General features: G+C 44.5%; 1 protein-coding gene across 2 annotated transcripts; it reads right to left on the bottom strand.

Moving 5' to 3' along the window:
• Positions 1–59,606: 59,606 nt before the first annotated feature.
• On the bottom strand, positions 59,607–262,319 carry RHOBTB1 (Rho related BTB domain containing 1). 2 transcript variants are annotated; one of them, XM_069240919.1, is made up of 11 exons: positions 262,231–262,319; positions 240,092–240,171; positions 125,372–125,573; positions 123,735–123,838; positions 106,740–106,925; positions 96,260–97,233; positions 95,878–95,996; positions 77,544–77,694; positions 70,940–71,028; positions 69,189–69,294; positions 63,209–63,496 (listed from the first exon to the last, which is right to left on the bottom strand). In XM_069240919.1, the coding sequence occupies exons 3-11, from the start codon at positions 125,561–125,563 to the stop codon at positions 63,333–63,335; spliced, it is 2,085 nt and encodes a 694-aa protein (XP_069097020.1). In that variant the 5' UTR covers positions 125,564–125,573; positions 240,092–240,171; positions 262,231–262,319; the 3' UTR covers positions 63,209–63,332. The 2 variants fall into 2 exon arrangements, with proteins under 2 accessions (XP_069097021.1, XP_069097020.1); XM_069240920.1 differs by lacking the exons at positions 240,092–240,171; positions 262,231–262,319 and adding an exon at positions 165,128–165,372 and having other exon boundaries at positions 59,607–63,496.
• Between the last annotated feature and the right edge of the window lie 26,039 nt (positions 262,320–288,358).

Here is a 288,358-nt window from a genome sequence, read left to right as displayed (position 1 = left end):
CACTCCCCAGGACCAAGCAGTGGGCAAACCACCCACTAGAGAGACTGTGGCCTTGCACTCCCCAGGACCAAGTAGTGGGCAAACCACCCACTAGAGAGACTGTGGCTTTAAACTCCCCAGGACCAAGCAGTGGGCAAACCACCCACTTGACAGACTGTAGCTTTGCACTCCCCAGGACCAAGCAGTGGGCAAACCACCCACTTGAGAGACTGTGGCCTTGCACTCCCCAGGACCAAGCAGTGGGCAAACCACCCACTTGAGAGACTGGCCTTGCACTCCCCCGGACATCACGCAGGGCATGTAGCCCCCTCCAGGACCAATGGTGTTGTACCATCTTCTGGCTGAGTTGCCCCCTCATTCCCCACCCCCCTGAGGTGCCTGTGTATTTTTGACCTGATGGCCCGGCAGTGTTCTCTCTGTGTTGTTGCAGGAGTGAGGTGTGGCTATGGCCTATGTGATGTGGCCCTGTTGCCCAAGGATATTGAGGACTGGGCAGTGTCTCTCCATTTGTATATATGTATATACTGTTTTGATTTTGAAGCATGTATTTCTACTTATTTATCTTATTACACTCACTTTAATCAATTCCTTTTGTCCTTGCATTATTCCTGAGGGGTACGGGGTACATATGTGATGCTATTGCATCTGTTTGTGCGTACGGTGTTGGTGGTGTTGCATGTGTGTTTGTCACTCTCTTTTTCCTCCCCCCTCCCTTGTGTGCTAGGCGGCAGTACTCACCGTGGCTGTCTTCGCCGGCGTTGATGTTCATAATGCATGAAGAGGTATAGCAGCATGGGGAAGATGTGCAACTCAGGTCCATGGCGTCATGGTTCTTCCTTGAGTCTCCAGAGGTGAGTCCTTTGCCTTCTGTATACTGTTTCCGCCATGCTTTTGATCTCAGTGGTACCGCCCCGGAAAAGGTGGCGGGTAGGTGTGTCATATTACTGTGGGCGGAACATTGTCTTCCGCCTGGCTGTTGGTGGTTACCGCCATGGTGCTTGTTGCTACCGCTGCGGCGGTCAGTGTGTTAAAGTGGCTGTCTGTGTGGGCGGTTTCCACCGTGGTCATAATTAAATTTTTTTTACCGCCGGCCTGTTGGCGGTATTACCGCCACTTTATCACCGACCGCCTGGGTTGTAATGAGGGGCAAAGTGTGTAAAGCATTCAAGTATCACAAAACAGTAGTTAAATAAAACACAGGAAACAGTTTAAAAATCCAAAACCAATTTATAAAAATAGGAAACATTTTTATCTTTAATTGGACAACAAAACAAATAAAATCGGATAAGGGGAACGAGAGATATGAATTTTTAATTATTGTTTTCTAGCTCATAGAAACTAAAAGCCCCAACTCGGCCATCTGGTCTCATCTCGACTGGGGCAAAGTCAAAGGTTCAGGCTGACCGCGATGAAGCCCTGCTTGGCTATAACAGCGGGAGGCCTCAGTCAAAAGTTTACCTTCAGTCGTTTTCTTGAAGATTTCTTCAGCGGGACAAAGTCACCAATCCGATCCGACCTCCCTAGAGCCCTCTTCGGATACGCGTCGCAAGAGATCTCTGTGAAGATTTCTACATTCGAACTGAGACGATTTTTCAGGATGAAAATCTTCATCTGGGCCAAAGCTGAATCTTGATCCGATGTCCCTTGTGCCCTCCTCGGATACGCTGCGCGGGAAGTCCCGGTCAACTTTTTACCTTCGGACTTAGTCACTTTTTTGGAGCTTTTTCTCTCCAATGTCGGATGACCCTCCACATGAGCCGATTTGAAGTCAACATCGTCGGATTGCCTTTCCAGGAGCCCCTGGTGAAATACTGGAAGTCTGGGGCACCAGAGCTTTTCAGCGGGACGAATCTGCAAGTCAGACTGGGTTGCAGTCGGCGTAAGCCAGCTTGACTCTCGACAGCGGGTCGGTCCCTTAATGGAGCTTTTTCCAAAAGTTCTCCAAATTTCTGGATCTTCTTCCAGAAGGTCTTTGAAGGTCCTTTAGGAGTCCACAGATCACCCCAAGGTTCCAGAAGCTCTGAGTTGCTCCTTGAGGGTTAGGACACAAACTCCCAGAATGCACCTGGCTCAACCTCCAAAATGACCACTGAACAGTGGTCAGCTGGTCATTTACTTCAGGATTTGATGTATGGGACTCTGGTTAGCTACTTTTCACCTGTAGTACACAGGGAGTCCCTTCTTAAACCAGTTGAAACCAGGCAAAGTCCTTTTTGTGGTGAAGCCCAAGTGTGCAGCTGGTGCAGTCATTCAGAGTGCAGTGTCCAGGTACAGGTCAGGGGTCCAGCAGGGCAGTCCTTCTTCTTCTTGCTTGATCCTGGTAGGAATCTGAGGTGTGGCTGCAGCTCTGCCATGTTTATCCTTGCTCCAGGGGTGAAAAGCAGAGGGACCAGACTGTCCGATCTCAGGCAAATCACTTCCCCCTTGGATGACCACTTCCTGGGCAGTGTGGAAAAAATCAATCCCAGGGAACAACATTATTCAAAAATCCAACATGGCTGAAACTGATTTTTGGAGTTTAGATCTAGCTGAGCCCACTCACTAGTGTGGCTAAAAATCCTAAACACATCCTTCTTCTAATCTAATCAAGAGGGCACCTAATTATCTGGGGTTGCAGGAAATGGGGGAGGTCCTGAGCTGCTCCAAATGTCCTTCTTGCCTTTGAAAAACAGTTTGGCTGCTCTCTCCCCATCCTGCCTCACCATCTGCTGAGGCAGTTCTCCTCCTCCAGTCACATCCTTTGTGTTCAGCCCAGGCCACTTCAGACCTCATCAAGGCAGCCTGGCCAGGCAGCCAGAGTCTGGCCAATCAGAGAAGGGCACTACAGAGCTGAAGTTGTCAACTTTCAGGTAGAGTTTTAAAATTATTTACCTGAACTAGTTATACTAAATCCAGCAATGGCAAGGTGTGGGATTTATTATAAAATTACTTTGATACCAAACTGAATGTATCTGCCCCTTATGGGGACTTTGTTAATTAACATAAAGTCTTCCCATTTTAGCCTATGGAGGCCCTTCACTACAGTGAGGGAAAAGCTAATTTGGCTATTTTACCTCACTAGGGCTTATAAAGCAATTTTTATAAAGTACCTGCTTATAGTTACATTGCACCCAACACTAGGGGCACTTAGGGCACACATTAGGGGTGACATATGTAAGAGTAAGGTAGTTTAACACTTTGGAAATACTTTTAATTCCAAAGTCGAATTTGCATATAACTTTAGTTTCAAGGCAGGCGTGCCTTTAAAATAACACTGGGCACCTCAGCAGTGAACCTATGGGTGCACTACCTATGCTGGGTCCCTAAACCTACATGCCCTACCATATACGAGGGACTTATAGGTAAGTTGATACTGCCAATTAGGGCATAGCAAAGAGTCACTAACAACCAGTATCTGTCCATAAAGTTTGTGGGTGACCAGGGCAAAAAGGAGGGCTTTCCTACAAAGACACATGTGAAAAGGCTGAAATTAGACCGAGGGATACTTTGCTGGTACCAAGAAAGAGAGATAAAGATTCTGACCAGGTGAGGGATTGATCACCACATACAATATTGAGTCCAACAGCATCAGACACATTTTGGGAATACCCTGGCATCTGATAAGGTCTGACCAGGCTATTAGGAAGATTGTAGGTCCCTGACCTCTCACCACATACAGGAAAAGTGACTCTTTGAAGCACATGTTAGTTCATAGCCATTTCACACAGGATTTGGTGGGGCATATAATTGGTTGAAAGATCCAAAAGGATTCTACAGATGTGGCAAATGTAAATAATGTGCATTTAGCACAAATAAGAAAACATATTCATTATTTAATTGCAAAACAGCGAAGGTCAGTAAATGTATCCATTGTAACAGTGATTATGTGGTATATGTCTTGGTTTGCACATGTGGATTAAAATACATGGGGAGTACAATCTTCCCAGTTTAAAAGAGAAGTTTAGAAAAATTGCACAGTAAGTATTTGAGCTACTCCATTGCGAGACACTGGCAGAGGTTTCACTCTCAAAGTACTGAGAAAATATCATTTTTTGGAATTGACAGGGTGCCACAGAAGTTGAAAAAAGGGGACAGAGAACGGACCATATGAGAGATGGAATCGTACTACATAATCAAACTTGGGAGCAAACATCCTGGGGGTCTAAACTCAGACGAAGAACTACATGTCCACCTGGGGTCACTTTTTTGGACTAAAAGAATTGAAAGAGATGTATAGACTCTTACAGAATGTACTGGTGATGTTGGCAGTCTTCTTGAATTTGAAACTGACTTGATCATGTGGCTAGGACATTCCTAAACAGCATATTGCCCCCTCATTTTAATATTTGTTCTGAAGAAACATCCTTTTGATGAATATATTTGTGGTATAGTTTAATTCTGATGAGTCAAGAGGCGGCATTATGAATCAGAAAACGGGAACCTGTCTTGTCATAAAGGGTGTATGTTTTTTTTTGCCTCCAGAGGAATGTTATAGTAGGTTTGGTCACTCCGGGTAACTCATAAATCATTAGGTCACTTGATCAGCAAAAAGTGATTGGTTGAATTAATTGTTTCTGGTGATTTTTGAGCTTATACATCGATTGTGAGTTGTAATGATGTGATATAAAATTGCATTTGATAATGTTTATGATACAGGTACATTAATCAGTTTCTGATAAAAATTAGACAGGAATTATCAGTCTGATCATTTTTGTTAATATGTTTTCACCTGCTAAGGTTACACCATTAGGTATCGTAACTGAGGCATACACAATATGATTTGTGAAAAGATCAGAATAATCAACTATGCAAGTGAAGAATCATATTTTTGATATACATTGTTTTTCTTTGTTCAAAAAGATTCCATGAACCTACTTTAACTTGCCGGCAGGAATGACTTGGGAAAGTATTTTTACTTTGTTTGTCAAACTAGCAGTGTTTTTTAAAGTTGATGGGGCTTGTTGCGCACTGTTTATTGCTCTGTGGACGATTGTGAGGTCGATACACATGAGCTACCATACAATAACCTTTGGTGAATATATATCTATCAGTTTCACCAAAGGCAAAAAGTCTCACACTCCTGGAGTTACTGTTTTACAGATGATTTATTATGCCACAAACAAGACAGAGGCCGAGTGCCGAAAGGCATCTGTCTTGTTTATTTGTTTTTTGTGGCATAAACTAAATCAGCTGTAAAAAAAGTAACTCAGGAAGTGCAAGAATTTTTGACTTTGGTGAAACAAATGTAACGTGAGTCCCCTCTGACGTTTCTTAGCACCCGCTGTGTTGGAGTACTGCAGATTTGGAGGAAGTCGCAAACAATAATATATATATACACACACACTTTATACCTATGTTTTAGTTATATTGTTAATATATAATATAACTCCAGTTACCACTCCTTGCAGACATGCCTTGCAGAGCACGTACCTCCATGCACAAGAGTTGATTCCTGTTGAAGAAGTTTGAAATGTGTACTCATAGAGAACTAATCCATATTTATTTTATCACTAGTGCAAGTTACATATATGTTTTGGCTTGTTAGCCTTGGTTACTTTGTATGTATATATATATATATATATATATATGTATAATTATTATTATAAATCCAGTTAAATTACAGGTATGGTTTCAAAAAGCACAGAAATTCATTATTTATGGTAGCTACGCAATCCATGATCAACAAACCAACCAAGCAAACCATAATTTGCACACCAAATTCAGTGCTCATGACCCCAAACTGGATGTAACAGATACAATACCAAATTTCATAACTGACCTTTTAGTTACGTTCACATGCCAAATTAACATCATCAATGAGACAACTATAAACATAGTTTTATTTTTTGCTCTGAGCGTGTGCTATTATTCATTGACATGGTGCTTTTCGGATCCTTTACATATTGATCTAGTACAGTGAGATCATAAGCATTGCTGCACATGGCTAACGGCCAAGTATAGCTCAGGACGGGTACACGGCAGGTGAAAGCCGTAGATCAATAACAAACTTGAAATTCAATAAAGAGCACAGTCACATTTAAACAACATGCTCTTTGCACTACTTTGCTGTTTTCATGTGATTAAAAAAGGTGGCTGACAAAAAGGAAAACATCACACTGTGATTTACGATGTGTATAGTGAGTTGTTTGCCATCACAGGGGAATTTCATGGCTTTTTCGGTTTTGTATTCACAGAACGATAAGTATCCCCTAACTTTTATTTTATTTTATTTTATTTTTTTACAAAAGATACCCTCAAGAGGAGTTTGGGTAGTTCAACATCCAAAGGTTCTACCTAAAGCTCTAATCAAGCATTTTCTTTGGCTGATCCATATTTGTTGAACTCACGGTTGTTTGAGAATAACCTTTTCACTTTTCTCCTTTCTTTAGAAAAGTGCAGAAGACCTATCTTTTTAGATACACTATAAATCCTCTTACCTTGGCAACATGATTTATCAGGGATACCTTAAATCTTATTTTAAGTTAGTAGTGTTTTTCCTATAGTAAGTTTTTATTTCCATGTATTTGTCACTGTTGCTCCCTGTTATTCGTCACTTTCATTTTTTATTTTCATTATTCTGTACAGTCCCTCACGTCATCCTGCATAGGAGGTGATTTTTGCCATCAATGTTTTTCTCTAAGTATATACATGTGCTGATATAGATTTTCTTTACCCTCTAACCTGAGGTGCGTCACAGATCTGGGAATTTTTTTCAGCCTTCTAATAGCAATTTGGATCATAAGGAAATTGAACTCTTTAGCTTCCTTCCGAACAATTGATGATCATCAAAACTTTTTATCTCTTTCATACAGCTATATTCAGAGTGGTAATCACCTCTTCCACCTCCTATATTTGAGCTTTCTATTGCACAAAACAAAGTATTATTGCATAAGGATGCATACTGAAGGAGTTGACCTTTGATTCCTCCGTGTTTGAAGATTAAGGCCCTCATTCTGACCCTGGCGGTTTGAAACCGCCAGGGTAGAGGGCCGCGGAAGCACCGGCAACAGGCTGGCGGTGCTTCATGGGCAATTCTGACTGCGGCGGTAAAGCCGCGGTCAGAAAAGGGCAACCGGCGGTTTGCCGCCGGTTTACCCCTGGCCCAGGGAATCCTCAATGGCGGGGCTGCAAGGGATTCCGACCCCCTTCCCGCCAGCCTGTTCCTGGCGGTTTACACCGCCAGGAAGAGGCTGGCGGGAACGGGTGTCGTGGGGCCCCTGGGGGCCCCATAATGATTTTCAGTGTCTGCTTTGCAGACACTGAATATCGCGACGGGTGCAACTGCACCCGTCGCACCCCTGCAAATCCGCCGGCATCATTCGGAGCCGGCTTCCTCTTTGCAGGGGCTTTCCCGCCGGCCCAGCGGGAAAGTTAGAATCACCGCCGTGGTCATTTGACCGCGGTGCAGTGTTTGGGCGGTTTCCGCCCGGCGGGCGCCGCCCGCCGGGGTCGGAATGACCCCCTAAATCATAGAAGAGCGCTAGTGATGGATCATTTTGTTGAATTTGAGGACTTGGGATTTAACACTCCGCTAACACCACAACACTGCTTTTCATTTACTAGTAGGGTCACTCTGGCAGAGTTTTCTTTCCCTTATCCATTGTTAGGAGGCAGCTTTTGCCACTTTCAACCTTGACACATCACACATGTGTGAGATAGAGGTCTTCCCTTTACATCAACAACAAGAGTATTGCTTGCAACTGAACCATTAAGAGACTGGCATTTACTGGAAAGTCTGACTTTTCTGGAGCATTTGCATTTTTCTATTTGAGGGGCCGAACCCAAAGCAGCCCTGGCAATTTTGTCAGACCAGCCCCCGGGATGGGGAAGGGTGCAAGTGTGAAGCACTGCTGCTTTTGTTATTGGGGGCTGAGTTCATAGCAGTGCTTCAGAACCAGCCCCCCGTAACAAAACCAGCCCTCACTGCTTCAAAACATGTCCCCAGCCTTCCAGCCTCCTCGGAAAATGCCTGATGCCTGCTACAGCCAGTTACAGGATGTTACTTGTATGCCCAAGGGGCTTGGATCCATTTTATATTTTCAGGATATTCTGCATAGATAAATTTACATACAATAAATCTGAATGAGAAGTAATTTGCATAGTTCATGGTTATCCAGAAAATGTTGCATGGTTACAGTTATTCTGCACCCAGGTTTGACACCCACTAATCAAGGCTAACATGGCCCCCAAGTTCCTCTATACATGATGGTAAAATATTCTGTAAAACCTTTTACTTTTAAGTTCTGAAGCAAAAGAAAATCCTCAAATTGTAGTCATGTTTTTCAGGATCTCATCTGGGCCACCTCATTTCCTTTGTTCTGAAAAGCCACCTCACATGTTCTGTAGTTGTGCAAAAAACAGACTTATTATCCTGATTGGCAATGATCCCGGTGAAACTGGCAACAGTTTGTTTCTTTCCATTAACCAGCAACTTTATTTCTTTTATTCACACACCATAAAGTGTCTTGACAGGAAATGTTGTGCATGGAAACGCAACACAGTAGATAACACATCTCAGCGTTTTGGGTTGGTACATATAGCCTGTGGGTGATTTGGCTGCCTATGGAAATACAAATTAATAATGCAGTGAAAACTAAACTTAAAATGATAGGGAAGAATGAAGGACGTTATCCTTAGTGTGGGTTTATGGCTACATTCCCTTATTAAAGTCTCCACACTAGGCCCCTATTTTCCATCTTAAACAAAAACAGGGGAAACCATAGAAGTCCATGGAACCTGAGGTAAGTACAATTATGAAAACAACAGTGATCCCAAGTGGAGCAAGAGTGGCATAGAATACCTGATATAATGAAATCAAAACAATATATTGATATTTTAATACATAGCAATCCAATAATCAGTAGAAATATAACATGTACTCAGTGGGTTGTAGGCAAGAATGATTTAAAATTGCAGAAAAGATTAGGAAAGTGCTCTAGCAAAAGTATACTGTGTATCACAATTCTATTTGCAAAGAAACAGCCCATGAACTACAACATAAAATATTATAGGCTGGGTCTGTGTATATTGGCAACCACGTTTCAACACTTTAAAATGGAAGGAACGTCATCAGGACAAGTTTAATATCAGTCTAAGTAATTGTCATTTTCACAGAAGGATGTCTGCCAATGAGTAATTGAAGCAAGTGGAGTGGAGGAATTATAGTCAACTATAATGGTTTACCTAGTCTAGCCCTCCCACACACACCACAATTTGGAGGCTACAAATTTGATGTAGTGACTGACCTAATTCCATGAGGACTTGACCCCACCTTCATCCTACCCTGCATTCCAGCTTGCCAGATATCTAACACTGATAGTTAGCCAGAGTAACTGACCTTCTTGTACAAAAACTCACCTTTGCCCTCAACTCTTTCTTCAAGCAGAAATCTAAGGCTGACAATCAGCCTTAGCAGCTGGCGTCCTTCTAAAAAGTTATTCAAAGTGAAAGGAAAAACATTCACGCAGAATTTGTGGGTGTGTGCTTCTCCGCAATACTACTCAAAGGAGTCAACACTGAAAACCCCTCAAAGGCAGGGATCAGACCATTAATTCTACTCTACTGTCATTATCTATATAAAATGAACTGTCTTGAATTGGTCATGAATACAACAATGTTACTTCTATTTAGTTTTTTCCTAACTTCTTCTTGCAGTTCAGCCAGCTACTTCAGCAATCCGAGTGCAGTTATACAAAGCATTTTTTCAGTTGCAAACGCTCCATTTTGGAGTTTGTAAGTGCAAAATTGTTTTTCCAGCATGTCAGTTGCATTTTAGAAGTCTGTAATCTTTTACAGATTCATAAAGTGGTATTGCAACTCCATACTGATTTGATATTTGGAAGGGGCATTTGTAGGCAAACTTAACAAATACCAAAGTGGTATGAGATGTATCAATGTTTTGCAAAGAAGATCTGGTCACAAAACATTGCAAACATTGCAAACATTACTGATTCCTGAGTTGGGTTTGTAAGCCATTTGCAAAATGGAGGGGATCCTCTTGGGTCTCCTTCCCATTTATGATTGTCGAAAAAACGTTTGTTGGAAAATTAACAGGGTGCAACCCAAAAACAAACTTTTGAAGAAGGATTTTGTAACGCAGGACAGTTTTCCTTATGAAAAATTGGCTGCATTTAAACATAATATAGTGTACTTTATTCAACGGTAATCATACATATGGTGATCTGCTGAACCTAACAGGCCACCATCCCTGTGATGGCGACCAACTGGAGCAAGTCAAAATTTGCTTTCTCATTTATTATTATTCATGAGTTAGGCCGGCTTATGGCCCACTTTGAATTGGAGTTTTATGACACTGACCTCAGTACATTGTTTAGTTCATAAATGTTATACTAGGCCTAAAAATACTGCTCACAAATTCTGTCCATTTTTTTGCAACAGTATTTAGTATAACTGGTTCATAGCCTGATTTCAAATACGAGCTTTCAAGTTTCTCACAATTTTAGCTATTTATTAGGTGCCTATTTAACTTCATTTTTTTAGCATTCAGTTGTATTCTTTAGTGAACTTTTGATGTTGTTAGTATACAGTGTAATAATTAAAAGCAATATTTTTTAAATAATATATGTGTTCAAGGAAAGTTTTTCAAATTAGCTCTTGCAAAGGGGGCAGCAGAAAAAAATATTTTCTTTTCTTTTTATAAATAATGTTAGTATGCCAAAATTAATGATTATTTCCTTGCCTCAGTAATGACGATGGGTAAGATTTTGTTGCATCATTTTAGTTATAATCTCCTTTGAAGGCCTTCATTTCAAGTGGCCTACTGTATTGAGAGGTATTGTCACACTTGGTACATCTATCATAGCTCCATGATGCTGTATTTTTTGGGTGTGGGTATTTATCAAAACACATAATTTTTATAGGGAGACTGAGGGTTACGCTGGGTGGTAGGAAATGTGTGGTTTATTTCTGTTTCTGGGAGAATATGGCACAGAAAAGCAAAGAAAATGTGTAATTTTAGTCACATTTGGAGATTTGCAGGGCATTGTGGGTAAGAAAACTTGCTGGGATCCACAAGAAGCATACCACCCTGTACTCCCCTGGGTGTCTTTTTTTTATCATATCTAGATTTGCTAGATTTTCCCGAGACAAGAAGCAAGCACGCTACCTAGTCTTTTACTTCTGTAACGTCCCAAACACTCAAATTGTGAAAAAACACACCTTTAGGTTTTCTTAAAAAGACCCGTCACCAACTAACCTAGTTGGTGGCATGCTTCATCATTGGGGTCCCGCCCGAGACTCCAAGCGTGTCAGGATTGTGCTTCGACACCTGATTACTGCGGATTGGATTTTTGTTATGAATTAATCCCAACTGATGGGAGAGGTGCAATAAATACGTCTTGTGGCTACCTACCATTATTTTTACAGGCACATACTAGTTGGATTTGCATTGAGGGTAAGTGATGGTTCAAAGTATAAAGTTTAATTAACAAGAGATTTCACAAAAATGTAATGTACTGTTAATAATTGAAAGGTCAAAACACTGAACCAATGACTCACAGCTCGTGAGCTGTAGAGCGTCAAGGAGGTACCAACCGCTTTACAGGCCATTAACACACCTTTCATGCGTGACACACACAAGACCATTTATTCCGCCAGCTGTGGGCCCAGCACATTACAATATTCACAAGAAAAGACAATCTGCACACTGGCAGAGAAAGACAGCAAAAACAATGATTACTTTGTAACCATATATTCATCAAATACACACACACATACCGGTTGGATTTGGCACAACAGTGAGTGATGGTTCAATATATAAAATTTTATTAACAAGAGATTTCACAAAAATGAAATGCACTGTTAATAATTGAAAGGTCAAAACATGAACAAATGACTCACAGCTCGTGAGCTGTAAATCTGCGTCAAGGCACCAACCGCTTTACAGCCCATTCACACACCTTTCATGCGTGACACACACAAGACCATTTATTCCGCCAGCTGTGGGTGCAGCACATTACAATATTCACAACAAAAGACAATCTGCACACTGGCAGAGAAAGACAGCAAAAACAATGATTACTTTGTAACCATATATTCATCAAATACACACACACATACCGGTTGGATTTGGCACAACAGTGAGTGATGGTTCAATATATAAAATTTTATTAACAAGAGATTTCACAAAAATGAAATGCACTGTTAATAATTGAAAGGTCAAAACATGAACCAATGACTCACAGCTCGTGAGCTGTAAATCTGCGTCAAGGCACCAACCGCTTTACAGCCCATTCACACACCTTTCATGCGTGACACACACAAGACCATTTATTCCGCCAGCTGTGGGTGCAGCACATTACAACACTCACATCAACAAACAGCACTGCTCAAAGGCCCTACACTTTCATATGCCCACATGCCTGACATTCAATGACATCGGCTGACGGAGTGTGTGGACTGGGGTTTGTCTAGAAGTGTGTGTAGTGACCAGGAGCAAGTCACTGTTCACACACCGCCAGCATAGCACTGGTCCACACACGCCAATAGTCAGTCCATGCACACCACCAGCCAAGTCCAACTCCACACACACCAGCCAAGCACCACTCCATGCACACCGCCAGCCAAGCGCCACTCCACTCACACTGCCATCACAACTTTTTTAACAAAAAAGGAAACACAAACTAATTGTAAGTAAGTACAAAACTACAAACACAAAGGCTCTAACTAAATACATGACACTAATGCCAACCGTGAAAAGACAGTTCACTTTTACGCTCATGGTATCTCCTAAAAATTATTTTGGGTGTGGTACATTCTGAAACAAGTAGGCACACACAGCCCATGTTTAGAAGGACAGTCATGGCGGTACATACGACTCTGCTTCCGTGCACCTTTTGACATACAGACTCTACATTTCCTACTGGGAAAGTATTTTTTGGGCATGGGTGAATGTGATCAGCAAAGTGGTGATATTTCAGTCTAGTCATATCCTCCATCACTCCAATATTAGGTCCCTTGCCTGTTCCAGTACAACAAGGCTGCCTGTCAAAGACTGCCAAAACTGAACAAATGTCATCTTTGACTCTGGAGAACATTCCTTGAATACAACAAAAGCATTAAAGGTTGCTAAGTGAAATAAATGGATAGCCAATTTCTTATACCAAATGTAAGCCTTACAACAGCAGTGTAAAGTTCCATCCTCTGATCTACTCTATCAACACCACCCATGTACCAATTATAGTCTAAATTGCACGCTGGTTTGTACACTGCAGCAACCTGACCCCAAACAGTCACAGGTGAAGTACTTTCATAATGGATGGTAGTCAGCATGTAGACATCTCTACTGTCTACAAATTTCACAGGTAGAAGTTCATCACAATACAAAGCACTTCCCCCTCTCAGGTTTTTTTTTATAAACAAGCTCTCTTGGGTGGCCTTTACGGTTAGAGCAGATTGTGCCACAAGCAACAGTATTCACTTTGACCAATTCCCTGAACAATTGCACACCAGTGTAGAAGTTATCTAAATGGTGACCTCTGTTAAAAATTCCTCTACCAAGTTCCCGCACAATCTTCTCACTAACTCCAAAAGTGGACAGACAACAGGGGGAGGGGGTCAATACTGGAATCCATACCAGTGTACACCCTGAAATTATAGACATATCCAGTGCTACTCTCAGACAACATATTAATTCCATAAGGTGTCCTCTTTCTAGGAATGTACTGCCTAAAAACCAAACGGCCCTTGAACAGGACCAAAGACTCATCAACAGCTATTTCTTTCCTTGGAACATAGATCTCTGAAAACAGATCTACAAAGTGATCAAGGACAGCCTGAATTTTAAAAAAAAACAGTCACAATCAGGGTGATCTCGTGGCAACGGTAAAGCATTATCAATAAAATGCAGCATCCAAAGCAGAAGCAAATACCGATCATGACCCTTGGTTGCAGGAAATATAGCCATTGGCATCAAGGGACTAGTAGACAAGTATGAAGACATCGAGAGCTTCCTTATCAAGCCCATCAAAAAAGTTAAACCTCAAAACTTCTTCATCTCATCTAGATTGGTGGGAGTCCACCGGTTAGCTCTAGAGAAGGCCTAAGTTTGGCACTGTTGTCCCTCAAATACTGTTCAACATACAAATTAGTCTGTTCAACAATCTCATCCAAAACTACATCACCTATAAACAACCAAAAGAAATTTGTAGGCAAATCGTTTTCAGTATTCACTTTACACCCCGCGACACCTGTATAGACAGGCAACGCTTGCTGCACCATGTTTGGGGCAATCCAGAGTTCAGCCATTCCAATGGGTAGCATTTGCAGCCACAGGCTCCAATCCAGATGCCTCTTGCTGCACATCAGTGTTCTCCTCTAAACAAAGCACTTCGTCCGCGCTGAGAGTGGCTTCAGCATCAAATGATTCCTCTCGGACAGAATAGTCACTGTCAGAATCTTGCACTTCCTCCTCTGCCTCAGATGCAGTCAATCTCATAATCATAGTCAGATGAAGATTTCAAACACATACCAACTGCTGAGCAGTCATCTTGCGGCTAACCATAATTCTTACTAATAAAGGAACATGATAAATAGTCAACAACAACCAACACTGAGTAAAATAAGTAATAAACAAAGTGTGCCTTTATCAGAAAGACCTATATACTCAAAAACAATACCACTCTCTTGCCAAAGACAGTTAGACTCACCAGCACCTACATTGCAAGGACATAGTAAGCACCAACGATATCCCACTAGACACGAAAAACAAAAGGAAATTACATAAAGTGCAACACAATACACATGAGGCACAACCCCAGAGATAATTTCACAAACAATCAAACAGAAGCTAAATATGCTGCTATTATTACAGCATTTACAAATAACACATTCATGCAAGAGAATGATACTCATTTGGAATAAACATTTTCTTACCAAACACATGCAACTGCCGATCAGCAAGTGCTGAATCTGAAAGCAGGATTTGTAGCTAAGAAAAACAAAAGATTTGCACTATAAAAAAGGTGAAATAAAACATTACGATCACAAATGATGATAAGAAATAAAACAGTTAACAATAGGAAACAATATGAAGTCTGCCCATCGCCATTCAAATGCCAGCCACACACATTGTCAGCCAAACGTCAGGCCACACTCAGTGACACTCCAGTCATATCTCTCTCTCTCTCTCTCTCTCTCTCTCTCTGTCTCTGTCTCTCTCTCTCTCTCTCTCTCTCTCTCTCTCTCTCTCACACACACACACACACACACACACTCTTTCTTTCTTTCTTTCTTTCTTTCTTTCTTTCTTTCTTACTTTCTCTCTTTCTTTCTTTCCTTCTTTCCCTGCCTGGCTAGTGGATTTCTGTCCCCTAACAAATGGTCAATCTGCCCCCAAGGGGGGCAGTAACAGTCAAAATACATGCCTCAAAGAAGGGGAGCAACCCTTGCCAAAGGGACCGCTCCCTGACATATAAATAAATAAAATCCCTGGTGGCTTTTGACCCCCTGGGGACAAATAAGTCTAAAAATGTGGTCAATCTGCTGTTGGGGTGGGAGGGGACGGAAAACAGCCAAAATATTTCCCCAATAAAGGGGAGCGACCCTTGCCCAAGGGGTAACTCCCCGGCATAAAACAATAAACTCCCTGGTGTCTAGTGGCTTCCACTACCCCCCTCCCCCCCTATGAGGCAGATGAGCCTAAAAAATGGCCAATATGCCTCCTGGGTGCAGAAAACAGCCAAGGAATTTCCCCAATAAAGGGGGAGACCTCTTACCCAAGGGGTGACACCCTAACATATGAAAACTGAAATCCCTGGTGTCTAGTGGCCTTCAGCCACCTCCCCCAGATGGCAGATCAGCCTAAAAGTGGCAGATTTGCCCTCTGAGAGGGATGGAATACATTCACAAATGTCCCCCAAGGGGAGAGAACCTTGCCCCGCAATCAATAATTATATTCCATGGCTTCTAGTGGGTTTCAGCCCCATGGGGATCTGTTCGGCCTAAAAATAGACAAAGGGGGGGGGAAACATGGACACATTATGCCTGGAAGGGCGTGACCCTTGTTTCATGGGTCGCTTACCAAACAATGAAAAAAAAAAGAAACTGGTGGCCAAGTGAGGTGAATTACTGCTCCACGATCGTGGCACCACCTGCGATCGTGAAGCAGAAATCCACTGCTTACTGGCGCAGGGGGGAAGTCTTTTCCCCTGCGTCTATAAAAACATAAACTCCCCACCCCCCCCGAAGGAAGGACTTACCTTTGCATCCTTTCCCTGGATGTGCTGGAAGCACATGGCTTCCAGCGTGTACCCAGCTGCATCTGATGACACCCTCCTCCCGGGAGCAAGCCAACGCCATCAGATCGCCGACAGGGGATTCGGGATGGCAGCAAAGCACTTCCACTTCCTTCCCCTGCGGGGAGTGTGAAAATGGACTGCCCACAGGGGGGAGTGCCAGCGCTTCCCTTGCCGGTGGGCTCGGGGACGGAATGGTTCCATCCTTGGCACACAACCACCAGTGCGCATGACAGAACCGTTCAGTCATTCGCACCAAAGGGGTTAACACATCCGATCCAGTCTTGATAAGTAACTCAGCTAATTTAAATGAGCTATTACAACAGCAAAATAAAAGAACATTCAGTAAAGTTATGCCCTGTGGGGGACATTTGAATTGGTGTGTTAAGAATAGTGCTGGAGGCAAATAGAACAATATATCTTGTGCTGACATATCCTGGTCTGTTGTAGAGACAATCTACACCTCTTCACCAATGGGAAATAGCATACCAGGAAAGAATTAGAGCCATGTTCCAAAACTCTGATGGTCACGCAAGTTGAGTTCTTACTAATGGAAGCAAGTCTAACCTGTTAATAGTGCAATAGTAATGAAGTGTAATAGTAATAAAGAGTGAGTTGAAAATCTTCCTCCCCAAATGTTATATTGTTTAGAGAGAAACACAGATCTCCATTTAGTTTCAAAAGACCATTTACTCAATGATGTTTCTGCCAGACCAGTCAACTAATCTTTACTGTTACGTTTGTCCACTCTTCACATTTTTTCTCCAATTGCTTTTCATGCTTAAAAAATTTGCTTTTTAAAATATATATAGTGTCGTCGTTCTCCATGCAAAAAGTTGCCTATCGCATAGTTGGTCTGCTTAATTTGGTGCCGTCTTTCTCCATACCTCAAAAGTTGCTTATCCCACAGATGGTCTGCTTAATTTCTCCATGCCTCAATATTTCCTGTCACAGAGTTTGTCTTTCTTCTTTCACAGTGCCCCATTATTTCCTGTTCCACAACTGGTCTGGTTTTTCTTCATTCTCTAATATTTGACCCTCCCAGAGTTAGTCTCTCCTCATACTCTATGCCCAACATTAACCTCGTCTGAGTGAGTATGTCTTCTTTATCCCTGCCCCAGTGCCACCCAATGAATGTCCTCTAGAACGTTGCCCATAAATCTAATTTCTCATTACATCTTCCACTACTCTGATAGGTCCTCAATCCAGGGTCATAGCTTCGTAGCCATTTTACAGTCATCATGCGTGTGATATATCCAGAGTACAGAGGAGGTTGCATATAGCATTTGGTGAACAATGTGGTCTTCTACCCATCAGATGATCCCATCAGGTTTTTTGTGTGGAACAAAAAATGCTTTGTATTTTACTATCTGATTCTAGACTGCTTGATATATCTTTCAAAAGCATACATGAAAAGGGCCTTACAAGTTCTAAAACTCCTTGAAGCAGACATAGAAATTGTATATTTGAATTGTGGCCCCATGTTCTAGTCAATTTTCTCCTGAGATTGAGATTACGAATTTAAATCCCAGATTTAAGAAGGCCTAGCTTCTCCTTGTGCCACATTAGTGCCACTTTTTATGATGCTAATGTGGCTCAACAAGGCCAAATCTGCCACGTCAGATTTACCAAAAAGTGCAATCCATGCATTGCGCCACTTTGTAACCCTTTGCGCCACATTGCCTGTGCCAGGTATAATATGTACAAGGGGGGGTGTTCTCCTGTTAGGGGGGCCGAAAAATTAGGGCAGTGGAAACTATGAGATTACACTGCACCATTCTTAGTGGCTATTTTTAACATGTGCACAAAGCAGGTGTTAAAAGGAATTCTTAATGGGCCCCATGTACTTTGTAGGATTAGCGCCAACATTTTTGGCACTAATCCTGCAATGTACTGCAATAGCATCAAGAATTATGACACTATTGTCCCTAGCCTGCTCCATGGTACCCTGTATGTTAAATACGCCACACACATGGTGGGGTTAGGGGACAAGGGGCGCAAGAAAAGGGGTGCTCCCTATAATGCAGCTCCACTTTTCTTAAATTTGGGCTTCATTTTTTGTTTAACACAGGTACAAAGTGGCCATGGTGATTGCAGCAATCGAATGTCTACATATATGCAAAATACTGCACCGTTCCACAAGCATATTCATTAACTTACGGTAGCAAAAATTCATTCATACAAACATACTGTCCCACTACGCTTTTTACAGACAGATAATATGATCTGCCGCATGTAGTCTGCTTTCAGGTAGTCTTTGTTATTTTTCATTCAATTCCACTTGTCTCCCGTACCACTGGATAGATGGGTGGATGATGGCTGTGCACAAATATTAGATTGCATCAATATGTTTACCACTTTAACAAAGTTCCATAAATATTCTCTTTTTTATCTCAAGCCACGTTATACAAAGATGTTCATTTCATGTGGTGCACATTAATATAAGACTGCAGCTGGCAATTTACTCTGCTCGGAATATTGTACAAATGACCTCCAATTATGGTGTGGTCTTCAGCGGTCATTCAAAAAGCACCGACGCGCATTTTAGTGAAAACCAAAATGTGGAAACCACCTCATTCAACGGACCGAGAAGAATGAATAAAACCGGGGGTGGAGGATGCAAAGGGAGGTGGGGTTAGGGGAACCACCCAAAGGGAGGAAATGTAACAAGAAAGAATAACAATATAGTCCGGGGTAAAATTTTACTCCTCCAATTAAGAGAGAATACTTATTACTCGTATTTGAAGGATAGGTGTATCCGGTCACCAGAACTGAAAATACAGAGACCTGTGACTTAAAGAGCATGTGAATCACCACTGTGTGAAAGATATATCTACATGACCTCAACACCGATCTCCGTAGAAGTGTTTGTGACATACCCACATGCTATGTGTAAAGGACAGAGCTTGCTTGGACCCCTTTGGAAGTGCATAGGGCACCACCACTGTGAAGGGAGGGTGTCCCATCTCATACTTACCATCCTGACACAGGATAGAGCTCCTCTACCTACTCCTGCATGTGATACGCAGACCAGGTGGGCATCCTAGTCCTCCAGATCTAGCTCAGAAGCTCTAAGAAATGTAAACAAAGCCACATAATCGATATGGTAGTTAAAGATTTCCCAATATGTTGAAAACTAGCTAAGTAGACCATACATAGCTGTGGGAGTTAGAAGGGAATGACATATGCCTCTATGGTCGCTTTGGATGAAAGGTAACCTCAAAACATCAGGTAGGGACTCGATGCTAGTTGAAGCAATCTTTTAGAAGGAGGACTGTCCAGGGAAAAGTCCTACTGAGGAACCAATAGGATGTCTAAAAGAAGAAAATAATATGGGAGGAAGAGAAAAGTTTAGGTAGTAGTCTAAAATGAATAAAATATGGCCCACAGAAACAGCAGCCCACCTGGCAGAAGTTACGTGCATATGATAGCCAACACCATACCAATTAATGATTGAGGCCACTTAGGGGGTAGAAGCCAGGAATAAGTAAAGAGGTGGACAATTACTACCTACCTACATGGAACCACAGGAGCACTTGTTAGTTCTTATCCTCTTAACCAAAAACTGGCCTAAAGCGAAAGAATCCATCAGAGAATATGAATTCCTGCCCCAGTCTGGGGTGCCTAGTATGTGTATATCATGATTATAATCTCTGAAAGAGATGAAGGTAAAAAGCAGCCCAGGGTACTACTGTGCCATATCCTCTCCATAATGTTGAATTGAAAAGAAAATAGCCAAGATTACCCAAACTGGACAAACCTAGTATACTAGCCGGCCAATAATTTAATAAAAGCAAAGGAGTTGTCACCCCAAGCTGCTAACAGACAAATATCCTAGTGCTCAGGGCCTCCGGGGGGAAGTTGAAGAGGAAGAAGAAAGGGTCAGTTCCCGGTATGGGACCTAGTCGGCTATGAAGCTGCCCAGATTCCAAAGGCAATTAATAGGGAATAGAAACGTTCGGCATACCTGAAATAGTGGTTTGCCTCACCTTGATGCTGCAGGGATACACGCAATCCCACTCGCTTGTTGAGAGAAAAATAGTCGCAAGCCTGAGAACGCTGTTAAAGGCTCCAAAGGCCAATCATGTGATCATGGCCTCTCATTACTGTCAGCGTAGAAAGAAGACAAGCTGCCCTCCTTGGGATTGAAGCAGGTCCATGGAAATGAAGAAAGGACGAGGTGGCTCCGTGTACAGCCCTGTGAGGATGAGGAGGTCATGTTAGGATGGACTTGGGCCTAGCACAGAGATTTGAGGGTGCGGGCAACACCCCTTATATGCTACCTATCTACCTGGTAATGAAAGACCCGGGCTGGCATAAATTAACAGGTAATAGTGCTGGGGCATTTTCATCCTTTGCAGGATTCAATCTCCTTTGAGGTTGATGAATCTTTGGATCATGCTATAGGGTGTGGTAGAACCATAAACACAATTTCCATACAAACCCAATGAAGTTACACAGCATGACCAATGTGGCAATCGAAGGAAAACTCAAGTCTGGAATAAAGTTAAGGGATTTATTACAAACTCAAGCTCAAAGTGATGAAGACAATACGCAAGACAAGGTTAGAAAGATACATAATCACAAAGGGTTGCCCAAGGCAACTATATAAATTCAAGTGGATTAACATTAACAAAACTAAGCATTCAAGAAGGATAATGCATATCATCAACAGAAATACCTGAGATACAGAAATTAAGCATTGCTCAGGATTTGCAATCATCAGTCAATTCAATTTAGCAGAGTCTTAATTTAGCTGGGCATGGGGAAACCCTACAATTGACCAAATCAGGGGAAAACTTGTGTGGGGTGGAACACATGAGGGTAAAAGATAAAAAGTACAAAAAGGGCTAAAAGAGTTTGGAGAAAAGATCATCTCAGCCTGCAAGCTATTAGCTAAGGTGGGCAAAAGATCAGTAAAAGTAGAAAGCATCAGCATGTCAGAAGCTGGATCAAGAGTCTTCTACAAGTGGTAGGAAGAAAATCTCTGACTCAGCAGGGCATCTCAAAGGGGCAAAGGAAGAGAGGAAGACACCTCTCCAAGGGGCACAGCATTCAGGGATTCTTCATCAGCAAAAGTTCTAGAACTCAAGAGACCTGACAGCCTCTGAGTGGGAAATCTGGAAAGCATCTGACCAAAGTCCAACTGGTCACCCATATATTAAAGTTCACAGGATATTCTGATTTGCAAAAGGTAGCAGTCCATTTTATGTTGAAAGGGCATCATCCAAAAAGAAATCGATCACAAGACTCCAAATTGCAACATCAATAAATCTTTTCAAGTCTGTCATGGGAACATCTTCCATCTGTGTGACGCCACCCAGTTTGAACCATTTGTATAATTTGTTAGTCCATTGCTCAGGATGTTCCAAACTCAAGGAAAATGCTAGACTTTCTCTTTATGTCTAAACACTAGGGAACCATTAGCAAAAGCTAGTTTTCTCATGGGAACGAAGTCTGAAAGAAAGCTCACGTTATGGAATGAATCATCATTCCCTACACAGTCACGACATACAAGCTTTACAGGCCTCACTGAGGCTAACACAAGTGAGTTACAGCAATACAATTAACACACTTTAATAAACATTTTAATATGTAACTTATGAATTCAACATTGATAATACTTTATTAATATGTGTGTTACATTCATTTTAAATGGGAAAAAGACTCTGTTAATGCATTTCAATAAGTATAGTGGGGAAATATGTTTTACCATTTTGCACACATTTTTAAATAATTAATCATGAGAAATTCAATATTGGTTCAATACATTCTATTACTCTGGAGTCAAATTACGTTATAATATCAGTTTACTCCTTCAAATATTTTATTTAATGCGAATATCACCTATGTAGAACTCTTCAGTGTAAAAGAATCCACCTTAATAAAGACATGTCAGTGCAGCTTCTGCATTCAAGCCTTTAGTACTTTGATTAACATAAGGCATACATTGTCACACTCTGATGACTTTTGTGACGTGAGGGACAGCACTAAAACTTAGACTATATCAAGGGTTGAAGGCATTATCATATGGCGACGGAATAAATGAAGGGCAAACCACTCTTAGCAAGAGCCAAACCAAGGGCAAGGGGATTACAGAAGGGCTGGCCCACCCCAAGTCTCAAAACAGGTTAAGGAGGAAGCTATATAGAAAGAAAAGGGGGCGTACAGCACCCATTACATACTTCTCCCGTGGAAATGGCCACCAAATTAAGACTTACGAATAATGCCAGAATCAATATCAATAGTGGCTAAGAGTTTCAACGAAAAAAGGGGGTAAGAGATAAATAAAGACTACTGTGAATCTGCACTTATACTGTTTTCCACAGGGAGTGGAGCTACCTTGTATCATCAGCCTATCATATAGAAAGCCTTACTGACAAGCACCTACCAACAACAATCTATCATGTTACCCATCTAACGGGCCAAACACTACACTGTGCAATAGATCCCACTGTCTCAACTATTAAGTACCTTAAATTGGTTTCCTCTCATGGAAGAGGCCCCTGCAAACAGAAGAGACAGAGATGCCTAATTATGGCCGCAAGAGGGTAATATCAACGATCACATAGCGAAGACCTCATATTGGTATTCATACAGTAAAAAGTCTTCTGATCCACTACTGAAAGTGTATTACATCTAAGGGATAATCTCCTGGAGAAAAACTCTCTAATTGTCGCTTCCACCAGTGCTGAATAGCAAACCAGTAACCAAAGTCCCAAAGGGCTAGGTGTATTCCGGAGGGGAGAATAAGAGAGAGGGGTACTTCTGCCATAGGTTCACTTCATTAAGGCCCTTCTCATGTGTCCCCACTGTGAAGATACAATTCCATTTGCTCTATTTGCGCTGTTCATTGGTGTCTTGTCCTTTCATGGGTTGTATCTCCTCCATAATGGTACATATTATTTGTTTTTCTGTGTGGCCTAATAGGATCCAATGTTGGACTAGAGGAGCCGAACTCTTGTGATAGCGAATAGCCAATTTGTACTCACTGTATCTGATTTGGAATTCTCTACCCACCTCTCCATTATCCCCTAAGCTACATGGACCAAAAATGAGGTATATCACGTTCGAGTATCTGAAATTTGTCATGTTGTCAGGGTAACAGTCTTCTTTCCAACTGTAATCTGGTTGGAGTCCATGGCTCCTTTGCATGCATGGCATGATCCACATTTTTGGTTCCCGCTTGCTAGATCCTGTCTTATGATAGATTTCTAGAAACAATTGTACCTATTGCTTGTATTGGATTTGACTATGATATTTCTCAAGTTGCGGTTCTTTTTGAATGCAAAAATAGGTTTAGCTAACATGCCTCCCTCAGTGTAGGCATTAAATAAGTGCCATTGAGAATGTATTATTAGCCTCACCTTATGATCACGGTTCGAGTGTCGTACTACAGATTCCAGTTTATCCTCATTCTCCTGTCTTCTGTTCTGGTAACATGATTTCTCTGCTGTAATATCCCTCTCATTTCAGGAAATCCCTCACAGCTGCCTGTGGTAACCCTGATCAAAGAGTTTGGTCTTAAGAATCTCAGCATTCCTCAAAGAATCTTGGATGTTTTTGCAGTTCCAGCATAGTTGGAGACATTGACTGAAGGGGACCCCTTGCTTTTGACAGTGAGGTTGAAAGCTGTCAAAGTGTAAAAGCGTGTTCCTAGCTGTTGGTTTTGGGTATAGGAAACTTGGAGTTGTTGGTCCTCATGCTGAATCAAAATGTCAAGGAATTCTACTTGTTCCCTCTAGAGTTAATAGAAAACTTGAGGTTCGGGTCACATAAGTTAATCCATAAACAAAATTCTTCAAGTTGTTCCTATTCACCTCTCCAAATGAATAAAATGTTTTCTACGTGTCTAGACCAGTCCTTGACATTTTCAAAAAATGGGGCCACCTTATTATAGACACATTTCTCCTCAAAGGCTCTCATTTACAGGTTAGCCACATGTGGGGCACAAGCTGCACCCATGCTGACTCCTTTTGTTTGTTAATATAATTCACCATCAAACTTTAAAAAAATTTTTTAATTTAATTTGAGGACTGCAATACAAACTCATGTTGGGCACCATCTCCTGTTCTCATAAGGATGTATTTGACTGTACGAAAGGCCTGTTGTTGGGGAATATTTGTATATAGGGTCTCGATATCCATTGTGATGAGAATTTCTCTTTGGAGTCAAAGTCAATGCCCTCAAGTTTGGCAATCATATGTCTTGTATCTTTGATATATGAAGGCAACTCACACACAAGTGGTTTAAGGAATACATCCACAAATTTAGAAAGTGGCTTGTTGATGCACCAATCATGGAAACTATGGGGCATTGTGGTGGGTCCTCCACATTTTTATGTTTTAGGAACACCATTGATTGCGGGTATATGTGTGTCGGTACGGCTGATAAATTCATAATCCTTTTTGCAAATAATGCCCTTACGCACAGCTTACTCACTGATGATCTGGGTTTGTTTGCTGACTCTTGCTTCAGGGTCACCTCATACCCTTTTGTAGTGTTCAGGTACTTGTAGCATGGTTCTCATTTGTTCTTTGTATATCTCAGTGTCTAACAGAATGATGCCTCCTCCATAATCATACAGCTTTACCATTATATCCTCATTGTCCTGCAATTTCTTAAGTGCCAAGGGGTTTCGGCATATATTACATCATGTTCTACATCTTAGAAATTACAGCCTCCTCAAAAATGTCCACCTGAGAGCCAAGTTTGTGCAAATGGTTTCCGCATCCCACTCTCTCTGGTCATATAAAAGTTCTTGAGTCTGATGCACCTGAAAAAGGCGAAAGGATCTGCAGTAAGATCAATTTCGTCCACAGAAAAACTGGGAACGAACAAGAGACATTTGGTGAGCAGGTCTTGGGTGGTTTGATCAAATGTTTCTCCATTCAGGTTGAAAACTAAGATAGCATTTCATTCCTCCAATACTGCAGGAAATGCTGTGAGGGGTCTGTGTTTGGATATCTTCCTCTTGGTTTGTTCCAAAGCCTGGGTCTGTAATTGCCCCTCTCTGGATCCTAAAAACGGTTGTTGGAGTTAGATTCCTGTTTGCATCTATTACTGTAAGAATCAAATTCATTTCTGCTGCCGTCGACTTCCAACTCTGATGTGTCAGAGAAGGTGATGATCTTTTTGCTGATCCATTCCTGTCAGACTGATTGGTATTGGCTTGCTCATAAGTTGTTGTAGTAGCTTCTGAAAGGAAAGGGTAGACTTGCTTGTGGGAGAAAAACCTGATTTATTTCTTAAGTTTGTCTGTTTTCTTCTTGAGAAGATTCTTGCTAAATTAATCTAGTTCTAAGTTGAGTTCTTCAATCTTTTTCAGTGCTTCACCCAACCCATTTGTTTGCTTCAATTTCTCTTCAAGATCATCCGTTTCATTATTTAGAATTGTGACTACATCTCTAGCCGTTTCAACAATGAGGATCATCCAATCATGAGAACAGCAGTTGGAGATGAGAGACCACTTCTCCAGAAGCTTTCTAATTTCTGCACTTAGTCCTGGGATGTTTCTAACTCTCAGCCATATCGGGATGATTCCTGCATTTAAGTATTCAAGCATGAAATCCACATGGGCCTCAGTTCTTGTAGCATTCTTTTTTAAGTAAAGAAGATCATTCCATTCATCACTGAGTCCCTTAGATATATTAATGGGCCTGTCTGCTATGCTGCTCTGGCCTAATGTTTAGGAGAAGTCCTCATCACTGTACCTAAATGTTTTGATGCTCTCCATATATGCCTGCTATGATACGCAGTGGAAAAGCCCAAGTAAAGTGCACTCCGTAGACCAACAAACCCAGCGCAGTAGGGTAAATGGATTGCTGTCTCTTTAAGGGCAACCTTCAATAAGGCAAATAAGAAACAATGCCATAAGGTAACATTAAAGACTAAAGCAGGAAAAGAAAGAGAGACCCAAGTTACAAAAAGATCTAGAGAAAAGAGAGAAAAGAATGGGGGGAAGAAAGAGCTACTTACCAGTACACTTGAACTATCAAATGCGAGATCTCTCACAGCAATGTGCTGTAATTAGCTACAGGAACAAAAGAGGACCCTTTCGCAACAATAATGTAGTGCGGCAGAGCAGGAGAAAAACGCACAGAACAACAATCAAAACCCTCCAGCTCAATTATTGAACAGTGCTATCACTCGTAAATATATACACTTCAAATGTTTCATTGGATCCATCACAATCAATAATTCATGCCACTGAATTATATTTTTGTTTGCACGTGAAAAATATTATTTGCAAATGTATTTGTGAAACATAATGTGTATATTCTCCAAAATTGAGGTACAAACTAGGTTCATGAGCTAATACATATTTTCTCTTAAAAAGGATCCATCATTGTTCATTTATTGAGCTGGCAGGTGAGCCTGCTAAAAAAGGGGCTTGGGTGCAAGAGCCCTGGTCCAGTTAGCTACCCTAGACACCAGTGTCCGTGTAGTCCTTTACTTAGCATGTGGACCTAGGGCCCAGGACTTTACATTGGCGATGACGAGGTCTGACCCCCACTGCCATGCTGCCCGGGAAAGCAGTGCTAGGAGTGAGGATGACCGGCCGGCATTGGTGCCGTACCCGACCAGGCTATAGTCTCCTGCAGGTGGTGAAGGGGAAGAACTCTTCCTTAGCCAGAGGAAGAGAACGGAGGCAGATTGCCTCCTACACCCAACTGCTTCTGCCAGCAGAGAGCATGGTTAAGGACTGGAGCGCCAAGTGAGGGGACAGCTGGAGTCACCAGCTAGCGAGGCCGAGAAGAGGGAACTTAGCTGAGTTTCCACCTGGTAGCCATATCAGAACATGGGTGTGAGTACCCCATCTCTGGCTTAAAATACCCACAGGCTCCCTTGCAGTGGGGAGCCGCATATACAGTGGATTGAGCCAAGTGCCCTCTTGCTGGCACGGTGAGATCGGCCACGCGGGACAGCGCTCATGCTCTACTGAAAGTCACCTAACAGCTGAGACGGCAAAGGGCACATAGGAGCTTCCGAAACTGCTTCACCTACTTGAGCCAACGCAGGAGTGCTCTCGCCTCCCTCCATGCAGCAGTAGTGGAGGTCGTTCTGGTACGCGTCAAGGCAGGCATAGTGAGAACCACCGCGGACGTAGGCGAGAGGGACATGAGGGAAAGCACCCGAATGAAGTCAAGCCGTGGTAGCAGCACTGGCCCGTGACTGGGAGAGAACACTGTTTTACCATTGGTAGCCACATTCCTGCTGTCACTGGCAGGCAGGTGAAAGGAAATTTTGCTCCCACAACTCTGCAACAGACAACACTCTGGCTGTGATGAGCACATAAGAGGCTAGTGCTGGAGATGAAGATCGTGAGGTGAGCCCACACAACATAACAGTACCTGGACACTGTTAGCATGTGAGATGAGGAGGCACACAACAAGGAGATGCCCACTGTATGCACCTCATAGAACGTGCCTGAGCCAATTGCGCCCAGTCAGATACATAGTGCAATGCTCTCTCCCAACAACTAGAGAGTGTCCTCAGGCTCTGATCACGAGGCACTAGGCACTGCCAGCCAATTCGGAAAGAAGAGGCCTGTCGGATTACTCAGTCATCAGTAAGGCACTAGCCACAGAGGAGCGCCTCATACCCCCTCGTGACCATCTGCCACAACCGCAGGAGAGGGGAAGACCATATTGGACTCCCGCAGCCCCAATGGTGCCCCACTATCCCCTCGTCTGAACAAGCAAGATAAGGGGCCAGATGTATCAAGAATGCGTTTTGCGAGTCGGAAATAGCAAATTTTAAGAAATCGCTATTTCTGATTCGCAAAATGCAATGTATTACATTTGCGATTTGGTAATAGCGATTTCTTAAAAATCACAAATGCTATTACCGAATCGCAAATTGCAATACCAGCCCCATTCGCACCTATGGGCCTGTAGGCCCATATTTGCTAATTTTTTGCATTTCCAAAATTGCTAATTCCTAACTGGAATTCACAATTTGGGAAATGCAAAACCCCAGGGTGATGGGGGCCTAAGGCCCCCCTCTACTGCACCCCAAAAAGATTTTGGGGAAATGTAAGGTGCACACATGCCAAAAGGGCATGTGTGCTTTACATGTACATTTTAAAAATGCATTTTTAAAATTTGCACATGGTTACCACCAAGCTCAACTTGGTGGTAATAGCGATTCCTTAATGCCCAATTCGCATTAAGGAATTGCTTCTTACATGTGCTTTAGAAATCACAAATAAGGATTCCTTATTTGCGATTTCTTATTTAGAGAGGCGCAATTTGCGACTCTCTAAACAGGGTCGCAATTTTAAGGAATCGCTATTTTAGCGATTCCTTAAAATTGCATTCAGAATGCCTTTGATACATTCTGAAATGGCTTTATGCATTCGCAAACGGGCATTCGCACCGTTTGCGAATGCAAAACGCTTTGATAAATCTGGCCCAAGGTCGTTTGCCTCTGGATCCAGCCCCTGGTGCACTGCCAAAGAAGGGCAGTGAAAGGTTGATGACTGTTAGCTTAGGCACCCAGGCAAATCACCATGACAAAAGTCTGTAAAGCAACCCAGCGAAGGATAGATAGCACTGGCCAACTCCAGAGACTCAATCCACCTAAGGAGGGGCAGGTCACCCTACAGGGCCTGGTCTACCATAAACCCCCTTACTACCTCCAAATCCTGTTGTTAAGGACGGATATGCCTAACACACATAATTGTGGCATCCTTCATCATCGGCCTGCCTATCCTGCTGGGTTAAGATAATACTAACCTGGCGGCCTCAACCCAAACGAAGGAAAAGTGCACCTTTTCCTGGGGAAGGGAATTCAAAATAAAGTGCCTCCTGGTAGTGTAGGGAACTAGTCTTAGATTAAAACGTTTGTCTGTGCTCATCCCGGATGTCTCCTTTTTTGTGGATTGCACAGGGTAGAGGTAAAATCCTTTCTGCATCAAAAATGCAGAGCCGCTTCTGGTGGGTGTATCTGGGTCATCAATGAGATCTCTATATCTACACTATACCTTATGCCAACATGCTTTGGCCCCCACTAGGAAACTCCTACCTGGAGCACTAACCCCTTCCAGGTCTAGGGTTTTGGACCTTCATCACAGCTAAATTGTCAATGAGGTCTCTACTGTCAGTCTACATGTCAAACGTACATGCAAATGTAAGACTATCACTCATCTTGTCTTCACATCGCCTAGAAAACGACACAAAGTAGAAGTGGATTGAAATTATTGATATGACCAGCCTTTTACTCAAGCAAGCAAACACAAATGATGGACGGAATGTGGAACAAATCAAACCTTTGCCCCCAGTCACAGATCTTGGTTTAACCCATAAATAATTTTGCTCAAAATGCCATCCCTGTTTGGATCCAGCCATATGCAAATCAGTCTTGACCCTGTTCCCCATGGGAACAGTCCAGCCTAAACTGCCAGGCCTGGTCCTCCCTGGACCGGAAACAAACATCCTGGGACCGGTTTCAGGATATCACCCTTCATCAGCTAAACTAGCATGAATCCAGTGGCATAGTGAGTCTGGGACCCACGTCTGGGCATACACAGTACACAAGCAAACAAACACATACGACAGACGGAATGTGGAATAAATCAAACATTCAGCTCTTTACTCAAAGCACCTCCGAGTGACTCACACTATATTTTTCGTGCTAAACAAATCACACAGTGAAACAAGGGCACTCTGTGAGAAAAAAACGTGCAAACTACATTCCATAGTCGTGCTCATATTATTGCTGTGAATGCACTGCACACTGGGTCATCAAATCATCGTGGGTCCAACACTTACCCTGCAACAGTCAGGGATAGGCACCATCAGTCACTAAAAGGTAGAGTCTCACCTCTAGTCACACACTGGAAAATATGGGCAACACAAATGTATCCTCGTAAAATAGGGGAACCTTCTAATCCCATTGCCAGATGCCACAAGTATCTCTCCAACACTTCTCATATGTAACCTGCGAGGGTAATCTCTGGCATATATCCTCATTAAGTTTATTCCATGTACATGCAGATTTTCAAATCACGTATTCGCCTATTCTTAACTATTTACAAAAACACAGACCACATTCTCTGTTACACATTATAACTGCCCCCCCAACCCCTCCCAACCCTTGTGCTGTTAAATTAGTCAGCTACTGCAGTACCAATAGTAATTAAGACCCATATTTATACTTTTTATGCGTCGCATTTGCGCCGCTTTTTGACGCAAAAACGGCGCAAACTTACTAAATACATTTGGCCCGTATTTATACTCCGTTTGCGCCGAATTAGCGTCGTTTTTTCGACGCAAATTCGGCGCAAAACTAACGCCATATTTATACTTTGGCGTTAGACGCGTCTAGCGCCAAAGTATGAAGAAAGAGCGTCATTTTTTAGCGTGAACGCCTTCCTTGCATTAATGAGATGCAAGGAAGGCGTTCCCGTCTAAAAAAATGACGGCGACGCAAATGCGTCGTATTTATACTCCCGGGCAAAAATCACGCCCGGGAGGTGGCGGGTCAAAAAAACCCGCATTTGCGCCTGAATTTAACGCCTGGGTCAGGGTAGGCGTTAAGGGACCTGTGGGCTCAGAATGAGCCCACAGGTGCCCTCCCCTGCCCCCAGGGACCCCCCCTGCCACCCCTGCCCACCCCAGGAGGACACCCAAGGATGGAGGGACCCATCCCAGTGAAGTACAGGTAAGTTCAGGTAAGTATAATTTCTTTTAATTTTTTGATTTTTTTTGTGGCATAGGGGGGCCTTATTTGTGCCCCCCTACATGCCACTATGCCCAATGACCATGCCCAGGGGACACAAGTCCCCTGGGCATGGCCATTGGGCAAGGGGGCATGACTCCTGTCTTTACTAAGACAGGAGTCATGAAATGGCGTCTGGGCGTCGAAAAAATGGCGCTAATCGGGTTAAGACGATTTTTTAGCGTCAACCTGACTTGCGCCATTTTAAGACGCCCTAACGTCATTTTTTCCCAACGCCGGCGCTGCCTGGTCTACGTGGTTTTTTTCCACGCACACCAGGCAGCGCCGGTCTGATTGCGCCGTCTAACGCCATTCCATAAATACGGCGCCCGCATGGCGCTTCAGAATGGCGTTAGACGGCGCAAAATCTTTTGACGCTAAACTGCGTTAGCGCAGTTTAGCGTCAAAAAGTATAAATATGGGCCATTTGTATTTTGCAAGTTTGCGCCGTTTTTGCGTCAAAAAATGCTGCAAATGCAGCGCTAAAAAAAGTATAAATATAGGCCTAAATATTTATCAGAATAAGGCTAACCTATTTTCCAACGTGTACTTTAGTCTTAGTTGTCATGTACAATCACATGGGCCCTCATGGGCAGCATGAAAGTATTACTTGTGGGGAGGTAACCCCACGTCCTGGTACCACATGGGTGTAAAGTAATATCCATATGTTGCACCGTTATTATCAACCTCTGGGCCCTCAAGGGACCCGCATTGCAGTTATGTTTGTATTTGCCCTGGAGGAGCAAGCCACACACCGTCATATTCATTGCATCCAAATACTTGCTGAGGGCCCACGCCCGACCCACTGAACTCTATAGGTCTGAGTGCGATCCAAGATAAATTAAAAATGCCATACAGTTTAGCCTTCCTGTCACTTTTGATGCGTTTCAAGTGTCAGTCACAATTAACTTGCAAGAACATGTGTGATCCCCCCATGTCGGGGTCATGTCAATGCAATGTTAGGCTTTCATTAACGAGCGACGGAGCCATACTTGGTATCATGGGAGCTGTAGTTCAGTGGAGCACTCGGCATCAGAAGTCCGTGTCATGTAGCTGATGAGGACATAGTGCTTCATTTTTGTAGAGATAATTGTGCTCAAATTGGGCAACTGTTAGTCGCTATTATCTGATCATAACTACTAATACTGTGACAACAAATGTTACATTCTACAATGTAATCAGCCCATAAACAAATGCTGTTTGTGGCTGTTATCTGCTAGATATTAAAATTATATGGTTAGTTATTTCAAAGTACATCCAGCCCCTACTTGCATCGTCCACTTAGGAAGACAGGCTTTGTCCCCAATTGTTATATTCTACGTGTAAGTGTGCCATTTCTCTTATTATATATCCACTGAGCTATAACTATTGCATGAGTGGTGTCGCATAGTTTACTGTACGCTGGGGATAGCCTTGAAAAGGATTAAAGATTAGTCGTCTGTTAGCTGTAAATATTAAGATTGTTTGGTGTGTGCCATAGTGGAGGGACCTATCATGTCTCTATCTTCATAGTCCCTATGCACATTACTCTTGTTATCAATCATACCTAGTATTGAAGAGTTATAAGTGCGACATAGCATGTTATCTCACAAAGCCATATGTTCATGAACCCTCCCGTATATGGGATGTAATCCCTAATTCCATTTGGGGTTGTATTTGATTCGTCTACCACATTACAGGAGGTGCTATTGTGGTCTTAGCAACTGATATGTACAGACAGGAGTGTCTGAAAATGTTGAACCAAGAAAGGAATGACAAGAGACTAACAAGGGATCCCATCTGAGATGTGCTGGAGGAGGTACACTTCCTAGTTGACAAAAGCTTAGGGATGGATCGATTACGGAAAAAGAAGCCCAGTCCTTGACCCACACCAAGCCAAATTTCCCTTATTTTTTAATTCTCCCAAAAGTTCACAAAGGGGTCACCCAGTCCCCGGCCACCTTATAGTTCCAGGGATAGGCTCAGTCATAGAACCCCTCTTGGAATTTTGTGGCTGGTTCCTGAGCCCATTAGCTCAAAACTTACCCACACACCTCAAGATACTGAATCTCCTGGGTGGTCGGAGCTTTGATCCAGAGAGCGAACTTCTAATAGCGTTAGACATGGAGGCATTATACACAAGCATTCCGCTAGAGGACACTCTAAATGTAGTAGATACCATCCTACAAGAGACACTTTGTAAGATGAAATCTTTTGGGATAAAATAATCCCACTGTACATGCATGGCACTTACGTTTGAAGGGGAATTTTTTTCTCCAAATACATGGGACATCAATGGGTACTATGTTTGTGCCCAGTCTAGCATGCCTGTATGTATACCATCCAGAGAGGTCCTATAGCTTAAGACAGGAAAGTCCTTTTTATAGTAAGATCAAAATATGTAAAAGATATATTGATTATGTGTTCATGATCCACTTGGGCACAGTGATAGCTTAGCTTAGGCTTGCTGCCTGTGAATATTTACCAAGTTGTTATGTCCTGTTATTTTTATTTCATTAAAATAAAATCTTTAATGGTATTGTTTTAATTTCAATATCAGCTGCTATTCTGCGAACGTGTCATTATCAGTGCTATGTATGTCATATTTTGCATCATGTTCTTTTCCTCGGAATCGCAAGAACCTAATGCGAGGCACACAGAGTAATATTTTGTATTGCGGTCCCAAGCCTGTGCAAACAATCAAGAGCTGAGGTACATACCCGTGTCAGGCTTCTGTGCATGAACATACACATGTCCCCTATAAAACCATCTTGTAAGAGAAAGTGTAATGGGGTGGGGATTCCAGGCAGAATTTCCATCCATGCTGCATGCTGGTTTTCGGCCTACCTCAGCCTTTGTGTCTCCACGGATCCTGATCTGGAGACAGGCGACCTGACCATGTACCAGGGTAACATGAGTGGGGTGTGCTTCTCATGGACACTGTACAGACAGATTTGGCTTACAACAGCATCCTCTCGCTTAGAGGCTAGAGATTAGGCTATTAGGTAGGAATTGTATACTCATGTTATGACAATATGTTGTGGTTGTTTATATTCACATCTCTAATTTTTACAATCCTGATTTTGTTATTCCTCATTATCCTAGTCATTGCAGTTTATGCACTTTATCATAGATTGCAGTCTTTTCAATAAATGTATTGAAAACTTTCTGCATCTCTTTTATTGCCTATGTGTGTGTAAGAGACTTGTATGTGGAGGGAAAAGGGTGAGACGTGTTTCCACCACGATTTCTCTGAGGGCTTTCAGAGTTCATGCAAGCCTGCCACAATTCACCTTTACCGGTTGGGTTTTAATGAGGTGCTGCTAGTGAGCCGGGAGGGTTGGGCTGACAGCTGCCAACGTGTGTGGGCATGACTCAGTTACCTAGAATGTATAGGTTCTGCTGTCGCAAATTCACCAGTCTCATTGCTATGCGAGAGTCCTTATGACATGGTGCCACCAATGATGGTATAGGCACTACTTTTATAAGTCTTCTGAGTATCTCTGCCTCACACACACCAAAGGTACCCCAAGTATCATCACACAGGGATGTCTGTGGTCTTAGGGGCAATGCTACTCAGCCAAATAGGGAGTAGCTATCTAGGCATTAGGTTGTTCAAACTTGAACCATAAAAGGACCTTTCCCTATTCATGTTCCCAACCCCAATACCTACTCTCAAACATAGCAAATAATGTAACCACCAGGGATAACTGGAGAAATCCACTCAAGCAGTTTTTTTTAGCCCATGGCTTAACAGAAGGCAGGGGGGATGTTGTGGAAGCCCACAACGCATATAAGACAGAAATATTCTATTCCTGGGTCCACTTTCTTGAAGTGGATGCAAATATACATACATTTCATGCTTACAGAATAGCAAACGTACCACAACACTACCAAGCTTATCAATACTTAGAGATACCTCTCTCTTATCAAGAAAATCAAAGCCTGTTCACCCTTCTACATGTAATACAACCTGTGAGATTAGGTCCTTTAAGCAATGATGGATTGACGTGGCCAACACATAGCACATACACACCACATCCCAATGTGCATGCATTGCAAGTAGTTGATGTAGACACACTTTACAATGAGCTAGTAGCAATATATAGACGAGTAATACAATTTGTGATGCAGACTTTGAACACCGTCCCAGCAAGGGCTGCTCCACCTTCTCATCAATTGACCGTTCCGGGAATTAATTCACAAACAGTCCACTCAATAATGGGAAATGGACCCACGAAGTTGGAGAAGATTCCTTTCTGAATTGCACAAAAAACAAACCAGCTGGAAGCAGTGTTTTCCGACACAGGACCCTAAGACAAACATAGAATTCTCACCATGTGCTTGCCATTTGGCATGGTCCCCTCAATAGAAGACTGTAACACTTGAGGTTCAGTCTTTACCACAAGCTACATTAACACGCATGGTACCCAACACTTGACAATTTACAGGAAGTGTTAAAACAAATCCAAAGCTAACATGGGGCCCCCCGGTCCTGGAATTTGGGGATGAAACTGACGTGCAAGTTTTACAGAGTGTCCTCAATTACTTTAAGTAACATTAAAGGGGAAGCAGAAGCATTGGCCATTCTCCAATGGTTCTGAGAGAATCCTCAGCTAGAACAGGAATGTGAGCTGCCAAAGATTATTTCTGAAACCTATACTAGCATAGGACAGGATAGTCTGGGGGCCAGAACAACCATCCACTACTACAAAGTACCACCCCTAAGGAAGGTACCAAACAGACACAAGAGGGTTCTAAAACACTGGGATGAACAAAAACAAAATAAAGACAGAATAAGTCAGAGAAGAGAATCTCCATGTCTGGAGACCTCTGAGAGAAGATATTGGCCCACATTGTGACATTGGTGGTACAAACCGCCTACCGTTGCAGTGACAGCTGCCAAAAGACCGTCACTGGCTACCATTTGTCTGCCAGATTATGACCACAGCCGGACTTCCACCACAAGAAGGGCGGAAATCCGGCCGTGGCCCTACTGACGGATGATGGTAAGGTGGCGCTGCTACCACCAGCACCGCCACACCAGTAGACTGCCACCAGCGTTATCATGACATATGATACAGCCTGGTGGTGTTCTGCTGGCGGGCTCTGCTGGCAGTAGCAGCGCCCCGTCCCGTTGCCTGATGGAAGACCATCTGGATGAAGGTAAGTTGGGCTTCCAGTAGGGGAGAGGGATGGGGGTTTTGTGTGTGTGTGTGTGGGATTGTGTGAATGAATGTGTGTGTGTGTGAATGCGTCTGTGTGTAGTGTTGTTTGCGTGGGTGTATGCATGTGTGTGAATGCCTGTAAGAATGGAAATGTGAATGCGTGTCTGCATGTCAGTGTGAATGTGTGTACGTATGTGTGCGAGCATGACTGGATGTATGCATGTATGAATGCGTGTATGCCAGTTTGTGTGAGTGGGTGTATGCACGGTGCATGTCTGTGGGTGTGTGCGTGTATAGGGGTGGGGAATTGGAAGGGGGAGGGTGGATGGAGGGGAGGCAGGGGGCATCTGGGGAGTGTTTGGGGGGGTGAGTGAGCCTCCTACCAGTGACAGGGAAGGAATTCCCTGTCACTGGCAGGGCCTAGTGCCATGGTTTTCATGGAGTTGCTAACGCCACGTAAACCATGGTGGTAGGCTGGCTCAAAATGCCGCGGGCGGTACTATAGCTGACGCAGGGCTGGAGATTGATATCGCCAGGGCGGTAGGAATGGTAAATTGGCGGGTTGGCTGCAGCCAACCCACCAATGTCATAATGTGGTGGTATGTACCACCAGCCTGTTGGCGGTACTACCGCCACCTTAACACCTTCCGCTGGGGTCCTAATGACCCCCATAGGCTCCAAAAAGAGAAACTTTGAAAACTCCTGATAGATACCCATATACTGATACACATGCCTCTCATTCCTTTCAGGACACACCAGACATATGGAGTGAGAGAGTGGGACAGTGTGAATCTTGAAGTGACTACACAAAGTACCCTCAACAAAAAAAACAATTAAAAAAGATAAAGGTGGCTGCAATTTCAGTAAAAAATGCCAGCCATGCTGAGAACATTGCTGAAGAACAAGACTTGGCCAGCGACTCGGTTAGACAGAAGTCACGATTTGTCACCAGAATCTTATAGATCATCTGGATGTGACAGCAACTAACAATGTTCTCATCATAGAGACAGTGGACAGACATCTCTTCGCACCAGAGTTTATGAATTAAATATCCAAATAGAGGGAGATGTAGAGCTCACCATTGAAGTAATATTCTGGGAAAAAGTAAACTGGGATTTTCTATTGGCAGAACAAGATTGACCACCTGAATTAGTCCACAAACTCCCACAAGGGGAAGATGTAATTTTGCCTTCTTTCATAGTCCTTGTTCCAGACGGGGTAAAGGAAGCCTATGCCGCCGACTGGGCTCTGGCATAGACTCCCCCACTGTACAGTGATCACATGGGTTGGGATAAAGAATCCCCCTACCATGTAATACCAATTGGATCTTCAACACAGCCTCAACCTCAAGATCTTATTAAACACAAGGCCAAAGCCCAAGTGAGAGAGATTCTCACCCAACTTGATTACCGGGACGTAATTGAACCCTGTGTCTCTGCAATGAATAACCCGTTATTACCCGTTGCCAAACCAGATCATTCATATAAAATAGTTTTAGATTACAGACACTTAAATGGTCACACATGCAACTACACAATACAAAACACACACAGCACAGTGTCATTTTTTGCATCATTTTTAAAGCCTGCTCAGAGTAGGTGTTAAGATGACTCACCCATTTTAATCAATAAGCCTCCCTGTGCTTTGCTGCACTAGTGTTAAAATCTTTGATGCTAGTGCAGCAAAGTGACACAATAGCGTAAAAAATGTTGACGCTAATGTCCTAACCACCGCCATGGTGCACCATTTCATAAATACGGCAAAACCATGGGTTTGTTAGGTGGGGCAGGAGCAACGGAAGAAAAGTGGCTGATGCACCACTTTCTTGTAAATATGCCCCATAGTGTGCAGACTATACAAAACAACCTTGGATATTTCCAGTGTTTTTTTATGCCTAAATCTAACAACTGAAAGTCGGATCCAAACGCTTTTAGCTCATTAGGCTTGCAGTGTCGCTTTTGACGACTACCTCAGGGGTATAGGAACAGCCCTGGATTGTTTTCAGCCCAAGGAACATCAATGCTACATGTGATTGATCCCGAGGCATTGTTTTACAAGGATGATATTTATCTCACAGATGCCGACCTCAACATACATCTGGCCAGGGTGGATCAGACTTCTGTGCATGAACATACACATGTCCCCTATAAAACAATCTTGTAGGAGAAAGTGCAATGGGGGAGGGTTCCAGGCAGAATTTCCATCCATGCTGCATGCTGGTTTTCGGCCTACCTCAGCCTTTGTGTCTCCACAGACCCTGATCTGGAGACAGGCGACCTGCCCTTGTACCAGGGTAACAGGAGTGGGGTGTACTTCTCATGGACACTGTACAGACAGATTTGGCTTACAACACCATGCTCACACTTAGGGCTGATCCAAGCTTGAGGTTAGGCTTTTAGGTAGGAATTAGGGCCGATCCAACCTTGAGGTTAGGCTTTTAGGTAGGAATTGCATACTCATGTTATGACAATACATCAGGGTTGTCTATATTCACATTTCTAATTTTTACAATCCTGATTATGATATTCCTCATTATCCTAATCATTGCAGCTCATGCACTTTATCATGAATTGCAGTCTTTTCAGTAAATGTATTGAAAACTGTCCTGCATCTCTTTTCTTGCCTATGTATGTGTAAGAGCCTTGTGTATGGAGAGAAAAGGGTAAGACTTGTTTCCACCACAATTTCCTTAGGGGATTTTCAGAGTCCATGCAAGGCTGCCACAAATCACCTTTACTGGTTGGGTTTTAGTGAGGTGAGCCGGTAGGGTTAAGCTAACAGCTGCGAACTGGTGTGCGAGTGACTCAGTCATCTACAATGCAAAGGTGCTGCCACCCCAAACCCAGCCGGCTAGTTACTATGTAAGAGTCCTTATGACAACTACTTATGTCTTGGAGATGTTGAGCTTGAGACAGTTAGTTATAATCTAGTTATCGACTTCAGTCATAAAAGCTCTGAACTTGTTTCTTGATTTGGGATCTTGTTTGAGAGGGAGAATATGAGTTGCATATTGATAGCTTAAGAGAGGATGTTACTGTTGTGTGTGTGTATGACATTGGCCAGAGCAATGACATATGTGTTGAAGAAGGTGGGTCTGAGCGATAAACCTTGAGGCACTACGCAGATTAGCTTGTGGACTTCTGAAGTTTAAGGTACCAAATTGACAGCTTGTGTTCTATCCATTAAGAAGGCGCAAATACTGCAGACAGCAGGTCCTTGGATGCCAATCTTGTGCAGGCACCTGATGAGGATGGGATGCAAAACTGTGCCAAGTGCTGCAGAGAGGTCGATCAGAATGAGGCCTGCCATGTCTCCTCAGTTAAGCTTCATGAGATTGTCGTCTGTGGCGGCAATGAGTGTGGTTTCTGTACTGTGGCTGGGCCTGAATCTGGGCTATGTGGCAACAATGAGCTGGTGGTCTGGGAGGCACTGGTTGTCTAGTTACCTAAAGACCTTTGCTAGGCATGGTAGGAGGGAGATAGATCTATATTTTGAAAACATGGCTGGGTCATTGGGTGGTTTCTTGAGCAGAGACATGGCAGTGGCATGTTTGCAGGTGTCACAGAACATTTCTGAGTCAATGGAGGTATTGAGGATGGGTGTTAATGTTTTGCTGATTGGTAGGAGTCCTTTGCTGAAGTCTTGATGGGAGCAAGGGTCAGATGGAGTCCCCAAGTGGACAGTCTTCATGTTAGCAGCTATAGTGACAGTGGTAACAGCAGGCCATGAGATCAAAGTTCATTCATCGGGCATGATGGGAAGTTGAGTTGTGACGGTGATGGCGTCCAGTTGAGGGTCATAGTTGCTGTATATGGAGGTGATCTTTTACAGAAGAATTTGGAGTGCTCATTGCAAAGGTCTTGTGATGTTGTTCCGGTGGCAGAAGGCAAAGTGAAATCTTTAATGACGGTAAGGATTTCCTTGCTGCTGTTGGTGTTAATGCGATCTGCAAGAGCTGTGTGTGGTATTGTGATTAAGTATTTTATCATTTGTATTCTTCCCAGTTTGATATGTGCCTTCCCCCATCTTCTCTATTGAAGTGTATTGTTCTGATATGGAATGTTGATATTTGAATGTTGAGAGATGGTTTAGTATCAGTGGCTGGAGTTTCTTCTACTGGAATAAATCTTCAAGTATTGTCACAATTACTGCAGTCTCTGGATTCGCCAATTACATTTTCCATACTACAATTTGGCGATGAATGGACTTTCCCTCGCTGTGTCATCACGCTGTTTGCGGTCACATTTATCTTCATCTATCCAAGGTTTCATCTATCCAAGGTACTGTAAAAGGATGAGTTCCATTTGTATTCTCTCAGAGCTCACATTAGCTATTTAATTTAAGCCTAATATTTTGTTTTGGCAGTATGAGTAATTATTTTGTTACATGTTGCCTGCAATTTGTTTGATGCAACCATAATCCTTGAGCTCGAGCCATATTGTGTGCTTCAATTTGGCATGCAATCTCCATGTATGTGCCTGCCAGGAAATTGCAGTTCCTTCTCTCCATCTTCAACTGACTACCCTAGCACCTTAACTCAAGCTACAGTGCACGCTCAGACTACCATAATAAGCCAGCTCAAGCTCCAGCACACTCTACTAAGTGGCATACGAGCTCTATGAACGTACATCCCAGGAATTCTCCTTCCTGTGTCTCAGCCCCATTATCTAATATAAATGCCAGAACTAGCAGTACTACCTCCAAGACTTCAGCAGAACTCGACCCTCGCATTTTGTTACATTTCATTGTGCATTGCATCTGATGCCTTACCTTTTTTTCTAGAGGAGCGGTATTGAGCACAATGGGATTGTTGTCTTATGAGTGGCTTCCTGGAGTATCTGTAATAAATGAACATTGAGAAAGGACTACATTTGGAACATTCAAGGATCAGACATACTACCTCTATTTGAAGAATTCATCAGCTGAGTACATCTGATAGCATTATTGCTTTTTTATCTTTAGATACTGAATCCTTATTTTTCTCCTTATAGTGGATCTCGGGTAGGAGCGGGGGAAAAAAGGAGAAAAGAACGACAAATATAATTGTATATGGTTTAGTTAGTTTTAAAGTCAAAATTTTATATGTTTTTTATTTCTTTCCTTCTGCCATACAACACATTACGCCACCACCATTCTTCCTATCTATTTCTGGGGACCCTTCTATTTCTTGGCCTAAATGTAAAAAGCTTTTTCTTAACACACATTTGTGTGTGTAGTAGAAGCTTATCTGCAGAGAGGCAAAACTTCACTATTACAACATTGTCTTGGTGCAGAAGGACAGGAAACATTGGCAACCTTACCAGTTATTTCTTCTGCTGAAGTAGGTGAAGGTGATGCAACATTAAATGGATTTGAGAGTACTTTGTTAAAATTAGACAAACATGACTTCCTGAAAATTTCAATTATATTGCAAAGATATTATTTTGGTAAACACAAACAGAGTGATGAAGAAAGTGTAGAAGAATTTGTTACTGCTCTATGTAAGTTAGGATTTACATGCAATCTTGGAGAAAGTGTAGAAGAACAACTACTGGATCAATTTACGCTAAAGTGCAGGAGTGATACAATTAGAGAAGAACTCTGATCCAAAAGTGATCAAACCCTTGATGGGGTTTTTATTACAGAGAAACAAGTAGAGCATTCTATGTCATGCATTAAGGAGTTACAAAAATCCAAGGAAATTACTTCCAATGTGCAAACTCTTGATGTGAAAGCTAAAAAACAGAATCAAACTGTTTCAAAGGGAAAGTTGTTGTGTGACAGGTATGCATCCTCCAATTACTTCGCCAGCTCAGAAGAGTTTTCTGTTTTAAAGGTTGTTTTTAGTCGGTGTGGAAAGAAAGGGCATTTCGCCAAGTTTAACAAAATGTCAGTGAAACTTAAGTCCAAAATTAATGAAGTTGAGGTTGATAATGAGCCTGATTTCTTTCTCCAAGTGGTCAATGATGTCAATTGTATTTCCAATATTCATTGTGAGTATCCATCAGATGAGGTGGAGTTAAATTGTGTAATCATCACAATGATGATAGACTGCGGTGTCAAGACATTGTTAGTTTCAGAATCAGACTATTCTAAACATTTTCAAGGAGTTGTCCAATGACATGATTCTGACCCTACAGCCACGTTGGGAAACCTATTGAGTTAGAGGGATATTTTGATGCAGACATAACTTTCAGAGGAAACAAAGCTACAGGGAAAATGTATGTATCAGTGAAGGGTGACCCGAATTTAGGTTGGCCACACCAAAAGTCATTGGGAATTTATTTAGATCCCAACTCTGTACCTCAAGTACAGGTTTGCAAAGTAGGGATGGTGACAGATGTTTTGATGAGTAAATTTCCTGATGTGTTTTCCTCAAGAGTAGGATGTATCAAAGGATACAAACATTGTATCTGTTTAAAAAACGGAGCTGTGCTGGTTTCTTGAAAGGTAAGAAACATACCTTTTAGTTTGCAGGGAGCAGTACACACTGAATTTAAGAGATTACAATCTGAAGGCATTATTGAAATGGTGAAAGCTGCTCAATGGATAACTCCCGTTGCAGGGGCTACCCAATGTTTTGGAGAAATCAGGCTCTGCGTGGACCTCCGGACATTTGAATACAGCTGTCATTGAAGATAAATTATCATTGCCAAACATTACAGAAATGGTCAGTTTATTAGTTAATGCCACATTTTTTACTACATTAGATCTAAGTTATGCTTACCATCAAGTACAGTTATGGGATGAATTTAAAGATCTGACTACATTTGTAACACCTTTTGGGGTTTACAGGTTTAATAGGATGCCTTTTAGTTTATGTTCAGCTGCATCTCTCTTCCAAAGATTAATGAATGACATACTTGGTGGTGTTTAAGGAGCCAAATTCTTTCAAGATGATGTTGTTTTCACAGACACATTAGACAAACATGCATCGAAAGTGAAAGAAGTTTTGGGCATTTTTCTCTTAAAGGAGATTACTCTCAAAAGTGAAAAAAGCAAATTTGGTTTTTCTGAAATAACCTATTTAGGTCATGTAATTTCAGCAGAAGGTGTTGTAGTGGATCCTATTTAGTATTAATGGGAATCAGGAGTTTAGCTTAGCCTTCTGGCTTGCAGGCCTGTGCCCCCGTCACCTAGTGACTTTTAACCTACTTAGCTTGCTCTGTTTTAGCGCATTTATTTAATTATTTCTTCCAAGATGGCTGCTATGTTTATCGTTAGGAAGATGTTTTGATTTCACAATATCAGTGCCACTTTGTGAAGGCGTCACTATCAGCGTCAAAGACTAGGGACAGATGTAAGTATCCACAACACGTCCCTTTCCCACTTATGTGTGACAGTGACGTAATGTACTTTTGGAGGGAATTGTTTATGTAATTGCCGGCCCAAGCATGCCTTCTAATCTATTGTTTGGGAACATACCTGCGTCAGGAGTCCTACAAGATATGTATAAATACATCTCATGCAAATCAGAGGGATCCCTACCAGATGCCATCAACGCTATCTATGCTACATGTCGCCTTGATGCAGACCCATCCTTTGTGGCCCCACAAAGTCTGATCTAGAGACGTCATTCCAAGGTAACGAAGGTTGGGGCTCTTCTCATGGAGATGGTACTGGTGGAAGATTAGGTTTAACACACCTAGCTCTCTTTAGGTTAGAGAATAGGTTCTCCATGCAAGGGTATTAGGGCCTATTTCACTTCTCATGTTGTTGCAAAATGGTGGGGGTCATTGTATTCACGACTCTCGTTTTTTTACAGTTCTGTTCCTTACATTGTTCGTTATCCTAATCACTGCAGCACATGCATTTTACAGTAGATTGCAGTCTTGCTAATAAAACCCATTAAACCCCATTAAACCCCATTGAAAACTTTACTGCATCTCCTTCACTGTCTGTGTGTGACTGAGACTTGTTGCTCATGTAAGAAAAGGGTAATCTCCATTTAACCACGACTCCTCTGAGATGTAGTACTCTTCAGTCGATGAGTAAAGGCTGACACAAATCACCTTTTACTATTTGGGTTCTTTGTGAGGTACAGCTTGTGAGTCGGGAGTGTTGGTCCAACAGTTGCGACTTGTTGTAGGACTGGCTTAGTCACCTACAAACAAAAGTACTGTAATCCCTAAACCAGCAGTCTTGCCCCAGAGCAAGAGTCCAACTACGACAGTGTGAGACCTAAGGATGAGTTATTGAAGTGTTTTGAAAACTTAACAAGTTCAAGAAAGAAATAAGAGGTTCAAGCCTTCTTAGGCATGGCAAACGTTTATGTGAGACATGTACCTAATTTTGCAAAATGTTCATGTTCCTTTAGAAAACTGCTCAAAGAAGGGTCAGAATTTCTATGGTCAGAATCATGTCAGAAAGAATTTGATGACACCAAACATGCTTTGTCATCTGTGCAATCTCTTAAAAGCGTTCAACTGGGGTTAGTGTGTTGAGTAATAACCAATGCTTGTGATAAAGGTGTGGGTTGTGTTCTTAAGCACATACAGTATGGTAAAGATGTCACCATAGCATTTGCCTTGAAGGCTCTCAGAGGAGCAGAAACACAATATTCTTCCTTTGAAAAAGAAGCAGTAGCGGTTTTATGGTCTCTTAAGAAGTTCAAGCTGTTTCTATGGGTTGTGCAGTTTGTTGTACAATCAAATCATAAGCTATTCCAAGAAGAATATGGTAAGAAGGGTTTAGAGAATGTCTCTTCACATATTTGTAAATGGATTGTAGGATTGCAAGATTTTTCATTTGTGGTCAAATATATTCCAGGGTGTGAGAACAAGTCGGCAGATTGCATATCTGGATTGAGAAGTGAATGTCAGGAAGGAGGTGATGAAGAATCATTTTGGTGGGTTGAGGAAATTGAAGTATGTGTAGTGACTGAAGGTTGTATTTCAGAAAAGGAGTGGATGGAAGAATTGAACAAAGACAAGGTGTTAACGAGGGTAAAAGACATTATTCTTTCCAGACAAACTTCTCTATGTCATGACAAGAGTTTTCTGAATTATGAGAAGGTTATGCAAGGTATTTTTTTAGAAAATGGATTAATTTTGAGAGGATATAAATTGATTCCCCCCAGCAGACTTAGGGAGCACCTGGTACTTTTGGTGCATAGTGGTCATCAAGGAATATGTAAAACAAAGGAAAGACTGAGGATTACTTATTGGTGGCCTGTAAAGGATTTGGTAGTAGAAAGAAGAGTTAGAGATTATGAAGAATGTAAGATGGCAGATAAATCTCTTAAAGTCAGATTTAACCCAATGACGATAAGGGAAATTCCCAAAGAGGTATGGGAGGATGTATCGTTAGACATCATGGGTCCCATAAATTGTGGTTCTTTGACTAAGTATGTGGTGGTTTTGATAGATGCTCTGTCCAGATCGCCCAAAGTTATGGTGACTTCTGAAACAATGACCATGTCAGTTTTGAAATTTTGAAATTAGGTTTTTGCACTTGAATGCAACCCCAAGAACATATTAAGAGACAATGGGGTCCAATTTACTTCCAAGGTAATGGAGGAGGTTTTGGATGCTAGAGGAATTTTTCCAATATAATATGCACTCTATCACCCAAAAACAAATGGCCTGGTAGAAAGATTTAATAGAACTCTTAAAGAAACTATTCAAATGGCAAAACAGAAAGGTGTAAGTTGGACTGAAATTAATAAATCCAGCATGGAGGAGTAGATGCACCTGCCCCATGAAACTACTGGAATATATCTTTTTGTTTTATTCAGAAAACTCATTCCCCATACAAAAGTGACTCCACCAAGGGTGAAGGTATATGTAAAAGAGTTTTCTGATTTAATAGGACAGAGGGAGGAGACAAATATGAAAGAGATTCACATTCAGGACCAAAGAAAGTTAAAATATGATTTACGTAAATCAGTTAAGGAAGTACATATTATGGAGGGTGACATGGTGAAAATAAAGTTACCCCACAAAATGGCCAATCACACTTCAGTGAATCCATATAAAGTGATTAAAGTGTTCAAGGGGGCTGTCAAAGTTGATAATGGATGTATTTGGAACATGAATAGAGACGTGAAACTGCCTTGATCATATTTTGCTATTGTTATTTCATTTTCATATTGCCAACTGTTTTTTAGGTTTGGGAGGGGGGTATGTGGTATTGTGATTGCGTATTTTATTATTTGCATTCATCCCAAGCTGGTATGTGCCTTCTCCTCCTTCGCTATTGCAATGTATTGTTCTGATATAACTCAGAATTGGAATGTTGATATTTGAATTGAATAAGGACATATAGGCTGAGAGATGGTTTAGTATCAGTGGCTGGAGTTTCTTCTACTAGAATAAATCTTCAAGTATTGTCTACTGCAATCTCTGGATTCGTCATTTACATTTTCCATATCACACTGTGCGCTTGGTGTTCCGTACCTGCTGGTGGTAGTCTTGGGGTTGATTTGAAGGTGTCTTTATCTGCAGAGTCTTGACTTGTTCTCCATTTGCACTCCAGTTGCTTGCGGTGGTGTTTCATCAGCCTGAGTTTCTCCCTGTACCAGCTGGCATATTGTCGGGCTCTTACCCTTTGGTTGTGATTGAGCAGGAGTAGAATGTTTGCATGTGCTGTGATCCAGCTGTTGAGGTTCTTGATGGTTTTTAGCAAGTTAATAGTGTGCTTGGGAAGCTTTGCAGAGAAGGCAGAAACCTGTTCCTCCTCTGTTATGCTTTACAAGCTGAGGTGGGTGATTACAGTGGTGCTCGGTCTAAGGTGGTGTAGTATGGGCATGCTGAAACTGATGAGGGTGTGGTCAGTCCAGGTCACAGTTGCTGGTTGCTGGCTTGTCAACTTTGATCATTGCAAGTTGAGGATGATGAGGTGTGCCACAAAGTCCATGATGCTGCTGGCAAGATTTGTTTGGGGTCCTGGTGGTCTGTATACAGGGAATTTGTCCAAGAAGAAGTTGGCTGTGATAAACATCTTGAACGCGAGGTGTTCAATGTAGCTGGTGGGGGTGTCTGTGTAAGTTGTACAGCTGATGGTATCTTTGAATATGATGGCGACTCCACTCCGGACTTGTGCTGGCAGCCTTGTCTGGTGATCTTGTAACCAGTGGGAAAGACTGTAGCGAAGTTCAGTGCTGAGGTTGGGTTTCACCCTATTTCCAAGAGGAAAAGCAGGTGCGGAGAATGGTCATGCAGTAGGTCCAAAATCTCTGTGGCGAGTTTGGTGCACGAGAAGGCATTAAGGGACATGCATGTGAGTGTGGAATGTTGTTTGGGTAGAGCTTAGTCTGTAAGAGTGAGCCAGCGGCTGGTTTATGTGAGTGGGATCAAGTGGAGTGCTGGCTGTTGTTGGTGCAGGAGTGATGTTTGAAGGTTGTGGGCGAGTGCATGGGAACATGGAGGAAGCGCAAGTGAATGCTTCTTTGTGCAGTGTGGCATCAGTATGGCTAGCGCTGGCTGGGTTTGAGAGCATGGTGGAGCAAGGCACTGTAGCAGTGGGTAGGAGAAGAACCAAGCTTCATGGTGTTAGGAATGGCAGGTGCAGACTGGCTTGCCTTTGCCCTCTGCACACGTCCGATGGGCTCCACTCTGGAACTGCCATTAAACAGGTGCAGGGAGGAAAGAGGAGCACAGGGTATCATGAGTAGGAAACTATGCAGGTGGATGATAGGAACTCTTGTGATGTCAATTCTTGTACGACATTCCTAGTTTTTTGCCCTGAGCTGTTCTCTCAGGGCATCACTTTCTGCCATTCAAAATTATGACTTTTGAACCATTCTTACAAATATTTGGGGAACGCATAACTTTCCCCAAAGTATTCCACGACTGAGGTTGGAATACTAAATAAGCCACCTGGAATCTTTGGGAGAAAGTTGCTCTTTGCTCAAATATTCAAGGACTGGAGTCTGAATAGTAATTTTGACCTTCCAGTGTCGGTCACGCCCACTGCTGCACTGAGGGCACAGTTCACCCAAAAAACACGAACGTGCTTCCTGTGCAGATTAATGTTGAGAATTATGAGAATCCAGTAATATCACTTCCTGTGCAGATGCATGATGGCAAATCTAGTGATGACACTTCTTCTGCAGATAGCTGAAGGGAAATGTTATCCTCTTGCTTGGATTCTTCTTTTAAAGATGGTTTTGGCAGGAAAATAGTGATGTCACATCATGTACAGATCGATGATGGTAAACAGCTTTAGGAAAGAAAGGCAGAAACGTCGTCACTGGTGACATTTGAACAGTTGCTTATTATTCAGTCAGTGGCTTTTGGATCTAGAGATGTTAATGCAGTGGCACTCAATTATCAACTGCATTTTCAACTGCTCAATAAATATCTCTTTAAATATGGTTATTTTGAATTTGAAAAACATAGTTCCAGAACTTTTGCCTTTTTGTTTAACCAATTATCTATATACTATTGCATCTTTATCTGAAAGAGGGTCTCCACAGTGTTGTCTCTGTGGGAGCACATGGGGCTCTCTCATCCTCATGGACTTTGATTAAAATCTCAAGTCCACATTTATGCAAAATTACAGCTCCTGAATAAAACACTAACATTTATTTGTTCAATATACCCTGTGCCGACCATTACCCAGTGCAGTGGCTTGGACGCATCGCTGTGTGTCATATGTGGCCCTTCTGCAGGAGAAGAGGCTCTCCGCCCTCCCTTAAGTCCTGAGGTCCTGGTGATCCCGAACATTTTGTGCTCCAATCTGTATGGGCCTCTGGCGGAGAATAGGAGGCCTTGTAACACTGCTACTCTTGCATGCACTTGCGTGCTGAAGACAATGCCTTGGCCAACCCATCCCTGGGCATGGGAAGGCCGCAGATGCCGTGTAGCAATTTTGATCTGGCATCTGTTCACCAGAAACTGGATAAAGTTAAGAGCCTGGTGCTAATGCTGTTGAACACATTAACGGGGGGATCTGGTCAGATGTGTGGGTGCAGGTGTTCTAGGCCAAGTACGGGTGGGACCTTCCCTGTCTCAGGGGGAATGTCCATTGACACTGCTGTGTCTGAACCTAGGTTACAAACAGGCAACCAACACCTACGGTCTGCCATTATTCTCCCTCCTATTAATTCATCTGTTCCTTATATTGAAGGAACACAGGCCCCTTTTGAAGACGGCAGGTACAAGTGCAGTCTTGATGTTAATGGTAGGAACCATGCTGGGATTGCCAGCCCCGACGAAGTCCAACCCGTTGAGCATAAAAGGAGTCCCCGGGGGCGGGCTGGTACCCTGGTGCAGCTGGAGAAGCCACTTCTACAATTCAACAAATTAGGCCACTAGATTGTGCTTTACAACGGGTTGAAACGAGATTGCCAACATCTAAGAATTCGGCCCAAGGTATGGGGGGAATAGGAGGCACCATCTACATGGTTGAGGTACCAAAGTTGCCACTAGGGTCTCTGGAAACACAGGATTCTCTTCAAAACAAGGTCACCTATTGTTTGAGAGTTCAGTGTAACTGCCTTTCGTTGTTCAAGCAGAAATTTTAGAGGTGGGAAGACATAGCCAACCAGGATCAAATCTCAATTTTATTTCTATTGGTCTTGTGGATAAGTTGTTAGTGGATAACCTCATTGATTTCGAACTGCGTACCTGTCACCTGAGGAATCCTAGTAGGGTTGGTATTAGACTTAAACTCTCCCCGTCCGCCATTAGTCCACCCACAATATGCAGAGGTCTAGCAGGTAAGAAGTGTGATCTTAGCCAAATTCATGCCCTGGCATTGGCAGCAAACAACCCCCATGCATTAACAAATCGTGACTGACTATTCACTGATTCCTATCCAGCAATTCCAGTATTGGTTTCTGTGGGCAGGCGTAGGGTGTTAGATGGGTCCGTCAATTGTAGGGAAGTTCAGCATCACGGGTCTAGAGTCTTGGAAAATAGTACTGAACTATCTATTATGTCCTGGAATTTGGCTGGGCTATGTAGTAAATTGCTGGACCCCAAGTGGGCCACCTACATATACAAGCAGGATAGATGCATATTCCAGGAGACTTGGGGCGAGGGCCCAGTCTTCCTGGATGTTTTTTTATCCTACTATGTGGTTGCCCAACCTGCAGATGGGGTCACTGGTCAGGCCAAGAGGGGTCTATTGATATTGATAAATAAGAAACTGCAGTGCGATCACTCAGCACTAAAAATAGATTCCCCTGATATATTAGGTGTCCAGCTTGAATTTAATTGAGGTTTTAAGGTAATATTATTCAATGTATACGCTAGGTCAGTGTCACAGGGAATAGAGACCCAGACTTTGTCCTGGCAGCTAATTGAATTCACGGATACTTTGCATTTTTCTATTAATTTAGTGGTTGCAGGGGATATGAATTGCACATTTGAACCTTCTCCTATAAGCAGCAATCTAACGGCGGAAGAGGATGAACATTGGGGAATCCGACAATTAACGAGCGAACGACTGTGTATTCGCTCCTGTGCTGCCCTTCAGTTGACATCACTGTGCTTTAAGCAAGGGCTCAGGGCTTGTAACGGTCGTACGTGCTCTGATCCAAGCATCGCTCCCACCTGTAAGCGTGGCCAGTCTACTAGTGTTATTGACTATCTTCTAGTAGATGTTAGGATGTGGCCGATTTTGGAAGACATGAGGGTTGACTTTTGCCACAACAGTGCTCCTTACCTTACACCAGGGGTCTTCAAACTGGGGGTCAGGCCCGCCTAGGGGGGCCTCAAGTGATCCCAGGGGTGCCGCCAGGCTCTGGCCAAAAGAAGCATTATGCAGAAAACAATGTTTTGTTTTAAGCAGGAAAACATATATGACATTTTTAAAAGGTAACAGAGTGTAATTGCAATGTTTAAATAAGTCTAGACATATTTAAACATTGCAAACTTAATAGAATCATTTTGAAAAATCTGAGGGGGGCCGATGATTATTTTCTTTCCACTTGGGGGGGGGGGGGTGCGGCATTTAAAAGTTTGAAAACCACTGTCTTACACAGTGGTGACTTTATGAGGTCTCGGAACACCCACTATACTACGGTCCCAAAGCCACTTATAATGCTTTAGCTGTCCAAAAGTGATGTCTAACCCGTATTTGCTCAAGGAGATTTATAAATTGTTTGTTGACGCTATAGCTAACTACGAAGAGCATGAGGTCTGAAATTTCCCAATTCTCAGCATCCATGAGATGCTGGTACATGAACTACAGAATAATTTCTATAGGAAGATTACCACCAAGCAAACTGCTGTCACATACAAAACAAGGGAGTGGTTTAATACGGATTGCTCTATGGGTCAATTAGCATTGAAGCTAGCTATTGTGTCTCGTTCACAGGGGGCGATTGGAACAGCCAGATTAGCCTATAATAGGGCTATGGCACAGGCAAAGAAAAGTTGGGAAGACTCAATCTGGCAGAATCTGCTTGATGCAACTAGACGTAATGATAATGTGACCTTCTGGAAGTTACTTTCTAATAGACATAATGAGGGTAGGAGCGCTATTCGTACTCATATTCAACCAGAGAGTTGGGTGGGTCACTTTTCTAATCTCTATGCTCCGCCTTGCAATATTTCAACCTATGACTCCTCCCCCCAGCAGCTGGCAAAAATGCATTCACTGCCAGATGATCCAGGAATGGAGGCCCACAACTACGACGACCACATTGTCTTTACTCTGGGGGAATCTATTGCTGCAATCGATTCCCTAAAACCAACTAAAGCCCCAGGTCCAAATAAGATACAGTGGGATTTATATAAGTGTGAGCCAGTAATCTGGTCCAGTTTTATCAATATGATATCTGATGCAATAGCATCCAGGGGCCCAATGCCCAGTACTTGGAAAGGGGCCGAAATAATACCCATCTATAAGAAGGGTGAAGTAAGTTCTCCTGCTAACTATAGACCCATTGGCCTTATCGATAATCTTCAAAAATGTTTTGCTAAACAGCTTTTAGATAGGTTGTTGGATTGGGGTGATACCAATCATGTGATGTCCCCACTTCAGGCGGGAGTCCGTTCCAAAACTAGTACGGTGGATCAAGTTTTCAGGTTGGCATTCCTTTATTGGAAATATGTAACTCTTGCCAAACAAAATCTATATGTTGTTTTTGTGGATCTTCTGCTTTTGACTTGGTCCCTATAGAGAAATTGTGGGGTGGTCTACACAAAATAGGTACTCCAGGGAACATAATCCATCTTTTACAGCGGCTACACGAGGGCACATATGCTCAGGTGAGATGGGGCAACCAGGGAGAATTAACAGACCATATCGCCATCCGGCGGGGGGTTCGCCAAGGTGGCGTCCTGGCACCAACATTATTTACTCTATATATAAACGAGGTGGTTCAAGCTGTGTCTCTTTGTCATAACAATGCTCCCTCCTTAAATGCTCAAATAATCTCTATACTACTCTTTGCAGATGACTCCCTCCTCATCTCTAAGACTCCAATGGGACTCCAGACCCTCTTTAATAAGTTTACAGCATTTTTTGCAGATCGTGGGTTGGAACTGAATGTCAGCAAAACCAAATTGATGGTGCTTAGTCCAGGGCCAGCTACAAGTTGCACTATCACTATAGCTGGGGTTCCTTTGGACAAAGTCAGCTCAATAGATTATTGGGGTGTGAGGATTTCCAATAAATTACATTGAGAAGATGAGATCAGTAAAAGCATCTTTCTCCTCCAACATAGAACAGGTGCCATTTTGCACTTACACAAAAGTACTGCCATGAAAGCCGTCTCTCCGGCTACTAAGATCTATTTGGCAATAGCACAAAATGCTGCTACCTATGGCGCTGAGGTGTGGAGATTTTGCAAAACCCACAAACTGTCTGTGAGTGAAAACTGCTTTGCCAGAGCACTACTTGTGTGTCCAGGCAGTACCCCTCTGATTCCTATCTTTCTGGATCTTGGTTTTAATCGTATCTCAGATAAGTTAGCCCTAAGACCGTTACTTTTTTGGGTAAGGATCTGGACCACCCCAGAGCTCACTATTTACAGGGACTCACTTCTTGATCTTTTAAAAAGACCTAATGCAGCCTCTATCCCATGGTTTAGGCATGTGTCAAACTGGTTCCGCATTTTGGGTCTCGGAAGCTAATCTTTAAAATTCGTCTATTAGTCATATGTTAGGAATAACTATCTCCTTGGCACATCCCATGGGTGGTTGACCAATCAATTTCTTGATTTCAAATGGTACCCCCAGGATGAATCCTTTTTAGATCTCATTCCCGACTCCTTAGGAAAGAGCCTGTATGCCTGTTTTCGCTATGGGTGTTTGCCGCTAATGTCTTTTACTAGTAGTTGGAGGGCACCGTCAGTACCAAACCTATACCCAGGCTGTAACGATGCCCCTGAATCAGTTGAACACATTTTTGCTTTTTTGCACAGCTTATGCTTCTCCCCGACACAAGTGGATCCATCCAATTTGCCAGAATTTTGGCATCAGACAATATGTTATTGCCCTTAGGATTTTAAAGAGTGACACCTCCACTGTTCTGGTCCATGCAGTTAGCAAGTTCCTTGTGGCTGCATGGCATATACGCACTTGCCTTTTTAAACATCAATAATATGTAAATATGTATGTTATAGGGCAAGGTCTTTGAGATTTAATTAATTTTTACTGTCAGTACTGTATGATGATTTTAACTGTTTCTATTTATCGTTTTAATCTAACTTTGTAATTATATGGAGTACTGTGATATTTTCTTTGATGGTTTTACGACCGAATAAAGCTTGTGTTTATTATTATAGCATGGACTTGACCAATGGGCATTACAAAAGAACAGGATTTAATAATTGTAAAGGGCAAACATATAATAAGTAAAACAATGCAAAAGCATTAGATCAGTGAGGTCAAGTCCATGGAGATAAGTATTAAGGAAAGAATTAGGGCCATATTTATACTTTTTTTTTTGCACTAACGCAGTATTGCATCAAAAAGTTTAGCACTGGCTTGCGCCATTCCTGAGAGCCAGCCAGTCACCATATTTATGGAATGGTGCAAGCCGGTGCAAAGGGTGGGCTAGTGTAAATAAAATGACGTTAGCCAGGTGGGGGTGGTGGTATGGGAGAAGGGGATTTTGCACCAAAAAATTACGTTAGGCTGGTTAGGGGCACAAAAATGCCTCTAACCAGCCTAGCGTAATTTTCTTATGCAAAACCATCCATACCACATGACGTCTGTCTTTGAAAAGACAGGAGTCATGCCTACCACCTCAATGGCCAGCACAGGGGACCAGTGTCCCCTGGGCATGGCCATTGCACCCTGTGCCATGCATGGGGCCCCAAGTTGAGCCCCCGATGGCACTTTAATGTAAAAAAAAAAATACTTATCTATACTTACCTTACTTACCTGGGATGGGGTCCCCAATTCTCCAGTGGCCCCCTGGTGTGGGTGGAGGTGTTCTTGGCTTGAGGAGGGCACCAGTGGACCCATTGCATGGTGTTTAACAATTGATATGTGTCTACAGGTCCCTTAACACCTGCAAAAGGGTTGCACCATTATTTAGTCCCTCCTCCCACCTGTGCGTCATTTTAGCACGGTGGATAAATATGGGTCTATGGGGTTAGCACCATCTTTTAGATGGAAACGCCTACCTTGCATCTCATTGACGGTAGGTTCACACATATAAAAAATGGTACAAACTCCAGTATTTTGACATTGGACGTGTCTAGCGTCAAAATATAAATATGGAGTTAGTTTTGAGCCGAATTTGCATTAAAAAGAATGACGCAAATCCAGTGCAAATTGAGTATGAATTTGCCCCTTAGTGTTCGGTTTTAAAGGTGGCATGACAATGGGTTATGGAAAGGACTGGAGGGAACTCCAAGTACTTATTGCACTTCCAGCAAAGGATTTGTTCATATAGCATTGTTTGAATCTGTAAGGCTCGAGGAGAAGGGCTTCTATGTTTCTTGTACAATGTTGAGCAACAGAGATTTTTTGTTTTTCAGTCAGGGAGGCAGAATAATCATGTAGGGCTTTGTGTATGATGCAAAACATTTTAAACTCCTCTCTGGCTTCAATGGGAAGCCATTGAGAGGTCAGCAGGATGGGATTGATGTGGTCAAATTTCTTGTGACTTGCAAAAATAATAGCTGCTGCCTGTAGAATTGCTCTAAGGTGAGCTAAGCGAGCTTTTGGAATACCAGAGAGAAATTAGTTCCCATAGTCCAATCTGGACAGCAGCTTCACCTGGAGTGCAGCCTTTAAGTCATGTGATGCTATGAAATAAATGATGCCCGAAGAAGTCTTTGATGGGGCCAGGCATTCTTGGCCATAGCAGAGATTTTCTGCTGACGGCTAAGCTGCCTATCAAGGATAAAGGTCATACTCTATGTATTCTCTGCATTGGCTGGTTTGCATGCCAGGCCATAGACGGTTTACATCCATTCATGAACAGGAAGGCTGAATTTCCTTAGTGAGATTAATAGGAATTCAGTTTTAGAGTTGAGTTTGAGTTGGAAGGTTGACATGCTTTTTTAAATACTCAGCTAAGTGTTGGCAAGAAGGATGTTGTCAGGCAATGAGATCTTCAAATAAAACTTGTTGTCATCGGTATACAGGTGATAGAACAACCCATAACTCCTAGGAGTATTAGGTAAAGGTTAAAAAGTGACAATGAGAGGATTGAGCCTAGTGGAACTCTAGTGTAAACTGACTTTACTGAAAAAGCTCCCAGTTTTCACTATTTTTGAACAGTTCAGCAAAAAGGGGGGTAAACCAGTCAAAGATTACCACTTCGATATACACCAGATATCTCAAGATGGGGAGTGGTAGTTGACTAAACCACAGGCGGCCAAGAGATTAAGGGCTTAAGGAGAATAAGTAGGCAGGAGTCACCAGAGTTGAGGATGAAGTAAGCTGTTGGCAATTCGCATCAGGAGGGTCTCTGTGCTGTAACTGTGTTGGAAGACATACTGTAAGACGTCTCGGAGGATGGACGTGAAATGAAAGCAGAGTCTCTTCACAGCGTTCTATCACACTCCCTAACTAAAGGCATGTAGAAAATTATTCAAGTGATTGGATCCAATGTTTTCATTTTTTTTTATAAGAGTAGAGATTTGACCAGTTTGCCATGCGTCTGCCATTTTGAGCATTTTCACATTTTCATACACTATTCTTATGTCCACGTCACAGAGTGCAACTTCACTAGAATCTGAACAGGCAGTCTTTTAGTGGTGTTCTGTGAAACGCTAAGGGGCATATTTATACTCTGTTTGCGCTGGAATTGCGTCGTTTTTTTTTACCCAAATCCGACGCAAAACTAACTCCATATTTATACTTTGGCGTTAGACCCGTCTAGCGCCAAAGATCTTGGAGTTTGCGTCATTTTTTAGCGTGGACACCTACCTTGTTTAATGATATGCAAGGTAGGCGTTCCCGTCTAAAAAATAACTCTGAGGCATGTGCGCCGTATTTACACTCCCGGGCAAAAATGACGCCCGGGAGTGGGCGGTCAAAAAAAATGACGTCCAGCCGTTTTAGCGTCATTTTTTAACGCCTGGTCAGGGCAGGCGTTAAGGGACCTGTGGGCTCGGAAGGAGCCAAGAGGTGCCCTCCCATGCCCCCAGGGACACCCCCTGCCACCCTTGCCCACCCCAGGAGGACACCCAAGGATGGAGGGACCCATCCCAGGGAACTTAAGGTAAGTTCAGGTAAGTATATTTTTTTTATTTTTTTTGTGGCTTAGGGGGGCCTGATTTGTGCCCCCCTACATGCCACTATGCCCAATGACCATGCCCAGGGGACAGAAGTCCCCTGGGCATGGCCATTGGCAAGGGGGCATATGACTCCTGTCTTTGCTAAGACATGAGTCATTTCAATGGGGGTTGGGAGTCAAAATAAATGGCGCTAATCGGGTTGAGGCGAAAATTTTGCCTCAGCCTGACTTGCCCCATTTTTTGGCGCCCAAGCTCCATTTTCCCCTACGCCGGCGCTGCCTGGTGTAAGTCATTTTTTTTTACGCACACCAGACAGCTCAGCCGGCTAACGTCATTCCATAAATACGGCGCCCGCATGGTGCTTTGGAATGGCGTTAGCCGGCGTTAAATTTTTTGACGCACAACTGCGTTGGCGCAGTTTTGCGCCAAAAAGTATAAATACGGCCCTAAGGGCCTGATTAAACGAAAGTGGCACTGCACTCAGTGCAGTGCCACTTTCCTTGTGCCCCTTAGCGTCCCCCTAACGCCACCATGTGCGTGCCATATCTAAGCTCCGGCGCACCATGTCGGTAGTTAGGGGAACGAGTGTCAACATTTTTTACGCTAGTTTGGAGCTTTGCAGGACTAGCGTCCAAAAATGTTTTACGCTATTCCTGCAAGCCCATAGAGGTCCATTGAAAACAATGGTGTGCCTCCTTTTAACCCCTGCTGTATGCAGGCGTTGAAAGTGCTAAAGAAAATGATGCAAATAAATCTTTTAGATTTCTTTGCACCATTTTTTCGGCCCCCTAACGGGGGGACAACAGATTTACAAAAATTATGCCTGGCGTAGGCATACTGTAGCGCAAAGGATTACAAAGTGGCGCAGTGCATGCATTGTGCCACTTTGTAAATCAAGTGCGGCAATTTTGGCCTCGTTGAGCCGCATAAAAAAATATTACACTAATGTGGTGCAAGGAGGTGCTATGGGCTCTTAAATCTGCCCCTAAATTCCAACTTGATTCCCCTTCCTACAGTTAATCTCTAAGCACTTCTATGTTTTCTTTTAGGCTGCTGTATAGTCAGTAGTTCACAAGCAGCGTGGAATCAGGCATTCTCAAGCCTGCTGGTCTCACCTTTTACATCAGGGTGAATTTAACCCTTACAGTTAATCAAGTATGTACACCAAGAAAGTGATTTCGAAGCACTAAATTTCAGACACTCGCACAGCTTAATAAGTGGAGGTAAAGTCAGTACCCAAATAAAATCAGGAGTGCGCCCCCAGTATACTTAAAGTGCATATTTTGCTATTATTGATACAGTGGGAATGCACTTTTGTAACTAACAGCTGAGCCCCCACCCCCGTTTTCGTTTCTCAACAAAACATTTATGCCTCTTACAGTAATGTGTAGGCTCTAAATTTAATGTGTCAAGTACTTCAGAGATAGTGGACGAAGCTAATGCTTTTTAAACATCAATAAAGACACAGGGCCTGATTTAGGACTCGGCAAACAGGTTACTCTGCCACAACAGTGACGGATATCCCGTCCGCTGAAATTGAAATCCTATATAATAGAATGGTATATATTTCAGCGGGTAGGATATCAGTCACCGTTGTGATGGAGTAACCCATCCGCCGAGTTCTAAATCAGGCCCACAGTCCTTTCATAAATGATGATGAAAATCACTTTGACGTGGGTAACAGAGGTAACCCTGTTTTTCAACACTGATTAACCTCAGGTTTGCAAGTCTTTGGGGTGTATTTATAAGAAAGTGGCGTATTGGTCCTGATGCGCCACTTTTATTGCGTCCCTCCTGCCCCACCTAATGACACCATGGTTGCGTCATATTTACAATACGGTGCACCATGGAGGTCATTAGGACAATAGCCTCAAAACTTTTGATGCTATCGTGGCGCTTACACAAATGTTGACGCTAATTCAGCAAAGCACAGGGAGGCCCATGGATTAAAATGGGTGCGCCATTAACATCTGCTCTGAGCAGGCATTATAAATGACGTAAAAAAAGGTGCAGTCGGAACGCCCCCTTGCATACATTATGCCTGGTGCAGACATAGGCCCTCATTCTGACCTTGGCGGGCGGCGGAGGCCGCCCGCCAAAGTCCCGCCGTCAGGTTACCGTTCCGCGGTCGAAAGACCGCGGCGGTAATTCTGACTTTCCCGCTGGGCTGGCGGGCGGCCGCCTTCAGGCCGCCCGCCAGCCCAGCGGGAAAGAGGCTTCCACGATGAAGCCGGCTCGGAATCGAGCCGGCGGAGTGGAAGCTGTGCGACGGGTGCAGTTGCACCCGCCGCGTATTTCACTGTCTGCGCAGCAGACAGTGAAATACATTTAGGGGCCCTCTTACGGGGGCCCCTGCAGTGCCCATGCCAGTGGCATGGGCACTGCAGGGGCCCCCAGGGGCCCCGCGACCCCCCCTACCGCCATCCGGTTCCCGGCGGGCGGACCGCCGGGAACTGGATGGCGGTAGGGGGGGTCGGAATCCCCTCGGCGGCGCAGCTAGCTGCGCCGCCTTGGAGGATTCCAATGGGCAGCGGTACACTGGCGGGAGACCGCCAGTGTTGCCGGTCCGACCGCGGCTTTACCACCGCGGTCGGAATGCCCATTGGAGCACCGCCGGCCTGTCGGCGGTGCTCCCGCGGTCCTCCAACCCGGCGGTCATGGACCGCCAGGGTTGGAATGACCACCATAATGTGGTGCAAAAGTTTACAAAGTTGGGCAATGCAAGTATTGCACCACTTTGTAAATATGGTGTTGGAGAAAGGCCTCCTTAACAACGCCTTAGCGTAAAAAAAATGACACTGGGGCGGCACAAGGTGGTGCTAGGGGCTTCTAAATATGCCCCTTTGCCTCTAATTTCTGATGTTAGGTCTCTAACAATAGGTGGCATTATCACACTCAATATCACATTGAATTAAGACAAAAGAAATGTTTATGTACCTGAAGAATTTTATTGGTATTTTTCTTTAAATCTTTTTTTAAAAATTAAAAAACATAAAATAACCATCAAGATAAAAGGCCAAAGACAGCAATACCAAATGAACCAGCCACTTGGTTTTAGTAATTTAATTTACTTTTACAACTGGATATTATTGCATATACCCCAAGTTCATTCAGTGTACCAATTACATTTTGGCAAAATTGCAAACACAGCTTTGGTAGTGCAAAACTAAGAGAATTAACTATTTTTTTAAAAAGATAACCAGATTTATTTTACAATTTGAACAAGTCTTGATTCCTGTATATTCTCGTTTACCCCATCCTTTCCAAAACTTGAATACTGGTTAGAAGTAACCTGGAACTAACTATAGATAGCTCTAATAAATCCCCTCTTTTAGTTTCCCTGCATAGAGGCACTATGCATGGTGATTACAATTCAAAATAGTGTCAGCCTCTATATCCAAGATGAAATGACATGGATCCCCCAACCACACTCCTTCCCTCCAGAGTAGTCCTGTTTATAGGATGCTTTTGTCTCAAAACCTGAATATAAACAATATGGCTGTCATGGTAAGCCTTGTCCTGACCATCAACAATGGGGTTTTCTTAAAGTGGTCATATTAACAATGTGTTACCCACAGACAAGCATTTACAAATACCTAGTGTATTGCCAAATGTATGCTACGTGCTGTTACTAAAATGGACATCAAGTTCAACCTGTTATTGATTGACATGTGTGATATGGCAGATTGACCCTGAATTCCTTCCTTCACCTCAGACTACAACTAAGTAACTTGTAACAATGAAATGCTAGAATCTGAAATGGTGGAGCAGTAAGATATTTGAAATATATATTTCACAACATCATAAGGTTTTTAAGCACTGTCTAAGAGAGGTCCTGTATACACATTCTAAAAACTGTGCTCACCTATAGAGCATAACTGAACAATCAAAAGCACAGAGTGCGTGCTCTCCTTGTTTTACCCAGAGAGTGGCACTGGAAAACGTTTGCATTTTACAATGCTAGCATATAACATAATGTTAATGAAAATGACTCATTTGGGAACAACATTTTAAGTTAGGGGCTAACAACAATAAGAGAAATACACACAGTTGGACAGGGGTACTTTTAACCACTGGCAGTAATTTGTCATGTATGAGTCTAGTGTTGTGTACTGGATACAACGTAAAAGTGACATAAAGCTGATTTATGAATGTGGGGAGTGGCCCACCTATGTCATTTATGATGATTTAGTATGCATCTAGATGCAAAGAGTGTATTATGCAATTTATTTCCATTGTTGAATGTTTCGGGGAGAAGTGGGTTCAAGACTCTCAAAAGAAGCAGTGCTGAGTTTGTCCAAATGCTATTCCACTCCCTCAACATTACACCTGACACATCTGAACATTGGAAGGGTGTGTGCTGCAGGTTGGCAGCAGACCTATCGTAATAAGATATTACTTTACTTGAAAAAAAGATATGTTCACTAGAAAAACAAAGGTTAAAGTGAAGTTATACGTAATTAAGGTACTATGATTTTAGCTTACATTGAAAAAACCCTTCGAAATTCACTGAAAAACACTACTATTTTAAAATTTAAAAAGACACTAAAATTTGCCGGAAATAGATAACTGACATAAGCATAATTGGCACCACTATGATGCACTGTTCTGACAGTCATCACTAATGACGTTGGAAATCTACACTGGTGCAGATCCTACTTATGTCGGTTACATATAACTGGCAAATTTCAGTGCTTTTGTGGGTTTAAAATAGTAGTGGTTTTTCAGTGGACTTCTAAGGTGCTATTTAACTTAACTTAGAATTGTAGTATCTTACTTATGTATAACTCCACTTTGAATCTTTGTTTTTTGTATATATATATATATATATATATACAGACACACACAGACACACATATTATATATATATATACAAATATCCACGTATATGTGAAAAGTCACCTGAATCTAGAGTAGACAGTTCACACATCTACTTCTTCACTGTATTCATAGATGATATTTCAGGAAATGGACAATATTTTTCAGTCTGAAGTTGATGACAGTTTGGAGTTTAAAACTGGTAAATGTTGGGTTTTCACTTATATTTGTAAGTATATGGCACACCAGGGATACCATATATATAGATATATGTATGTATACATCGATGATGTTATAAGGCATTAGTTTAACCTGAAAGACTACTTTGTTAATCTATATTTAAAGTGTAATTCACATATAGGAGTTAACAGAACAACGTTTACAATATCTCTATTTTTGTTTTACAAACAGGAGGTATGGGTAAACTCTGTCCGACATATGTTGTGATTTTCTGGAGGTGTTATGTCACGCAGTGAGACTATGGCAGTGATTTCCTTAGAAGCATGACATGTACAGTACCTGAACAAACAAAACCAAAAGTATTCTCACAGATCCATACAGCACCCTAGGTGTAATTTTTATATTTGTGGTATGGCATCACCATTGGACCACAGAATGAATAGGACGAATCCACCTTGAATGAGAGCTCCTAAAAGTTTGATAAATTGCACACTGAAGCTATGACCTCCATTTGATAGGATCCGCTTTCAACAGGCACAGAGAACTTCGCCTGCTTCAGACAATTAAAGGTAACAAAAGCAAGTCATACTTAATCTGCCATTTTGTGAAAACAACATAAGTACCTACAACTCAAAAAGGATGAAATTTTATCATGCTCAAATGTTACTGATGTATCCAAAAAAACATTAAAAGAGTGGGCAGCCATACTTGTGGGCTAGGCAGAAAGTAAGGGGCACTGATGTATTGCTGAAAAAATGTAGAAAAAGAATATAAAAAAAATCAGGGGCGACTCAGACAGCAATACCATTTCCATTCAGATGAGTTAAGATTAAAAGGGAGAGCATGTAATCCATGCAGGCTTGAAATGCAAATCCCCAGCCGACCCGACCTGTAAATGGGGCCACTGAAGCAAAGAACAGCAGGCGGATATAAGAAGACGAGGAAGGCAACATATGTACTAACACAATACACACATTTCGCTGTTCACCACAGCAGTGTAAACAAATATGATGGTAACAATTTGTGAAAAAAGGGTTTTAGTCTTAGCGGTTCTGAGAAGAGGCTTCAAAATAAATGCTTACTCTAGCCTTGACCTGTGAGATTGAAGAAAATTACTCACTATTCCCCATTTTATACATTCTATAAGGATTAATGACTCTTAGGTTAATATTTTCCTTGCTATGTGATTGGTTTAAAGTGAGTTACACGACAGGACATAGCGTAGTATACGTTCACTAGCACATATACTGTGACATCAGAAACGGAGCTTGCCTGTCTGCAGAAGGCAACTATTTTTTGGCTATTAAACTTAGTCTTTGATGGATGTTTTCTGCTTCAGTGAGAACATGTCAAAATGACAGAAAAAAGATAGGTTCCAGACCAAACAGAGGAGGCATCACATAAAGACATCCAGACACAGTCGGACACACACACGCAGCTACATTTACACACACACTCACTATGGATCATATGCTGCTACAAATGCAAAGAATGCAACAAGCCTAAGATCATTAGCCAAAGACTCCGTGTATGTGAGCTTGTGCTTGGATTCTAATTAGTATTAATGCACACACATGCACGATATCAGTGCACGAAACCTGCTACTGCATATCTTATTTGTGAAAATAAGATCAAGTAATAATCAGAAATGAGCAATCAGGCAATGGCTGTAGGTGTAGACCAGAAGCACCATTTGCTTGAGTGATTGTTCAGAGGAAGGTCATCTTTTTCCCTTTCCTTTTTCACTCGTTGGTAGTGATCTTCTTCTTTCAAATACCACACCGGTGGCCATCGGTGCGCCTCAAAATACTTCTGATTGTCTGAGGACAAAAAATTTTACAATCTTCAGTCATTAGGACTTGCTTAAGGTCCAGTTATTAATTACTTTATTATGCCAAATAAAAATTTACTTTTTATAAACAGTCTATAACACTGTATTGAACAAATAATTACCAAAAACAATTAACCTCCTATACCGCAAATACTTACTTGCAAAGTTAGTGACATGTCCCCTGTGCCTCACCTACAAAGTATGTCCTGATTACGCCTACTGACAGATTCAGTTTTGCCAGTGTGGTCAATAACAAATGAATAAAACCAACTGGTTTGTATGTTTTGTACAGTATCAACCTGAAGCATGCTTTCCTCAAGTTTAAAGAAGTGGTAGAAGTGCCCAAGAAAGAATCCGACAGACAGTACAAAGCACAGGTTTCTTAGAGATTGCTAATACATTACGTTAATTCATTCTCATGGGTGATCTGCATACCTTAAGCCTCTGCTCTAGTGTTATGGGACTGATGTTGTGGACCTGACCATTCTCTAATGGATAGCAACCAACCTTGTAGCTGCAGCGATGCAGAATGATGATTTATACTTGTCCCCCTCTGAACTGTAGAAATAAGAGGAAAATATCCAATTTCCCACTGACAGAGCCCTTTCAGACGGCCACCTAGAGGAACTGTGCAACCAGTGTGGATTCCAACATTATATAAATTCTGCACGAAGGTTAGGTGGGGACTGAGCCTCTGCACGAAGGGTAGGTGGGGACTGAGCCTCGTTTAAGTAAGTGTGATACACTGCTAAAATGCTCTCTGGTACAAACCTAAATTGTAAAAGCGTAAAGCAGCCGTTCCTGGAGATGTACTTGATGTGTTGTGTACCACTGCTGTCTTTCCTTTGCTTCTGACTTTTCTCCATCTCCAACTTTTTCCTTTGTCCACGGGGCCCTAAAAAGGTAACTGATCCAAATTCTATCAGATGTTCAGGAAGCACGGGTCACTGTTTGAGAATTACTTCTGCCATGGAGGTATGGCATAAAATGTTCCTTCTTCTCTGAACAAAACTGTATGTGTGCAAGTGGTTGTTTATAGTGCACAAACCTAGCCAGGGGTGGCAGAGCAATCTACAGTCCCAATGGCAAAGGATATGATCATTACTAGATAATAGGTGGTGGAGGGGAAGGGGTTACTGAATTCATTGAGAGAAGGTGGACCTAGTAAGACCTCAATATGTAGTAGTATTTAAAGAAGTGTAGCTTCATATCTTTCCTTAACTGAATACGATTTTGAACAGTCAATGGGCCGCATTATATATAAGGTGCACTTTCCCTATTTGCGCCACTGTGTTCCTTTCAAAACGGTCACTGCACGCAACCAGGGAACGTGCACCCTATTATGCAGAATGCGCTGCCCCCAGGGAATCTGGGAACTTGCACTGCCCTGGAGGCAGCACATTCAAGCGAAATATGCACCGGCTGCTTCAAAGCCGCTTGCACCTTCATTAGGGGAGAGAGATCCCCTTGCAGTGGCTGCAGTCAGTGACTGTACCCGCCTGCAGGAGGATGTTTGGGGGGTACATGGGACACCATTTCCCCCCACCCCCAGAGGCCTGCCTTTAGTAGGTGCTGATTCAGAGATGCTCGATTTAAGCATTGAAGACGGTTTGCTCTTTTTTTTCCTTACCTCAAGTATGAACAGTTTTAGAAAGTCACTGATTAAGAGATGCTCTGTGTAAGCACTAGAGATGTTTTTCTCCTTTCTTCAGCTAACGTCACGTTGTTCAATGAATAGATCCTTAACAACTTTGTATTGTTGTCAATTGGCTTTAAGCAAGGGGGACCACGAGTCTCATTCTGAATTTTCAGTCCTAAGGATGGTCCGTGTGACATACGCAACCTTGACCGAAACGTCAACGATAACCCATCTCAATTTTCAATTATGGAATATCTGAACATTCTTGTCCGGCTATTTTTGATTGACCCTGTACTTGAGTGGGTAACTATCACATGGACATTTGGACAAAACCTTTGGAACATTGCATAAAGCTGTGAACCACATCTATGTAGCACAGAGTTGTTTTTCTGTTACCTGATGAATGTAAAATGGTATTTCTGGATTACATTTATTGGATTCATTCGTCTGCACACCTTTGTTCTTAATTTGTTTTCAGCTACTTGTTTGCTTGATTTGATATGCATTGCCTTAATGTTAAGTGTATGACATCATTAATTACATTTGAAAGTATTTTGGATGATATGTTTTCAATAAGTCCCTTATTGGCACTCTTTTTGTGTTTACCAGGCCTTCAAGGGCATGTTGGGTTGTCCTTTCACATATATCACCAGTGGACTGCAGCACCTACTGTGCCACCATTACAGCATCAATGCAAAGCATGTCTTCCGCTCTGTCCCTGCAGTCTGAGTGTGCAGTTTTAAAATTTCAAATCGGGCATTGCAAAATAAACCCTATACCAGGCCTAAACCAGCCTTTTAAGTGCTTAAAAGTCACCCCTGAAGTAGTCCCTATATGCCCATAGGGCAGCATGCATGGTATTTAGAAGTAGGATATGTGTGCAGTTTTTACATGTACTGGCAGTGACAAATCTCCAAAGTCATTTTTCACTGTAGCAGGACTGATCCTCTCATAGAGAAGCACTTGGTTCCATTATAACACCTTATAGCAGTGGTTCTCAACCTTCTGACTTCTGTGGACCCACACTTTATCATTACTGAAACCCTGGGACCCCCACTGAACCATAATTCCAATCCGAGGACTCTCCACTGAGTCATTACTGAAAGCTGGGGACCTAATCTGTTAATATTATTTACTTTTCTAAGCAGTCGCGGACTCCCTGAGGAGGCTTTGTGGACCCCCCAGGCGTCTCCAGACCACAGGTTGGGAACCACTGCCTTATAGTGTATACCTTTAGATGGCAATAGCTTGAACCATGATTCAAGGACTCGAAGTAATAGGAATATAAAATCCATTCTGATGGTTAAAGTCTGATTCTGAATTGCTATTTTGAAAATGCCACTTTTCAGAAGTTAACATTTACCTGCCTAAAAGCTTCAAGTAGCTCTTTCAGAGATAATCCCCAACTGTCACCTGGTGGCCTGCTGGGTGGTGTTAATGTCTCTCAGGAAAGGGAACAAAAGGGCCTAGGCTTGGAGGAGGTGTGACCTCCTCCAGACGTGATGGCCTTGGGGATGTGGCCACTAACTTCACAAGCTTCAAAGGGGCCTGTCACAGGCAGATGTAGCTCACACTTAGGCCTGTCCCCGCCATTGTCCGAGTAACCAGAGTGGCTCAACTCCAAGTGGAGGTGAGGACCTGTCCCAGAACTAGTTTTGCAGAGGGACTTCCTCATTTCCCTAGGCACACCTCAGGGGTGTGTCCTAAGCTCTGACCAAAGAAAGGAAGATTCTTCCATGTTGGATGTTCCAAGAGGGGGGCACTGTGGGATTGCTCAAGGTCAAACACCTCACGAAGTAATGTTAAACTGTGTATGGCTGCCAACAGAGCTTTTCCCCATTGGCCAGGGAATGTTCTCCACCCACAAGTTAGTGCCAGGCATAAATGTGACACTCCAGAGTACCTTCTTCAGAACCCCTCTGAACCTGTGGAAGACGGAAGAATTACACCTGCTGATGAGAGAGACGCAATGGGTTTGACTTGTCCCCAGGACTGAGATGTGGACTCTAGGGGTCAGCTGGGGTTAAGCTACAAGGACACAAAAGCTGCAAGAGGCCCACCTTCCTGAAGATCTCAGTTGACCAGTTCCAACTGGACCTGCCCTGAACCATACTGGTGGCTTCCCCTGGAGTGAGTCCTGACCACCATGTGGTGTCCCTAATTTCCAAGGGTACCTTGGATATGTGTCAGAGTATACTCCTCCTGCCTAACCCTAAAAGCTGTTATGTAGAAACGTCTTCAAGAATTTTTGCTAAAAGAAGCAAAAGTTACCCCTGGACCAACACTGAGCTGCAGACTTCGAACTGTCGGTTAGACTGAATCTGCTGGTTTGCCCCAGTGAGAGTATCCTTACTTCCACAAACATTTCTAAGTCAGAACGTAGAGGACTTCCCCTGGACCAATGCCAAGCAGCATCCTGTCACCCTATTGCTGATGACACATTCCTGGAGCTAATCAGCCTTTGATGTTGTAAGCCTCAAACTTCCCCCAGGACCGAAGGCTCCTACCGAGAGATCCTGCTCATCAGCTGGCTAACATTGACAAGCTCATCTTTGGATCCAGTTGGCACAGATTTTCTCTAAAAAGAAGACTAAGGGCCCGATTTAGAGATTGGCGGAAGGGGACAGATATCACATCTGTTGTATTACGATCCAATTACAGCCTATTGAGATCCTAATACTGCGGATGGGATATCATCATGTGCGGATGGGATATCATCATGTGTGTTGAGTCATAGTTTGACCCATCCGTCAAACTATGACTCAAGCCTTAAGTCAGAAAGTAAAATTTCCACCAGCCTGAATATTATCCCTGAATCCAACCAGTGCTCTATCATGGTCAGCCTTAACGTTTGACTTTGACTTGGTATAGTGCGATTAGTGCTTTGTGCTTTTTGGAGCTAGAAACTTTCCACCAATCTGAACCTGGTCCCTGTATCCAACCAGTGCTCTATCATGGTTAGCCTTAAATTCTGACTTTGATTTGGTCTAGAGAAACTAGTTGCCTGTGGTTGGTAGTGTGTGCTTTTTGGATCTGGAAACTTATAAAAATATGAAACATTTTGCTACAACCGATTTGTATTGTTTTTTAGCCTATTTGCTCATTAAAATTATCTCTGTTTTTGTAAACTAGAGTGGGATTTTGATTGTGTTGTGTTTTCTACCTTTTATCAGCTACCAAAGGTTGAGCTCAGGTTTATAATACTGAAACCTAACTGGACCCATTAAGGAACGGTGCCATTATCACTTGAGGAGGACTACCATACACTTCAACTAATAATCCACTTTCTCTCAAGTGGCAAACCCTTACATGCCTACTGAGGTCAAAATCAGGTGAAGTGATATTTTATCGATTTGCAGGAAAACCACAGAAATGGCACTTCATGTAAAGCATTGGCAAGGATGCTTTAGCAGTTGAAATTGGAGTCACCTCCTGTTTCTGGTTACTACCTACAACGGTGCACATGAGTTCGGGGAACACTGCATAGGCACCAGGGTTCAAGCCTACTTGTCTTCAAGTGTATAGACAGCACTCTAACTTCTTTAAAAAAAAAAAGCTTTATTGAATGTTGACTATACTTCACAACTCAGACCCAATACTTCACCTTCTGAAAACCACAATAGTTTTCTCCTGAAGTTACCACTTTTGCGTTAAAGGAAGGATGCTACTTGTGCACCTCTCTTAATAAGGGTTCTGGTTAACCATGGCAACGTCCTTTCATCTACTGTGAGTTCTTTATATACAGCTGCATTAACAAACACATGCACAGCATTCCTACCCAAAATGCCTTAATGCTACCACTGCTGTAGAGGAAGGAGTTTCATTATTTCTAGGGTTAAAATATAACAAAACATTCCAATGAAGAAAGGAGAAATGGAGAAAAACAGTTACATGCCGAATGCACCTACCAAGTGAGACACGCATTATTTATTGTGTACTGTATTCAGTTAGGCAGCCCAGATTTAATATTGATCATTTTGTAGAGATTGAAGGTACGATGGCATAATGAGATGATTCAAGATTGATAAGCAACCACACCTACCTGCAGATTTTGATTTAATTTCCTTGCGCATTTTGGAGCACACACTGTTATAATTCGTGCAAATGTGGTGCAAACACCAAGCTGCTAGCTGATGAGCATTGTGGAACTGAAAATACAAATAAATTCCTGTTGGTTGCAGTCCACTGTAAAAAATCTGTTTACAAATTATTTTTAAAACCCACCATTTCAGCAATTATTTTACCATTAATATAAAGAGATAAATATAAAGTTTTTAATAGTACAGAACATTAACTTAGCTTAATTAAAATATACACAATCGTTGTACTAAAGGCATTATGCCTTGCATCCAGTGATTAATCTAGGTATAAACCACGAGAGCAGAGGCCAAAAGCTTTCTTCAGAAGCCCTCCGCCGCTGCTATGAAATTACAGAGTTGGGGAATACTAAGGCTGCCTACTTCTGAATTCACCTCGTGCCTCCTTCCTCCACCAACCTACACTTTCTGTTTTCTCATTTCAATATTGCAGGTTTTTCATCCCTATCTTTTGCTTCCTCCTCCTTTTTACGTGTTTCCTCCCTCTTGCTCTGAGTCTGAGCCTGATAATGAAAAATGAGTTGTTGGGTTCCACCAAAAACATGAGTGCTTGTGCCCACCAGCTCCACTACTTAAGCAGTGCTTGCCTCTCACCTCTTGAAATTATTAAATTCGCTATAGTATGGACATTGTTTATACCAACAAGCCAACTCTAGAAAACTGTAATACAATTTTGAAAAAATACATTTCTCCATTTTTTTTCTTCTAAAAAACAATAGTAATTACAGTTAGCAAAAATGTGATTTTAGCACGAAAGGTATGATTGTCAATAATATTTCATCATATGCACCAATACGAAAGAAGTGAGAATCCGTCTGGGTACATTTATCTAGGCACATCTAAAACTTGGATGATTTGGACAAGGACCTGGAGATGGTAAGCATTCCATTATTTTTTATTTTGTCCTTACTGTAAAGCCTTTTAGTAGCACTTTGGAGGTAATGATTTACTTTCGCCAAATTAGGTAAACTAAACGTTGGCCAGGCAGTTTCCTATGGGAATAATTCACCTAATCAGATATATCATAAATCCTGATTGGCTAGGTAGCAGTTGGACACCAAACAATTCTGCCCTGGTGCTGTGAAATTTTACGCTTTTCACCATGTAACAAGTGGAATCAATTTTTGCACTGGTTGGTATGTGTAAACGTAGGTTTATAATTGATAAGCAGTGGTGCAAAAAAAGTAATTTGACCTTTAATGCTCTTCGTTATACATGTATTATGAAAACATGCCGCTGATATTTTTATTCTTTCAAAGCAGCTCTCTTCCGATATCCATCTCCCCTACATTCTTGATCACTCAGCCTGCTACGCAGCACTCTAAAGTTTACCCAGGCAGGCTTGCAGATTTAGTTTTGCTTGATCTTCAATAATATGACTGAATAAATAGATGCTTCCAAGTTATGCGTTGACGTTTGCAGACCTGCAGCTGCAAAGAGTAAAGGTAAATTGGGAAGAATCCGTTCTTGCTCGTTTCCTTGATCTCTTACAGGTATATGACTCTAAACTACAATAGATAGCACGCAGGTGAAGTGATACTCATTTAAGTAACATTTAATGTGTTTGTGTGTGAGTGTGTATATATATATATATATAACTATATATATATATATATATATATATATATATATATATATATATATATATAGACACATATACAAACACACGTACAAATATATATTTTTTCCTACTCACCTGAGCTAATTCCAAATACATAAGCACCTCACCATCTATATCCACACCGTTCATTGAAGCTTTGGTCAGTTCCTGCACCGCATGTTGTTCTAGTAAACAAATAAAACATAATGAAAAAAGAACAGTTAGCACCCTGCAACATTTTGGGGTGAAAAGGTCGACTTCTTGTGGTAACATTTCATTATCTACTTGGTAGGACCCACGAACTAATCTAGCAAACATGATTTATACTAAACACAGAGGGACAATTCATAAAGGCATTTATGGCTGGGTGAAGTAGTAGTCCTGCGGTACTACTTCAAGTACTGCCTTTGAGTATTGACCCCAAAACATCTAAAAGTGATAAAATAGACTTTTGAGCGAGTATCCATACAAATTTAGTAAAATCTGAAAAGACGTTGTGTTCACAGCACCTTTATTAACAGCATACTGGATATTTCATAAAGGCTTTTCTAAGGAGATGAAGTAGTTCTCCTGTGGCACTTCTTCATCTGCACCAAAATGTCTTTGGGAATCAGTTCCCAGGTTGTATTTAATATGTGAGAAAGACATATCTTATTCCACCTTTATTGAAATTGCAACTTTTACCATTATTTCCATTTACCACTATGTCCCTCTTCCTCTTCACAGTCCTTATCTATGAGGGAGACCTACTCCCAGAGACTAGTACCTAGATATCCTACCTTTTTTAGCATAACTCACACAAGTGGACCAACCTATAAGAAGACTCATGTTTGTTCTGTCTCCCTTCTCAGACAAGTCTCTCAAGTAGTGCTTTTGCCTAGGTTCCACCTCCTTATGTCACGGGGGGGCTGTAGGTATGCTCTACTGTTCTTTTTTTTCAGTGTCTTTCTCTTAAGGAAACCTTGGATGTTTGGGTCAATATCCTTTTGCCCTCATCGGGCATGGAAACACTGCAGTGCATTCAGTTAACTTGGATTTGCCCATTTATCCTTGCATACTTGGCATAATGCATCCACGTAGGAGGCAGGTTTCTGTGCTCCGCAGTTTCTTTGCCTCATGGCCCCTCTCTTCTCCTGTGGAATATTTGTCTGAAGCTCCTTGCTATGTGGTCTCTTAACGTAATGCGGTCTTTTCACTCCTTGGCAGAGGCAAGGGGTCAAGTGCCCTGTTATTTTAATCCCCACTGCTTTCCATACTTTTTCCTACATCTGCCCATGGAATGTCAAGTTTCATGGAGAAAAATAATTGGTAACAACCCAACTCAACAAAATCTAACTTCTTTAAATTTCAGCTGTTTTCTTTAAAGGAATCTGTGCTGAGTTAAAAGTTTAAGATTTGGTAGTGTCCCCTAAACCACTGCCTTTTCCTTACCAAACTGCATTCTCCTACAACATGCCCCTTACAAATACAGAATCTTTATATGCTCCCAATCCGCTTTTAGGAGTCACTAGAAGTTTACTGACTCCTTTAATGAGATTAGTACAAAAAAGTATTTTTTGAGGTTACAAACAGAGTGTTTGGAACTGTAAAATGCTTTATGCATTTGGCTCCCCATACTTATTTTTATTTTCAATTCAATTCGAAGAAGCTTTATTGCGGCTACAAGAGCCAAAAAAGCGCGAGCAGTAATAAATACAAGTAAATGCACGTAATAAAATAAAATTGCAGGTAAATATGGTGATAAAAGGGAGTAAAACATAAATAAAAATTAAAATGGAATAAAAATGAGATAGAATAAAATGGAATAAAATTAGATGAAATGAAATGCACTGTGCAGGATGTTGGGACAGTCTTATTTGTAGTCTTTGTCCAGGAGAGTTTTCCCTCTAATAAGCCAACTAGCTCCGAGGAATTTGGCGATAGCGATCACTAGCGTTGGCCTGGTGTCTGATCTAAGGATTCGCAGAGCTAGCGCAGAGCAGCGTGCTCCCAGTAGTCTGCATGCCGGGGCCAGCCATTTCCTATGGGGGGCAGTATACGCGGGGCATGCAAAAAGGAGGTGAGGGAGATTCTCGACGGGGGCTTTGCAAGCAGGGCATGCGGTGGATTCGTTGCGTGACCAGCTGCTGGTGAAAAGACTTAATGGGAGTGTTCCAATGCGGAGCTGGAAGTACAGTTTCCTTTCCCTTGGGACCGTGATTAGGTCCCAAAAAGATTTGTACTTGCATGACTCTTTTAGGTTGGCAAAGTCACAAGATAATGTAGTGTGGAGTGCAGCCCGAGTGTCTTCGTTGTTGGCCATTTGCCAGTAAAGTTTCTTTAGTTCGCTTTTCGAGGGAAAGACTGACGCGGCTGGTGAGTTCCAGAGATCATCGAGCCCGATAGAGTGAAGTAAATCCTTGATGGATCGTAACCAGGGGATTCTGTGCAGGTGGTCGGCTTTTAGGATGACCTGTAGAGCTTCGGTGAAGATGTCAAGTTCCGGAGTGGTCCAGAGACGCCGCCAGTACAGCAGAGGTCGCAGGCGGGCTTTGTGACCAATGCGTTTGATGCCGAGGTCCTTGAAAAGAGGGAACAGTGGGGTGCTTAGCGGAAGGGACACAAGGTTTCTTAAGAAGTTGTTTTCAGCGATGGTTAGGTCTTGGGTTTTGGTATAACCCCAAAGTTCAGCCCCGTAGAGCGCTGAGGAAACTGCCTGGGCTTCGTATAACTGTAATGCTGGGCGAATTGGTTTTGTGTGTGAGAGGTGGAAATTTTTTAGTAGAGCCCCAGTTGTTTCTCTTAATTTAAGGGCTTGTTTTCCTATGTGTGGCTTCCAGGACATGTTGTCAGTGAGTGTTATGCCCAGGTAGCTGAAAATGCCCACCTTCTCGATTGAGGAGCCCTCTAAAGTAAATTTCCCTTTGAAGGATCTGTGGGGATTAAGGGTCATTAGTTTGGTTTTCGTTGCGTTGATTTCGAGTCCCTGGGATGAACAGAAATGCTCGAAGCACGCAAGGAGTTTCCTTAGACCACTAGGGGTCTTAGATATCAAAAGAGTGTCATCGGCAAAGAGTAAGACTGGGATTTTTTGTGTGCCAAGTGAAGGTGCGTCAGCCCGCAGTCTGAGGAGGGAGGGGACAATTTCGTTGATGTACAGGGAAAAGAGGGTCGGGGCAAGTACGCAACCTTGCCGCACACCCCTAGAGACGTGGATTCTATCGGTAAGTTGGCCCTTGTTGCCCCACCTGACTTGTGCGTAGTTGTCCTCGTGGAGTCGTATCAAAATGGCAAGGATGTGTTCCGGGATTCCCATCCGAGAGAGAGTGACCCACAGTTTGTTGCGAGGTACTAGGTCAAAGGCAGATTTGAGGTCCACGAAAGCTACATAAAGGCTGCCTTTATCAATGAACACTGTTTTCCAATATAATAATAGGAATCTGAGGGCTTGATCAGTGGTGGAAATCTTCTTTCGGAAACCGGCTTGGAGGGGGCTAAGGATATCGTGGTCAATTATCCATTCTTCTATCTTCCCTATTTTTATTTTGAAATCATAGCATCCAATGTGAGTCATGCATGGTCCTGACCAGCTACATTAAAGTAGCAACCACAAAGATTGCTGTGTTGCAGGTAATAGAAATAAACTCTTATTGTGGCCCTCCACACACTACAGGGTTGAGAAGGGACTAATTACAGCCTGCGTAAGAAAAAAACTACACTCCACCTTAAAAACTGATAAATTATGTTCAGGCTGTAGAAATCCAAGCCACTAGAATCACAATAGGCCTAAGCCATTGTGAAATCAGCTGTGCAGATTATAAAACAATTTCACTGGCAGCAAATGGAACAGAGAGCGTAATATAAACTGCATTTCCTGGTTCAATCAATCCATCAAACAGGAACCTGTAAAGTGCGTTACTCACCTGTGAGGGTCTCAAGTTGCTGAGGAGGGGGGGAGGTGCTGCTAATGCTTAAACATGAATGAAGGTAAGGTGGTGTTTGGTCTGGCGCAGGTGGGTGGGGAAGAGTGTTCCACGTTTTGGCGGCGAGGTGCAAACATATCTACCGCCAGTTGTAGTTCTGCAGACGCGTGGGATGGTTGCCAGGGTGAGGTCGGCGGAGAGGAGATGTCGGGTTGGGGTGTAGAAGGAGAACCGTATGTTGAGGTATTCTGGTCTGGTGTTGTGCAGTTCTTTGTGAGCGTGGGTGAGGTGTTTGAATGTGATTCTCTTGTTGACTGGGAGCCAGAGCAGGTTTCTCGGGTGGTCTGTGATGTGGCAGTGGTGGGGGATGTCCAGGATGAGGCGTGCAGAGGCGTTCTGCATACGTTGCAGCCTCTTCTGGAGTTTGGTCGTGGTTCCTGTGCAAGGGCATTGTCATAGTCCAGTTTGCTGCTTATGAGGGCTTGGGTGACTGTTTTTCTGGTTTCGGTGGGTATCCATTTGGAGATCTTTCGGAGTATGCGGAGGGTGTTGAAGCAGAAGGAGGAGATGGCGTTGACTTGCTGGGTCATGGATAATGAGGAGTCCAAGATGAATCCTAGGTTGCGTGCGTGGTCGGTGGGAGTCGGAGCGGCTCTGAGAGTGGCAGGCCACCAGGAGTCATCCCATGCAGAGGGGGTGGAGCCGAAGATGAGGACTTCCGTCTTGTCGGGATTGAGTTTGAGGCAGCTGCTCTTCATCCATTCGGCAATGGCCTTCATTACTTCATGGAGCTAGGTCTTGGTGGAGTCCTTGGTGAGGGAGGGGATCAGCGGGGTGTCGTCGGCATATGAGATTATGTTGAGGTTGTGGGATCGGGCGATGTTAGCGAGTGGGGCCATGTAGATGTTGAAGAGGGTTGGGCTGAGGGACGAACCCTGGAGTACGAAGCAAATGATTTCGGTGGCCTCTGAGCGGAATGGGGGAAGGCGGACTCTCTGGTTTCTGCTGGTGAGATAAGAGGTGACCCAGTCCTGGGCTCTGTTGCGGATTCTTGCATTGCTGAGGCGTGGGCGTAGGGTGTGGTGGCAGACAGTGTCGAACGCGGCCGAGAGGTCCAGGAGGATGAGAGCCGTGGTTTCGCCATTGTCCAGTATAGTTCTGATGTCGGCGGTGGTTCAGATAACCTTGTGGAGCAAAAACTCATTTATGTGATGGATGTTCTAAATTAGACACAAGCTCATTTTAGAAACAGCCACCCAGGTCACCAAAATTTGCCACAGAGAACCAATGCATTGTTCGTCCAAAACCAAGCTCTCAATCTTCCGTAAAACAATACAGTATATCAAAAAAAGCATCCTAAGCTACCACTCGGTAATAAACAAGGATACTTCGTTGTATGCATTATATTATACAACTCAATGGATAAAACGTCAACTAATGTTCCATGAACAAAAATATTATTTTATTTCAAAATTAAGACATCTCACTCATAAGAAATGTTTTAGTCGCCAGTCACGTCAGCATAAAACTTTCGTTGACATGTTGCTCTGACAGCAGAAGTATAAAATAGGACAGGTGAAAAATGTCTACTCAAAGATTTGGTAACCGCTAAAGTAGATGGATGTCTAGCATGGAAAACAAAAGCCACATCGGCATATGATAGAAAATAAGGAGGTTGTAATTTCTGTTTATATGATAGAAAATAAGGAGGTTGTAATTTCTGTTTGAAAACTATTTGATTGCATTCTTCTTCATATTATTTTTAGGATAACACAAAACGATTGTGGTAAAGGGCTTGCAAAGTGAATTGTTGTAGGACAAGACATGTTGCTTTGAAAGTTATAAACAGATCAATAGTACTAATATAGCATATTAGCCCCCTGCCAAATGCGCATAATGAGAAAGAGGTCCTTTAAAGACTCATTTCCTGAAGCAGAAGGTCCACAAAACTATTAAAACATTTCACCAAGCGAGGGTAGAATGTTCTAAATTAAAAAGGGAGAAACAGAAAGGCAAACATTGACATTTTGGAGTAGAAGGTCTGTATCAACCATATTTGTCCCTGAGCCATTACTTAGGTTCAATTGAATTTTCAGTATCCCAATGTTTTAAAATGAATAGTAACAAAGGCCTGCATTGTTTGGGTTTTTATTCTAGGTGCTGATTAGGAAGGAAATTAATTTAATTATTGCGTGGATTAACATTTATGTTTTACACGGAGTGTCCTGTTAATTGGCCTTCGAGCTTGAAGGATGTTTGGAGTAATAACTAGTCCAAATCCTGTCAGAAGGATGTTAATACTCTCTAATTAGTCTGTGCCTCTTTCGTAGCATCGACTTCTGGGTGACTCTACTTGATACAAATTATAGCCTTTCTTATATTTGATTTGGAAAATGAAATTGTCATGGTACGTGGTATGTTCACTGCACTCTACCAACAATATGTTTGCTTGTCAAGACAGAATACAGTCATGATACATAGGAACCTGGTGGAGTTAGAAACTGCTGTAATTAGTATTAGGTTGTTTACCTTTTTAGGCTGGTGATAACCATTTGTGGAGAAGTAAAGATTGTATTTGTTAAAGAGCGAATTGTGTGTTGGAGAAGGAGGACTGAAGAGTAAGAAAATAATACGGAGAAAACGATTCTATCTGCATTTATGGCATTACTAACTCCATGACAGCACAGTACCTGAGCAAGGATGGTCTAGCTAAAGAACTTGTGGAAAAAAACACAAATTACTTGAAAGATACAGGGCAAACTTTGTATTCTTTTTTATTCATCAGATAGCACATTTACCTGTGAGGGCAACGAGGTGTGGAAGGCATATTCTGTTAGCTAAAGCAATTAGCTCAAGAGGGTCCAGATGTATGTTTGGTGATAGCTGCCTGGTATATAAATAATCCAGTACTGCCTGCATTGAGGACTTGCTGGTGGTAGGGAGGACAACCTATAAAAATGAAATAAACATTGTAAATTAGAAACATGCACCAGTGTAATAGGGAAAGCATTGACAAAATCATTACATAGAACAATGTTTTTCAACTAATGGCCAGACATGAACGCCAAACAGTTTAAATCATAGGTGCCAGCTGCTACCCCTCGATTACTCTATTTTAACCATTATATAGCCCATGCTGCACCTGGCATCTGGGATCATGATGACAGTGACAGGAGCAGAAAGTAGCTGTTAGAGCATTGTTTAATTTCTGTTGTCACTACTCGTAGCCTGACCTCTAGCAAATCAGGTCCAAACAGAAGGCTGAGGAAGGGCTAAAAGTCAAAGAAAGAAGTTGACCTTGTGAAGTTAGTAGAAGTCGAATGATGCAAGATATAATTTATGTTACCCTGGTATTTCATTCAATCAACATTCATGGAGCCAGACCTCAAAGAAGGGCCATATTCCCCTGTTGTCCATCCTATGCCCACAGAAATAAAGCAAAAGCCAAGAGCTACAAGTAAGGTAATGAAAAAGAAGCAAAACAAAATGAACAGACAAAGACATCCTCCAAAAACCAAAGAGATTAACATAAAAAACAATGATTACAAAATAGTTTTCTATATGGTGGTATGGTTGCATTCGACATGCATCTTGTGAAGATGTTTTTTGTTTTCTTTGACAAAAAGACGTAAACCACTCATAATAAGCAATTACTGCTAATTAGAAACATTTTTGAGGCATGCATGCTAACACTCTTACCCGTACCATGGTCATGGAAAAAACTTGCCTTCACAAACCCAGCAGCCTTCCAACTATTCCATGAAACTCCTAGTTTAGATGGCATTTTCCTACTTTGATTTTTTGTGTTCACTAAAATGGAAGGCAGTTAAAACAGCACGTCCAACTAAATCTGTCTTCTTGAGAACCTTTGTATTTATTTGTTTTGAAACTCTTAGAAAGTGTTTAAACTTTTTGTTTCCTAACACGTGTATAGTTAGTACAAACACTGTTGTCATAAAATGTTGTATGAGAGTTCAGTGTTTAACTAAGATTTTAGCTTTTGTAAAGGAGACCTGCAAAAAGTTTTTCAGTGAAATATGTATTCTTGCCCTTCATACAAGTCTATAGCCCTTTTTTCTCTATGCAAGTGAAGATTTTGAAGAAATATACTAACATATCTTATCTCATTTTGCTGCTTTTATAGGAGATCCACAAACAAAGTGAGCCGTTTTAAAAGAGGCATTTCTAGGAATTGCACACGCTCGTCCAGTGCATCGTTATCCCTAACTCAAGGTCCTCCATGTGCCACATGATCTCAGTTTTGAACTCTGCTAATTATTTCCCAGGCAATTAAAATGTCAGAGACAGAGGGAGGGCCACGACAACCAACGACGCCCAGATGGATTAAAGGGTGCCAAAACATTTACAGCTTTCATCTGATTTAATAACGATTGCCTCCCTTCTGTTCTCGGGTGTTGCAGATAAATTAACAAGCTGAGACTGATAAGGAAGAGATTTTTCAAAGCTCCATATTGCTTCTAGACATATTATCGATACTGCCAGCCTATGTTAAGCCCTATCCCTGAACTTGAACCCAGAATGTACTGTGTAGAGAAAGCATGTCGAGTTACCCCACAGACCACCTAACAAATCTCAGAAAGTGTTATGTGAACTTATGTAAGCAGTCTTTGCTTTCACGAGGTGCCAAAAATTAGTCTTGTAGGTCAGTTAAAAAAGACTCTGCAATAAGAGATGCAGAACAAAATCAAAGGAAAGGGGTTTCAGATATATTTCTGGGTTCTTTTAACAATATAGAAACTGAAGACTAAAATATTCTCCTTCTCTGTATTAATGTAAATCCCTCAGCAATCCTCAGAACCAGCCCTGCCTAAGCAGCCTTTCCTGGTCTTTGGAAGCATATTCCTCAATAAAAGCTAGGATTACTCACATTAATATACCAAGTTACCTTCTACGTTAAACATTGTGTGAGAGTGGACAACTGCACAGGAATCTGATTCAAGGTAAGCCTTAGGTTCACTGACTGACGGTTGACATCGCATAATAGCCAAAAGCAGAGTGATCTTACAAAACACCTTATGCGGTTAAAAAGTGAATTTATCAATGGTGAATCCTACTTTTAACGATCAGATGGGTTCAACAAACCTAAACAGAGGGTTGAACTTTTGTTCAAGGGGCAATGAGTGAAAGTGGGGCGCTGTCCGTGGTGGCTTTGTATGTGGCATTCTTTCCTAGGAACCAATTGTAACTTTTTGAAAACCTTACTTCAGGAACTCAGACTTCAAATCCAGCAGAAGGGAAACTAGGGAATTCTTAACTCACTGGTACAGTTAAAACTCCTTTTAGAATACCGGGAACTAGAGTACAAGGTATCCGTCCCTTTTTATCATATCTTCCTTCTATGGTTATTCAGAATAATTAGGCCTAACGGTTATTTCTTTTAAGTTTTCAAGTTTCATAGATGCCTCCTGTGATCATCAAACTCTCAAGACATCCTTATGATGACCCATTAATTTACTTTTGGGTTGATACGCCATTGATGTCTACAGCAACAAAGATGAACCAACTACAGATGAATGCAAAGTGCAGACTATCAGAGTATGAACTTTATGGACATTTTTAACTGTACGTTCCGCAATTTTGTTTGCAAAGTCTATCCTCGTTTTCTTCTTACTGATCACATACCGGGCTTTGTATTGTTTCATTACTGGTACTGTTTGTTCATTTTCACACAGAGCTCCTCTTCTGAACTTCAATTTATATTATTTATCAATTCATTCTGACAGAACTTCACATACAATTCTCTTGTTCATTTGATCTGCATGGGGCACTGTCTGTAGTTTAAATATTTTGTTATTTATTGAATATATCACATGATTTATTGCACTATTTTAAAGTGATACAGCTTGTGGACATTGCTTTTGTGCATATGCACAGGACAGGGCGAGTAGTCCTCTGTCCATTATGAGGATACACTTGGTGCGCCCCTTGAGGCTACAAAACAGGTCCCCTGCATTAAGATAGGGTATGATCTCTGCCTCTGTTCTCAAGCTTAGATTAGCAGGGCAGAGGAACGTATCTGCATACCAGGCAAGGGACACTCTTGCCCCAACAGACCCACTCCCAAATCTAACTACCCAGATCTTTACACTATCACTGGAGATGTCTGGCTGTCAGATCTGCAAAACTAGCAGGAAATTCCGTCTGCATTCCCATAATGTATTCCAGCTTTGCATTCCAGTGTGAAATCTAGGCATTTGTAATGAGGCAGATCACTTTATCAATTTGGGATTCTCACTCTTCATTCCCATCAACCATTTGAGTAAACAATAAATATTGTTCGATGTGCAAATGACCTTTGCAGGCGCCACTTATTACACTGTGTTGTTTACTTTTTGATTTGGCTATACTGTACGAGGGCCATGTTTGGGGTCTTGCTTTTTGGGTGTACAATGTGCAGGGAGAGGATTCATGTCCAAGCTGTCCTTGGAGGCACTATTCCGTTCATGCCTAACTCGGTTAAAATACTCAAATCACATGCCTTTCTCTGAGCACATCAGCTGGAAAGTTTGTGTTGAGGCGTTTTCTACAATTATGTCATCAAGAAAAGACAGTACCGTTTACCACAAGCAATAACATTGATTATTACTTAATTGTGACACTGAATTAAAGACAGAAAGAACACGAGTCTAAAAGGAAGAAGTCTTCACTGGAAAGGTTATGTTCAACAATTTCTATCCGTTAGTGTACGTTGTTTGTGCATTGTGGCCACCGCAGACAGGATTTCTGTCACTTGTTTTCCTTTTATAATAGACTAAGCAATACGAACATCCATAGAACTTCAGCTTGTAAAGATGGGCTCAACATTCCAAGGATGTTATGTAAAGACAGGAGGCTCTGATTATGTGCAGTCTCCTTTAATGCCTTCCACATAAGCAACACATTACAATAGCAACTTTACAGCCAACACAATACAATTCACAGCATCAAGAATGCCGTCTCTTTTGATGCTGTTTTCCGATGAGATAAATTGCTTGTTCATTTACCACTTAATAATATCGAAATATTACATGAGATAAACAATTAGGGTGTGAAAGAGTTATTTAAAACAATAAGTAATGATGTAGTGATGGAACTGTTTTTCTCTTTCTAAGGCTATTTATGTGAAAAATCGGTTTTAAACAGTAAGCCTTTGTATATAGCACTGTTGGTAGATTAGATTCAGGGACTTTATTAATTTTTTTGTGAAGAATACATGAACCCGTTGGGCCAATCAGAATGAACGGTTTCTTGTGATTAGCGCACAAGGTGCCAGCAGACATGAGCAGGCCTGATGCACTGTATTGTGTGGAAAGCAAGCTACCCATGTCTCTATACACAGCCATGTCAATAGTGTGGTTCGAGTGAGTTAGTCACAAAATATTTGAAATTGCCTTGTGAATGGGCAGTTAGGCTTGAAAGAATAGGTGCCAGGTCTTGAGAGCAGGTGCATTAGACTCTTAAAAGGTATTGGTGGGAGTTTTTTGAGACATCTCTCAAACAATTTAGCCACGATCCCTGTGCTAACACTGTATGGCCAGACCTGGTAGACGTAAAAAGGAGAACTAGTTTCATCACTGGAGCAGCGCTTTTAGCTAGTGTGGTTTTTACATATATTAAACAAAGATTAGATTTTATAGAACCACTAAATATAGATTACAAAATAAACAGACACTCTAAGTAAAACAATTTATTTGGATATTTGAAGAGATTTCTGGAAGATTTATACATCTTTTAGTCATAATTATATTTTATACAAATGAGGGATAATAAAAGTGTAGTTATGATTGATTCATTTAAATCTATCAGAGCTACTATATTAGAGAAGAATTAAGACGCATGATTGATTCAGATATGTGTAAACTTTTCTTCAAAGTTGAGAGGGCAGCTTTTCTGTCAAAGCCATTTGAAGCAAAAGTAATAAAAAGAGTGTTCCCTTAACGTAGTCAGAAGAGGAACAATATACTTAATTATCAGATTCAGAGTGGGGGCCTTATTAATGAGGAAAACCAGTAAGAAAGCACACATGAATTAATCTAAAGAGTTAATTACAATAAATTCAGTAGTTCGGGCTCTTCTAAGAAAATACTACAAATAAAGGAAAAGGCAGAGAGCATTTTCTGCAATGGGACATTAGTAATTTTCAAGCATCTGTCTGCAAGGTGAAAAAGGTTGATGCTTTCAGTCACATTCTGTAAGATTAGATATCTATTTAAAAAAAGATACCCAGACAGAGTCTGATGAAATCCCTACGGGTCACCTATGATTTTGATGCAGATCTGTATGGAGATTCATATTTGATTGATGAGAATAGTAAGGGGGTGTTGAGGGATCCTCAATGTGTTGATAAATTAAAACCTGGAGGAACCCATGATGACAAGAATGCTTGCCTATGGGGCACGTTTCAAAATATTTATATGCAAAAATGAGCAAGTTTCGGAGTTAGAGGGAAGAATTGTATTTGGGTCAGAGTGCTCAAGGCCGATAGTAACTGGCTAGTTATGCTTTGCTCCAGATTTACATCCTAAGGAAGCTCGAGTTGGAAAAATGCCTTGAGAAGTCATTGAAACTTTGTCAAGATAAGAAGTTGGATGTGGTTGGACCAGTTGCTTGAATATTTGACATGACCAAAGATACAATTCCTAAGGGGATCAATGTTGATTTACACTGTTTAAGTGGTTGGAGCAAGAGTTGTGTTTGTTTGCTGGGTAATGTAAATGCTGTGATTTTGACATAAAGAAGTAAATCTATTATCATGAGATGAGATCCTAAGTTAATGCACATGGCTCTTCTAGTGTTCTGTGAGTGTGAATGACTGAACCCTTTTGGCTTCTGAAAAGGTCCATAGATGATGACCTGGGTGTTAAAACATGGTGAAGTGAATGCAGGTTTAGCATGTTGAGTTTGCGGTTACACACAGATGAATAAAGACGTGTAATACATAGCTCCATGTGTGGTGTATTCATTGACTAGTACCCATGCTGGGGAGGACGCTACAGCTCTCACAGAGGAAGGAGCTAAAGATTGAAGGACGTTTGTTTGGTGAAAGATTTCTCAAAGAATTGGGAATAATAAATGGCTACTTGTATGAATATAGACAAACTAAAAACTGCCCTGTTAAAGGTTTTCAGATTTGGTGTTTTTGAAAGGACCAGGAGAGGGAGAGGTTGCTTTGCCACAGGGTACACTTCTGATCTCAATATTTCTCCTCAATACAACTGCTCTTTAGAAGCAGAGGAATGACTAGGGGTTCCCAGCCAACATCTCATTTCTATTCCAAGAGAGGAAGAGGAGGTAGAAAAAAGGAATAGCACAGTAGAGGACAAAGTTGAGGACAATGTTTTAAAAAACAGAGATTCCAGAGATGCTTCAGATGGAAGACACAGAAAAAATTGAAAACGCCAGGCAGGCTTTAAAAGGATTTTGTTTTTGGTAAGAAAAAGGAAAGGAGTCCAGAATTAAGGGTTGAAACTGATGATATATTTATGAGAACTGAACCAGTGGGTATTTTATCGTAATTTCAAGATGGAGGGTATCTCCCTTAAGCCCAACAGCTGGGAGATTTGTTTGGAACTCAAAGACCGCCTTTTGTATTTTACAGTCCTAATTCACAAATATATGACCTTATTAGTGTTTAGTTGGCAAAGCAGATGGTGGAAATTTGTCTGCTTGCCTTTTGAACTGTCACCCATACCATGGCACTTTACAATATTGTTGAGACCTGTAGTGGCATATTTAAGGCAGCATGGAGTGTGGTTAATTATCTGTCTAGACGACTTTGTTATTATGTCACAAAACAAGGAGATACCTTTGAAGCATTTAGAAACATTTGACGGCCTGGACTGCTTCAGGGGTCCATGAAGAATCAATGGGCTTTTGAGAGGAGCTTCAGAACTGGTCAAACAAGCATGTGTACCTTGGAGTAGGAAAAGGTATTCATAGGTTTGGAAAGCTTGGTCTCCTTGGTGTATTGAACAGGGTTTCAATTCCGTGGAAGTCTCTGTAGTGCATGTTGCAAATTTTAGGCTGAGCTGTTCAATAAAGTTTTGAGTTATCTAACAGTGATCAAATACTTACAGATCTGCTATTTCATTAAGCAATTCATTAGTAAATAGAGTTGCTGCAGGTAAACAACATTTAGGGGGTCATTCTGACCCCGGCGGTCTGAGACCGCCGAGGCCAGGGTCGGCGGGAGCACCGCCGACAGACCGGCGGTGCCCCGCAGGGCATTCTGACTGCGGCGGTTCGGCCGCGGTCAGATGCGGGAAACCGGCGGTCTCCCGCCGGTTTCCCGCTGCCCTTGAGAATCGCTCCGCCGCCATGGGGATTCTGACACCCCCTACCGCCATCCTGTTCCTGGCGGGACTCCCGCCAGGAACAGGATGGCGGTAGGGGGTGCCGCGGGGCCCCTGGGGGCCCCTGCAGTGCCCATGCCAATGCCAATGGCATGGGCACTGCAGGGGCCCCCGTAAGAGGGCCCCACAAAGTATTTCAGTGTCTGCTATGCAGACACTGAAATACGCGACGGGTGCCACTGCACCCGTCGCACCTTCCCACTACGCCGGCTCAATTCTGAGCCGGCGTCCTCGTGGGAAGGTTGATTTGCCCTGGGCTGGCAGGCGGCCTTTTGGCGGCCGCCCGCCAGCCCAGGGCAAATCCCAAAATACCCTCAGCGGTCTTTCGACCGCGGAGCGGTATTTTGGTGGGGGAACTTCGGCGGGCGGCCTCCGCCGCCCGCCGAAGTTAGAATCACCCCCTTAGTTTGTAAATTGATAAACTATATACATATTAAAAGATAGCATAGAGCTAAAAACTCTGCTGTATCAGATGTGAATGTGGTCCTTCATGTTTTAACAAGTTGGCTAGATAGTACAGATTTAGACATACTACTTATTTTAGTATCTTTAAGAAGGATTTCAGATGTAAGAGCAATAGAGCTGTCTAATATTTTTTCCACCACAAAGAGTGATTTTTAATTAAAGTATAAGAACCAATAAACTTCATTTATGGTTATTGAATAACCTATATTTAGAGAACCACCCAAGGTGTTTGCTGTGAGATGCTTTATGGAACATGAGAGGAATACATGTCACGTCAGACCCTGTTGTGTACATCCGCTTTTACTTTTTGCACGAAGCCTTTTAAGCATGTGGTAGTGGGCACGAGTGTATAAGGGATGAGAAATGTGATGAAAGAAGCTGGCATTGATGTGAGAGTGTTTGGTGCACCTTCATCAAGTAGTGAAATGGCTGCTAAAGCGCCTGTGTCAGGAGAATGATTTAAAACATTTCACACTTAGCAGATTGGTCTAATATTTCTACAGCCACAAAATTATAAACAAATTGCACATGTATCTCAGTACACTGAGCAAACATTCTTAATCTGCACATAATGGGAGCTTTCAATCTTGATATAAAATTGTGATTTGCTAATATGGCAGTGTAAAAGAAAATCAAGATCTTAGTAAAGACACAGAGGCTTCTACTTTCCCATAATTGTTGACTCTCCTGAGAGCTAAAAGTTGATGAAGACCAATTCCCTTCTTAATACTAAGGTTCAATGCAACATTTTCTATTTCTTATTTTTGAAGGTGCAGAGCACTTACGTCTAAACAAACAAGCAATATAGGTTTCAGGCAAATATTTTGATCTTGCTTAAAACATCTGTCTTATTAGGGGCCCTGAATGTTCTATCGTTGATTCGTCATCTGAAATAATATGCCTTTAATTATGTCTAAAAACACCAAACTAAATATGGTATGTTATAAATAAGTAAATAACAAACAAACACCAAAAACACAATTATTTTTTGATTCAGTGTTTGAATAATGGCTCGGTCAATGATAAAGCTATTGATTTACTTTAAATCCAGTATAAATTCACATACTTACATTACTCTGCATTCAAGTGGACAGCGTTTCTCTGCAACAATGAAAAACGCTTGTGGGTAATGTTGTTATTCAAGTATCACCCCTTAGGGCTGCCACTTGACTCCAAGATGACAGCATACAGTGATGCTATTCTTTGGCATGTATTTTCTATTTTAAGGCAATTTGGAAGATGCAGTCTTGGCTTGCTTCCATTTAGCCACATTGAACTAACACACCAAACATACAATTATTTTTAGCAGAATAGACATAAGTTTTGGGAGCCAATGTTTCTCAATAAAACATTTTCTTTCCTCATTATTTAGTTCACACCTTAATGGTGAGAGATCTCTGACTACCCTGCTCTCATCCTGGCATACATATGTTTACATATTTGACCTATTGAAGAACAAAGGAAAAGAAAGCAGGCATGAAGATGCTGACTTATAAGCATTTGTTTAAACTACTACTATGTATTGGAAACCATCATGAAACGAGGTGAGATAATGGCTGTTTAGAAGTGTTTACGTAATTAGCCTCACATACTACAATCTGAGTGGTCTGCAATATAATTTTTTAGCTTTGGAGACAAGTAGGAGGGGGAGACAGAGGTATGTTTGTTAATGAAACTGTATTTAAACAGTCTTAAATAAAGAATCACACACTTTCTAATCCTGATACCTTATTTTCGGTAACCATCAAATCAGTAGATACCCTACTGTCATGATGATAATTAATGTTTTTTTATCAATGGCACTGGAAGGATATGTCAGCTGGCAATTCCTTCTCTGAAATAGAAAAACTGAATTACATTTTAAATAAAAAATAAAACTTGCAGGAGCAGACTGAAAAGTCATATGTGGCTGTGGCTAAGCCACAATCAATGGCAGACAGAGCTGACCTGACTGGTTCTATGTTTTGTATTAAAGTTCCCAAAGAAAGTGTATGTGTTAAAAAGTGTAAAGCGTTCCACTCTTGAGTTTATACGCAATCAAAGTGGGAGTGCAAAACATTATAGAAATGTAATAAAACTAAACTCACCCATCAACTAGAAAATGAAAGATCATTCCTATCACAAAGAGACTCACAGAAACTTAAACACCCTACGCCTAGAATGGATATCAAATTTAGTGTTATTTAATTTTAGTTAAAAAAAACAACACGTGAATTTCTTTAGATTTTATAAACAACGAGAATGAAGATGTAATGGCTGACTGGAGAACGTGGGAGAGCACAGTGCATGTAGGAGTGAATACTTTGTGTAAGAGTGGATGGAAGCGATAGAGTGGACAGGGAGACAGTGTGGATAACTTTCAGGTGAGTGATTGATGGATAGTAGCGTGGATAGCAAGATTAGTGAGTGAATTGGAGAATACAACTGATTTGTAACCTGAGCAATGGAGACATGAGACTAGCTGCTGAGAGCAAGGGGTGGTCAGTATGTTACAGTATTTGACATGGAAAATCAGCTGAGTGTATTATTATTGTATGTAAAAAGAGAATGTAGACTCGTTTTTGTTTAGTGACATGCTGGGTAAGCTGACTTTTGATTGCAAAGGTACATTTGAAATTCTACTACCTAAAGTAGTAGGCTCCTAAAAGTTTGGACTGGTGCATGCAGTTTTGCTTGGGACCCACTGGCTGCTGCTGGAAAATGTCTGGCTGAGCCTTGAAATCTCAGGGCTGGAAACACATTGTTTTGTTCACCCGGCCTGAGATGGACAGAGGTGAACGCAATACTTACACATACACCTATTTATGAATAACAATGTGAGTGTTTCATTACAACTTGTATGTAAGAACATGAAGCCAAAAATGTCATACAATAATCTTTAGCAGTGCAGTTCTGCAATTTACCTCTCAAGTGAATTTCTAAACCCGAAAATGACTGAACACACTCTACATTTCTTTGTAGTGCTGAGGTGAAGAGAGAATGGACATTATATTCATGGATAGACTAAAAATCAGGGCTCTGTAAAACAGAAGGCAAACGCACCCCAAATACCATACATGATATAGAGATGGCAAGTGAGAGAGGGCTCCATGATGTTATAAATGCAATTTATTCCTTTATGTGGTAACACAAGTTTCCTGTTTAGGGATGTAGTTGTGTAGTTGAAGCTATTGTATTCTACATCAGAATTAAACTGGTAAAGAGCATCCACTTAATGCCTATGTAAATTTACGACAGGCACCTTTCTTTTCGGCTCCAAAGATGTTGATGTCCCTCTATGAGTTCATTACATTTGAAGAGCAGCTATAGGCATACATTATCCAAAAGGTGTTGGTACATTTATCTAATGTTTGACCATCTGGGATGCTAAACATTTTTTATTTTTATTTATACATTTATTGTAACAACAGACAACAAACAGACAGGATCGCCCCATCAGCCCACACCACATAAGGACAAATGCATTGACAACTTGATTTGACCACGAAATCTCGCCAGGCACAAACAGTGCCAGATGTCTCTTGGCATCCATGAGTTCTAGCAGGCAAAGTCCAGTAACGATATCAAATGTCCATATGTGGACAGCCCGCATCCGAGCCATCCTCAGCAGCCCGCTAAGTCCAAGGGCAAACCCTGAAGAACACTCAACAGGAAAAAAAAAAAAAAAAAAAAGAGAAAGAACAAACAAATAGGAGGCCGGGAGGAAGAGTCAGCACCATTGGCAATCATCCCACTCAGTAACCACGCCCAGAAGCGAGGACCTAACCAATGTATCAAGTTATCCAGTCAGCAGAGAGGCTCCTCATTGAGACACAGACGCAAGATAGGATCGGAAGGGCGCCCAAATATCTCGTGGTCTAGAGCCCTCCGGCGCCAGCGCCACTACAGGAGACGGAGACAGCTCCAGCCCCGTCATTTCGGCAAGCATGCGAAAAACCTCCCTCCAGAAGTCATATACTTCCGCACAGTGTCATGCTAAATGGAGGAAATCAGCAGCCGGAGCCCGGCATCTCACACAAGCATCCTGTGCTTGCAGCCCCATAGCACACAGGCTTCGAGGAGTATAATACAAGCGGTGCAAAAACTTAAAATGAATAAGGCGCAACCTATAGTTGGGCGATAACTCCTTCATATGCGCACAGCACTCCTTTCAAACATCCTCTGAAATGTCCTCTCACACATCAGCCGCCCACTTCGCCCGAGCCGCCAGCCCCAGTCCTCCCCCCTGTATACAGCCATACAATTTAGTAATAAGCTTCTTCGGCGACTGCACACTCCACAGCACCTCTAACGCATGGCAAGTCGGCGGAGTCTCAGGAAGACTAGGATACCGCGCGCACAACATAGCGCGTATCTGCAGCACAAACAAGTGATGCAGCGGGGACCTCAACCTCCCATCGGCAAACCAGTCCTCCAAGGATACCAAGTCCGAAGAACGGAGAAAGTTCTGCAGCTGCGAGTCATGGAACATCGCCTCATCCGCCACAGCCGTCACTGACATAGACGGTGCAAAAGGCACCACACCAGATCGCTTCAGCAGGACCGTCCAGGCCCTACCAGTACCCCACGCCCTGGCATCGAGCCTGCAATAGATTCCTAAATACTCTCTCAAGCCCGCCTGGCCACACCGCATCACTCTCCGGAGCAAGGTGCGGCAAATAGCGAATCGGCCAAATCCAATAATATGCAAAGTGAGCCTGCGCACAATAATAATAAAGCGCCAGATCGGGGGCTGCAAGTCCACCCAACTCGAACGGTAGCACCAATTTTTCCCATGCAATGCGAGGCTGACCCCCAGCCCAGACCAGGCAAACCATCTCAGAATGGAGCCGCTGCAGAAAAGCAGCCGTAAGCACCAGAGGAAGATTAATAAACAGGTATAGAAATTTGGGCAATACCAGCATCTTTGCCACCGCAATCCGTCCAGTTAAAGACAAAGGCAAAGAACGCCACGCCACAATTCTGTCCTCCAGCCAAGACATGGCTATACCATAATTGGCCAGCCATAACGTCTCAACATCGCAACTTAACCAAAGTCCCAAATATCTAACCGGGCCATCCGCCCAAACAAGAGGATAGCAAGACCGACAGACCACCGCTCACGACGAAAGAGGCAGCAACACAGACTTAGACCAGTTTATCGTTATTCCAGAGATTCTCCAGAACCGGACAATCTCATCTAACCGCACGTCCAAGTTTTGCGCAGGCTCCCGCACATATAGCGCAACGTCATCCGCATACATAGATATTAGAATTGATCTCTGCCGAAACGGCAACCCTCTAGCACCGTGGTGCTGATGCAGAAAAGCCGCCAGAGGCTCCATTGCTATCGCAAAAAGCAATGGGGACAGAGGACACCCCTGTCTGGTTCCACGCACCACCGTGAAGGGCTCCGACACACATCCATTCAGCCGGAGACGAGCCACCGGCAGCGAATATAGCAAACTTATCCAATTCACAAAGCGCTCACTCATTCCCATTCTCTCAAGGAGCGCAAACAGATATTGCCATACCAGTGAATCAAACGCCTTTGTAGCATCCAAAAACACTGCCACAGCCTCGTCATCAGCAGCGACTGAACCAACCACGGCAAAGAAGGTGCATAGATTGTGCGCCGTGGACCGTCCCGGGATAAATCCCGACTGATCCGGCAACACCAATTTAGTCATCAGCGGTTGCAACCGTGCCGCTATAATTTTTGCCAATATTTTATTATCTATGTTAATCATAGAGAGCGGGCGATACGAATTGCAGCTGTATGCATCCTTCCCAGGCTTAAGAATCGTAACGATAAGCGCCTCGCGCAGAGAAGGCGAAAGGACCCTGGCGCTCAGGGTTTCTGCATATACCTCTAACAAATGGGGCGCCAAGATATCAGCATATTCTTTGTAGAACGCTGGGGTCAACCCATCCAAACCGGGGGCCTTATCACGAGGTAAACTACGAATCGCAGCTTTAACCTCTGCCTCGGTAAAAGGGGCATCAAAATATTCCCTGTGCGCTCTGTCAAACCAAAGGAGACTAATCTCCGAAAAGTAGCCCTGGACCACCTCCTTTGACAGTACGGAAGGAGCCGAGTACAGATCCTGAATAAATGTAGTAAATACCTTTAGGACTTCAGTCATTCCCACGACCAGCTCCCCTCTTGAATTGTTCATTTCAGTCACATAACTGTTGGCCCAAGGCCTGTGGAGCAAATTCGCCAATGTGCGCCCAGCTCTGTCGTCCTCTCCGTATCGCTGTGCTCGTGCGAACCTTCTCAGGAAGTGTATCTCCCTCAGAGACGCCTCTTCGTATGAAGACACCGCAGCCCGCAGAGCAGCCAGCGTATCACCAGACTCCAGTTCCGCTATTCGAGCCTCCAGCTCAGCCAGCTCACGCCGCAGCGCACGCAGCACACCGTGCTGCTTCGATATACAGAGCCCGTGAACGACCACCTTGAAAGCCTCCCAAAACGTGCCCGCCGACTGCACCGTGCCCGCGTTCTGTTCAAAATATAAAACAATATCACGACGTATCTCCTTGCGGAATATCTCGTCCCAAAGCGCCCCCTGAGGCAACCACCACATAAAAGCCCGCGCAGGCCCGTCAGGTATTTCCAGCTCCAACCGAACCGGTGAATGATCTGACAGAGTGCGGGCCAAATGATCAGCGGATCGGGTCCACAGAGCTACATGCCGCGAACCCAGCCAGCGGTCAAGACGCCACCAGCTACTATGCACATATTTGACGCAAGTACCCTCCCTCACCACGCCGTGCTTCATCCGCCACAAATCCACCAGCATCGCGTCTTCCATAATCGCAGATAAAACACGTGCAGCCGACGGATACTGTACCCAAGCCGCGCTCTCTCTCTCTAGAATGGGATCAAGAGTCACATTAAAATCTCCCCCCCAAAGCACCGCACCTCCCCCCAACGATTCAGTCAGTCGCCAGACTTCACGAAAAAAATCCGGATCATCTGAATTAGGTCCATACCCCGACACGAGGCGGCACGGCCTGTCCAGCAGCGTTCCGCTGAGTAAAACATAGCATCCGTGAGGGTCAACAACAATCCTACGAGTACGCCACTGCAGCCCCTTGCGCATTAGAATATCTACTCCCCTAGCATAACGCGAATAAACAGAGCCGTGACATTCCCCAACCCACCTCGCCTTTAAATAATGCAGCGTAGCCGCCACTAAGTGCGTCTCTTGTAGCATGCATATCATATATCTACATTCTGCCGCTTAACATAGGCTGACATAAGACGCACCTTTCGTCTATCATTCAGGCCACGTACATTCCACGTGAGACAACGGATCAAAGTCGCACCCACCGATGTCATCCTCGCATCGCACCAAACACAAAATGCAGCACTGCTACTTCTCCAGCCCGGCCAGCCTCACTCAACCACAAAACACATTTAGAGAAATCAAATAAGCACAGAACAACAAATCTGAAAACCTCCCCAACCACCACCCACACAGACCCCCCCAACCAGGTCAAGCCAGAAGCCCTCCCCCCATGAAACACATATACCCAACCAAGCATATAAACAGGACTCATCCAGCGGGCAGGAAGCTAGCCACCCAAACCGTCCTCCTAACCAGGACAGGGAAGGGCGAGCAAGGGGCCCAAAATTAAGGAGCATCATCAGGACGGAAAACATAAAAGGTTCCACCACCGGATGCAAGCGGCACACCCAAATGTCCGGAGAGACAGGCGATGTCCACGGCAATCATTATCGCTTAGGGACCCTCGCTCCACAGCACGATCATCCGGAGCCATCGCCACAGATTTCCGAGGAAGAGTCTTAGCAAACTTCGCCGCCAGCTTCAGATCTGTAAAAAATTGAAGAGTCCCACCATGCTGCACTTTCAGTTTTGCCGGGTAAATGAGGGAGAACCTAGCATCCGTTTGGGCCAGAGAGCGCTTCACCGGCAAAAACGCCCTGCGCGCAGCCTGCACCCCAGGGGTGTAATCCGGGAAAAAACTAAATTCAACAATTCAGTATTCTTATAGATTACCGGCCGGTGCTCCCTAGCCAGCCGCAGAATCGCATCCTGATCACGATAATTCAGAAGCCGAATAATGACAGGGCGAGGAGGGGTCCCAGGAGGGGGCCGGGATCCAAGGGACCGGTGCGCTCTCTCCACCACCAGCAGACGGGACAGCTGGCCGGGGAAAAGGTCAGAAAGCATTCCCTCCACAAAATCCTCCATTCTGCCCATATCAGTGTACTCCAGAAGACCAACCAGTCGGAGATTATTACGACGCGAGTAAGTCTCCAAATCTTCGTGTTTCCTTCAAGCCCAGAAGTTTGCGTCTCCAGCTGGTCAATACAGGACTCGTGATCATCCACCCTGGCTCTGATACGATCAAGCTGCTCTGTTAGATGATCCAGCTTCCCATCTATTCCAGCCAGGCTAGTCTTCAACTCCATAAACATAGCCTTAACCGACTCATCCGAAGGCCCCACTTCCATCACCATCTCCTTTGGCTGAGCAGCAGATGTTCCCCCTCTCCACTGGCCCCCATCAAAGGAGAGCTTCGCTTGTTTCTGCTCCGCTTTTCCCATCTCACAAGTGGCAGTCCGTCACCAGCCACACGCCATCAATGTTGATCATCTGGCCACCGCAGGTCAGCTACCAGTCCAACTTCACAGGCTCCACCAATATCTGCACTACCGGCCCCCCTCCGCCACCGGCAACGCCGTCCAATTTCGAATATGTATTCGGCTCCAGACCAAGCTACCTCCTGAAGAGCAGGGAGCCGGATCCCCACAACACCATCCGTCGGCCACAACTTCATGGCCAGTGGAGCCCGTCCACCGCTCCCACAGCTGGCAGCGTGTCCACCCGCACTCCACCAGCACAGGTACTCTGCCACCTACCGTCACTCACCAGGCCAACCGCCTCACAGCTAGACCACACTACAGGCCCCACCAAACAAGGAGTCTGGTGTCAGCACTCCACCAGTATCTTCAGCCTCCGGGGCCCGAACTCCACAGATCCAGGGTCCTACGTCGTACTCCGCCTCAGACCCTCTCAGCAGCCGTAAATAACGTGGTCTCCACCCGGCCACTCAACCAGGGGACCAGACAGCTGGGGGCTGCAGTCCAACTCGACCGCCGAACGGCCCCCGGCACGTCCGTCGGCCAACAAGCACCCCCAACGGCCGCGAACACAATCAGCACCGAGCCCCCAAAAAGCTCCACAGGGCAACAGCGCTCTAATCAGCGCCGCGCAGCCACCCGCCCGTTCAGGCTGCGCGGCGCCCAACACCCGCTGAGGTCGGCAAAACCCACAGGGGCAGCAGGGACAAAGATCGCGAGGGGACCGCGGTCCGAAATGACCACCGATCGGGCCCCCCGCATAGTCCCCCGAGTAAGTTGCAGTGGCGCCGAAGCAACGGCGCCGCCGTCAAAGCAGCACAGGCCAAACACCAACAGCACGCGCCCGCGGCTCTCCAATCTGCCGCGCCACGAGGCAGACCACCTCCGCCGCCTTCCTCCACAATGCCGCTGCCACCACCGACTATACCAGGCACAGGCGGGGCAGCACCAATACAGGCGCACCCCCGCTGCACCGTCACAGCAGCAGATCTGTCCTGAACGGAGAAATGTCCAAAAAGGCCCCTTGCCTCAGCGGAGCCTCACAGAGTGGCGGCCATCTTGCTGGCTGGCTAGCTCCGCCCCCCCTGGGATGCTAAACACTTAGGATAGTGATTGCCATGATATGATGAATTTACTGCACTGCAGAGAAAGTGTGTTTATATTGTTTTACTTTCTCTTGTATGAAAGAATTGAAAAATGAAATACCATCAAAGGGTGGTTTACATGAATACACAGAACAATGCTCAGTTGTTTTGCTTTTTGCAAGTAACCAATATTTGTTATGAATTGTGGTGCTCAGCATCTCTTTGTAGGGGAGCTGTAAATTAAAATGAGCACCAGGTGACAGAGTAGCCCATTAATAAATTAGAGTAGCCCATTAATAAATTAAGTGCTATTAAAGCAGGTCAGAGGAATCAAATGTTGATTACTGTTAGAAAAGACTATTCTTCTGTGAAATAAGAGTTAAACTGTTTCCAGGGAAAGAGTGAAAGAGATTATGCAATGATATATCACCACGAATAGCACCAGTATGGACCCAAAGTTATAACAATATTTGAACAAGAACTAAGTAGTCTGAATTATGTGGAATAACTATATTTTAACCACAGTTTACTCCAGCATGGTGTCAAAAAACCCTAAGAAAATGTATGCATTGATGAAAAAACATGGAGCACATTAAGAATAAAATAGCACGTCAAAGGGGTGTAGACGACATACCTCACTGTTTGCACTTTCAATGAATGATCCTCCAAACATAGCAGACATCCATTCACAGCTGCAGATTAGGAGGGGTTTGTGTGCACTTATGTTCCCATCATCCAATTTAAATGTCACATCTGATACAGAAAAAAAAGATTAAATGAACAATAAAGAAAAAGGAAAACACCACAACATGCACCTTGCAAAACATCCAATTAATTCGCAAGAGGATACAGAAATTAATAATTTCAATGAACTGTTCAACTACAGTGTTCAGATAAAGCCAGGTTAACTCAACATTTTTGGAAATTAATATTATCTCGGTTCTAGGTTTCATATCTTGCACAATTGTGGCCTGTGCAGTGTTCACGGATATACTTTACCTAAAACGGTTACGTACCAGAAAATGTTGCTTTGGAAAGACATTCCTTAATCCGGTTAGCTTTTCTAACATGGAATGCTTTGGTAATCTCTTGATTCATGAAGGCTTCTTTATTCATTATATTTTCGACCATCATCCGTAAATCAAACACTTCCAAGATTTCTGCAATTTGTGCCACCCGCATCAGACCTTTTTCATTTTCGTCTAGTTGTCCAGTGTATAGAAATCGTAGGACAGTTTTAAAAGAGCCAAACTGCACAGATGAGTCCATCTTGACAACAGTCATTGGACACATCCTGTTTGAAACTGGGTTGACCTGCATTTCATTGTGTATACTAAGAAAGCCCTTACTCCAGGAGCACAAGGCTCTCGAAGTCCCAACCATATTTCCATCTCGCAAGTCAACACCTTTTAAGGTTCCATCGCTTTTCGATGTGCGAAGACAGGCACTGGATGGTTTAAGGGTTCGACTTTCCCCGTTGCCTTCTGTGTCAAGACTTATGGCTCTGATAAAACAATCCCGGCTTATTTTTTCTTTCTTCAAAGGTCTTTCACCTGAATACTGAAACTCTTCCTGTTCCATTAAAAAAAGGTCATAAAATTTAGAAGAGGAGGTAGCTAGGAAAATCTTATGAGCATATAGTAGCTTCTGACCCTGAAGAATAAACACAACATCAGCACATAAAGGATTGTCCAATAGGAACCCAGCATCGTTCATACTGGCTGCAGGGCATTCTGGGATTTTGATAACTGGCGGTGGTGCTTTTGGAGGTAGGAATGGAGCTTGAAGTAATGGTTTTTTGACTTTCTTTAAATGTGATTTCCAAAATTGAAGATGTCGCCTGGAAATCAGTGCTGCCCTAATGGCATTATCGAACACATCTTTAATACCAAACTGGTCAAACACACTGGTTTCGTAATAAGGAATCCCGAGCTCCTTGGCAACTTCCCTTCCTCTTTCTGGTGGTAAAATGTCGCCTTTTTTAATCTGTCTGAAAGGAAAATATTCACTATTAATAGGATTCCAATTTATCATACATATCACTTATAATAATCACAGAGAGAATGTGTCATGCTAAGATTTGTTGTAACAAGGTACTTACAAAAAGATCAGTTTTTCATAACAGTTTTGCCTAAAATACACACACACACACACACACACCAGTGATACTTAAATGGAAAACAACAATCAACTAGAAAGAAATGTACAATTCAAACAGTCTCTTCTACCTCAGGCAGGCATGCATTATTTTGGGGCACTTAAATCATATTTTAAAAGATTCATCTACCACTCTACTTTTATTTTGTATGTCAGTGGGATTGTGGTACTTTGCAGCTGATGAGGTTTGCATTTTACGCACCCATGTCCTATAAATAAGTTTTCTATTTTTGCAGGAAACAAATCCCTCAGTCAATATTTTCTATTGATTTTAGCAATATCATTTTTCAGAGCTCCAACTACATGCTCTTGGAAAACAGAGCATTTACCTTTACCAGTTTGTAACACGCACACATTTGGGGTTCAGGAAAGCTGCATGCGAGTGTTCTGTACAATATGATAGCTATCAAAAGTCACGTTATGTTCAAGTTCAGACTTGAGGCACTGCAGGGACTCAAGGTATCGTGAAATGTGGTGGAAGCGATATTGTTCTCAAATACCCTATTCACTATGGAGTTTTCATGCATCCTATAAAGCCAGGATAGATCAGGAGTTGAGGATATGGAAGATGGTTTATTGAAGGTTATTCCTGTAGTGAGTTAGGCTCACAGGAAATCATTTTCAGGTTTTTAAGTCAAAAATTCCGAAGCACGGAGAGAAGTTGCAGAAGTAAGTCCCTCCCCCCCCACTAAACGTATGTGCCTGGAAACATAACATCCCTTGTTGTTTCAGCTTCTTCACTCCCCATTAGTTTGTCACATGGCTTTCAAGTCCAGGCAATGCTGGTGTGGTCTTACTTCGTCTCCTTCCCTTTTCCCCTGAACATAGGAGTCTCCATGTAGGGGGGGGTTGCATGCTGAACTTGAATCAACTTTCCATTGTGGATACTGAGTACGCCATCTTTCATCTTTTTGCAGTTTCTCCGGGTTCCACCACTGGTTCCAGGTCAGAAGCAGAGCTCTACTGTTTTCACACGAACAGAAGGGTAAGCACATTACTGAATGCATCACATCTGCTGTACCGCAACAGTCAAATGACCTACTGAATTTTTGTATTATATATTTTTTGGGGAAGAGTACCAAGTGATGATTCTATGAGGATCCTGCAGGGACATGCCATCTCTCGAGTTTCCCATCTATTATCAACCTTCTTGAGGTTGCATAATGCTGCAGAACATTTTACTCGCTTTGTATCACGATGAGCACTAATGTACTTATGTACTCTGTCTGGGTGGTTTTACCACAGACACCTTTTTGAAGGACTTTGTCATAATCCGTGTCCCCTTCCTTGTACTTTTCAATATGCAGTCACTATCGCCTTCTGTGACTTCTTTCCAGGTTCGGGTAGAATGTGCACAGTGCACTCAGTCTGTGCTGATGATGATGATCCTACTACCAGTTCTGCCATTTTGCTTCCCTCTCTTAAATTCGACTTCCCATGCCCGCTGACTTATTCAGAATGTGGCTATAAAGAGTAGGAAGCAGCTGTGGCTCACTTGGCGGGGAGCCCGACTTGTTTCATAAATTATGTATAAAGCCTGGGAGATGGTAGAAGTAGACTAGGGAAAGGGATGCCAAAAATACTTAACTACGTTTGTTTCCGTTTTTTATTGACCAATCTCAAAAACATTTCCAGTATGTTGTACTTGGAAGACAGGGCACGAGTAAGTGGCCCCAGCAAATAGGATGAAACCAATAACATGAGAGCAGACGTGGATTTAGAGTGAAGAATAAAACCTATAAAGCTGTTGGGGTCTCTCAGCCAAGAAATCCATTGTTGTTACAATTGTTAAAATCGTATGTCGCTCTTAAATACCAGGGAAAAAAACAGGGGTGGCTTGTTTGCAATGGCAAAGGGACATCGCCCTCCCTGGCTAACAGCCAGGAGCTGTAAAATAAAATTGTATTTAATTATTGCTTCATTGGCAAAGGCTAGAGAGCATGGTGGCTGCCGTGTGGGCAGCGTGCTGAGGCACTCACCGGCTCCGCGGCACGCTGCTGGCACCTCCGTCACTTCGGAGTCCCGAATCCCCGGGGCGGCAAGCTAGCATTCCCACGGTCCCTCCACATGTTGCTAGCAACCTCCGGCGCTCGGAGGCTGGATTGTTGGTGATTCCTTTCCGTTTGGGGACGACTAACTCGGCTTTTTGCGCTGCCATTGTGGTGAATGGGAGCGCCCCAGCAGGAGAGAAAGGGCCTCGTGGGGGGGCCTGGCGTATCCTACGGGCTGTGCTGGCTAAGGGCCAGCCTGGAACTGGGTCGCTCCAGGCGAGCAGCTGCCAGACTTCCCTTCTGGGTCAAAGCTGGCAGAGTCAGCACTGACACAGATAGGCTGTTTAACGGAGACACAGAAGCTGCAGGCTTGATGAGAGTGGTGAGCAGCTCCAGAACTCATCCTCTCGCCGGCTTATTTCCACTTCAGAAGAAGGTAAGAGACAGTGGATGCGAGGAGAGGGAGGAGAGTTAGCTGATTAAGGAGAAGCGGAAAGTGGATCCTATGAGGCGTCATACCCCTCTTGTAAGGCAAAGTCTGCCACGAGCTAAGTTGGATACTGGGGAGGGGAGTGGAGATGGGGGTTTAAAGCCCTTTAAATGCCTGAAAAGTGTAAAACCCCGGAAAAAAACAGGAAGCTCTAAATTGACTCCATCGGCAAAAACCTTTTTTAAAGTTAAATCCCCTGACAATTTGGCGATTTCGGAAAGTGAGATGGACGGGAGTGCTTCAAGGGGTCAAGAGCTGGAGGTGGAGGCAGGAGAGGAAGATAGCTCCCAAAGTGGGAGACATTCGCCTGGTAGTCAGCAGCTACCTGCAATGGTTCAAGGGACTCTAGTCGACCGCCAGAAGGATGGGAAAGACTTGGATAAGGAAGGAACTGTCCCGCAGAGTGTTTTTTCATTGGTCAATATGTCGCAGGGGAGTGAGACTCCTGCTTCCCCCCCACGGTCATCCAGTGCCGGCTCTGCTGGTCTTTACAGTAGTTTTGGCTCCACTATTGAGGCTGTGCTCTCAAATCTATCAGTGGATATTAAAAAGGGCTTCACCATATCTGAAACTAATCAAGGCGAAATGAGAGAGGCCTGTGGAGCCCTGGAGAAAAAATTGGATCTTTTGGTACTAAGAACACAAGCACTGGAGGAGGCGGTGGGGGAAATAAGAGTGGAAATTAGTGACCACAGAAAAGAAATTGACTTGTTGAAGGGAAATGAGCAGGCTCTTCAGAGTAAATTGGAACGATTGGAGAACAACTCAAGAAGAAACAATCTGAGAGTGTTGAATGTGCCGAGGATGTGGAAGGTGGAGCTCCCTTCTTAAGAACGCGCTCTCACTGGAAAAGTCTTTGGAGGAAATAGCAGGGGATATCCAGCGAATTCATAGAGACCCCTTTAAGAAAAGGCTAGGTAGTCTTAAACCTAGGAAGATTTTGATACATTTTCAAAACTATTCTTTGAAAGAGAAAATCCTGTCCTTGGCGCTTAAACAAAAAACCTTAAAGGGGGATCACTTTTCGTTTGAGGTTAGGTCTGATCTGTCAAGTGTGACCTTAAACAGGCAGTGGGAGCTAAGAAGGCGGATGGAAGAGTTCAGGAAACTTGGTGCCTCGGTACAGATGAAGTTTCCTGCCACCCTCAAGATTATGTATAATAATAAAATGTATAACATTAGAGAGGTGGAAGCAGCGGATGAGCTCCTGGGGACCATTAAAGATGGAGGCGTTGAGAAGTAATCTGCGTCGCCGAAGGAGGGCCGAACGGTGTCTCAAATTGGGTCATAGACCTGAGTAATAGGGGGGTTTTCATGGGGGGGTCGGAGGGGCACGAGGGGGGGGGGGAGTGAGGGGTGCACAAGAGGGGGGAGGCGAAGATGGGTCTGGGAGGCGGGGAAGGAGCACGCGAGGGAGGAAGTGGGGAGCACAGGGTGGGGATTAGTGGGGATAGATAGTGGTAAAAGAAAAAAGTCCTGTACACCTCGGTTTACTAGACAACCCGCAAGACATGTATAAGGAAGAAGTAGCCCAAGAAGTTTATTCCCAGAGGAAACTTCAAATACTGTTTTGGACTGTGAATGGTTTGAGGGTGAGTGGTAGGAGAGATAGGATCATACAGTATTTGAGGGACTCGCCTGCCCAGGTTTTGATACTGCAAGAAACGCATCTAACGGGGGAAGAGTGTAAAGTTTTATCTGGGAAACAGAAGTGGGTTCATTGTTGTGTATCTACTGAACAAGGCTCCCACATTAGGGGGTGGCCATAGTGTTTAAACATCAGGGCGATCCTGTAGTATTAAAAGTCAGTGTAGATACTGCAGGGAGGTGGGTTATAATTAAGGCTAAGTTATTTGGTAATCCGGTCACCCTGGTTGGGTTTTATGGTCCCAATACTGATGATATTGAGCCTCTTAGGAAATTGTTTTGTCAATTGCTGGATTTTTCGGATCCAGTGTTAATGGCAGGGGACTTCAACATTGTACTAGATAATAAATTGGACAGATCAACCAAATGTAGATCAGTAATTAATTCAAAGTCTCAGCAGTTTTTGAGAAAGATGATGAAGGAAAGGGCTTTGGAGGACTGGTGGAGCGATATGGTGGGACCTCATCAGGTTTTTTCATATAATAATAAGAAGTATAACCACGCATCACGTATTATTTCTTGGTAGAACAGACATGGCGTGGTGCGATAGCTAGTATCGAGTATCTCCCTCCGCATTTGTCGGATCATGGAGCAGTGGTATTAAAAATGAATTTAGCGAGAGAGAAAGTGGCGAGTCGGTGGACGTTGGATCGCTCCTTATTATTAGATGAAGAAGTCAGAATTAGGTTACGTGCAGAAACGGAGGAGTTTTTTAAGGTGAATATGGGTTCGGCCCCTTTTGATGTGGTTTGGGATACATATAAGGCGGTGATACGAGGGATTCTTATTAATATTGCCAGTTATAGGAACAAGCGGTATAGGGATGAGCTAGAGTTTCTGGAGGAAGAAATGAAGGTTTGTAGGGAACTCCTAATGATGACTATAGGTGAAGATGAGAAGCGGATAAGGCAGCAAAGATTGGATGTCCTGAAATTCCAAGTGGAGGCGCTTTTGCAAACAAGATTAATGCAGCGATGGGAGGCAAGTAACCTGGCACATTTTGAAAATGGGGAAAACCCAGGGAAATTATTAGCCTGGAAAGCAAAAAGGGCCCAAGTTAGAAATTTTATAAAGGAAATTGAGGTGGAGCAGGGCCAGAGGACGAGAGAGAGAGCGGGGAAATTACGAATGCTTTTAGACAATTCTTTTCTCAGCTTTATACAGAAGAGATTGAAGTTACTGAGCAGGGTCAATTGGAGTTATTTATTTCAGGTTTTGAAAAGGTATAATATAGGGAATAATTTCTGTAAGGCCATTAAACGGATCTATTCTGACCCCTCTGCTAGAATCTTAATTAACGGAGAACTAACAAACTGCTTTAGGATATTGAGGGGAACTAGGTAGGGGTGCCCATTGTCCCCGCTCCTGTTTGATCTGTATATTGAACCTTTTGCCAGGAAAATAAGACAGTGTCCTGAAATTGTTGCTTTTACATTGGAACTGTGGGAGAGGAAAGTTGCACTCTATGAAGATGATTTAATGATATTTACTGCTAATTTATCAACTGCCCTCCCAGCATTACGAAGATTAGCGGAGGAGTTTGGTTTGGTCTCTGGCTATAAGGTCAATACAGAGAAGTCGGAAATCATGGCATGGAATCAGGATTGGCAAGGGAAGGCTGAAATACGCTACTTAGGGTTGTTAATTACACATGATATGGAGAAGTTAGTGGTGAAAAACCAAGGAGCTTTGGTGGCAGATTGCATTAATATAATAAAGGGTTGGGCCCACTTGCCACTGACAGTACTGGGAAGGGTAAACCTGGTTAAAATGTTTCTTATTCCAAAATTTAATTTTATTCACAACGCCATTCTGTTATTAATGGATGGCAGATATCTTAAGAAACTTCAACAGGCTATCACTTCTTTTATCTGGGCCTGCAAGGGTCCTAGGATTGCATGGAAAAAGCTGCAGAGGAGGAAAGAGAAGGGAGGTTTATCATTGCCCGATTTACAACTATATGCATGGGCCTACCAGTTGAGGAATTCGAGAAGGTTGTGTACCTCCTTGGACGATTCAGGTGTAGGTGCAATGTTCAAAGCAGTGATATGTAACATTCTGGGGCAGGGAAACAGTTTCTCTTTAAGTATGGAGACCCAAAAAATTTCAAGAAAAAACGACTAAACGTTCTGAGAGAGCCTGCTATGTGTTGGTATCAGGTGAAATCCATTATGAAGATTGATTATTATAATGAGCTAGCCCCTATTTGGGATTCCCCGGGCACTCCAGAATGTTTGAAAGACGCTTTGGCTAAACCTTTAAGAGATGTTGGCTTAGAGTGCTGGGGGATCTTATACAGGACACATTGTTACTCTTGTGGGAAGAACTGAGTGATAGGAAGGGTCTAGGTTCAAATATTTCCAATTGACTGCTTGGGCATTGTCCACTCGACGGAGTCGTCAAGGGGAGAACCCGTTATCAAAAGATCTCTTTAACGGCTCCCCCAAGGGCTGCAAGATTGCAAGGTGGTATTGGGAGATTCTGGAGCTGATCGACAGAGAGTTTAAGCTGCCAGAACAGTTGTGGCAAGGTGTCATGACAAAAGAAACCGCACAGTTGGAATGGCAAGAATCATTGAGAACATGTTTAGAGGTAGTTAAGGCCGCCCCGTTAAGGAAGAACCATTTGTATGTGATACACAGAGCTTATATCACTCCAGCGAAACTAACGAAAATAAAGAAGGGTGAGGTGGTGAATTGCCTTAAATGTGGAGCTCCGGAGGCTGCGGACGTTCATATGTTTATGGAATGCCTGGGAGTGTTTTTCTTTTGGACGGAAGTAGTGGGTGCACTGTCACAGATGGTAGGAAAAGAGCTCTCTGTAAGTCTCCCTTTAATTATTTTTGGGAAGTCTGGCGATATGGTAGGGTTGTCTAGAAATAATAGGAACTTTGTGTTTTATGCTATTTTGTTGGCCAGAAGAGAGATCTGTGTAAAATGGATGACGGCAGCCCTACCACTATACAAGAGCTGGTTGGATATGTGTGTAAAAACAGCTAAATTCGATATTAAGGTGGGCAGTCCAGAGCGGAGAAGGAAAAAAAGTAAACTATGGGCTCCTCTATTGGAAGGGGTTCCTTCCTTTCCTCCTTCTCTTCTATTAGGAACATTATGTACTATGATTTAAATCCTCCCCCTTTCTACATCTGGGCCAGCTACTGGGTCCTCCCAGGTGGGCTGAGCAGGTGATACAGGGTCCTCCTTGGGCGATATGTCCACCGCTAGCTTTAAAGGCAAATAGACCTTGCTGGGGAAAAAGGTGTGACTTATCGGTGAGGTGTATGAGGACAAAAAAAATATATATATATATATATATATTGTTTTCTTTTACAGCTGATGGCTTAGCCAGCAGCAACTGCAGGGAGGGGTGGGGCTGGGACACGGGAGATGGGAGAGGGGAGGGGGACTGGAGTCTGTGCACTTTAAGTGTGCCTATGTGTTTGGACGGCTGTCTTAGGCCGGCCAAAGACACATGCACACCTAGGTTGGATAAACTGCACACACTCCCATGCAGTGTTGGCCGGCTGTCTTAGGCCAGCCAAAGACACATGCACACCTAGGTTGGATAAACTGCACACACTCCCATGCAGTTATGGCCGGCTGTCTTAGGCCGGCCAAAGACACATGCACACCTAGGTTGGATAAACTGCACACACTCCCATGCAGTGTTGGCCGGCTGTCTTAGGCCGGCCAAAGACACATGCACACTTAGGTTGGATAAACTGCACAGACTCCCATCCAGTGTATGAGCTGCAGGCCAAACCTTTCAGACCGATCGTGGCACTGCTCTCATGCTAAGTTTAGCATGAGAGCAGCACCAGTATTACTGGAGAGTCTGTGCTGGTGTCCCTGTGAATGCTGGGACACCAGAAGAGAAGAGGAGCGATAGGCAGATGGCGGGATAGGCATCTGTGAAGGTAAGTTTTATTTTTTAATATTATTTTTCTTATTTCGACCCCATCCCCCCTCCCCTGAGATTTGCGGTGACTGCCGCTGGTAAAAACATGTACGACAGGGGATAAGTATTTAGGACCAAATTTCTGTGGTGAGAACAGGAGTACAGGAGAGCTTCCTAGCGAGCAGAATGAGATGCATTTAACTCCAGAAGATGCTTGCAAAGACCCCATGTGATACTGCTGGAGCAGGCTCAATTAATCTAATCGGCAGGAGGGACAGCGCATAAAGCCTGTGCACTGCACCAAACATATGCACACAAGGTACATCATAATACGCTTTTTGCTGGAGTTTATCTTAAAGCTGCCTTGCATTTACAGTAATGGTCGCACATGTCGCTCATTCAGACAGGCCACAAGCCAACAGAAAGGCTGATTGAGTCGAATGCTTGACGCTGGCAAAAGCAATGATCTGAAGGCTACAAGTTAGAAACCAGCCTTACATACTTCTGAGGTCAGTAACTGAAGTACTACTAATGGATAAAAGTAAAATCAGTTATATATAGTGCTTAGAGGCATCAGAAGTGCAGTATGAAGCACTATATAAAAAGATATAATTACCAAGAGAAGTGATCCAGGGGCTAGCTAGGAGACAGTATTAAACGCCTATGGTGAAACTAGCAGCTTGCTGCTGCTTTTATAAAAAAATACTGCATAGGCAGATTGTCTCTGACTCTACCTAAATATTTAACAGGACATGTTAGAAACAACATTACACTCACATCTAACACAGGGCAGGTATGCCACGTAGAGGGGGAATCACCGTGCTCACAACATTGTGCATCTCTAAGAACGTCACTCAAGTTGTACAGCATCCAACACAGAACAGCAATCAACCACAGGACATACCATACACTATCTCTGCATGTTACGAATTTGATTTTAGTGTATTCTGTTCTAGTTCAGAACACAATGCATTAAGATGTAACTGCAAACAATTATCTGTTTTAGCCATATATGCACAACACCACGTGTAAAGTTGGTGCAAAAATCGAAAAGCAAAATATCTCTGAGAGCAGTGGAAAGCCACAGACTCTGTGAAACCAAAAACGAAATGGTTGAAACACCCATAATCACTCATTCTTTAAGTTTTGAAAGTACTGAAAACACACAAAAAAACACTGAAATCCACAACAAATAGAAATCGAAAACAACAAAGCTAACTCTTTAAGACAAAATGTTTTAGAACAAATTAAGAAATAATCTGATTAAAGGTCGTCCTACTTAAAATAGTGCTACTTCAAGATTAGTAAATTTACCTTGCCAATGGGCGCCGGGCTCGATTTACAGCGTCCAGATCAGCATAGCGGAGATCGAGCTGGCACCCGACCAGAATGACAGGTGTGCGAGGACAGAAATGCTTAATTTCGGAGCACCACATTGTTCGGACATGTTTCAAGGAGTTGGGATTTGCGATTGAAAAACAGAGGACCACTACGTCAGACCTGAATCACAAAAAAGGAGAAGCAAATAGCTTTAGGAAGATAAATGCATCCCTGCATGTCCACACATTGTAAGAAAGTTTGGATATGACATCATAGTCCTTCAAAATGTGCTTTCCACCTGTGAACAGGTGCGTCTTTGAATTTGAAGCTTGAGGTACAAAATGATTTTGGAGTTGCAAGCCCTGCAATTTGCAAAATATCAGGGTTTATAATTGCAAAATGACATTTCTTAAAGTACAAAACCTCTTTGCAATTCAAAAAAGCCTTTCTGAATCGCAAAAAACGCAAATAAGACTGGGTGCAAAGGTGTTCTTGACCAGCTGCAAAACTCGATGAACTGCATCAACATCTCAAAGGATGTGGCTCCACATTTGTAGAACCTGCTCCCACCGCAGGATCCTGCAGTACTGGATCCTTTACAGAATATGGGTTGCTTAAACAAACAAAAAGCTCCCCGTTTGGAAACTTTGGGGCTACTGATGACCTTGGCGAATGGGATACTACGTCACAAATATGACGGATATCCTGCATGCCTTATTACAAGTTCCATCATATTCTATGGAACTTGTAAAACGGCGGGCGGGACATTTGTGACTGAGTATCCCATCTGCCAAGGTCGTAATCAGGCCCTTTGTCTGTAGCCAGTCACAAGGGGTCACAAATGGTGATCGGCCTAATTAATATACCAATGAGGGAACACCCCTTAAGATCGTTCTGGCGCACACACAGCATCAACACAATCTGTATTTCAGAAGGGGCCTTCTTAGTGCTTGAGAAGCTCAAAAAGTGGGTCATATGCCCACTGTTCTTTCGGGCCACTTACTAAAATATGGAACTTCCTTAGTTTCACAGCTTAAAAAAATGGGTAACCCTTACTAGAGTGAAAAGGTGGTTGTTGACAGGTGTGGTAATGCTACTACAAGGTTTGTCCTGTCTGGCTTGTCAATATTAACATTCCTGGACAGGGGTCGCCAACCTTTTTTGTGACAAGAGTTTCTTATGTTAAATGAAAATTATTCCAAGTTACTATTATTAGTGTTATAATAGTGACCGCATCAGACAAGATTACATTAGTGGCCACCCTTTGAAAGCTTACTAGCAGTGATCACCTCAGTGCACCAGGCAGGGTTACTAGCAGTAATGTAAAAAACCTTTTGTCATTTTGAAATGCCTTTGCATAGGTAATACAGAACAGCCACAGCTGCAATGCTCATGCCACCAAGGTAATAATATTAGTAATATGTCTCTCCAAAGCCAATTGATTTATCACTCAAATATCAGCCTTAAAAATATTTTGGAGGAGGGCGTGGCCTGACAAGATAGCTGAACGGACATGCTAGTCCTGTGCACCTGCAGGCCCCATTCTTATCCACCAGCATCCCGGGTCCAAATGAAAGCTAATGCATAGGAATGACATTATGAGAGTCACTTGGCAGGGAACTATGAACTGAAATATAAATAGACCCACTGAATTGCACCTGGAGACCTTGTGTTGCAACTGTTCCAAGATGGCAGACTCGAGAGCTGGTTGAGGCATGTCTCGGTAGCCAATGGAACCCTGAGCCTCAAGGGTCTGACTATAGACAAGGCATCGTACCTCAAGGGGAACGCAGATGGGGGTTTTGCCATGCGTGGGTGTGGACCTACTTCGAGAGCCGGCAGACACGAGAAAGAGTGGCTGAGCCATGACGCAGCTGGAGGGAAGCAGTGACGAGGTGCCAACGCAACAGAAGGGAGCTGCCGCCCCGTGCTGGGACTATGGACGAGACCACAGGCAAGCGGACAGGGTGTGAGGACACTAGACCCTTGATGTGGCATGTGACTCGCTGACTGATAGTGGACAAGAAGGTCAGCTCAGGAGGGGTGCTGGATGTGACAGCCAGCTCGGCCCTTTGACACCTGCTAGTGGAGAGGGGACACGATCTCCTAGGCGGCGCTGGCACAATACAGTCAGACTGCAGCTGCTGCACAGGACGGGCCCTCAGGCTGGATAGCCCTGGGCTGTCTTGCCTTCAGAAGGCTGCGAGAAGGCTATCCAGAGGTAGGTATGCCTGAATCATCTAAGAGTTGAGAGTGCTGTAACTTTCTGCCTGGCAGGGGTGATATGAAGGGTAGTAGAGGAGCACTGCCATGAGGGAATACCTTGTCCCGCAGTGCAGCCAGAACATCTGCGGTGGGGTGACCCCTGCTTACATTGGTCCCCCCGCCTTATTGTGCCTGGGGAGGCATGTGAAGATGCGCTCCCTTACACAGACGAAAGCCACAGAATCCAACGCTGGACTAGACTGTGGCTTTGTGGGGGCTGGAATGCTGCTGAGCATGAAGTTGTCCCATACCCATATGGAGAGGAAGCTGCATGGGGGGACAGAGCGGAGAATGAGGCCCATGAGCCCTGATAGAAGTGAATGCAGCAAGCCCATACTTGGGCAACCCTTCCCACCAGCATGGGGAAAGACAAACCACCCAGAGGATCCCCACAATCCTGGATATGCACTATACAGGGGAAACAAATTGGGCACAGGAAGACTTGGGGGAAGCAGTCTAGCTGACGCACTGAACAGACTGAACCACGGGAGCAGAGATCCTAGCAGCAATAGAACAATCACAAGTCCTTGAAGCACAAAACTGACTCTGTGTCCATAGAGGTGAACCTACTTGTAGCAGACCTCTGCAATGTCCAAAGGAGGGCGCAGGAGACCAATCAGACTATGGAAACCCTACAGGGGAAGATCAGGAAGCTGAAGGACATGGTCCGCTCACTGTCAGAAGTGGCCCAAAAACTTGGACTCTAGAGTGGAAGATGCAGAAGGCCAATCACAGAGAAACAATCTATGCTTTGCAGCCTGAAACCGGGAATGTAATCCAATAAAGATATATTAAAATATTAAAGCACACATACACACACACACACACACATATATCTATCATCACCATAACACCATGATTGAGCCGCAGTCGACTTCCCAATACAGGTGCCAGCAGTGGTTCATGGATGCCACCAAATTATCACACTCATCCCAGAAGATACTCCAGACACTAAATGTGTACTGTTCTATAGAAGATATAACGGAAGAGTGTATAAACAGACTGGCCTCTCCTTTAAGACCTCTATCTCAGATGACAGGTGTGTGTAGCAGGCTGTGTGCATGGACTGGTCTCTCCTGTCAGACCTCTCTCTCAGATGACAGGTGTGAATAGTAGGGTGTGTGGAGAGAGACTGACCTCTCCACTAAGACCTCTCTCTCAGATGACTGGTATGCATAGTAGTGAGTGGCGAGGGACGTATCTTTCCTCTCACACCCCCTCTCACATGGTGGGTGTGACTAGTATGGTGTATACATAGACTGGCCTCTCCTTTATGTCCTCTCTCTCAGAGGATGGGTGTGCATTTAGGGGTGTGGAGAGATACTGGCCTTTCCGCTAAGACATCTCTCTCAGATGGCAAATGTGCATAGTAGTGAGTACAGTGGGTCTTGCCTTTCCTCTCAGAACTCTCTGAGATGATGGGTGTGCGTAGTAGGATGTGGGAACAGATACTGGCCTCTCTGCTGAAACATCTCTCTCAGATGATAGGTGTGCATAGCAGTGAGTGGAGAGAGCCTGCCCTTTCCTCTCAGACCTTTCTATGAGATGACAGGTGTGCACAATAGTGAGTGGAGAGGGAGTACCATTTCCCTTCAGACCTCTCTGAGACGACGGGTGTGCATAGTAAGTTGTACTGGGAGAGACTGCTTTCTCTGCTGAGACGTCTCCGTGAGATGACAGGTGTGCGTATTAGAATGTGTACATGGACTGGCCTCTCCTGTCAGACCTCTCTTAGATGATGGGTGTGCATAGCACAGCATGAACATGAGCTACCCTCTCTTTTCAGACCTCTCTCTCTCAGATAAAGGGTGTATGTGTTAGGGAGAAAAAATAGACTAGCCTCTCTTTCTAGATCTCTTTCTCAGATTATGGTCATGCGTAGTAGGGTGTGTGGAGACAGACTGGTCTGTCTGATTAGTCCTCTCTGTGAGATGAGCGGTGTACATGGACTGGCCTCTTCTGTCAGACCTCTGTTTCAGATGATGGGTGTGCGTTTTATGGTGTGTACATGGCCCAGCCTCTCCTGCCAGACCTCTCTGTCAGCTGACAGGTGTTCATATTAGGGTGTGTACATGTACATGGCCTCTTCAGTCAGACCTCTCAGATGACAGATTTGCATAGTAGTCTGTGTGCAGAGAGACTGTCCTCACTGCTGAGACCTCTCTCTTGGATTACGTTTGTGCTAACACCCCTCTATCTGATAATAGGTGTGCACAGTAGGGTGTGGGAAGAGACTAAATTCTACTCACAACCCTTTCAAAGCTGATGGTTGTAAATAGTAGAATCTAATAAACACCATCTCAGTAGCACTCCTTCTCACAGTAGCAAGTGTGCATACTACAGTGTATTCAAAGATCACCAACCCCATTCTACTTTTGACGATCCCACAAGAGTCTCGCAAGATTGTAAAGTTTTTTGAAAATAAAAATTAAGCATCTACTCATCACAGTATTTATCTCACACACTTCCTCTAAAAAATAACAGCCACAGTATGCTTTGCAAGTAAGAGTGTATTGAGAACTCATCTACTTTAAATTTTCTTTTTTTCAGTGTATATATGTGTATGTATACATATATATATATCCACTGAATATATATATATATATATATATATATATATATATATATATATATATATATGTATATATATATATATATATATATATAAAATCATTTGTCTACAAACATCATATATGAGTTTTGAAAATAAATACTTTTCAAATTGGTATAAACATATTAAATCAGCCAAGTAAAATCTTCTACTTTAGTAGACAGCGTGCACACTGGAGAGCTCTTCACAGGTAGCTACCGAGATACCAGTAGCTCATGAGCTACTCATTGAGATCCAGGTCTACGATTATTGGGAATTGTGGAGGTATGCCCCATATGATAAGGGTTGTAAATCAAATAGTGGCAGGGGGGCAAGGTTGAATGGCAGGGTTATAAAATACTAAGACAGCCCAATATATATTCCACTTCATGCCTCTTTTTCATCCAAGCTTTCTCCCTCAGTCACTGAGTTCTTATTGTTCTCTTCCCCCTTCTTTCTCTCTTTTTATCCATATTTCTCTCTTGCGCTGGACAAACTTTGATGACTTAAAATAAATACATGAAATGAGCGGTGGACAAAATTTTATGACTTAAAATAAATTCATGAAATAAACGGGGCAAATAAAACGTTTTTCAGCAAAAGTTAGGAAGAGGTGCATCCTCAAGACATTGGAGGCTCATTAACCAAGTATATATGTGAGGGTCATTAAGGAAGCCGGGGCCACAGATAGTTGTACCATTGCAGACAGCTGAACAACTGGTTCTTTGGAAACATCTTGCCTAGTTGTTCATTGGGATATGCCAATTTTTTTACTTGGCACATATTATTATTCAGCTATCTTCACATGCTAAAAGGAAAGAGCAATCACTGTATGTAAAAAGAGCCTAAACCAAGGAGCCTGAATCCCTATTTAAGTTCGGCATTTAGAAATACAGGCTTAAAACTTTAAAGGGAGAGAAGAATGAAGGAATGGTGGATGTCGAGTGTAGTTAACAATCGGTGCTGATTTTATCCAATGAGATCAGCAGAGCACAGCAGTTGCAGCTCACGGGAGGGGGGCGGCACGTGGCAGGAGGGGGAGGACATACAAAAAATATTAATAATAAAAAAAAAGTACCTTCCTCACTGCCTCTGTCGCGCTGCTCCTTGGTCGTCAAAGCAGGCACAGACTCCGAGCCTGCCCAGCGGCCAATCCTAACGCTGTTTTCATGCTGCTGGCAGCATGAAAGCAGCGTTAGGTTTGCCGGAGCACCTTTGCTTGGTGCTCCGAGGCAGAGTGGAAGCCTCTGTCTGCTGCCTCCAACCTGGCAACACAGTGCCAGGTTGGAGAGAGCACAGTGCGCAGCACTCCCCCTTTGTCCCTGTCACGCCCCATGACCCCGCCCCTTTTACAATAAAACAATATAAAACATAGTTTATTATCATTTTATTGTAAGAGGTTTGCAGCTGCTGCTGCTGTCAGCAGGCAACGCTCCTCCACCATCGCAGAGGAGCCACCGCTGGAGGGCAGGCCTATCAGGAAATTTATTTTTTTCTGGACATTGTGGTGAAATGATGGTAAAGCATGTCATACGGCAGGCATGCCTAACATGTCACTGGCTCAGTTGTAGCCCATGTGGACATTCAGGGCTACTACCCAGTAGATACATTTCAGTTGTCTCTGTATGACACACCAAAAAAATATTAGCAAATGAAATAAAGCTTTTGATCATAAACTAAACTCTCCTTGGACATGCCACATCAATGTTACTTTTGAGATCATTCTGTAACATAAATGTCACAAGTCTAAGTATGTGCAATCAAACTTTTCATATTACAAGACTGATAAAATGAGTCTCATTCATTTGGGCATTTCAAATGTACTAAGAGGAGATTTAATGTGTGGTGTGAGGAGTTTTTAATGAGAAACATTTGGTCCAATCAACTATGGGCCTGAGTATAAGATCCCTTTTAATCCAAATAGGGCTGGTGACACCAGTTCCTGACTCCAACATTTCACTGTCTTCAGGGAACCTCCCACCATTCCAATGTTCTAATATAGCCATATTGCCCAATGACAAGGGCTATATTAGTTTCTAAAAGCCCTGAACCCGAATTATAGGCCCGAGCTGCAGGCAAGGGCCCATAATCAGGAGAGGGCCTTTACAAACTGCTCTAGCATAAGGCAGAGGGGTATGAGGCTATCAGAATGTTCTAAATTATAAAGGGAGAAACATTGGAATGTTGGAGCAGAAGTCCTATTCCAGGCACTATTGGCCCCAAACTCAATTGTCATCTATGGACCTCTCAACATTTCAATGTTTTGAGATAGATTGAACAAAGGGAGGTAAAACCACAGGAACTAAAGGCGAAAAAGGACACCAGCCCAAACAGTACATGTCTAGAAATGTAGGCTAAAGTTAATATCTGACCTTGAAAACGTAGCTTAAGATGATGTAGGAAGACCTCTCCACTTAGCAATATATTCTACCAATGATCACCAGTAACATTAGAAAATGTATACTTCAACTTGATGTCCCTTTTTTCTCTAGGTTATACTTATTTGCTAAAATAGCATACACCAGCATCAGAAAGCCAAGTTACTCTTTGATTTAGAGGGGCTTAGATTTACTTGATCTTGAGGATTTCTTTTTCTGCAACAGATGAGTTTCTTAGAGGATTTGTAATTCGAGGAAGAAGAGTTTTGTATAATAGTGCAGATCTGGATCAAATGACAGAGGGATGTGACCCAAGTGGTTATTTGACATAAGTTCAATGCTTCTAATTAAACAAAAAAATAAGATGAAAACTCTCTGGTATTTGTGCTAACTCTCTAACTGAAAAACGATGTTGATAGTACCAGTGTATAGTGTGCTATGACAGTGTCGTCAGAGTGAGATTACCAGGTTTGGACATTGTTTGAGAATGGCATGACAGAACTCATACAACATACAAAAAAGGAAGGAGGGTGGTCTTTTATGATTTCAAAGCAAATCATGCTTACGTAACCAAGTCCCTTAGCAAATATTTACAGATGAAAGTCTTTTAAATCAAAATCAATCGAGACCAAAAATTTAACCCTTTTTTTATTATATTGTCGCAAGCTCCTTTGCCCACGCTTCTTTTGTGCTTAACTTCTACACATAAAGTAGGATGAACTACTATTTGCCGTCCTGATTACACTTGGGTATTCAAAACTCGGCAACAGAGATATCAGGGTTTATAACCTTTTTTTATGCCTATCAGGTTGTCAATTGTTCTGTGTGCCACATTCCAGTAGGTGCTAATCTACTATGGCTAAACATTACATTATATTTAAGTTGTACATTACACCTGAGCAGCTGCATAGTTTAACTAAAAAAGGTGTGACGTGTAGCCCATACAAAAAAATGCATGATAGGTGGGAACATATGTTGTGTGTTTGGAGTTGACTAATCAATAGAAAATATAGAATTATAATAATGTGTGGAATGCCATGAACAGCAGAACACCACTACTGAGGAGGGTGCATTTGATGGGCATACCTTATCAAAGGCACTTCAAAATCTGATCTGTTGAGGTCACTGAAGGTAAGATCTATTATAACTAATCACTGGAGATCCAAGCTGCTGCAGAGGGGCAACTGAAGATCACTCCTGTGATGTTAAGCAAAGAACTGACTCATCATAGCCATCAGTGCAAAAGTCTATAGAGCAAATAAGGGCCCTGGGATGTAATCTGCCATTTGGATGAGGATTTAATTGCCCAGGTTAGTCTTTAGGAATATAAACATTATAACATTCTTTAGATGCTTTCATTTTTCTACTGGAATTTTTAACTAAAGAAATGGTGATGCAATGTTATAAACTAAGGCAAGGTAGCTTAAAGCAATATAATATTTGTGTCTATCTATGCCTCTAACTAGCCTAACATCATTTTTTGGTGCCACCCTTTGCTCCGGCTTGCACCATTCCATAAATATGGCGCCCGGCTGGTGCTCAGGAATGGCACAATCCGGTGCTAAACTTTTTGATGCAAAACTACGTTAGTGCAGTGTTGCATCAAAAAGTATAAATATTCCCCTCAGTGTCTTTACTGAGCAGGAAAAGTCGTTTTTTCGTTCTAAGCTTTGAATTTAAACGCACTCAGGTGTTGTTTCTGCAATGAGAAAGCCATCGGTTTTCATTTGACTCATTAATAAATAAAAGGATTAGGTTCTTCTATAATTTCTGAAGATAAAGAGACGTAATGCTGTGCTGTTTAGTGACTAAACATAGCTCAATGTTTTGTCAATAACGCCGAATCGATTTCACAAACTGAACACGAGGCCTCCATTTATGCGCGCGCTCACTGGCCTCTCAGGAAGCAGTGATGTTGCAGATAATGGGCGAGCTGCAGGATATTTTGTCTGTCAGGGTGGCACGCTGATCTTATTAGACAACACCCAGAAGCGTTGGGGGCTTGCGTTCGTACAACGAACACTGGCTGGATTACATACTGGTAATTCAGAAGTAAATCCGTAAACTGTTTTTTTGCATAAAACAAAATACATTTTTTATATTCTGCCCGTACCATTTTGTATAACAGATTCATAGTTTTATAGGTACAAATATTAGGGTAAAAACTGTATTATTAGTTTTTTGTCATCAAGCTCAAAATATGGCAAATTTTTGGGGATATATTTTTACTAACCATATTTTATGCGATAATTCAACCGAGTCATCGATACAGAGAATCCACCAAAATACCTAGACCACAGAATGAATGGCTGACCAAAATATACTCATCTATATTTTAATTAATATATTTTGGTAATTTTTGAGGTGCAACATTGCTTTATCTTACAGACAGGCACAATGAAAGAGAGACAGAGATGGATAAAGCTGAAGGTTTTTCAAACTACAAGGTTTTCAGGAGGTCTGAAATGTCCTGGTTCATGAGAAACAGATAGGTCAGAGAAGCATAATAGGCTATAGGAGAGCCAAAAGGAGGGCAGTTTGAAAGTTGAAAGTAGCATGTCCCAGGTTATTTATTCTTGTATATGGATGAGGGCATTTTAAAGGTGTATGACTTGATTTGAGCCCTTTACCAATAAGGCATTTAGGGCTACTTTAGAAATGTGTGATCCAGTGGCAGTTGGTGAAGTTTGAGAGTGGTGGGGCTGGGCTTGTCCCAGGTATGGGGGGGAGAGGGTCACATTGGGGTGGTGGGTGATGGCATTTTTTGGGAGGCTAGTCACTATTTCCTGTGCAAATCTTATTTAACATAAATGAGATAAAATGGTGTAGCGTGTTGGAGCATGTTTACACTATATTATAGACACATATGCAATATGCAGTGAATAAAATTAGCAAAATTGCCATGTATTCACACTTCACTGTATAGGCAATGTACACATAAACTGGGCACATAATGTGTATGCACAGTATGTCACACAGACTGTACAAACCACATACATTATACAGGTACGTCATCAAAATAACTGTAGATTCATAATATGCACACATTATATTGTACCCATGCCAAACTCACAAGAGGATATATACAGTATATGTCGTTTTTTGTGCATGTGGACTAAATAAACCAATATTATGAGCACTAATAGCATTGTCACAACAACATATACTCTAAAAATTCCTCTACAAGCTAATACTGCACACAATAGTATGCAGTGAAAGGTTGCGTATCGACTGTTCAGCACTTAGAAAATGCGGCAAGTAGACCTTTTTATTTTAACATGCACACACAACTTCCGTCCACAAACTAGTGTGCGGCTCTGCCCACGCAGAAAACGCACACCCATCCAAGAAGGTGGTGGCAGGATACTGACGTACCCCAAGCTGTTCACGGAGAAAATAAAAGTAAACTATTTTTAAAGTAAAAAAACATCAACTACACAAATCAAAGCCTTTATAGAAGCCTAATGAATATCCAAACATTCCCAGCTTTATGAAAAAAAATGCATGTTTTCTTTTCAATCGGATATTACCGCAACATCGCAATCAGAGACTTTAAACAAATAAGGACAAAAAACTATTTCACAAACGCAAAATAAAATCCCAAGCTCTGCCTCGCCCATTTGTATGCTATCCAATACACACTGATTTGACTCTGAAGAGCACAGCTTGCAGGCCCAGGCTTTAAGAGTTTTAACACATACTGGTTGCAAGCGAAAAGAAAATAGATAAGTTACATTAACACCTTACCACTTTGAATAATGGCTATTGATGTCACGTTCCGCACCACAGACATCCAAGAATTGCTTTTGACAAATTAAGACTGAGTGACCGAAATAAACATAGTTTACTTATTGTGCGTGATTGCCCCATTGGAGGAATGGGAACGTCATTCTTTATCCTGCTGCTTGAAATTTAGTGCAGCACAGTTATTTTCCTTACATACTGTGTCTCAATGCAAAGCGGCTAAAGGTACCTGCAGGTTAAACCCTGAGCTCTAGAAATGTATCAGAACAGTAAAGACAAGCTGTCTTGCCTTGTTGAGGAGCGAATACTAATTAGAAACAAAGAAAAAATATATTAAACACTTTACTACAAATTGGCCCAAAGTCCTGCCTGTGTAACACAGCTATGATTTCTCCAGAAAACCACTAGAACTACAGCATGGGGCCTTAATCCTAGCAGAGAGGCCCTGTATTTAAGGGGCATGGAATGTCGACCACAACATTCTGGTGGGTAGTATGTGAAAAGCTGGAGTCAGTGGTTAGCAGCTGACACAGGTAGGCAGTGAAAAGCTGAAACTGACAGCTATTATAAGGAACTCATACGAATATTAAAAACTTCATGCCACCCCTGCCCTAAGGCTTTTACTTCCACATTTTTCAGTTAGACTGTAAAGCCAGCAGGGACTGTGGTGCTTATGTTCACAGTGATATAACATCTCTATGTGGAAAATGTTTCAAATATACCTGTTGTCTCTAGCCTCCCATTTTAACTCCTTGCCAATTAGAGAGTGCTACAGTGCAATGAATTATTCTGCTTTTTTAGAGTGCCCCAATTATTTATCCAAGTGATTGCAATTATTTATTTATGTCAATGGTCTCGGGCTCAGTGACCTTTGAGTTCAACATAGGAACTGGCTGAGTATCTCTAAAAATCACACATAAATAGTTCAAGAAAAATAGCCTGAAGCGACACAAAAGAGGTAATTAACGAAACGGGCATTCATTTTAACAGGCCCTTCAATAAATGTAACTATCCAAATAGGCCAACCACAGCTGACATTTTTGTTGCCTCACCTGATGATATAGAGGGAAGCTTCAAGCCAGGCGAGCTGGGGATGCTAATTGACATAAACACACGCATATGCGATGCGCAACAACTTGCTCTTTGCTCCACTGTCCCCACGAATATGCTTGCTGGCAGTAAATCTAAGGACACACCGGAGCTCAAATGGCAACCAGCATGAACTGAAGTGCGGGAAGCAGCACCTCAAGTCTGTGCAGTGTGTCTTCAAAAGTCCAGATGACACACTGCGCACACTTGATTTCGTGGCTTCACGCTTACAACCTCTAACTCATCCTTTACCAACTCGTCACAGGGTCTGGTACCACCCCACCCTGTGACAAGTTGGAAAAGGGTGTGGTGACAATGGTCTCCTCTCCCTGATTGACGTGGAGGCCTAGCGCAGCAGGGCTTGAATCTGAAATGCCCAGGGCTAACTCTACCTCCACGTCGTCAGGGGGTGGAGACTGGACCTTGATGCAGTGTCTTTGCCGAGTTGATGAACTCACAGGCCTCAGGGATGTGAGATTGTCATCCCGAAAAATACTCTAGACTTTGGGCCCGCCCAGGGGAGTACGTTTAAGGAAAGCATCACCTCATTGTCATCACAGCAACAAGTATGGTCAGTTTGGAGTGTAGAACAATCCCAGCAAGATAATTCAACATGTATACACTGTGTTTACAAGTTTAAGGAAGCACTTTCAGCATTGTTTCAATGCATTATTTTTCACTGTGAATGTAAAGGGGGCAGAGCCTCGACGCCCTTGAAGAGAAACTGCCACTGGTGTGACCTTTAAGATTGTTGAAAAACACGCGGTTTCAACAAATTGGCCATTATGATTTTCTGCACCAGCCAATCAGAATGGCCGATCGTGACCTTCACCACTCTGGTGGTATCACAAGCTTACTGGATGCAAGTCTTTTTCAGTTTTAAGGAAACGTAATCCACACTTTTATCTAGTTTGCCTCTTGAGCACATCATGTTTTTTTCAAAACAAATTATTGTAGGTGAAATAAATAAAACTCCTGAATTCACAATGTTCCTATTTTGGAGAACAATTTCACGCTAGACTATTCAGAGACCTCTACATTGAAGCACTTTCTGTCTGTATGAAGCTGGCCTGGTGTGTGGTGGACGCCTATGGAGTTATCACCTTATGCCATGTCCAGATACCCCCTATTAGTGAGGTGTAGACAGTGTCTGGGAAGCCAGGGCTCTCTAGAGGTAGCTGTAGATGAGCAGCCAAAACTTATCTAGGAGATATGCAAGGCTTATGCAATACCACTTTAGTCACACAGCACTTACACATATGAAAGAACCATACAGTGTTACAAAAATAAAGGTACTTTATTATGGTAACACAAATACTAAAATACTGTAAAGGCAATACCCCAACTGGAGGTAAGGAAACACACTATTATGTACACATTAGAAGTCAGTGATTAGCATAAAAAGCAATAGCAAATAGTAAAAACAATAGTAAATAATGAAGTCCCTAGGGGGAGACCAAACCATATACTAAGTAACAGGAATGTGAAAGGTAGTCCCCCACCCAAGGAAGTGGTAGAGGGGAGCTGGGGGAACGAGGAACCCCAAAAGGTAAGTACCAGGGTGCCCCTTAGCGACCATTAGAGAAGAGGTAAGTACCTGCTTTTTTCCCCCCAACCCAGAGGAGAACTTTGGAAAAGGACTGTGCAAGACCCTGACAAGACTGGAAGAAACCAAAAGGTGGATCCTGACAGAAGAGGACCTGCAAAAGAAGGGGACCAAGTCCAGGTGCATTGGAGTTTCCGGCTGTGACAAGAGCCACTACCCACCCTTCTGTAGATGCAGGACCAGGTTGACGGTGGATGAAGAAAGTCAGCAGTGCAGCACAGGAGCAGAAGAGGAGTTCCAGAAGTGATGCAAGTGATCTCCCACGTCGGTGGTCATGATTCAGTCAGTCAGTGGTGTTGGAAAACCACGAACAAGCCTTGGCAAATTCAGGAGTCAGAGAAGAAGGTTTTGCAAGGCCAAAGAAGACCAGCAAGGCCCAGGGACTCGACCCAAGGAGGGGAGTCTTAGGTGGCCCACAGCATCTGGGGGAGTTACAAGAAGAGGAGGCAGCCCCCACACAGTCGACCCACAGGCACGAGTCGCAATGAGGCCCAGTTAGCACCCCTGAAGAGGAGTCCCAATTCGCAGGCAGGAGACTGTGCTGTGCCAGGAAGTGTGGAGTGGTCGAGGCCGGGGCTACACGGAGCCTGGAGATACCTTGGAGGAGGAACAAACAAGCCTTGATAGCTGCAAGAGTCACGGTGCACAGGGGTACAGTCCTGCAAGAATAGGCAAGGGCTTACCATCTCCCAAGTTGGAAAGCTGGTAGAGAGGACCAAGGGGACCACTCCAGACCACCTGTGATGCAGGATCCACGAAGCACAGGGGGAAGATGCATGCAGCTGGTCATCGTTGCAGTTGGTGCCTGCTGATGAAGGGGAGGGACACTATCACTCCAAGGGAGATTCCTTCTTGCTTCTTGTGCAGGCTGAAGACTCGTCGCCCTCAGGGGATGAACAGCCATGGAAATGTTGCAGTTGCTAGAAGGAGCCGGAGAAACAATGTTGCAGAGCAGAGTCATTGCTGGAGTTGCGGATTGTCGGTTCCTGGAGGGTCCAGTTGCAGTCCCGGTAGCCAGGAGATGAAGTAAACGATGCAGAGGAGTCTTGCTGGAATCTTGCACGTTGAATCAGAGGACCCACCCAAGAGGGAGTCCCTAAATAGCCCAGCAAGGGGCATTGGTCACCTAGCAGTGTGACCACCTATCAAGGGGCTGTGACATCACCTGCTTGACCTGGCCACTCAGATGCTCCCAGGGACCTCTGCCCACCTTGGATTCAAGATGGCAGAATCAAGTGGCCACTTGGAGGAGCTCTGGGCACCACCCCTGGGGTGGTGACGGACAGGGGAGTTGTCACTCCCACTTCCATTGTCCAGTTTCATGCCAGAGCAGGGACCGGTGGTCCGTGGACTGGTGCAAACCAGTTTATGCAAGATGGACACCAAATGTGCCCTTCAAAGAATACTGGTGGCTTGGGGAGGCTACCCCTCCCAAGCTATGTAACACTTATTTCCAAAGGGAGAGGGTGTTGCCTCCCTCTCCCAAAGGAAATCCTTTGTTCTGCCTTCCTCTGCTTGAGCTGGTCAAGCAGCAGGAGGGCATAAACCATTCTGAGGGGTGGCATCAGAGCGGGCTGCCCGAAAAACCCTAGAAGACTGATAGGAGCAATGCCGGGGGTCCTATAAGGAGCCCCCAGAGTGCACGGAATCATACAACTAATACTGGCAACAGTATTGGAGTACAATTCTGACATGTTTGATACCAAACATGCCCAGGTTCGGAGTTACCATTATGAAGCTGGACAGAAGTAGTGACCTGTGGCCAGTACAGGGGTAGAATAGCTTCCCTGCACTTACGAAGTCCAATTAAATCGAGCTGGAGTTCATAGGGGCACCTCTGCTCATGCAAGGGTGTCCTCACACACAGGTACCTGCACCCTACCCTCTGGGCTAGGAGGGCCTGCCATAGGGGGTGACTTATAGTGACCTGGTGCAGCGACCTGTATTCAAAGGGTGCATGCACCTTTTCATGCAGGCTGCAATGGCAGGCCTGCAGACACAATTTGCATGGACTCTCATGAGTGGCACAATACATGCTGCGGCTTATGGGGAACCCCTGGTGCCCCAATGCACAGGGTACCTAGGTACCATTTACTAGGGACTTATATGTGGGCACCAGTATGCCAACTGTGGGGTGTTGAAAGTCCTAGCAACCAAATTTAGAGAGAGAGCACAGTCAGTGGGGTCCTGGTTAACAGGATCCCAGTGGACAGAGTCGAAAACATACTGACAGCAGGCAAAAAGTGGGGGCAAACATGCCAAAAAGAGGGTACTTTCCTACACTGTCATGCGGGGTGGTATATTTTCACACGCATTTGCTGCTTTATAGAGCGTACACATGCTACGCTCAATGCACAGAAAGCAGGAATTTTCAAATATGCAGCATACACAAGTTGGAGGACAAGAGGAAAATTGTAATGCCATTATCCTACCCGGGATGCGGTAGTCAGAAGAACAAATAGGCCCATACTCTGGGGGCTAAATCTTTACTTGGAGTTCCATCCATGCGAATTCTTTCAGGACAATGATTTTTAAAATCCTGACAAAAGTTGTTCTTTATAGCACACGTTTCTCTTGATGTTTTTGTGAAAAAAGGATAATATTGACAATGTCAATCAGATCTTAGGTTTGTCTGAATTTTAGTACAGGAAAAAAATTATAGTCAGAGCAGATTTGACCTTGTCGACTAATGTAAACATTATTATTATTGAACATGAATCGCTCCATTGGGAATATGATTGTATGAGGAAGTATTGAGCAGAACTCGACCCATAAGGCATGTCACTCCAATCATCACTCATCAGCTACATTATCGCAGCGAAGTACTGAGCTGCAATCACTCCATCAGCCATGTTATCTAATCATGGTCTACTGAGCAGTAATCACTTTGTCAGCAATGTTAGCGTATCTGGACGTCTTGGGCAGCAAACATTCCATCCTCCGTGTTATTTCATCAAGTACTGAGCAGTAATTATTCCATCAGCCATGTTATTTCATTATGAAGTACTGAGCAGTAATCACTGCATAAGACGTTTTACCTCATCAGCAAGTATTAAGAAAAAATCACTCCATGAGATTTGTCAGAGCAGGACTCACTCCGTCATCCAAGTTACTACATCAGAAAGTACTCTACACTATAATTTGCCAGCCATGTCAGAACTTAAGGAAGCCCTGAACTGGAACCATCCAATCATTTTACTTATTAAACTACAATGACCCCCATTATGTCAAGCGCTGGCATACCCTCACTCCCAACTGAGGCCAATGGGTAACAATTTGAAAATACTTCTTCATAGGCAGTGTTCCCTGGTACTTACCTTCCATAAGCAAAGCGCCTGTCCTTGTGGTGATCACCAAATGTATCCCAGAGTCGAAGAGAAACGCTCACTTCATCAACAACATCTCGTGAGCGCTCAAGGACCTACGAAAGATGCAAGCAATAAATTAATGCTGGACATTTAGGGCAATATCCTCTGCTACTCAGTTTCAATGTGAAAACTAAAGTGGATAAATTATTAACCAGAACAAACATTTTTCATTTCCCGTCAGCTCTGGAGCAGCACACAATTCACAAGAACGCAAAAAACCAGTGAGTTACGCTACCAGGACCAATGACGAGATTTTCATGAAACGGAGAATTACTTACACACCTTCCCTTACATCACAGTCCACTCCAACTTTGCTTTTCACAAATATCAAATCTCGTTTATTGAATGCACAGTACCTTTAGAACATTGGTCAATTTCATGCTTGAAACTCGTGATTTTTAGGAAGATACTTTGCAAGAAATACTTCAATAAACACTGGGATGTTTTTTCTCGAAGGTCAGACACGGATCACCCTTCATTTTGTGGTATGTTAGATTATTCCATACATTCAGCACTCTCCATCTCAGTAGGCTAGGTTCGTGCTCCACAAATACCTATAAATTAACTGACTAAAACTAATATTGAAAAAAACATGCTCTCAACACTCTCTTTGATCTATAGACTTGAAAGAATGTTTTGGTGACACCGCAGAGCACTTGTATTAAATGCCTAAATCCAGTACCTGATTCAATTTCAGATTTTGGTAAATCTAGGACACGAATAATGAACAACACTTGTTATTTCTGTATGATCAAATCATACCCCAATTTCAAAGATAACTCTTCTGAGAGGACACTTTTTGCTACTCTGCTTCATAGATCTCAGGCAGGTCCTGCGGGACACCTCTAACTTACACAGCTGATGTTGTATTTGCCCTAACACAGACATGCACCACTACAACATCTTTCATGACTGTTGTTTATTCTATTTCACCGCCTCTGACCCAGTGGCATAACAAAACTTGAGGGGGCCCCCTGCAAAGTACTGGGAGGTGCCCCCTCCCCCACCCAGTCAGGAGGTCTTAGGCCAGTTGCCCACCACCCGTGCACAGTGTACTGTGCTGAGTGGGTCCTTTGGAGCTCGGGCCCCCCACTCTGCGGGGGCTGCCAGGGCCTTTGTTACACCAGTGCTTCGCCCCTGTGTTGGGATCCTTTGGCCCATCATATCTAGTCCACAAAATATGCGGGTATGGTTTTCAGATCATTGGCTTCTTGTTTAAGGGGTATACATTTTCATGTAAATAAGTTAAGTCACTGGGGTAAAGAAGAATATAACATAGAAAACTGTTCATAATAGCTCACTATGCATGTCTGGGGGACCTTTTTTCCACTGCCTGGACTCCAGTGACGACAGACAAGTCAAGTACTTGTCTCTCAGTGTTTGAATAACAGGAGTTCCATCCTGTGTATATGTTCGTGGAACAATATCAATTCTAACTTGAATACACAAAAAGTGATCTAGCTCAATGTGCTAAACACAGAATGTCATTGTGCATGGGTAGTGGATGCAGTCTTTAAGGACACTGTGTAAAACACTTTCTAGGAAACAGTATGTAATACAATTCATTATAAATGGAGAAACCTTACCTCTTGGCAGACGCGGTACTGATCGATGGCCCAGACAGTAGGTACATGCGTTGACAGAAGCTGGTACTGGGTCAAGGTAGTATTACAAGCCCTCGCACAAATAAGACGCGTCTTCCCCACAGCATTATCCCCCACAACCACACACTTGATGGTTTCGACATTAGGTCTTTCGTAGTCCATGTCCGTGTCCATCTATAAGAACCTACAACAAGATAGAAGCACACTTACTTCCCCTGCATTAAAAACTACTTTACACAGGCCCTAAAACGCCTCCTCCACCAAGAGCAGCCAGCCACCGAATGGCACATTTTATAAAATACTTGTGGAACAAAGGCTGAGAAGCTCTTTTATAGTACTCAAGCACACAAACAAGCGTTTTGTTTTGACTGAGAACAATCTGGCCTAGTAAACATATTATTTCCTACTGTTTTCTCTAAACATAAACCTGTTCGAGAAGGTCAAATCCAGCTGCTGCCAGGATGACTGCCGTCATCCAAGAGACCGCTCCCCTCACCCCAGGACCTCAGATCATTTGAGTCTGATCATTTACAGGTTTACCCTGGTACAAACCTGTGTACGTCTGGATTTAACTAAAGCCGATTGCTCCAAAAACAAGCACCAACTACGAGGCACTGTTAAAGCAAACAGTGGAGACAGGTTTCTTCTAACTTTAAATTAGTGAGCCAAAGTATCTGACAATCAACAGATCTTTGTGTCAACGGCGAGATAAGATCACAGAATAGAAAAAAGTCCCAACTCTGTACCGATCTTCGCATTTTTCAAGTGAAGGCTCTCCACCTTTAATTCGAATTTGTGTAATTAAGCAAGGACCACTTCAAACTGCTGTCAAACATTACAGCACAACTATGCAGCTGGTCATTCTAGCAGGAGTAGAACAAGTAGAAATTCTTCCATCATGAAAGAACGTAAGGACCTTTTAACACAAAAAACAAGCTGCAAGTAGGCGTAAATGGCTTGTCTTACCAACATGAGCTCCAAGCAAATGCACACGTATCAATCAATGCAGCCAAAGAGCAAGTGTCAACCCTTGTAGGAGCACACTGACTAATTATCTAGAAGTGCATGCTATGTGACATTATCAAATATGTGTAAATAAATATGGCCTGCGCCAATATCACTGACCTAGGTGTTGTGCAGCGCTATTTGTTTATTCAATTATTATAACACCACTTGTGGATACTTCAGGGAGCCCTCTTTCTGGTTATTCATAAATTAAAAACATGTAATGAACAGAAAAGTCGAACTGAAGAATGGGGAGGGGGATGTTATTCTAAACTGAAGACGATTCACAACTTTTGCAAACCAAACAGTGCAAACATTTATGATATTAAAACTCTATTAGCATTTAGAACAATATCACAAGAGCAGCAAGACCACTGCAGCCAAAACTAAGTATTCTATTTCACGTGGGAAAAACAGACAGTGCTTCAACATACAGGCCTGGCCCAGACACTACCTTTAATCTAGGTGTAGAGTGCTACTGGGAAGGCTTTGCTAATTCTCAACTGTGACTCTTTCAGTCGAGAGGATTGTAGAGCAGCACAAGGTAATACGCGGAGAGCAGTAAGGGCCATCCTGTAAACTGGAGAGCATAACTCAAAACAGAAGCCAATCTGGTTTGCTGAGACGGAGAGGATAAAGGCAATTAGTGAAGGATTAATGTGGCGGTGATAGTCATTGGCTGTGACACCTTGCAGATATTAAATGGCACGGCACAAACTAATCTGAGGCTACTGACATGCCTTGTACTGCCTGTACATCAGGTTCACCATTCTGTTTTGTTGGGAACAACGAGTTAATAGAAATTATTTTGATCTCAGTTCCAGGCCTCTCCACTAACATTGCATATGCTGCAATCTAAACTCAAATACAAACACAGGGCATTACAATAGTAAGCATCTCAAAACGCCAACATTAAAGGCTTGTTCTCAGCCCCGCACTTAGGGTAACTCGACAGCTCCATATATTCCCCGATGAACACACATTTTCGAGTCAAGTACTTTAACCACTATTTTGAGATATCTACATCATCACTCACGTGGTAAAATCACTTTACGGAATAATCATGCTACAATGCTACAAGCACAAGACTGGTGTATGCTGCTTGGGGAAAATTGGCAAATGTGGGCGGTAACAGGAGGACCACACATTGCTAATTTTTACCTGGGAGAGGAGCCCTTCTGCAGGACGACATGGATCTGAACTGAAATGAAAGGATTTCAGTGTAATATGTGGGCCCCCTTGTGTAGATAAATACATTAACAAGCGTGAAATAATTCAATGAAAAGCATCCATCTGCTGACTCCAAGGGAAGTATTAGTGGAGCTGGGCCTGAAGATCACAGAGTAGACTACCTCCTAGACTATATAGTAATGTACTTATGCAATGCATTACATGACTGTTTGTGTTGAAGAGTGGGCCATGCATCAAGGCACTAGTTGGTTTGGTAAGATACTGGCCAGACTGACGGAACATCAGCCTTATGATGTTCAACATAATCTGGACCAAACTTTTGGATTAGTTTTATGCAACCAACTCACACTTCTGCCGCAGTGCTTTGACCTTTTGTATGACAGTCTCTATCGTCACCACACAGAAAATATCACAAACTAAGAGATAATCAGGGTGGCGTATGATCATTCCCCAGACTTACAATGCCTACACTCTTCAAGACTGCAGTAGGGGCACAACTACAGGGAGTCCTCTGAGGTCCTACAGCGTCAGTTAGTGCTTGAGGGAGCTGCAGAATCAGTGGCTTGGACTGGATATTTTGGAAAGGATGGGTGGTGTGATTTGATGGGTTTGTGGTATGCAGAATTAGCTGTGCACTTGCAGCCCTTGGCTTTATGTGCCAGTCTTTGGGGACATGTTCTATTAACCAGATGATCACTGATCTGAACATCTGGCATGAAAGTAAAGTCGTTCAAATATTTAATACTTTTCCCTGGATTTAGTGATTAAATCCAATTTGTCATATGTAAATTATTATTTTGATATATTTTGCTTCACAAACTTACCTTTTCATTTATTACACAACAGTTTATACATATGGGACTTGGAGCTGATGTGTTGTTAACCAGGCCTTAGACATGCACAGCGTCTATGATGTGGTCTGGCTAATGCTTTGAGCTGTCTCAGATGTACCAATGGGTCTCCCCGATGTTTAGAGCGCGATGTCTGCTCCGATGATTGGTCCCTCCAACATCTAACTTCACACTTAACTTCATCTTTAACAAAGTAAATTGGTAGGTTTTTAACTCTGACTAGTACGGGCTTTACCGTTCTCAAAGACAGATTTATATGAACATTAATGCACAGCTGGTAAGTAATACATGCTCAACTTTTCATGGTCCCTTTCTACCTGGAACTGGATGCTACACCGTGTGCATTCACCAGACGGAAAACTTCCAGTGCACCAGTCATTGGGCGATGAGAACTAACAGCACAGTGTTAGCTATTTTGTGGTTTGTCTTAGGCCTGTATTTTATTGCATTTATTGGACAAAGGATAGTCCTTCAAGCAGAAGTGCAGTATATTCTAATAAGACAGTACATGAGAAGCTTTTCAAATGAGGTGGTTAGTTATAGACAAGGGGACCGTTGGTGGTGATTGTTGGGCAGTAAGAGGCAGATACAGGCCCTTCTGGCCCTACATTAAAGAGGTTCATAAAATTACTCAGGATTTATATATGTGCATTGTCCAAAAACATTCAAGTCAGGTAATGCATGGAGCTGCGATGGAATGTTAGAACTGCGGGATAGGCAGAGTTAGCTGATAGGGATTTCAGGTCCAACGATTACTCTGAGTATACATTTAACCTTGCAAAGGGATGAAGCAGTCTGGATGTGACTTGGGGAGGGCATGCCATAGGTCGAGTCCAAGGGGTTTGAAAGATCTGAACCTGAAGCAGCACAAGGTAATGTGTTCAGGCAGGGTGTTTAGGGTGACAAAGGATAAGTAGTGAGGTGGGTTTAAGAATATGAATAACCCGGAATTATAGAAACACTAAGATGACCACTTGTCCTACAAAGTGTTTGGCTGGCATCCACCTTGCTTGGAGACAGAGTGACGTAGATTAGTGTTTGGAAGACTATATGGCATCTCGTGGTAAAGTTGACTATTTTCTTAATAGTGGAGAAAGAGAATTACAGGATTTCCTGTAGTATTTTCAGTTTCCTCATAACCAATGTTGTAGGAGACGTCAAACACTAGATGTATGATGTGGGTGAACTGTCCTTATGTTAGGCAGTCAAACTTCACAGCTGTGGCATTTGAGCTGATAAACAAGTGTACATATATGCTCAAGTTAAAATGCATCGTAGCTGCAAAAGGGTGAGCAATGTATGGTATGGGGACAAGGAACCTGGAAATAATACAATAGTGTGAACTGAGGCAGCAGAAAAAGTGGTACTTTGTGTGTGAGGCACTAAGTATGATGCAACTGAGAGCCATCAAGAGCTGGATCAATGTCATACAACTTGGAATCTTAGTGTGTAAGTTAAGGGTGAACAAGGGGAAGGCTAACAAGAAATTCAGTGGCATACAGGCAATAAGAGAAATCAATGCAGGAAATGATATGAAGATGGTTGTGGTGTACACAGAAAGTAGTACACAGAAAGTAGGATAAGGTGGCAGATGGAGATTTGGAGGGAGTTGACGACCAGAAAAAAGTATTTTTTTGAACTATATGGTAAAAGCCATTCTGGCACCTTACTCAGACCACCTAGACAAAGGCTGCTGACATAGCTGGGTGGTAAACTGTGTTTTTTGCCACCAGGGGTGAGAGTGGTGGAACAGTGTTTATGCTGGTAAGAGATAAGAAAATTAGAGAGTTGTGCAGTGTCTCTATGGAGGAAAGTTGTTGAAAGCCACATTGTTGCTAAAGGAGGAAATATAGGTTTATAGACAGTGAACACCACCCACTCAAGAAACTGAGAAAAAAGAAAGTTGAAATATTGAGTGTTTCTAGGGTGGAGAAACGGGGTCATCCTTTTGATAGTGACTATAGGACTACAACAGATTGAATGCAAAAAAATAAAGAGGGACGGAATACTGAACAATGAAAACACTCACCTCTAGTCACAAAGATCTGGGTTTAATCCATTGTTTTTTTGCTTACCACACCGTCCCAGGTTGAACCCAGCCACATGCAAACCAGTCTTGACCCTGTACCCCGTGGGAACAGTCTAGCACGAACTGCCAAGCCAAGGTCCTCCCTGGACTGGAAACAAGCATCCTAGGACCAGTTTCAGGGTATCACTCAGCATTCTGTCCATCATCTGTTCTTTTTGCATTTGTCACCCTAAGTTGGACGGTATGCCTAGACGTGGATCCCGTGCTCACTGTGCCAGTGGATTCAAGGTAGCCTGGCTGAAAAAGGGTGATATACTGAAACCAGTCCCAAGATGTTTGTTTCCGGTCCAGGGATAATCTGGTTTGGCAGTTCAGGCTGGACTGTTCCCAAGGAGAACAGCCTCAAGACTGATTTGCTTATGGCTAGGTCCAAATTAAGGTGGTACAGTGAGCAAAAGAACTGATGGATTCATCCCAGATCTGTGACTGGGGTGAATGTTTGATTGGTTCTGCATTCTGTCCATCATTTGTGTTTGGTTGATTTTATTGCTTTAAGTGCGCTGGGTATGCCCAGACATGTGCCCTCAGTCTCGCTATGCCACTGGATTCAAGATTGCCTGGCTGATGAAGGGTGATACCCTGAAACAGGTCCTAGGGTGCTTGTTACTGGTCCAGGGAGAACCTGGTCTGGCAGTTCGGGCTGGACTGTTTCCATAAGGAACAGGGTCAAGACTGATTTGCGTATTGCTAGGTCCAATCTGGGGTGATATGGTGAGCAAAAGAATTGATGGATTCAACCCAGATCTGTGACAGGGGGTAAATGTTTGATTGGTTCTGCATTCCGTTCATCATTTGTGTTTGTCTGCTTTTGTCGCCAAAATGTGTCGGGTATGCCCAGACATGGGTTCCTGTCTCACTATGCCACTGGATTCAAGCTAGCCTGGCTGATGAAGGGTGATACCCTGAAACTGGTCCCAGGATGCTTGTTTATGGTCCAGGGAGGACCTGGCATGGCAGTTCGGGCTGGACTGTTCCCATGAGAAACAGGTTCAAGACTGATTTGCATATGGCTGGGTCGAAACTGGGCTGGTATGGTGAACAAAAGAATTGATGGATTTAACCAAGATCTGTGACTAGGGGTGAATGTTTGATTGGTTCTGCATTCCATCCATCATTTTTGTTTGTTTACAACAGATTGAAAACATCCTGTGTAAGAGTTTATGATTAGAGAGAGACTGAATTGACGACAATGGAGAAAAAAGTGATCCAAACTCTAGCTAAAGGGGTAGTGGCTTTATGGTTTGGGGATTGAAATGTAAAGGTGAGGAGTAGGAGAAATTAGCTTGTTAATGCTGGGATCATCTCAAGGACAAAGGGGCATATTTATACTCCATTTGTGCCGAATTTTTGCATCCTTTTTTTGACGCAAAACTAGCTCCATATTCATACTTTGACATTAGACACATCTAATGTCAACATATTAGAGTTTGCACCATTTTTTAGATGTGTGAACATAGCTTGTGTCAGTGAGATTCAAGGTAGGCTTTCCCATCTAAAAAAATGTTGCTAACCCATATCCCCATATTTACCCCCTGTGGTAAAATGACACATGGGTGGGGATAAATAATGGTGCAAAGCTTGCTTGGCACCATTATTTAATGCCTGGGTCAGACCAGGAGTTAGGGGTCCTGTGGACCCATTTCCATGGTTAAACACCATGGAATGAGTCCACAGGTGCCCTCCTAAGGCCCCAGGAACACCCCCACCCACAGCAGAGGGACACCGGAGGATGAGGGACCCCATCCCAGGTAAGTATAGGTAAGTATATATATTTTTTAATTAAAGTGCCATCAGGGGCTCAACTTGGGGCCACCTGCTTTGGCACAGGGTGCAATGGCCATGCCCAGGGGACACTGGTCGCCTCTGCTGGCCATTGGGGTGGTGGGCATGACTCCTGTCTTTTGTAAGACAGGAGTCATGTGGTATGGATGGTTTTGAATCAGAAAATGATGCTAGGCTGGTTAGAGGCATATTTTTGTCTCAAACTAGCATAACGTATTTTTTTGGAGCCAAACCCCCTTCTCCCATACTGCCATCCCCACCTGCCTAACGTCATTTTTTTTTACACTAGCCTACCCTTTGCGCCGGCTTGCGCCTTTCCATATATATGGCACCCGGCTGGCGCACAGGAATAGCGCAGGCCAGTGCTAAACTTTTTGATGCAAAAGTGGGTTAGTGCAATTTAGCATCAAAAAGTATAAATATGCCCCTAAATAGGGTAGATGGGTTATCCTCCGCATTGTGGCAGATATCCCACACCGTCAAAGTCTACACAAGGCCCTAAACAACCACAGCAAGGTAATCAGGTGCTTTGAGCATTGCTGGGCAAGATCTTAAAAATCATGAAATTTTTTCCAGATTTTCTTCGCGGAATGAAGCCCTCAGTGAGAGTATATGAACTTGTGAGTGAGCAATGACGGAAATTGACACATTTTTATCCAGCTTTATTTTCTTGTTGGCAAACTAGAAATCAGAGATCTAGGCAAAAAATCGCTATTCATGAATTCACTGTTCCGTATCAAAAGAAAGGCACATTTTGTAAAGTCTTAGAAGGCCACCACAACAATAAATTGTTCACAGCACTATATTTTGGTCCTCCCTGCTCTCTCAGGTGCTCTAGCTGCTCATATTTGTACTGGGTGATTGTCTCACCATTCCCAGCTCAGACACTGTGTCGCTAAGGCAACAGAGCTTCATGCAAATAAATGTTCTCAGTGCCATTGGCACCATGTGTACCAATTTATAATTCTGCTTACTAGGGCGATTTGTTATCATTCCTTTTTTCAGTCAGTAATCTTAAAAAGGTTATCCCAATTCAGTTTGTCTTTGTCGGCTGTGATCATAAAGTGGTTAGCACTCTACTGTGTGTAGTTTGTCTTTGTATGCCAACCACTGGCTCCATTTGGGTGATTTCAAGTGGCAATCAGTTGTTTGGCCAACTGAAGTGCACAGTCTATGAATTACACCTTGATTGGATCTCCTTGGGACTGGTCTTCTGGCTGAGGAGACTTGCCTGCGTTAGACAGTGACTTCATAGTGTGTATGTTACTTTCTTCTAGTAAAACTAGTTCCCAATATCTATCAGTTATTTTGCTGCCCAAATATACCTTTCATTTCACCCGGGTCAATCCTGGTTTGAGCAAGCAGACTATATCCTGCACTTAACTATAAACTTCCTCACAAGCAGAAGTACATTTTAAATCTTCAGACAGCTACCTACACAAGATGTATTTCTTTCATCTGTAAAGCAACCACTGTGCTGCAGCCAGTCATGTCCACATCTGCTAGCCACCACCTCCTCTGCTGAGCCCTTAATCCTCTTCTAAAGACTGTCATTTTGCAAAAAACGGGGCCTCACACAGTGGTGTATCACAAAATGATGGGGTACCCATGGGAAGGAGTGGAGAGGCTCCTGACATTCCCAGAGTTGGACTAGGACAGAAAATAGGCCCAGATCAGAGTTTTATCTAGTAGCAGTTTTGACTCATGTAAGGTAGTGCAAGGAGTTAATATGCCTGCTGCAAAGAACTTGTGCATTTTGCAGATTACAGAAAAGTAAGTATTTTATGTGAAATGCTCAGTGGGTGGGTTACTGATTTTGACACAGAGATCCTTTTGTTCATAAATTACAATCATAATCTAGCACAGTGAGCTATGAACTGCCACCAAAAATCTGCATGAAAACTGCATGGTACAGGTTAGAAAACTATGATATTTTCCCAGTCTTTGATTTTTCAAATTTTGCTGACATGGGTTTGGTTGGGTAGAAATACATTATCAGTAAAGTCAACCGTAACCGCTGCATTACCTTCTGAATCCTGAGTTTTTGCTTTCCCAGACCAAGCACTCTTAAGAAATGCCTACCAGTACGGATGACGTGTATCCTACACTTGTAGTCCCCTTTGTATTATGTAACATTTTCTATACACTTATTTACACATGCAGGATTCATTGTATCGGTATGTCTGTGGTGTAAAGTGCTCCAACACCCTACGGTGAGGCGCTATAAAACAAATGAAATACATCTGAGAGAGGGGCTGTGGAGAGATGAGAGGCACTGTTGCAGGGTGATAGTGAGGGAATCATGGAAGAGTCCCAGGAAAGATTGCCCTGTGTGCACTGTAACATCATCATTTACCATGTTTTGCAGAATGCACCGTTTCTGCATTTTTTCCCAAAATGTTCATGGGGAGCAAACCCACAAGCCCCATTGTAGCGCTCAGGCTCGCTCACTATGCACCCTATGGGAGCTGATCTGGCAACATTTGCCAGGGCTGCTTTGGGTTCCCAGTCCGGCCCTGGTTGTACTCAATCGATTGCGTCAAATACGAGGGCAGCGCAGTAGCACTGCAGGTAAGAGTGTTCTGGTAACACAATTTTTCATCTCCATTCCAAGAACATTAAATATTAACTGACAAGTCAACCTAGGTAATACATCCAACGCGCTCAAACATTTGGCGAAGGACACAGTAGACGGCTTAAAGTAAGCAACATTATCCAGAGTTCAAACTTCTGACACAGAGAAGAGTGCAGAAGGTTTGGGCCTAGGACGTAATCGGATATGCAGTGCTCCAATGAATAAAAGAAAAAAGCGAAAAGGGAGAAACAAAGTCTTCAACAGTCGAGATGGCTCACTGAATTAAGTACTCTGTTATCTGATGTACGAGGTACAATGCCAGCAGGGTCAACTCAGACTTTCATCCTTATAGGATGCATAAAATCAGTGTTACTAAGTGAGACAATGTTACTGAATTAAGTATTACTCAGTACATCAAGAAAATATTTTGGAAAGGGGTACAGAGAGTCAATATTGATGCTGATTTTTACATAGGGATTACCAGAACTGTCTTAAAGTTTTGAAGTGTATTAACCAACGATTATTACGAATAAAGATATTCATTTTGTTCGTCCCTTAAGAATAAAAGGCTGATTTTGCTAACTGGATTCAAACCTGGCTTCCCTATTTGTAAAACAATTACCTACAGCGGGTGCATCAACCCAGTGAGTAATATTGATGGTATCTCTTAATGAAAGAACATTTTATGAAGAATTCCAAGTTATCCTCAATTTGACCCTGTTACGCTTACGTTTATTTAAGGCACAGGCATGGGCATGGAGGCACAGGCTTCCAGTCTGCCTGGGAGCGCCCTGGCTGGGCACTCACAGCCAATCCTAAAGCTGCTCTAAGCAGCGTCAGGATTGGCGCAGGGCAGGCTGGGAGCCTGTGCCTCCAGTGAGGAAGAAGGAGCGGCGGCGCGGAGGTACGTTTTTTATTTATCTATTTTTTAACATTTTATTAATATTCCCCAATACTTCCCCCAACGCTCCTCCCATCCCATCGTGCTGCCCCGCATACTGCAACCCCGGCGAACCTCGAATGCAAATCAGGAACTTCAATTTAGGGAATTAAAAACGGCAGCAGCATGTGCATGAGGAATAAAAAAAGCAGGCACAGAAAGAGTTAGGCATAGTAAGAGAAAGGTTGCACAGAGACATGTCACAAGAAGTCTGTGGACATTTGAGCATGCTTGAATATGCATGTGTTAGTTAAAGCCACAATATATTATCTCTACTAGTACTTGTTCTCAATGTGATTGAGGTCTCTAGATTTTATCATTTATGTTTCTGGTTTAGCACAGGAAGGGTGTGTTAAGGTCAGGACTTTGAAAGGAATGAAGAAGAGGTCTGTCCAATTTGAGAGACTCAGAGGTTTGTATGTGATCTTTCCTTAAGAAAATCAGGTTGAGGGTACAGTGAGTAATCTCACTGTAGAAAAGGTACAGTGCTGTAAGAGGTTGTTGACCAAGAGGTAGGCTTTGAAGTGGGATCTGTGGGTGTCATTGTCTATTTTCTCAATGGAGGGTGAAATATTCCAAGAAAGTTTGAGCCCAAATGGAGGTGAGTTGTTCCATGTGATAATCAAGGATACAGTGAATAAAACTTTTTGTATCAAGATGGATGATTAATGCATTTGTAATATCGAAAGAGAGGCATTAGAATGAGGAATTTGTTGAGTAAATAAAAATGCCTTTAGGGGACTCACTGTGGATAACTGCAACCCCACCAGTTGTTTCCTGCTATGTGGATGGTATTGTATTCTGGTGGTAAGAAAATGGTATGGAGGATGAGCAGAAAAAGGTTCCCTTGACTGCCGTATAATAAAGGTCCCAGCCTTGAACATGGGCAGATATGGAAGTAACATAGGATACTGGTCAGTAGTGAATGTCTGAAAAGAAGTATGAGGTAAGTAATTGCACCTCCTGGGTCAATCATGTCTATGTGTAGTTGAGTCATCCTTTGGGGAATCAGTCTGTGTTACTTTGGAGTAGTTTGCCCACACAGGGAAACTGACTGACTGCAAGCTGCATTTAAGAGGCAGTACCTATCATGAGAGCTGAAGGCTTTGAACTGGAAAGTATTTTTGTCTGTACCAATGTAGGAGTAGCTTTGTTTCAGGGTATGGATAGTTGTCTGACACGAGGAGGCCACATTGAGGGGTGGCTGGTAGAGGAAGAGCTGTGGATTTAGCCCTTGGGAGTATTTTGGTCTGTCAATGTAGGAGTGATTCTCTCACGGATCAGGGTCCAAACTACATTCCTTTATGCTGGAATTATGAGGCCTGATTTCATTCACAGAGGGTTAATTAGATGATAATGAAGGGGCAGGGGTGTGAAGGAGGTGCACTTTATGGTGTACTAATCATTGAAAATCGTTGGCATGGTATCTCTATTAACATTCATAGATATGGTAGGAGATTTATGGGCCTTTTCGGAACAATGTGGCGAAAATAAGGAGATTGATATCAAGGATTAGATCATGATCTTTCAATTTTCATGTTGGGTGATGTGTAGCTTACAATTCAGATGATGTAACCTGTGACACTAAATTTATTTTTTGAATGAGGTTTTTGTCTTCTTTGGTTCAAAGTAGACTCTTGTCTTCAAAGGCCAAATTTACTAATCCTCGGTTTTAATATCTTGTGTTGCAAGAGGGGTCGACCGTTATGAATTGCTGTTTATGTGATGTATGAAGGTGTGGATTTGATGAGGTAAAATTCAATGAGTGCTTAGTTCAAATTATCTGAGAGACTGATATTGACGAGGAGATTGTGATAAATTTGTATGAATTTTGTGGCATTTTTGTCAATAAATGTTGTTGAATAAAGATGTTGGTACCATTTAATGAATTACATTATTTTGTATTTATAATGAATGGGAATTGTTTTCTTTTTGATTTTAAATATCACAAAGGTGTGTAAGCTCAATAAATTAAAATTAGTTCTGTTTAACGGAGTAAGCATTCACATTTAACAAGCTGGTTCATTGTATTGTGTACACCTTATTTTAGAACACAAATTGCACAGGTTTTGGAAATTACCAGCATTTATTTCCCTTTATCAACCAAACAACCAAGGTGAAATGACGGTTGTCTCCAGACATAGGGGCAGTTTATGGACAGAGGCGCTGCACTATGTGCAGTGCCACTTTCCCTGCGCCTCTTAGCTCCCCCCTACAGCCACCATGTGTGCTCCGTACTTAAAAAATGGCGCACCATGGCGCAGGGTAGGAGGCAATAGCGTCATTTTCATGACGCTATTGATGTCCTCTGCAGGAGTAGTGCCAAAATATTGGCGCTACTCCTGCAGGGTACATAGGGCCACATTCTAAAGAATGGAAGGCCCCAGAGCAGGCGTTAAAAGTGCCGTAAAAACTGGCATAAGGAAATCTCATAGATTTCCTTACGCCATTTTTCCGGCTCCCTAATAGGGGATCACCCCCTTTGCATACATTATGCCTGGCGCAGGCATAATGTAGCGCAAAAGGTTACAGAGTGGCGCAACGCATGCATTGGGTCACCCTTTAAATAAGGCGCAGGGATTTTGGCCTCGTTGGGCCACATTAACGTAAAAAACAATGAGGTTAATATGGCGCAAGGTGGCACTAGGGCACTATAAATATTCCCCATGGAGCCTTATAGCCCGGTAAGGGTAAGACAAATACCTCAAGAATGTCAGAAAGGGCCAGTTTTACAGGGTGACTCTTCCTAAATTAGCAGATGTTAGGATGCCCTTGGTAAGTAAGGGGAGTTGTTTTTCCTGTATAAAAGCAGGAAGTGAGGGTATGCAGCACGGCAGTGACAAGTAAAGTAGATCAAAAGTGACATTAAGGAATAGGGATATGGCAAACAAAACATAAGGAAGCTGTAAACTGGGGGAAAGACCATTGGAGGGTACAAATACTCAGGTGGAGATAAGTTACATTTAGATTGATGGGAAAGTGGCAATCTGTGACATCCGATGCAATGGTAAAACTTATTGGAGAGGGAAAACGGAAAGAGTGTAATAAAGAAAGCACAATTAAAAGTAAGGGAGACAGGAGGCAAAAATTCAAGTGACTTGTCGGTTTACTCTGTTTTCATCAAACAAAACTTAAGTGTGATGCAACCGGTTGGCATAAACCAGAAAAGGAGTTATGGGATTAAGCAAGAGTTGTCAAATCAGAATCAAATGTTTACATAAATAGTGGCAAAACAATCTTGTAAATAATAGATTAGTGACCTAAAAAAAAGGATTAAAAGGTAATGAAGACAGATCAGTGATAACAAGAAAAAAAGAGGGCAGGGAGAGGAGATGGAGGTGAAGAGGCTACAGTAGCGTGCAGCATTTTGAAGGAGGCATGGCAAAGCTCTGCAAAAATAATTAAATAAAAATCTTTACAAAATGATAGCAAAGGAAAACAAAACAAATAAATTAAGGTCTGAAAAAATTCAGCCTGTACTAATTTTTAAGCATACAACGTAACAAGTAAGTACATACTTTGTCACTAGATAAGCAATCTTAGGAGTAAAAGGAAGAGAAAAAGAGAAACTGTGATTAATAGAACATTGCACGGAATAATATCATGAGAGAAACAAATTCATAGCTTGATGTCCAACTGAGGATTTCAAGACCCATGTTGGAGAAACAGCTACATGGGGGTCCAGGTGGTGCCACCCAAGGGTGTCCACCCCTGGGGGTTTTCGGGCAGGTGGGGTGGCCCTGATCAGGGTGGTCCCTAATTGGCCAGTTTAGATTGAGGAGTGGGGCTTAGAGATGTCCAAATTAGGTCATTGTGGTCCTGAGGTAGGCTGTGTATTTGGTCCCTAGTGTTAGGCCCATTTTGCTATATTTTGTGTGTCACTAGGTGAGAGTATAAATATTGGTAGGTGTATTGTTCTGGCTTTAGGAACTATCTTAGGGTAATTATGGCAGAAAAGGAGCAGGCAGTGCTTGATGCTCTGCAGGTGCTTTGCGAAGCGGGCAGGAGGACTTGATAATGGTTGGAGCATTCTCGCAGGTATGGGTGGGAATGTCTCAGCCAAAACAATCAGCAGCAAGTGGAGTTGTCGAGGAAGTTTTAGCGTGTTCACTGTCAAAGGCAAAGACTAAGGTGAAGGTGGCTGAGGCTGGTGATAATGGGACGGGGTACTTGGACAAGATAAAGATTCTCTGCTTACTTCAGAGCACGTCTTGGTGGCAGGGAGAGGCAGAACGCTTATGCACGGCCCAAAAATGTGAGAGCGGTGAGTACAAGGATGCAGGAGAAGGATCCGAATTCAAGGTGGGGAAGATGCGTGCTGCATCAGCTTCACCAGTGCACAGGGTGGTAGCTTTAGGGAAGCAGGGTGCTTGCCTGCAATACATAGCGTGAGTGCTCACAGAAAGAGGATGGAAAGTAAAGAATGACTTTCAATGAAAGGGAAGAGGCCTGGAAAAATGGAAGCAATAACGCTGCCACTGCACAGGGGCACAAAGAGTGTGGTTATTAATAAGGACATGATTTATAACAATGAGGCGGATGAGAAGTGGAGTGAGGGCTTGTGTTATGGGGATAGCTTGTCAGTGCTAGCGGTTACTACACAAATTAAAGGGGAAAAAAGGATCCATGTGATCTGGTGCAAGATTATCAGCCTTGGGAGCAGTCTTTAGACCTGGGTGATCAAAGAAACAGCATGTTACATGGAAGATGGGTGTGGGTAGAGGATCCACATGCCATCACACATAAAGCGGTTAGAGAAGACAAGTCAGGAACCAGAACCACAGATTCCGCAGGTTAAGGCAACCTGCGGGGCAACATCGGGAGAATGAGACAAAAGGAGGACAGCTGTGGTGAAGCAGACCAGGCGAGGTTTCAAATGGCCTCTATCAACTGGCCCAAAGTGGGGGAGAGGTTCTGGGCAACAATCCCGACAACGAGAGAGGAGATCCTGTGCGTCCTGAAGCAGTTTGAATCAGCAGTGAATAATTGGAAAACATTTGGTGGGGGTTTGGAGGTGGAGAAATGCCAGGAGTGAGTGGCGCAGGAGATTTTACTGAGTTTGATTGCTAATTGGATCGTGATGAGGAGGAGGAAGAGTTGGAGAAGGGGGAGATACCTAATTGGCAAGAGGTTAAAATGGACAGGGCAAATAGGGCGGACACCAATGTTGTTTGTCCTAGTGCTATATTACAGGAACAATTGGGGTCAGCAGCGGAGGTGGAGTCATAGAGTCAGCTAACGTTGACGGTGTGGGGAGGTGAGAGAAGATCTTCAACATTGGTGAGACGTACATTAAGGCAATGTGACAAAAAAATGGTGGAGCAGTTGGGATCTAAAGAAAGCAAAAGATTCAGTCACAGTGGATGTTGAGGTGAGGACATCTATGGAAGAAAAGGTGTGGGTACAGATTCCTGTGATTTCAAAGTAAGGAAATCAGAAGGGGCACTGGTGGAGGATGATGCAAACAAGGATGAGAGCAACAAGAAGTGTGGTAAAAAGGAGGACAAGGGGAACACTAACAAAGAAAAGGTACGAAGCTATGGTGATGATAGTGAGAAAAGTAAAACCGAAGATTTGAAGAGCTTACCATTATATGGGACATTCAAAACCACTGGGGGCACATATTTTGAATGTGACAAAAGAGAAGATTTGGAAGGGGGAGTTTGTAGATGTCTTTAAACCTTTGCACAGGGAACTCTAATCCAAGAAGGGTTCCGGGGGGGGGCGTGGAAATTGGCTAAAAGGCCTCAGGTACCCACAACCATTGATATGTGGACATCAGCATTTTTTATCTATGCTAGTGTTTATCGTGAAAAGTTTCTGGACAGATCTGTATTCATATTCAAATACATGGATACCATACAAAAAGCACATATGGAGTTTGGGTGATTACGTGGCTCCATTATCATGAGGAAATTAGGCCAAGAATTGTATTGAGGCCAGACAAACCTTGGGGTGAGGTTGATAATGAGCTATGGGTGCAATTGATGTACCCTCAACCACTTCCAACAATTATGCATACTACCAGTGGGTTTGTGTTTTTTTTGTTTTTGTAGAGATGGGGAGCGACCCCTTAGGCAAGGGTCGCTCCCCTGGAGGGGCAAATTGTATTTAGACCATTTCTGCCCCCCTTGGGGGCAAATCGGCTGATTTTAGGTGAATCCACAGGTAGGAACTTTGCAAAAAACACCTCTGTTTTCTGTGAAAAAATGTGATGTGTCCACGTTGTGTTTTGGGCCATTTCCTTTTGTGGGTGCTAGGCCCACCCACACAAGTGAAGTACCATTTTTATCGGGAGACTTGGGGGAACGCTGGGTGAAAGGAAATTTGTGGCTCCTCTCAGATTCCAGAACTTTCTGTCACCGAAATGTGAGGAAAATGTTTTTTTTTAGCCATATTTTGAGGTTTGCAAAGGATTCTGGGTAAAAGAACCTGGTCAGAGCCCCACAAGTCACCCGATCTTGGATTCCCCTAGGTCTCTAGTTTTCAAAAATGCACAGGTTTGGTAGGTTTCCCTAGGTGCCGGCTGAGCTAGGGGCCAAAATCTACAGGTAGGCACTTTGCAAAAAACACCTGTTTTCTGTAAAAAAATGGGATGTGTACACGTTGTGTTTTGGGCCATTTCCTTTTGTGGGCGCTAGGCCTACCCACACAAGTGAGGTACCATTTTTATCGGGAGACTTGGGGGAACGCTGGGTGGAAGGAAATTTGTGGCTCCTCTCAGATTCCAGAACTTTCTGACACCGAAATGTGAGGAAAATGTGTTTTTTTAGCCAGATTTTGAGGTTTGCCAAGGATTCTGGGTAACAGAACTTGGTCAGAGCCCCACAAGTCACCCGATCTCAGATTCCCCTAGGTCTCTAGTTTTCAAAAATGCACAGGTTTGGTAGGTTTCCTTAGGTGCCGGCTGAGCTAGAGGCCAAAATCTACAGGTAGGCACTTTGCAAAAAACACCTCTGTTTTCTGTCAAAAAATGGGATGTGTCCACGTTGTGTTTTGGGGCATTCCCTGTCGCGGGCGCTAGGCCTACCTACATAAGTGAGGTATCATTTTTATCGGGAGACTTGGGTGAACATAGAATAGCAAAACAAGTGTTATTGCCCCTTGTCTTTCTCTGCATTTTTTCCTTCCAAATATAAGAGAGTGTGTAAAAAAGACGTCTATTTGAGAAATGCCCTGTAATTCACATGCTAGTATGGGCACCCCGGAATTCAGAGATGTGCAAATAACCACTGCTCCTCAACACCTTATCTTGTGCCTATTTTGGAAATACAAAGGTTTTCTTGATAGCTATTTTTTACTCTTTATATTTCAGCAAATGAATTGCTGTATACCCGGTATAGAATGAAAACCCAAGGCAGGGTGCAGGTCATTTATTGGCTCTGGGTACCTAGAGTTCTTGATGAACCTACATGCCTTATATATCCCCACAACCAGAAGAGTCCAGCAGACGTAACAATATATTGCTTTAAAAAATCTGACATTGCAGGAAAAAGTTACAGAGTAAAACGTAGAGAAAAATTGAAGATTTTTTCACCTCAATTTCAATATTCTTTTTTCAGTTGTTATTTTCTATAGGAAACCCTTGTAGGATCTACACAAATTACCCCTTGCTGAATTCAGAATTTTGTCTACTTTTCGGAAATGTTTCGGTTTCTGGGATCCAGCATTGGTTTCATGCCCATTGCTGTCGCTGACTGGAAGGAGGCTGAAAGCACAAAAAATCATAAAAATGGGGTATGTCCCAGTAAAATGGCAAAATTGTGTTGAAAAATTGGGTTTTCTGATTCAAGTCTGCCTGTTCCTGAAAGCTGGGAAGCTGGTGATTTTAGCACCACAAACCCTTTGTTGATGCCATTTTCAGGGGAAAAAACACAAGCCTTCTTCTGCAGCCCCTTTTTCCCATTTTTTTGAAAAAAACTAAATTTTCACTGTATTTTGGCTAATTTCTTGGCCTCCTTCTGGGGAACCCACAAAGTCTGGGTACCTCTAGAATCCCTAGGAAGTTGGAAAAAAAGGACGCAAATTTGGCATGGGTAGCTTATGTGAACAAAAAGTTATGAGGGCCTAAGCGCGAACTGCCCCAAATAGCCAAAAAAAGGCTCGGCACAGGAGGGGGAAAAGGCCTGGCAGTGAAGAGGTAAATTTTGCCTGAAAAGTGGTGGGAGCAGGTAGAGCATTTTGTCATTGACTTGGCTTTGCTATGGCAGGTGCACAATTACTACATCCCAGCGGATTACAGCAGATTTGAGAGCAGAATTGGAGGTATGTCTGATGTTTCTGACAGGTTTTAATTGAGTTTCCATGTGATCAATGGATGAGGATCTTCATTGGACGGTACAAATTGTTGATTCTGAAGGTTTTTGACTTTTTTAGGAAGGAAGGTGGTGTGCTGATAAGTGACCTTTACAATGTAAAAATAAGGTAGAAGCATTGCTTTGAGTTCTTTATCCACTTCTGATGGCCTTTTTGGTATGGGGCAAGTGGCTGGCGAACAAAACAGTTACCTTCCATGTAGACAATAGAACAGTGGTGGACTTGGCCAATGGCCAAAAAGCCAAAGGCAAGAGGTTGTTTGAATTACTGCAGAGATTCATGTCCGATTGTCTGGTGTTCAACATTTTCTTTAGGGCCAAGCATGTGGCAGATGTGGAAAATAACATTACAGATGCTTTGTCTCGTTCAAAGTGGCAGAGATTCCGTGGTTTGGTGTCCGGAGAAGATCGGCTGAAGACACAGGTTCCTTCTGAAGTTTGGGAACTAGCAGATTGAGAATCATGGGGTTGGTGGAAAAATCCATTGCACTGAGCACAAGGCCTGCCTGCAGAGGAGCATAGGTGGATTTTTTACACAGAGGGGCTCGATAGAGGGATCAGAAGGAAGGAGGTATTGCAGCCAGGAGGAACAACGTTATGTGATTCAGTATGACTAATATAGATAGGAAGGTTTTGGTTCCTACTATTGCAGGAAAACTGGCAGGGATACTTCTACATGGTAAATTCTTTAGAGGCTATGAGCCATCAGCAGGTGAGATAGGTAAGAGGATTCTGGCACGTTGGTCGAAATAAAGTAGGAGAAAGCAGTTCTCTAGAGCACCAATATCCATGAAAAGGTTGATCTTGTTGGTCTAGGTAGTGCTGGCCGCAAGGGGTTGAGAGTTGAGCATGTGAATGTCACATTATTAACCAGTTCCGTTTATTAATTGTGATGCACTTAACCATCCTTTTTAGGATGGGCATTGGTGCCAGCCCTACCAGAATTCAACATTGCAGCCTGAAGGGTGCAGATTTGTTCAGGTGGCGCTAATCCGTTGTACAACACAACCGACTGGCTAACTGCATAAATGACATGTTTCTTAGTACATAACACGCAAAAGAAATGTGCTGTTAAGATTGACAGTTTCTGATTTCCTCCCAAAATGCACAGATACAATTCTATTTGATTTACTGTCACGTTCAACAACAATTTTAAATTTGATTACCTTACATGCATACGGGCGCTCAATGCATGGCTCCTTTATCCAGATGCTGAATATGAAATAATAATGATGGAAACATGTTGGATAAATAGGAATTTAATTTTTTGAAACTATTTAATGCTACAGAGTAGGCTAAAAAAAAAGTATGACATCCACGAATCGCTAAAATGCCACAAAGCGAAAATATCTATCCTAAAATGTGAAGAACTTCATTATTTCTTGATAGGGCAGTGTACTTGTTCAGAAAACAAATGAAACGTCACCACCTGCCAGGGGATATTTAAACTTTTAAAGAATTTGCTGGCAAATACCGGCGAACATTAATTTGCCATATCACATGGTATAGTAAACGTTTTAATGCTCTTCTAGTGGTAACAAAACAAAGGCAGGAGTATTAGAAGCTAATGGCATAAAAAACCCTCCAACCTCAGTCATACTGATGCCCATCTTTTATTAAGACCTCCATTCTGAGCGTTGCGGTGTTGGTGCGATATTCGTCACACTCTCAGGGTTATTTAACGAATGCGATAATACGGACAAATGCAGGTTTTGCCAATAAAATAGGGAATAAATAAGGATAGTAGGCCCATATTTAAACTTTTTGGGTGCCGCATTTGCGTTGTTTTTTGACGCAAAATCGGCGTAAACTTACGAAATATTGGTGGTCATTACGACCTGGCGGTCAGAGACCGCCAGGGGTAATGTGGCGTCCATACCGCCAACAGGCTGGCGGTACGGAGGCCCTTATTACGACCGCGGTGCTACCGCCGTTTTAGCCCCGGCGGTGATAATCCGCCAGGGCAGCGCTGCAAGCAGCGCTGCCCTGGGGATTATGACCCCCCTTCCGCCAGCCTGTTTCTGGCGGTTTTCACCGCCAGGAAGAGGCTGGCGGTAAGGGGTGTCCTGGGGCCCCCTGAACTGCCCATGCCACTGGCATGGGCAGTGCAGGGGCCCCCTAACAGGGCCCCGGCCAGCTTTTCACTGTCTGCATAGCAGACAGTGAAAAGCGCGACGGGTGCAACTGCACCCGTCGCACGGCCGCAACACCGCCAGCTCCATTAGGAGCCAGCTCCTATGTTACGGCCTCATTCCCGCTGGGCCGGCGGGAATGTCATAATGGGGGCCGCGTGAGTGCGGCCGCACGGCGGTTACCGCCCGCCAAGGTCGTAATGACCCCCATAATTGTATTTTGGAAGTTTGCACTGCTTTTGCTTCAAAAAATGACGCAAATGCGGTGCTAAAAAAGTATAAATATGGGCCTTAGTGCTATACGCCCCAAAAGCCGCATGACCCAGTACTTTCCAGAGATTTCTTGTCCTCGTAAAAATCGGCATGTTGGATTGACCACGTTAAATTTACCTGGGAAAGCCTGCACTGGACTTTCACATTCACATATTTGGACGTTTATGGGAATGTGTGTAGGAACTCCGAAAAGAGGCTTTGGAATGAGACACGAGAGTCTCTTCCGCAGAATGGAGTTTCATAAATCTGACAGACATCTTCTCAAATCCAGCACAGATCAGACAGAACCATGACACGCAGAGGCTAGCACGGACAAAGATAATAAGTGTAGCTTTGTTTATAGGAAAACGCTTTTCTGTATTGCACACAAAGTTGTATTGTCTTATGGTGGTATAAGGTGACTAAGACTTTTATGGTAGCAACGCCTCTCTAGGTAAAACAGAATGGTGGTAGTGTGTTAATAGTTTTTCCAAATGACATATGGTCAAATGTATTTCCTGGCGGAGAAGGAATGGAGAGTTTCCTCCCGGTCAAGACTATGGCCTGCCCACCTGATTCAAATGTGGCAGGCCATACTCTGGCTCTGCTGTAGTCAACCTTTAACCATAAGGCTGTCGAACTTTTGGCTGTATGTCTGCCCACCTAATTTAGTCAGTCAGACATATAGCTGTTTTTCAATGACTGTCAGCACCTGAAAAATTCAGATGGTCAGGGGCACTGAAAAGTGCTCAATGCCCCCTTCAACATGATAGAAAACTCCCATGGCCAGGGGGCACTGTTTTGTTTACTGGACAGGACCGGTAGATATTTCAAAATTTGGAAATATGGAGACAGAATAATGACCTCCATCGCCCTAGCCGAGGGCAGGCCATCTGACAAACAATAATTTGGGCCCATTGTCTGATTATAATGACAGTGGTTTCAAATATAGTACCAGCCTTCACAGTGTAAGAGCTAAAGAGTCTCAGAGGAACTATCTAGGCCTGGTGCTCATATCTGCCACAAATTTAACCATGCACTGCTTCAGCCATGTATATGAACAGAAGCTTTCTTGCAAACGTTATAACAATAGTACCTTTGCTGCGTTTCACAAGATATATTGGCTCCTTTTGTCACACTGCATAACCTTCAGCCATCAGGGCCAGCCCCTCTCAAGTCGGGTGTTTAAAACAGCCCTCAGGAATCTTTTCCTGGCACCAAAAGCAAAAGGATGATTGATATCTCACATAGGACCCTACGACTTTTGCACTTAGACTTTTGCACTCAGATACCAGCTCTGTGGTTCCAAAAGGGAATGATGCAGTGGTGAGTTACAATTAAGTTTCTGACTCGCAAATTGCCCTTAGTAACTTTAACTGCTAATCCGGAGGTGTAATAGGGGCACATCCCTCTTTCTACTAAATCACAAGGCAATATACAAATGGTTTGCGAACCAAAACTGTAAACCACTGAACTGATACCAACTCCATAAAGGGGAAGGTATCCCTTTAGTAAAGTGGAAGCAGTGCCCATGGGATAATCTCCACCTTGTCAGTGAGAACATTCAGTATCTGGGGAGCCGAACTGGTCCCTCATGGTCCCTTCCATATCACTCAGAGACGTTCTGAGGTCCCGGGGTCTCTATCTCTCTCTCTCTCACAATCTCTCTCAATCTCTCTCTGGAGTTTAGGGAAGCCGCTTTCATCCATTACCTTTTTATATTTTGGCACTGGCTGGATGGGTGGTCCGTAAAGCCATGGCATTTCATGGAAAGTCACATAGGGCTTTAAGTAGTCCCCTCTGTAACCTCTCACTGTTCTACTACACCCCTCACAGTCTCTGTTCCTGACTCCCCAGTATTCCCTCCAATCCCCAGTGCAGAATGGTTCCCTCACTGCTTCCTGCCCATTATCTTGGCAGCACACATGTAGTTTGGCTTTACAAACATTTGTTGAATTACTGCACACGTCAAACCATTCTAAAATGGCTGCCGTACATGTACGTACATATATGGTGGCCATTTTGTAATTGAGCATCAAAAAACATAAAAATTGTCCTTAAAAGACAGCTGTGCTGCATGCATATGCTCAGTAGTCATCTTGTAATAGTGTTTCTTGCGCTTTTTTCAGTCTCCATTACAAGGTGGCTACAAGATATAATCACAGATCCATGGTGACATTCTAGTTCTCCCCTGCCTCCCCTTTCCCCCCAAAAAAGACTGGCAAAGCCAAGAGGTCAGTATCTGGTATCAAAGACGAGACCTACTGGATTTGCCAATGCTTGCTTTTTAATTCAGTGCTTGTCTCTTAAAGAGATAATGTCATCATTCAGTGAATGCAAGTACAGGGACAGATATTTGCTGTCCATTGTCGGCCTCCATTTCTGCAATTGCAGCCATTCCCACAGAAATGCCAAAGAACTCCTTCCGGCCTCACAAATGTTAATGAGGCAAGAGGTTTTTACAACTCCTTGTGAATGGGTATTTTGGGATGCGACCAAATAGCGCCTCTGATGCACCGCAAAAAAAACAAGCATTTGCAATGCAATTGGTCTTGCATTTGCTAAAGTTAGAGCTATTAGCGTTGTAAACTGCTAACAGGACTTTTCTTGCCACATAAATTGAAATGAAAAGTAAAACAGTTGACATAAGCGAGCCCATTCAAAGTGCTATGGCCGCCATGCGCATGAGTGCGAAGGAGAGACGCACAAGGAAAAAGAACTTTGCTTGCTGTCAAACGTAACAGCAATCATGCAATTATCCTTGTAACGGGGAAGTCTGCAAGGCGGTAACAAAAACCATCCCAAGGAGGGACAAACGTAAAGCATTTACCAATGATAAAAGATTTTTGAAAGGCAAGCCTACGAACAAGTGAAAGTGATGGACGTGCGGTGGGTGTGATTAAAAGCCCACAATGCTTACTACAGGTCAAAGTGCTTGCATGCTCCACCTAAATATGTGGGGTCATAAAACCAGTAAGTGTGCAAAACAGACTGCTTTTTATTAGCAAGCGTGCGCACATTGTGCCTGTAACTCACAATTTACACATGGACAGCTCTGTCATTTTTGTATTAGCCAGTGGTGTATCTATATGGCTGCCAGTATGTACTGTTTCTTCTTACGATAGGCAGTTTACTTTTAACTCATATTTTCAGCCTGCTTTTTTAATCGTCCTTTCAGACATTCGAGGCCCTCCCAGCAGGGACCTAGCTACCAAGGGCACAGCAGATGCTGTGGACAGGGGCCCAGGTCTCTGAGGGGACCACTGAACGTTGATAAATGCTTTAATTTTCTACTCCTACAAAAGTCAACAGATCCACTTTCCTTGCTTGCACCAGGGTCCATGGCATACTTGTACACTACTGCCTCACAGTACTTGCCAAGTTAAATTTTAGCTTGAATGTGGGAACATCTTTTGCAATAAGTATTCTTCACATCTCAAAGAGCATGCACTGGAAGAATAATTAGAACAGAAATATCTGAAAATCCTTTGGGTTTCCAGGTCCAAAGACAGAATTTATGTTGGCATGCACTCAGTGAATGAAACGGTATATGTATGGGTTACGTGGTATCCATTTACATAACTTACTCACCGTGGGAGCACAACATCACAGGCTTAAGTTTCCTAAACATGCCCGACAAAGGCACCTTGACTATTTCTGTCCGCTTCTTGCCTGTCTTCCCCTTTCATAGTCACGGAGCACGGTCACAGCGGCATCTTTGAGGTCGAGAATGCGACCTACCATCTCGCAAGAAGCGAGAAGTAAGTTAAAGCGTAGAACAGAAGTACGGAGAATCTATGGATTTAGACGAAACTCAACAGGTGGTCAGGGGCGTGACAAAGGCTCCCGCAGCTCCTGCGGTGCGGGGGTGGGGCGAGCTCCAGTGGCCCCCCTCAGCACAGTACCTGATCTGCGTGAGTCCGGAGGAGGCCCACTCCCATATTCAGAGCAGGGGGTGGCTTCCAATTTCGTTATGCTACTGCAGGTGGTAGCTACATAACTGGAGCTAGAGGAACTCACTCATGAGCGCAGGGGGAGGGACCTGTGCTCCTCCCCTCTTTTATGGCTGCCCCCTTCAATACTGAGAGTCTTGCTCTTCTGATTGCACAATGGATTTTGTTGGAAGATAATGCAGATTCTTCCGACAAGACAATCATACATTTTGCCAGGACAAAGTGAGATGGGTGAAGCGAAAAAAGGATGCACGAGCCCTGCGAACCAACCCAGGCCCCGCGTAGTGAATGGTATCATCCAAAGCATATAACTCACTACCTAGGAATGGTCATGACGTCATCCTTCAATGGTGCCAACCATTCGGTCCCTTCAAAACAAAAAAATGGCATTTACACCTACATTAAAGAGGTACCATGGAAACAGTGGTGTTTCAGTAAAACCACTTCTTGCTGTTTAAAGCCAGGATTATCCTGGTGCTCAAGGGGCCTCTGTGGCGAACAGAAGCCTCCAAGCATCAGAACTAAAGCCTGACATCCGTAGAGTGCCTAAGCAGCTCCATCTTCCAGGGTCATCTAATGTTGGATTTAGGTCTGGCTAGACCACTGACATGTATGATCAATGTTTTATTTGTACGGGTGGTTGCAGGTGGAGAGCAGAAACACTCTTTTTGAGGGCCTGGGTTTATTTTTTATCCTCAGACCTTACCTCAGAGCAATAGAGCGAGAATGACCAAGAGAACGATAGGAAACAGCTAAGGAGGGAGGGATGAAGAAATTACTCTCAAGAGTGTGATTAGGAGAGAATGAGTGCAGGTGGTGGAAGAAAGAGGCATGAGGTGGAATCGAGCGACCCTTGACCCTAGGGTAGGTCGCTTCCCCGCCGCTGCAGCTCCACCTGCCCAGGCTCCTGCCACCTCCCAGCAAAACCAGGAAAACCGTAAGTACTCCCCCGCCCAGTCCCTCGCCCAGCCCCTCGTTACTCACCTCTGTTTTCTGAACTTCTGTCTTCTGCTCTCTCCTTCAACTTTTCTTCGTACCTCTGCTGTCCTCTCTCTGTCCATTTCCCTTCGCTTTCTGCTCCTCCCTCTGGTAGCCATCTTCCTCCGTTTTCTGCTCCTCTTCTGCAGCCCACTTGCTGCGTGTTCTGCTCTTCTCCTGTGTCCTTCTCTTTCTCCTCACCGCACTTTCCTCGTGTTCTGCTCTCCCTCTGTGTCCCGCTAATCTTCTTCACGGCATTTTCTTCCTGCTCTGCTCTTCCTCTGCGTTCTTCTCTTCTCTTCTTCCTCACCGCATTTTCTTCCTGCTCTGCTCTTCCTCTGTGTTCTTCTCTTCTCTTCTCTTCCTCCTCACCGCATTTTCCCCTTGCTCTGCTCTTCCTCTGTGTTCTTCTCCTCTTTTCTCTTCTTCCTCACTGCATTTTCTTCCTTCTCTGCTCTTCCTCTGTGTTCTTCTCTTCTCTTTTCTTCTTCCTCACCGCATTTTCTTCCTGCTCTGCCCTTCCTCTGTGTTCTTCTCCTCCTCTGCACCCCATCCTACGTGTTCTTTTCTTCTTCTGTGTTCTTCTCCTCCTCTGCACCCCATCCTGCGTGTTCCTTTCTTCTTCTGTGTTCTTCTCCTCCTCTGCACCCCATCCTGCGTGTTCCTTTCTTCTTCTGTGTTCTTCTCCTCCTCTGCACCCCATCCTGCGTGTTCTTTTCTTCTTCTGTGTCCTTCTCCATTTCTGTGGTCTTCTCGTCTTCTGTACTCTTCTCTCCTCTTCTTCTGTGGTCTTCTCTTCTTCTTCTGTACTCTTCTCTCCTCTTCTTCTGTACTCTTCTCTCCTTTTCTTCTGTGGTCTTCTCTTCTTCTATTCCTCTCTTCTTTTCTTCTGACTCCACTCCTCCTCTGTAATCCATCTCCTCCCTTCCCTATCTTCTTTCCCTTCCCCTCTATCTGACCCCCCGCCCTCTGCTTTCCCGCCGCCACCACCCACTCGGCCCCGCCCCCCCCTGCTCCCATTCGTCGACCCCCCCTCCCGCCCCCAGCTGACCCCTCCTCCCCCCTCCTCCCTCTTATGGCGGCCGCTGTGCGGCGCGATAGATGGCGCACCGAAGGCGCACCAAAGGCAAGCCCGTCTGCGCCTGCCCGCGCCTGGACCGTGCCCAGCGCCACGACCCCTGGCCCCCAGCACTCCCAAACCCCGCAGCACCGCTACGACCCCACCTTCCTCCATGCACTCAACCCGGGACGCTCCAGAACCTGCTTCCAAGCCAACCCGAAACGCACTCATGGACCCTTCGCATGCCTTACCTGCAAACACACCTTCCACCGCGACTGCACCCCGCCTGCCATCCCACGCGCCAATATCCATCTCAAATGCATCCTCATCAACGCACGCTCCGTCCACAAGCACGCCATTGAACTATGGGATCTCCTGGACTCCACCGCACCGCATGTCGCCTTCATCACTGAGACCTGGATGAACCCCTCCTCGGCCCCCGACATCGCCATAGCCATCCCCGATGGCTACAAGATCACCAGGAGAGACCGCACCAACCAAGTCGGAGGAGGAATCGCCATCGTATTCAAGGACACCATCCACGTCACCACTTCCACCGAAGACACCCCCCTCGCCGCCGAACACATGCACTTCCAGATCCACACCGACCCCAGGACCACCCTCAGAGGAACTGTCATCTACAGACCCCCTGGACCACGCGCCCTCTTCAGCGAATCCATCGCTGACTTCATCTCCCCGCACGCCCTAGCCTCGCCGGACTACATCCTCCACAGAGACCTCAACTTCCACCTGGAGCAGAACAACAACCCCAACACCACCACCCTGCTCGACAACCTCGGTCTCAAGCAACTGGTGAACACCCCCACCCACATCGCCGGACACACGCTCGACCCCATCTTCTCCGCCAGCAACCACGTATCCTTCAGCCACTCATCTGTAATACACTGGACCGACCATAGATGTGTCTACTTCACCTTCATGCGCAAGACTCTCCACCTCCGCACACAACCCATCCCACGCAGACATTGGAACAAAATCCCCACGGAACAGCTACTCTCCACTCTCAGCGACAACCAACCCACCTTCTCCACGGACCCCAACAACGCAGCCCTCAGCCTCACTCATTTGATAACCAACTGCGCGGACAACCTCGCACCCCTCAGACGCCTCCCAAGACAGACCAACACCAGAAAACCTCAATGGTTCACAGACACCCTCAAGGAATCTAAAAAAAACTGCCGTGCCCTCGAGAAAGCCTGGTGCAAAGACCACACCGTAGAAAACATGTCTGCCCTCAAAAACGCCACCCGCGAACACCATCAGCTGATCCGCGCCACCAAAAGAACTTCCTTCACAGACAGACTGGACTAGAACACTCACAACAGCAAAGAACTCTTCAACATCGTCAAAGAGCTCTCCAATCCTAACGCCAACTCCAACTCCATCACGCCCTCACAAGATCTCTGCAACTCCCTCGCTACCTTCTTCCATCGAAAGATCACCGACCTACACAATAGCTTCGGTCACCAGACCCAGCCAACCACCACAGAACCTACAACCCCAGCCATCACCCTCAACGCCTGGACTCACATCAGCGCGGAGGACACCAAAGCTACCATGAACACCATCCACTCCGGTGCCCCCTCGGACCACTTCATCTTCAACAAAGCCGACGACATCATCGCCCCTCATCTCCAGACCATCATCAACAGCTCGTTTGCTTCTGCCACCTTCCCTGAGAGCTGGAAACACGGGGAAGTCAACGCCCTCCTGAAGAAACCTACGGCGGACCCCAGCGACCTGAAGAACTTCCGCCCCATCTCGCTCCTCCCCTTCCCTGCCAAAGTCATCGAGAAGACCGTCAACAAGCAACTGACCAATTTCCTTGAAGACAACAACCTACTCGACCCCTCCCAGTCTGGATTCCGAGCCAACCACAGCACAGAAACCGCCCTCATCGCAGTCACAGATGACATCAGAACTCTGATGGCAACGGAGAAACAGTCGCCCTCATCCTCCTCGACCTCTCGGCTGCCTTCAACACAGTCTGCCACCGAACCCTAATACCCCGCCTCCGCTCCACCGGCATCCAAGGACAGGCCCTGAACTGGATCACTTCTTTCCTCCCTAACCGCTCCCAAAGAGTCTACCTCCCTCCGTTCCGCTCAGACCCCACCGAGATCATCTGCGGCGTCCCACAAGGCTCCTCGCTCAGCCCGACTCTCTTCAATGTCTACATGAGCCCCCTCGCAGACATCGTACGCAAACACAACATCAACATCACCTCCTACGCCGATGACACTCAGCTGATACTTTCCCTCACCAAGGACCCCACCAGCGCCAAGACCAACCTGCAAGATGGAATGAAAGACGTCGCAGAATGGATGAAACTCAGCCGTCTGAAACTGAACTCAGACAAAACGGAAGTCCTCATCCTCGGAAACACCCCGTCCGCCTGGGACAACTCTTGGTGGCCCACGGCCCTTGGCACCGCACCAACCCCCTCAGACCACGCACGGAACCTCGGATTCATCCTGGACCCACTTCTCACCATGACCAAACAAGTCAACGCCGTATCATCTTCCTGCTTCCTCACTCTCCGCATGCTCCGAAAGATGTTCCGCTGGATCCCCGCCGACACCAGAAAAACTGTGACCCACGCCCTCGTCACAAGCCGCCTGGACTACGGAAACACCCTATACGCAGGAACCACCACAAAACTCCAAAAACGTCTTCAGTGAATACAAAACACCTCCGCCCGCCTCATCCTCGACATACCTCGCAACAGCCACATCTCCGCCCACCTGAGACACCTGCACTGGCTTCCCGTCAACAAAAGGATCACCTTCCGGCTCCTCACCCACGCACACAAAGCCCTCCACAACAAGGGACCCGAATACCTCAACCGTTGCCTCAGTTTCTACACACCCACCCGTCAACTTCGCTCCGCCAACCGCGCACTCGCCGCCGTCCGCCGCACTACAGCAGGTGGGAAATCCTTCTCCTACCTGGCGGCCAAGACATGGAACTCCCTCCCCGCCAACCTCAGGACCACCCAGGACCACCTCGCATTCCGGAGGCAGTTCAAAACCTGGCTCTTCGAGCAGCAGTAACCCCCCCCCTAGCGCCTTGAGACCCTCACGGGTGAGTAGCGCGCTTTATAAATATTTTTGATTGATTGATCGATTGAGACCTGGCATATTTTGTCTTGAGCTCTGGCCTTCGGCAGCACAGCCGTGGACTCCTAGGAAAAATGATGGACCCATGCGCTTTTCTTTTTTTTTCCCTGCAAATGAAGAACTGAATTTAACTGAACGTTACGGACATTTCTTCATAGAATTTAATCCGATTACCTTGATATCATGAAAGTCTTTACTTGGCTCGAACTAGTGCAGCCTTCTGATTGAGTGAATTACTGATACATATTTATTCACGACTTTGGAAAAACAATGACAAGTATTACGAGGCCAAGATATCCTCTTGTTTTTTTTTTTAATAACATGCTGACACGGGGTATCGCAAAATCCTCTACAATACCCACAATCTAATGTGATGCAGTTGACAGGTGCTGGCTTTTCATACTAAATTATCTAGATATTAATAAAAATGATAATTGCAGGTATCAAATTAGAAAGTTCAGATGTGTGCTGCTACCTATTTGAGAGGCCAGAGAACTTAGAAATTGACGCGGCACATGTCAAGGATATGCCATACATGCTGCTCCTATATGTGCGATAAATGGTCCCTAATACAGAGCTTTAAAGAGCTATGTTTCCACAATATGTAACAAGGCATTAGAATTATGTATTATTATGTATAATAATGCAAGTGGACTAAAATATACCCACCTTATGGTTTCTGTGCTACCATAAGATTTCTTATTTTTACAGTTTTTTTTTTTATAGTTTTAGTTTTTGCATGCGCCAGAGATCCATTTTAGTGTATGGACATGTTAATGGTTTTAACTGACTGTGCAATAAACTGAACTAAAAAGGTCTGACGACTTATTTTCTGCATCTATTCTTCCATCAGACAAAACTACACTCTGCACAGTGCATGAGTACACAGCGGTAACAATGCATTACAGTGTGAGTGGTGCACTGATTCTACTAGGGTTTTTCAGGACAGGTAAGATCCTGCGGGCAACCACTGCCCTTCAATTGGACCACCTCCTCCCAATGTCCCTTTATCCCCCATGCCTCCACAGAATGTTTCTTAAGCCTGCTGCTGTGTTCTTTCTGCACCCCACCTCCCATGATGCTTCTCTCCCTTTCTTGAGCTGCGCTACAGTTTCATCTCTTTGTCTGCTCCATCCACAACATGTCTCTTCAACCCATTCCTTCCCCACAAGTCACCTTACAGCTCAGAACTATCCCAGTTGTGTCTCTTCAAATCTGGTTTATCACCCACATGTTTCTTAAGCTCCATCCCCATCCCCACTGTGTGTCTTCTGCTCCTGTTCATCCCCGAGCTGTATCTTCTGCCTCACTTCCTCCCCTGTATATGTCACCTTCCACGCAGTGTCATGTCAACTCCGTTTCTGCCATTTACTAACCCTTCAGCCAAGCCCTCTCCCGTTGAGTGTTCTTTTAACTCATGTACCCCCCACAGTTTGCTCCAGTGGGACACTCTACCTTTTAGACTACATAAGGTATTCTTCCTATGATTTCACTCTATGGACAGATGTTCTGTGGGTCAGAACTGGAGGATCTGTTCCACAATGCACTTAGAAGCAGAAGTATGAACTGCCTTCAATGGGCGTGGGAGACAAAAAACTGTCTCCTCCAGTTGGATCTTCTCAAAGCAACAACTCAACCAATTTTTGCCCAACCCAACAGAAGCAGGTTCCAAGATAGGATAATGAGCAAGGTATATTCCAAGGTATATTCCAAGGAAGGGGCTTTGGGAGTTGCACTTGAAGTGCAACAACAACGGGGACCAACTCAGAAGCTGAATTTGGCTTGCTCTGCCATCTCTCTTAGTCCACCCTAAGATGAGAACCCTGACAGCACCACACTAAAGTAATTCAAAGGAGAAATGTGATGAACACTGCAAGAGGTATATGTGTTCATAGAGAGAGGCAGCATGATTTTTTGGTGCAGCATCTGTGGATTTGGAAGCTCACACCTTGGTGAGTAGGGACAGAGGAGATAGGAGGGAAAGCAAGGTGTACATTAACTACATTCATCTTAACAACCCTGTCAGATGCCTATGTACGCAGATGAGGGAACATGGTGAAAAAATATTAGGACTATCACACAAAAGGAAGGGCGCAAAAGAATGACTAGCAGAAAACTGACAAAACAGAATCAACACAGAACCTTAAAGGAGAAGGGGGGTGAATGACAGAAAGAGAGACAATATTCAAGCAATTTTAAAAATGCAGGGCTCTCTATTGGCCAACTGTCCAAGAAACGTGGATGGAACCCAATAATGACATAGACCCACAGGCCCTGCAAGAAAAGCTCTACTATATGTTACACAGTTGAAAAAAATAGATACACCAAGTGTTAGGAAGCAAAGGTAAACTGACTGAACACAAAAGAGTGAGTGGTAAACTGGAGTGCCATTGGCTCAGATCATTGATTGAGGTCCCCAAGGCTTAAAAACGCGAGACCTAGAAAGGGAAATCAAAAAACCCATCCAAACGTCAAAAAGGTGTCCATATTCTAGTATAGGTCCAGCCTGGAAGCCTTTAAAGACACACCCTGTGCTGGATCTTAAAGTTTAAAACATCTAGAATATGCGATTTAATTGTCACCAATCCTTGACCCTTATCCTGCCCCTTCACCATTGCCCCACTAACCTGGAGGGTTCTAGGACAGGACCCAGGGACGTCGTTGGTCAGGAAGCAATTCCTTCAAAGAGGTTTGTTTTCACTGCTGAGACCTGTGTGCTGACTGGACAAACTGTGTTATTGACAGCACCGTTAAGGGGGCCTTAGCTAGCAGGGCTCCTTATATGACACATGTGTGAGGGTGTACACACCTACACTTCCCTCACACATCCACAGTATACAGTCAGCAAGCTTTCCATGCCCGAGGTAGTGGAGCATGTCAGGTGTAGGCGCAAGTCTGGGGCGCTGCACTGTAGCTGATTAGAATTCATTACAGAGTGGGCTGGCCTGCAAAAGGTAAAGAGCTGCTCCCCGCCCTGCCTCATGAGAAGGCTGTAAAGCAGGTTCTACCAGGAAGCAGCAAGAGCCCACCTTTGGCAGAGGTTAGAGCCTTGGAGAGGTCTATAAAGTGTTCAAGCCAGAAGGTTTAAATGAGGGGCAATGGAGTGGAAAAGTGTTGGGTGTGCCAAGAGGCGGAGGGAGGTGGAGGATTGTTTCTTTTATTTATGCCTAGAAGGAGGGTTTACAGTGAGCGTGGGGGGGTGGTGGGGGGGGGAGAATAACAGCCCAATATTGGCAAAATGTGTGCAATTTGGCGGGTATTTTTGTCAATAATTTCGATCTCAATGGCATTATAATGGCCTATCCATTACAGAATGTGGACATCATGGGTGACGTTCCAGTTATCGGTGACATTAAGGGTGGTCCTTCCAAGACACACTGGGGGTATTTCTGGTGATAATCTTTCATTTCTTAGGACACTCCATGACATAATGTGGGCATCTGTAGCAAAATTTCGACAATACTAGCATTAATGGTGGCCCCTTCATAACATGCAGTGGGCATTTTTACAACAATCTCGGTTTCCATACAGCTGCTTAACAGATTATGGGGGTCATTCTGACCCCGGCGGGCGGCGGTTGCCGCCCGCCTGGCGGGAACCGCCATTTGGCTACACCGCGGTCAAAACACCGCTGGTGCAATTCCGACCTTCCCGCTGGGCCGGCGGGAAGGGGGCCTGCAACACTGAAGCCGGCTCCGAATGGAGCCGGCGGTGTTGCATGTGTGCGACGGGTGCAGTTGCACCCGTCACGCTTTTCACTGTCTGCTAGGCAGACAATGAAAAGCAGGCTGGGGCCCTGTTAGGGGGCCCCTGCACTGCCCATGCCAGTGGCATGGGCAGTGCAGGGGCCCCCAGGACACCCGTTCCCGCCAGCCTCTTCCTGGCGGTGTAAACCGCCAGAAACAGGCTGGCGGGAAGGGGGTCAAAATCCCCTGGGCAGTGCTGCTTGCAGCGCTGCCCTGGAGGATTCTCCCAGCCGGGGGAAATCCGGCGGGAAACCGCCGGACCCAGCTGGGCGACCGCGGCTGTACCGCCGCGGTCGGAATGACGTATGAAGCACCGCCAGCCTGTTGGCGGTGCTTCCGTCATTCGCCACCCTGGCGGTCTATGACCGCCAGGGTCGGATTGAGGGCCTATGTGCATTTTGGGTAGAATAAGGCGATGCATGGCAAAGCACCAGCCACTTCATGTCATAGTGTGGGCATTTTTGGTGCTAATAGTAGAAACGCCTTCATGTATTCTTTGCATATTTGGTTTACTTCTGACTATCCCTGGCATATGTATATTATTGGCCCACTGATGACATGTTTTGGGCATTTCAGTAACAGGCTTGGCTATTCCTATAATATTACAAGCCACTGTATAAAAACATTGTGGGTGTTTTTGTAACATTGTATCTGGCTCAACAGTAGTTCATACTGTTTTGTGGAATTGACAAGCTGCTGTGTAGGAAACAAATGTGTCTTTACTAAAAAATGAAATTCTGGTATTTCAAAGAAAAAAATAATTGTATTCAAGTAAAATTAAAATTATGTGTTTTATGATGAAATGTCTTGAGTATCAGAAATTGGTACGTTCTGATGTTTTTGAAAAAGTAATGCATTTTTTAGAGGTTTTTTTTTAAAGTTAAGATGCATACTGAATACAGGAGGGTTACTTATGATTTTGATTCTTTGGTACAAAAGGGCACCTTTTGTTACAGCTGTCGGTGCCAAAACTTGGTGGAGGCATCTTAGCAGTCATATAATGACAGACTGTGTGGTATACTGAAGCTAACAAACAATAACAACATATTGATATAGCTTTCTATGATATTCTTTCACTGGTGATGGTACATGACCAAATACAGTCGGAGTCACCGGTCTGAAATTGTTAGCTTTATGCAATTGAACTGTAGCATTTCTATAAATGCATCCCGGACTTGTTTAGTTCTGGGGCCTTTGATTTGTGATTGTGAGATCTATATTGCTTTTGATGTTTCAACCCTGCCACTTCTAAGCAGAAATTCTGTCACACCACATGGCTAATAATCTACACTGAAAAAGAAAGACTGAGAAACACAAATTGATTAAAATAGTTGATTCAGAACCTCTGGGTTTTTAGCCAACTTAAGTGGGAATTGTGCTGTAAAATGCACCATTGGGTCCTGCTTTTTAACAACAGAGAAGCTCTCTCGATGGAGATGGGTTTGCTCGTTTCATACGCGTGCTTATACCTATGTGACATAGGTGTTTACTTTGTGAATTTCAAAATATAACAGCGAGCACTATGGAGATGTGAACACCGAACAATGTTAAGTATCATTGTAAGGATATCAGTGGGAGATCTGCAAAACTTTGAAATACAATAAGATAAAAAACCTTTAGTGATAACAGAATATTTCAAACGCCTGCCTCTCTGTTTCATTCCAGAACAAGATTGAGCACACCATTTCTGTATCTATTGATCTGAGCCTCTAAGCATCTTTTTATGATAGTGGTATATTTTTTAATTGGAAGATCTCTACATTTTTTCACAACAACCAGAAGCCTCTGCCTACACTTGAACTCGGCAACCTTGCTGTGGCTTCAAACATAGTAGTGGCTTGCGGAGGGAAAAGGGGCAAGGCGAGGTAAGGGGGACAAAAAAATATTAAAAGAAAAAAATGACCCTCCTCGTCGCATCCACTGCGCCACACCAGTACTCCACTGCATGCACAGGCTTCCAGCCTATCCTGTGTTCAATCCTAACGGTGCTTTCATGCTGCTGGCAGCATGAAAAAAGCACTAGGATTGGACGCAGTGCCCTGGCTGGCGGCTCCGAGGCAGAGTGAGAGTCTCTGCCTGCTCTATACACAGTGCCGGGTTGGAGAGAGCCTAGTGCGCATAAGTGTTTGGTTAGCCCGAGACAGCCATCCAAACATACACGCGCACTGAGGGTGAGTGCTGTGCACTTCCTCTTTGTCCCTGTCATGACCCACGGCTCTGCCACTTTTACAGTAAAACCATAATAAACATAGTTTATTATGGTTTTACTGTAAAAGTTTTGTAGCTGCTGCTGCTGGCAGAGGGTGACGCTCCTCTGCCATAGCGGAGGAGCCTCCACTGCTCAAACATTTAGGAAGTGCTGCAGAGTGATTATACGACAAACTAAAAGAGCACAAAAGTTACCAATTGTCATATAAACGGGAACAAAGGCAAATTGTAGCTTACACTACGGTGTGTGGTGTGATAACAGACCATCATTGTCAAGTTATCACCAGACATAAATAGTGTGTCCTATATACAATGTTGAAAAAAATAATGCCCTATTGGAGTTAATACTTAACATCTACAACCAGTGGGTCGTTACTTTTGTAAAAGATATTACAACAGTATTTAGTACACAATATTTACATAAGACAATGTTTCTTCGTACAGTGTTCTGATGTACAACATGGTGTGCTATGTGCTAGACTCTCAGTAAATTAGATGAAAACAATTCATATGACCCATTTATTTAATTAATCTTGATACACATTTTAAGAAGTTCATTATTTACTTTACTTTGACTGGCAGATCTGACAAGTTTGTGATTTTTTTAAATCAATTGTATAAATATTTGCCCAAAATAAATCATTCTCATTGACAAAGGGATTTTCAATGAAAGCAGTCACACACACCCTGTTCATGTACGTGAACTAAATATTCACTTAGGTGGTATGGTACCAGAATATTGTGGCCTAAATATTGTTTACAGATCTTCTTGGCTAAACTCACCTATATACTTCAAATATATATAGAATATTCATAAAACAACATAGCCCTTAAAACATGGAGCTTATCTGTGCAGGAGTGGGAACAGAAAGAAGACGCCTGTATGCCTGTCAATGTTTTAGAATGTTTAAGTATTTTACATATCAGAGTCCTATCCATGTTGTTGCTGTGTATGAAGGCAATAACGGAGGTCATACCAATATATGGGTCCCTATGCCTTGCCATACATAAAATCTACACCAAGTGGAGTGATATTTTTGTAACCGTTATGCAGCCCATGATATTCATGCTACATATTATTATTATTGATATTCTGCCATACAAGCACTAGGGCACCAACTTAGGTGGGTCATCAAATTTGTGGGAAAAAACCCCGAAACAAAGTAAATTAAATACAAAATTATGGAGGCGCTCATTGCATAGTTTGCATGGGGTGCGGTTTATTAGTGGTTTAGGGCCACCTATGATTTAAAGGAGGTAGTCTAGGGAGCCCTCCCAACTGACTGCTCCTTAACATGTTGAGTGCATTATTTTATTAGTATGATTCTATTTTGACTTCTAATCACTTTGTTACTGCTGCCAAAGGCTTGTATTTTTTAACCGACATATTTTTTGTTTTTATGTTGTCTGTCGTAGAATTGCATAACGCTACTGTAGTGAATCCATTTAGTACATATACAGCAAAGCGAGACGGTAAACATTGCATACATAATAAGAAGTTATTGCAACTCAACTGATGCTCAAGAGATGCGTTCATAATATACAATACTCAACATCGCAACAATAAACATTACATTCAGAAATAATGCATGGTTTTGTCCAGCTGCAAACTGTATCTGGGACAAGAACCTGGGAAGAGAAGGAGTATTGGAGGGGGAATGGGTGACCTGGAGGATCTTGGCTGCCTCATGGGAGTCTGTCTAAGGAAGGGAACTCGATGGCGAGTGGTGATGGAAGGACGGATGGTGTGGGACTGTCAAGAAGTATGAGGGAAATAATGGGACTAGCTATCCACATGGGTATAGCACCATGGGACCAAGCTCAAGATAGGGCACCACCAACAACCTGGAATTTAACCCGCTGTAGGGCAGCTTCCCAAGACTTCTAGTCCTTATGCGTGGGTATGCCAGCAGTCTCCACCCATACTCTCCTAAAAATAGGAATACATAAAACTGCTTCTTGCCAAATGCTGCAGAAAAAAAATGCCTGCACATAGTACACCAATTTTGGTTGGATTCCCAGAAATGCTGTGAAATCAGTGGCCTTTTTTAACTTTTTCCATGCGATTATTGTTTGACATCTCTAATTCAAGTTTCCTTGGCATAAAGTAATGATGCGGCAAACGTAGCTGCTTCTATAAAGTTTGTGTCACAAAAACACAAGTAATGTCTGCAAATGACAGGAAAGGTTCATTTTTCGGGTTTCTTCGGCACGGTTTAACTTTGTACTGCGCAGGGTAAATGTTTTACTAAAATAAAAACCTGACTGGCTTCGCGATAGGCATAAAAAGGCCGTTTTTAAGCACTGGCCGAACTAGTTTTGGCAGAGGGGCATGCAAATGCAGGGTGGAATGTTATGACGAGTCACTTTACAGCTGGTAATTAATGACAGTTCTAAATGGCTCTTCATATTCGTAGTAGCTTGATGGACAGAAGAGTTTCTTAGTAATCCTAATCAAGTGAAGGGAACCTCAATGGGGCATCCCACGTGGTATAATGCATATATTTCAGCTACAGTATTATTATAGGGCAAAAGCAGAAGAAATAGAATTCCTGTTCTGCACATTTATTAATACCCATTATGTGATATTTATATTTTTCCCAAAAGGCATAACACGCACATTTATTACTGACTTGATATTCAAGTGAGAGCTTCATTCTTATTTGGCGACTACGCTGGAAATGCTATTTTAGCCACCCGCCAGTACGTCAACGTAAATAAACGAATCTGTAAGGCGATTGGGTGCTGTGCGCCTGTACCCTCATGGCTGCCTACAGCTGTTGTCACAGCAACCCACAACAGACTCGGCAGAAGCACAAGCAAGCCCTCCAACGCGAGGCTGCTTTGTAAACTCCGCTCTCATAGCCAACAAAAACTCGTTGTTTACACCCTGCACGCACTAGGAACACAAACACACTCTGTTGTGCAAACCTCGCAGTTGCTTGGAAAATCATCTCCGGCAAGTGGTTAATTAAACCATCGAATTATACCGGGCGCATCCACACAAGACGCATTAGAGCAGCTTTGATGGCTGTGTTTATTGTTCCCGGCATGAAAGATAACGGATCACCTGCTAAGCGGTGTGACATTACTTCCAGCTTCAGAGCATCAAAGCAGGGAGCTCGCGTCGAGAGCGTCTCGTTCTGGCAGCAGCGCAAAGCGCTGTGTGAGCAGACACAAAAGATGGGATGCTGATACTCAGGGGACCACCGGCATCATCACATCTGCTGAGAGCGGGCAGGGAGGGCATGTGGGGGGGAGGGGCGGCTGTCACAAGTTTAATGTTATGGGTTAATCACAGTACTCAATTTAATTTAAATTTGGGAGGGGGGCTCACTGCCCACCCCGGTTATAGCCTCAGTTTGTTATGACTGGTTGTGTCCCTGATGCTCTGAAATCACCCAAACCAATGAATTTCAATGAGAAGTTCAAGCAAGACTTTTGAAATCTGAAAACCCCGGCGACCCTCCCACTGCTTTGTAACTTTGACAGCCTTGCATGACAATAAAGAAAGAACCTACCAAGCGCGTGCTGGCTGCAGCCCGTCCTCACAGCCCCAACGCTCTGAAGAAGGGCCCCGGCGGTGCTAGGTGGCGGCGGCAGAACTTAGCAGGAAGGCCCGGTGTGCTCCCATTGTCCCGGCTGCGCTTGGCTGCAGCGCTCTCGGGCGTCTCAGGGCGCTGCCCCTGCGGCCCTAGTCTCCCGGAGCTGAGAGGCGGCTCTCGCGGAACAGAGGCAGCAGACACTCACCTCCTGACGTCACCGCATCGCGTCTATTTATAGACTAGCGATTGGATTTCATTCATGAAAACATTGTCCTGGAGGCCAGGTGCGCAGGCGCGTCGGTCGGTGGGGGCGCGCACCCTTCAGCTGCACCGCTGAGGATCGCGTGCGCGCGCTGCATCAGCACCAAGGAAAGCAGTGACGTAACAAAATTGATGCCCCCTCCCCTCCTGCAAAGTACTTGGAGGCCCCCCACTTCGGACTCACACAGGAGCTTCTAGGTCAGGGTACTATGCTGAAGGGGTCCTCTGCAGTGCAGTGGCCTTTGTTATGCCACTGACGAAAGGTTACACAGGACCTTGGCAGGGCGACAGCCGCAGTAGACTCACGTGCTGCTCTCTAGGATCGCCCTCATTTATGCACTTCTCCGTGTGAGATGCATAGCATGCCTCAAAGCGGCTGCTGGGTGACACTAGTCCAACTAAGCTGAGAGAAGCACTCAGCCGCGCAGCCCCCAAGGCAAGTACGATGCATCACAGAAGCGCAGGGCTCAATCTACAACACATATGTGCAGATCCACGACGGGAATATTCTGTTCAAATAACACACCAACCACATTTGGCATCAGAAGGAAACGAATCGCCAAGTTATGGCACGGTTTAATTCCAGCCCGCAAGGAGAGGCAGCAAAGTAGTCACACACAAGCCATGGCTGCATGTGGGTCATGTTCAGTACAACACACACATGAACACACACAGTATTGCCACACGTTTAGTTGAAGTGATAGGTACCAGAGGAACACACAGCTGACATGCACGACAACACGGACAACCCTAGCACTTAGTTCACTCAAAAACAAAACAAACAGTAAAATGCGAGCAAATCACAGGACAACTTTCACTATTGGAAGTAAAGGCAGCAGTTTATTCAGGCAAAATCATACTGCTTGCAGGTGGCCATGCCTCAAGCCGAGCCAGATTTGTGATTGCATTAAACATCATCAATCAGTCAAATCAATCAGCTTCATCAAAATCAGGACTGCTGCCCATAGATCAACACTGTCAACACCTATCAAGTTATCTACATGTTGAGACATTAATTATTTGCTTTGCAAGTAAAGCATGCAATCTTCAGGAGCTGGAGTTTTCTCGCCTTCGCCAAGGGAGGGGGGAGGTTTAAACCTTTCAGATGTTACGCTTAACTCGCTACCTTGCGTGTCGTCTAAGCCCTGTTCTTCGGCGGGTCTGGGTTGCGAGTGCTGTGCTTTATTTACTCCCGCTAGCTGTTTTGCCCTGCTGTAGGGCACCCCAAGGCAAGTCCAATATTTCAGCTACCCCTCTGTGACTGGGTGTGGTCTTAGGGGATTCTGGTGAGAATTGTCACAACGACTCTGGGGCTTACACCCTTAGGCAACTCCCCCCAGCAGAGTGATTTAAAAAAAAACAGTCCCCTAAGGCCATGGCTTTGCAAAGCTTTGCCCAAAATATCTTCAGTGCCGCTTCCGAAATGTCATACAGCTTCGGGCACCCTTGCTTAATCTGCTCATGCCTGGTACTTTGCCGTCCATTAACCCTGCAGAACTTAAATACTGCCACAATGAGTATTTTCATCTGGCATCCCGCATTTTGCAAAGGTGTGGCATAACACCTCCAAGAACTGAAATTTGCTCCATAGGCTGCTAAATTCATGTCTAAATTAAGGGCCTCCTGCCGTTCGTCACAGGGCCAAAAAACTCAGCAAAATGCCTATCGGGCAGCGGGTTGGCTCCAACAAGCATGACAGCGGCACCACTGCTCCCTTTCCCATTTGGTTAGTTTATGATCTCCTCAGTGGTATGGCCAGCTGCTTATCCTCCACTCTCAAGTATTCTAACTGCAAACATGTATTGCTTGCCTTTACCTTTGATGGGGCCACTAGCTCACTCACCCTCTAAGCACCAAAAAATGCTAGCGCAAATGTGGATTGAAACAATGCTGCCTAAAACTGGCTGTTGGCAACTGTTTCCGCTGCTTTAATAAGCCTACTAAAGCTTTGAAAAGCTATTGTGAGCCTCGCATCATGCCTAGCGTCTTGCAGGAGCATCCTACCATTCACGGCGCCTTTACATGGGGTTCTTGCCCAACACCACCTTTGTGAAATGTGCAATTGCGGCTAGGTGGAACTGTGTCCACGACTTCTTCTTGGTATTTAAGGCCCAATTCAAAAAGTGTTCCACCGCCCGGGTTGCTAATTTGTTGTCCTTGAATGACTGTAACTCTGTCACCTGCTTCACTGCCTGTGCATATTTCGCATAGCAGTTTGTAGATTCTGTTGCTAACGCATATTTGATCAGCAATAACAGGACCTGTAGGATGCTGGCCCTCTGTGTAGTGTGCAAAGCTTGTCACACTGTGCAGGGGGTCCAGGCAACCACACGATTTACAGAGGTAAAAACTAGATCACCTAATGCTCTAATTTTTAAGGTAGCTTGGTCTAGCAGTCAGGCCAATCTTGGAGAAGTGCAAAGCACCGGTTGTACTCACAGTATCAATCATGCAACTAACACATTCAAAGGAATAACTCAAGACCAATTTATAAAAATACTTCAGATTTTTATATACTTTTTAAGACCAAGATTATCAAAATTAGTTAAGTAAATTTTGAAATACGGATTTTTGAAGTTTAATAAAAATAGTCTTTTTGTGTATAATTACGCACCATAGGAATCGATGGAAAGTCACCTTTAAAAATACATATACAATCACACAGTTGCTTTACCAAGTTCTTCTTTTGCAGGTTGGTTGCGGTCATAGGTGGGCACACTGTGACAGCTGGAGAAGTTCAACAGGCTCCCAGTTCCAGCAAGAGCAGCAGTGAAAAGTCTCTATAGCTGGTGCAGGGCTGCTGCAGGGGACCACTTGGAAAAGTTCTGTGCAGGTAAGTTCAGAGGCGGTTCCGTAGTGTCCCTTCAGAGTGTTGTGGTTGCAAGGGGTGAGGGATTCTTACGGCACAGCAGGTTCTTCATTGCAGGGCACAGGGTGGCCAGGTGCAGAGCGAATCGGTAAGCCAGGAGTTATGCGCAAAGATGCCCTTTGGATCTGGAGGTAAGTCGCTTCAAGGGTCGTTTGCAGGACAACAGGGGCCCTCTGGTGGGAGATCAAGGGTGTTCCTGAAGTCCCTTGATTGGGGTTTCTTCCTGATCCTTTTTCAGCCCCAGGCAGGCTGGTTTTCCTGGTGTCCGGCATCAGCTGACCAGTACCAAGGGTATTGGTACGGTTTAACCACTGGAGGGCATAGTGCCACCAAACTTGGCACTCTTGCAGGGTTTGTCCTTGCAGTCATAGGTTTGTTGTTGGGTCTGGCTGCGACTTCCAGTTCGGGAGCTAGCAGCTGGTCAGTGAAGTGACCCTCACTGGGTTGCTGGTTTCTTCTTTGTTGTAGAGTGGTACCTTCACTCTGGAGGGAGTTCTTGGATGACTGGAGAATTCTGGAGGTCCTCTGGGGTTCTTGATGTCAGTTCAGTTGTCCAGCAGTTACGCAGTGGTGATTGCTGGGTCCTATGTGCAGCAAGCATGGTTTTCCTTGTGCAGCAGGTCCACAGTTCTCGTGCCTCGGATCTTCTTGGTGCTGGTCTTCTTTGTGTCCTTCAAATGTGATTATCTGGTCTAGGGATGCTAATAGTAGGGAATACTGAATTTAGTGGGCGATTTAGGGGGAACCTGAAAGTGTCCAATGGGACACCTATCTTTGGTAGCTCACCCACTACAGTGACCACTTCCTTTGGGGAAGGTCACCTACCTATCCTTGAATGGCTATTTCCATTCCATCTGAGATGGAGGAAATGAAATGGAGTGTCCACCTCACAGGCAACACCTTAGGGGTGGTGCATGCCAGGTGGGGCCACTCCTCCTGCCCTTTGTGTAGTTTCCCACCTTTGATCCCTCCAAACGTGGGGATTTCCAAAGGAGTTGACCATCTACTGCTAGCAGCAGGCGGTAAGCCCTTTGAAGCTCGCCACCAGGGCAGTGCACATTCCTGAGGGAGGGAGTGTTAGCACCTCCACTCTGGAAGAGCATTGTTCCACAAACCAGTGGGACAGACCGCTCCCCCAAGGTTTGTAGATTGGGTGTCTGGAGGTGGCAGGCTAGATAGAACCAGTCAGCAACCATGCCAGGGCAGTTTGTTTTTGCAGGGGGCACTTCTGAGGAGACCCTTGGGTACATTTAGGGATAAACCCAATACTGGTATTAGTTTGGGTTTATCATTCTGAGTTGTTTGATACCAAACAACCCAGGGTTCAGCGTGGCCATCATATAGCTGGTAAACTCGTGTTGACCAGTGTCCGCCACATATTAAAAGGGATGCTCTGTTTACACACTAGGTCCCAGGTTTAGCAAGGACACAGTGGGGGCATATTGCTCATGCAGGTATGCCCTCACATATAATATAATGCACCATGCCTTCGGGCTGAAAGGCCTGCCAGAGGGGTGACTTACCTATATGGTATGCAGTGTATAGTGGATAGGGCACTCAGGCAGTGTGCCATGTCGAGGTTACATTTTAGGACTGCTCCAGGTCACTCAGCCTGCAATGGTAGTGCTGGGTGCATCTGGGTTCATGGCCCTAGAGGTTGGCACAACCAGTTCTGCTGGCCCCAAGCACCTACCCTTAGTACCCCATGCCCTGAGTACCTAAGTACCATTTGTAGGAGGCTGGCCTGGCTTATAGTGGGTACCTGATGGTACTTACACCTTGTTCCAGGTCCAGTTATCCCTTATTAGTAGATCAGTAGTGTTCTAGCAGCTTAGGCTCATAGAAGTAGCTATAGCAGAGCAGCTTAGGCAAATCTAGGAGACATGCAAAGCTCCTATTATACCACTTATAAACTCCTTGGTGTCCTCTGACATATGAGGCCAGTGAAACAATGGAACAAGTCTGTCCCAAGTTTTACTCTGGCCCAAATGTCCAGCCAAAGGAATATCATGAGCCAAAGTCAGAAGAATCTCCCTATATTCCAAAGGGATGACCAATCTCCTAGCAGCTCCAGGCTTAGGGTCCCTTGACTCATTATAGAGGAGGTTATCTTCCCAATAGACTTTATGGCTATCAGTGATATCCCCATTCTGCTGTTTGACAGCTTGCTGTCTTAAACCCTCTAGTGTGGGACAGGTCTGCTGTGCCACACTCAGCTCTTCCCTAGCAGGCCCCCCTGCACCCAAACGCTCAACAGTGTCTGCTGCGAGCTCATCTGGTGTAGGTTCTGCACAGGGAAAGGATTGCTCTTCCTCAAAAGGGGAATCTTCTGGAGAGGGAGGGATAGTGGGCAATTATTTACCCTTTCTACCCCTAGCTTTTGGGAGCACTTGGTCCATTCTTCCAGGACCCAAGTTTCCCTGTCCTCCTTGCTTCTGGGCCTGAGCCCCTGTGAGAGCAAAGATATGCCCTGGAATGCCCAGCATTGCTGCATGAGCCTCCAACTCCACTTCAGCCCAAGCTGATGTCTCCAAATCATTGCCTAGTAAGCAGTCTGCAGGTAAATCAGTGGCTACCACAACTTTCTTTGGACCAGTAACCCCCCCACCAGTTGAGCTTCACAACAACCATGGGGGTGGCTAAGAGTGTTGTTATGAGCACCAGTCACTTGGTACTGCTGACCAAGTAGGTGTTGTTCAGGGGCAACCAGTTTCTCAATCACCATAGTGACACTGGCTCCTGTATCCATGTAGGCCTCAACCTCAACACCATTTATTAGGGGAAGTTGCTTGTACTTACCCATATTAAGGGGACAAGCAGCCAAGGTGGCAAAGTCAATACCACCATCAGAGACTAAAACAGCCTCTGTGGTCTCCCTAACAAGACCAACCCCAACTACATTACCAATGGTGAGACCAGCTACACCCTTCGATTGACTATTTGTAGAGTTCTTCCCACCACCACTGCTATAACTAGGGGCACTAGAGGTCGCAGTTGGGGTTGTGGTAGTGGGAGCCTTCGTGTTTTTCTTTGGACCATTGGAATCACTTGCCCAATGGCCTTTACTTTTAAATAAATAACACCATGGCTTCTTTTGATTGTTTGAAGAGGATTTGGGCCCACCTCCCCCAGAGGATTTTTGTGGGCCTGATGAAGACTCAGAATTCCTTTTATCTTTGTCCCCACCCTTGTCAGAGGACTTACCATCCTTCTTCTTGCCATCCTTGTCACCACCTGTATGAGCTTTTCTGCTCACTCTTGTTCTGACCCATTTGTCTGCCTTCTTTCCCAATTCTTGGGGAGAGGTCAGATCTGAGTCTACCAAGTACTGATGCAACAAGTCAGACACACAATTATTCAAAATATGCTCTCTCAAAATAAGATTATATAGGCTTTCATAGTCAGTCACCTTACTGCCATGTAACCATCCCTCCAAGGACTTCACAGTTTACAAAGTCTGTCCAGTCTTGAAAGGTCTTTTTTCTGGTATCTCTGAACTTTATCCTGTATTGTTCAGTGGTTAAGCCAGATCCATCTAAGAGTGCATCTTTCAAAACTTTGTAGTTGTTGGCATCACTCTCCCTGACAATAAGGACTCTGTCCCTACCTTTGCCAGTGAAAGATAGCCACAAGATAGCAGCCCACTGCCTTTGAGGGACCAACTGTACCATACAGGCCCTCTCAAGTGCAGAAAACCACTTGTTTATGTCATCCCCCTCCTTGTAAGGGGAGACAATCTTATGCAAATTCCTTTAATCTGTTTCTCTAACAGGATGACTATCAAGAATATTGCTGCTGCCACCATGGGGTACTAACCCCAACTTCTGTCTTTCTCTCTCTACATCTAGAGACTCCCTGTCTAAGGCCAACTACTGCTGTCTCAGCTTCAGCCTGGCCTCTTCCAACCTCAGTTTTCCGAGTCCCCTTCTGGGGTGTTATCCTCAGGGTGGGAGGCTCGGGAATTCTCTGACACAGAGGTGATGTGGGAATGGGCAGAAGTGAACCTATCTCTAACCACCTGAACTCTAGTTACCTGACCTTTTGGAGTGAAAGGTGCCCTACTTATGTGTGACCCCCTCCTACTACCAGCTTCACTAGATGGCCTGATAACTGAAAGGTATTTGGAAGTACCCTCCCCAGAGTCCTCAGGGATCTCCACTAGAACTATATTGGCACCCCCTTCCTCTACCTCCTGATCCTGGGATGCACCAGACTGGTTCTGGTCACTTTCAAGGAGAAGGCTAAGGAGAAGATCTTTGATAGGGTTCTTACAAATCCCTAAGCTTCTTTCTATGCAGAGACCCCTCAAACATTTTAAGCTTAAATTGTCATAAGTTGTCTGCACAACTTTGGGAGTGGCCTCTACTACAGACATAGTTGCAAGAAAGAGTTTAGGAGAGAGAGAAAAAAAAAGTTTAGAAACTTTTCAAGAAAAGAGAACAACGTTTTCAAACTTTTTAGAAACTTTTTAGAAACTTTTTAGAAACTTTTTAGAAAGTGAGTTAGACTGTTTAGGTTAACTGTGTATATTTCTAAGTATTTAGAATATGTTTTTCTAATGAAAAGCACAAATTACAAAGTGGTAAAGCAGTTACAAGTACTTATCCCACCGCTGCACCACCAATGTAGGAGGCTGGCCTGGCTTCTAGTGGGTACCTGATAGTACTTACACATTGTGCCAGGTCCAGTTATCCCTTATTAGTAGATCAGTAGTGTTCTAGCAGCTTAGGCTGATAGAGGTAGCTATAGGAGAGCAGCTTAGGCTGAACTAGGAGACATGCAAAGCTTCTACTATACTACTTATATCATATAGGTACTATATCATAAGAACGACAATACTCAGAGTTACTAAAAATAAAGGTACTTTATTTTAGTGACAATGTGCCAAAAATATCTCAGATGATATCCCTTAGGAGGTAAGTAAAATACACAAAATATACACACAAACCAAAATCAGGTAAGTAAAACTGTCAGAAAGTAGTGCAAACATTGTAGAATACAATAGGATGCAATAGGCCTGGGGCAACACAAACCATTTACTAAGAAAGTGGAATGCTAACCACGAATGGACCCCTAGGCTAGTGTAGTGTGTAGAGGGTCACTGGGAGTGTAAGACAACACTAAGGGTGTCCAAGATACCCCACCCAAGACCCTGGAAAGTAGGAGTAAAGTACTACTATTTTCCCAGAAACACACTAAACTCGTGATAGAGGATTTTGCAAAGACCACAACAGACTGCAAAGCACTGAAGACGGATTCCTGTACCTGAGGACCTGCAAAGGAAAGGGACAAAGTCCAAGAGTCGTGAAAGTGTCCAGGGGGGCAGGAGCCCACTAAACCCCGGATGAAGGTGCAAAATGGCTGCCTCTGGATGGAAGAAGCTGAAGATTCTGCAACAACAAAAGATGCTAGGAACTTCTCCTTCATGCAGAAGATGTCCTACAGAGTGCTGGAGGATGCAGAGTTGTTTCATTGGCAAAAGACTGCAAACAAGCCTTGCTAGCTGCAAGAGTCACGGTTGAAAAAAAGGGTGCTGCCTGAGCCTAGGAAGGACCAGGATGTCGCCACTTGGGAGAGGAGACAGAGGGGACCCTCCGCAATGTAGAGAGCCCACGCACAAGAAGGTAGCACCCACAGAAGCACTTGAACATGGGTTCAAGAAGTCTGAACACAGTAGGTGTCTCAACACTGCAAAAGAGGGTCCCACAAAGCCGGAGATCAACTCAGGGAGCTGAGCATTGCAGGACAGAGTGCTGGGGAAATGGACTTGGCTGTGCACAAAAGATTTCATGGAAATGTGCACAGAAGCCATAGTAGCTGCAGTTCACGCGGTGCACAGGATTACTGTCTGGAGAGGTGAGGCAAGGACTTACCTCCTCCAAATTTGGACAGTTGGATCACTGGACAGTCTGGGTCACTTGGGTCCACCACTTGTGTTCCAGGGGCCACGCTCAGCAGGGTGAGAGGGGTCCCAGAGTACCGGTGACGCTGAAGTTTGGTGCCTGCTGGAGCAGGGGGAAGATTCCGTCAACCCACTGGAGATTTCTTTGTGGTTTCCAGTGCAGGATGAAGGCAGGCAGCCCCCAAAGCATGCACCACCAGGAAACAGTCGAGAAAGCTGGCAGGATTAGGTGCTACAATGTCGCTGGTAGTCTTCTTGCTTCTTTGTTGCAGTTTTGCAGGTGTCCTGAGCAGTCAGCGGTCGATCCGTGGCAGAAGTTGAAGAGAGAGGTGCAGAGGAACTCTGGTGAATTATTGCAAGTCATTATCTGAGTAAAAGCCCACTGGAGAGACCCTAAATAGCCCTCAGAGGAGGATTGGCCACCTAGTCAGGTAAGCACCTATCAGGAGGGGTCTCTGACGTCACCTGCTGGCATTGGCCACTCAGAGGCCTCCAGAGTGCCCTCACACCTCTGGATCCAAGATGGCAGAGGTCTGGGACACAGTGGAGGAGCTCTGGGCACCACCCCTGGGGTGGTGATGGACAGGTGAGTGGTCACTCCCTTTTCCTTTGTCCAGTTTCATGCCAGAGCAGGGACTGGGTTCCCTAAACCAGTGTAGACTGGCTTGTTCAGGGAGGGCACCATCTATGCCTTTCAAAGCATTTCAAGAGGCTGGGCGAGGCTACCCCTCCCCAGCCTTTAACACCTATTTCCAAAGGGAGAGGGTGTAACACCCTCTCTCAGATGAAATTCTTTGTTCTGCCTTCCTGGGACTGGGCTGCCCATACCCCAGGAGGGCAGAACCCTGTCTGTGGGGTGGCAGCAGCGGTAGCTGCAGAGAAAACCCCAGAGAGCTGGTTTGGCAGTTCCCGGGGTCCCTAGTGGAGCCCCGGGGATGTATGGAATTGGCACCCCAATACCAGATTTGGCCTGGGGGGACAATTCCATGATCTTAGTCATGTTACATGGCCATATTCGGAGTTACCATTATGAAGCTATATATAGGTATTGACCTATATGTAGTGCACTCGGGTAGTGGTGTCCCCGCACTCACAAAGTCTGGGGAAATGGCCCTGATCTATGTGGGGCACCTTTGCTAGTGCAAGGGTGCCCTCACACTTAGTAACGTTGCACCTAACTTTCAGCAATTGAAGGTTAGACATATAGGTGACTTATAAGTTACTTAAGTGCAGTAAAAAATGGCTGTGAAATAACGTGTGCGTTATATTTCTCAGGCTGCTATGGCAGTCCTATGTAAGATTTGTCTGAGCTCCCTATGGGTGGCAAAAGAAATGCTTCAAGCCTTAGGGATCTCCTGGAACCCAAATACCCTGGGTACCTAGGTACCATATACTAGGGAATTATAAGGGTGTTCCAGTGTGCCAATTAGAATTGGTAAAAATGGTCACTAGCCTATAGTGACAATTTTAAAGGCAGAGAGAGCATAAGCACTGAGGTTCTGATTAGCAGTACCTCAGTGACACAGTTAGTCACTACACAGGTGTACACATTCAGGCCACAAACTATGAGCACTGGGGTCCTGGCTAGCAGGATCCCAGTGAGACAGGCAAAAACAAACTTACATACATGTAAAAATGGGGGTAACATGCCAGGCAAGATGGTACTTTCCTACACAACCCCCCACCCCCAAACGAGGGACAATAAGGCTAACCTTGCCCAGATGAGTCTTCATTGTCTAAGTGGAAATATCTGGAGAGTTCATCTGTATTGGAATGCGTACTCCCAGGTCTATATTCCACTGTATAGTCCATTCCCTTTAGGGAGATAGACCACCTCAACAATTTAGGGTTTTCACCTTTCATTTGTTTTAGCCATAATAGAGGTTTGTGGTCTGTCCGAACAATAAAGTGAGTACCAAAGAGGTATGATTTCAACATTTTCAGGGCCCAGACCACAGCAAAGGCCTCCCTCTCTATGGCAGACCGCTTTTCTCTAGGGGTCAACCTCCTGCTGATAAAAGCAACAGGTTGATCCTGGCCCTCAGTGTTAAGCTGTGAAAGACCTGCCCCTACCCCTAATTCAGAAGCATCAGTCTGGACTATGAATTTCTTGGAGTAACAAGGGCTTTTTAGGACAGGTGCAGAGAACATGGCCTGTTTGAGCTCATCAAAAGCCTTTTGACAGCTAGCTGTCCATAATACCTTTTTAGGCATCTTTTTGGATGTGAGGTCATTAAGAGGTGCAGCTATAGTATCATAATTCTTGATGAACCTCCTATAGTACCCTGTGAGGCCTAGGAAGGCTCTCACTTGGGTTTGAGTTGTAGGGGGAGCCCATTCCATAGTGGTTTGGATCTTCCCCTGCAGTGGTGTAATCTGTTCCCCACCTACCAGGTGGCCCAGATAAACCACTTTCTCCTGCCCTATCTGGCACTTTGAAGCCTTGATAGTGAGGCCTGCCTTTGGCAGAGCCTCCAAAACTTTCCACAGGTGGACCAAGTGATCATCCCAAGTGGAGCTAAAGACAGATATATCATCTAGATATGCTGCACTAAAGGCTTCCATTCCTTGGAGGACTGTATTCACCAACCTCTGAAAAGTGGCAGGTGCATTTTTCAATCCAAAGGGCATAACAGTGAACTGATATTGCCCTCCAATGGTTGAAAATGCTGTTTTAGGTTTAGCATCTTCTGACAACTTAATCTGCCAATACCCTGCAGGTAAGTCAAAAGTGCTTAGATACTTGGCAGAGGCCAGTGTATCTATCAGCTCATCTGCCCTGGCTATAGGGTGAGCATCAGTTTTGGTTACTTGATTGAGACCTCTATAGTCCACACAAAACCTCATTTCCTTTTTACCATCTTTACTTTGAGGTGTGGGGACAAGCACCACTGGGCAAGCCCATGGGCTTTCAGAAGGTTCAATCGCTCCCAGATCTAACATTTTCTGTACCTCTTGTTTAATGCAATCTCTGACATGGCCAGGCTGCCTATAAATCTTACTTTTGACAGGTATACTGTCTCCAGTGTCGATTGTGTGCTCACACCAGGTGGATGTACATGGAATCAGTGAGAAGAGGTCAGAGAACTGGTCTAGGAGATTTATGCAGTTGTCCTTCTGCTCAGCAGTAGGCAATCTGATAGCACAACTCCCTCCACTAAGCCCTCAGCTTTAGTGGTGGAGAACAGGCCAGGGAGAGGGTCACTCTCTTCCTCCTGCCCCTCATAGGGTGGCTACGAGCAGGGTTAAGTCAGCTATGTCATAATAAGGTTTCAGGCGATTGAAATGAAGCACCCTAAGGGGACTTCTGGCAGTGCCCAGTTCTACCAAATAGGTGACCTCACCTTTTTTCTCCACTATGAGATCGGGTCCACTCCATTTGTCTTGGAGTGCTGTTGGGGCCACAGGCTCCAATACCCACACCTTCTGTCCTGGGTGGTACTGGGTCAGAACAGCCTTCAGGTCATGCCATTGCCTTTGGAGCTCTTGGCTGGCCTGAAGGTTTTTACTGGCCTTTTTCATGTACTCAGCCATCTTAGATCTGAGGCCAAGTACATAATCCATAATGTCTTGCTTGGGAGCTTTTAAAGGTTGTTCCCAACCCTCCTTCACAAGAGCAAGGGGACCTCTTACAGGGTGCCCAAAGAGGAGTTCAAAGGGGCTGAAGCCCACTCCTTTTTGTTGTACCTCCCTATAAGTAAAATGAAGGCATGGCAACAGGACATCAAATCTCCTCCTGAGGTTTTCAGGGAGTCCCATGATCATGCCTTTGAGAGTTTTATTATACCTCTCAACCAGACCATTTGTCTGTGGGTGATAAGGAGTAGTGAACTTATAAGTTACACCACACTCCTTCCACATAGCTTTGAGGTATGCAGACATGAAGTTACTGCCTCTGTCTGACACCACTTCCTTAGGGAAACCCACTCTGGAAAAGATTTTCAGGAGGGCTTTTGCCACTACAGGAGCTGTAGAGGTCCTTAAGGGTATACCTTCAGGATACCTAGTGGCATGGCCCACTACCAAAAGTATAAATCTATTGCCTGAAGCTGTTGGGGGGTCAAGGGGGCCAACAATGTCATCCCTACCCTCTCAAAGGGCACCCCAACCACAGGAAGTGGGTTTAAGGGGGCCTTAGGTGTGCCACCAGTCTTGCCACTGGCTTGGCATGCCACACAGGAGTGACAAAACTCCTTGGTGTCCTCTGACAAATGAGGCCAGTGAAACAATGGAACAAGTTTGTCCCAAGTTTTTCTCTGACCCAAATGCCCAGCCAAAGGAATACCATGAGCCAAAGTCAGAAGATTCTCCCGATATTGCAAAGGGATGACCAATCTCCTGCCACCTCCAGGCTTAGGGTCTCTTGACTCAGTATAGAGGAGGTTATCTTCCAAATAGACTTTATGGCTATCAGTGATATCCCCATTCTGCTGTTTGACAGCTTGCTGTCTTAAACCCTCTAGTGTGGGACAGGTCTGCTGTGCCACACTCAGCTCTTCCCTAGCAGGTCCCCCTGCACCCAAAATCTCAACAGTGTCTGCTGCCAGCTCATCTGGTGTAGGTTCTGCACAGGGAGAGGATTCCTATTCCTCAAAAGGGAAATCTTCTGGACAGGGAGGGATAGTGGGCAAGGATGTATCCTTTCTACCCCTAGCTTTTGGGAGCACTTGGTCCATTCTTCCAGGATCCAAGTTTCCCTGATCCTGGGCATGAGCCCTTGTGAGAGCAAAGATATGCCCTGGAATGCCCAGCATTGCTGCATGCGCCTCCAACTCCACTTCAGCCCAAGCTGATTTCTCCAAATCATTGCCTAGTAAGCAGTCTACAGGTAAATCAGTGGCTACCACAACTTTCTTTGGACCAGTGAACCCCCCACCAGTAGAGATTCACAACAGCCATGGGGTGGCTAAGAGTGTTGTTATAAGCATCAGTCACTTGGTACTGCTGACCAAGTAGGTGTTGGTCAGGGGCAACCAGTTTCTCAATCGCCATAGTGACACTGGCTCCTATATCCCTGTAGGCCTAAACCTCAACACCATGTATTAGGGGAAGTTGCTTGTACTTACCCATATTAAGGGGACAAGCAACCAAGGTGGCAAAGTCAATACCACCATCAGAGACTAAAACGGCCTCTGTGGTCTCCCTAACAAGACCAACCCCAACTACATTACCAATGGTGAGCCCAGCTACACCCTTTGATTGGCTAGTTGTAGAGTTCTTCCCACCACCACTGCTATTACTAGGGGCACTAGAGGACGCAGTTGGGGTTGTGGTAGTGGGAGCCTTCGTGTTTTTCTTTGGACAAGTGGAATCACTTGCCCAATGGCCTTTACATTTACATAAATAACACCATGGCTTCTTTTGATTGTTTGAAGAGGATTTGGACCCACCTCCCCCAGAGGACCTTTGTGGGCCTGATGAAGACTCAGAATTATTTTTCTTTGTCCCCACCCTTGTCAGAAGACTTACCATCCTTCTTCTTGCCATCCTTGTCACCACCTGTATGAGCTTTTCCGGTCACTCTTGTTCTGACCCATTTGTCTGCCTTCTTTCCCAATTCTTGGGGAGAGGTCAGATCTGAGTCTACCAAGTACTGATGCAACAATTCAGACACACAATTATTCAAAATATGCTCTCTCAAAATAAGAGTATATAGGCTCTCATAGTCATTCCCCTTACTGCCATGTAACCATCCCTCCAAGGCCTTCACTGAACAGTCTACAAAGTCTGTCCAGTCTTGAGAGGACTCTTTCCTGGTATCTCTGAACTTTATCCTGTATTGTTCAGTGGTTAAGCCAAATCCATCTAAGAGAGCATCTTTCAAATCTTTGTAGTCGTTGGCTCACTCTCACTGACAATAAGGAATCTGCCCCTACCTTTGCCAGTGAAAGATAGCCACAAGATAGCAGCCCACTGCCTTTGAGGAACCAACTGTACCATACAGGGCCTCTCAAGTGCAGAAAACCACTTGTTTATGTCATCCCCCTCCTTGTAAGGGGGGACAACCTTATGCAGATTCCTTAAATCTGGTTCTCTAACAGGATGACTATCAAGAATACTGCTGCTGCCACCATGGGGTACTAACCCCAACTTCTGTCTTTCCCTCTCTACATCTAGAGACTCCCTGCCTAAGGCCAACTGCTGCTGTCTCAGCTTCAGTCAGGCCTCCACAAACCTCAGCTTTCTGAGTTCCCTGTCTAGGGTGTTATCCTCAGGGTGGGAGGCTCGGGAATTCTCTGACACAGAGGTGATGTGGGAATGGGCAGAAGTGGACCTATCTCTAACCACCTGAACTCTAGTTACCTGGCCTTTTGGAGTGAAGGTGCCCTACTGATGTGTGACCCCCTTCCCACTACCAGCTTCACTAGATGGCGTGATAACTGAAAGGTCTTTGGAAGTACCATCCCCAGAGTCCACAGGGACCTCCACTGGAACTATCTGGGTACCCCCTTCCTCTACCTCCTGATCCTGGGATGGACCAGACTGCTTCTGGTCACTTTCAAGGAGAAGGCTAAGGAGAAGATCTTTGGTAGGGTTCTTACCAATCCCTAAGCTTCTTTCTGTGCAGAGACCCCTCAAACTTGTAAAGCTTAAATTGTCATAAGCTGTCTGCACAACTTTGGGAGTGGCCTCTACTACAGACATAGTTGCAAGAAAGAGTTTAGGAGAGAGAGAAAAAAATGTTTAGAAACTTTTCAAGAAAAGAGAACAACTTTTTCAAACTTTTTAGAAACTTTTTAGAAACTTTTTAGAAAGAGAATTAGACTGTTTAGGTTAACTGTGTATATTTCTAAGTATTTAGAATATGTTTTTCTTATGAAACGCACCAATGACAAAGTGGTAAAGCAGTTCCAAGAACTTATCCCACCACTGCACCGCCAATGTAGGAGGCTGGCCTGGCTTATAGTGGGTACCTGATGGTACTTACACTTTGTTCCATGTCCAGTTATCCCTTATTAGTAGATCAGTAGTGTTCTTGCAACTTAGGCTGATAGAGGTAGCTATAGCAGAGCAACTTAGGCGGAACTAGGAGACATGCAAAGTTTCTACTATACCACTTATATCATATAGGTGCTATATCATAAGAAAGACAATACTCTGAGTTACTAAAAATAAAGGTACTTTATATTAGTGATAATGTGCCAAAAATATCTCAGAGGATATACTCCCTTAGGAGGTAAGTAAAATACACAAAATATACACACAAACCAAAATCAGGTAAGTAAAACAGTCAGAAAGTAGTGCACACAATGTAGAATACAATAGGATGCAATAGGCCTAGGGACAACACAAACCATATACTAAGAAAGTAGAATGGGAACCACTAATAGACCCCTAGGCTAGTGTAGTGTGTAGAGGGTCACTGAGAGTGTAAGAAAACACTAAGGCTGTCCAAGATACCTCACCCCAGGACCCTGGAAAGTAGGAGTAAAGTATTACTATTTCCCCAGAAACACACTAAACTCGTGATAGAGTATTTTGCAAAGACCATAACAGACTGCAAAGCACTGAAGATGGATTCCTGGACCTGAGGACCTGAAAAGGAAGTGGACCAAGCCCAAGAGTCGTGAAAGTGTCCGGGGGGGGGGGGGCAGGAGCCCACTAAACCCCGAATGAAGGTGCAAAATGGCTGCCTCTGGATGGAAGAAGCTGAAGATTCTGTAACAACAAAAGATGCTTGGAACTTCTACTTCATGCAGAAGATGTCCCACAGAGTGCTAGAGGATGCAGAGTTGTTTTTTGGCAAAAGACCACAAACAAGCCTTGCTAGCTACAAGAGTCACAGTTGAAGAAAAAGGGTGCTGCCCGGGCCCAGGAAGGACCAGGATGTCTCCACTTGGGAGAGGAGACAGAGGAGGCCCTCAGCGACGTAGAGAGCCCATGCACAAGAAGGTAGCACCCACAAAAGCACTTAAACAAGGGTTCAAAAAGTCTGAACATGGCAGTCATCTCAACACTGCAAAAGAGGGCCCCAAGAAGCCGGAGATCAACTCAGAGAGGTGAGCATTACAGGACCAAGTGCTGGAAACCTGGACTTGTCTGTGCTCAAGGGATTTCATGGAAATGTGCACAGAAGCCCTAGTAGCTGCAGTTCACGCGGTGCACAGGATTACTGTCTGCAGAGGGGAGGTAAGGACTTTAGTCCTCCAAATTTTTACAGTTGGACCACTGGACAGTCTGGGTCACTTGGGTCTACCACCTGTGTTCCCGGGGCCACGCTATATGTAGTGCACGTGGGTTATGGTGTCCCGGCACTTTCCAAAATCTGGGGAAATGGCCCTGAACTATGTGGGGGCACCTTTGCTAGTGCATGGGTGCCCTCACACTTAGTAATGTTGCACCTTAGCTTTCACAAGTGAAGGTTAGACACATAGGTGACTTATAAGTTACTTAAGTGCAGTGAAAAAAGGCTGTGAAATAACGTGTGCATTGTTTCACTCAGGCTGCAGTGGCAGTCCTGTGTAAGATTTATCTGAGCTCCCTATGCGTGGCAAAAGAAATGCTGCAGCCCATAGGGATCTCCTGGAACCCCAATACCCTGGGTACGAATAAAGGGTATTCCAGTGTGCCAATTAGAATTGGTAAAAATGGTCACTAGCCTATATTGACAATTTTAAAGGCAGAGAGAGCATAAGCACTGAAGTTCTGATTAGCAGAGGCTCAGTGATACAGTCACCATACAGGTATACACATTCAGGCCACAAACTATGAGCACTGGGGTCCTGGCTAGCAGGATCCCAGTGAGACAGGCAAAAACAAACTTACATATATGTAAGAATGGGGGTAACATTCCAGGCAAGATGGTACTTTCCTACACCATTTACAAGGGACTTATAGTGGTAGCTAAAGGGGTTGCCAATTACCTTTGCAATGTTTAAGGAAATAACACTAGCACTGTGAACCCGGTTAGCAGGATCCCAGTGCACTCCAGTCCAGGTTGCATCCAGAAACTAGTCAAAAAGTGTGTGTGTGGGGGGGGGTAGGGGGGAGAGTCCTGCAAAAAGTGCCAGTTTCCACAGGTCCAGCCATCCAGTTGCTACAGCTCATCCGTGAAAGGTGTCATCTCCTCATCTGCTTTCGGGGTTAAGGCCCTGAACTTGTCCATCTGGAAGTGAGAGAGAGTTTCTGCTTGTGAGTTGCATTTCCCTTGGATGTCTCTTGCCCTGAACTCGAGGTTGTGCTGCAGTTGCAGCCTCACTGTAGTTGGAACAGCTTCCACAGCTGAGGTCACCTTGCTGCTCCACTATTGATGGCATGGACCACCCCCATACTGTCTGACCATAAGCTTCTTTAACCCCCAATATTGTGTCTCACTTTATTTCTGTTTGGACATCAAAAAGTAGTGAAGTAAGAGGGTGATCATTGAAGGCGACATTTTCACTAGGAAGTGACATCAGCTGTACATATCATGAAAAAGTGAAGACTGGTACATACTCTTAACTAGCCGGATTTGTGCTTTCAGTGAATTAGCTAGGGTTAACACATTCCAACGAGTGGGAGGGGCTTGTGAATTCTGCTAATTAGACAGGATTTGTGCAGACCATGAATTAGCCAATAGCCCTGCATGGCATGAAAAAGTCAAGATATGTGCATGGGATGAAACATCCATGATTTTTGCATACCATTGAATAGTTTCTACACGTCTCTAACGGATTAAGCAGGTGAAGTGTATGCAATGAATTAAACAGGGCTGTACGTACTGTAAATCGGCGCTGGATTGTACAACCATAACATAGTGCTTATGTTTCCATAAATAACAGTGTTTGTGCACCTCATAAATTAGCTGTCAAACATGATGTTAATCAACAAAGACACATGCCTATCAATAATTAGTCAGGTTGAATGCACAGCATGCATTAGCTTTAACTTGTGCATTTCATGAATTAACCAAGGTAAGTATGTATCATTATTTAATTAGGAATAGTGCAACCCACAAATGCCTGGACTTAGACATTATCTGCAGTAACCAGGTTTTGTGCCTACGATGAATTAATCATGTCATTTCCTTAACCAGGGGTGGCACCTGCTCTGTGGCAGAGGAGTTTTGCCCCCTCCAACAGCAGCAGCTGCAAAACTTTTACTATAAAATGATAATAAACAACATTTATTGTTTTATAGTAAAAGGGGCTGGGTCATGGGGCTGTAACGAGACGGAGGGGAAGTGCACGTATGTTTGGTCGGCCGACCGTCTCAGGCCAGCCAAAAACACTTTGCTGGGTTGGAGACAGTAGGCAGAGACTTTCACTCTGTCTCGCAGGGCCCTGGCAGGGCGCTCCGTCCAGTGCCAGCAGCATGAAAGCAGCATTAGGACTGGATGCAGGGCAGGCTGGGAGCCTGTGCCTGCAGAAGAGGAGTGGAGCGGAGTAAGAACAGTACAGCGCTTATGGTAAGTTATTTTTATTAATATATTTTGTATTGTTGTTCTTCGCCCCCCATCCCACCACACGCTGCATCGTCCGCCACTTTTACCCTGCGAGCCGCCACTGTCCCTAATCCTGCATAACCCTTGTGCATCTCATATATAAGCCTGTTTTTACGCATGATATAAATGTACCAGGGGGTTTGAAAGTTATTAATTGGCAAAAGGTTTCGTATAGCCAGAAGTAGCAAGTAGCATACATGTACTATGACTAAGGTGCAAGGTTTAGCTGGAACCACCAGCATTAGCATATACCCTGAATAAACTAGGACGTCAGGACATATGCATACCAGGAATCAGTCAGCATTTGTGAATGGCTTGAAAAAAAAAACAGGCCAAGTGGATGCTCATGCTATGAATGAGCCAAGGGATCTGCATTTCATTATTTAGCCAGGGTGTGCACATGCCATACAATAGCCAGGAACTCTGTATACTGCACCTTACCTATGATTGGAGCATAGCACTAAAAAGACAATACATGCATATACTGTAATATTGTCATAATGTAACATTTTTTATATAGTGCTTACTATCCCTGATGAGTCGTCAAAGTGCTTTTGGTGAGGAGCACGCTACTCCAGAACCCAAAAAGGATTAGTTGTGAATTAGTATAGGGAAATATTAGTTAGTTTGAGTGGTGTCTGTTAGTTGGATTGAAATAGGATAATGGAGGGATAGAAAAGAGAAGAATCTAGAAAGTGTTATTTGGGAGATCCTAGTAGTAAGATGAGGTTTGGGATGAGTAAAAGGAGAGATGGAGGAGGGAAGCATCTCAAGACAGGTATTAGGGAGCTCATAATAGGGAAAATTAGGTATCTTGAAGTAGTTACGGCAAGTGGGTATGTACATAGCAACAAATATAGCAATCAGCAAACCAGAAGATGGGTGTGGTTTGTTGTAGGTGCGGAAACCTAAAATAAACAGAGGAAAGAGGAAAGCAACACCCACCACTGAACAGGCAAGCCAGATTTTGGGTAGGGTGTAGGGTGTCTCTAAGGTAGTGCGACCGATGTTACTGCACTGGGTGCTGACTTTGGGAGGGGACGCTGTGCTTGCAAGAACAATATAGTTTTAAAAGCCCCTGCTTCAGCATTCCTTGCCTCCAGCAATTTCCGGGCACCAATAAAGATGTCAAGATAACCCTGGTGATCAATGCTCTGCATGGAGAGAGTTCCGGGTTTTCTCTAGTAGAAGTTTGCAGGGGATTAATATGCCTATTGTTCTATTTTTCTGCTTCTGGCACGGTAAGCAGTGCAGGGAGGAGGAGGGCTAGGCCACAGGAGGTGAGGGGGGGGAGGGGAGAGTGCACCTAAGTGCCTATGTTTGTTTGGCTGGCGATCTGAGGCCGGCCAAACACACATGCAGGTTTCTCCAGCTTTATACACTGATTTACAAACTTCTGATTGATTGTCTTTGTTTAATTTGTGTGCGATGTAAAGTGCTCTGACACCCTACACTGAAATTAGTGGTGCTATAAAACGAATAAATGCATCTGAGAGTAAGCGGCAATGGAGACTCGAGGGACACTGTTACAGTGTGGTAGTGAGGATATCCGCAGTGGGGGTGGTCACTGGGGGAGCGCCAACAATGTCGCACAGGGCTTCACCAGCTCTAGGGCAGGCCCTGGTAGGATGTCTTCAACACAGGAGTGTGCATGTTGTCTTCACTACGGACGGACGTAGCCTATTCATTAGCATGCATAAACCAAATTACTTCTGGGAATCGCCCATTACAAGCACAGTTGAATGTTTAAGATTTCCACAACCCAGCAAAAGAGGGGAGTGTAATATCCATGTCTATATATTTTGCATTGACCAAGGTGCACAGAAGCACTTAATTGCCAGTGCTCTCTAAAAAAGAAAACACAGGCAATGAGACACTAAGGGCCATTAAATCCAACTATTACACAGTCATAATCTGTTTAAGTTTAATTACTTTCTGACTGCTGACTGCTGACGAACACACGAACACGTGCCTCCCACATATACTGCAATTTGCAGTGAAAGATGCTGAAGAACCGGGGCTGTCCTATCAAATCCTAGATGGCAGGTCAGCTTATTACAGTGCCTATAACCCAATTATGAAGAGGCCTCAATATTGTTGGATAAGAGTAGGCCACAAGCCAAATTTTGTAAGGGGATGACTGCATTTTCAATTAATGTAGTACCCTGATTTCTGAAATCTTAATTATTGCAGTGATTTGAGAATGACCTTTGACGGGTGCACGCTCTATAAAGCTTTTCTGTGGATAAACACTTACACCTTCGTGAATTCTACGCTTTATTCCGTCCTTTTTTTTTTTAAAGATTTCTGTTAACGATGGTCTACGACTTTCCCCTTTCTGTTCAGGTGAGCCAGCAGTTGAAGGAACCATTAGTTGTCTGCTTTTCATTCAGCTTTGATTTTCCTTCGCTTGAGTGCGGCCCGCCACATCCAGGATTATTCTGAGTTTTGTGTGGAAGGTGCTCAGGATCATCTTTGAGTGAGGTAAAAAACAGACTCAGTTACAGGGCGAAATGGAAGATGCTATGAATAGCTCCGGTGGGAGGATGTGTGAGAGCAGTGGTTCCCAACCTTTTGACTTCCGTCGACCCCCACTTTATCATTACTGGAACATGGAGACCGCCCAATGAATTATTATTGGAACCCGGGACCCCCCACTGAGTCTGAGTTATTACATTTCGTTATCCACTGGGCTAGGCGCATATGTAGGGATATATCAAGAGCTTAGGCTGTGCTCAAAGGAATCAGTGACCTCGAGATCATAGCAATGCACGAAAATATATGGGTAATAAATACAAACACAGAAAATACTTGAGTGTGTGTCTTCTAATATTCATCCCTAAGTTTGGCTCACAGTATTAATTACAAAAGTAAAGTGGAATTCATTTTCATGAGTCTGGTTTGGCATGGTACAGTTGAAGGGTGAAGACAGCTTCCCCAGAGAGTGGGAATGTATTGCCTGCATTTCTTAGGCTGGCAGTGGAAATCGAGATAATAAGGTGTGGCGGATGGTGAAGGGTTCCCTTGTAGGCTTTTTTGGAAAGGAGCTGCTGATTAGACTCCCTGAAGCATTGCCTCATTGTAGATGTTGGGGTGAGGGTTGGGACTATAGAATCTGTTCTACAAGGAGAAATGGACAGTTTAGGTGAGGCCCAGCCTTCTGTCTTTCGTGATCACAGTCTGAGTTAGGATGACAGTTGCAGAAATCCCACATCTATTGGTGTCTCTGCTGTGGTGCTCCAGATTGGAGACTATCCTGCTGTGATGGACATCACTACACAAAAGCTGTGTCTGAGTTACTGAGCTACACACAAACTCGAGGAGCTGGTCATGTTTGACAGCAAACTACAAGCACCATTCCATTTGTTCATCTTCCTCATTTAAAGTTAATGAAATACAGCATGCTAGTGAGAAAAGAGTAGGCCTGTCAAAACATTAGTCAAGACAAGATGTAACCTATCTTACAGCAAACAATTGATAATGTTTCGTCCGTCCTTCTGGTATCACACACATTTTCCTTACAAGTCCTTTAAACTAATAATGACAATTTATAATGCCTAAATATGCTTGGAACCTAATCATGAACCCAACTCAATCCTTGTTTTATCAATCTCAAAAAATGACATTTTGAATTAACCCTTCAAAAATTCACTCCTAGCACTGGCTGGTTACATGCATATGTTTGCAGTTGGTACATGGCCCAGAAAAGGTATGTAATATGCTAGGAACTTGTGAATAGCAGGCTGCTCATGAATACTTGCAAACAACATTATAACCCACTGCACTACCTTAGGATCCAGACATGCAGTCTCCAGCTTACACTCCGTTCCACGCAGTAGTCACGGTATTTGGTATAATGTAGCTATTTTAATACACAGTGATATAGATGTCAGCTCTACAAAAAATAAATATGTTTCTTAAAGGAAACTCTACACATTTAGGGCCAGATGTAGCAACTTCCGCATTTGCGATTCAGAAATTGCGAGTCTGTGCGACTCGCGATTTCCGAATTGCAAATGCGGATGCAGAACGGTGTCTCAGTCACCGCCTGCGACTCACTATGGGGTCGCAAAGACCCACCTCATAAATATTAATGAGGTGGGTCGCATTTTGCGAGCCCATAGCAAGTTCCCTGCACTCACAGGGATGGTGGCCTGCTGAAGTCAGCAGACCTCCATGTCTGTGACTGCTTTTTAAATAAAGCAGTTTTAAAATTTTATTTTGCAGCCCGTTTTCCTTAAAGGAAAACGAGTTGCAAAATAAAAAAAATAACGAAACCATTTGGTTTCGTTTTTTCAGAGTAGGCAGTGGTCCATAGGACCACTGCCTGCTCTGAAAAAACCTTTTGAGCAACATTCACAAAGGGGAAGGGGTCCCATGGGTACCCCTTCCCTTTTGCGAATGAGTTACCAACAGTGTGACACTGGTGGTAACTGCGAATTGCTGTGCGACCGCATTCGCGGTCACAAAGCAATTCTGCATTGCGGTGCGAGTCGCAAATAGGAAGGGAACACCCCTTCCTATTTGCGAGTTGCATTCACAATTTGTGAGTTGGTACCGACTCGCAAATTGTGAATGTGCATCGCAGAAGGCTGTTTGCATGGCGCAAACTGGGATTTTCGCAGTTTGTACCATGCAAACAGCTTACTACATCTGGCCCTAAGTTATTTATTTTGTTTGCAATATGCAAATTTCCCAACAGATGTGACATTTTGGAGCAAGGGCGGGACATCCCCATTTACAGAGAAAAAACATCTATAGGCTACATTTTTTCAGTAAACCTGACTATGACCAACTGATCACACATAGATCTCTGAAGCAGCTAAATTAAGGGCATTGGTTTTATTCTCTTAAAGTTAGGGCATTTACAGGTCTCTGCAGCAAGTGCCTTACCCTCTGAACCACCTTTTCAACAGAAAAGGCATAGCTGGCAAGGTAACTCAGTGGTTAATGTTATATTGTGGTAACCTTTGGGCAACCTGCAGATCAAAGACTTGAATGCAGTTCGGGTGGGGGAGGGGTCAACTGAGCCTTACATTGTCCTATGGAGAATGAAATAAGCACAACTGAGATGGATAATGATAACGGCTATTAACACTCCTACTCAACTGAAAGTGATGCAGCACACTGTCACTACTTAGGATGGGAACATTGCTGCCACTAACTGTGGATGAGGGGCATTTCAGCAGTAACTCGAGACACTACTGTCCTACCTGGCGATTGGAGACATTGCAGACACTAATAGGAGAAGAGAACCCTGCTGCTACTAAACGGAGGTGGGGGCAGAACTAGCCTAACCGGTGATGAGCGCACTGCTGGTACTGACTGGATAATGAGCAGATGTTTTCACTAATTGGAGATGGAGGTTTTTTCAAATTTCTTCATTAACATTTCATGGAGATGGATGCTTGATGCCTTTCCGTGCATCCCTTTACAATGCAGCTTTTTTCATTCCTGCAAATTAAGGTAAGTAAAACAATCCATTCAATATATATATATCGAATATATATACCCATATATTTTCACTGAAAAACAAAGGTTAAAGGGATGTCATAGGTAGGTGAAGGAAGATATCAGTTAAACATACTGTTTTAAACAAACAAAACCACTGAAATTCACCAGTAATAATGATCTCAAGTAACTATAAACTGTGCCTTAAAATACCTTTAATTTGCGCCCGGCCATACACAGTGTTTTTATCAGTGATGTCTTTTCAGATGCTGCAGTGATGTTATAAATGATGTCATAGAACATGTCATGAGTGATATGATATGTGAGGTAATTAGCAGGACATGGTGCACAGCAGTGTTGTGAAATCGCAAAGCAGACTAAATGAACTATAACTTGGCCTGCTACCATGCAAAGTGTTCTCATAAATTATGTAATTTCAGATGGCATGAGCTTTGTCATGAATGGTATGATTTAACATGCTGTAAGTGATGCAATATGAAAGGATATAAGCAGTGCATGGGGAAGGCGTTGGTTATAGACAATTTAGTCTCTCTAGTGAGGTAACGACACACTGTATGGAGGTGTGTGAGATATATTAAGTTTTAGGTGGTGTGCAAATCACAACTTTAAGTTATAAATACAACTTTTGAATTTCTTAGGTTTGTGTAGTTAAGTCCGTTTTGTATAGAAATAATAATTTAAGTTTTCCGAACAAAAACTCATCCTCAACCTCTGTTTTTTTAATAGATTCTAAATAGTATATTTATATGTATGTATATATCTATGTTATCTGTATATATATATATATATATATATATATATATATATATATATAAATGTAATATATACACAAACACTCATACAAACCTTATATACTTACCATGTGTGGTAAAAGCATGCTTGCTAAAGGCATTTGCATGGTAACGGCATGTGTGGTAAAGGCTGTTTCCCACTGGTGATGTGGAGCATTGCTGTCCTAACTTGAGGTGAGAGCACTACAGAAACTAAATGGATATTGAAAATGTTTCTGGTACTGAGAGGAGATGAGGGGCAAAGCTATTATTAACTGAAGAAGAGGCACAATGCTGCGACTAACTGGAGTTGGAAGATTCCCCCACTAGCTGGAGACGAGAGACACTGCTGCTATTAAGTGGAGATGAGGTACACTGCTACTGCTAAGTGGAGATGAGGGAGTCTGCTGTGTACGCAGAGAGGAGTGCCACTACTGGTTGCACCTACAGATAGGGGACACTGCTTCTTCTAAGTGAACATGGGGGGCCCTATGGACAGTAACTGAGACAAAGCAGGTAACAACTGGTCAGAGTGGAGACACTGATGGAGTATCTGAAGTTTGAGACCACTAGAGGCTCTATTTCAGAGGGATACGTGACTGACATTAATTGTGAGAGATAGTGATGGCCCTGCTAGCACTGGCTGGCGAGGGAGAGATAGAAGGCAAAGACGGAGAAACAGTGAAGAAAGGGAAGTTGAGATAATTGGGAAGCAGAAAGGAGAGGAACACTGTTGACACTAATGAAAGTAAGAGAAAAGAAACCTGTTGTCATTAAAGTGAGGGGTAGGAAGGAGACTAAACCGCTTATATGGGAACAGAAAGGAGGAAATACGATTGCCAGCAATGCTAAAGGCGGGAGCAATGAACTGAGTTGCAGGATACCTGCAGACCTTGGCACTGATGGAAGGGGAATGGAGTCCCTTGCAGTGATGGGAGAATAGGGGAGATTAAGGCTCAGATAGAATTTTAAAGTGAGAACAGAACACAGATTGAATCCTTCAGTGAGACAACGAGGCTCTAGTGTAGGTGCTAGGAAGAAGCCGCTGGCGAAAAGACAAAAGGAGACCCTGGCACTTAAAGAAGGGTGACTTTGACACCAATGGACAGATGAAGGAACACACTGACAGTAAGTGTTAGACATTGGGTTTCTAGTTGGCAGAGGTATGCATCGTGTCCAAGCTACACAACCTAAATTGATCTGTGCTCACTCTCTGGTAGCTTGGCTCAGAGCAGTCAGGGTTAATTTAAGAAGCAATGTGTAAAGAATTTGTGCAACACACCCACAAAGTAACACAATGGAAACACCACAAAAAGACTCATCACAGGTTTAGAAAAATAGAAAATATTTATCTGTGTAAAACACGTCCAAAATGAGAAACATCCAAACAGTAGAAGTCGAGATATGGATTTTTACAGATTAGACTAAAAATAGTGCTTAGAAGCCACAAGCAGTCCAAAGGTTACTTGAGGTCGTGAGAGGCTGGTGCAAATGCAAAGTTCAGGCTGAACTGCGATGGAGGGTAAGCTGGCTCCGGAACCCATGCAGCGCCCGCTAAAGAAGTACCTTGTAAGGAGCAAACATTGACGAGCAAATGTGAAAGCAATGAGCAATATTTTCCATGCAGTTGGGTATCACGTCAGCGTTCAGCTCCATGGAGATGAATGCAATGTGACGTCGTCGAGCCGTGCCGAGAGTCGTCGTCGTGCCGTCCAGGTTATGAATCTGCTGTTGTCGAACATCCTCTGTGTCGGCGTTGAAAGGGTGATGCGTTGGTTCTGACTGGCGCATTGGTGACGATAATTTGGTTTTTGCAGAAATCAGCTGCAGAACCAACTTCTGAGGCCCAAGACTGGAGGGGGCACCTCAGGCAAGGGTAGGGCTCACAGATGACAATCTTTGATGTCCCTGAGACTACAGAGGAACAGAGGACAAGCCAGCAAGCCCTTGGAGTCACTCTAGGTTCAAATGAGATGAGTCCAGTCCTTGTCCTCAGCAGGGCAGAGATCAGCAGGCAGCAGGGTAGCTCACCAAAGCACAGAAGCTGTTACTTAGAACAATCAATATTGGCAGAGTGGCAATCCTTACAGAACAGCAGTCTCTACTCCAGTAGAGTTCTTCCCAGGTCTAGTACTGATCTAATTTAGGGTGTCAGAGACACAGTACTGATACCCAAAAGTGCCTTTGATGTAGGGGGTGACTTCAAAGTAACTCATTGATGTGCATAAGGCTCTCTTTAAACCCAGCCCTGTCTGCCAGGCTACCTAAGGAGGATAATCAGTCCTTTTGTTTGGGGTCAGGCTACTACCCTTTGAAGTGTGAGAGTGAGCCCTTCCCATCCTTCCTGCCCAGGAAGCCCCATCAGTATGCAGATGAATGCAGATGCAATTGAGTGTCCTGTATTGTGGCTGTCTGTAGGGAATGCAGAAATGTACCTGTCACCCACCCCAGCCCGGACGTGTAGTGGTGACAGGCTGCCAAGCACATAGAGCAGTAAGAGCAGAGAAATGGCAACTTTCAAAAAATGGCATTTCTAAAATAGTAATGTTAAATACGACTTTACCAGTAAAGAGGATTTGTCATTACCATTCCAATGGTATAAAACATTATATATATACTCTTTTCTGATCAGGAATTACATTTTAGACATATATTAAGGAATTCCCAATGCTGGCTTATGAGAGGAGTAGGCCTCACAGTAGTGAAAAATGACTTTTGGAGTTTTTCACTACCATGACGTATAAAACTAAAAGGTACATGTCCTGCCTTTTACTTACACAGCACCCTGTCCTATGTGCTCCCTTGGGCCTACCTTAGAGGTGGCATATTTATTAAAGAGAGAGGGTTTAAGGCTTGGCAAGAGGTTTTAAATGTCAAGTCAAAATGGCAGTGGATGTGCACACATAGGCTCTGCAATGGCAGGCCTGAGATATGTTTAATTGCTACTGCAGTGGGTGGCACAATCAGTGATCCAGACTCACTGGTAGCATTTAATTTACAGGCCCTGGGTATATGGTATACCACTTTACAATGGATGTAAAGTAAAATATGCCAATTGTGTATACACCAATGTTACCATGTTTAGAGCAGAAGAACATGTGCTTTAGCACTGGTCAGTAGGGTAAAGTGCTCAGAGTCCTAATGCCAACAAAAAGATACAGCAAAAACAGAAGGTGAAAAGGCAAAAAGTCTAGGGTAAGAGCACCCTAAGGATGCCAGGTCTTATAGTAGGAGAAGACAGACCCTGGCCCTGAACAAAGGTGGCACCATGGTATAAACAGAAGAAACCAGGCACTAGATATAGGTGGCAGAGGCTAGAATATATTTCATAAATTGTGCCAGTTATGTATACACTTTTTATGCCATGCGACTGACGATATGTATCTCAATAAAACAAATAATTGAAAAACACAATAAAAACCCATTCACACATATATCACAAATAGGTCAAAATCCATACTATTATCACAGGGCAGCCTCACTTGAGAACCCACTTTTACTGCCCCTTTGCTTCCATGCCACAATCAGTTTACACAGGCAAATGACTGGACTCATATTCACAAGGCCTATTTAATGAGACTTTAGCTTACTCTGTGGATTTAAACCCATATTATAGTTAAATGTCTTTGTTTCAAACTTCATCACATAACAAAAATGCATGATCCATATGTGCCAAAAGTGCTATGCTGTTAAAAATCCAGGATTTGTAAGGCTTGGCTAATCACCTGTGAAGTTCTCAAGGCACTGAGGCCCATAGTTATACTTTTTAGCGATGCATTTGCACTGCTTTTTAACGCGAAAGTGGCGCAAACTTATGTTTGCGCCGCTTTTGCGTAAAAAAATGATGCAATTGAGGTGCTAAAAAAGAATAAATATGGGCCCGAATTGTGTCACTGAAAGATTAAGGCCCATATTTATACTTTTTTACGCAAATCTGCGCTGGCGCAGATTTGCGTCAAAAAGTATAACGCTGGCTACCGCCATTCAAAACAATTACGCAAGTGAGGTGCTAAAAAAGGATAAATAAGGGCACGAATTGTGTCACGGAAAGATTAAGGGCCATATTTATACTTTTTGACGCAAAACTGCCCTAACGCAGTTTTGCGTCAAAAAAATTAGCGCTGGCTAACGCCATTCTGAAGCGCCATGCGGGTGCCGTATTTATTCAATGACGTTAGCCGGCGTTAGCCGCTGGCGCTGCCTGGTGTGCGTGAAAAAAAACGACGTACACCAGGCAGCGACGGCGTAGGGGGGATATGGAGCTTGGGCGCCAAAAAATGGGGCCAGTCAGGCTGAGGCAAATTTTTCGCCTCAACCCGATTTGCGCCATTTTTTCCGACTCCCAACCCCCATAGAAATTACTCCTGTCTTAGCAAAGACAGGAGTCATGCCCCCTTGCCCAATGGCCATGCCCCGGGGACTTCTGTCCCCGGGGCATGGTCATTGGGCATAGTGGCATGTAGGGGGGCACAAATCAGACCCCCCTATGCCACCAACACTTACCTGAACTTACCTTAATGTCCCTGGGATGGGTCCCTCCATCCTTAGGCGTCCTCCTGGGGTGGGCAAGTGTGACAGGGGGTGTCCATCGGGGCATGGGAGGGCACCTCTGGGCTCCTTCCGAGCCCACAGGTCCCTTAACGCCTGCCCTGACCAGGCGCTAAAAAACGGCGCAAAAGCGGCCGTACGTCATTTTTTTTGACCCGCCCACTCCCGGGCGTGAATTTTGCCCGGGAGTGTAAATACGGCGCACATGCCTCGGAGTAAATTTTTTAGACGGGAAAGCCTACCTTGCATATCATTAACGCAAAGTAGGTGTCCACGCTAAAAAATGACGCAAACTCCATGGACTTTGGCGCTAGACGCGTCTAACGCCAAAGTATAAATATGGAGTTAGTTTTGCGTCGGAATTGCGTCAAATAAAACGACGCAATTCCGGCGCAAACAGAGTATAAATATGCCCCTAAGGCCCATATTTATACTTTTTGATGCAAATCTGCGCTATTGCAGATTTGCGTCAAAAAGTATAACGTTGACTACCGCCATTCCAACGCGCCAGCCGGGTGTCATATTTATGGAATGAGGGTAGCCGGCGCTGCGGCCTGGTTAACGTAAAAATAAATTACTCTAACCGGGCAGCGGAGGTGTAGGGAAGACTGGGAGTTGTGCGCCAAAGAATGGAGCAAGTCAGGTTAGAGGCCAAAATATTGACTAACACCTGACTAGCGTAATTTTTTGACGCACAAACCCCATGGAAATGACTCCTGTCTTAGGAAAGACTTCTGTCCCCTGGGCATGGCCATTGGGCACAGTGGCATGTAGGGGGGCCCAAATTAGGCCCCCCTATGCCACTTCTATGTAAAAAGACTTACCTCTACTTACCGTAGATTGGTCCCCCCATCCATGGGGTGGGCGAGGGTGGCACAGGGTGTCTCTGGGGGCAGGGAAGGGCACCTGTGGACTGCTTCCATTGTCGGAGACCATGGAAATGAGCCCACAGGTCCCTTAACCCCTGCCCTGACCCAGCCATTAAAAAATTACTCTGAAACGGTTTAGAGTCATTTTTTAAGGTCCTCCCCCTCCCGTGCGTCTTTTTTGCATGGGAGTATAAATAAGGCACAAATGCCTTTGAGTCAATTTTTGCCCTGGAACGCCTACTTTGCTTGTCATTAACGCAAGGTAGGTTTCCACTGTAAAAAACATGACTCTCACTCCATAAATTTGACGCTAGACGGGTTTAGTGCCAAAGTATAAATATGGAGTTAAGTTTGCGTTGAATTTGCGTAAAAAAATGGCGCGAATCCAGCACAAACAGAGTATAAATATGGCCCTAAGTGATTTGCCCAGCAGCACAGGATGTTGACCCACTGATGCAGGGGCTCTAACCTGGTACTCTCATCTCCAAAATCAGATACCCAGGTCTTTGCACCACATCCTCTCCCTGTTCAGCATCACTGGTCATGGACTGGAAAGGAGCATCGTCGACTCTAGAAGCTCCACCTCTCATGAGTCACTGCCACTTCCCACATTCAACAGCAGTAATAAATAAAATATTGCACGTGGTGCATCAATATTTTAGTTACCTTCATGGTCTTCAGGCTAGTCTCTGGACTGGGCTCTATTTCAACACAAAGGTCGATAAGATTGCGCTATAAATTACTTTTTTTAATTAGCATTTTTTAACTGTATGATTAAGACCTAAAGTGTGTCAGACAACTTCACAAATTTCAGAATACAAATAGGCAGATGATAGGAAAGATATTAAAATGACAATTTGAAGAAATGGACCAAAATCATTGGACATTTGAAGAACTGTGAAAAATAGGAAGCATATACAAAACGTACTATAAAATGATCATACTCGTTCTGTGTGCACAAAATAATTGAAGATATTGGTTCATGGGGAGCTACGACACAAGAAGTAGAAAAACTGAATTAATTCACTTCAGAAGCTTCTTCTGCGGATCACGTAAAAGGAAAAAGTCCAGCTACAAATCTGAGTGTAAGCAGTCTTTAAAAACAATTAAAAGCATCCAGCCGTGAAGGGTGCTTCGAGCCCAACAACTGTGGCTGAGGCCTAATGGAACGACAGATAACATCCGGTGCCAGCGTTTATCGAGAGGTGTGATGCTTCCTTTTCCTGTAGGGCACGTGCTATTGAGGGCCGGAAGAGCTGCACTGCCAACCACTGAGATTTTACTGCACTGCTAAGAACCAGTAATAAAAGGAGGGTTGATGCGCGGCGAGATATAAGAATATTAAGAATGCCAGAGCGGATAAGGGAAAATAAATATATTCATCAAGGGACGTAAGAATATTGCAGACAGATTGGTAAAACAAGATTGGGGATTGTTCGAACATTGCTGGTAGATGATGTATAAATAGCATCCCAAGAGTAAACAATTTCCTGACACCATGAATAAGCACAGCAAAGCATGCATTTAAATAACAGTTAAATAAGCAAGTGGAAGCCAGGCGGGGCAGTGAGGCGATGATAGCCCATGATGGCAGTATCAAGAGTGACCCGAAGCCATTAATGAAGCCCCAGTTAGGTGTGTGAGGGAGACTGAGAGAGAACTAGCAGAGGGAGACTTAAAGGGAGACATTTATTATCTAAGGGTGCTAAGCCTGGAAGGTGACTGGGAAGGTCAGAGGCTAGATGGGCGAGTGGTGAGAAAAGAACAGTTCAAGGGTGAATCAAGGGGAATGGGTAAATACAAATGAGTAGTATTTCAAAGTTGGCGGCGTAACACGACTTTAACAATACGGTTATTTAAGCATGGATAGGCCGCACTAACCCAAGGTTGATAGTGTACAGTTTAAAAATGAATACAATTTAGTTCAATGACTTAAATAACCCCATTGAACGATGAACAGAAACTAATTTATGGATGAACAGGCAAATAGGTTTTTAAGAACCACAGAGGTCCCAGGCGCTCAGCAGTCAGCAACTAGAGTGTAAGCATAACTAACCCAAGGGCTGGCCATTAACAGTTAAGAATAGTATAAGGGTGAATACCTAAGTACACGGATAGTAAGATTAGACAGTTTCCAGATGGTGAAGTAGGAGTAATGTTGAATAAATCCTTACCGCATACGGATGTCACACTACAGTTTGAGAAAGAACAGGTAGGCGAGCTGGAAGAACAAACACATCCTGGATTAAGGATGAATGGCTCAGACGGTGCATGAGGGGAGAGACAGAAGAAGTCTACAGAGGAAAATATAATTAATAATAAGAATGAACAGGTACTTTACACAGGAAACCGTAGCAGTTTGAGAATAAATAGACAGCAGTTTATTCATGAATTGATAGCAGAACGAATATAAATATATTGTATTTTAAACGTGAGCAGTAGGAGTAATTTGGGGAATAGTAGACAGCACATTAAGAATGTGCCCGCGACCATTTAAGAAAGAACTGATAATACTGTACAGCTGGGTAGATGGCAGCTTGAGGACAAACAAATATTAGTTGGAGAGTGAACATGTGAGAGTAGGCTGAGGATGACTAGAGAACAGACTATAGATTAACACCTAGTAGTTTACAGTTTAACTGTATTGATTGCACTTAAGGGCAGGTCAAAAATGGATGGCTAGCAGATTGTGGGTGAATGTATAGTTGAAATAGTTGAAATATGAATATAGTGTTCTGGAAGCATCGGTATATGGCAATCTAATGACGAACATAAAATATTGCACCGATGCAAAGATGAGCATAGTCGAATGGGTAATAAAGAACTGTAGAGTAACGAGTAGTTTAAAAGTAAGTAGGTTGAAGGGTTGGGTGAGACTGTTCAGGGGTGACCTGATAGCAATGTATGGATGACTCAACCGTACAACAGTTGACAGATAATTAGGAATATGAGTAAATACTAATCTGAGAGTGGGCAAGTGGTTTAATGCATAGACACCACTGAAAGGATATATGACTGATGATAGTTTTTTGATGGATGTAAAGCAGGTAAGGATGAACAGTTGGTTTAGAAATATCCAGTGTATGGAAAGCTGCTGAGACTACTCTAGGTCCGAGTAGATGGCAGACAGAGTTTTTAGGATGAACTGTTAAGAGAGGTTTAAGGGAAGGTAGGTAAATAACTGTGCAAAGATGAACGGGTAGTTTAAAGTATACACAGACAATACTATAAGGATGAACTTGGTTAAGGGTAAGTTTATGTAGGAACAGGTGGTTTACAGTATTAAGTATAAGAAACAGCACTGTAATGAGGTTGTATAATGGAATCACGCATGCTGCATGTCTTAACAACGCGGTTGGAACAACAACTGTGATGTTTCCACGCATGCCCTTACCATGCATGCCTTTACAATGATTTTTCGTTGTAAAAGCATGCCTAGTAGAGGCATGTGTGGAAACGGCATGCAAAACAACATGCATGGTTCTATCAAACAAAACCCAGCTGCCCTGAGGCCCAAAACAACCCCACCTCTAATACCTAAACTACCCGATCCCCCACTCGCCCTAAAAAAAACTTTCCAGACCCCCCCCACCCTAAATCTAAAAAAAACGATCCTTAACCCCACCCCATATAAGTAAACTACCTTGACACCCCCACCCACCCTGAGCCCTAAAAAGAAACCTATCCTGACTCTCCCTCCCCTAAAAATAAACTACCCCCACCCACCCTTAAAAAAACCTACTCCGACCCCCACCCCTAAAAACTAAACTACCACGACATCCCTCACCCCCACTGATCCCTAAAACCTTTCCCCTAATAAGTAAACTACCCTAAGCCCTAAAAAAATAAACTAATAAACTATCCCAATCCCTCACCCCCTAAGAACTAAATTACCCCGTGCCCCCACCCACCCTGAGACGTAAAAAAATAAATAAATACCCGACCCCTAAAAACTAAAGCTAAAGTACCCGACACCCCGCCTGCCCTAAGCCCTATATCCGCCCCATCGCTAAAAACTACCCACCAACCATACCCCAACCCCACTTACCTCACCACGTCCTCTCCCAGTCTTTTCTCCTCTTCTCTTCTCCCTTCCTTCCTTAAACATTCCCTCACCCATTTAAAAATAAACTACCCCTCCCTCCACCCTAAATAAAAAATATAACCAAACACACCCACTCCCGCCCCTAAAAAAATTAAACCAATGCCCACGCTAAGCCCTTAAAAAAATACCCAACCCCCCCACCCCTGCCCCTTAAAAAAAAAGCCTGCTCCAGAAAATCCCTTAATACACCCCTGCCACACTTACCTCACTGTGTCACTCCCTCCCCTAGCCCAACCCCCATCCTAATTTCTTGAAAAGTACCCAAACCCCCACCCCTTAAAAAAATAGCCCATCCCCAGCCCCCCACCCACTGCAATCACTTAATCCACCCCCAGCCCCTGTCTCAGCCTCACTTACCTCACCACGTCCTCTTCTGAGCAAAGCATGGCTGTTTCTGTGGCTTAACCACGCATATGCGTAGTTCAGCACATGCATGGTTAAAGCACAGAAACAGCCATGCGTTGTTTAGACAAACGTGGTTACGCTTGCGTGGGAAAGGTCCGCGTTGTTTACAACGTGTGGTTGAGGATATTTTTCCTGTAATGATGAACAATCAATAATGTTTTTCAGGAGTTTAAGGATAAACACGTGGTTTAAAGTATGAACAGACAAAACTACAGCTGAAGAAGACAAAACTAGTTTAAGGGTGAACAGTTGGCTTAAAGCACTGTAAGGATGTACACATGATGATAGTTTACAGATCGAGAGAGACAGCAGAGTAAGGATGAACAGGTTGTTTACAAATATGAATTGTGTGGAAACCAAGTGAGACTAGTCTGTCTGAGTAGATAGCAAGGTACAGCTGAGCAGGTGGCTTAAAGTGCAAACGGACAGTGGTTTAAAGATAAATCGTCAAGAGAGGATTACGCAGGAGTAAATGTCACTGCAGAGATGCACAATGATTTAAAGTATAAACTTATGGAAGTATAAAGATGAACAGGCAGTTTAAAGTATAAACAGAGAGTGGTGTAAGGATGAGCATACAAGAGAGTTTTAAGGGGTAGTAAATAGCAATGTAAAGATATATAGGTGGTTAGAAGTGTAAAACAACATTGTAAGAATGAGCAGTAAAAAGTAGTTTAAGGGTGAACTGGAAGTTTAAAGTATAAACAGACAGCACAGTAGCAATAAAAAAAACATTGTAAGCATGTAATATACATGGGGAGTCGGTTAGTGGTGCAAGTTTGAGAAGGTGGTTTGAAGTGCAAGCAAGTCTCAGTGTATATTTGAAGATGTGACTTTAAGTGTCAACAAACAGCACTGTAAGGTTGACCAGACAAGAGCAGTTTAAGGGTGAGGGTAAACAGATGGCTTAGAGCTTAAACAGAGCACGCTGCAAGGATCAACAGTCGAGAAGCTGAAAAATGAACAGGTGGTACAAAGAATACCCAGGTTGAATTGTAGACGTGAGCATGTGTTAGGGGTGCACTTAAACAGCGTCATACATGCAGATAAACACGAGAACAGTTTAGGAGTTTGTGGGAAGCAGTGCAATGATGCACCAGTGATTTAAGGTCTAAGAAGATAGTATTGTAAGGATGACCAGTGAGACTAGTTCACGAAGTTATAAACAGCAAGGATGCAGAAATGGTGTAAATTAAAATCGGCTATTAGTATAATGAATAACAGGTGGGTTAGAGTATTAACAGGCATCGGTATATCAGTACAAGAGTGAAGAGATTAGGTAAAATCATGTCAGGCAGATTATCAGACTAAGGATGAAACGGTGGTTTATAGAAACATACTAATATAAGGATGAACACTTGGTACACGGATGAACCGACACTTGTGGTAAGGATGAATACCGAGACTAGTTTAAGAATGTGTAAATAGCACTGTTAGGATGAAGATGCATTGTGCAGCAAAATGTATGGAATACCTATACAAGTGGTTGACACTACAGCTGTGAAAGAATTTAAGATGGCCGGGAATAGGCACAGGAGAGTAATATTGCTGGGAAACAAACATTTTACAGCAGAACATGTTTAGTCTTCGTGATAAGAGTAACCAAAGGGTTGGGCAGACTATATGGATTTCAGCTTTAGTCAAATTGCATGATTCTATGCTCAATTAATTTAGGTTAAGATTTGAGGGCAGAATCTGACAGGGCCTGCATATTGGTGCAGTTGAGTTTAATTGTAACGACATATGCTTTTTAAATCACCTTTTGATGGACTTCATTTAGATTTACTCCGAAAGGCATAAACAAATAATATATTTTTAATAATACATGTTTCATTCTTCTTTTCTGTTAGTGTATTGGCGAGGGCGTATCAGACAAGTAAAAAATGTAGGAAGGAAAAAGAAAAACACGACGTAACTAAACATTACCGTTTTGACTAAACACTGAACAATGCCACAACGAAAGCAAACCGACCACATTTCACAATCTTTACTTTGTCTTTTTGATCTGCAGATGGCGTCAAAATTCCATCTAGTTCCCAGGACATTGACTATTACCAGGCTTGATGACCTAACCACCTTAACCTTTACGTGTTCTTTTTTCAAGAGCTATACATGGGGACACATTCAGTGAGTGTCATGTGCTGCATCTCTCCTCACAGGGTAGCAAAGGTTGGGTACATTTTTTGTGGTCTTCCCCTCTTTTTAAAACACTCTCATTCATCTGTTTCTCATTACAGCTTGTCCTCAGTGGCGTAATGCAAAACAATGCCTCTTCCGCAGAATGTGAGTGTGGGGTCCTTAGAGTCACATATCTCACGGATATTCATTGGTGTTGTGCTGAATGGAGGTTCCTTGAAAGGCTGGGGCCCTCTAGAGGGTTTGGGCTCCCCTGCACTGCCGTGGTTGTAATGGTCCATGTTGTGCCCTGGGTTTTCCTCTTGCATCTCAGTTCAATGCTGTTTCCTCTGCATACAAGCCATTCCTCTCACAGGGGTAAATTTCTACTTTTTGGTGCAAAACTGCACTAACGCAGTTTTGCACCAAAACCTTTAGCACCGGCTTGCACCATTTCTGAGCACCAGCCGGGCACCATATTTTGGGCTTTTGGAATGGTGCAAGCCAGTCCAAAGGGTAGGCTAGCGTAAAAAAAATGACGTTAGCCGGGTGGGGCTGGCGATATGGGAAAACGGGGTTTTGCACCCAAAAATTACTTTACGTAGGTTAGAGTAAAAAAGACAGGAGTCATGCCAACCACTCCAATGGCCAGCACAGGGGACCAGGGTCCCCTGGGCATGGCCACTGCTCCCAGTGCCATGTAGGAGGGCCCATTTCAGGGCCCCCAATGGCACTTAAAAAAAATAAAACTTACCTGTACTTACCTATACTTACGTGGAATGGGGTCCCCCATCCTCTGCTGTCCCTCTGGTGTGGGTGGGGGTCTGAGGAGGGCACCTGTGGGCTTTTTCATGGTGTTCCACCATGGAAATAGGCCCACAGGTCCCCTAACGCCTGCCCTGAACCAGGTGTTAAATAATGGTGCAAAGGAAGCTTTGCACCATTATTTGACCCCTCCTCCCATGCCTGATTTTAGCACAGGGTGATAAATATAGTGCTACGGCCATAGAGTAAATTTTTGCACAGGAACGCCTACCTTGCATCTCATTAACGCTAGGTAGGTTTCCACATCCAAAAAAGTATAAATATGGAGTTAGTTTTGCACCTGATTTGCGCAAAAAATGAAGCAAATTCGGCACAAAACAAGTATAAATATGCCCCACTGTCTCTTGTACGTGTGCAACATTTGTATTCTGATTTCTTCAGCTAGTATACCTTCTAGTAGGGTATCATGTCATAATTCGAATGACGGGCCAGAGTTAGTGTACTGTGGTACCCTTTTGGCTAGTAGCAGTGATAAGGTCAGCATTTTAAATCTTATTTTTCCCTTTTCTGTAGGAGGTAGACTCCAAGCAGGCAGGGTTGAGGAAACATACCTATGGGGTTGAGACAACATACCTATTGCTCTCTCCAGTGCACGCCCTAAGTGTGACACCACTCTCTCTCAAAAGGCGACCCCTTATGGTAAACTCTATGTTGGAATTTAGAAAGGTGTAACTAAATCTGGTTTAACTATATTTGTTGTATATCAATGCTTTAGACCAATCAGCGTCGTGTGGTGGTTTTCCCAGATCAATCTCCCACTTGTTCCTGATTTTTAACTATACACTTGCAATAAAAAATTGAATTTAAAAGAAAGTAATGACTCCTAGTATTCAGGCGTACTTAGAATAGGCTTACAATCTCTTTTTCAGTTTTAATGCACATGACACGAAAATATAATCCATATTGGCTTAAAAAAGGCACTTTCAGCTTGAAATTACAGAAAATTGAAGACATAGTTGAAACACACAAGGATGATTAAGAACAAGGCTAAAGATTTAAAGAAAATATCACTGGTAAAGATAAGTATTTGACCACCAGCCTGAAATGTATTTATTATTGGGCGAATGTACACGTGATCAGGAAAATGCCATCACAATCAGTGCAAGCAAACGGATGAAGATGATTTACCTAAAGCCCGTGGGTGTGGGTGTATTTTTAATTATGCGAGCCAGGCAAGACAGTTGAAGCTGCCCCAAGGTCACACTTATTCAAAAGCCCTTCAAGCTCTCCTCAAGTGTTTTTCTTTATTTGCAATGTAGGACTTGTGTTGCTCGGTTGTTGCTGAACTGCAATTGAAGTGAGCGTAAACTTTCCATTCGGACGATTATGTGGACTGACCAGTTTTGGTGTTTACAGAAAACAGTGTGGTAACTCGCAAATGATCATACTTTTTCCATGTAGTGTCTGAAAACTGGTAACACACAATGAATAAATATTTACTCGAGCTTATAAATTAAAAATACAGTTTGATTCAAGCAACATCGTATTTTTATGCTAATAAGGGTGGTCTTAGACTACAAAGCTACTGAGTCTTTTCTATAAAAACTGTGTCATTATACTTGAAAAGTGGGACTATGTGAACCCAGAACCCCCAACTTGTGGCTGGAGGTGAGGCAAAGTGGTGGGCGGGTTGAACAAAGGAAAAATAAATAAATCAATAAATAAAAAATAAACCTACCTCGATCCCCGCCGCATCGATGCACCCCAGCTCTTCAGGTGTCTATTGCAGGCAGACACAGGCTCCCGGCCTACCCTACGGCCAATCCTAACACTGCACTCACACTGCTGGCAGCATGAGAGCAGTGTCAGGATTGACCTGAGCGCCCTGACTTGCGCTCCCAGGCAGACTGGGAGCATGTGCCTTTTGTCTCCAACCTGCCAACGCAGCTCAGGTTGGAGACAGCTCAAGCGCATGTGTGTTTGGCTGTCCTGAGACAGCCGGCCAAATACTTATGCGTTCTGAGGGGCGTGCACACCCCTCCCCCTTCCTGCCTGTCACCCCCTTGGCTCAGCCCCTATAAAACTAAAACCATAATAAACATTGTTTATTATCATTTTATTTTTAAAGTTTTGCAGCTGCTGCTGCTGGCAAGGGGGTGACACCCCTCCTCCATAGCGGAAGAGCCACCGCTCTGTGAACCTATTTATGATTGAACAGTGCCTATTCCTTTTATACCTTTTCCATGTTGAGGTGTGTTTTGTCTGCTGATAGGAACAAGATGCAAGGAGAGCCCTAACAGGAGCGCAAGAAATCCAAAAAGGAGACACTCATGGCGGCTGACTAAGACCCCTTCTGGCAGTCTCCAGCCTCTTTGTCCAGGATTCCCACATCATGAGGGACAAACCATTCCATCTCCAAACACTGGGGTCTGCGGTGTGCCAATAACATTGGCCACACCATTTAATCACGAATGTGCTACATTAAACCCCACCCGTTGTTAGAAAAGACAAATAACTTGTGGAAAATTCAAAGCCCCATTACAAACTAAATGGAATGTGATCAAGTCAGAGAGAGAGCTACAGAGGAAGAAGGATATGGCAAGAATGGGTTCTTTCAAAACCACATTCTGAACAAAATCTTTATACCATTGTGACTGTGTGGGATTGTCTCTCACCCCGAACAGTGAATAGCAACATCTGCTCTTCTTCATATGAGCAAAGTAGGCTGAGAGCAGTCTGTGAGATCGTTACAGTTATCAGGCTGTTGGCTCTTCGTTGTGCCATTCCTTTCTTAGGTCGAAGCCGGTTTGCTGAAGACATCATGGGGATTATTGGAAAGCTTCCTTGCGAATGCATTCCACTCACTCCTGACCATTGGCGTTGTGCTTTCTAACTCACATTTGCTTTCTTTCTATTTGCTGGCTGTTGAATAATCCAAAATGATTGGGTCTGTTTTCCAATTCCTTTATTTGAAGTCTTCATAAAAGCCAACACCTCTATTTCCTTTCAACTCCAGCTCTCATCTAACTGCCCCACAGTCCATCCAGTCATAACATTCTCTCTTACTTTACACATTCTCTCCTACCTCACTACATTCTTCCATCTAAACACTAATCAACATTTCATGTAACACATAACACATCTTCCCCCTTATATAATGAAAAAAATAAATAAATGACAAAGGCAAGATATAAAGATACATAACCTTATGACAACTTACTTCACAGTATAATCTTGTAAGATAATGGTGGTTTGATGAAATACATAACCTTATGACAACCTACTTCACAATACAATCTTGTAAGTATAATGGTTGTTTGATAATTCTAACTTGTTTACTCTTATAGGTTTCAGTCCTCATATCATGTCCAATATATTCCTTTGTAACATAAGCATCCTCACATGTGGAACTTCCCTCTCCAATTTAATTCCTAATTTCCTTCCTAGTTGTGGCGTGATCCTCAACGCCTTGTGCAGCATCTAACCAATAATAATTTTTTGTTGAATCCTTACCCAGAACTGTCGATCCCGTTTTGCATTTTGCAAATCGACTCATGTGCCAAACCCGACCATCACTCAACTTGGCAGAATTCTTGTAAATCTCAACAACTGTTCTTGGTTCAGAATATTTACTTTCTCCTTTCTTAACTTTACTTGGTAATTTGACATGAACTATTTCATCCTTCTTCAAACTAATTTCTTTAGCTCCCTTCTTACAGTCCACATAACTTTTATAGTTCTCTTGAGCTTTTTGAATCTCCCTTCTCACTTCAGAGGGAGACCATTTTTTCAGTCTAGAATTACTTAACCACCCTTGATTGTCCTTCATAAATGGTATTCTTCCCCTCATTATGGTAAATGGACTGTATCCAGTCACTGTCGGGTTAGTTATATACATCCAAATCATTTTTTTTATACTGGATTTCCAATTCACATTTTTATATTTAGCTAGTTGTAACGCGTCTTTAATAACACAATTAAATCTCTCTACTTCTCTATTCTCTATTGATAAACAGAAACAAGTTTGTGTTCAATGCCATTCCTTTTGAAAAAAAAACTCAATTTCCTCACTTTTGAATTGGACCCCATTGTTTGTAATAATTTTTTTAGGTAGTCCCTCCCTCTGGAAAAGTTCATCCAAAAACAACAAGATATTTCCTGAATTGGCCTTATTGGCAAATTTAAATTCTGGCCATTTTGAAAAATAATCTATAGCCATTATTATGTACCACTCTTCATTTTCCTCAGCAATTGGGCCCATAATATCAACGCCAATAACTTCCCACGCCATCTTAGGACATGGAACTGGTTGTAACATTTGTTTCAAAGGAACAAGTGATTTATCTGCATTTAAACACAAATCACAATCCCTAATAACTCTCTCAATTTCTATACCCATACCTGGCCACCAGTAATTCTCCTTGATCTTCTGTTTAGTTTTAACAATAGCCAAATGTCCTTCATAGCATATTTTAATGATGGTATCTCTCAACTTTCTTGGTGGTAGGACCCTGTCTCCCCTTACCACCTTGTCATGAATTACTGAAAATTCATTTCGTAATTCAAATATGTTCCTTAATTCTGCATCAATTTCCTTTTTCTCTGGCCACCCATCCTGGATAACCTTCCTTAAAGTAAGCAAGAATTGATCACACAAATTAGCTTCATCACAATCCTTGCTACTAATGGCGCTCCACTCTGTACTCCCTGTTCATGCTACATTTACCTCCTCTATGTCTTCCACATTTTCCTCAAGGGGTAATGGCTATCTACTCAAGCAATCAGCAATTTTGTTTTTAACACCTGGTAAGTATACTAATTTATATCTGAAATCCAGAAGCCTTATAGACACCTTAGCTATCCTTGAAGTAGCTTTCAAGATACCCTCAGTAGATAGCACCTTCAATAAGGGTTTATGATCACATCTTATTCAACATTGAAATCCCACAAAAAGTTCCTAAAGTGTTCTAAACCCCACACTACTGCTAGAGCTTCTTTTTCTATGACTGAATATCTTTCTTCAGTAGGTGATAATGCCCTGGAGGCAAACGCTATGGTGACTTCTTCAGTCTTGCCATTCTTTTGACTCAAAACTGCACCAATACCCTTATTACTTGCATCAGTAGTCAGTACAGAAATGAGTTTCGGATCAAAGATAATTTTTTTCCCAAACAAATCTCCTGATTAATTTCTTCAAAATCATTTTGTAGAGTATCTGACCAAACAAATTTACATTTTTCCTTCAATAATTGCCTCATATTAAGGCCCTCATTCCGACCCTGGCGGTTTGAAACCGCCAGGGTGGAGGGCAACGGAAGCACCGCCAACAGGCTGGCGGTGCTTCCAGGGCTATTCTGACCGCGGCGGTAAAGCCGCGGTCAGAAAAGGGGAACCAGCGGTTTCCCGCCGGTTTTCCCCTGGCCCAGGGAATCCTCCATGGCGGCGCTGCTTGCAGCGCCGCCATGGGGATTCCGACCCCCTTCCCGCCAGCCTGTTCCTGGCGGTAAAACCCGCCAGGAACAGGATGGCGGGAACGGGTGTCGTGGGGCCCCTGGGGGCCCCTGCACTGCCCATGCCACTGGCATGGGCAGTGCAGGGGCCCCCTAACAGGGCCCCACCATGATTTTCACTGTCTGCTATGCAGACAGTGAAAATCGCGACGGGTGCTACTGCACCCGTCGCACCCCTGCAACTCTGCCGGCTCCATTCGGAGCCGGCTTCCTCGTTGCAGGGGCTTTCCCACTGGGCCGGCGGGCGATCATCTGGAGATCGCCCGCCGGCCCAGCGGGAAAGTCAAAATGACCCCCGCGGTCATTTGACCGCAGTGCGGTCTTTGTGCGGTTTCCGCCCGGCGGGCGGTGCCCGCCGCCCGCCAGACTCGGAATGAGCCCCTAGATGTTTTTTCTGAGAAATACCTGACAAATTTAGCATAAAATTCCGCTAGACCAAGGAATGATCTCAATTCTCCTTATTACTAGGTGCTGGTGCATCTTTAATAGCAGTTACCAATTCTTGTTTTGGTTTAATGCCTCCTGCCGTAATTTAATTCCCTAAGTAATTCAATTGTTGTACACCAAATTTGCATTTTGAAAACTCAGCTGTTAACCTCGTATCTCTCACAATACTTAAAACCTCATCTACTCTGGTATCATGTTGTTCCTTATTCTTCCCCATAATCAAAATGTCATCCTGAAAGAAAATCACTCCGTCTGTGTTCTTGAATAGTTTATACATCAATTTCTGGAAAACTGCTGCAGCAGAGGCAAGCCCAAAAGGCAAACAAACATATTGATAACACCCTTGAGGAGTCAAAAACGCAGTTAAGTTTTTACTATCTTCATGTAGCTTAATTTGGTGATATGCAGACGATAAGTCTATGGATGTAAACCACTTTATGCCCTTTGTCATGACAAGCATCTCGTTTATTTTCAGTAAGGAAAATGTTTCCACCCCAATGTTGCTATTCAATTCTCTCAAGTCAATGCAAAAACAAATTTTACCATTAGCCTTACGTGCAGCAACTAATGGAGAAATCCATTCAGATGCATCAACTTCTTCAATTATAGCTTTTTTAAAGAGATTCTCAAGTTCTCTTTCAGCCTCCTTTCTTATCACCCAAGGTATGTTTCAGGTTTTAAGTATTTTTGATACAGCATTTTCCTTTAATACGATTTGATGTGAGTAATCCTTAGGAGTGCCAATCTCTCCTGAAAACACTTCTGGGAACCTGTTTTTAAGTTGAACACCACTCCCTCCATTGTCACACACAACTTTTACTTGTTCTTCACTATTAGGATCTAAGACAATGTTCAATGCTCTCTGATCCAACCATCCTAAGACCGCTAGTTCTTCTTCAGCAATATATAATTTGCCTAATGTTCTTCTGCCTTTAAATTAAAAAACTACCTTCCTGAAGCCAATCATGGGTATAGGTTCTCCTGTGAAACTCTCAGGAGCAACATCTGAAGGACATAAGGCTGCTCCCAGAACATTTATGAATTTTTGTTCCCACAACTTCTTATTGATTATTGTGGATGGAGAACCAGACTGTGGGGGTTATTACAACTTTGGAGGAGGTGTTAATCCGTCCCAAAAGTGACTATAAAGTGACGGATATACCACCAGCCGTATTACGAGTCCATTATATCCTATGGAACTCGTAATACGGCTGGTGGTATATCCGTCACTTTACCGTCACTTTTGGGACGGATTAACACCTCCTCCAAAGTTGTAATAACCCCCTGTATGTCTGTGCAAATGTAATAATCATTACAACTGAAAATGTGTTGTCTCTAATGACAGTGTGGTACCACACCATTCATACTCCTCTTTATGCCACTCCACTATATACCACTCCACTCAACAGTACTCTACTCTGCACTACTCCTCTCTATGCCGCTCCACTTTGCACCACTCTACACCACTCCACTCTATGTCACAGCACTCTACGCCACTTCACTCTGCCTCTCAACTCTACATCACTCAACTTTATGCCCATGCAGTCTACTCCACTATATTGTTCATCACTGCACTCTATGCCACTGCATTCTATGTCAATACACTCTACGCCAATGCACTCTACTGTGTGCCACTCCACTCTTCGCCAATCTTCTCTATGCACTATAATCTACTTTGCGCCACTGATCACTACTCTGTACCACTCCACTCTACAGAACTTCACTCTATGTCAGTCAGCTCTAAACCACTGTAATATACTCTGCACCACTGCACTCTATGCCACTCTACTCTACTCTACACCATGGTACTCTATGTTACTCTTCTCTCCCCCACTACACTCTACCCTACGCCACTTCACTCCACTCCACTCTGAAACTGTACACTCTAGGCCACTGAACTCTAGGCCACTGCATTCTACTCTGCACCACTCTACTCTATGCCACTACATTATATGCTGCTCTACTCTGCACCACTCTACATCACAGCACTCACTGCCACTACTCTGAATGCAACTCTACTATGTGTCACTCCATGATATGCCACTGCACTCAATGCTACTGCACTCTATACCATAACACTCTATGTCACTTTACTCTACTGTGTATCTTTCTAATCTATGCCGCTGCATTGTACACTGCTGTGTTCTATGTCGCTGTACTCTACGCCGCTGCACTCGATGCCACTGCAATCTGTTCTACACTACTTCACTCTACGCCAATAAACTCTATGCAAGTCCACCCTACTCTGCTTGACTCTATGCCACTCTATATGACTCCACTCTATGCCACTCCACTACACACCACTCTGTGCCACTCCACTTTACTCTATACCACTCCTTTATACTGTACGCTACTTTACGCCACACTATGCCTCTCCACTCAATGACATTTTACCCCACTCCATGCCACTCTGTGACACTCTACACTACTCCACAGTCTACTCCGCTATACACAGCTCCTCTATGCCACTTTTCTCTATTCTGCGCCACTCCACTCCAGAACACACTTCTCCACTCTTCTCCACAGTACACCATTTGCCTGTGCGACACTCTATTTCACTCCACTCTAGGGCACTCCACTCTACTTCAATACACAAAAATCCACTCCACGACACTCCACTCTTCGCCACTTCAAGGCACTTCACTGTTCGCCACTTAATTCTACGACACTACACTCCATGCCGCTCGCCTCCATGCCACTAACTTCTAACCATGCTGAACAGCAGCCATGCTGATGTACAGCATGACTAAAACACATTGGCAAAGCCAATATCTCTTGCACAGGCACAACCTATTGGCTTTCCAATGCTTGTTTACCATCTTTGGTGGTGTCCAAGGTTTCCAGCCTACCCAGCTTGACGTCTGGACATTAACTCACTTCTGACAGATGATCATCCTGAATCTCTAAAATACTCTTGAATTTCTTGAAGACGGAGACATTCCAGATAATGGTTGTTGTTCTTTTAGTCTCAGTGATCTCTTCACTCTAGTTACAGGTCAGGCATAGCTCTTGAACAGCAACCTAAATTTACTTCCTGGGGGTCTTTCACTCTTCTTCTGTGACTGCTCTGGAGATTGTGCATTTGTCTTCTGGCTAGTGCCACTTCATAGTCAAGGGGGCTGGGATCCATGATGGGTGAGTGGGATTGCATCCAGTAAGTCTCTTCTAAGGCAAAGGTGAGTCAGCGATATCTTGTTGTCAGGAGAGAGGTTTGACGATATTCCCTCAGTATCGCATTTACATCTCCTTTGATGTTTTACCCTTATGCGTGTTCAAGAAGAATGGGCTTGGCTAAAGTCCTCATAAATTGTTCTGCCTCATCATTTGCCTGAGGCCAACTGGGTGTGATTTTTATGTGCTTGTTTCCAAAGGACTCAACGTATTCAGCTATTTCTTATGCATGTAGTGGTGACCTATTATCAGTTCTCAACTCCTCTACGGGGCCGGGCATTGCCACTATTTTGTCTAGTTTCAGGCTCACGTGCTTTGCTGTGGTGATATCCACCTCCAGGTTCTTGGACCAATTGTCTATTGCAACCAGCATATGGCACCCATCCAGGAGGCAGGTGAAATACACAGTGATTTGCACCCATGGATGATGAGGAGTTGCCTAGATGACAACAGCGGCCAATGGATCATCAGGTTTTATGGTCTCGCATTGCAGGCATGCACAGACTCATTCTTCCACCTGTTGGTTCAGACCCGGGGACCATAGTTTGGATCACAATTGTAAGCTTGCTCTTCAACCCTCTGATCCCCTAAGTAGGATAACTGCACAGAATGCTGAGTGAGGAAGTAAAGTTTGATTAATCTTGTACCCCGGATGAGACACCCTTTTGAGGTGACTGCCAGTACTTGTTACATGTGGTGAAGGGATTTGAGTCAGGACATTGCATCCATTGTGCTAACTGATTTTTTGCTAGATCTCTTTCCAATTGCCCTGGTGTATCGTATTGAGGAAGAATTGTAGGCACTCGTCTGCTGATGTCTTTCTAGCTATGTCTTCAAGGGACAGAGATTTCGGTCTTGACTTGTCAAGGACCTGATGTACATACTTCTCAGTTTCTGGTGTTTGTTCTGCCTCGTGCTGTTGCATGCCTTAGGTGTCTTTGTAGAAAATTGGCGGGGTTCCTCTAACCTGGGTGGTATACTACTGAAAATAAATGTTTGTTGGTCTGGTGTCAACCGCTAGGGTAGTTTGTTCCATGGGTAGGAGTATTTTAGCATAGCCTGTTCAGAGAGTGCTTCTGAGGTGGCTTGTTGTTCTCCCAATGCCATGGGACTGTGGACTTCAGTGGTTCCATTTCAGGTGCTATAAGGATTCCCCGTTTGGGGATGAACCTCCCACAATACTTCACCATCCCTAAAAAAACTACTTATGGTTGTTACGAACCTTAGAGGACCTGCAGTCCTAATGTCTTTGATTTTGTCAGGGTCTAGTTCCACTCCTTGGTCCAAGAACTTATAATCAAAGAACCGAACTTCAAGCTGAAGGAATTCACGCTTTTTCCAATTCAGCTGGAGTCAACATTGGTCAATCAGCTTCATAAGATTCTGGACACAAACTTGGTGTTCCTTCCCTTTTGCTGTAAGTATGTACGTATGTATGTATGCATGTATATATGTATGTACGTATGCATGTATGAAAACATCATCACTGTCACAACGCTCTCCAGCCAGCGATTAATTTTAGGAGGGAGGGGGCGGGCGGGAAGCTCACTCACACTTATTCATTCACACATGCACGCACGCACATCCATTCACAACACTCATCAACATTCAAACATACACGCATGCACCAAACATTCATTTAAAAAACACACACACTTACCTTTGGCTAGGAGGACTCAGGGGGGTTGGGACTGGTGCTGTCCCTCTCTGGCTGAACTTAGGTCAGCCAACGAGGTAAGGCAGCATTCCCAACTTCGTCACAGAATGGAATGAGGTCAGTAAGACTTCTGACCCCACCCCACTCTGTGACGAGGTGTCACTGATTGACACTCGCCCTGGGCACTTCAGGGCTCAAACCTGAAGCGCCCAGGTCAAAGTCAATGGGTGACGCTTCCCCTCGTCACCGAGGGGAAGGGCCTTGAGGCACCTTTGCTGAGCTGAGGAGGTCACGCCCATGGGAGCTGTGACCTCCTCAGCTCAGCAAAGTTCAGCCCAGACGGCCAGGAGTTTGCGCAAATCACGCATGTCTCGCCCCTGGCTGCCTGAGCTGAACATGAAGAGTGTCTGTCAGGTTGACCTTTGCTCATAATCTTCATAAGGGGCAAAAGGTGGGGGGGAATAGCCCCTGCGCTCTAAATGACGGGCCTCGGCTGGTGATTTCTCTGACCAATTCATCTACTGTGGGAGCCTTTATAGTTGATGGTGGCATTCTGCAAGTCTGTGTCAACGCATATGACCACCTCATCCGTCTGTTGAGGTATCCATGCCACTACAATGGGGGATACCTACAGGGGGAATTCTTCGGCTTTCTCAATGTTTCAACTTTTGTAGCTTGCTTACAGCCTTGGGAAAAGGTATTCTCTGGGCAGGTTAGATAAAGTTAATGGTATTCTATTTTGCTTTGAAACCACTAAATGTAGTTCATTTTTTTATTGGAATATTATATTTGTATTTTTTCCCCTCCCTCTAGCTGTTTTCATTTTGAGTGAGACTGAAGTGTACATTGCCTGGTTCAGAATGATATTTATATCTATAAATTTATATTTACGGCATCAATTGCTCCATTTACGTTTGGCAGCCAGCCACAAAGGCACACTTGCCAAGCTCAAATGGTTTACTACCACGTAATTTTCCACCACAAGTACACAGACCTTCGCAGTAGTAAACCCCACACAAAGAATGGGTTTATTAAAATGTGGTTTATGATCGACCACAAGATAATGAGTTTGGGAAAATTCACAAACTCCTAACTGAACCTTTGCCACCCAGAAAACTGTGATTTTACTCTGGTAAAGGGCTGAAGTAAATGCGCTTTCAGGGTGAAAAGGGAATTAATCATCACCAAACATCTTGGGTTTTAGTGGAAAAAAATGTGATTTGGACGCCAGGCTGCCTTTCCACAGCACATAATGGTACAATGTACAATTGCGCATTGCCGTAATGACAGTCTTCTGTATGACCGACTGAGTAGTACACCTGAAAAAACCTGAAACTAGCCCAGTTTTCCAGGAATTAAACTGGTGCATGTTGTAAATTAGGGAAATGCAGAAATCTGGACTCTTTAGTAATAGCATTTATGTGAGTGCAGATTTGCAATTTCCGTGAGGAATGGGGACCGAATGGGGGACTATGTTCACACAGACGTAGACAGCCTTCAATGCCAACCAGAAACTGTAGTGGGTTTACAACAGTATTGATAAACATTCATATTAATAATCTACCCAAATCATAAATGTTTTTTTTTATTTATGTCAGCAAATTAGGGATTATTTTAGTAATTCTCAAACATTTCCATTCACTCCGGATCTAAGCTAGTTTAAGAAAACACTCAAATGCCTTCAGGATTTATTTGATAGTCAAAAAATGCCCAGGTCACAAAGCCCAATTTAAACATTTCGGAATTTTATCCCCGGGGGTTACTCCTAGATTTTGAGTAAACTTCTGTCATTTATCAAATTTATTAAGATTCACAGGAGTACTGTTGTAAATCTATAGTCATATTTGTTCGGCATTACAAATGTAAATCTTACAGAAAAGTGCATTAACACTAATACTTTTTCTTTTTTAGGTCGAATGTGCAAGCGCTCTGACATGTTGCAATCTATCTGTAGGCTTTTAACCATGCCAACCGCAAGCCCATTACTATCACTAGTCCATGGGCTTGTCTTTCAAAAATCCTTTCTCATTGTTGGTAAATGCTTTACGTTGGTCCCTCCTTGGGGAAGTTTTGATACCACCTTGGCAATCGACCCTGTTTCATGGATAATTGCACAATTGCCAATATGTTTGACTGCAAACAAACTTCTTTTTCCTTTTGTGTCTCTCCTTTGAGCTCACGCTCATGGCGGCCATGGCTCTTTGAATTGGCTCACTTATGTCAACTGTTTTACTTTTCATTTTCAATTTATATGGCAAGAAAACTCGTTAGGAATGTACAATGCTAATAGCTCTGACTTAAACAAACGCAAGCCCCGTTGCATTGCAAATGCTTGTTTCTCATAGGGATCACATTTTACCCTATGGATAACTCATTCCCTTACTCCCCCTCTTTTTGGCCTGAAAAAAACTCACTCATACTATTGGTAGCAGCAAATCTGTGTGCGTTTACAGAATGGGAAACTACAAACAAGGGTTATGTTAAAACATATGAGTTTGTGAACATTCAACAACTTCTGATAACCCCTCCTGCCTTTAATAATCCTATTGTTATGGTGTATTTCTTGGAACTCCTGCCCCTTCTAAACTGTTCACACCCTTCTCAAGTGTATGCGAACAAAAGCAATGTGTGAGTATTTATAAAATTATTTACAAGCGCAAAACCACTTTTTAAATTCACACAAAAGTTAGTTTCTCCTTTAAAACGAACTTAGGGGGTCATTCCGACCCCGGTGGGTGGCGGGCGCCACCCGCTGGGTGGAAACCGCCCAAACACCGCCCCGCGGTCAGATGACCGCGGGGGACATTCCGACTTTCCCGCTGGGCCGGCGGGCGATCTGCAAAAGATTGCCCGCCGGCCCAGTGAGAAAGCCCCAGCAAAGATGAAGCCGGCTCAGAATGGAGCCGGCGGATTTGCTGCGGTGCGACGGGTGCAGTGGCACCCGTTGCGATTTTCAGTGTCTGCCAAGCAGACACTGAAAATCTTTATGGGGCCCTGTTAGGGGGCCCCTGCACTGCCCATGCCAGTGGCATGGGCAGTGCAGGGGCCCCCAGGGGCCCCACGACACCCGTTCCCGCCAGCCTCTTCCTGGCGGTGTAAACCGCCAGGAACAGGCTGGCGGGAAGGGGGTCGGAATCCCCATGGCGGCGCTGCTTGCAGCGCTGCCATGGAGGATTCCTTTGGCCAGGGGAAAACCGGCGGGAAACCGCCGGTTCCCCTTTTCTGACCGCGGCTTTACCGCCGCGGTCAGAATTGGCCAGGAAGCACCGCCAGCCTGTTGGCGGTGCTTCCACGGTCCCCGGCCCGCCAGGGTCGGAATGACCCCCTTAGTCCCACAAATACTTTGTCATTTGTTTGAATATACCTACAGGGATGAGAAGCGGGCTGCAATTGGTGTTGCAGTGCTGGAATGCCCAGTGAATCTCTGCAAACCCACAAACGTACCTATTTGTGGGTAATACATTCCTTTCTGATCCTTTGCCACCCAGGAAAAGGTCTGAAATTTAGACCTGAGGAGGCAGGAGTAACATTGTATTACATAGATTTCGACACCATAAATCCCTAACCATAAAAGAATCAATAATCATCAAGTTGTTCAAATCGACAAATTACTGCTTGATCAAGCAAGCCCCTTTTCAGTGTCAGATAGGGGAGGGAGTATCCTAAACGTATTAGGTTGTAATGGAAGAGATTTTCATTGGCTGAATATATTTTCCATCATGAAGGGAAAAAAGAAAATAAAACAGCAACTGCAGTTTCACTTGCCTGACCAATTTTCATATAATCAAATGTTCACTTTTTTATCTGCTTTTACGAAAAAGGAATTCACAACATCTTTGCATGAGTATTCTGGGGAAGCTCTGTGTCGCTACTTTAGAGGTGTAATCTGGCAAATATTTGTAATTCCAATAAATAAGTAAATGTACACCTATACAAGGACGTAATATTGAGCCATTTCTTCACGTTGATGAAAATAGGGCCTTTTGAGTTTCCTTATGCCCAACAGGCATTTATATATTTGTGATTCACGTCTAGGGAATGCATGTGTCACTAATGTGAAAAATGCTTTGTGACTTGAGGTGTTATTCAGCATGAACACTTCGTTTTGTCCATCCTGCATCTGTTATACCTCCAGTAGTCTGAATGTACAAGGAAAGTGCATAGATGTTGAAAGACCCGCTCTGGCATACGAGCTTTGTTGTCACACACTGTAAACTGCATTTTATGCAATCAATCAGAACCATGCTGAAGGTCTTGAAAATTAATGACATCATCTCTGCCTGGAAAGACAACTGAGTCACAAGCATCAAGGCGGCACTACTAGCGCCTCTGCATTTTTTCAAGTCATCAATAAAGCTGCATCACATTCTGCAGGACAATCTTATGTTGCTATTGAAACCAACTGAAATATGCACAGATAACTGGGTCATGCTCACATTCTGGAACACATATGTTCTTGACTGGTTGCACCGGAATAAAGGCTTATCAGCAGTGCTTAATCTGAGCCCGTGGTTTCTAGTGTGGGGCACCGGAACTCATTTTTATGGGCCAGCACTTATTTTTCTGTGTCCGGCATTTACTGCAAGCCAAAGAGATATGTGGGAAAGAGGGAGGGAGAAAAATATAGAAAAGGGTCACAAAGGGAGAAAGCAGAAAGTTGCAAGAGTGAGCTGAAGGGGCAGGGAGTGGCTGTAAATGGATTATTAAGGCCCAAGATGGCTTTAGGATTACGCTGCCTCAGTATTCTGTGCTCGCACATTTAAATGCAGCCACCACGTGTTCCAGAGGAGAGCTTTGGCACCTGCATGTTTTTATTTACAAATTAAGCACTGCTTATCAGTCTGCTTTACGCCTACTAAAAAAGGCAGATTTAGCACCTAGTGAAGCAAAGTACGTCTCCCGTTCAACCCTAATGGGGTACAGGTACAGGTACAGGCATTTTCTTCCTTTGAATCTGAATTTGTTGAATTTGATGTTCGTATTTTTTTCTGCATATATTTATAGGCCGATTTTGCTTTTTTAATTCAATGGCTGCTGTGTTTTCTTCACTTTTATCAGCATTGGGTGCTGTGTTTTTTTTCTTTGTTTTTAACATACACTACCAAATGCAACTTTTTTTTTTAACTAAATAATCCTTTTTACTCCATTTTAACCTTTTGTATATTCTGAACTTGGGAGCCACGGGGGGCTATTTTTAACTCAATTTGTTATATTATTGGGACTTTTTACTCTGGGGCCTAATTTTGCAGAGGCATCCGGCGTTTTTCTTTTCTGTCTTGACCGGTAGACATTACCCGGCCATTTTGCTGCAGCCATCTTGGTTGCCGCACTAGTTGTTGGAGGTTGTGGAGCTTGGTCGGCCCGCCCACATGAAATACTTAAGCACGGGCGGCCGTCGGCTCCTCGAAGGTACTGGCATTTTCTTCCTTTGAATCCGAATTTGTTGAATTTGATGTTCGTATTTTATTCTGCATATATTTATAGGCAGATTTTGGTTTTTTAATTCATTGGCTGCTGTGCTTTCTTCACTTTTATCAGCATTGGGTGCTGTGTTTTATTTTCTTCGTTTTTAACATACACTAGCAAATGCAACTTTTTTTTTAACTAAATAAATCTTTTTACTCCGTTTTAACCTTTTGTATATTCTGAACTTGGGAGCCACAGGGGCTGTTTTTAACTCAATTCGTTATATTATTGGGACTTTTTACTCTGTGGCCTAATTTTGCAGAGGCATCCGGCATTTTTCTTTTCTGTCTTGACCGGTAGACATTACCCAGCCATTTTGCTGCAGCCATCTTGGTTGCCGCACTAGTTGTTGGAGGTTGTGGAGCTTGGTCGGCCCGCCCACAGGAAATACTTAAGCACAGGCGGCCGCCGGCGCACCAAAGGCAAGCCCATCTGCGCCCGTCCGCACCCGTCCGCGCCCTGACGCGCCCAGAGCCCAGGGATGCTGCCCTTTTTTCCATCGATAGGTTGAGCTACTCTTCTGCTCAATTGCATGCCCTTAGAGGCAATCTGTCATGTCCTGTTAAGACAAACATGTATCATCCCTCCACCTGTTTTTCTTGTCCTAGTTGCTCTTGGACCCCTCCTACTGCCCCTCCGACTAATTCTCCTTCCCAAAAGTTGGGCAACATGTTGCTGCTCAACTGCTGCTCCTTATCAGCACATGCTTTATATATTTATACACTTTTGGAAGAATCAGCGCCTGAGGCCCTCTTCCTGACGGAAACCTGGCTCAATGAGGATTCTTCAGTTGAAATCTGTAAGTCCCTGCCCCCCTCTTACTCTATAACCCATATAGATAGACCTCAGAATAGAGGTGGTGGTATAGCAATTATTCACAAAAGGACCATTAAGTGTCTGACACTGCCACTTAGGATTCCAGACTGTGAAGGAATGACCTTCTCTCTATATCTATCAGCCACTTTTACCTTTTCGGGAATTCTTCTCTATCGCCCACCGGGCCCTTGTGCCTCCTTTTTAGAAGCACTACCTGAGGCTGTGGCTAGCCTTATAGGTAAGACCCGAATTTAACCGTCCTCGGGGACTTTAATATCCATCTTGATAATCCAGACTGCCCTTCGGCAAAATCCCTGTTGGCCTCCTTTAATGTGTTAGATATGACCCAATCTGTCATTGGCCCTACTCATGTGAAAGGCCACACCCTAGATCTACTATTCAGCAATATCCTGGATCTTATCATCTCATCATCGTTGCCTTTATCATGGACTGATCATTCCCTTCTTTCATTTAATTTTCCCTATGATATCCCCAGAGACCCTCAGCCCAGGCTAACCACCCCGGGGCGCACCTGGTCAAAGTTGCTACCTAATCTTTGGCACACTGCACTTTGTGCTTCTACCGTGTTTTACGACGATCCCCCCTTGAACACTCCGGAACGGTTCGACAGCTGGATCTCTACCACTTTGGATTTAGTATTGCCCACCAAACTAGGAATAAAAAAAAACTACCATAAATCTAAACCATGGTATTCGTCCTCATTATTAGAACTTAGAACAAACTGTAAAAAATTAGAAAGGACATGGAGAAAGGACTACAACTCTTTAGCCAAAGGAAACTATAAGCAAGCCGTCAGAACCTATCATCAAAACATCAAGGCAGCTCAAACTAGCTATTATAGCAGGAGAATAGAGAACTCCTCTAATTCCCAGAAGGAAATATTCCAGATTTTCAAAGAGCTCACCATTATCCCTATGCCGGCCTCTCCGATAGAAGCTTCCGTTATATATAGTAACTCTCTAGCTGCTCATTTCCAAGACAAGGTTACGAAGATTTATACTGGCTTTTCGTTGGCCCCTCCCCAGAAGCCATCTGATAAGCTGTTATTGAACTCCCTACCGGCTGGGGCCTCACTAACTATGTTTTTACTGCTCACAGATGTGCAAACTCTTAAATTACTTACTACTATTAAATCCGGTTCCCCTTTGGATCCTGCCCCTCCAGCTATTCTGGCAAAAGCGGCAGACATTATTATTTCTCCTTTGACTAGAATACTTAATAACTCCCTCAGCTCGGGCTTTTTCCCTCAATCTCTTAAACACGCCATTGTAAAACCCCTTCTTAAAAAGCCTAAACTTCTGTCCTGGATAACTACAGACCCATTGCTCTTCTCCCCATTCTAGCTAAGATACTGGAGAAACTTGTAAATTTGCAATTGATGAGCTATCTTGAGAGTAATATGCTTCTCCACCCCACTCAAATGGGTTTTAGTGCACAACACAGCACTGAGTCTGCGCTCCTAACGGTGACTGAGTCTGCCCGTCAATTATTAGACCAGGGAGGACATGCAGCCATCATTCTCCTTGATCTTAGCGCAGCCTTTGATACGGTTGACCAGTCTCTTCTCTGCGACAAACTCTCCATGGCAGGCGTGGGAGGCCTAGCGCTCTCCTGGCTTTCTTCCTTTCTCACAGGGAGAACCTTCCAAGTCCTGGACCGTTCTTTTCTGTCGGATATCGTTCCCCTAACCTGTGGAGTCCCTCAGGGCTCCTCTTTAAGTCCAACTCTCTTTAATATCAATATATCCTCCTTGGCTAAAGTAGTTACTCCCTATAATCTTTCATTGGCCACCTACGCTGATGATACTCAACTAGTGGTTTCCCTTTCTAGTACTGGGAACTCTCCCTCTGTCAACCTAGCTGGCTGTATGAGGGATATCGGCAACTGGATGATTCAATCCAAACTCAAATTTAACGATGGCAAATCTGAAGTACTCATTTTAGGCAATGGCTCTCCTGCTTCCCCTTTAACATGTTACTCAGAGGCCTTTACCAGTCTGCCTCCTCCTAAAGGAGAGGTAAAAAGCCTAGGTTTTATACTAGACTCCCGTCTCACGATGGAACCACAAGCTAAGAAAATTTCCTCAGTCTGTTTTGGTTTTATTAGATCTCAATCTTCTTCCCGTCTCATCCAGGAAAATCCGGGTCCAGGCACTGGTCCTTTCCCCCCTGGACTATGGGAATTCTCTTTATCTTAGTTCCCCTGAATATGTAGTAAGGAAGCTGCAGATTGTACAGAACACGGCAGCTAGGCTCCTTATGAACTGTCCCAGACATCGATCTGACAAGCCAGCTCTTGCAGCACTCCATTGGCTGCCGATTAAACAGCGCATACATTTTAAATCCATGTGTATCACCCACAGAGCCCTACACAACAAAGGTCCATATTTCCTCAGAAAACGGATTTCCATTTACGCTCCTTCGGGACACCTGAGATCATCTTTTACCCGGCAGATTCATATACCCCACGTCAATAGATCATGGGGAGGAAACTCCTTTATCATCAAGGCTGCCCATCTCTGGAATGCCCTACCCCTTGAGCTCCGCCATGAACCTTCTGAATCTCTTTTTCGGAAGAGGTTGAAAACCATTCTCTTCAGTCGCTAGCCTGTCCTTCCTGCTCTCTTCAAGAACTTTCCTGTACCTTCAGCGCTGGGATGCCCTAGGGTAGCTATGCGCTTTATAAATGTATAAACTATAAATGTATAAACTAAACTAATGCAATACAGCCCTCTTTTCAATAGCGGCTTGAGGGCCGCAGAAGGGGCGGTGCGAGGTAGGGAGGTGCAGGAGGGGGGAGGCGGGAGGGAATAAAAATGTAATTTTTTTTTTTTTTTTAAACACTTACCTCCTCCGCCGCTCCTCTGTCCTTGACGATCCTCTGCCTCTGCAGGCACAGGCTCCCAGCCTGCCCTGTGCCAAGCCAGGACACTCCCAGGCAGACTGGGAGCCTGTGCAGGCTCTCTTCAGCCCAGCAACTGTGTTGCTCGGCTGGAGAGAGCCTACAGCACATGTGTGTTTGACCGGCCCGGGACGGCCGGCCAAACACACATGCGCTGTGAAGGGGGAGTGCTGAGCACTCCCCCTCAGTGCACGTCACCCCCGTGGCCCCGTCCCTTTTAAAGAAAAGGATAATAAACTATGGCCCATATTTGTACTTTTTAAGCGCAGCATTTGCTTCATTTTTTTACGCAAAAGCGGCGCAAACTTACAAAATACAATTAGACTTTGTACGTTTGTGTCGCTTTTGCGTCAAAAAATGACGCAAATGCGGCACAAAAAAAAGTATAACTATGGGCCATAGTTTATTATCGTTTTCTTTGAAAGGTTTTGCATCTGCCGCTGCTGGCGGGGGGGAACGCTCCTCCGCCCAAACGGAGAAGCCACCACTGCCTCTTTTGCTCTTTTATTTAGCACCAACTCGACCCCAAAGCGTTGGAGCACTTTACATGAGGGTCAATTACATTACATTAAACTAGGGCACATTCATTATTTTATGTAGGCATGGAGAGATAGGAGATGGAGACATACCCCTGTGTACAGACCCCTGGTGTACTTGGCAACACTGCAGGACAGGCACATTATCCTCACCTATAGACTTGACAGTGCCACAATCACAGAGCCTGTGTGCCCAATTGGAGACTGACCTGATATCTGCTATCCGTCACCCCACTGGGATCCCCCTTCTTGTGCAAGTGCCATCTGTACTCCATTTCTTGGCAACTGGTTCTTTCCAAGTGACAGTGGGCTTGGCAGCAGGAATGTCACAGCCAATATTCTCAAATGTGCTGACAAGAGTGTTGTCTGCCCTGATAAAACAACATGTGCAGCTACATTGTTTTACCCCAGGTTGAGGATTTGGCCACAGTGAAGGCCGAGTTTTATGCAATGGGACATATTCCCAACATAATTGCGGTGATTGATAGAACACATATTGCATTTGTTCACCCCTCGGCAGAATGAACAGGTGTTCAGGAATCGTATGAGTTTCTACTCCATGAATGTTCAGATGGTGTGCTTGGCAGACCAGTACATCTCCCATGTCAATGCTAAGTATCCTGAGTCAGTGCATGATGCCTTTGTCCTGAAGAATAGCAGCATTCCAAATGTGATGGGCCAACTACAGAGGCACAGAGTGTGGCTAATAGGTGCGCCCTGGTTCCGACCCAGTAGATGTTGGTGTATGGGTATGGTTTGGGCCATATAGGATAGTGTGTGGCTAAATGTTGTCCCTCAGAATTTGCAGGTGACTCTGGTTACCCAAACCTATCATGGCTGCTGACTCCTGTGAGGAATGCCAGGAAAAGGGCCCAAGAGCATTATAATGAGGAATGTGGGCAAACCAGAAAGATCATTGAAAGGACCTTTGGCCTCCTGAAGGCCAGGAGCCGGTGCCTCCATCTAACAGGTGGTTCCCTGTGCTACTCGCCCAAGACGTTCTGCCAGATAGTGGTGGCATGCTACATGTTGCATAACCTGACCCTCAGATGCCATGTCCCATTCCTGCAGGAGGAGGAGGCTGGAGATGCCCATGTGCCAGCAGTAGACCCTGTGGTCAGTGAGGATGAGGAGGCAGAGGATGAGGATGAGACAACAGAACATCTGTGATCCGGCAACACTTCCAATGACACACAGATAGGACAGTCTAACTTCACATTTCAATGACTTTGGTTGTAATTTGTGTGGCAGTAGCATGCTGATAGTTTCCACTTCTATGCCCACTTACTGTACCCTCTGGCAATTAATTTTGCAGATGTTGGTGACCTGACATATACTGCTGGTGTGAACAATACAGCTAGCTACAGGTCATTAATCTATGCTCATTCTCTGTACAGTTGATTTGCAATGTTCGTTCCTGTTTCAATGAATACATATTTGATATACATGACATACGCCAAATGTTTTTTTTTCAAAGGGTGTTTATTGAAGTGCTAATATATAGAGGGGCAAGTGCAATGAGGTGGGGTGATGATGGAGGGAGGTCCAGGGTATTGTTCCAGTTTGTAGCACAGGTGTATAGCCCAAGGGGACATAGGAAGGGGAGCAATGGCAGTTCAAGGTGAACAGGGTGACTGACTGGGACACATGGGTGACAATCAGGAGAGTCATTTCCTGGTGGGGTCTTAGCAAGTGTCTCTGGCTTCTGTCTGGATCACAGGGAACGTTTGTGGGGTGGTTCACTTCTGCAGGGGGAGGGGTGCAGGTGGCCTGTGAGTCCTGTGGCAGGGCCTCCTGCCCACTAGCGTCAGTGGAGATGGAATGCTGTTCAGATGACTGGCTAGTGGCAGGGGCCCGCTGGTGTGAGACTGCCTCCCCCATATTGTTGGCCATGTCTGCCAGCACCCCTGCTATGGAGATAAGGGTGTTGTTGATGACCTGCAAGTGCGCCCCGATCCCCTGGTACTGTCCCTCCTGCAGCCACCTGTTCTCCTGCACATTGTACAGGATCTGGCTCATCGTGACGTGGGAATGTTGATAGGCTCCCAGGATCTTGGAGAGTGCCTCCTGGAGAGTCAGTTCCCTGGGCCTGTCCTCGCCTTGGCTCACAGCAGTCCTCCCTGTGCCCCTGGTGGCCTGTACCTCTGTCCCCTGAACCATGTTGCCACTGCACTGACCCCAGGTCCCTGATTGTCTTGGGGGCAAGGTGTGCCCTGGGGTCCCTGTAGAGGTGCACACACTGCTGATTGACGTGTCCTGGGGACAGAGGTATGGGTACGCTGGGTGGGGGCTGTGGTGGTGTTTCCTGATGGGGAGGCTCTGTGGTGGTGTGTGACTGGGCTTGGGGAACCGGCAGTCCAATGGTCCCTGATGCGCCAGGTAGGTCATCCAGATCCTGAAGAGCAGAGTTGCTGTCATCACTGTGGGGGACTGGATAGTGCTGGCACCTCCTCTCCGGTTACATTGGCTGGGGTACCTGTGGGGATGTAAATGATGTGTTATGGTTAATATGTATGACATATTGTACATCCGTGGCTTCCCCTCTATGGTTGGATTTTCCCTGACAGCTTTTACTTGTGTATGTTAGTGTATGGTGGGATAGTTAATTCTCTATGGTGTGCATGCTTTAGTGATGGGTGCCCATGCAGGGCTGTAAGGGGTGTTCGTGCATTGATGCAGCCTGCAGGGCTTGGCATTGGGATGAGTGGGTTGTGATGGTGGGGTGTGTGGGATGTTGTGGAGTGATGGGGGTGAAGTTGGGGGTATGTGATTGCATGCAGGTAGGGGGTTGATAATAGTAGAGAGTTGACTTACCAGAGTCCAGTCCGACTCCGACTCCAGCAAGGCCCTCAGGATGCAGTATTGCCAAGGCTCGCTCCTCCCTTGCTGTGAGTTGTGGGGGAGGAGGTGGGGTCCACCGCTAGTCCTCTGGATAGTGCGCTGGTGTCTTGCTGCTATGGAACATACCTTCACCCGTAGGTCGTTTCAACTCTTCTTGATGTCATCCCTAGTTCTCGGGTGCTGTCCCACAGCGTTGACCCTTTCCACGATTCTCCGCCATAGCTCCATCTTCCTGGCTATTAATATCTGCTGCAGCTATGTTCTAAATAGTTGTGGCTCTACCCGGACAATTTCCTCCACCATGACCCCTAGCTCCTCCTCTGTGAAACGGGGGTGTCTTTGTGGTGCCATGGTTGTTGTGTGATGTGTGTTGGCGAGGTGTGTTGGGTAATGTCTTGGGGTGTGTGATTTGGAGTGCGTGAGTGGTGTATAGGTATGAATAGTGTGTGGCTCTAGTGTGTAAGTGGTCTTGATGTCAATCTCCTGCCAGTAATTTTTGTTTGTAAAGGGTTGTGGGTAATGTGGGTGCGTGTTTTATAGTGGTGTGGGTGTGGTGTGTGTATGGGTGTCAGATGTGTGTTGTTTGAATTGTCCAATGTGGTGTTGTTTTGTATGTGGGTGTCCATTCAGTGCGCAGCGGTATGTATCACCAATGGTTTACCGCCGTTGAATGTCCGTCGTGGTGATTCGTGGGTCATATGTGGTGGGCATTGTTCTGTTGGCGTAACGGTGTGGGTTTTGATACCGCCAGTTTATCACTGACCTTTGGGCTGGCGGATTTGTGTATGTGGCTGAATACTGACGGATTGGTGTGTGTGTGTCATAATATGGTGAACGGATATCCGCTGCAGTAAGTTGTCGGCCGTCAGCGTGGCAATAAGTGGGATTTACCGCCAATGTCATAATGAGGGCCTTAGTGTTTTGTAAAACTTAAGGAAAAGTAAATAAATAATAATGGAAAATACTCACAGTAGATGAATATGGGGATTTTTCCTTATGGTAACAAAGGGCGTGCAGATCATACAGGAAATGCACTACGCTGCATTGTGTTTACTATCAACATCATTATATCACTTTGGTTCTTTTTTGAGGCTGACTAGAATGCACAGACTTTTTTTCATAACAGGCTGTTCCTGAGGGTTTAGTCAGTTTAGTTTTTTACAGTCCTTTGAGATTATTTTAAAGTGTTTAAGGCAATTAATAGAGTAAATAAGAATAATTTTTTTAAATGGCAGGGACAAGTAAGAAAATAATTTACAGGAAGAAAGAATGAGAGTTGAAAGAGAGCGTGTAAGAAACACTATGTATTATCTTAAAAGTAAGAAGAGAAAGGGGCAAGATGATGAGGAAGAGTATTGGACCTTGTCTGAGGAAGAGAGTTCTTCTTCTAATAAAGATCCAGGTAGTAAGTGTTTGCGAAAAAAGAAACACTTAATTGTTAAGGAGGTCTTCATATCTTCAAAGTATGGAGTCCAACGCGACACGCAAGTGAAGGTGCCCAAAAGTGGCACAAGTTCAGGGCGGGTTAACCCTGCATGTGCATTCTGTCATGTTATTAGAGGAAAAGAGACCAATCCTGAATATGATGAATATGTTTCCCATATGGATTATGAAGAAGGGATATTGTAACTGATTCAGAGTTTAGAGCTAGTGAGATCTCCTTACAGAAAACAGACCCTTTAGGCCAAAAATTGTTTGATCCTAAGGAAATTAGGCATCCCAGGAGTTCAGACTGGTGGCCTTTGGGTAATGTAACGGAATATGTTAAAAGTAAGATAAGGAAGCTCTTGGAAAAAGAAGAGATAAACATTATGAGGGCTGAGTGTTTTAGGCCTATTATTGGCAAAAGGATCACAATGACCCCTAATTTGGATCCAGAATTTATTACTTATTTATTCAAGCTTGGAAGAGATCCAAGGAAAAACGTCTGGAACGCTCGCTGGAACAAGCTATTGGATGTATTGGGTCCTGTAACCCGTATATTTGATTTAGTATGGAGGTGATATTGACCTGGAACTCCACAGAGTTTGGATTCAGGGGACGATTTGATTCAGAGTAAATGCCATTGCAAGCCTTGTGGCAGAAAGAAAGAAAGCAGTTTTGTTTAGATTGAGCCCTAAATTGAGTAAATTAGCCAAAAAAGAACGTGGTGAAGATACTAAGGGCCATATGTACAAACACATTTTCCCATAGACACAGAATGGATAAAACCCCTTGCTACATCTGGCCCTAAATGTCTTCTTTTTGGAGAAGGCAGTAAGACGATATTTTCATCATGAATCAGGACAAGGGAATTTTAGAGAAACACTTGCAAATGGTGAAGCAATCTTTAGAAAGGCTGGGTTTCATAGTGAATCTGGAGAAATACATTTTGGAAGCAAAACAGCACATATAATTTTTAGGTTTCATTGTGGACACAGTAAAGGTGCAGCTCAAGTTACCAGACACAAAGGTAGAACTGATAAAAATATTATGTATAAAACAGGAAGTTTCTTTGAGGGATGTAGCTTGTGTGATAGGACTCTTTTCTTCGATTCAGTCAATATTCCCAGTGCCTTTACATTACAGGACTCTTCAGAAATTGAAGGCTTCAGGTTTATCAAAGGCTTATGGTATGAGACAAGGTGAAAATGTTGGAAGAAGCAAGGGAGGAGTTGACCTGGTGGTTAGAAAGCTTGGAAGCATAGAATGGAAGAGCAGTGTTTGGGGCAGTCACAGATTATGTGTACATTCAGATGCAAGCACCTTTGGTTGGGGTGCAATGAGCAAAGGTCAGGAAACAGGAGGAAGGTGGAATTTGTCAAAGAACCAAAAACACATACATTTTTTAGAGATGAAAGCTGGAGTTTTTGCCTTGCAGAGTTTCAGAGATACGTTACAAGGTTGTTCAGTACTGCTGAGGATGGACAATGTTACAACAGTATCATATGTAAACAGGCTGAGTGGAAGCAGATCCAAGAAGTTAATAGAGATAGCCAAGGAGCAGTGGGAGTTTAGTCAGGAAAAAGAGACAGCAATGTTTGCTCAGTACTTACCAGGGAAGGAGAATTCAATTGTAGATTGGAATTCACGTCACATAAGGGATTACAGCGAATGGATGTTGAACAGATCATTTTTAAAGGAAATAGAATGTTGTCTAGGTCCAGTAGAGATAGACGTATTTGCTTCTCTTTGACTACTCAAAAGGGAGATTATTTCAGTTGGCGTCCAGATCTGGAGGCATTCGCAGTCGATGCTTTTACTCAGGATTGGACAAACAGGAACGGTTTTGCAGTCCTGCCTTTTTCTTTGATTGAGAGAGTTTTACTGCATGCGAGGAGACAGAGTTGCAAATAATTCTAGTAACCTCTTTCTGGCATACTCAAATTCTTTACCCACAGTTTTATAAATGGCAGTGGTGGAGTGGAATGTCATACTGGAATGTTGAAAGGTATGGATAGGGGAGAACATCCTCTTGTGGAGGAGGGTACTCTAAAACTTCTAGTATGAAGGATATCAAGAGATCAGAAAGATTCAGAAGACTTTCGGTTAAGGCTTCAGAACTCCTCGATGAGTCATGACCTCCAGGTACAAGGAGAAAATAAACGGGAGCTTGGAAAGTTGTGCTTGGAACAGAATCTGGATCAAGTAGAGGCTGGCAATGTGGAAGTGGCCAATTTCCTAGCAGAATTATATGATAAGGGATTAGCGTATAGAATTTGGAATTGTTACAGATCAGTTATTTCAGCAGGACATTCTTTAGTGTAGGGTTTATCTGTAAGCAGGACTACTATGGTATGTGGAGTGATGAAGAGTATTCGTTTGAAGAGACCACCCAAGTAAAGATTTGATAATTGTGGGATGTGAATTTGCTTCTGATTTTATTCGACAGATGGCCCTCAAATAGGTATTTAGATCTGAGAGAATTATCATGGAAGTTGGCAACTTTATTATGTTTCATTTCTCTTAGAAAAGTTTCTGCTTTTCATGCATTAGATTTGAAGGGTAGGTTTTATCAGCCAGAGGGAGTTTTATTTTAGATATGTAGGAGAACTAAAACCATGACAGAGTCAGTGCTTTATCCATATTTTGAAGAGAAACCAAAATGTGTGTGGTCGAATGTATGAGAGAATATGAAAAAAGGATGGAGGAGTTTAGAGCGGATGGTGTCACTCAGTTATTGATTTCATATGTGAAACCTTATAGAGCTGCTTCGGTAGCGACCATTGCCTGATGGGTGAATAATGTTGTGAAAGAAGCAGGTGTGGATATAGAAAGATTACAATCTCATTCTTTAAGAGGAGCTATATGTCCGCACAGGTTTTTTATAAACTAAGTAGATTAGAGGAGATTTTAAAGGCAGCAGACTGGTCTAACCCTGAGGTATTCAGGAGATTTTACTTTAAACCTCTAGAGCATGTCTGTAGCTCTGTGTTGAGGAGCTTTTAACATGCATAATGCTAGCCTCCTGTCTTGCCATAAAATGTTGATTCTCATAGTTTTAAATAAACTTTAGAGAATCGTGACAAGAAGGCTAGTATTATCCCACCATCCATTCCCTTTGGAAGGAGTAAAAAAAAAGAAAACAAAGGAAAATGGAATAATTTAACAATTATTTTTCTCTTTGATTACTTTTACTTTGTTTATAGATATTAAAATTATTGCAGTTGAGGCAAATGTCAACAAATGTTTATGTATGTCTTATTTGTTATGGCACATTTCGCCAAAACATTTCTTGTAGAAAATTGAGGATATGTTTGCGGAGGATACAGAAGATTCGAAACAGCACCAAAAGAGGAAGAGTGTGTAGTACAAGGGAGTTTTATGGACTGAAAGTTCTTTTTGTTACGTTACCATATTTGATTCTAATATGGAGCTTTAAATAGGCTGCTTGGAAGTAATGAATAAAGGATTAATGTATAATGCTAGCCTCCTTGTCTTTAATAAAATCACATTTCTCTAAACATAAAAATTATGAGAATCAACATTCTTGTTGGAATTATTGGATCCCTTAGAGGCTGCTTTCTGCCAAGGAAATGTTGACCTGCCAAATCCTATCTTTGAAAACTAAAGGTTGCAACACTACAGGATACTTTGTTGTACACGTGATACAACCTAATAGTTCAACACTATATCATAAAAAGTAAAAATAAAAGTCAAAACATTCTTGATGCCTGAGTATGGGAAACAGATTCCAAGCTCTGGTGAAATTAAACCTATGAAGCTTCCCCTCTCCAAGGTGAAAATGATAGCACAACAAAACCATAATCACAAAATGAGTGTGTACACTGAGGTCCACCCCAAGGTGATGCAGTAAGTGTTTGCGAAGTTTACTTCCCTTGATGGCTGTCTGTCAAATACAATTGCATGTTCACATTGGGAAAGTGCATGGATTTTTGCCACCTTAGGCAGAGTTTTATTTTACATATCTCCTCCCTCCCAACATAGTCTCAAAAATAATTCTGATTGCTGTGTTAGCGCTATAAATCAGAAAATGACTAAAATGTATACCCTGATGGATCAAGCATGTTTAATGATATATAAAAGAAAAAGTTAGTATTTCCAAGTAAATAGTAGCAAATAAAATAGTAGCAAATAAAACAATGGTTAAACCCAGATTACATTAGGAGTACAGGTTTCATATGTGGCTTTGATTAGATCTGAGGTGGTAATGCTAATGGGGCAGGTAACCAGAGTTATCAGCCACAAAGAGATAACAAGAGGTTATTTTCCATATACGCATAGGTGCCTAAGAAACAGTGTTTTTGTTATTAATTGAATACAAATTGGCGCTAAATGTCTAAAAATCACTTACAATCAAATCTTGAACAATAAGTGTGGTTCCTAATTACAAAATACTCTTTTTATCTTCATGGATATTTGAAATTTCCACACACAAATATAACTTCTAGTTAGTTGAGCACAGCAACTGCATGGCAAATCTCAAAGACAATATTAACATTAAATACAAACTCAGAAACATGCAGTCAAAGTATTAGTGTATTACAAATCCGTAACCTGAAACTAGGCTCAAGCTAAGTTCAGCCAGGGAACTTGGCTTAGTTCTTACATTGCCATCTCTTTTCATATCTTTACCCTGTTGCAAGGCCAACATTCCCCTGCCAAAAACAGGCTAACTGCAAAGATTGGATCAGAAAGGAATCTTTGCCATTAGGAAAGATGCAAAACACACCAGCACCTCATACAGGGTGATTTCATTGCCCAGTGCTAATCGAGGGTGACAGCAGGAAGGTCTTCTAAACACATACTAAATGCTCTTACCGCAGTAAACAGAATTCATGTAGCAGTCCATGATTTTACAACAGCTTCAAGTATGTAACATATACCTTTACCATCACGCCTCTCATACAGGCTTCATACAGATCATTAAATTATCTTTCTATAACAATTTATCCAAAAGGCTGGAGGTCCAAGTCTCAGGTAACTGGGGAGGGTGAAATTATATCAAATGGAAATTCTCTGAGGAAAGAGAAAATGGTTATGAGCGGTTATGAGCTTATGTGGCCACACACATGTACGCACACAAACACACACACATATAAGAAATCGTATTTCTTTAGATCCCTCTACCCTCTGTCAGGTGACCTGTACTCTTGCATGGTCAGATCACATCCAAACACTTACACAGAAAAGGCCCCTCTTTTCACTTTAGCTCTGCAGAACTCTTGTCTTTCTCTTCCACTTCCTTCATGTAGAGGATCTACTAGTCGGACAACTAGGCAGTTCCCGGTGAGGCAGAGGTTCACAGATTAAAAAAGAAACATACTTCTTGTCTGCTGACCTTCCAACTGTATGCAACTAACTGTATGCGTCACTCACATAAGGACACAGTCATGCTTCAGCTGCCAACCTGCTCTGAGCACCTATTCTACCTGCATAGCAAATATACAAATAGGAGATCAGGTTTTCCACCTAAAAGTCAGCATGACGGATGGATCACGTGTGCAGGTAACAGAATAGTGTCATGGCACAAGAGTTCTAGAAACATGCCCCGCACAATTCTTGCGTTTGTCAGGAATTGCAGGAACAGATCTATCCCAAACTTGCTTCTTCTGTTGTTATTAAGCAACGTTTTCGACATGATGAAACTTCCGGTAGGCATAGTTTGAATACATTTCTTAAAATCACAGGGCACTTTACTGCCTTCCTGCCAGTGTCTCTTTTAAGTTCATTTCTATCTCCGAAGGTGCCCCAACCTTTCTTAAAAATAAACTCCAACAGAATCGTAGCTGTTTAAAAACACGGGCCCAATACATGTGTACAGAAGTCGCTGCTTCTGTAATAGGGAAAGGACCAAGCGATATTTGCATCAGGATAAACATCTAAAGAATGAGTTCACAATATTTTGTGCAATTTTAAAAAGCGAAAAACGCCCATGTATGAAGCCAAATTATATTGTTCCATTTTCAATAGATTAGTAACATAGGAAGTGTAAAATCAGTTTCCTCTATTTTTAAATGATGCTTGTGTGATAGTTGTCTTCGTTCGAATCTCTGAGGCTCCAGGAAAAATGATTCATGTGTAAAATGAGTACTGTGTTGGTTTGTAATAGTTCCAAAATACTCCTTTCCTCACGCAAATATTGGCACCAATGCAATTATTTGTACTACAGATCCATAAACTGCTTCACTGTTAGCCAGGGCCTCCCATCCATAATCAGAGACAGGGGTGGTTGTACAACCATTTCCTTTTGTGACTCACAATTTACAAGTCGCAAACGGAAATGTACTAATGTGTCAACAGACATATTTATAGATTCCCAATAGGGTCGCAATTGGTCGCAAATATTCATGAGGCAGATCGCAATTTGTGACCCGCTGGGGATGGGCAATAACACAGGGATGGTGGCCTGCTGGGGACAGCAGACCACCATGTCTTTATATGCTTTTAAATAAAGCAACCTTTTTTTAAATGCAGCCCGTTTTCCTTAAAAGAAAACAGGTTGCATTTAAAAAAGAAAAATGAAACGTTTCTGTTACATTTTTTAAGGGTAGGCAGTCCCACAGTCCGTGAGACCACTGCCTGCTCTTAAAAACACATTTTTGCTACTATTAACAAAGAAGAAGGGGTTCCCTAGGAACCTCTTCCTCTTTGCGACTGGCTTGCCACCTACTTGAAGCAGGTGGTAAACTGCGATTGTTTTGCAACTGCATTCCAGTTGCAAAACAACCGTACATCCCCCTGCGACTCGCTATTCGGAAGGTATGCCCTTGGCCTGCCCCTTCCTAATAGTGACTTGCAAACCCTATTTTGCGAGTCAGTAATAAGTTACCAACTTGCAAAAAAGAGTTTGTACATGTCAGAGGCTGTTTTAGCGGGCACAAACAGGCGAATCTCTGCGACTGCTAAAAACAGTTGTACACATTTGGCCCTGTTCCACTATCAAGCCCTCCAACTTTGTTTCACGAAGGCTCTTTTTCATCTAGCCATTCCCAACTTAAACTGCATGCACATGAATTGAATATAACACAATGTAGCATACCATAGCATTACATAACATAAGCATAGCATGGAATAACATAACACACCCTAACATAATATAACATGACAACCATAAAATCGAGTAGCACTGCACAAAGTAATGAAACATACCATAACAAACATAAAATAATATAGTGTAGCATTTCATAGTGTAATGTAATATAATGTAACAAAACTAACATGAAAAATAACAGCATAGCTTTACACAAGTCCAGCATCACATTGCGTAGTTATTTAATCTAATGTAATGTAACAGACTATAGCATAAAATAACACAGCAGCAAGTTTTTTGATAGGTAAGGCAATGACTTATTGTGGGTATGTACACAACATCTTCCTTGGGTACTCATTTGTATCTCTCTAGCTAAAAACAACTGTTCATCCTCAGCAGCCCCTCGTCCCCCGAGATGTCGTGGTCTTCTAACTGCTTTGCCATCTGTGTCTTAAAGCCTACACTAGTTACTTTTTGAAGCATGAAGGGACCCCAAAACTGGAGAACCTGTTGCATGACCCTTCATTTACTGTGTCCATTTTATGCCATGATAAACATTTCTAGCATGGATATTTTTGCAAGCTTGTTTGCTTGCACATCTCGCCCCGCACCATTGTCTAAATACAAGCTTATAGGTTCATCCACAAACCACAAAATAACAGCCTTTTATTTACAAAGTATTTACTTTCACAAACACACAACAAATACAAGTGTGGTACATCAGCAGAGCAATATGACCCAGTTATGAAGGAAGAGTCACAGGTGCCCTGACATAGAGACACTCCTTCTGCTCAAACATTTTAGAAAATGCTAATATTCTGCTGTCAGAGCCTGTCTTAAAAGAGTTCAAACTAGACATTTCATACCCCAAACTTGCAACCAGGAAAAAGTGATTCAATACTGCCCAAACAGGTATTACACCAGATTTCTGCCCCCACCACTACTGCCACACTCAGAATGAGGTATTTACTATGGATATTATAGCTGGGTAATCCACAGTATGTTCTCCACCCAAGAACACACTAGAGTAAACCATGAATTATAACTACATATAGTAATAGTAATATCTATGGTTGTCTGAGGCTCTTTCAAGGTGTTTGGTACTAACTTGTTCGGTTAAGCACTGAGTTCCCCTGCTCTGAGTGCACAATTGTGTGTGTATCTGGTATCCTGACATTTATTTTGGCCCTAGCATCATGGTAGTCTAGCGTGAGTGCAGGAGCCTAGGCCTGTCTAAGACTATGTTGGATCCTGGACCTGATGAGTGACCTGGAGTGGCCCACCAGAAGTGTCCCTGTCCTGGGTATCACACATAAAGCAGTGGTGGAAACACACTGTGGGGCATGTTTATACTATTTTTGCACCGAATGTGCGTCAAAAAGTTTGACGCACATTCGGCGCAAATCGTGCGTCATATTTAAACTTTGACGCCCGAGGACTTCAAAATTCCTCTGTGTGCGTCATTTTTGGGATGCGGGAAACTGCCTTGCGTTAATGACATGCAAGGTAGGCGTTCCCACCCGAAAAATGACTTTAAGGCCTGTGTGCCTTATTTATACTCCAGTGTCATTTTGACGCACAGGTGGTGGTGGGCCTTGAAAAACGGCGCACAGCCTGATGTGCGCCGTTTTTTAACACCTGGGTCAGGGCAGGCGTTAAGGGACGTGTGGGCTCACTTCCATGGTCTTTGCTAAGACAGGAGTCATTTCAATGGGGGTTGTGCGTCAAAAAATGGATTTTTGCCTCAAAACTGACTTGCACCATTTTTTGACGCACAACCCCCATTTTCCCCTACGTCGGCGCAACCTGGTTTGAGTCATTTTGTTTTTACTCTGACCAGTCCGCAGCGCCGGCTAATGTCATTCCTTAAATAAGGCGCCTGCATAGCGCGTAGGAATGGCGTTTTCCGGCGGTAAAATTTTTGACGCAAACCAGTATAAATATGGGCCTGTTTTTTTGAGGTTTACAGTTTAATCAGACTTTATATCTGAGTTATTGAGAATGTGACTTACATGCACCTCTTTTGTGAAATTCCGATGTTATATGCATACCCATAACCTTCGCTGGCATTCTGCACGTTGCTGCACGCATTTGCAGTGGCACTGTAGCACATGTGCAGTAGTAAGGCTTTGTTCGTGTGTGAATGGGATCCATTTTAGATGCCCCTGATTCGGCACAGCTCAGGATCAAAAAGGACAGCTTCCCTAGACAGTGGAAGAGTATTGCCTGTATTTCTGTGGCTGGAGACTGCTGACCAACACACTGAAATGACGAGGATGGGGCAAGGCTAACTTTAGAAATGCCATGAGTACTTGTGTTGGCAAGAGGCTGTCTTTTTCTGATCATACCGTCATTTGGCTGATAGTGTGGCTCAAGGGAGGAACTTCAGTTTTTGTTGTGTTTTGTGAGAATGTTTCTAGGTCAGGTCGGTCCATTTTGTTTTCCCCGATTTCTTCTTCTGAGAGACAAATGACAGCTAGGTACAGAAACCTCAACTTCATTGTGCTTGTGTTTTGGTTGCTTCATATGGGGATGATTCCTTTGCTAGATGCAGTAAAAAGCATCGTTCTACACAAAAGCTGCATCTGGAGAGCAGCCTTTCGAAGGCCACTTGAAGGTTCTGAAGTCAGAGACTGTGGACCCACATCCTGTGTGTAGGAGTTGTGTATAAAATTGGAACCCCTGCCACCCCACTTTGTTCCAGTGCAAAGTACTTGATGACAGATGACTGCAGTGCTTCAGAAAGTATTCAGAAGGTTGCTGAGTGACCTAGAATGGTATCTGCCTGACAGCCAGTTCATCAGAGGTGAGGGGACATTATCTGAAGTCTGCACTTTTTGATGGAAAAGCTGAGGGTTTACCTGAATGCCTAGAACCAAGGGACATCTTAAGGGTTTTTGGAGCCCTGGACCAAACATATTTTGGGGGCCCTAATTGGAACAGCTTTGAATTTATGATCTAATTTCAGCTTTTTAATGACCTCTTTGGCCAGTTTGCTGACGGTACAGGAAAACTGGTCCAAATTCTAAATGTGTTTCTATCTAGTATTCAGGGATAGTGATGTGTATTTTCAATATTGTAATATAGCAGCAACTCACTAACATTATTGCAAATAATAACTGCAGTACAAACCTATTTCCCATGTGTGAGGTCTTGTTTTGATCTAAAAGGAACTTTTTTATGGATGTTGCATGGTTTGAAAAACATAAACACATTTCTTTGCCAAATGTCTGTAGTAGACTCCCACACATTACCAATATTAAAGATAAATTAAGGAAAAATGCTATTTAAAACAATTTGTGTTCATTCAGGGTCGTCAGGGAAGGATCATGTGGAGAACAGAGCTGGATCCATTTGGTGGCCCCTCGAAAGGGTGGGGCCCTGGACCAGAATCCCCTTTGCCTGTGCCTTAAAAAGTCTCTGCTAGAAGCCTGCCTGCCTAGAGAGTAAAGGAGTCTGTCTGACCCTGTGGAATGTACAGAGGAAGCATTCTACTTAAAGGGAGATAGGAGTGACTCATGCTAGAGACGGTCTGCCTGGACTCTTGAGCCCGGTTTTGCCAGCACCCACGTTATGCATGTGCAGATTTCGACCAATCAGAGCTGTATCTGCCATTCGGCAACATCAGCCTGGTTGGTGCTGCAACTGCCTGTTTACCAGGTCGAACACCAACATCATTGGGGCTGCACTTGCAGTGCAACAACATTGGCTTGGTCATGGCTGCATCTGCTGTAGGATGGCATCAGCCCACCCTGCATCTGCCCAAGTGACTGATCACCCTAACCTATTTCATGACCACGCAGATCTACCACAGCCTGGGCCATATCTGTGCTCTTTGTACTCAACTAGCTGCATTGCAAGCAGAGAGCCGGGTGGCTGTGTCTCTCAAAGATGAGGGTATGCCTGGCCTACGCAGAGACCCCTGATGCTGTCCTTGATCCCTGCAGGCCTGCAGCAGGAAGAACAGTAAGGCTGACCGATACGCTCTGAAAGGAGCATTATTAACTGATGCATACCCACAAGACCACCAGGGGTAAGGAATCTGATCTGCCTTCAACTATGAACTGGTGGAACCAGCCAATATGGGATCACTTGGGGTGGGTTCAGCACAGAGGGAACTCGGAGTGTGTAGCTCCACAAGGGGACGACTTCCCAGTTGTCATTGACTTGTACCATAAAGTTAAATAGTGTAGTGTTTGGTACTGTTGGGAAATTAAAAAAGCTTTTATTTGCAAAACGATAAGCACTGGGCTTGACACTGAAGTTATCATTTGTGTAGGTTGAGTGTTTTATATTTGAGTGTTTGCATCCCCACACTACCTCCCTGACCTCGCTACTCTGGGAGGCAAGTGCAGAAAGAGTTGTACTTGGCCCAGTTTGTAGACCCTAGGACAGACACCAAGACGACATTGGCAAAGACCTCAACCTCCTCTGTTGGGCCTCAGTAGCTCCCGCCTGCCCGGTAGGCCCCTCAAGTGGGGTGACACAGTTTCATAGTGAGATAATAATGCCAAGACAGCTGCATGAAAAACACAACCTAACCTAATTCCTTTTTATTTAGAAATGATTATGATATTTCACATAAAGTAATACTCACGGCCATACAAGAAGAAATGCCATGATACCAAATGAGCGAAAGGGCTTTAATCTTCTGAAAGGTCTTTCTCAGTGGCTAACCTGAAAATAAATGTGTCTCCATTAATAAACCATATGGTTGAATTAAGAATATCATTATACTTTTGCAGATTCTTGATGTTCCCTACAGGTGTGGCAGAGGTGGTATTATCAAATAGTAAGTGTACTCTTTTTCACTTATTGGTGCTTACAACAGGTATTTAGATTGTCGCCAGTGGAAAACAGGTTTTTTTGGACCGTGTGGATCCCTTGTGTATAAAACTGTCACATGTCGTAAAAGCAGAGGAAACAGTTCGCATGTTTGCTATAAATATAAGTAGCGATCATCAACAATTGGAAGGCCTGTGACTTGAATATTGCACTAGTTTGCCGTGCAAATTGTACTCTATTATCTCATTCATGATCGTATGGAGACCAATAAATATAAAGAAAACCGAAACGGTGTCTTTTGACAATGAAGGGACAAAAAATGAATGGAGTTTAACTCTTTAGGAAAAGATATAACATTAACATAGTAGTTGATATACTTTAAATCTAGAATAAACTGCAAACATTTTCAAAAGTCCCATATGCTTCAACCTGTTCAAAGTATTGCTCTGTTTTTGTTTCCCCTAGTACTGATGCGAAGGGCAACTGCCCGCCTTAACAAACCACCTGAAATAGTCTACCAACCAATGAAATTGCACCTTGTATCATAACAAACATTAATACAGATGAACTAATGCCATTATTCTTAAATCAACACGGCAGAACAGAATCGTGACTTAAGTGATGCAGAGTCTCTTTGCGAGATGGGCCATGAACGGGTCACGGAACAAGGCGACGCCCTGCACCTAGAGACTGATGGAAATGGATACCGTGGACAGGCGCCAATTTCAGGATAAGAAAACCACACTTCATTTAGTATCTTTGGAGAAGATGAATCATGGTTCATTGCTCAATTGTACAAAGGTAAAACATTCGAGATCCTGGATTACAAATGAAGCGTTCACCGTTTATTGTAGGTCAGCATGTTTCAGGACTTCACAGCAGTGGCATAACGAAACTTGAGGGGGCCCCATGCAAAGTACCTGGAGGGGGCCCCTCTCCCTGGACCGAGTAAGGGGCCTGCCACCCGTGCACAATGTACTGTGTTAAGGGGGCCTCCTGGAGCTGCCTCCCCACCCGCCCACCGCGGGGGCTGCGGGGGCCTTTGTCACACCACTGCTTTACAGAATAGCTCACACGCTTGCATCAGGACATCTGGGTGCCTTAGGCAAGATAGATGAATCTATTTCTTCACAATTATAACAATATGTACTATTGGTAGGATTTTTTGGCAGAGGAGATGTAATGCACCCTAGCCAGATAAATTAGTTTTCCCCACACCATTTTGTGTTATTATTGCCAGTTGTATGCCTGCAAATGTTCAAATGGAAATCCGATTTCCACAAACACTATTGTCGTCTTTGTGAATTCCAAAAGGTAGGACATTTTCACCTGTGTAAGACAACATTTATGCATGAAGATTTACTACTTTATTGTGAACTTGGGCCCTTGTGAATTACATTTTGTAGACTAAGAGCAGCTCTACAAGCACATAAAGAAAAGTCATCTCTTTATTCGGTACCATGTTCAAGTAGCTTAGGAATGGCACTTGCTGAATAAACAAATGAGAGACCGTCATGATTACACAGGGTCACTGGACCTAGATGTAACAGCTATGTAGAAGGTAAGTGACATGATATGGTAGCAATATATTCTTATGGATCTGTCTTGGTCATAGAGAGTGTACCTCGGAGTACAGTGGGGGGAGGTCAAATGATAATAGTCCCTGGGACATGCACCAATACCATGCACAAATAGGACATATTGGAGCAGTAGGGAAGATTCTGGATCTAGCACCTGAAGAACCATCAAAGATATACCTTTCTGAGGAGACTGCATGAAAACCCTGAATGTGGTAGCACAGATAAAGCGGAGACACAGCCTTATTTTTCCTCATCTGTTGTTCCTTTTTCTCTACCAGTTACACTTCTAACTCTTGTCTTCCTGACTAGCAATCGCGGATTTGATTGTAATATCCGGCTGCAAAGTGGATTATGAATGAAACATAATATTGTACCTAAGCAAATGTAGAGTTCCACGTATTTGCAATCTGGAAAACCAATAATATTGCTTATAATTATAAAGTCTTTTTTTGCTGCACTCTTCTCCAGTACTGGTAACAATGATGTGACAAGATCAAAATATGACATTCAACATATGAGACAAGTACGTATAAATACAATATTAAAAACTGATTAAAAAAACTAGTTCATCAACACAATCTGATCCATGTGCACCAGAAGAATAAGTTACTTACCTTCGGTAACGCTTTTTCTGGTGGATACAGTAACTACCTGTGGATTCCTCACCTAAAGAATTCTCCCCTCGCGCCAGCCCTCAACAGAAATTTCTTCTAGCTCTGCACGTCGACGATGACGTCACAATCGCCCGACTCCACGCGACGCCACATGACGTTATCCAGGCAATAAGAAGCCCTCGTCGACGTGCAGACGTCAGTTATCACCATTTTTTACGTGCCATAGAGGCGAACAGGTTAAACCTAAAGAGTACACATTTATCCAGAATAAATGAAAATAAAACATTTATTATAAAACTCAATATAAATAACAGTTATGAACGCTCAATTCGAGAGAGAAATAAATATATGTATGTATAGTCCCAGTCCAAAATGTCCTTTTCACTATCTTAATTTGCAAAGGTAAAGTATATACAATCAATACAACTATATGCATGAAACAGCTATATACATATATATACAAGGTCAAGGATACACACCCAAAGAGATCTTGGCTTGACCAGTCAGGCAACGGGGAGGCGGGTGGGACCGTGAGGAATCCACAGGTGGTTACTGTATCCACCAGAAAAAGCGTTACCGAAGGTAAGTAACTTATTCTTCTGATGGATACACCTACCTGTGGATTCCTCACCTAAAGAATAGAGTCCCCAAGCAGTATAACCTCCGGTGGTGGGTGCCCGAATGGTCAAACCAAGAAATCTTGCAGCACCGAGCGAGCAAAATGGCCATCCCTCCTAACCTCAGAGTCCAAACAGTAATGTTTGGCAAAAGTATGGAGGGACGCCCAAGTCGCTGCCCTGCAGATGTCAGCCACAGGAACACCTCTAGCCAAAGCAGATGAAGCTGCTTTGCCTCTGGTGGAATGGGCACGAAGCCCCACAGGTGGATCCCTCTTCGCCAAAGAATAGCAGATCTTAATACATAAAATGACCCACCTGGATAGCGTTCTCTTGTGGACCGCTCTACCTTTCCTCTTCCCCACGCATCCAACGAAGGGCTGTTCATCCTGTCTGAACTCTTTCGTCCTGGCGACGTAGAAGCTCAGAGCTCTTCGTGGATCCAGCCGGTGGAGCCTCTCTTCTTCCTTGGATGGGTGAGGTGGAGGGTAAAAGGAAGAGAAAGTAATTGACTGCCCCAGGTGAAAGGGTGTAACAACCTTCGGTAGGAAAGCTGCCTTGGTCCTCAACACCACTTTGTCCTTAAAGAAAGAAAGGTATGGGGTTTCCACAGAGAGAGCCTGAAGCTCGCTAACCCTTCTGGCAGATGTTATGGCCACCAGGAAAACAGTTTTGAATACCAGGTACCATAAAGAACAAGAATGCATTGGTTCGAACGGAGCCCCCATAAGAAAAGTTAAGACTAAGTTAAGGTCCCACTGAGGCATAACGAATGGTGTGGGTGGATACCTATTAGTGAGTCCCTTTAGAAACTTTAAAACAATTGGTGATTTAAAGAAGGATGGTTGATCAGGAAGGCACAGAAAAGCAGATAGTGCAGACAGATAACCCTTAACAGTGGCAATTGCAAAACCTTTCTGTGCCAGATGGAGTGCAAATGACAAAATGTCAGATAAACCAGCTTTTAAAGGATCTAAACTATTCTCTCCACACCAGCTTGTAAATTTAGCCCAACGATTAGCATAGATTGAATTGGTGGAGTGTCGCCTGGCCGATAAAATAACCTCCACCACGTCTCGAGGGAGAGAAAAGGTACTCAGATTGCCCCGTTCAATCTCCAGGCATGAAGATGCAGGCTCCGGAGGTGGGGGTGTAGAATCTGCCCCTGCGATTGCGAGAGGAGGTCCACCCTGCAAGAGAGACGGAGCGGAGGGCACTGAGAGAGTTGGAGTAGGTCCGAATACCACACCCTTCTCGGCCAATCCGGAGCTATTAGGATGACTTGAGCTGGGTCTTGGCAGATCTTCCTGAGAACTCGAGGAATCAAGGGTATGGGGGAAACGCTTAAAGTAAGTGACCCTTCCAGGACATCTGAAACGCGTCCCCCAAAGCTCCTTGCACCGGATACTGGAGGCTGCAAAATAGCGGGCACTGCGCATTCTCTTGAGTGGCAAACAGATCTATTTGCGGATATCCCCACATCCTGAAGATACACAGAACTAGATCTGGATGAAGGCGCCACTCGTGGTCGACCGAGCTGCGTCGACTGAGAATGTCTGCACGCACGTTCAGGACTCCGGCCAAGTGATGTGCAATCAAGCAGATCTTGTGGTCCTGAAGCCAGGACCAGAGACGAAGAGCTTCTCTGCAGAGAAGATACGACCCCACTCCTCCCTGTTTGTTTATATACCACATCGCGGTTGTGTTGTCCATTAGAACTTGGATTGACTGACCGCGAATGGAAGGGAGGAGGGCCTTGAGTGCCAGACGTACTGCCAGCAACTCTAACAGATTGATATGTAACTTCTGTTCCCCTGGAGACCAAAGGCCCTTGATCTCCAGGTCCCCCAGATGAGCTCCCCACCCTAGAGTGGAAGCATCCGTTACCACCGTGGCCACTGGAGGTGGCAGCGAGAACGGCCTTCCTTGAGACAGGTTGTCGACCGCTGCCCACCATTGAAGATCCACTGCAGTGTCTCTGGAGATCTTTATTGAATCTTCGAGATCCCCTTTGTGCTGAAACCACTGCCTGCGGACGCACCACTGAAGAGCCCTCATGTGCCAGCGTGCATGAGTGACCAACAGTATGCAAGAAGCGAACAGACCGAACAGTCGAAGGACCTTGAGGACTGGAACTACCGCTCCCTTTCGAAACATTGGAATCAACGCCTGAATATCCTGGACCCGCTGGGGTGGAGGAAAGGCCAGATTCAATGTCGTGTCCAATACTGCCCCTATGAACAGGAGGCGTTGAGAGGGCTCCAGGTGAGATTTGGGTACATTGACTGAAAAACCCAGGTCGTACAACAATTGAGTCGTCGACTGGAGATGGCACCGCACGAGCTCCGGAGTTTTGGCCTTGATCAACCAATCGTCCAGATAGGGAAACACAGCTATCCCCCTTCTTCTGAGTTCTGCTGCCACCACCGCCATCACCTTTGTGAAGACTCGAGGTGCTGAAGTAAGACCAAACGGGAGGACCGCAAACTGATAATGCTGCGATCCCACCACAAACCAGAGATACTTCCTGTGCGATTTGAGGATCGGAATATGAAAATAAGCGTCCTTCCAAGCCACTAGCTGTATCCAGTCCCTGGAAGTCACCAGAGGGCTCTACAACTTCACCTTCCTCCAGGTGTTGTCTTGCGTACTCTTCTTCCTCCAAAAGTCGAAGAGCCAGACGTCTTGATTTAAGTCTTGACTCCAAGCCTGGAGTCGACAAGGCGTCGGCCGACGCTGAAAATCTTCGTCGGCGCCGAACCTCGGATCCGTCCGAAGCCGGAAGCTCCGTCTCCAAAAGATTCTTCGACGTCGATCGGATCCGAGGTGAATCTGACGGCGCCGTAGCAGGTGTAGTCAGCCTGGGTGACGTCATAGGCATCGGCGCCGCTTCAGGTGCGGCAGATAAAAATGGGGTGAACGGCGTCGATCTGTAAGACGCCGGAACACCCAAATCATAGGCCAGAGGGCCAGACGGACCTGCATGACTTCCACCCGGCGCCATGGAAGCAAAAATGTTAAACATTGCGTTTAAAAACACTGCAGGATCCGATCCTGGAGTCGGGAAAGCCGGGCATTGCTGCTGCTGCACCAGCGCCGGCATAGATGCCGAGGAGGGTCCAGGTAACTCCTGGCCAGGAGAACCTTCAGGCCTCTGGGGAGGCTCGACCTCAAAGACCGACCCGGGTGACGTCGGGGTCGTAGGAGGCGGAGGGGTGACGGTCGGGCTTATCTCCCACGTCGGACGACGCTGAGCCGACGGAGAAGCCGATCTTGACCTGGACCGCCCCTTGCTCGATCGGCGCCGAGATCTGTGACGGCACCGAGAGTCACTATGATGGTGACGAGACCTCGAGGATCTCAAAGAAGACTCCCTCCGATGACGCCTCTCCTTCTTCTTCTTGGACCGAGCCAAGAACAATTTCGCCTCCCTCTCTTTAAGAGCCTTAGGGTTCATGCGCTGACAGGAGCCGCATGACTCGACCTCATGGTCGGAACTAAGGCACCAGAGGCAGTTTTCGTGGGGGTCGGTAACCGACATTCGACCCCCGCACTGGCTACAAGGTTTAAAGACGGATTTTCTAGGCTGCGACATCGTAACCGTCGTTGGAAACAGTAGCTCCCTGTGAGCCTCGAAGAATTAACCGTTACTCGGGCACTGAAAAAAGGGAACTGACGTCTGCACGTCGACGAGGGCTTCTTATTGCCTGGATGACGTCATGTGGCGTCACGTGGAGTCGTGCGATTGTGACGTCATCGTCGACGTGCAGAGCTAGAAGAAATTTCTGTTGAGGGCTGCCGCGAGGGGAGAATTCTTTAGGTGAGGAATCCACAGGTAGGTGTATCCATCAGAAACCCCTATGCGCCGCCTCACAGCAGTCCATATTGGCCATACCCTGCTGCCTGTTTATGGCCCCTCAAACTCCCTGTGCATGACCTCAGCCCATGTGTATTGGCTATTAGTCACAGGACTTTGCTTTCGGCCATACCTTGCAACTACTCTTCATGTACACAAAACCGCTGGGTACAGGAAATACCCTCTAGCCTGGTCCTGTACGCATGGTCTTAAATGTGCGCTGCAGTCAAAATGCTGATCGTAGCTTCTAGTCAGACTGTGCATCTAGGTCTTGAGCTCCTGATCTACAATACACAGCCTTTGACCATATGCAGTGGCCATATGGTATTTAATTTAGACACTCTGGGGCATATTTATAATTGTTTTGCGCTAAATTTGCGTCATTTTTTACGCAAATTCGGTGCAAAACTAACTCCATATTTATACTTTGGCGTTAGACCATTCTAGCGCCAAAGTTATGGAGTTAAAGTCATTTTTTGGACGTGGAAACCTACTTCGCGTCAATGAGATGCACAGTAGATGTTCCTGTACAAAAAAATTACTCTATGGCCTTAGCGCCATATTTATCCCCCGTGCTAAAATCACACACAGGAGGGAGGAGGGGTCAAAAAATGGAGCAAACCTTGCTTTGCAACATTTTTTAATTCCTGGGTCAGGGCAGGCGTTGGGAGACCTGTGGGCCTATTTCCATGGTGGAACACCATGGAATAAGCCCATGGGTGCCCTCCCCAGGCCCCAGGGACATCCCCACCCACACCAGAGGGACAGCAGAGGATGGGACACCCCATCCCAGGTAAGTATAGGTAAGTACAGGTAAGTATTTTATTCTATTTTTTAAAGTGCCATTGGGGGCCCTGAAATGGCCCCCCCTACATGGCACTGGGTGAAATGGCCATTCCCAGGTGACCCTGGTCCCCTGTGCTGGCCATTGGGGTGGGGGGCATGACTCCTGTCTTTTCTAAGACAAGAGTCATGTAGTATGGATGGTTTAGCGTCAGGAAATTACTCTAGGTAGGTTAGAGTCATTTTGTTTTAACTCTAACCTGCCTAACGTCATTTTTTAGTGCAAGACCCCCTTCTTCCATACTGCCAGCCCCACCAGACTAACGTCATTTTTTTTTTACGCTAGCCTACCCTTTGCACTGGCTTGCACCATTCCATAAATATGAGGCCCGGCTGGTGCACAGAAATGGTGCAAGCCAGTGCTAAACTTTTTGGTGCAAAACTGCGTTAGTGCAGTTTTGCACCAGGAAGTATAAATCAGGGCCTCTGTGCTTTGAGTGCAGGGTGTGGACCTCCCACTGTTCTCTGTGTCCTGTCCTTATGTCCAAAACCCACTGCATAAGGCTTCTGGGCAGAGGGCCAAACCCAGTCATCTTGTCCAGAACATATTAATCACTGCCTTCAACCATGCACAGCAACCACTCAGACAGGGGCATGGTATTTAGCCAAACCCCAGACCCAGTCCTCATATCGCGAAATCAATTATATTAGGGCTTTGGATGTAAGTAGTAGTCAGTGGGTACAGGCTTCGGCCTCCTGGCATGCAGTGTACCAAATTATAGAGGCTGACACCTGCTGTACATAGACTTTGGCCGTTTGCTGCGGCCACTGGATGCAGGGTGTGGACTGTAACCCTGGCCTGGGCCTAGTTCTTCTACCTCTGAGGCCACCAGGCACAGGTGTAGAGCATGGCATTCTGCAACATGGTCCAACAGCCCACTTCCTCTCAGTGCCCACTTTGGCAATTATTTTTTATATACCAAATTGTGTTTGAGAAACAGAATGTAGTTTGAGAATTACTTCCATTTTAAGATGATGACATTCACCTTAAAATGGCAGAGGTGTTGTAAATGGTTAAAGATTTGAATCCATTCTGAGATGACCGTGATCGCCTTTCAATAACTGCGATTCTTGAACCATGTTGTGGTTCAAAATTATTACCAGCGTTTCTGCCATACATTTTCTAATTTTTTTAAATCGCTGCCAGTGGACGCGATCATTAGGAAAGATTTTAAATAAACTTTTCCCCATGTTTGCTCACCTTTTTTTTTAACTTTGTTTCCTTGTGCCCCCTGGGACTTTAAAGACCCATAGAGCATTTTAGCATCTTTGTAAGATGAGTGTGTAGCTACAGGGTTGCCAAACCACTGCACCTTTTTTATGTTCATGTGGGCGATGCCAAACCCCCAGGGTAGTGCATAGCTGCCTCGATCCTGCATCAGAAGACTGGTGCAACTGACAGCATTCAGCTGGCCCTGAGCCTCATTCTACTGCATAATAATGTAGGAGATGGAAGACCAGGCTCGGGTTGAGAAGTGAAGCGATTTCTATCTGTCCCTTTGGCAAAGTCGAAGAATATCAATTACTGTGGTGAACTTCAGCCATTTGGAATGGCTATGTTGCATTTTTAAACCCACGTGGTATTGAGCAGGCCTGGGAGATTGAATAAATCATACTTATATGTACATCTCTTCCTGGCCACAGTGACAGGCTGGAGAAAGAAAAGAAATGTGGGTGTGGATAACTTCTAACTTACTTCCTCCTTTCATCAGCACCCAATATAGCATCTTCAGGTGTTCCTGGACTTTGCCAAAGGTCTAGGCAACTTGAAGGTGCCTTTTCAATACACAGACTTCATAGTCCTGGGAGAAATCAATCCATCCATCCTAAATGCAATGTGTCTAATCTCTTAAAAGAGGACCTTTTCGGACTCAAACTCCTGCTACTGGTTGTAGGACCAACCCATAATGCTGGTCATACTCTAGATCTATTTTTTTCTAATTTGCATAATCTGACAGTCGCTTCTCCCCTACCCCTTACTTGGTCCGACCATTTCATAATTCCATTTGCTTGTTTATTTAATTCTGGACGACACCAGAAGACTGTTGTCGATAAGCTCTAAAACTGGCTATCAAAGCTATCAACCCCACCTAATTTTTACAGCCTGCCTGTTTAGTTAGCCTTTGCACACAATATTATCAGTACTTTCTGTCCAAGGCTAAAGAACTCTGTACAAGATATGCAAGTTGTGTTGCCCGTTTAGAAGACAGTTTCAAATGCCCAGATACAGCATTTCATCGAAATTTTACTTCCAACACAGTACGGTTCATTATATTAACAAGGCACTTATCTACATGGGGTAGGGAGCATTCGGACCACGACTATCCTGAGAGGCATGCTGTGCGACATGCAGGTCGGCTGGTGCTGATCTGCCAGCGTCCAGCGGGGACTGCCATCTACATCACCGAATAACTTGTGACACTGTTTTAGGGTATGGGGTTGAGACTAATCCCTTAGATCAGACAGAAGGGTACACCCACTATGTTCTCAGCGTAGACATAGGGTTAGGTAGGAACCTTTAGAACAAACTTCTATAACATCTAGAACCACACATATCATAGTTGGATTGTTTATCTTTTGTACTATGTTTGTAATGCTGATTACCTTGCTTTGTTTGATCTGCCTAGTTATCACAGCTCAATCTAAATGCCAGATTGTGATTGTTTCAATAAATGCACTGAAAACCTATCTCACATCTTTGTGTCTCGCCATGGAATGTATGGGTAACAGTACGAACGGGGTAAGATCTGTTTCCATGGTTTCCCTGGGGAGTCAGAATGCAAGGTTCAGGTTGCCATAATCACCTCTCACCTCAGTAGTTTTGGGGCTCGGATGAAACACTATGAGCTAGACTCAGTCTCTCACACTCCACTGTTCTGCCGTCCTAAACACACAGTCTTATTACTATAGTAGAAATTTCATAACAATGTAAGGTTCCCTTGGCTAACATTGTTGAGTGATGCAATCTCAAAGTAGTTTTCTATACAGATGACACTCAGCTGTGGCTTTCCTTCCAACAGTTTAATGAAAACATTGTAGATTTGTTCAAAGGTTACTTGGTAGCAATTGTGGATTGGATGAAAGAAAGTTGTCTCAAGCTTAACTCTAAAAAATTGGAGGTGGGTTTTTTGGGGGGAAGGCATCCCTTTGTCCCCAAAGCTAGTGGTCCTCAGAACTGGGCAGGCCTCCCATTCCTACCTCCCCAGCCACAAACATTGGATTTATATTTGACACTGACCTCACTTTTTTACCCCAGATTTCCTTGGCCATCTCTATCTGTTTTGTCCTATTTCGGTCCCTCAAGAATGCTGCAGCAAGACTGATTCTAAAAGCACCTTTCAGACATGTAATTACTCCATATCGGGCTGCCAGTAAAAGAACAGATACATTTCAAAGTATTGGTCATTTCCCAAACAGCCTTCTATCAGAAAGGCCCTTTATATCTGAGCGAGAGGTTGCCTCAATATCAGCCCAAAATAATTTTCAGTTTTGCCAATCTTCTCCTATTGCACATTCCAAAAATGTGCAAAGCTAGAAGAGGCAGAAGTTTGTCCTTTGTTCTAGTACCTAGTCTCTGGAATACCCTTCTACTCTCACTCGGCAAAAATTTCTACAGCAATCCTTTTTAAAAAATTCCCAAAACTTTGCCTGTAGCATTTTACCTAAGCCTTAGGAGGCAATTGAAGCGCTACATGAATTTTATTCCCTTCATCCATTATAAATATTTGCATGCTCATGATCAAAGATAGGAGAGACAAGATGACTATCCTCAAATATTTTCAGCCAATCATTTGGCTTTTTTTTCAATTAATTATTTTTTTAATCTGTACATGAACATCAGGAAAATTCAGCCAATGAAATGGGCCTCTTTACTAATATATATATATTTTATGCAATCGGTCTTAAATCAGACACAGTGCACACAAGCTGCCCGTGCCAGTGGTAGGAGGTAGACCAATCCTCCTAAAATTATAATTCCAAGGAAAAGAAACCACTGCACTCCATTTCTCCTGAAAAATTAACAGCGTTTAATCCACGCCAACAAACACCAACGCATTTTCACTCCGAAGCGTCTGCGTTGGTGTTTGTTGGCATGGATTAAACACTGTTAATTTTTCAGGAGAAACCGAGTGCAGTGGTTTCTTTTCCTTGGAAACAATATATATATATATATATATATATATATATATATATATATATATATATATATAAATAAATATATATCCCCTAAGCTGGACAGCGGTTTTTGATCCACAGCAGCTGAATGAAAATGCACCAGCTCAGAAAGAAGGTACAAATGCTGCCAAAAGCTACATCCCTGTTAAATTTCAAATTTGGTGTTCTTTTACTCAGCAAAGTTCTGTCTTTTCTCTTGGTGACTGACCGTAACATTGCTTCTCTGATCCATAAAATAGATTTATGTTAAGGGCGGCTGGTTAAGGTGTTGTTCCGGTACAGGTGGTCATTCGGCATCAATTACTTTTTGACATCAAATCTTCAAATTTAGGCAACACTTGAGACTGCGCCCAAAACAGCTGTCTACACTTAGACAGAATAACGAAAAAGACTTACAATTTCAATCTTTTCTTGTGAAAACCCTTTTTTCTTCTTATGAATTAATGAGTTTCGCATTGTTTAAATATTGTTTCTTTATTTTCACATGCTGTAAAATATTTCGATATTTTAGTCTCATTTTCCCCATTTTTTATTGCTGTGCCCCTGAAATTTTCAACAATCGGAAAAAGAATGCTTATTTGTGTTTTCACAGAGAAAGCTCCCTATGTGTGCATAGTCGAGAATCGAGAATCACAACTGTGCAACAAAGATACATGTTCTAGAACTGTCATGCGTGCCCTCAAACATGCATCTGGTCCTAAAACGCACATGTACATTGTATAATTACGATTCTTAAATAAGAAGACTTTTACAGGACTGACAAGCTACTAACACACATGTGCGGCACTACAATCCTTAGCAATTGAACAATGTGCATGCCCGTTCAAGGACTGTGATTGTGCAATGTGCATGCACATTTGAGTTTTACATCTGTGCCCTTCAATGTGCAAACTTATTTCCGTTGCACAAATAAGCTTTCTTTTTCCGACTGTTGAACATTTCAGGGGCACATAAAATATGGGGAAAATTTGACTTAAATATCGAAATATTTTACACCATGTGAAAATAAAGAAAACAAATGTATACAATGCGAAACTCATTAATTCATAAAAAAGGGTTTCCACAAGAAAAGCTTGAAATTGTAAGTCTTTTTCGCTAATCTGTCATGAGTAGACAGCTGTTTTGGGCGCAGTCTGGAGTGTTGCCTAAATTTGAAGATTTGATGTCAAAAAGTAATTGGAGCTGAATAAGTATTAATGACCATCTGTACCGGCACAACACCTTAACCAGCCGCCCTTAACTTAAATCTTTTTTAATGATCAGAGAACCAATGATACGGTCAGTCACCAAGAGATAAGACAGAACTTTGCTCATTAATAAAATCTACCACTTTTCAATCAGGCTATGGGCCTGTAAATCTTTATGTCTGTGTAAATTTACTGGCCATATCAATGAAAAGTGTGCTGTCTGAAATCACAATGCACTACCACACAATGCTTTGGTAACATTAAAAAATCGTCTGAACTCATGTCCATTAAAAGGTGGGTAGGTCACAAAAGTGGACTGAGGTTCTAAAATGTTTGGGAACCACTGTCCAGAGCCATACCCTGAGGTCAGTCCGTAAATTATTATAATTTATTGCTAAAAGTTAGTGTTTCTTTTTTTCATGTATGTCAACTATTGACGTATATTTGTTTTATATTGATTTAATAGTTGATGTGATATGCTGGGAAGTTATATTACAAAAATATATTAAGTAACACAAACACACCTTAACCAGTAATAGACAGTGAATAAAACAAGAATGTGAAAGAACGAGTGAGCAGGGGAATAAGACCAGCCTATGAGCCTTTGTGAAGGACATTTAACCTTTGAAAAGATGGGTTAACATCCGAAATCAGTGGATGTATATCTGTAGTGACTACAGTATGAGAACAATACAATATACTTAACAATGTGAAGAATATAAACATAACAAACCTTCAGAATATGTCAGCAATACTTTATTGACTGCTGGAGCATGCTGTGAAGCCTACTGTCTTGACATAAAATGTGGATTTTCCAAGTGCTAATGACGAAAAGTACCAATTTCATTAAAGACACAGAGGCGAGTTTTAGCCCACCACATAGTAATATTGTTAAATATGATTAATATAAATATATACATTTATCAAAACATACACTTTAAAAAAAATGATGACACTTTTTAAATAATATAATAATAATATAATATCTCAAATGATTCTTCTTTTTGCAAAATAAGATACTAATGATAGCAATTCGACCTTCACCTCACATGGCACTTACTTACTCTCAGCAGCATTTATAATATTCTGTTTTCAGGAGGAAACATTTTTCTTACTTTGGGTAGCTGTAGGCAATGGCATATGTAAATGATGAGTTAAAGTTTGCTACAAATGCTTTTAGCATCAGTTACAAGGTATAGGTGCCTATATATATATAAAGTCGAGAGACCTGTTTCTTATTTAGACGTTTTAAAGCGTATCGTTGCCAGAATGAAGCTGAGGTTTGGGTAATGTAAATCTAAATTATCTTAATTCCTAACCAATTAACTATAGTGCTCATTAATATCACAGACATTTCCTGAATTTGCTCTGAAAGCACATTACATTTGTTTCTTGATAATTAAGGGTGAATATTGGAAGTGAATGCCTCTTTTTTCATGATCACGCACATAGTCTTTGACTGGTGCTGCTGGTTTTATACTCTGGAAGTACACTGAGGCCTGCCTACCAGTCAGTACTCAGTGCCTGTGCTCTTAGCCTTAAAAGTATATGTATGACTGGTTTATATCAATTGGTTTAGCTTTATTTACTTATAAGTCCCTAGTATGTGGTACCAAAGGTACCCAAGGTCTGTAAGTTAAGGGGTCCCAATAAGGCTGCAGCACTCATTGTGCCACCCTGGTTGGGAAAATGTGAAAACATGTCTCCCACTCAGCTGCTGCAGATTGGCAGAGCAGTTTTAAACTGCTAACTGGACTTTGCCATTTAATGTAATGGCAAAGCCCAACACTCCCTTTCTAATATAAACGTCACCCCTACAGCAGACCTATACATTTAAGGGAAGGGTGGTGTATATTAAAAGGTTTGACATGTATTTTATATGTTCTAACAGTAAAATCCCCAAATTGTTGTTTTTTTCGGCGGAAAACTATTAGCCCCATTGACTAGTGCAGAGTTACATGTCACATGTTGACAACTCAGCAATGCTAACTTCTGAGCGGTGGGTACCTCTACAGTTGGTACTTCAAGGTATCAAAATATTTGTCACATTAATCCTGACTTGATGAACAAGTAGAATTTAATGTAACTTTTGAGCACTCTGTGTCAAGTTTTTCAGTGACATTTACAGATGTTGGCCATAAGACAGCCTTCCACCTTCCTGTGGAGAAGTGTGAATGACTCCCAGGAACAGTAGGTGCTTGTGGTTAGAATAGGTATTACCTATCCCTGGCAGGAAGCCACACAGGGTTTGAGCCCAATAGATGAGCTTCAAAAGGAAACCATCTTTGAAGGGCAAATAGTGAACACACATGAGAGGGGCTACTCATTTGTTGTGGTATTCGGGTTGGCATCTGGAGCAGAGAGGGGAAACCAGTTGTCAAACTGTTTTTTTCATGGGCATGTAGTCCTCGGTTAGCCACACCTCTAGGGTGGGCTATCAAGCTCCACACACTGAGAGAGGGGTTCTGCCATATATGAAGTTGATACAATAATACATTCTGGGATAGCTAGATGCCACACAATGCAGGAAGTCGTCATCAGGTGGGGAATCTCCCAATGCCCCTTTGGCTAGTAGCATCTACATCCTTAAGTGTACATTCTGGCCATAAGTTAGCACCACTTGGACCCAGACCTCAGATCTCATCTGGACAGAGGACTGAAGAAGGAATGCCCTGCTGCTCTGTGGACCTGGCAAGAGAGGCTGCACCAACCGCAGGACTGCCGACAACTGTGCCTGTGATGCCTGGCTCATGGCAAAGTTGCTCCCTAGCCCCAGACAAAAGAGGTGACATCAAAGAGTCCATTGGCTGACTTCCTGCTACATTGCCAAGACCACAAAAGCTGAAGATGCCATTTTTGTCCAGTCAGTAGCCATAATTGCTTGATCCTCTCTGACCGCCAACGTACGGCCTGGAAAACCAAGTGCCAGAAAAGTTGCCTCCCTTTCAAAAGTTGGACATGACTCCATAGAAAATCCAGTCCTAAATTACTGAAAGAAAGGGCGCTCTTCTTCTCCTCCGCGTCATTTTGTTTGTTTTGATTATTATGACTCTGAGAAGGACCAGGTGGGAGAAAGCTTACAGAGAAAGGTGACTTGATGTTTTGACCAGGTATCCATAGCCCTAGCCCTAATGTAATCCAGTTAATGCTCTCCAGCCTTTCTCACTCGCATGCATTTCAATAACTAATGGGGCTGGAGGACACAAAGCAATCCCCATTCAGGTGGTAAGCATGATCCAGCCAACATATGGGTTCTGATTTTATCTCCTTGGTAGAGATTGAAAAAGCCATGCCCTGAGAGTCTGGAAACCAGTGGACTAGCAGGAGACTGAGATCTTAAGCACATTGCCCTGCACTCCAAAGGTTCACCTCCAGGGAAAGGACAGTGGTAGAGAATTCTATTCTCAGAACGTTTTCCCTCCATCATAGAACAGAATGTGAAGAAGCCCATTAAAGCTCATATCACAAATCCTTCTGGGAAGGAATCAATCCTTGCAAAACATAGCCATGCTACAAATTAATAAAATTGACTCCAAGATTTCCTTACTGTCCGATGTTCAGCTGTGGGAGAGTGATGCATCCCCTAGCTTATCGGTCTCCATACTACCCAGGAGGTGCCCCTCTCTCCTACAAAGAAGCGAAACTATGCTCATGCCCGACTCCAACACGAGAGCTTGCAGCCAGAACCACGTCATTGCTCTAACAACAAGTGTACTTGCTCCTCCTCGCACCGCCAGGATCAACCTCAACCAGAAGAATCAAAACTGCACTTTTACCGACCACTAAATGAGCAGACTCCTGGTCACAGACATCCCATGAGCTAGCGCAGAGCACCTGCCCATGAAGGGGTCCCCGAGACACAAAAAAACACAGGAATTAAAGACACAAAAAGCAGGACTTAAGGAGGGGGGAGGGACTTTTATGTTTCAAGGGGATGTGTATGAGTGGTGCAGGGGCCTCACGTTGTAATGTATCAAAGCGAGCGGGACAAGGGAGTACTGTACATTGGGTCATACCAGATCTCTTCAGTACAAGATCAAACTTATTTCATAAAACTCCTGTGCTTGAAGTAATATTTAATTGTAAACTTTTTTATCCGCCTGTACTTGCATTATTTTTCAAGGGCGGCTCCTTCACTACAGCGAAGGAGTGTTGCCCCACTGCCTGTACCGGAAGCAGACAAATAAAACAATAGATCATTTTATTTTTCTGCAGCCAGCAGCGCAGAGAGGAGCGGGACTGGGCCACAGGAGGTAGGAGAGGGGAGAGTGCACCTAAGTGCGCATGTGTGTTTGGCTGGCCGTCTGAGACCGACCAAACACACATACGCACTTAGGTTTCTCCAGCCAGGCTGGAGAAACTGCACAGACCCCAGGGCTGTGTCTAAGCGGCAGTCACTGCTGCTCAGACCAATCCTGGTGCTGCTTTCATGCAAGATTTTGCCTGAAAGCAGCACCAGGATTGGTGGGGAGCCTGTACTGGTCTCCCAGCAGTAAATGCTGGAACACCGGAAGAAAAGGAGCACGAGGTGGCAGGAGGCGGCAGGGATGGAGTTAAGGTCAGTTCTATTTTTTGCCTCATCTCCGTTCTCCCCACCCCCACCCCTCCCCTTGCGTTACGCGGCGGCCGCTGCTGTTATTTTTATCACTAAATAACTACATTTTTCAAGCAGCATCCCATAGCGTAGATTTTATGCAGGAAAAGAAGGTGCTCGGCCTGTCACTTTCTCAAAATTACTGAACTCTGTCCAGATGTTGGGTGTTCAGTATTAATCTAGAGTTTCAAGGTAGCAACATATTCACTGGAATTAAAAAATTTACATTTGGATCAGCAGCATTATTAATTAGTGAAGAACTGTGAGGCAATTGATCACTTTCTGTACAGACACCTGTAGAAAATAATTATACTGAACCACTGGTCTTGAAGAGTATAATTGATGGCTGAAAAAAGACTTTGAACATTTCTGCAATACAAGCCAGAGAATCAGGCCCTAACGCCACTGATTTATCAACAATGCAACTTTTCTAGTGCAGTGAAGATGTTACCCCAAGGAAAGATGATACCACATTCTAAAACACAAGGTGTGAAGTTCCCCATGCGTGGTCAGTTTCTGATCCCAACAAACACACGTAGTTACCCGAGACAAAGTTTGCACTGAAATCCCTGGAAGTAAAAATTATGTATTGTCTTCGTCCTAATGATAGTTTAGGAAAAGTCACCTTTCTGTATAATCTCTCGAAATTTGTGGCCTGATCTCCAGGCCTGTATTCTGGCTTCTAAAACATGTTGAGCAATTAACTAACCTCAATGGGTATATTTGGTGTTTAGAAATGTTTTAAAACTGTGCAAATGGCATAAGAAATCACAGGTTGTCCAAACTTTGGCTTGTTTTTCACGACCCACATTAAAGATTGTAAAACATGTCACTGGGGCTGCCCCAGAAGTCTTCAGCTGTATTACATACAGTGCCCCGGAATGCAGCGGGTATGTGTGCCCACTTTCTGTGCTCTTAAGGCATGTAGCATTACTGAAGGAGGCAGAAGCATATGCGCTCTCTTCTGTAATACAGATAGTGCTATCTTCGGGTGCTATTCCCTCATTAGCATGAGTGCATGGCCCAATGCTAAGGAGGAGAACACTTTGCCTCTGCGCCTACGCATTATGGATGCAGAATCAAGGCGTGGAGGTGGTAAGGAAGCACACTGAGGCCCACATTTATACTTTTTGAACGCCGCATTTACGCTGGTATTTGGCGCAAAAACGGTGCAAAACTTACAAAATACAATTGTATTTTGCAAGTTTGCGCCGCTTTTGCATAAAAAAATGACGAAAATGCGACGCAAACAAAATATAAATATGAGCCTGACTGTGCATCACCAAAAGGTGTGCCTCCTGAAGCGTACCCACCAAAGGGGGAAAAGGCTGTCCCATGGACCTCTCAGACATCACACTGCAGGCGAGTGCAGTCACTCGCTACACCAGCCTGTAGGGGTATGCCTGCCCCTCTTTAGAGTGCAGGTGGCTGCTACGTCCACTGTGAAACATACTTTATACTTTTTTAGTGCTGCATTTGCTCCGCTTTTTGATGCAAAAGCTGCGCAAACTTACAAAATACAATTGTATTTTGTAAGTTTGCGCTGCTTTGTGTAAAAAAATAATGCAAATGCAGCACTAAAAAAGTATAAATATGGGCCAGAGTCGCTTGTAGGCACTCTATCACTGAATGTGCTGGTGTGGGGGCTATGCATTCATGATAACAGAGCTACTATCCCAGTCTGCACGAGAGGCACCTTTTGAAACATGCACCTGGCAGAGACTGGGACAGAGCGCCGGCTCTGTATTCTGGACCCTAGACTACTGTAGGCTAAGCTGTGATAAACATGTCAGAATAAATATTTTTCACTAGCTGCTTCCAGCATTTGTTAAGTCATCAGTAAAGGATGCTTTGGAATGGACGAGATCTAACTACTTGTGTAGAAGTCATGCCATTTATGTAACTGGCATGTCTCTACAGTAGCAACATTCAGAATGCTTGTTACTGCACAGGCTAAACATCATTTCCATTTGCAAATGCCTAGTTTATGTATAAAGTCTCTAAATGTATTATCTGGCTTTATTATTCACTAGAAAACTCATCTCTGCAGGATTTTCTTCAGCTTTAAAAATCGAATTCATTAGCGAACTTAGATTTTTAATATAAATGTCAAACAAATGATTTTTGGAAAATGCATTCTCCTTTGCCTAAGCCCTGTTGATCTCCTCTTTACTGTTTTCCTACCGCCTAAGGTTTCTCTGTGAAAGCTGCACTGTTGGGTGATTCCTATTATCAGGACGAGAGAATGATAGCCATAGGGCCTCACACTCTCGTGAAACATATGGCCGCAGTTATCAGAAGAAAGTGAGGGGAACAGAAGGAAAATGAGTCAAATATAAAACACACAAAAACACAGGTAGGAAGTGTTGTGTTTAGGTAAAAGTGAAGAAATAGAGTGAACCTACCTTTGAAGTTGACCTTCCCATTGCTTCACTGCCACTTTCCACAGAGTGGGTACAAGATGGATAGATGTTGTTTGAGTATGTTTTCCACTGGTGGTGAATGTGCGATGCCTCATTATAATTGGCAAGCCTAGGAGTGGGATCAGGGGACACCAGCAGCCGAGCTTCCTTCTGCTACCTACAAAAACACCTAGAATAGGGTTCTTTGGGGATTGATTGAGCCCAGTAATACTCAAAGTAAGGCCCTGGGGCTGCATGCTGACCTCCTGACCTTTACATGTGGCCCCCTGGTCAAGGAGCACCACTGGGCTGCTGTTTACTGGACTCATCACAAACATTAAAATGACAATAAATAAACAGGCAAGCCTTTATTCAAAGGTTAGTGGAACCTAAAGAAATTAAGTTACTGGGGTACCCTGCACCTCTTAACTTTAGAAACGCCTTCATTTTTAAGATATCTTGCAACAAAGGTGTAAAAGTGTGATAAAGTATGTTTAAAATTCATTAACATGCAGAAACGTTTCATCTTAGTACATCAGATTGCATCATTGCATTGGGAAGTATTTTTAAAAAGGGATAGTTTTCAAACATGAATTCTGAAACATTCATTCTTACCCTGACAATAATGACAGTAGTGTACTAAGAAGCAAGTCTTGTTATGTGCTCTCCGTGGGTGGCCTGGGTTTCTACCCTACACGAACACCATTACAGTTTATTCAATCAAACACAGTAGAAGGTTTTGTGCCATACACATCCTGATGTCAAATATTTCGAAGTCCTCAAATGTTATAATGAAGAAAAAGGAGGAATCGTGAAATAAAAAACGTTGCCTAGGATCACACAATTTGATTAAGTGAAAAAGACGGAATTTGTCCCAAATGTTTGGTTCCACATTGTGCAATTCACACGCTACATGTATTTGCCCCGCTTCCCTTACCCCCCTGTGACTACTCATGATTAAGCCAAAAGTTTTGGAAATAAGCTACAAAGTCGGAAAGGGTCCAGAGTGGAAACTTTGTAAGGCCGTCTCTTTCACTCTGTGCTAGTTTGGGTAATATTACACAAGTGCACGCACGGCAAAGTTGTTCCTTAAATTGTAGGGGACTGCTGCTGTGAAATTACGGGCACCGAAGGTGCACATGCCCAGTGGGTATTAGAGAAGGGGCACCCATACACATGTAAATTGCAGCCCTTCGGACATTTACGGCACAAAAAGCAGGCAGAAAAGCCATCTATGACCCCGGGCGCTTCTGCAACCCGGTACTAATCTGCAACTTGCATTTATACTTAGTTAAATGATGTAACACATCACATTTACAACGTTTGCTATTTTTTCGTACCTCCTCTTACAGGACTCGTGGCCAGCTGGAACACAAATGGGTACTGGGTTATGCATTGTGCATGCCAGTTTACTACAAACGAAATGTGGAAATGGTGGAGGTCCTCCTGTGCACAATAGGATCAATTATTGGGGTGAATGTTTTATGAGAATCACAGCCAACGACTGTCTGGTCGCAGAGGATGATAGGCGCTGCCTGTGCTCTCGCTGGTCGGGGCATCCTTACATTAGGGACTACAATAAATTCATATCACTGCTGATACCCTTCCCATGACACAATGGTGCAAGTGGCACTACACGCCAATAAAGGACGGGATTTGTCGGGGTTAACTCCAGCAGCATGCCCCACGTTCACAATACCGCGAAATTCCTCTGAGGGGCATGTTAGAACCAGAAGGCACGGAATGTGCCCCAGTGAATGTGTTGTCGAGAGAAGGACAGACCGGCTTATTGCATCATAATCATACTAAATTCCTGGTCTCTTCAGTGCCTCTGGCAGAGTATGCTGCGGGTACTGCTCGGAGGCTGCACGAGAGGGTACACCTTCGCTATCACAAACATGCATGTCCCTTTCTTACAGTTTGGAATAGACTACTGCAGTGAAGCTCTTGGGCTACACAATGCGCCTCGAACACGTTTTTCTCTTTAAAGTGGGCTCCCTGTTGTATTTTCCATATTATCAGTGGGGGCAGTAGTAACATGGCTCTCAAGCATCTATATTTAAATCAAAAATGCAGTATTACCTGAATGGGGAGCAGAAGAGCGAGTCTGTGCCGATTGCCTTGTGACTTTGTTTTGGAAGCGTCCCTCGCAGCGTTTTTGCTGAACACAGCGGACGATACACCCCCTCATCTGCACGCGGACACCTAGCCGACCAAACACCTGGCCCCGAGAGCCAAACTCCGCCCAGATCCTGGCCGAGGAGGTTGAACGCCTGTCTAGGGTAGCCGGCCAGCACCATCAATCAACCGCCTAAAGGTACCCTCTGCCATGCGGGGGCAACGCCCCTTCTAAGTCCTGCCCAGTCTAGCCAAGCACCTACCCTTCAACATGCCATGCCATGGGGTCGGAGTACAAGGGGTCCCTGTTGCAATGTCTGAACAAGCTTATGACCCCCGCTCAGCGGCCCCTCCGCACCCTTAACACTGTGCGCCATTTGTTTCGCGTTATCGCTCTGATAAGGCCTCTGTTTGCTCACTTTTTACGCCTTCTAGGAAACTGCTGAGCCCTTGCTTTTTAAATAATCCACCAGCCGTTTAGCAGTCTGTATTTGCAAGACTAATCACACCAGCAACTCGTTACTGTTGCACAAATAGCGAACGTGTCGCTACCCTCCCGTCACGTTTTTTTCTTGTTTTAGAGATGTGCGAAGTGGAAATGCCAGCTGACTATCATGGTAACTTTGACATAGTGCCAAAAATGGTTAAGGCGCTTCCTTTATACAGAACTGCCAACTATTCAAAATCAGTAAGGGGCACTGTGTCCCACACTTTTTGGTGAGTGATCAATCGAAGCTTGTGTGCGCGGGGAAGCTGGCATTGTCAGTTCAACACGCTATATATGCTCTGTTTTTCCACTGGTGGTGCCTACGATTTCCCTGTTGTGTCAGTTTGTTGCACAGATTCATATAGAGTCGTATTATTATTAGACCGGCCTCGCAGTGCTGCGTGAGCTGGGTACCCTCACCCTGTAGTCTCGAAGATTCCTTAACACAGGCGTAGGACACTCTGCATTTCTACATGGACACATCCTAGGAGAGCCGAGGGTCTGGGTTGGCACCAAGAAGCAAATCATGAGCTGAGCCATTGTTACCGTGTCTGACCTTAAGTAAACTTATAAGGGGACGCGAATAGGTCCTTCTTAACTCGTTTAAAATGTTCTCGCCATAGCTCCGATATAATGAACAATAATAAAATATCAATACACATTAATCAATAATCAGTCAAAATCAATAATCAATGGAGTCAGTAACTATCACACACCATGACCTTTCAGCCATGAATAACCACACCTTTAGTAAGGTTTAATAATTTTATTTCCCTTATATTAACAATGCTAAAGGCACGTAGATTCATCTCAATATCAAATGAAACACATATCAGAACAGTACTGGTTGACCAAAGTGGAGAAAGAAACACAACCTAATCAAGGCTTGAATCACAACACATTCTAAGACATGGATGCAAATCAAAAGCAAAGTCAGCTGCAACAAGGATATGGCATACATAGAACCCAGCAAGATAATTCATCAAAACGTTAGTCCCTGTAATTCGTCAGTCGTCATGTGAATACCCTCATCTAACCCAGATTTGCATCAGCATGTTGGGTTTCATGCAAAACAGTTTAGAACACAAATTTAGGAAATATCTAGCTATGGATCTATCAAACAGTGCAGTTGGTTCCTAGAACGAAAAGGCATAAAAATGCAATTCAGTCACATTGTCATATCTACCTATCCACAGTATGGATCAGCAAGCAAAATCAGTCTTCGTCCTCAGGTCATCAATTGATCATCAAAGCATCAGGCTCTCAGTCAGTGAGTATGAGACCAATGACAGAATCTCAAGTCTCTTCTTTTCTCAATATCTCATCTCAAAACGGGGTAAGATCTGAATACGGTCTGATCTCAATAATGGTCTGCCTAAAATCTGAATAATTCTCCTCTGTCAAGTTGTTATATCAAAGTCACCTAAACTATCCCCTAATTCCCTATTGGTCAGTCAATCGTACGTTTATTCTTTATCCAATAATATTTCTATACCAAATCTATGAATTCTAATATTTCTTTCTTCACACGAAGTTGATTGGTCCACTTTACGATGTCCTCATCATCCGGCTCGTCAGGTAACAAATTTGTTGCATTTTCCTCTCCAGTCAGAGTCTTCATTGTTTGCGTCCTCGAAAAGTACATCTCACACACATTATGCACAAGTTGATGCATTATTAGAGACTTATCTCCTGTCAGTTGATTCCCACAGAAAGCTTCGGTCAAGTACTTTTAATAAGACAGTGGACTTTTCACAGTTTAGTTCCCTCCATCAGCATTTTACTAAACCGCTAAGAAATACAGCTTCTACATGAGGCCTGCCAAACTAGGCCAAGACACTTTGCCAAGTTACGGCCTACAATTAGTAAGCTAAAGTATAATTTCATAACCCTTATTGTGACATATTACTACATTATTCTAATACATTTTCAATATTTCATCAGTATTAATCATTAATTAGTACATTTCGTGAACACTGGTGGCCCTTCTCTGAGGTCACATTTTCAAACGCGTGCATTATTTTTCTAGGTTATTTAATTTTCCACATAATTCAATACTCCAAATATATATATAATCATTCATTAATAATTTCTAATTAAGACACCTGCTTCAGCACCATCCAACCATGTAAATCAGAAAATGTGGAAACATATGATGAAGAATTTTAAAGGAAAACATTTTTCAAAAATTCTCAAGGTTTCAATTAAGTACATACAATTATATCAGTAAATTGTGTGATATTTATTGAAAATAAAAGTTTTTTCATAAATGAAGCCTTCAACAGTACACCCACGCCCTGACAATGTTGCTATGAATTGCAGAACGTGTTGCTACCCTCCCGTCATGTTTTTTTCTGGTTTTAGAGATGTGCGAAGTGGAAATGCCAGCTGACTATCATGGTAACTTTGACATAGTGCCAAAAATGGTTCAGGCGCTTCCTTTATACAGAACTGTCAACTATTCAAAATCAGTAAGGTGCACTGTGTCCCACACTTTTTGGTGAGTGATCAATCGAAGCTTGTGTGCGCAGGGAAGCTGGCATTATCAGTTCAACACGCTATATATGCTCTGTTTTTCCACTGGTGCTGCCTACGATTTCCCTGTTGTGTCAGTTTGTTGCACAGATTTATATAGTGTCGTATTATTATTAGACTGGCCTCGCAGTGCTGCGTGAGCTGGGTACCCTCACCCTGTAGTCTCGAAGATTCCTTAACACAGGCGTAGGACACTCTGCATTTCTAGATGGACACATCCTAGGAGAGCCGAGGGTCTGGGTTGGCACCAAGAAGCAAATCATGAGCTGAGCCATTGTTACCGTGTCTGACCTTAAGTAAACTTATAAGGGGACGTGAATAGGTCCTTCTTAACTCGTTTAAAATGTTCTCGCCATAGCTCCGATATAATGAACAATAATAAAAAATCAATACACATTAATCAATAATCAGTCAAAATCAATAATCAATGGAGTCAGTAACTATCACACACCATGACCTTTCAGCCATGAATAACCACACCTTTAGTAAGGTTTAATAATTTTATTTCCCTTATATTAACAATGCTAAAGGCACGTAGATTCATCTCAATATCAAATGAAACACATATCAGAACAGTACTGGTTGACCAAAGTGGAGAAAGAAACACAACCTAATCAAGGCTTGAATCACAACACATTCTAAGACATGGATGCAAATCAAAAGCAAAGTCAGCTGCAACAAGGATATGGCATACATAGAACCCAGCAAGATAATTCATCAAAACGTTAGTCCCTGTAATTCGTCAGTCGTCATGTGAATACCCTCATCTAACCCAGATTTGCATCAGCATGTTGGGTTTCATGCAAAACAGTTTAGAACACAATTTTAGGAAATATCTAGCTATGGATCTATCAAACAGTGCAGTTGGTTCCTAGAACGAAAAGGCATAAAAATGCAATTCAGTCACATTGTCATATCTACCTATCCACAGTATGGATCAGCAAGCAAAATCAGTCTTCATCCTCAGGTCATCAATTGATCATCAAAGCATCAGGCTCTCAGTCAGTGAGTATGAGACCAATGACAGAATCTCAAGTCTCTTCTTTTCTCAATATCTCATCTCAAAACGGGGTAAGATCTGAATACGGTCTGATCTCAATAATGGTCTGCCTAAAATCTGAATAATTCTCCTCTGTCAAGTTGTTATATCAAAGTCACCTAAACTATCCCCTAATTCCCTATTGGTCAGTCAATCGTACGTTTATTCTTTATCCAATAATATTTCTATACCAAATCTATGAATTCTAATATTTCTTTCTTCACACGAAGTTGATTGCTCCACTTTACGATGTCCTCATCATCCGGCTCGTCAGGTAACAAATTTGTTGCATTTTCCTCTCCAGTCAGAGTCTTCATTGTTTGCGTCCTCGAAAAGTACATCTCACACACATTATGCACAAGTTGATGCATTATTAGAGACTTATCTCCTGTCAGTTGATTCCCACAGAAAGCTTCGGTCAAGTACTTTTAATAAGACAGTGGACTTTTCACAGTTTAGTTCCCTCCATCAGCATTTTACTAAACCGCTAAGAAATACAGCTTCTACATGAGGCCTGCCAAACTAGGCCAAGACACTTTGCCAAGTTAAGGCCTACAATTAGTAAGCTAAAGTATAATTTCATAACCCTTATTGTGACATATTACTACATTATTCTAATACATTTTCAATATTTCATCAGTATTAATCATTAATTAGTACATTTCGTGAACACTGGTGGCCCTTCTCTGAGGTCACATTTTCAAACGCGTGCATTATTTTTCTAGGTTATTTAATTTTCCACATAATTCAATACTCCAAATATATATATAAGCATTCATTAATAATTTCTAATTAAGACACCTGCTTCAGCACCATCCAACCATGTAAATCAGAAAATGTGGAAACATATGATGAGGAATTTTAAAGGAAAACATTTTTCAAAAATTCTCAAGGTTTCAATTAAGTACATACAATTATATCAGTAAATTGTGTGATATTTATTGAAAATAAAAGTTTTTTCATAAATGAAGCCTTCAACAGTACACCCACGCCCTGACAATGTTGCTGTGAGTTGCAGAACGTGTTGCTACCCTCCCGTCATGTTTTTTTCTGGTTTTAGAGATGTGCGAAGTGGAAATGCCAGCTGACTATCATGGTAACTTTGACATAGTGCCAAAAATGGTTCAGGCGCTTCCTTTATACAGAACTGTCAACTATTCAAAATCAGTAAGGTGCACTGTGTCCCACACTTTTTGGTGAGTGATCAATCGAAGCTTGTGTGCGCAGGGAAGCTGGCATTATCAGTTCAACACACTATATATGCTCTGTTTTTCCACTGGTGCTGCCCACGATTTCCCTGTTGTGTCAGTTTGTTGCACAGATTTATATAGAGTCGTATTATTATTAGACTGGCCTCGCAGTGCTGCGTGAGCTGGGTACCCTCACCCTGTAGTCTCGAAGATTCCTTAACACAGGCGTAGGACACTCTGCATTTCTAGATGGACACATCCTAGGAGAGCCGAGGGTCTGGGTTGGCTCTAAGAGGCAAATCATGAGCTGAGCCAATGTTAGCGCGTCTGACCTTAAGTAAACTTATAAGGGGACGCAAATAGATCGATTAGCCTTTTAACTCGTTTAAGATGTTCTCGCCGTAGCTCCAATATAATGAACAATAATCATAAATCAATACACATTAATCAATAATCATTAGTCAAAGACAATAATCAATGGAGTCAGTAAATATCACACACCATGACCTTTCAGCCATGAATAACCACACCTTTAGTAAGGTTTAGTAATTTTATTTCCCTTATAGTAACAATGCTATCGTCATGTAGATTAATCTCAATATCAAATAAAACACATATCAGAACGGTACTGGTTGACCAAAGCGGCGAAAGAAACGCAACCTAATCAAGGCTTGAATCACAACACATTCTAAGACATCGATGCAAATCAAAAGCAGAGTCAGCTGCAACAAGGATATGGCATACATAGATCTCAGCAAGATAATTCATCAAAACGTTAGTCCCTGTAATTCGTCAGTCGTCATGTGAATACCCTCATCTAACCCAGATTTGCATCTGCATGTTGGATGTCATGCAAAACAGTTTAGAACACAAATTTAGGAAATATCTAGCTATGGATCTATCAAAACAGCGCAGTTGGTACCTAGAAAGAAAAGGCATAAAAATGCAATTCAGTCACATTGTCATATCTACCTATCCACAGTATGGATCAGCAAGCAGAATCAGTCTTCGTCCTCAGGTCATCAATCGATCAGCAAAGCATCAGGCTCTCAGTCAGTGAGTATGAGCCCAATGACAGGATCTCAAGTCTCTTCTTTTCTCAATATCGCAATTCAAAACGGGGTAAGATCTGAATACGGTCTGATCTCAATAATGGTCTGCCTAAAATCTGAATAATTCTCCTCTGTCAAGTTGTTATATCAAAGTCACCTAAACTATCCCCTAATTCCCTATTGGTCAGTCAATCGTACGTTTATTCTTTATCCAATAATATTTCTATACCAAATCTATGAATTCTAATATTTCTTTCTTCACACGAAGTTGATTGGTCCACTTTACGATGTCCTCATCATCCGGCTCGTCAGGTAACAAATTTGTTGCATTTTCCTCTCCAGTCAGAGTCTTCATTGTTCGGGTCCTCGGAAAGTACATTTCACACACATTACACACAAGTCGATACATTATTAGAGACTTAGGTGGTCATTCCAACCTCGGCGGTAAAAGGCGCTTACCGCCGTTCAGAAGACTGCCATAACACCGCCGCGGCCACGGTAAACTGCCACGGTCATTCTGACCCACAACAGGCAAACCGCCAAAATACAGACATCCACAAAAGTCCGCCACACCAAAGGGCAGCGAGAAACTGGCGATGACCAAGCCTCCACCGTCACGCCAACAGAAATACGCCCACACTATCACGACACACGAATCCACGTGGCGGTCTTTCAACCGCGGTATTCCATTGGCGGTACACACCGCCACGGTCAAAATACACACACACTTACAAAATACAACCACATTGGACAATTCAAAATACACACACCTGAGACACATACACACACCACTCCCACACGCCCAATTAAATATAAAATGCACACCCACATCACCCACAAACCTCCACTCCTAGAGATTCGTGAACACGCACCGAGAAAAGACATCCGAGCACCCAGACGCCCAATTCACTGTCACCCAGCAATATTTGCACGCACTTCACACAACACAACAATACACATCACCACACTTAGCACCACACAATCCACCCTACACATCACCCACACCACCCCATGGCACCGCAAAGACACCCCAGGTTCTCTGATGATGAACTCAGGGTCATGGTGGAGGAAATTGTACGAGTAGAGCCACAGCTGTTCGGGGCACAGGTGCAGCACACCACCATTGCCAGGAAGATGGAGCTATGGAGCAGAATAGTGGGCAGGGTCAACGCTGTGGGACAGCACCCAAGAAATCGGGACGACATCAGGAAGAGGTGGAACGACCTACGGGGGAAGGTGCGTTCCAGTGTATCCAGGCACAACATCGCGGTACAGAAGACTGGAGGCGGACCCCTACCTCCTCCCCCAGAATTTACAACATGGGAGGAGCAAGTCTTGAACATCCTGCATCCTGAGGGCCTCGCAGGAGTAGGCGGAGGAATGGACTCTGGTAAGGCAAATCTTAACTACTTCTTCCCCCCACCCCACCTGCATGCCAACTCATACCCCCACCCTCACCCTCACCCCCATCACATCCTACTCCTTGCAACTGTCTCACCATCACAACCCACCCATCCCAACACCTAGCCCTGCATGCGTCCACAAAGCATGGACACCTATCACCTAAGCATGCCCACTGCACATACACATACAACCCCCCCTCCCCAACCACCGTCACAACAGCCCCCACAAAGGAATGCCAGCACTGGGGTACACGGGCACCCACCCATTGCACGCTATGACACACACAGAAGCAATAACCATACTTTTATACCCCTGCAGGACCCGAACGCCACCTCACCGCGCAGGAGGGTCCACAAATGTCCACTCCACCCCCAGAAGAGGCCCACAGTGAGGACAGCAGCTCTGTCTCCCTGGATCTAGATGACCAGCCCGGTCCATCGGGGACCTCGGGACAGTCGGTTCCCCTCACACAGCCACAGGCCACAGTAGACCTTCCCCCCTCTGGGAACACCAGCACAGCACCCACCCAGCGGGCCCATACCTCTGTCCCCAGGACACGTCAATCAGCAGTGTGTCCACCACTACAGGGAACCCAGGCTACCCCACCACCCCAACAACAACAGGGACCTGGGGGCAGTGGTAGTGGACACACGGTCCAGGGGACAGAGGCCCAGGGAAACAGGGGAACTGGGAGGGCTGCTGTGCGACAGGGGGGGGACAGGCCCAGGGAACCCACTCTCCACGAGGCCCTCTCCTCCATCATGGGAGTATACCACCACTCCCAGGAGATGATGGCGACGGCCCTGGCCAGGTTTCAGGAGATCCAGCTTCTGCAGGAGCAACAGTATATGGGGTTCAAGGAGGAACTAAGAAACATCAGTTCCGCCATGGGTACCATCGTAGTGGCCCTGAATGAGGTAGTCACAACATTGTGGGACACTGTGGCACCTCAAAGGGCCCCTGACACTAGCATGCACCAAGAACTGCCTACCACCTCCGCCGGCGCTAGTGGACAGGAGGCCCCGACACAAGACCAACAGGCCACCAGAACCCCACCCCCTGCAGAAGGAGAACCACCCCGCAAGCGGGCTCTGAGATCCAGGAAGAAGACAGAGTAAGATGTCAAGACCCCCGCCAGCAAAGGATACCGCCCTGATTGTCATCCCACTGTCCCACATTGTCACCCTGTCCAACCTTAAACTGCCCCTGCTCCGCTTCCCACAGGCATTTGGACAATGCACCTGTGAAACTGATAGTCTGGACTCTGCCATGGACAATCCTCCACCATCACCCCTCACCGATTTGCAACCACCCATCCAATTTAGAGCACTTGAATAAAAACACGTATTGCACAAAACAATCTGGAGTCTGGCTGTGATTTAGAACAAATGTATTAGACATGACTGTGCCAAAATGTTCATTCACATTGTGATGCTAACAAACCGCTGTCACACAGCTGTAGTCCATGGGGAAACAAAGCAGATGTCACGCAGTGGGGCCCACATCTCTGAAAACGGAAGGGAAAGTCACAACACAGTTACCATACACTGGGGGAAAAAGTCAGGCAGTAGAGAGGTAGGAGTCATTAAGTAAATGTAATATGCCGGTGTCTACTCTTACCTGTGTGTCACTGAAAATACTGCTGTATTACTGTGTTCCTGTTCTCTATGTCGTCCTCTTCGGCTTCCTCCTCTTCACTCTCCACAGGCTCCACAGCTGCTACAACACCACCATCTGGACCATCCTCCAGCAGAAAAGGCACATGGCGGCGCACAGCCAGGTTGTGAAGCATACAGCAGGCCACGATGATCTGGCACACCTTCTTTGGTGAGTACATTAGGGATCCACCTGTCATATGGAGGCACCTGAACCTGGCCTTCAGGAGGCCAAAGGTTCGCTCGATCACCCTCCTAGTCCGCCCATGGGCCTCATTGTACCGTTCCTCTGCCCTTGTCCTGGGATTCCTCACTGGGGTCAGTAGCCAGGACAGGTTGGGGTAACCAGAGTCCCCTAATAGCCACACCCGGTGCCTCTGGAGTTGACCCATCACATACGGGATGCTGCTATTCCGCAGGATGTAGGCATCATGCACTGACCCAGGGAACTTGGCCTTAACATGGGAGAAGTACTGGTCAGCCAAACACACCATCTGTACATTCATGGAATGATAACTCTTCCGGTTCCTGTACACCTGTTCACTCCTGCTGGGGGGGACCAAAGCAACATGTGTCCCATCAATGGCACCTATGATGTTGGGGATATGTCCAAGGGCATAGAAATCACCCTTCACTGTAGGCAAATCTCCCACCTCAGGGAAAACGATGTAGCTCCGCATGTGTTTCAGCAGGGCAGACAACACTCTGGACAACACCTTGGAAAACATAGGCTGGGACATCCCTGATGATATGGCCACTGTTGTTTGAAATGACCCACTTGCTAAGAAATGGAGTACTGACAGCACCTGCACCAGAGGGGGGATCCCTGTGGGTTGGCGGATGGGTGACATCAGGTCTGGCTCCAGCTGGGCACACAGTTCCTGTATAGTGGCTCGGTCAAGCCTGTATGTCAGTATGACATGTCGTTCCTCCATTGTCGACAGGTCCACCAGCGGTCTGTACACGGGAAGATTCCTCCATCTCCTCGCATGTCCCAGCGGACGGTGCCTATGAAGGACAACAGCGAGCACAGAGTCAAGCAACCCACAGGTACGTAACCACAGCTTGCACATAACACGATTCCCAATGCATTGAATGGCTTGTATGAGTGTTGGTGCATGGCCTAGGTATGTGTGACGCAGTTGGTAATTAGGCCATGTGGGCCCTTGAAATGGCGGCTGCCTGACCTGTGAAGTGCGACAGTGGGATGTGAGGTCAATGCGCTGGCGTGGCACACCGCGGCGGTAGGCGGTCGAAGACCGCGGCGCTAAGCCGCATTGGTTAACATAGAACCCTATGGGTTTCAGGAGCAAATGACAATGTGCGCCGGCGGTCGCGGTACGCACCGCAGCGGGCGTGACCACCATTATCTATCTGCTTAATCACTCGATACATGATCTTCGATAGGAGAGGACCTACACTGCAAGTGCTGCTGTGACTTCGGTCTGGAAGAGACAATGGCTCATGCGACTGGGGAAAGGGCCCCTGCCTTCACTGCGGAGGAGTTGGAGAAACTTGTGGATGGGGTCCTCCCCCAGTATACACTACTCTACGGTCCTCCAGACCAACAGGTAAGTACACTGGGACCATGCTTAGTGGGCAATGCCTGGGTTGAGTGGGGTGGATGAAAGATGGTGGGGAGGGGAGCGATTGAGGCATGCATCAAACGACAGATGAGAGCATGTGCCACATGGCAAGGGTGGGGATGGGGGGCCACTCACATCGACCATGCAGAAGGTGATGACAATTGTTCCCTCCCTGTACATGTCACATAGGTCAGCGCACACCAGAAAGTCGCGATTTGGCGTGCCATCGCCAAGGACGTCCGGACCCTGGGGGTCCACAACAGACGGGGCACCCACTGCCGGAAGAGGTGGGAGGACATCCGACGCTGGAGCAGGAAGACGGCGGAGGCTCAGCTGGGGATGGCCTCCCAGCGTAGGAGGGGTGCCAGTCGTCATTTGACCCCCCTGATGTCCCGGATCCTGGCGGTGGCCTACCCCGATTTGGATGGGCGCGTGAGGACATCACAGCAGACACAAGGGGGTGAGTACAAATACATTCTGCTGACTTTGCGCGCAGTGGAGGTGTCTGGGTGGGGGAGGAGGGCTGTGGGTATCCCTAGGCCAGGGCGATTTCTGTAGGCTAGGCCCCTCAGTAAGGCATGGCCCTGTGCCCCCGCCCCCCACCTCTGTAGGGTGCCAAGTACAGGTATCCATGGCCCTGTGTCATCTATGTGTGCAGTTGTCATCCATAGGCTTGTAGGCCATGTCCCACGGATTGCGTAGTGGACCCCAAGTGCGCGGCGTAGTGCAGGGGGCTTCTGTGTCTGTCTTGTCCGCCAACGGTAGCGGTAATCCATGCACTCAACATGTCTTTATTTCTCCTCCCCCCCTTTTTTGTGGTCTTCCTGTTCATGTGTGCATTAGCATCATCAGGCGGAGGAGAAGTGGCATCGGAGCACGAGGGAGCTGCATCTCACATGGCCATGGCGGGCCATGCAACTGACTCGGATTTCACCAGTGAGACGGAGGGCGAGGGGAGCTCCACAGCGGGGACTCGTGCTGATGTCAGTGACAGCGACTCGTCCTTTGAAGGGAGCTCCCTTGTGGTGGCGGCAACATCCGTGCCCCCCGCAACAGGTACAGCAGCCACCCAGCGCACCAGCACCGCCCTCCCAGCAGCCCCTCAGCGTTTGCCCCATGCCCGCTCACCCAGGAAGGTGGGCATCTCCTTCGCCCCAGGCACCTCAGGCACTGCCCGTCGCCCCTGCTGCCCTCAGTGAGGAGGTCATTGACCTCCTGAGGACCATCATTGTTGGGCAGTCTACTCTTTTGAATGCCATCCAGGGTGTACAAAGGGAGGTGCACCAGAGTAATGCATACCTGGAGGGCATTCATTCGGGTCAGGCTGCCCATCAGCGATCGTTCAACGCTCTGGCCTCAGCACTGACGGCAGCAATTGTCCCTGTCTCTAGCCTCCCCCCTCCAACTCCCTCCACCCAGACCCAATCCCCTGTTCCTCTGCCTATCCCAGACACGCCATCAGACCAGCCTGCACACACCTCAACACCCAAGGGAAGCTCATCCAGACATAAGCACTACACATCACACAAGCATTCACACAAGCAACATCCACATGCAGACATACCAACAGCCACTGCCTCCACTGTGTCCCCCTCCTCCTCGTCTCCCTCCTCCCTCCCTGTCACATCTCCACTCACACTTGCATGCACAACATCTTCAGCCACTACGTCCATCACCAGCACACCCACCAGAACACTCCGCACACGTGCAGTCACCACCCCCACTACCATTTACACTTCCCCTGTGTCCTCTCCCAGTGTGTCTGTCACCCCCTCTTCCAAACTACACAAACGCAGGCAGCCACCCACCCAACAGCCATCCACCTCACGACAGCCTCCAGCCCAAGCACCTGCACCCAAAGACACCAGACTTCACACTCCTACAACCACATCCTCTTCCTCCACTCCCATACCCACTACACCTACCCGTCCCTCTCTTTCCAAATTGCTTTTCCTTGCCAACCTTAACCTCTTTCCAACAACTCCCCCACCCCGTCCATCTCATAAGACTCCAATCAGCACCTCAGCCACCACAAAACCGGGACCCGTGAAGACTGTTGTCCATGGACTGTGGAGTCCCCCACCCTCAAGGGCATCCAGTTCAGCTAGGAGCCAAGGCACGGCCAGCCCAACACCGGAAAAGCATCCTAAGATTGCCAGTGCCCGGCGCGAGCGACCAAAGACCCCAGGGACAAAAATCCCTAAATTGGCTCTGCCAAAGGTGGGAAAGGGCCACAAGCGTGCAGGGAAGGGTGGGAAGGGCAGCACGCCCGACAAGTCCAGCAGCAGGCCAGCTGGCCAGGAGGTCCCCACCAGCCCCATCCCAGGTGTGCAGGAGGACACACACAGGCCCGGTACTGCAGCGCAGGAGGGCCCCGCAAGCCACGTCCCAGGTGGGCAGGAGGACACCCACAGGCCGAGAACTGCAGCCCAGGAGGGCCCCGCAAGCCACCAGACAGATGGGCAGGAAGGCCCGCCAGCCACATGTCAGGTGGCGAGTGACATCCATGCCTGGGCCGGATCCGCTGACCAGGACACTCATCTCAAGCACCGCTCCGCTGGGCACCGCCGTCTCAAGCACCGCTGAACAGGGCCCTTCATCTCAAGCACCGCTCCGCTGGGCACCACCGTCTCAAGAACCGCTGAACTGGGCCCTTCATCTCAAGCACCGCTGAACAGGGCACCGCCGTCTCAAGCACCGCTGAACGGGGCCCTTCATCTCTAGCACCGCTGAACAGGGCACCGCCGTCTCAAGCACCGCTGAACAGGGCCCTTCATCTCAAGCACCGCTGAACAGGGCACCGCCGTCTCAAGCACCGCTGAACAGGGCCCTTCATCTCAAGCACCGCACCGCTGAACAGGGCCCTTCATCTCAAGCACTGCTCCGCTGGGCACCGCCGTCTCAGGAACCGCTGAACTGGGCCCTTCATCTCAAGCACCGCTGAACAGGGCACCGCCGTCTCAAGCACCGCTGAACTGGGCCCTTCATCTCAAGCACCGCTGAACAGGGCACCGCCGTCTCAAGCACCGCTGAACTGGGCCCTTCATCTCAAGCACCGCTGAACAGGGCACCGCCGTCTCAAGCACCGCTGAACAGGGCCCTTCATCTCAAGCACCTCTGAACAGGGCACCGCCGTCTCAAGCACCGCTGAACAGGGCCCTTCATCTCAAGCACCTCTGAACTGGGCACCGCCGTCTCAAGCACCGCTGAACAGGGCACCGCCGTCTCAAGCACCGCTGAACTGGGCCCTTCATCTCAAGCACCTCTGAACTGGGCACCGCCGTCTCAAGCACCGCTGAACAGGGCACCGCCGTCTCAAGCACCGCTGAACTGGGCCCTTCATCTCAAGCACCGCTGAACTGCACCCTTCATCTCAAGCACCGCTGAACAGGGCACCGCCGTCTCAAGCACCGCTGAACAGGGCCCTTCATCTCAAGCACCGCTGAACTGGGCACCACCGTCTCAAGCACCGCTGAACAGGGCACCGCCGTCTCAAGCACCGCTGAACAGGGCCCTTCATCTCAAGCACCCCTCCGCTGGGCACCGCCGTCTCAGGAACCGCTGAACTGGGCCCTTCATCTCAAGCACCTCTGAACTGGGCACCGCCGTCTCAAGCACCGCTGAACAGGGCACCGCCGTCTCAAGCACCGTTGAACTGGGCCCTTCATCTCAAGCACCGCTGAACTGGGCCCTTCATCTCAAGCACCGCTGAACAGGGCACCGCCGTCTCAAGCACCGCTGAACAGGGCCCTTCATCTCAAGCACCTCTGAACTGGGCACCGCCGTCGCAAGCACCGCTGAACAGGGCACCGCCGTCTCAAGCACCGCTGAACTGGGCCCTTCATCTCAAGCACCGCTGAACAGGGCACCGCCGTCTCAAGCACCACTGAACAGGGCCCTTCATCTCAAGCACCGCTCCGCTGGGCCCTTCATCTCAAGCACCGCTCTGCTGGGCACCGCCGTCTCAGGAACCGCTGAACTGGGCCCTTCATCTCAAGCACCGCTGAACTGGGCACTGCCGTCTCAAGCACCGCTGAACAGGGCACCGCCGTCTCAAGCACCGCTGAACAGGGCCCTTCATCTCAAGCACCGCTGAACAGGGCACCGCTGTCTCAAGCACCGCTGAACAGGGCCCTTCATCTCAAGCACCGCTCCGCTGAGCACCGCCGTCTCAGGAACCACTGAACTGGGCCCTTCATCTCAAGCACCGCTGAACTGGGCACGCCGTCTCAAGCACCGCTGAACAGGGCACCGCCGTCTCAAGCACCGCTGAACTGGGCCCTTCATCTCAAGCACCGCTGAACTGGGCCCTTCATCTCAAGCACTGCTCCGCTGGGCACCGCCGTCTCAAGCACCGCTGAACTGGGCCCTTCATCTCAAGCACCGCTGAACAGGGCATCGCCGTCTCAAGCACTGCTGAACAGGGCCCTTCATCTCAAGCACCGCTCTGCTGGGCCCTTCATCTCAAGCACTGCTCCGCTGGGCACCGCCGTCTCAAGCACCGCTGAACTGGGCCCTTCATCTCAAGCACCGCTGAACTGGGCCCTTCATCTCAAGCACTGCTCCGCTGGGCACCGCCGTCTCAAGCACCGCTGAACTGGGCCCTTCATCTCAAGCACCGCTGAACAGGGCACCGCCGTCTCAAGCACCGCTGAACAGGGCCCTTCATCTCAAGCACCGCTCCGTTGGGCCCTTCATCTCAAGCACTGCTCCGCTGGGCACCGCCGTCTCAAGCACCGCTGAACTGGGCACTTCATCTCAAGCACCGCTGAACTGGGCCCTTTATCTCAAGCACTGCTCCGCTGGGCACCGCCGTCTCAAGCACCGCTGGCCCATTGGCGGAAGGGGCAGGCCTGCATCTGTGTCGGGCAGGGCTGCATGAAGCACTCTGGGCACTAGTCCCCCTCCAGTACCAGTGGAGACTGTTATCCACTTGAGAGACTGTGGCTTTGCACTCCACAGGATGGCACAGTGGGCAACCCACCCACTGTAGAGACTTGAGAGACTGTGGCTTTGCACTCCCCAGGATATGGCAGTGGGCAAGCCACCCACTGTAGAAACTTGAGAGACTGTGGCTTTGCACTCCCCAGGATGGCACAGTGGGCACCCCACCCACTGTAGAGACTTGAGAGACTGTGGCTTTGCACTCCCCAGGATGGCACAGTGGGCAACCCACCCACTGTAGAGACTTGTGAGACTGTGGCTTTGCACTCCCCTGGATGGCACAGTGGCCATGGAGGCCCCCCCTGGATCTGGCGTCGTGGACTCATCTGGCTGAGGTGTCCCCCCTTCCCTTCCCCCTGAGGTGCCTGTAGTTTTCCTATCTGATGCCCCTGCAGTGTTCTCTCCGTTGGAGGTAGGTATCCTGTGTGGGCTTTGCCCATGTGTTTTGGCCCAGTGGCCCACGAACAATGGCTGATAGACATATCGGACTGGACAATTTATGTATATAAAGTTATAGATGTGTGATATATTTTATACTCAGTCTTACAATATAATTCTATATTTATAATCATTTCCTTTTGCCTTTGCATTCTTCCGGGGGGTTTGGGGGTGCAACTGTGATGTGTTGCTATGCATTGATGTTTGTGTTGTAGGGGAGGTCTCTCCCCTGCCCTCGCGGGGCCACCAGATCCTCTGTGCCTGCCCTCTGCTCTGTTGTTGTGCTGACTGTCCCCCAGAGTGTCTGCCTTTTTCCCCTGTGTGTGATCGCGTCCCCTTTTGCTTTTTTGTATCCCAGAGTGCCTTCTTTCCCCGTGTGACCGCGCTCCCCTTGCCTTCTGTATCCCTGAGTGCCTGCTTTCCCTGTTGAGATCGCGCTCCCCTTGCTTTTTGTATCCCTGTCTGCCTGCTGCCCCTCGTGCCCCCGCCGTCCCCCCCCGTCCTTCCGCCGCTTTTTGTCGTTCTTCTCTCGCTTCTCCGGCTTTTTGTACCCCTTCTAGGCACTTTTCCGCTTTTTTGGGCCTCCTCGCCTCCCCGAGGCCCTTCGCCGCTTTCCCGCTCTTTTTCCCCCCTACCCGCCCTCCTCCCGCCTCCCAGCTGTCCCCGCCTCCCCGGCTACCCCTTATATGGCGGCAGCTGCGAGGCAGTGGTAGCGACCCTTGACCCCAGGGTAGGTCGCTCCCCTGCCCTCGCGGCGCCACCAGATCCTCTGTGCCTGCCCTCTGCTCTGTTGTTGTGCTGACTGTCCCCCAGAGTGTCTGCCTTTTTCCCCTGTGTGTGATTGCGTCCCCTTTTGCTTTTTTGTATCCCAGAGTGCCTGCTTTCCCCGTGTGACCGCGCTCCCCTTGCCTTCTGTATCCCTGAGTGCCTGCTTTCCCCGTTGTGATCACGCTCCCCTTGCTTTTTGTATCCCTGTCTGCCTGCTGCCCCTCGTGCCCCCGCCGTCCCCCCCGTCCTTCCGCCGCTTTTTGTCGTTCTTCTCTCGCTTCTCCGGCTTTTTGTACCCCTTCTAGGTACTTTTCCGCTTTTTTGGGCCTCCTCGCCTCCCCGAGGCCCTTCGCCACTTTCCAGCTCTTTTTCCCCTCTACCCGCCCTCCGCCCGCCTCCCAGCTGTCCCCGCCTCCCCGGCTACCCCTTATTTGGCGGCCGCTGCGAGGCAGTGGTAGCGACCCTTGACCCCAGGGTAGGTCGCTCCCCTGCCCTCGCGGCGCCACCAGATCCTCTGTGCCTGCCCTCTGCTCTGTTGTTGTGCTGACTGTCCCCCAGAGTGTCTGCCTCTGTCCCCTGTGTGTGATCGCGGCCCCTTTTGCTTTTTTGTATCCCAGAGTGCCTGCTTTCCCCGTGTGACCGCGCTCCCCTTGCCTTCTGTATCCCTGAGTGCCTGCTTTCCCCGTTGTGATCGCGCTCCCCTTGCTTTTTGTATCCCTGTCTGCCTGCTGCCCCTCGTGCCCCCGCCGTCCCCCCCTGTCCTTCCGCCGCTTTTTGTCGTTCTTCTCTCGCTTCTCCGGCTTTTTGTACCCCTTCTAGGTACTTTTCTGCTTTTTTGGGCCTCCTCGCCTCCCCGAGGCCCTTCGCCGCTTTCCCGCTCTTTTTCCCCCCTACCCGCCCTCCTCCCGCCTCCCAGCTGTCCCCGCCTCCCCGGCTACCCCTTATGTGGCGGCCGCTGCGAGGCAGTGGTAGCGACCCTTGACCCCAGGATAGGTCGCTCCCCTGCCCTCGCGGTGCCACCAGATCCTCTGTGCCTGCCCTCTGCTCTGTTATTGTGCTGACTGTCCCCCGGAGTGTCTGCCTTTTTCCCCTGTGTGTGATTGCGTCCCCTTTTGCTTTTTTGTATCCCAGAGTGCCTGCTTTCCCCGTGTGACCGCGCTCCCCTTGCCTTCTGTATCCCTGAGTGCCTGCTTTCCTCGTTGTGATCGCGCTCCCCTTGCTTTTTGTATCCCTGTCTGCCTGCTGCCCCTCGTGCCCCCGCCGCCCCCCCCGTCCTTCCGCCGCTTTTTGTCATTCTTCTCTTGCTTCTCCGGCTTTTTGTACCCCTTCTAGGTACTTTGCCGCTTTTTTGGGCCTCCTCGCCTCCCCGAGGCCCTTCGCCGCTTTCCCGCTCTTTTTCCCCCCTACCCGCCCTCCTCCCGCCTCCCAGCTGTCCCCGCCTCCCCGGCTACCCCTTATATGGCGGCCGCTGCGAGGCCGCGCAGCGGGCGCGCCGCTGGCGTGCCTAAGGCAAGCCCGTCCGTGCCTGGACCGCGCCCAGCACCCGAACCCCTGGCCCCCGCACCCCCGTCTGACCTACGACTCCGCCTTCCTCGCCAACCTCAACCCCGGCCGCACGCCGGGCTGCTACCGCCCCACCCCGAAACGTACCCTCGGACCCTTCACCTGCAGCAACTGCCGCCTCACCTGCCTCCGGACCCACTCCGCTCCCGCCAAGAACTACTCCCCCGGAAATAACCTCCACTGCATCCTGGTCAACACCCGATCCATCCACAGGCACGCCATCGAACTGTGGAACCTCATCAACTCTACAAACCCGGACATCGCCTTCCTCACCGAGACCTGGATGAACCCCACCTCGGCACCCGACATCGCCATAGCCATCCCTGACGGCTACAAAATCATCCAGAAAGACCGCACCAACCGCATCGGAGGAGGCATCGCCATCGCACACAAAAACTCCATCTGCATCTCGACCGACACCGACAACTCACTCCCCGACGCCGAACACCTCCACTTCACGATCCACAGCGACCCCAAAACCACCCTCAGAGGCACCCTCATGTACAGACCACCAGGACCTCGCACCAAGTTCAGCGAAGACATTGCAGACTTCGTCAACCCTCACGCACTCTCATCCACCAACTACATCCTCCTAGGAGACCTCAACTTTCACCTGGAGAACCTCACCGACAACAACACCACCGCCTTACTGGACAACCTCGCCAACCTGGAACTGAATCAGCTAGTCAACATCCCCACCCACTACGCCGGACACACGCTCGACCCCATCTTCTCCTCCAGCAAACACATCACCTTCAGCCACACCACCGAACTCACCTGGTCGGACCACAGCTGCGTCCACTTCATCTTCAAGAAGACCACTGTGCTCCACCACACCCAGCAACCACCAAGAAGACACTGGAATCGTATCACCACGGAACAGCTCGCGTCAACCCTCTCCCAGAACCAACCCACCAGCACCACCGACCCCAACGTAGCCGCCAACAACCTCACAAACTGGATCTCCGACTGCACCAACCTCCTGGCCCCCCTGAAGACTCAAGCCAGCACCAACAACCACAAAAAAAACTCCTGGTTCACCCCCGACCTCAAGAACTCCAAGAAACAATGCCGTGCCCGCGAGAAGACGTGGCGCCTTAACCAGACCGAAGAGAACATGTCAGCTCTCAAGGACGCCACCCGCCAACACCACCAACACCTCCGCACCGCACGAAAAACAGCCTACTGGAGCAGACTTGACAACAACGCCCACAACAGCAAGGAACTATTTGGCATCGTCAAAGAGCTCTCCAACCCGGAAGCAGAAAACAACTCCATCCCTCCCTCACAGGACCTCTGCGACTCCCTCGCAACCTTCTTCCACCACAAGATCACCGACATATACAACAGCTTCCCGACCGCCGACACGAGCCCCCCCCCCGGAACCCGCCACCGACACCACCACCATCCTCACCTGGAACCCTACCACCACCGAGGAGACCACCCGCGTAATGAACTCGATCCAATCCGGATCCCCATCGGACCCCTGCCCGCCCCACATCTACAACAAGGCCGACGACATCATCGCACCGCACCTCCGAGACGTCATCAACGCCTCCCTCACCGCCGCCACCTTCCCGGAAAGCTGGAAACACGCAGAGCTCAACGCCCTCTTAAAGAAACCTACAGCAGACCCCACCGAACTCAAGAACTTTCGGCCCATCTCTCTCCTGCCGTTCCCCGCCAAAGTGATTGAGAAAATCGTCAACGCTTAACTCACCAACGCCCTGGAAAACAACGACTCCCTCGACCCCACACAGTTCGGTTTCAGGGCCAACCACAGCACCGAAACCGCCCTCATCGCAGCCACGGACGACATCAGAGCCTTGACCGACAAGGGAGAGACCGTGGCCCTCATACTCCTGGACCTCTCGGCAGCCTTCGACATGGTCTGCCACCGCACCCTGATACGCCGCCTCAGTAACGCCGGCATCAGAGGCAAGGCCCTGGAATAGATCATCTTCTTCCTCTCCGGAAGGACTCAGAGAGTCCGCCTGCCCCCCTTCAGATCCACAGCCACGGAAATCATCTGCGGCGTACCTCAAGGATCCTCCCTCAGCCCCACTCTCTTCAACGTCTACATGACCCCCCTGGCGAACATCGCACGCAAACATGGACTCAACCTTATATCATACGCCGACGACACCCAGCTCATCTTATCCCTCACTAACAACCCCACATCAGCCAGGACCAAACTCCATAAAGGAATGAAGGAAGTGGCGAAATGGATGACAGACAGCCGTCTGAAACTGAACACAGACAAGACGGAGGTCCTCATCCTCGGCCCCACTCCCACCGCATGGGACGACTCCTGGTGGCCCCCCGCCCTAGGCAGCACTCCCCAACCCACCGACCACGCGCGCAACCTCGGCTTCATCCTGGACTCCTCCCTCACCATGACCAGACAGGTGAACTCGGTGACCTCGGCATGCTTCAACACCCTCCGCATGCTCCGCAAGATCTTCCGCTGGATCCCCACCGACACCAGGAAGACCGTCACCCACGCCCTCGTCACCAGCCGCTTGGACTACGGGAACACCCTGTACGCCGGCATCGCCACCAAGCTGCAGAGGAAACTCCAACGGATCCAGAACGCTGCCGCAAGACTCATCCTGGACATCCCTCGCCACCACCACATCTCCGGACACCTGAAAAAACTCCATTGGCTACCCGTCAACAAGCGGATCACCTTCCAACTACTCACCCACGCACACAAAGCCCTTCACAACCTTGGACCCAAACTCATCAACAACCGCGTCTCCTTCTACACCCCTCCGCGCACTCTGCGCTCCACCGGACAGGCCCTGGCAGCCGTACCCCGCATCCGTAAAGCCACCGCCGGAGGAAGATCCTTCTCTTTCCTGGCAGCGAAGACCTGGAAGTCTCTGCCCAGCCACCTTCGCGCCATACCTGACCACCTCTCCTTCAGAAGGCAGCTCAAGACCTGGCTCTTCGAGCACTGACCCCCCCCCCCCAGCGCCTTGAGACCCTTGATGGGTGAGTAGCGCGCTTTATAAATGCGATTGATTGATTGATTGTTGTAGTGGTTGAGGGTGAGGGTGGGTGTGTCGTATATGTGTGTCCCCGTAATTTTTTGCCTCCCCCTCCCCTGTGTCGTAGGTGCAGTACTCACCGTTGTCTTCTGCGCCGGCGTTCGTGCTCCTGGTAGAGGAGCAGGAAGACAATGGCTGGTAGAATGTGTAGTTCGGGTTCCATGCTGTCCAGATTCCTCGTGGGGTGTATGGAGGAGAGCGTTTTCCGTTTAAAATGGCTGTTTCCGCCGTGTTTTTATCGGCGGGGCTACCGCCCCGGAAAAGGTGGAGGATTGGTGGGTTGTGATAGGGTGGGCGGTACATTGTCTCCCGCCTGTCTGTTGGCGGTGACCGCCGCGCTGTTTGTTTGTCCCGCCGTGGCGGGCGGTGTGTTAAAGTGGCGGTCTCTGTTGGCGGTTTCCGCCAGGGTCGGAATTGCATTTTTTTTACCGCCAGCCTGTTGGCGGTTTGACCGCCGCTTTAACACCGACCGCCAGGGTTGGAATGACCCCCTTAATCTCCTGTCAGTCGATTCCCACAGAAAGCTTCGGTCAAGCACTTATAATAAGACAATGGACTTTTCACAGTTTAATTCCCTCCATCAGCATTTTACTAAACCGCTAAGAAATACAGCTTCTACATGAGGCCTGGCAAACAAGGCCAAGACACTTTGCCAAGTTAAGGACTACAATTAGTAAACTAAAGCATAATTTCATAACCCTTATTATGACATATTACTACATTATTCTAATACATTTTCAATATTTCATCAGTATTATTCATTAATTAGTACATTTCGTGAACACTGGTGGCCATTCTCTGAGGCCACATTTTCAAACGCGTGCATTATTTTTCTAGTTTATTTCATTTTCCACATAATTCAATACTTCAAAATATATAAACATTCATTAATAATTTCTAATTAAGACACCTGCTTCAGCACCATCCAACCATGTAAATCAGCAAATGTGAAAATATATGATGAAGAATTTTAAAGGAAAACATTTTTCAAAAATTCTCAAGGTTTCAATTAAGTACATACAATTATATCAGTAAATTGTGTGATATTTATTGAAAATAATAGTTTTTTCATAAATGAAGCCTTCAACAGTACACCCACGCCCTGACAATGTTGCTATGAGTTATCCAAAAACTGTCAGTTTGTCATGTTCTCTGTTTCAGTAGCCAGTCTTGAAGCAAGATTGTTTTATAACACACAGGATTCTGCAATCCCTGTATAAAAACAATCTCTAATTTCTTTTTAATAAGTGATTTATAATGCACCCAGTTGCCTGTTATTGTAATTGTATTTATATAGTGCTTACTATCCTTGACAAGGTGTTGAAGCGCTTTTCAGTGAGTAGCATGCTACTCCGGAACCCAAAAAGAATTAGTATAGAGAAATATAATTTGTTAATTTGAGCCATGTACCTGTTAGTTTGATTAAATAGGAAAAATGTTGGATAGAGGAGGGAAGAGTCTAGAAAGTGTTATTTGGGAGATTATATTAGTAAAATAAGGTTTAGGATGAGTCAAAGGAGAGATAAAAAAGGGAAGAGTCTAGAAAGGTATACGGGAGATCATAGTAGCAGAATGAGGTTTTGGATGAGTCAAAGGAGGGACACATGAGGGAAGAGTCCAGAAAGGGTTATTTGGGAGATCATAGTAGTAGAAGGATGTTAGGGATGAGTCAGAGATTGGCAGTATAGAGTATGCGGTGGACATAGAGTAGTGCATTGGAGAGAGTTGAAGGTTTTTTCCCTATAGTAGGAATAGAGTACAAATATACTGATACCTACCTAATTATTGCTATGTAGGAAGGGTATAGCTATATAAGGAAAATAACATATTGAGATATAAAGTTGTATAGTATAAAGTCTCATGTGTGGATAGATAGAAACTCAGACTTCCAAGTGTTGTATGTAAAGCTAATTTATTTGTGTATTTGCATGATTTTTTTTACATGATGGCTTGTCATTCTTTGCTTCTATTCCATGAGTCACTGGAGGTGACAAGCAGAGAACATTGAACACTACATTGCAGTAAAAGTTAACTCCGGATACATAGGATAATTGACATCCAGCCGTTTTCTGCTACATGATGCACTTTCACCTTTTCCAATACGTTTTGTTTTATGGTCTTGTCTTTTTGTCCTTCCATTCTTCCCTTCTCGCACAGTTTATTAAACTTATGTTTAGGACAGATGGCATGTTTTTCAAAGAATGGATATTGACCCAGATGAAGAGCATACCGACTTCTCAATCTATTGCGCTCTCTAACACATGAACTGTCTGAAATTACATTGCTGTCATAAAAATCTACAAGGTACAGACCTTAAAGTTAACAGTGAAGGGGCATGGCCAAGATGGCAGCGTGAACGGATGTGACGCTGGGGCATCCACCACCCGGGCCCGAAAAGAAGGACATCGCAGTACCCAGAGCCCCCACAGCCACCCCCAGATGATAAAATGAGAGCAAATGAGGGGGTGTCGGTGAGGAGGCGACTATTCCAGCGTGAATGGCCTGTGGAGAGGCCAGCCTAGGCAGCGACCAGACACACACTGGAGGCAGGGCCCAGGACTTGCGGATGACGGAGGCCCGTACATGCCCCAACGAGACAAAGGTGAGCTGCATGGTCGCGGGGACCCCCGGGATGAAGGAGCAGCTATAAACCAGGCCCGATGCCGGAGGTGAGCACTTTGAGTGCTCTGGGTGCGGGTCTCAGATTGGTGGCACGGATCAGGCCGCAGTGAGGGATGTTGCGGGTAGGGCCTAGTGGCGTGCCTCACGGCCAAGGCACAGGGTGAAGTGAACCTCGGGTCTCCAGAATGTGCGGAAGAGTTGCCTCCCCCAAAGCAACTGCAGGCAGAGGGTGGGATGGGAGCCCCAGACCGGTGCAAAAGCCTGACCCAGCCAAAGGGACATTGAAGCCAGACTGAGTGCAAGGCCTGGAGGGCTCCTCCTGACCGGCCAAGTGGGAATAGGAACGGAAGGACCACAACATATGATAATGGAGCACTAGACAGTGCAGAAAGAAACAGGTGCCCAGGATACTGGGGGTGTGCCTACGGGATGACCAGGCAGGGGCCCGCTGGCTGGCGGGAACCCCACTTCAGGGTGGCTGTGGGGAACAGGAGAAAGAAGGCACAACAACAGACCACCTCCCTGGGCTGTGACCTGCAGCACCTCCTTTTGCCAGCTCAATGGCCCACACCTCTTCAAAGCAGCCCACTACTAGACAATGGTTACCTCGAACAATAAAAAGGATCAGTCGGTCCGGGAGATACTGACCAGACTCATGCCGGCACAAAACAAACACATAGATAATTCCTCGCAACCTTCGATGATGGTGGACAATGGAGGCCCGGGCAACAACGAGTTTGTGCCGGTCACAAGCAGATTTCTCACTGACCTCCAGGACCTTTGCTCCGACCTTACTTCAATAGCGGAACGGGTCTGGGGTCTGGAAGACAATGAGATTGTGATAGGGGAAGATGTTGAACAACTCCAGCAAGAGATCCTTCGATTACAGGAGCAGCAGGAGCAACTACAGATGATGACTGAGGACCTGGAAAATCGCTCCCATAGTCATAACATATGAATCAGAGGGGGTCCTAGCGGGGCTGAGGGTGAGGACATCAGAGAGCACACCACAGCCTTGTTCTGATGACTCCTGGGGTATCCAGGAGATTTTGCTGGATCGTATTCACAGAGCGGGCCACAAGGCGGAACCGGATAATGACCCCTGGACATCTTAAACTGTGTCCACAATTTTTTGATTAAAGGGGACATCCTCCGGCAAGCGCAAAGCCAGCCTTAGATCTGCTTTAGGGGTCACGTCCTGCTCCTATTCCTGGACCTCTCTCTGTTCACCCTGCAACGACACAGAGAGTTTAAATCCATCACTGATCACCTCCGGTCTCACAACATTTTCTATGGCTGGAGACACCCTTTTCGACTTCTATTTCGTTGGGACCACCAGTTGCGACAAGTGAAAACAATCAAATAGGCCCGACAGGTACTGACCATGACGGAGGCTCCCTCGGACTCGAGGTGAGAGTTTTGGGGGGAGGCCTCCCTGGGGACCGACAAGGATAGAAAAGGGTGGGCCGCAGCAGAAACACACAAGACCGTCATCTGAGGATCGAGCACATAAGCGACAGGCAGTCCTGGATAGCATAGTTTACCACACCAAAGCTTAGCCACTGAGAGACAACACCAGCCTGAAAGAAAGATCCGGTGGCTGACCTTTGGGTTCCGGCCCGCTGAGCTGCGATACCTGGGCCTGGAGTGACAGAGCCCTTGGATGGCTTAACCAGACCCCACTGAATGCTCTTGAGCCTCGATTGATGCCCTCTCTACGGGTTACCTGGAACAGGGGACTTGGGCCCATATTTAT

Source organism: Pleurodeles waltl, chromosome 6 (genome assembly GCF_031143425.1).
Source record: "Pleurodeles waltl isolate 20211129_DDA chromosome 6, aPleWal1.hap1.20221129, whole genome shotgun sequence".
NCBI lineage: Eukaryota > Metazoa > Chordata > Amphibia > Caudata > Salamandridae > Pleurodeles > Pleurodeles waltl.
Note: the sequence above shows the minus strand (reverse complement) of the source record. Positions and strands in the feature narration are given on the sequence as shown.

Bases quoted from the DNA above. Each gene is read 5' to 3' on its own strand.
- RHOBTB1 (XM_069240919.1), bottom strand. From the start codon at position 125,563: ATGGACACGGACATGGACTACGAAAGACCTAATGTCGAAACCATCAAG. The intron at 95,997-96,259 runs GTACGTAACCGT...TTTCTGTATCAG, and splicing joins TTCCAAAGCAACATTTTCTG to ATGTGACATTTAAATTGGAT. The intron at 77,695-95,877 runs GTATGTCGTCTA...TCATTTTTATAG, and splicing joins TTGAAAGTGCAAACAGTGAG to GTTGTCCTCCCTACCACCAG.